Source organism: Scyliorhinus torazame, chromosome 8, assembly GCF_047496885.1.
Source record: "Scyliorhinus torazame isolate Kashiwa2021f chromosome 8, sScyTor2.1, whole genome shotgun sequence".
Classification (NCBI taxonomy): Eukaryota; Metazoa; Chordata; class Chondrichthyes; order Carcharhiniformes; family Scyliorhinidae; genus Scyliorhinus; species Scyliorhinus torazame.
The window spans coordinates 236,578,549-236,866,906 of NC_092714.1; the positions used below are offsets into that span (position 1 = coordinate 236,578,549).

The 288,358-nt window shown below is 45.1% G+C and overlaps 3 protein-coding genes across 6 annotated transcripts in view; 2 read left to right on the forward strand and 1 right to left on the reverse strand.

Moving 5' to 3' along the window:
• LOC140428469 (tyrosine-protein kinase HCK-like) overlaps nucleotides 1-12,071 on the forward strand; it is a 127,278-nt gene extending 115,207 nt beyond the window's left edge. Inside the window, exons 11-13 of the mRNA XM_072514964.1 lie at nucleotides 7,032-7,185; nucleotides 9,880-10,011; nucleotides 10,557-12,071. Coding sequence (XP_072371065.1) covers nucleotides 7,032-7,185; nucleotides 9,880-10,011; nucleotides 10,557-10,759 — 489 coding nt within the window. The 3' untranslated portion in view covers nucleotides 10,760-12,071. The remainder of the gene's footprint in view (nucleotides 1-7,031; nucleotides 7,186-9,879; nucleotides 10,012-10,556) is intronic.
• Nucleotides 12,072-68,409: 56,338 nt separating this feature from the next.
• On the forward strand, nucleotides 68,410-168,499 carry tm9sf4 (transmembrane 9 superfamily protein member 4). Its single transcript, XM_072514965.1, has 18 exons — nucleotides 68,410-68,476; nucleotides 111,359-111,460; nucleotides 120,320-120,419; nucleotides 127,258-127,426; nucleotides 129,161-129,290; nucleotides 130,802-130,925; nucleotides 132,870-132,988; nucleotides 133,422-133,533; nucleotides 141,415-141,485; nucleotides 145,523-145,655; nucleotides 145,747-145,828; nucleotides 149,754-149,829; nucleotides 151,243-151,326; nucleotides 159,801-159,976; nucleotides 163,742-163,805; nucleotides 164,386-164,505; nucleotides 166,022-166,111; nucleotides 166,278-168,499. The coding sequence occupies exons 1-18, from the start codon at nucleotides 68,462-68,464 to the stop codon at nucleotides 166,425-166,427; spliced, it is 1,917 nt and encodes a 638-aa protein (XP_072371066.1). The 5' UTR covers nucleotides 68,410-68,461; the 3' UTR covers nucleotides 166,428-168,499.
• A 14,825-nt stretch (nucleotides 168,500-183,324) lies between these two features.
• Nucleotides 183,325-288,358, reverse strand: part of plagl2 (pleiomorphic adenoma gene-like 2) — a 177,871-nt gene continuing 72,837 nt past the window's right edge. Inside the window, exons 2-5 of one of the 4 annotated variants that reach the window (XM_072514972.1) lie at nucleotides 223,277-223,403; nucleotides 222,278-222,515; nucleotides 214,125-214,252; nucleotides 183,325-188,793 (exon numbers count right to left, since the gene is read on the reverse strand). In XM_072514972.1, the coding sequence (XP_072371073.1) occupies nucleotides 187,548-188,789 (1,242 nt within the window). In that variant the 5' untranslated portion in view covers nucleotides 188,790-188,793; nucleotides 214,125-214,252; nucleotides 222,278-222,515; nucleotides 223,277-223,403 and the 3' untranslated portion in view covers nucleotides 183,325-187,547. The other 3 variants (XM_072514973.1, XM_072514974.1, XM_072514971.1) reach the window with 3 other exon arrangements.

The following is a 288,358-nucleotide window of genomic DNA, read 5'->3' on the forward strand; positions in this document are numbered from 1 at the left end:
GAGAGCCTCGGGTGACATCCTGAGGCCGTCCCAACGGTGTGCGACGTACTCTTCGAGTACGCTGTTTTTGAGGGGGCGAAGCATTGCAAAAACAGCATTGTCCCACACCTTCGGGAACTCGGCCTATCGGGGGAGAGCCTCGGGTGACGTCCTGAGGCCGTCCCAACGACATGTGACGTACTCTTCGAGTACGCTGTTTTTGAGGGGGGGGGGGCATCGCAAAAGCAGCGTCGCCCCCGATTACGCCGCAAATGGGGATTCTCCGGCCAATTGTCAAATGCGATTTCGGTGTCGGTGACCGGAGAATCCTGCCCATGATTTCTCCTCTTCCTCCTTATCATGCTTCTGGAATATGCATCAAGTAACATTGTTGTTGATCAGCACCCCTTTAGATAATGCTCTGCCCAGGTCTGTTATCCAAACCATCAGCCTGCTCAGGTTTCTGGTACAGTTCCTCCTGTTGCAAGTGGAAGCTTGTTTTTTGTAGACCTGTTCTTGCTCCTGGACCTTCTGGTTATCCCTGAGTGCTAACCCGTGGGAAGCGCTGTGCAAAGCTTCCTACCCAACTGCAGTTCAGGCAGTGCCAATCCACATTGCAGTGGAGTAGATCATAGATCATAGATCATAGAATTTACAGTGCAGAAGGAGGCCCTTCGGCCCATCGAGTATGCAACGGCTCTTGGAAAGAGCACCCCACTTAAGCCCACACTTCCACCCTATCCCCGTAACCCCACCTAACCTAAGGGCAATTTAGCATGGCCAATCCACCTAACCCTGCACATCTTTGGACTGGGAGGAAACCGGAGCACCCGGAGGAAACCTGTGCAGACCCCGCACAGACAGTGGCCCAAGCAGAGAATCGTACCTGGGACCCTGAAGCTGTGAAGCAACTGTGCTAACCACTATGCTACCATGCTGCCCACTGTATGCCCATCTGTATGTTAAAAGTACCATTGGAAAATCCTCATTCTTCTAGAGGATTTTAATAGTGGTAGACATCCCTTTCTGCCTCACCACTATTAGGGGATTACTCTAGGAACTGATTGAGTTGTAGGATCCCGTAGTTCTCAGCAAAATGGGGGAAATAATTGTTAGCAAATTGTGGGTCATCGTCAGATGACACTTGGTCCAGGTGACAGATGTTGCAACGACTTCTTTCAAGAAATTGCTGACTGACTTGGTGGTTGTTGTGTGTAAATGGTTCACCTTGATCTGCCTGGCGAAGATGTCACCAGTGATGAGGAAGGATTTGCCATTGTACATAGATCCATTATTCCCATGGTCTGGTAGGGAATTGAGTGTGAATAAGGGGCTTGCTTTGGATTGGTTGGTGTGTCGCACACATCTGGCACCTCTTAGATTGTTCTTGATATTTCCAATCACCACACTGCAGATTGGACTCTTGCTCTGCACTTTGTGATGTCCAAGTGGCCTTGGTGGATTTGTTGCAGAATCTCTGGTCAGAGTGAGGTGAGAATGACCAACTGCTCATCATACACCGCAAGGTCACCAATAATAGTGAAGTGTTCCCTATGTTCAAAGTGTATTTTCCTGACTTTTCCATGAGGACGCTGCTGTGGCCACCTTGCATGTAATATTGATGGATGCGGATGCCGTTCTTCTCTTGCATTTACTCTTGGTGTATTTGTTGTAGCTTTTTTCCGCTTGCTAGGAAATGTGTTGCCTCAAACTGGAAGTTTGATCCTACCTCACTGACCAAAATAACATCCTGTTTTGCTGTATGGTTGATTGTGGTACTGGACAATGCACCCACAATCATTTGTAACTTGCCCTGGACAGTCATTGTCTCATAAACAAAGTGCACTAGTCGCAAGCAGGATCTCTTGTTCCAGGGAGGACTTTCTATTGAGTTCCTTTTCGCCCAGTAATGAGATTAATGGTTGTGATCCATCTTGATGACAAGATGACTACTTTCAGCTCAATGATATGGTTGGAGAATTTCGCACAAGCCAATTTGACTGTGAGAGCTTCCTTACACCCAAGACATGTAATAGACTAACCAATGGCACCTATTCTGTTGCTCTTGATTCCAGTCCTGTAGGTGAGGCATCAACTGCTATTGTAATCAGTAGGAATGGGTCATAGTAAGCCAGGGTATCTGGTGAGAATAAATTTGTCAGAATGCTTGCTCCTGGTGTCCACCCCAATATCATGCTTTGGCCCTCTTCAATAGGTGACTTGCAGGGCAGCATGGTGGCACAGTGGTTAGCATTGCTGCCTACGGTGCTGAGGACCTGGGTTAGAATCCCGGCCCTGGGTCACTGTCCGTGTGCAATTTGCACATCCTCCCCATGTCTGTGTGGGTTTCACCCCCACAACCCAAAGATGTGCAGGTTAGGTGGATTGGCCACGCTAAATTGCCCCTTAATTGCAAAAAATAATTGGGTACTCTAAATTTATATAAAAAAAGGTAGGTGACTTGCACTAGGTTCAGCAGGAATTTTGCGAACTGATTTATCATACCCAGGAATCTGAAGATCCGGAATGGATAACCGGGTTGGAAATGTAGTGATAATCTTTATTATTGTCACAAGTAGGCTTACATTGACACTGCAATGAATTTACTGAGAAAATCCCCTAGTCGCCACACTCCGGTGACTGTTCGGGTACACGGAGGGAGAATTCAGAATGTCCAATTCACCTAACAAGCACGTCTTCCTAGTGGAAGGAAACCAGAGCACCAAGAGGAAACCCACGCAGAAACGGGGAGAATGTGCAGGCTCTGCACAGACAGTGACCCAAGCGGGAATCGAACCTGGGGCCCTGGTGCTGTGAAGCCACAGTGCTAACCACTGTGCTACCATTACTGATTACCCTTGATTTTTGTGCGTCTGCCATTGTCTTTACTGTTCACCATATAACCAAAACTTAAATGGATGTTTTGGAGAATTCCCACTTATTGTTAAGTGTCAGTCCTGCTTCCTGCAAGTGGTTCATGACAGCCTGAAGTCTCCGGTTGTATTCTTCGACTTTTATTCCATGGAAAACAATGTCATCCTTGTGGCATATTACAAGATAGTAGACAGTGTTCACTGAAAGGTTTCAGGTGTCGACGATGTGCCAAACAGCGCAAAATCTGCTGATGGGAGAATAAAGTGATGTGTTGGGTGCTCTGGATCCGTGGAACACATACAGGCTACCAACACTTAAAATAGTGCAACACTATTTTATTAAGTTAGAAACTGTTGAACATACTTTCACTGTGGGTTAACACGATGTTAGATTAAACTAAAGACCTATGCCTGTCCGAACCAGTCTATGCACTCAGCACATGGTGAGGATCTGTGCTGTAAGCTCTGTCCTTGTAGGAGGCTGCATCCCCAATGAGCGGGAACTCTGATGCCCCCTGTCTTTATAGTGAGTGTGCTCTAACTGGTGATTGGCTGGGGTGTTGTATGTGTTGATTGGTCTTGCTGTGTGTCCATCAGTGTGTGTGTATCTGCACCATGATATACTGGTGTATTTTATGACATAAAGGTTGTCAAAACCAGATTTTTCATCTTACAGTACCTGCGAAAAGACCTCCGTTTGGCATTGAAATTTGAGAACTTTGTTATTGACCTTGGTCAAGCTACCGACCGGTGAGGCAATCAGGTAGATTTCCCTTTCCAAAGCCTTGTCGAGTTGTCCGGTCGACCCAAATGCGAAAGAACCAGTTTGGTTTAGGAACCCAAAAACATTCCGGATCATCATTCTGTTGATTGAGTGACAGTAAAGAAGAATCTTATCTCGGTCATCTCATCAAGTTGCTGTTGGACCTATTTCATGAGCGGATGTGTTATCATTTTTGTTGTGAGAAGATTCCACAGTATTCGGGCTTCAGTCTCCCCAGCTCAGTGAATAGTTTTGGAAAAATCTTTTTTGAATAGTTCAGTTCGGAACTGAAGAGATTTACTAAGAGGAGGAACATTCATTGTAAGAAACTAGTGAAATTAGCTATTTCAAATAGAACTGAGAAGTCCAATAAAAGATAAAATAGATATTGGGGTGGCATGGTGGCACAGTGGTTAGCACTGCTGCCTCACAGCACCGGGGACCCGTATTAAATTCTGGCCTTGGGTGGCCAGAATTAAATTCTGGCCTTGGGGGAGTTGTCCCCGTGTCCGTATGGGTTTCTTCCGAGTGCTCCGGTTTGCTGCCACAGTCGAAAGATGTGCAGGTTAGGTGGCTTTCCATGCCAAATTGCCCCTTCGTGTTCAGAATGTGTAGGTTGGGTGGGATTACAGGGATAAGGCAGGGGAGTGGGCCTCGACATTGCGGACTCAATGGGCTGAATGGCCTCCTTCTGCGCTCTAGGAATTTGATTCTATTTGAGGTCTGATGCTTGCCGACTGGTCCCTTTGATCTTTTGGATGAGGTTGGGTTTGACACTGACTACTCTACTCCCAAGAGAGAATTCCTGGTTGTGAAGCATATGTGCAGGGGCGATTTTTCAGCTCGCGTTTGGTGTCTGAGAGAATGTCAGAGTCTCTTTGGTGAGACGCCTCTATTTCATAGCCTATTATTTGACGATTCTCTTGTGACCCCCTGTGTATTTAGGGGTTTAGGTTCTGCACATCCTACCAAAGTATCCAACATTTTAACAGTTAAAATATTTTAGTGTTTGCAGGACACTTTTCATGCCTTTGGGGCTTTTTGGTCCCACCGAGCTGGTACGCTTTTTTTCATAAGGTCTTTTTTGCCCTGAGTGTCTTTGACGTGCTTTTGTTTAATAATCTGTACCATCATTGGGTGTTTTCTGAACCATGGTTTGCCCTCCCCTCTTGCTACATCTCTCTGGACCTCTGTCTGGGCCTCGGTCTGACTAACTGCCTTCTCCAAAGTTAACTAGCCTTTGGATTGTAGTATGCCAGAAAGGGGGGTCATCAGTTACCCCTACTACGATGCGGTCAGATTTAAGGTCACCATGTTCACTACCTTCAGTTATTAATTGATAAAGATATCCATTGGTTCATCAGGTTTCTGGACCCTTTTTTTTTTAAACTTGGCTCATTTTATTATCTGGTTACTCCAATGGTTAAAATAATTATCAAAAGCTTTTAAGAACTCGAAGTTTATCTGATGTTTCATTAATGCCTTGTCTTGCTCTCGCACCATCAGCAATCATTCCAATAGAGTACAATGATATATTGACCTTTCCTTCTCTGACATATTGTTTAATCCAGATGCAATTCTGAATCTTGCCCAATTCTGTGCCTTATCTGGCCCTTCGTACTGCCCAAATCTGCCTGGCAAGGTTAATTTGGAATCCATAGCTGTTTAAAGCTCTTTAAGAAGTTTGCCTGAATTTTTTTAACTTTTTCTATTTCAGTATTAGAGTTTTCCTGTGTTGATCAAGCTCTTATTGATACCTGCTGCTGTCACTGACCTCCTCCTTACCTTTGGTAGTCATTCCTAAACTTTGCAACATTTCTAAATAATCACTGGAAGTCATTGTTGAGGCTTTCTTTACATTGGAAAATCATGTTTGAGCAGCCGATTCTATTTTTTTCAATTACTGCTACATGGTTGCCATGTGTAATGTCACCTGTGACATTATGGGAAATGTTCAGAATACAAAGGGTTAATGTCATATCATTAACCACAAGATGGAGGTAGATACAGAATATCTTTGATAGTTCTGTATCTGGCTGGTTTAGTGCAGTGGGCTAAACAGCTGGCTTGTAATGCAGAACAAGGCCAGCAGTGCGGGTTCAATTCCTGTACCGGCCTCCCCGAACAGGCGTCGGAATGTGACGACTAGGGGCTTTTCACAGTAACTTCATTGATGCCTACTTGTGACAATAAGCTATTATTGTTATTATTATCTATATAAAGCACTGACTCACAGTCTTCTGGGAGAAGGCTGGAGAGGAGAGCATCGGAGTAGTGAGAGAGATCAGAGTACAGTTATAGATAGAATGGAGAGACCAGTGTTAGTTGAGTGTAGATTGTAGATTATTGTTTACTTTAGGAGTAAGTGGTCGAGCTTTAATAAGTAGTATAATAAATGTTAGCTTTATTATTGAACTTGGCTTCTTTAGGCTTTGTGAACACTACAACATCCATCCTGAGAACAAGAATCAAAAAGAACACCACAACACCCACCTCTGACCTGGGCTAAGGGGTGTATCAAAATCTTTGCTGACCCTCCCTCAATGGTTGCCAGCTGGATTGGGATTTTTCATGGTCCACCACGAGCAGCCCTTAGCAAATTGAACAGTTGATTTCTTCACTGCCCATCAGCCTCCATGCCTTCTTTGGAGAGCTCTTTTGGCAATTTTCAACTGCTTTGCCAAAGTCTTCGGCTAGGGTGCTATTGTTTCCAGGTCCGACTTTTCAAAAGTTGATTATGGAGATTTAGGGGTCCTCCATAGCTGCTGCCATGTCATATGTTAGTTGTGACTAGCTAAGAAACAGCTGCAGATACATAGATGAACCTGAACAATAACTGGCTTATTGTAAGAATGTAACTATTTTCAGATATACAAGACGACATTTAAACCGTGAGCTTTTTCCTACAGCTTAGTTACATCATCATGTGGACAGTACTGTTTCTCCAGTCCCATGCATTAATCTTTTCAGCCCAGATCACCTAATACTACAGAAATTATTAGACCTGATCCATGGAATTATGAGCCATCTCCTTGCGGTCAATAATGAATAGCCTGCTGACACTCAAGAATTTCATGAAATGAGTGGCCACTTTGGGCAATCTGCTCCTCCGGTTTATGAATGTGGGCTTGCTGTCCTGTAAGATCACTGCCTTCAAAAGAAGATGGCCAAGTTAAAATAACTGTTAGTGGTATTAGCAGTTGAATGATTAATTTGTATGATGTTGCTCCCAAATGTTTTAAATGCCGAACTTTGAGATAATGTGGAGGAATCTTTATAACCAGTTAGTGTTGCCTTCCAGAGTAATTTCTGACCTTTTTAGAGTAATTTTGTTTCTTAAAAATATATAAATCTATCTAGCTATCTAAACAGTTCAACTGTATCAAATGTAATCTCTAATAACTTTGTATTTTAAGATTGCTGAAGGAATGGCTTATATTGAATCAAAGAACTATATACACAGAGATTTGAGGGCTGCTAACATCTTGGTGTCTAATACGTTGGTTTGCAAGATCGCCGACTTTGGCTTAGCCAGAATAATTGAAGACAATGAATATACAGCCAGAGAAGGTATGTTTAAAAGTATTTAAAATATCATCTATTTTAACAGGCTGTGCTCGTACTATGTAATACGGATTGACCTTGATTTTTGTGCCATTTATCCAGATCTTGGAGATTTTATCTATTTTAAGTCTTTTCTCCATTACAGTTTTAAAATTTGTATTGCGTCTACTAATTTGTATTGCGTCTACTAAGTTCCTCATCTTTAGCATTTTAAATTTCCCTTGTACGACAAGTCTTCCTCTTTTCTAAAAAATGATGCGAAGTACAAAAGTAAATTGATGCAGCTGCTGAAAATCTGAGATTAGTAAGAGAAAGTGCTGGAAATAGTCAACCGATCACGCAGCAGCTGTGGAGAGAGAAATAAAGGAAGGGTTTGGGGTTTGGGGTCAATAACCTTTCCATCAGAACAAAATATTCTTTTAACAAGCTTGCCATTTTTTTTTTCGTCCATCTAAATCTGTCGTTAATGGGCCTCATTCCCATTATCCTTTTTTCTCTCTCACTGTCTCAGTGAGTCCTATTCATTCATGGGATGTGAGCATCACTGCTAGGGCCAGTATTTATTGACTTGAGAAGTTGGTGGTGAGCTGCTACCTTGAGGTTCTGAAGTTCATGTGGTACAGATACACCCAGAGTACTGGAGGGAGGGACTCCCAAGATTTTGACCCAGCAACCGTGAAAAAGCAATGATATGTTTGCAAGTCAGGATAGTGTGTGACTTGGAGAAGAACTTTCAGGTAATAGTTTTCCCTTGCATGTGCTGCCGTGGAACGTCTAGTAGGGTTTGTGGGTTTGGAAGGCCTTGTTGAAGGAAGATATTTATTAAAAAATTTACCATTGACTTTGTTATCTATTGCATGTCTTTTCCAGATTCTCATTTTGCATTGCTTATTACATTCATTGCTTCCTTTTATTCCTGTTTACAGTTCTCCCAGCCCTGGAGTCCACTTTTCATAGCATTTGTGCGAGCCTTTCTGTTTAGCTTGTTTCTATCTCTTACCTTATTAATTGATGGTCGCTTCATTGTACAAGTCTAGCTTTGACCTTTTAGGGGTTGTGTCACAGTTTACTGTGGCTAACATAAGAAATTCAAGCCATAGTAGGCCATTCGGCCCTTCGAACCTGCTCCACTTTTCAGTAAGGTTGTGTCTACTTAATTACACCTTGCAGCGCTATCCCTTGAAATCCTTAGTGCCCCATGCGTATTTCCCATCTATTCAAAATTTGCTTACTTAAAATCTTGGTTTGTGACTCACCTTGCTTCCCCTCAAACCTACTATCAAATTCAATCATATTATGGTCATCACTTTGAAGATGTTTCCTTACCGTCAAATTGTTAACAAACTCTGGTTCATTGCAAACTGCTAAGTCTTGTGTGATCTTGTCTTTTCTAAAATAAATAGTTGCAGAAAACTCTCCTCAATAAACTCAAAATATGTTTACTACTTGAGCTGCTCTGCTTCTCCCAAGGGGAAAATTAAAATCGCCCATCTTTCATTCATTTTCATTTTCTTTTCATTTCATTTCATTGGAGCAGGCTCTTCCTGCTACATACTTCCCAATCTCTGAATTTATACACTGGCTATCCACTGTGTTCCTCCTCAATGAAAAGTCTTTATTTTCACTTTGTTGACAGTAATTTCCAGCAGCCAGTTCCAAAATGTATTCCGTACCCCTAGTTTGTTCTCCCGACAATACATATCTGTTTTGCTGGACAGTGCCCACATTGAAAGCAGATAACAAATTATTTCAGTTGGCGCATAATATAAGCAGCAGAAGTACATCCCATTGGAATAACTCTTTTTGCTCCACAGTTGTCTGTGTTTAAATCCTTTTGCTAGCCCACCGGGTTCATCGTAAAAAAAACATAGAATCTCTACGGTGCAGAAGCAGGCCATTCGGCCCATCTGAAAGAGCACCCTACCTAGGCCCCATCCCCGTAAGCCCAACTCGCCTTTGGGCAGCAAGGGGCAATTTAGAATGGCCAATCCACCTAACCACATCTTTGGACTGTGGGAGGAAACCCACGCAGACAAGAGGAATGTGCAAACGCCACACAGTCACCCAAGGTTGGAATTGAACCCTGGTCCCTGGTGCTATGAGTCAGCAGTGCTGACCACTACTACTGTGGCCGTGCAGTTTAGCTGCAATCTTCTTGTGTCGAACAGGTTTCTGTTTGATGTATGATTATCTGGTATTTGCAATAATAATGACTTTGTTTAATTTTGCTAAAGTGCTCTTTTGTGTTCATTTAATTTGTTGGCAAAATGTTGGGCTGAATTTAGAACTGGAACCTAAATCTGTCTCGTACCAATTTATTTGAAAATACCTGCCCTTTTAGAGTAGGTAATGTAACTTTCTCTGTTCTATGTCTGAATCATACCATACATTATGTGCTTCCATGCTTCTGCTAATAACCAGCTATGAAAGTGAAGCAAGTAATTTTATACAGTATAGACCTGAAATTGCTCTGTTTAATGCTAACATAAAGGCACAGCACATTCTGAACTTCCTCCTCTTCGTTAAACACTATTATACAATAGAATATTAGCAAGGCTCTTTATTTTTCTTGTCATTTTGCCATCCATTCATTATAGAAATTGTGGTGTGTGTGTGGGTGTACAGAAGCAGCAATCTGGATTTTCTGGCTTTTGAGTTTAATCAGGCTTTACAATCTTACATTTTTCATTTTTTTCTAAGGTGCTAAATTCCCTATTAAGTGGACAGCGCCAGAAGCCATCAACTTTGGGTCATTTACAATCAAATCTGATGTGTGGTCCTTTGGAATTCTTCTCATGGAAACCATCACCTACGGCCGAACTCCTTACCCAGGTCTGTAAAGGGCAGTCATGTTTTTCGAGCAGGACTGCAGTGCTGCTCTATGCATCCTGTTCCTCTTTGCACTCGCGTTACTAACTGAAGAGGATATTCGATAGTAGGGTTGATGTGAAGCAGGCTCACTTCATGTTCGTGCTGCAGTTATTGTACGAATTCAATCTGAATCCTGAGTCATGAATTCACCTGAAAGCCAAAGCACAGTGAGTCCCCCTAGAGGGGGGGAATAGTCCCCAATTACATTCCTAAGTTTAACATTGTGATACAGTTTCGGCATGACACCAATGATCAAACATGTGGGGTGTATGTTCTGCTGTACATCTAACAGTTAACTTACAATTTTGTATCACGTACATCAACCACTCATTTACTATTCATAGCAAATTGTTAATAAAATATTTCTTGTTCTTTGAAATATCTTTATACATTGCAATTTACATTGATAGTAAGTTGAGATCTGGTGGAAACTTGAGTGAGTGGAAATTGCCAGTCTGTTTTTTCTTAAATAATGAAATAAATCGGCATTACATTTTTGATTCAAGGGATGTCCAACCCAGATGTGATTCGGTCGCTAGAACGTGCATATCGGATGCCACGTCCGGAAGTGTGTCCACCGGAGCTCTACGACATCATGATGAAGTGCTGGCAGAACAAAGCAGAAGAGCGTCCGACTTTTGACTATTTACAGAGTGTGCTGGAAGACTTTTATACAGCAACGGAGAGTCAGTACCAGCAGCAGCCATAAGCAATTGCCAAAAATGGACAGATGATGGGGAAATGCAAAAATAAAGTAACTCGAACCACCGTTTTAGATTTAACTGTTTAAGACCTGCACTTGCGGTTTTTTTTTTTGCACCTTGCCCAATAAGAATAATTTTTAACATTTTTGAAAAATGTGAGCAATCTTTCTGCACAAAAAAAAAAATTAATCAGTCCTTAGATGGCTGAACTATAGGGTTTATTTTTTCTGAAACAATGTTTAAAGTAATTTGGTAATGTATTTTCATTGACATCACAGTTTTATCTTTTATTGTGCACTATTTTTATACTGAAGGTAGCACTCACCGAGCAGAACCTTGCTATACAGCCTCTTTTACAGCAATGTCATGTTTACATCTTTTATAAACAGAAGGTCAGTTGAATTGTCTCAGCTCCATATGGGCTCTTATAGCACAAAGAATTCCCAATACTTACAGAGTCTATATAGCTGGGTTAGTTGTAGGAAAGGACTTGATCTATTTGTACAGTGTCTCAAAGGACTAGATACATTTGGTGCCAGTGCGTGCAAAGTGGGGAAGATAGAGAAATGAAAATTAATATTTTCATGGACTAAATATTTTTGAGACGACGATCATCAATAACAAAAAAGACTTGAGTATCCTGTTTCACTTTAGCTAATAAAATCCTTGCTAGTCTGTCTTGTGTTGACCTTCACCATATTAATAGTTTACCCAGAGAGCCAGAAAATGTGGAGAAATTTTACCCCCTCATCTCTTGCGCACACCTTTTTGAATGCTCCTTTGTGGTTGAGATTAAGTCCACATTGACTCAGGTCAACTAATATCGAAAATACTGCACATATTCACATTACAGCTTCTTCATGTGGGTACAGCTCCATATCATTTATCCAAGATTCACTTTCCAGGGAAGCAGCTAGAAGAGGAGAGAGGGAGAGCTACTGAGCCAAAATCTGAGAAAAAATTATAGTCTATGACATCAAAACTAAATCATTAGTTGATCTCTTTATTCTCAGAATACTTTTTTAAAAAGTTTTTATCAGGTGTGTGATTTAATAGATGTGTGGAAATAATTTATAACAATGCGTGTACTAAATCCTATAAGTTTCATGTGTCGCAACATTTAGGCCAAGGTGTGTATCAGAACATTGTTTAATAATGGACTGGAGCTTCAAGATTTATAAACTATGCATCATTATTTTTCACATGGCTTGAAATGATTTCCGAATAAAAAGGTACCATGATTACAAATTTTAGCCATTCATATTGTATATTTGTATTAATGCTTGAAGTGTGAAATAAAGTGCCTTAATCTTCAAATTGCTAGTTCTGAAATTTATCAAATCTATGGAATTGATAATGATTCAACTAGCTAAAACTTACAAATGGAAATCTGTGCAGTTAATCTTTATAAATTCATTTACACGAGGAGCAATTTTATGATTAAATCTCATCGCTTTCTCCCAACATCTGTGCTTGACAAAGTAACTGGTATATACTCTAAAGTTACCCCCACTTCTTTGCAGAGAATCATAGTCCAGCACTCCCAGCAGATCATATGGTGAATATCGCGAGAAACACCCGGACTGGGATGGTCACAATTTCCTTAGATATGCCCTCTACTGAGAGTAGCAGATTGTAGGTCCAGCGTTCCAGTGCCCAAGGGGGTCTTCACTTCCCAGCCCCTCTCTTAGCATTATATTGTTCTTACTTGAAGATTTGCATTCCTTAAAGCTTTTTAAAATTATCTGTAAGTTTATGTCCTCAGTTTTTTTCTTAAGTCCACTCAATTCAATTTGGATATTGTTATCTGGCTTTATATAGATGTCTTAGTAACTCAGAATTAATTAGCTCCTGTCCAGTTTAAAAATATGGCAATAATTGAGTCAGAAATTCCTCCTTTTGGATAGAATGTGCAAGATGCTCTCATTACCCCAGGACACTACCCAAAGCTGCAATACAGATTCTTGGCTACTCTAATCTACAGAACCATCAGAATATAACTGGGGAACTTTAGAAGATTTGTTCGGTGATCTAGTCGATATTTCATTAAATCCCTACATTCGGCCCATCGAGTCTGCACCGATCCATGTTTCACCCTATCCCTCCAACCCCATAACCTAACCTTCACATTTCTGGACACTTGAGGGGCAATTTAGCATCGCCAATCCACCTATCCCGTACACCTTTAGACTGTGGGAGAAAATCGGAGCACCCGGAGGAAACCCATGCAGACACTGGGAGAACGTACAAACTCCACACACACCTATGGGGCTGGATTCTCCGATTATTGAGACTGAAGTGCTGACACCGGCATGGGTCGGTGGTGTTTTACGACTGGAAAAAAAACAGCCACCGATCCTGCGTCTGCTGGGGGGCGAGCAGGCACTCAGCATAGAGCACCTGGCTCTAGTTGCGGATACGCCCAGAGAATTTTTTTAAAAAATAAAAAAAAAATCTTTTTACTCTCCTCATTTTCAACGTTTTCATCAACAAACAACCAAAGGAAAAACAAACTAAACCGAAAACAATCAAAAACAAGTACAGTAACAATCCCCACACACAAACTGCTCCCTGCTCAATATACAGACCAAAACATCCACCTGTACATTCCAGGTTTAAGAAACCCCCACAAATTAACAATCTGTAAACCAGTGTAATCAAAAACAAAATACTGCCAACTCCACCCCCCCCCTTCCTAATGTTCAATGGCAACCAATTCTCAGAAGTGCATAATAAACAGCCCCCTTGAATTGTGAAACCCTTCCTTCATCCCCTTCATCTGAGATTTCACCTTCCCGAGAGTGAAAGAAATTCAAGTGGGTCCCCCCCGCCGAGCCGCGTCGCAGAATGGACAAGCTGATCTCCACCCCAACAGGACCCGCCTCCGGCAATCAGCGAGGCAAAGGCTAACACCTGCCCCGCACCCGCCCGCCGCCCAGGCCGGTCTGACACCCAGAAAAAGGCTTCTAGGGATCCTGATTCCAAGTTCACGAGCACGATCCGAGAAGTCCACGATCCTAACCAGGTCTCTCCTACCCCCACCTTCCTCCCATCCACCATCCTCATTACTCCAGGCCCTGCCCACTGGGCTTGCCCCGTCCCATTGTTGCCATCGAGCTCCCCAATCCTCCCATCCACTTCCCCTCAAAAACACCTCACCCAGTATCGGTCCCCTCCCCCAACTTTCCACAACTCCTAGGCCCATCGAAACATATTCTACCAGGCTCTTATGGCTGCAGTCCCTCCCCCCACCACACTCCTGTTCACTGGCCAGCTTGAACTAGCCAGTGTGGAAGCCCCTGCCCAGGCCTAACTCCCATCCCCCCCCTGCCTGGTCGCAGGAAAACAAAGAAATCTCCCTCCATGCACAACCCCAGTGCAAAAACACACACCCCGAAGAACCATCGTTACAAAAGAAAATCCCAACCCTTACCTTGTCCAAATAGGCAACATCAACTCATTTAGCACATATAACCACATGTTGTGCAAAATAGAGTCACATACAGTCCTCCAACCCCCCCCCCCCCTCAGTCCAAGATCAATCCTCAGTCCCATTTCTCACTTCTGCCCAGTCCTCCTTCCTTCACAAATGCCTCCGCCGCTTCCACCGTCTCAAAATAAAGTCTTTGGAGTTGTCGGTCACCCTCAACTTAGCCGGGTACACTATGCCGAACTGCACCATGCTGTTATACAGTGCCATCTTCACTCGGACGAAGGCTGCCTGCCTCCTCGCCAACTCTACAATAAAGTCCTGGTATGTACATATACCAGCTCCAGCCCACTGCACCTCCCACTTCTGCTTTGCCCAACACAGGACCTTCTCCTTCACACGGTACCTAGAGAAACAAATAATCACTGCTCTTAGCTCATTCGCCCGCCTTTGAGCCTGATCCAGTTTGTACCGAGAGGGATCTTTGCCCTCCCCCAACAGCTCCGCCAACATCTTGGCAAAATACTCCGTCGGCCTCAGGCCCTCCACCCCTTCGGGCAGACCCACGATCCTCGGATTTTGCCGCCTAGATCCGTTTTCCAGGTCCTCCACTTTGGCTCGCAGACCCTTGTTGGCCTCCACCACCCTCTGCAGCTCCTCACCCATCGAGGTGAGTTGATCACTGTATTGTGACGAGGCATCTTCCACTCCCTTCAATTTCTCACCCTGCTCTTGCACCTCGGCTGATGCCCTCGACACCGCCGCCTTCACCGGGACAATTGCCTCCTCCACCAGCACCTTCAATACTGCCATCATCTCCTTCCTGATCATCGCCATGTGCTTTGCGAACTGTCTTTCAAGTTTCACAACCATCACCTCGGTCATCTTCCCTGCCGTGAACAGTGCAGACCCAGCCTCCACCATCCTGCCAGTTGCTGAGCCGACTCTTCCACTCGACGATGAACCTTCAGTCGCCGCCTTCTTCACGCAGCTTTGAGAACAAAGAAATGTACAGCACAGGAACAGGCCCTCCAAGCCCGTGCCGACCATGCTGCCCGACTAAACGACAATCTTCTACACTTCCTGGGTCCGTATCCCTCTATTCCCATCCTATTCATGTATTTGTCAAGATACCCCTTAAATGTCACTATCGTCCCTGCTTCCACCACCTCCTCCGGTAGCGAGTTCCAGGCACCCACTAACCTCTGCGTAAAAAAACTTGCCTCGTACATCTACTCTAAACCTTGCCCCTCTCACCTTAAAACCATGCCCCCTAGTAATTGACCCCTCTACCCCGGGGAAAAGCCTCTGACTATCCACTCTGTCTATGCCCCTCAATTCTGTAGACCTCTATCAGGTCGCCCCTCAACATCCTTCGTTCCAGTGAGAACAAACCGAGTTTATTCAACCGCTCCTCATAGCTAATGCCCTCCATACCAGGCAACATTCTGGTAAATCTCTTCTGCACCCTCTCTAGGGTTTTTTCCTTTAGGGTTTGGACATATTTCTTCCTTATGTCTGCCTGCACTTATTTAACCAAAAATTGCCCATTGGGACCGGGCATTAAATTATAAATAATCAAGTCTCGAGCAGGAGCCATCCAATGTGCGACCTCCTCCTGCATGCCGCCACCGGAAACTCATGATTCATTAACATTAACTGTGGGTCAAATATATACAAAACAACAGATGAATAACAGTATGAACTTGCACAAGCAACCTCTCTCCCAGTTCCCGAGTCAGTCTCTCGTCTGGAGAATTGACGGGTCCGTGCACGTGCACGGCGGCGGACTGCAGTGGCCACACTGTGCAAGTTGGTGCTGGCTGCATGTGGACCTGGCCTGCCAAAGAGTGCCCCCCCCCCCCCCCTTTGACCAGGCTCGCCACTCCGGGACCGGGAACTCGGCCCATCAGGGGCAGGGCCTGAGGTAACGGCCTGAGGCCGTCCCGATGACGCGCGGCGTACTTTGCGTGTATGGCGTTTTGGAGGGGGGGCGGAGCATCGCAAAGGCTGCGCCCCCCCCCCCCCCCGATTTCGGCGCCGCCAACGTGCATTCTCCGGCAGATCGCCGAACACTATTTCGGGCGGGAGACCGGAGAATCCCGCCCATGGTTTCAAAAAAAAGTTCAAGCACATGACCCAGCCGAAAAGTAATTTCAGAATTTGAACAAAACATGTTTGCAGCAAATTGCAGCATTCTAAAATAATTTATTTAACGATTCAGAATCAGAAACTGTTCAGAGCAATCATAGCTCTTTCCAGCTCCTGTGCTTTAAGCTGCAGAAAACAATTGATGACAACAATAGAACATGGTCTTCGGTACTGCAGCCTTGGATTCTGTGCAAACATTGCATTATAATCCTTAATCTGAGTTTGCAAGGCCACGCCTGAAATTAACAGCGGCACAATATGCCATTTGTGATTAAATGCCGCAGTAAAGCTTTTTGTCCACAGCAAATGGAATCCTCTTTCCTGCAGCCTCCACTCCTGTATTGATGGGGAAAGAAGCAGTGTTTAAAACAGGCATGTGAAATATTTGACTCCAGCTTCAATTTCTGAGCTGTGCTTTGTTAGCTAATTTCAAGGTAGGGTGATGATCAAAACATTGCAATTGGTCCTTGGACTGAGCTGGGGGATAACCGTAGATCAGTATCCAGTGATATCCCATTCTCTGCTGGAAAGTGTGGGCATTAAAAGGGGATTGGACAAAAGGCTTTGTCACCCTATGATTGTTTATTCTAGCATTGGCCTCTATTTAGATTCTCACATAAACAGAAACCATTGTATGACGACGATCAATAAATACCCATGGAGCCTTCTTCAACAGGAACCAAACGTTTTGGACGAGGAAGGGGAGAAAAAGTTAGAAATATTTGCATTTATTTTAGCAAAACACATTTTAATTCTGCTTTTTCAACTGATGTCCTCTTTGTAAGATGCTATTTTAATTTCCTGCCTTGCCAAGCCCTCTGCCCCAAATAAATTACATGACAAATATTTGAGGCTTTGTAACAACTGCGTGTCCTATTTAAGTTGGCTATCAAGGCTTTACAATTGCACACAAAAGTTTATTTCCAGACATTAAGTCTGCACCACATTCTCAAACAAATGACTTTTGATGGTACTCAAGAAGAACGTAAAACTGGGCAATATCTCTGAATAAATGACATCATCAATTAAATGTTTGAATGGTTGTGGTTATCTTATTCTGGTCATTTCACTTTGGTCTTTGACTTTTTTTTTTAACATGCTCTTTTGTGTTCTCTCTCTAGGCAAAGGCCTGGGAACAGATTTAGCCAGGGTTAGGCAGCTTTCAGGCCTAGGTGAGGGGTGACCAGGGTGCAAGGAAGCGCACACCCTTACTTTCATTTTCTCACTGTTTCTCCTTGCTGTAGTTTGCAGCTTTTGGGTGTCAATTGTGAAACCGGCGCATCCGGCACCGTTTCCCATTAGAATTGATTGTGTTCCACGTGGCGCTGGTGCTAGCCCCTTAATGGTCCAGGTGCAGTGCCGGTTTTACTGTCGTAAAAGTCCACGGATTCTGCATTGGCATCAACACTTAGTCCCAGAAACAGACAACCCCACCCCTGATATTTCAATCAACTGAGATGGTGAAGGAAAAATGACCAAGTTCCTGTAAGACAGTCAGGAAAAGACAAGATGATTTCCCAATGATTTTTCAGGAGGACGGTCTACTTTCTGTAGGCAGAGGTAACCGCCACACTGCTCGCTGTACGAGGTTGCCCCACTGTGGGAAATGGGAAGAATTGCTGAGAATATGGAGAGAGGACAGACTCATCTTCTGCAGTGAGATTAATTTCCTGTCGACGATCAACTCGGGGACAAGATTGTTTTACCGATTCTGCAGCTGCAGAAGTGGTAAGGAGTCTGCCGCAGCTTCTGTGCTGACCGCCAAAGTGGGAGAGAAGATGGGCTGAAATATAGTTTCCTAAGTGACTATCTTTGGAAGGTGCCAGCTCTTTAGCAGTGTAATCCTCAATGCACTCTTACCTCGACTCAAGCAACTGTGGAAGACCTGTCGTGAACAACAGGAGATAGAACAGGCAGAACATTAGTTGATTCAGTGACACTAAGATCTGAGTGCTGTTCTAAAAGCACAGCTGATTTTTCTAAAATAAAGACAACAGAGATATATGGTGCATCTATCAATGGGAAAGATGAATCATTCTTTCGGACCTGAACCTCCAAAAGATCACTCACTGCTGCAAGGGATTTTTCCTCATCACTCTCGAGGAAGAGCCAACTCAGGTCATCATGGGATGGTCACTGCTGTAATGTCAACTGTCCCACCTCTGGCCTTTTTAAAGATCTGAGAGATTCAGAACTTCCTTGTCTGCCCTGGCTCTAGTGGATTGTGTCTCTGTGAAAGAAAGGAACTTACTGCTGAGTCTTCAGCTTCTGAAGACTGAATTTCTACTGCTTCTAAACAAAAGGTTGACTATTGCTACATGAAAGACAGTAATTGAAATGATGAACATCATTTTTTTTCTCCAGCATTCCTAGACGTATGCCACTTAATAGGAATGTACATTGATTCTCTCTCCTTTATCACCAATGATCTGTTGCCCCTTGCAGATAAGACTAGCAATAACCCTATCTTTGATTGTCATATGAGGAGTGGTTGCGGACTCTGGGTCTGTACTCATAGAACATAGAACATAGAAAATACAGCACAGAACAGGCCCTTCGGCCCACGATGTTGTGCCGAACCTTTGTCCTAGATTAATCATAGATTATCATTGAATTTACAGTGCAGAAGGAGGCCATTCGGCCCTTCGAGTCTGCACCGGCTCTTGGAAAGAGCACCATACCCAAACTCAACACCTCCACCCAACACCAAGGGCAATTTGGACATTAAGGGCAATTTATCATTGGCCAATTCACCTAACCCGCACATCTTTGGACGGTGGGAGGAAACCGGAGCACCCGGAGGAAACCCACGCAGACACGGGGAGGACGTGCAGACTCCGCACAGACAATGACCCAAGCTGGAATCGAACCTGGGACCATGGAGCTGTGAAGCAATTGCGCTATCCACAATCGATGGAGTTTAGAAGGATGAGGGGAGACGGAACCAGTTGGAAGGACAAGAGTAAGTGACGCTTAGTGTAGGATCAGTATAGGCATCTTTATGGCAGACAAGATGAAATACAGCAAGGAGAGCTCTGGAATAGTCTAGTCCAGAGGTGATTAAAAATATGCAGAAAGGTTTAAGCAATGACAAGGGCAATACAGAGACAGAGGCAAGCAATTTAAAAGGTAGATATATTGTGCCTTCATGATGGAGGGGATGCATTGTTTGAAGGTCACTGCAGGGTTTGGTAGCATCTTATTCAGCCTGATTGATTGGCTGACAGACTAGACAAGAGAATGAAGTGGTTGGCAAAGAAATAATTTGTGTGGCAAGAACAATAATTTCAGGCATCTCAATTTTTCAGCAGACGGGAATTGCAACTCAAAGATAATGTTAGATAATAATCTTTATAATAATCTTTATTGTCACAAGTAGGCTTACATTAATACTGCAATGAAGTTTCTGTGAAAAGTCCCTTGTCATCACACTCCGGCGCCTGTTCGGATACAGAGGGAGAATTTAGAATGTCCAATTCACCTAACAAGCAAGTCTTTTGCGACAAAAGCCTCGTAGATTAAGTCACCATGGGACTTCCGGTGACGGTGATGTGCTGAGCAGACGCACATCTGGTGGCTCTCCTCCAGAACATAGCCCAATAGCCAATTTTAGGCAAAATCAGCCTGAACATTTGGTAACATCATACCCTCAATTACGAAAGGGAAGGAACTGTGGCAATATGCCAGCAAATGGAAGCTCCAGAGGCCGAAGAACCGACAGGAGCGGAGGAAAAGGACACAAACAACAGGTGGGCAAGCCAGCGGACCCTCGAGGCAAGGGGGCCACGGCCACACTGGAGAGAGGGAGACCGACGACCAGAGCATCAGCCTCCTCCCCCACCCCACCTGGAGATGGATGGAAGGCATTCCTTATGAAGGAACTGGCCGCGATGAGAGAGGTGATAATGGTGGAAATCCAGGTGGCATTCAAGGTGGCAGTAACAGAGGTGTTGGTCGCCATGGTCGCAAATGGCGATCGATGGACTGGGGAAGAAGATGGAGACGCAGGGAAAAGCGGTCCAGGAGCCTGAGAAGGCGTCGACAGACCAGAGCGACAGGATTGTCGCCCTGGAGGCTGAAATCAAAAGGTTGGTGGCGACCCAGGGGAGCCTGAAGGGGAAAGTTGAGGACCAGGAGAATAGGTCCCGAAGCCACAACATTCAGATTGTGGGCCTGCCAGAGGTGATTGAGGGCAGGGACCCGACAGGCTATGTGGCCCAAATGCTTGGCAACCTAGTCGGGAGGGATAGCTTCCCCTACGCCCCGGAGATCGACAGAGCGCACAGGTCGCTCTGGCCAAAGTCCAAGGCGGGAGAACAACCGAGGGCGAATGTCACAAAATTGCACCGGTATCAGGATCGTGAGAGGATCCTGAGCTGGGAAGGACACAGAATCCGAGTCTATCAAGGCATTGGGGTGGATTTGCAAAATGCAGGGCCAAATTTAATCAGGCGATGTCGGTCCTGTACAGGAACTGAATAACATTTGGAATGCTGTTCCCAACCAGGCTCTGGGTCACGTTCCAGAATAAGGAACATTACTTCAACACCCTGACGGAGGCGGACGAGTTTGTTCAGACGAATGGCCGGAACAAGGGGCAGGCAAGGCAACGCTGAGGCGAAGCAGAGGAGGAAAGAGGGAAAGAAAGAGCTATGATGGACACACAATATGTTTGCATGGGACCGTGTGGGGGGGGACGGAAGGAGGGAGCTGGAAGCACCAATAAGACTGAGAGAGGTCATGGAGAGCATCAACTCAATGCAGGCGGGGAAGGCGCCACTTTCCGATGGGTTCCCAGCGGATTTCTATAAAACATTCAGACCAGACCTGGCCCCACACCTACGAGAGATGCTCACAGACTCGCTAGCGAGGGGCATCCTGCCTCTAACGTTAACGCAGGGCACAATATCGCTGATACTCAAGAAAGACAAAAACCCGACAGAATGCGGATCGTATAAACCAATTTTGTTGCTGAATGCAGACACGGAAATACTTGCGAAAGTCCTGACTAAGAGATTGGAGAACTGCATACCAGAGGTGGTCGCAGAGGACCAGACAGGCTTTGTCAAGGGTAGACAGCTAACTGCGAACATCAGGCAGCTGCTGAATGTAATAATGACCCCATCAGGGGAGAGAACACCAGAGGTGATCGTCTCCCTGGACGCAGAAACAGAGTCGAATGGAAGTACCTCATCGAGGTACTGGAGCAGTTTAGTCTGGGGACGGGGAAACTCCTGTACAACGCCCCCAAGCCGAGCGTTCGGACCAACACCACCAACTCTGTATATTTCCAGCTGCACAGAGACACAAGGCAGGGATGCCCGCTGTCACCACTCTTGTTCACCCTGACAATCGAAACCCTGGCGATCGCTCTGCGAGACGCGAAAAGATGGAAGGGCATCTGAAGTGGAGGCAGAGAGCACAGAGTTTCACTGTATGTGGATGACCTGCTCCTCGACACCTCGGACCCACAGAATGGCCTGAAAGTAATCACGAAGCTTCTGGAAGAGTTTGTGGCCTTCTCGGGCTACAAAACCAATCTGGGAAGAACGAGGCATTCCCGGTGAAGTGCTGGGTGGTCTACCATTCAAACTAGCCCAAAGTGAATTCCGCTGCCTGGGCATCCAGTTAGCCCATGACTGGACACAGAACCCCAAATGGAATCTGACCAGTCTGGCGGAGGAAGTTCAAAAGGACCTACAGAGATGGGATGCACTCCCGCTCTCCCTTGCGGAGAGGGTGCAGATGATCACGGTGAACATGCTGCCAAGGTTCCACTTCCTGTTCAGATCCATACCAATCTTCATCCGCAAGGGCTTTTTCCAAGGGATAGACAAAATGACCATGGCATTTGTGTGTGTGGGGGGTGGGGGGACCAAGGATCCCCAATACTATACTGCAAAGGAGAAGAAACATGGGCGGCCTGGCCCTCACGAACCTGCAATACTACCACTGGGCAGCCACAGCCGAGAGGGATGAATACGAAAACCGAACACGAAATGGGTGAGACTGGAGAGTCCTCCAGGTCATTTCTTTTGCGTTTTTTGAAATAAACCGTGGAGGAACAGTGTCACCTGACTGCTCAGTAGCTTAAACAACAAGGAAAACACATTTATTGAACATGAAAAGTTGGATTATTATGCAATACTCCTTTACTGGGGGATTGGTTGGATGAGTTGACTGAATGGCTGGTTTGCAATGCCGAGCGACAACAACAGCATGGGTTCAATTCCTGTATCAGCTGAGGCTGTTCATGAAGGCCCCACTGTTGCTCTATTAATAATGTTGGTGAACCACAAGCCTGCCCTTATATCGATCAAATGACCACACAACCAGTTAGTTAGTCCAAAAGATGGTTTATTTAAATACACAAGAGTTATCTCGACATACAAACACAATATCTACTATGAGTTAAACTACACCTATCAGCTACAATAACCTATACTTAACTTCAGGGCGACCGGCACTGTGCAAATGGATAAAGGCCTTTATCTGGATTTTGCTTGGCTGGTTCGAAGAAAGTGGCTCTCTCTCTGCTGGGCTCATCCGTCAGGTAGCGATCGTTGGTCTTGAACTTGGCTGGCTGTTCCTGCTGCAATTGGGTTGGCACAGGCTGGATTGAAAAGAGCCAGAACACATGGCTGTGTCCTCTTTTATCCCACTGGGATTTTGCACTCTTTGGGACGGTCCTTAACCTTGGACCCAGTAGTTCGACATGGCTCTGATCACTGTCTTCGATTACGGCCAATAAAGGGGCGGGTGCCTTGGTGGTTGGGCGGGTCCTTAGCGGTCATTGACCTTGGCAGTTGTGCTTTCTGAGTAAAGGGAGTGGCACCGATCAGTCTGTGGCTGTACCAGTTGCTTGATTGGAGTTCTATTGTCCTGTGAAAATGGGCCATTAAAATGCAAACGAGCGGGGGTTTCGATCAGGCCTGGTTACCTGTGTTTCAGATACACATAGGCTCTGTATCTGTCTGAGTACTGGGTTGGCCATAATTCTCATGGTCCTTTGCAGGTGGCCATCTTAGATGGCTACACCACCTTCTCAACCTTGCCCCTCACCTGAAGTGCGGTGACCCTCAGTATAAAGCATTACTGGTCAGCTCTCAAAGGGGAGAGCAGTCTGTGGTCCTCTGGGACTGCATCAACATTAGTTTACTCCTCTTTAGTTTCGAAGATACACACAGATTTAAAGATTAACATGGATTGCAAAGTACATCTTTAGCTATAATGGTCTAATTAACACAAAAAAATCCCTTTTAAGCACACAGCACTCCGCTCTGAACCTATGTTAATGTCTATGGTTTTCTCCTCAGAAACCCCCCAGATGATTGTCACACAAGAGTTTCAAAACTCCACTCCCGAAAACATGCTTCATATTCTTCTCTCATAATAATGCTTTCCCTAGATGGATTTCATTCTGAAATCCAGTCCAGATTTTACAAATAACACTTTCAAAGCTTCAGTTCCACTTTTACCAGCGAATCCAGTCAAGGATTTCACACCAGCCCCTTTGTGATTTCTTGGTTTTGACTGCTTTGCAAACTGCTCACAGTTGCTTTAATTCTTGATTCCCAAAGTGTATTAAAATGACATCCAACGTTTGATCTACCTCTGAAGTCTGCAGTTACTGTAATTGTTTCTTTAACTCAGAACACTTTGTCTACTCTTTCTTGGCCTCTTAACTTCAGACTTCTTAGGCACTCTTTCAGTTCCAGTTCCCTGGTTATCTGATCTATAACTTGTTCACGCCGACTGTTCTCAAATTAACTAAACTAAAACTCAACCTTACATATACCTCCAGTTGCTAAACAGTGGCCATTTATTTATTCTTCATTCCCTAGCCCTCTCTAAGCACAATAGAAACATAGTTGGAACTTAACCAACCCCTCACACATACAAACATTTTATCCAGCATGAATCTAACTATAGATTCTACCCTTCCAAGCAGAGAAACATTAAATTACACATGCCTATAACAAAACCTAGGGCGGGATTCTCCCAACGGGAGTCTAAGTGCCGACGCGGAGTGAAAACCGGAGTGTTTCACTCCGGTGTCGGAACCCCAGCTCCCTATTCTCCTGCCCCCGGGGGGCTAGGAGCGGCGTCGCATATTTTACGCACGCTGGGCTTTGGCGCCGCATAAAAACCGGTGCCGCATAAATGACGCGCCCGGCGTCGCGTAAATGCGTCACCCGCACATGCGCGGTTGCCGTCCTCCCCGAGGCCGCCCCGTAAGAAGATGACGGATGGATCTTGTGGGGCAGTGGAGGAAAGGAGGTCCTCTTTTAGAGAGGCCGGCCTGCTGATCGGTGGGCACCAATCGTGGGCCAGACCCCATCGGAGACCCCCCTGGTGCAGGAACACCCCTCTCCCCCCTCCCCCCCCCCCCCCCCCCCACAGGCCGCTTCCCCAGTGTTCCCACGCAGTTCCTGCCGGCAGCGACCAGGTGTGGACGGCGCCGGCGGGAACCTGTCGTGTTGGGGCGGCCGCTCAGCCCATCCGGGCCGGAGAATCGCCGCTCGCCTTTTGCAAACGGCGAGCGGCGATTCTCCGAACGGCCAAGCGTGATTACCGCGGCGCGGGTTTGGGGGGGGAGAATCACGTGCGGGAGTCGGGGCGGCGTGGCGCGACTCGCACGGCACCCCGGCGATTCTCCCACCCGGCGGGGGGGGGGATTCCGCCCCTTATTTTTAATGGTTACCAATACAAAATTAAATCACTTACAACTACCATTGTTTTCCTAACAATATCAGGCAGTGGCATATTGTTATTGTCACTGGACTAATAATCCAGAAACCCAGTGTAAGGCTCTGGGGTCACGGGTTCGAAACCCACCAAGGCAGATAGTGACATTTGAATTCAATAAAAATGTTGAATTAAAAGTATAATAATTTTTTTAAAATTCATTTCCGGGATGTGGGCATTGCTGATTAGGCCAATATTATTGGCCATCCCTAGTTGTTCTTAGGAAGGTGCTGGTGAGTTGACTTCTTGAACCGCTGCAGTTCTTCAGGTGTAGGTACATCCACTGTGCTGTTAAGGACAGTTTTCCAGGTTTTTGTCCCAGCTACAGCGAAGGAATGGCGATATATTTCCAAGTCAGGGTGCTGAGTGACATGGAGGGGAACCTCCAAGTGGTGGGGTTCCCAGGCATATGTTGCTCTTGTCCTTCTAGATGGTAGTGGTCGTGACAAGAGGAAGGAATGATGTTGGTAAGAAAAAAGGAGAAAGGGGGCGTGGCTGCATGAATAAAGGATAAAACAATACGGTCTGCAATGGTCAAACAATAAGAAGTCTTACAGCACCAGGTTAAAGTCCTACAGGTTTGTTTCGAATCACTAGCTTTCGGAGCACAGATCCTTCCTCAGTTGAACATTCACCTGAGGAAGGAGCTACACTCCAAAAGCCAATGATTTGAAACAGACCTGTTGGACTTTAACCTGGTGTTGTAAGACTTCTTACTGTGCCCACCCCAGTCCAACGCCAGCATCTCCACATCATTGTCAAACAAGAGGAAAGGGAGGTGCAGACCTGGTCTGAAGGAGCACACAAAATCTACACAGAAAGAGAATCAGGGGGAAACCTATAACATATGGACCAGTAGGGCCTGAAGCTGTATTTAGGATAGTGGCTGTTAGGAGTGAGAACCAGTTCAAACTACATGGCTGAACTTAAGAGGAAAGGGAGTGATAATCACAAGATAGTTTTTTTTTTTAAATTTTCCTCATTTTCCACATTTTCACCAAATACACAACAAAAAAATAACCAACAATAACAAGTACAGTATCCCCTTCAACATACAAACCCATACATTCCAAATACAACAAAACAAAAAGACCAAAAGAGAATTAAGGCATCCCATAAACAATGTGCTCAACCTCCCCAATATTGCCCCCCCCCCTATGTTCGATGGCATCCAATTCTTGAAAGGGCATAATAAACAGTACCCATGTATTGTAGAACCCTTCCATCCTCCCCCTCAACTCAAACCTCACCTTCTCGAGCGTCAAAAATTCCAGGTTCCCCCGCGAAGCCGAGGCACAGGATCAGCGAGGCGAAGGCTGAAGCATCTGCCCCTGCACCCGCCTGCAGCCCAAGCCAATCCGACATCCCGAAAATGGCTTCTAGGGGCCCTGGCACCAAACTCACATGTACCATCCCTGAGATGACCTTAAAAACGTCCATCCAATACCTCTCCAGCTTCGGGGAGGACCAAAACACATACATCCTCCACTCCCTCAAAGAGTCGGCTCATCCTCACCCTTGTGAGGTGCGCCCTATACACAACTTTAGCTGTATCAGCCCCAGCCTCGCACACGAGGTTGAGGCGTTTACCCTCCGGAGCACCTCACACCACAGACCGTCCTCCATAACCTCCCCCAACTCTTCCTCCCACTTGGCTTTAATCGCCTCCACAAATATCTTATCCTCCCCCAAAACCCTCCCATAGATCGCCAACACCACCCCTTCTCCATTCTCCCTGCTGTCAACACCTCTTCGAACAACCTGGGGGCCGGCGCCATCAGGAAGCTCTGAACCTCCTTCCTGGCAAATTCCTGCAGCTGCAGGTACCTAAATACTTCCAGTGCCTACATACTTTCCCCTGCCCCAGTTCATAGTGTTAAGCAATGGGCTTAGAGACATTCCAATTAGTTGTCTCATTTATGTTAAGTATCCAATAATTGACACTGATATGTAAAGGGGCTTCAGGTGGCCTTTGCGTCAGGTGATGTGATGATAGTGTTTTGTGCAGAGTCTGTTCAAGTGAAATAAAGGTGTTTGTGAAAAGGAGCAGAACCTTTGACTCTTTATACAACAGCAGCTAAACATCTAACAAATGGTAGCAGAGGATGGTTGCTGTGCAAATGTGAAGGGTTAAAAGATACAACTTTTCCAGACCAAACCAAGGAGCGAGTGAGAAGAAAAAAAAAGATATATGGCTGAACCTCGGATAAAGATAGCCGGATATGACTACCCCCCTCCTTTATTTTCTGAAAAGGGTTTGTATGACCAATGGAGAAGTGCAGTAATTACGTGGACTAAGGTAACTGCCTTGGGAAAGAGAAAACAAGGTATGGCATTGGCTCTTTCTCTACCTTATGACAGTAAAATTCGACGCAAAGTGTTTTCTGAGCTCGAATTGGAAGAGTTAGACTCAGAAGAAGGTCTGGAGATTCTATTACGTTATATGGATAAGATTTATAAAAAGAATGACTTGTTAAGTGCGTATGAAGCATGGTCGGATTTTGATAGGTACCGGAAAATGGAGGATTTCTCCATTGAAGATTATATAATGGAATTTGGCAGACTATATAAAAGGCTGCAGAAACACAACCTGGAATTTCCACAGTCTGTGTTGGCCTTTAAATTACTTGACTGTGCTAGAGTGAGCAACATGGATAGGCTCCTGGTTTTGACAGGATTTCAGTTTGTGGATAAGCATCCATTATTTGATCAGATGACAGAAGCGTTAAAAAAAAGTACTTGGGGAAACATTCGATTCCGATGGCTTTGATGACTCAAATAGGTCAGCCTGCAATAAAGCAGAATATGGAAGATACACTACTGACAGGATGGCGAAATCGTACGGCTACGAACAGGTTCCAAAACTATAGAAGGGGATCGGGACCCGGACATTATGAAGACAGAAACCCAGTCAGAACCTGCAATAGGAAGATGAACCCCAGAAATGCACGGGGCATGATAAATCAATCTTTTTGATGTGACTCTCAATACCATTATGCTTTCAACTGCCCCACACATTATAATAGATTGTTTGAAGTGGATAGTCAGAGGCTTTTCCCCAGGGTAGAGGGGTCAATTACTAGGGGGCATAGGTTTAAGGTGAGAGGGGCAAAGTTTAGAGTAGATGTACGAGGCAAGTTTTTTACGCAGAGGGTAGTGGGTGCCTGGAACTCACTACCGGAGGAGGTAGTGGAAGCAGGGACGATAGGGACATTTAAGGGGCATCTTGACAAATATATGAATAGGATGGGAATAGAAGGATACGGACCCAGGAAGTGTAGAAGATTGTAGTTTAGTCGGGCAGTATGGTCGGCACGGGCTTGGAGGGCTGAAGGGCCTGTTCCTGTGCTGTACATTTCTTTGTTGTTGTTTGAAGTGACACATGACATGGAAGAGTCAAAAGAGGAAAGACGGTGGATTTACAATTTACACAGTCGGAGCACTATTGTATTCTATTACTGACAAATAATATTTCAAGTACAGTTGTTAAATATGTGTTAATGACAGTTGAAAATGGGACATTAGCTGATTAAAAAGCTTGTGGTATTAAAACTGCATAGGCAATTTGCGCATCTGTCTTCTCGGTGGCTGAAAAATTTACTAAAAGGTGCAGGGATAAGGGATGACGACTATACTAAGCTGATAGAACAGTACGAAGTCTTACAACACCAGGTTAAAGTCCAACAGGTTTGTTTCGATGTCACTAGCTTTCGGAGCGCTGCTCCTTCCTCAGGTGAATGAAGAGGTATGTTCCAGAAACATATATATAGACAAATTCAAAGATGCCAAACAATGCTTGGAATGCGACCATTAGCAGGTGATTAAATCTTTACAGATCCAGAGATGGGGTAACCCCAGGTTAAAGAGGTGTGAATTACATCAAGCCAGGACAGTTGGTAGGATTTCGCATGGTGGGGGATGAATGTAATGTGACATGAATCCCAGGTCCCGGTTGAGGCCGCACTCATGTGTGCGGAACTTGGCTATAAGTTTCTGCTCGGCGATTCTGCGTTGCCGCGGGTCCTGAAGGCCGCCTTGGAGAACGCTTACCCGGAGATCAGAGGCTGAATGCCCTTGACTGCTGAAGTGTTCTCCGACTGGAAGGGAACATTCCTGCCTGGTGTTTGTTGCGCGATGTCCGTTCATTCGTTGTCGCAGCATCTGCATGGTCTCGCCAATGTACCACGCTTCGGGACATCCTTTCCTGCAGCATATGAGGTAGACAACGTTGGCCGAGTCGCACGAGTACGTACCGCGTACCTGGTGGGTGGTGTTCTCACGTGTAATAGTGGTATCCATGTCAATGATCTGGCACGTCTTGCAGAGATTGCAATGGCAGTGTTGTGTGGTGTCGTGGTCACTGTTCTGAAGACTGGGTAGTTTGCTGCAAACAATGGTTCGTTTGAGGTTGCGCGGTTGTTTGAAGGCAAGTAGTGGGGGTGTGGGGATGACCTTGGCAAGATGTTCATCGTCATCAATGACGTGTTGAAGGCTGTGAAGATGATGACGTAGTTTCTCCGCTCCGGGGAAGTACTGGACGACGAAAGGTATTGTGTCGGTTGTGTCCCATGTTTGTCTTCTGAGGAGGTCGGTGCGGTTTTTCGCTGTGGCGCGTTGGAACTGTCGATCGATAGAACAGGTTAGTGATCACTGTGAAGTTTGTAGGAAGTACAGGAGGACACCAGCACGACCGATAGTAACCCAACCTTTGGCCAGGGATTTTAACGACATTGTGGCCATGGACCGTAAGATCTGGGATAAAGCCAATAATATATATATTTTGCATTTTGTAGATTTAGCAACCAGATTTAGTCAATCAACGATTGTACAAAGTAAAGGAAAGAGAGTAATTCTGGATCAAATCGTGGAAAAATGGATCGGGATAGGAATGGGCCCACCGGCAAAGTTCCTTACGGACAATGGGGGAGAATTTGTTAATGATGAGTTTAGGGATATGTGTGAAAACGTGAATATTACAGTTATGAATACGGCTGTGGAAAGCCCATTTAGTAATGGTGCTTGTGAAAGAAACCATGCTGTAATCGATGACATGCTCCGGAAAATTTTGTCAGATAGACCAAATTGCAAGCTAAATTCAGCTTTAGCATGGGCGGTACATGCAAAGAATTCATTGCGGATGGTTGGGGGGTATAGTCCCTATCGATTAGTCTTTGGTAGAAATCCTAAAATTCCGTCCATTTTGGATGACCAGCCTCCAGCTTGGGAAGGGACTACAATTAGCTCTGCCTTTGCTGAGCATTTAAATGCATTACATAGCAGTAGAAAAGCTTTTTTGGAAGCAGAAGTCTCTGAAAGAATTTGCAGAGCTTTAAGGCATAATGTACGGCCATCAAATACTGTTTTTCAGCAAGGAGACATAGTGTACTATGAGAGACACAATTTTAATGATTGGAAAGGCCCAGGGAAGATCACAGGCAGTGATGGCAAAACAATTATTTTGCAACACGGCAATCAAACTGTTAGGGTACATTCATCATGGATAATGGGTACAGACTACAAATTTTCAAATTTAGACAGAGTAGACAGACATGACGAGGAACCAGGGTCATCTGGTACACACGTGTTACAGAACTATGAGGACCAGTTAACTGATATAGACAGGGTTTCTGTAGAGGAACACAACACTTCTGATGAAGTAGAACATGCCATTTTTCCAAAAGGACATCTGCCAAAAGTTGGTACAAAAGTGACATACTTGCCAGAAGGGTCTAGTCAATGGAAGGACGCAACTGTTATTAGTAGAGCAGGGAACGCCACTGGAAAGTATAAACATTGGTTGAATGTACAGCATTCAGGGGAGGGAGTCAAGACAATGGATTGGGAACACGAAGTTCAAAATAAGTGTAATAAAGGTGTTGGTGAAAAGGAGCAGAACCTTTGACTCTTTATACAACAGCAGCTGAACGTTTAACACGTATTTCTCTCCCTACTCCTCAAGCCTCGCAAAATGACCTCTCAGGTACAGGTCTTTTAATACCCTGACTCCCCTCTCCTCCCATCCCCCAAACCTCCCACCCAACTTTCGTGGCTCAAACCTATGGTTCCCCCTAATCGGCATCTCTCTTGACCCCACCCACAACTTAAAGTGCTGCCTCAACTGCCTCCAAATCTTCAGTGTTGCCACCACCACCGGACTCCCAGAATATTTACCCGGGACCATCGGGGGTGGCGCTGCTGCCAACGCCCTCAGCCCTGACTCCTTGCACAGAATCTCCTCAATTCTAACCCCCTGAGACTCCCCTCCCTCCAACCAACTCCTCGCCTTTTCGGCATTCGCTTCCCAATAATAGTATAATAGACTCAGGAGGCTCAAGCCCCCTGCCTGCCGCCCTCTCTGCAGAACTACCTTCCTAACCCTGGCTACCTTCCCCCCCCCAAAATAAATGAGATGAGGAACTTATCCACCTCCTTGAAAAATGCCTTCGGCAAAAAGATCATCAGGCACTGAAATAAAAACAGAAATCGCGGCAACACATTCATTTTAATCGCCTACACCCAACCTGCAAGAGACAGCGGGAGATTATCCCACCTTGCCAAATCCGCTTTCACCCTCCCCACCAAGCTAGTAAGATTGTACTTACGGAGCCCGCCCCCCCCCCCCCCCGCCCCCCCCCCCCCCCCCCCCCCCCCCCCCACCAGTCCCCAGATATCTAAAGTGATATTCACAAGATAGTTATAAAATATTTGAAGTAATGTTTTCAACGCTTAAAAACAAGTTCTGTTAGATGGCTGCCTATATATGGCCACTTGTTTACAGTTTACACATAAAGTGAACAAGCATTGAATTCAAGCTTTAAAACACCGGTGAAGATCCAAGAGCACCAATTAACAAAAAGCTTAAGCCCTATTTCCATATAATTAACGGGAGCCACCCATACCCAACGGCCTCCCCTGATTCAGCAGCCTCCTAGGCAAGTGGTCACACTGGCGCCTATTAGTATTCATTTTGAAAAACGTGAACCTGGTGACGGGCTGCTGCGGTGCTACACTGCCCCTGTGCTCGGAGGGGGTGGGGGGCAACCAGGGGGTGCAGCCCCAGTTGGGATGGGCCGCCATGGGGGCCTGGGGTTATCAGGGATGTGGGGGGCCCTGAGGGGCGGTGGGGTTGGCTGGGTAGCGGGGGCACCGACGTGTGCAGGACCACCATGCCAACCCCTGTACCATGTGTTCCCGTATCTGGGCAACCCTAGCCCCTGCCTGCCTGCCCACTGACCGCGGATACCTCTGGCCATGCGGCTGAAGGCTGTTGCTTATAGGGAATTGGCAGTCGTGATTAAGTGAGCACTTCACACATCCCAAGTGGATTTCCGTGGGTGGGCGGGCCATGTAGCATGTGGGGCGCATTGCCCAGCATTCTAATCATACTTTGATGCATGGACACTGTGCTTGAACACTGCGTGATGCAGCACCACAGAAGCAGCAGCCAACCTCCTAACACCCAGTGGGTGGACCCCAGCCACGGGCACATGCCCGCTGCTGGTGAATGTGGGCAGGGCATGTCTGAGGGATGGATGAGGCATGGGATTGGTGGTTGGCCTGCATTGCAGAACAAAGAGCCAGAAGTCTCATACTGGTTGTGTTGAGGGTATTTTAATGTTCCTCGTCCAAGTGTACACCACTGCCCCGCTACCCCGATTGTGCTATCCCTACCCTACCTCCCTCCTCTCCGAACCCCCTAGAAAGTAACCTGCTCCTCCCCCCAATGCATTCTACATTCCTTACCTCCCACCCACTCTCACACCCCGCAGTGCACTCAGTAAGTCTCAACGTGCTTGGCCTTATAGAATCATAGAATCTACATTGCAGATGGAGGCCATTCGGCCCATAGAGTCTGCACCGGCCCTTGGAAAGAGCACCTTTCTTTGTTCTACTGCTACATCTAGGTGTGTCCCCAGGATGCACATCCGAGGTGGAGGCCGCCAGCTGTTGACCTTGTCCCTTGGCCTTCGATGCCTCTGGAGGGTGTCCTCTGGGGATTCTGGGGCCGGAGAGTCCTGCTGCACTGGTCGGCGGGAAATGCACAGCCACGCCACCCTGTTCCAAGTGCTGGCTGCGTGATGTGGACTCACCAGAGAGGTGGAACTTGGGAGATGATGGCCACTGTAGCTACTCCGTAGGATGGGTCCGGGTTGCCACCCAGTTGGTGCCCATGGGGCCCTGGGTTCACCTGGGGACAGACGGGCAGTTGGTTTGAACCTCGGCTGCCTTTGCATCACCTGGCTCTGCCAGCCCTGGCAGCTCCCAATGTCTGCAGCATCACGTCAAAGCCCTGCCGATGCTCCTCAGTGATCGGGCCATACTCAGGGTTACTCGGCAATGCCCACCTGCGACTGGGACTAGCTTCGCAGTAACTCACCCATTCCCAAGTGAGAGCGGGATATGTCCCACAGCACCTCATCAAGGGCAGCCTGGTACTGGGTCACGTCCCTCATCGAGTCGGACAGTCTACTGAGGCCCTCAGCCATGGCTGTCACCAACTGCGCAACGCCTTGGATACCTCCACAACTGCTTCCGACATCGTGCACCAGGCTCTCCACTGTGGTCGCACCCTGGCAGCGTTGGCCTCGGTGCCACGCATTGTCGGCGACATCCCCTGCGCCTCTGGGACTCCGCCAATGGGCTATGGACCTTCTGGAGTGTCGCTGACATCTCCCCCTGAATGTCCCGGCCACACTCTAACATCGCCATCAGCTCCGGGTAAACCTGCTCAAGAAGCTCAGCATCTGATTGGGACCCAGCTGGGTCCTGGATCATTAGCCACATGCGTGGGTCAAAGTGCTGGGATAGGGGGTGTGAAGGAAGGTGGGGTATGAAGGGTGGGTTGTGGGGAGCAGATGGAGGGTCGGACGGGTGGGGGGGGGGGGGATGTCTGGTTGTATTGGGGGTGGGAAGGTTCAGGAGGGGTTGGGTCAACTCACCTGTGCTGCCTAGTAGGTTGTTGACCTTCTTACGGCAATGGAGGCCAGTCCTCCTGGTCACACTGCCTGAGTTTACGGCCGCTGTCACTTAATCCCAGGTGGCACTGGCTGCCCTGTGGCTCAGTCTTCGGGACCTTTGGGAGAACAGGACAACCAGAGCCTCCCCAGGTCTGCATCCCTGAATCGTGTGGCCAGTCGTCTGGGCGCCATAGCTGCGGGCTGGCTGGGGTTGGCTGTGCTAGTGCTGTTTAAGTGCTGCTCGACCTTGTTAGCGGGGGAGGGTCTGTCAAGCGGGGTCCTGGCGAATGGCTGACGAGCCTTAATTCCTTCGTTAGCGGCATGAGGCCCGTGGGGCCTCGATAAGTGAAGCAATTTATGTTGAATAGCATTGCCAGCCTCGCTGGGGCGAGTGTCGGGAAGCTCACAGCAGTTCCTGCCGGCTTCCACACTTAGAAATCTTTCTGGAGAATCGTGCACATTGTAACTGCTTACATGGATAGCTGTAAAAATAAGAGAACCATAGCTAGTAAGTAAGAAATAACTGAATTAATTGTAAATAGGACTCTATCTTATTTATTCTAAGGTCAAACATTTTAGTTTCAATTAATAATATCATGCTGGGAAAAATAATGCTCATTGTGCTTTTTTGTGGGATTTCCCTTTCACAGAAGCAGGATCTTAAAAGCCCATTACCCGAGAACCTAATATTGGTGCTACTGTACTGAAAAGCAAATATTCAGTGTATAAAATTGGCCTCAACACATTGTTTAGGCGCTAAAGTTGCCTTTTGGGGACCAAGGTGGCATGCATCATGTGTGTACATTTCTACTGTAACTAGCACTTGGTGAAGGAATTAATATGTAGGCAGCTAACATCAGACATAATTGGGAATAGCAGGCAGATCATGACATCCATCAATGAATCATTACGGAGATATGGCTGCAAGATGACCAAGGATGGGGACAGACCATTGAGGGCTATTCAGTTTTTGGGAAGGACAGACAGGAAGGTGGTGGAGTTGCATTGTTGATTAAAGAAGATATTGATACAATTGTGGTGAACACCACTAGTGGTATATTATATGTATTACGGCACTGCACGTATATTAGAGGTACGATGGTAAATCCCTGCCTGCTGGCTCCGCCCAGCAGGCAGCGTATAAAAGTGTGTGCTCTCCTGAGCTGCAGCCATTCTGGTTTCAGCTACAGGAGGCACAACATCTTGTTCAATAAAGCCTCGATTGTTCCACCATTCTCGTCTCGTGGTAATTGACGGTACATCAATTTATTGAACAAGATTTTTAAACAATGGATCTCCTCATCAAGCCGGATCGCCTGCAGCTGAGCCCTCAAGCAGGCATTGCCACGTCCACCTTCAACCACTGGCTAGCCTGCTTCGAAGGCTACCTCAGAGCAGCCGCTGAAGAACCCTCGGACTCGCAGAAGCTCCAAGTCCTCTATTCACGGGTGAGCCCTGACATTTTTCCCCTCGTCCGGGATGCGCCCACCTACTCCGAAGCGATGACGCTCCTGAAGGGACATTACGTTCGACCGGTGAATCAAGTGTACGCCAGGCATCTCCTGGCCACGAGACAGCAACTCCCCGGGGAGACCCTGGACGATTTCTTGCATGCCCTGCAGATCCTAGGTAGAAACTGTGACTGCCAGGTAGTTTCGGCAGTCCAGCACACCAAACTTTTAATTAGAGACGCTTATGTCACGGGCATGAATGCTGCGTACATCCGCCAGCGGCTATTGGAAGGGGGTACGCTCGATCTTGCGGGGACTAGGCAGCTCGCTAATTCGTTAGAAGTGGCCACCCGTAACATTCAGTCCTACGCCCCCGACCGCGCGGCACCCTCGTGAGCATCGTGGGCCCCACCAGCTGCCGACTCCAGCTCACCGCAAGCCTGCGCCGCGCGGCAGCCAGCCAACTCTGGGGGGCCCAAGTGTTATTTTTGTGGACAAAACAAACACCCCATGCAGTGCGACCTGCAACGGGTGTGGGAAGAAAGGACACTTTGTTTCTGTTTGCCAGGCCCGGTCGGTCGCCGCGGTTTCCAGGCCCGGCATTTCTACACCCCCCACGTGCGACCCAGGGGCGCCGCCATCTTCCCCTCTGCAAGCCATGTGCGGCCCGTGGGTGCCGCCATCTTCCCCACCGCAAGCCACATGCGGCCCGTGGCCACCGCCATCTTTGATGCCGCCCGCCATGTGCACCCCGTGCGCGCTGCCATCTTTGGCGCCATTTTGGACCGCACCTCAGGATCTCTAGTCGTCTGACCGTTCATCGCCTACCGCTACCACCGCCACCGCTGATAAGCCCGGGATCTCCCAGCATCTTCCGCAGCTTGCCTCTACCACCCTGGATCAGTCTCGGCCCTGCAACCTCGCGACTGCTACGACGACGGTGAAGATCAATGGGCACGAGACGATCTGCCTCTTTGACTCTGGGAGCACTGAGAGTTTCATCCACCCCACTACGGTAAGGCACTGCTCCCTCCCGGTACACCCCGTCACCCAGAAAATCTCCCTGGCCACGGATCCCATTCCATTGAAATTCGGGGGTACTGTATCGCGACCCTCGCTGTCCAGGGCGTAGAGTTCAGCAACTTCCGTCTCTACGTCCTCCCCCACTTGTGCTGCCCTGTTACTCGGCCTGGATTTTCGGTGCCATCTCCAAAGCATGACTTTAAGATTCGGCAGAACCCTACCCCCCCTCACCGTCTGCGGCCTCACGACCATTAAGGTCAATCCACCTTCCCTGTTGCGAACCTCACCCCAGACTGCAAACCCGTCGCCACTAGGAGCAGACGGTACAGTGCGCAGGACAGGACCTTCATCAGGTCGGAGGTCCAACGGCTTCTGCGGGACGGGGGTCATTGAGGCCGGCAACAGCCCCTGGAGAGCTCAAGTAGTGGTAGTGAAGTCTGGGGAGAAGCACAGGATGGTCATTGACTACAGTCAGACCATCAATAGGTACATGCAGCTCGACACGTACCCCCTCCCACGCATACCTGACATGGTCAATCAGATTGCGCAGTATCGAGTCTTTTCCATGGTAGACTTGAAGTCCGCCTACCACCAGCTCCCCATCCGCCCAGAGGACCACCAGTACACTGCGATCGAAGCAGATGGCTGCCTCTATCACCTCCTTAGGGTTCCCTTCGGCGTCACTAATGGGGTCTTGGTCTTCCAGCGAGAGATGGACCGAATAGTTGACAGGTACGGACTGCGGGCCACCTTCCCATACCTAGATAACGTCAACCTCTGCGGCCATGATCAGCAGGACCACGACGCAAACCTCCAAAAATTCTTCCATACCGCCAAACTCCTTAACCTTACATACAATAAGGAGAAATGCGTGTTCCGCACCAACTGCTTAGCTATCCTTGGCTACATAGTGGAAAATTGAATCCTAGGGCCGGACCCCGACTGCATGCACCCCCTCCTGGAAGTCCCTGTCCCCCACTGCCCCAAGGTCCTGAAACGATACCTGGTGTTTTTCTCCTATTACGCCCAGTGGGTCCCTAATTATGCGGACAAGGCCCGCCCACTCATTCAGTCCACAGTTTTTCCCCTGATGGCTGAGGCCCGCCAAGCCTTCAACCGCATCAAGGCCAAGGCCATGATGCATGCGGTCGACGAGTCCCTCCCCTTTCAGATCGAGAGCGATGCATCAGGCGTAGCTCTGGCCACCACCCTCAACCAGGCGGGCAGACCCATGGCTTTCTTCTCCCGCACCCTCCATGCCTCCGAAATGCGGCACTCCTCTGTCGAAAAGGGGGCCAAGCCATTGTGGAAGCTGTGCGACATTGGAGGCATTACCTGGCCGGCAGGAGATTCACTCTCCTCACTGACCAATGGTCGGTTTGGTGCTCTCTTTATTTGGTTCTAAATATGGCGGTCAACATGGTCGCCTTCCTTAATTCTAATTACGTTTGCTTTAGAGTCGCCAGGTATCTTTCGATACCGCCACAAGGTTCAAACTCGAATACTGATCAAAGAGCCGGTACACCAGTTAGTTAGTTCAAGGTCAATACTATTTATTTACACACACAGCAATATCTACTCATGCACAAAATACTATAGACTAAACTATCACTACTGCTAAAGTCTATACTTAGCTTCGGGTGCCCACTTAGTCAGAGGAACAATGGCCATTGTTCGGATCTGAGGCTGCTGGGGTCGAAGTGGTAAAGGGGGATAGCTAAGGTCGTCCGTCTGGTAGCGAGCGTTGACCTTGGACTTACTTGCTTCTGGTGCAGCTGATGGATGTGTCTCTCCGCTTTGCGAGCCGAGTCCAAGAGAGCGTTTCTCTCTTGGGGCCTTCTTCTTATACCCGAAGGGGGCTTCGCGCGCTTTTAGGCGGGCCTTGAACTTGGCCCCAATCAATTGGGCCGTACCTTGATCACTTGTATTGATCTTGACCAATAAAGGGGTGGGTGCCCTGATGGCTGGGTGTGCCCTAGGTGGCCGTTAGCCTGGCTTTGTTTGTGCTTTCCGTTTGGGGAACTGGCGGCATGAGGTCTGGAGCCAGATCGGTTACTTGAGTATCTCCCTTTGTTCCCGGAGATGGGCCATCAATATGCTAATGGACCTACAGTTTCAGTCTCGTCTGGGAACTGCGGTTTCAATACACGTACAGACTCTGTGCCTGCCTGCTTTCTTAGCATTGTCCATAGTTCCCTGGAATCTTCGCAAACATCCATATTGTATTCTAGAAGTGGCCATCCCAGATAGCTACACACCCTCCTTGTGATCCTCAACGCGAAGCGTGAAGGATCACATTACCGCGTCGCTTTCGTTCTCCTCCCAAGTCGGGCACCCATAAGCACTGACAGGTTCTACACTGCTCTGTCCTATGAATTGCAATTTTTATCTTAATTATTTTATGTATATACATCATTATAAATTTCTACGGGGCGCTATGACATTCAGGCATGCATTACAAAATAAAAAAACTGGAAACTCTAACTGTTCTTAACTAAACTATCCTCAATCAATCAAAATAATTTACAAAATTTGAAACTGTACAATAGCAGCAACACAGGCCTCTCTGGCTTGGCAGTCAAGCACAGACTTTTACATGACTTTATTAGAACGAAACAAACACACAAAAAAAATGGATGTACTTTAATTCACTTAAAGGTGTTGGGGGGTCTGTTGGAGTCCGAAAATAGGGGATCTGAAGGTGTATACGGGGGTGCGGGAGGCTTTCCTTTGCCATTTCCTCAGTTTCAGAACAACACTGCAGAGTATCGCCAGTACTAACAGTGCTTCCACAACGTAGGACAGGGAATACCAGGTGATGAACCTGTCACACCAGGTTGGTGTATCAGTAACTGCCATGGGGTACAGTGTATGTCAAGGGTGGGAAACATTCACGGCCTGTGTGGTAAGGGTCAGGGGGGTAGCGTCCGCGTGCAACTGGAGGGATCCCGCTAAGATCCAACTGTAGAGCATGATGGTTGTCTTCATCTTTCCTTCTTTCTTTCTTCTTCTTTTCTTCTTCTTGGGGCTTCTGTGGTTCCGGAGTTTTATGGACACAAGCATAATTTCTGTTATTATCTTGTTTAAGATCTTGCGTGTCTGTCTGTCTGTCTTTTATTGGCAATTACCCATTATAATTGGTCACCATCTGTGACTCCCTCATTTTAAAAAATTTTTAAACCAAATATTTGGGACAAGACATCCGAGAAAAATACTGACACAGTGCGAGCCGCCTCGAAGCCTGTGTGATCTATCATCCCAGTGTTTGAGGATGTAAATAGCATTTGGAAGCAACCTAAGGGTTGCCATAAATAAACAAAAGAGTTTTGAACTAAAAGAGCCAAAATGGGGTGCGTATGGGCCATGGCGGGTAAGAATGGGTGGAATCCCCGGGTAGGATGGTGACCAGTGCCGTATGTGCTCTACTCGAGCGTAGCTGGCCAGAGGGGTGTCCTCAGGCAGGGCGGGGACCAGTGCCGTTTCTCCACTGCCTGAGCGACTGGCAAGAATGGTAAGAATTTATGGTCGTCGTGGGGGTTGCATTTGTTGCTAATTTCTACCTTCAAAGCAGAAGGGTAATTATGAACGATTGTCCGCGGACAAACTTGTTCCATTAACTGCCAGTGGGCGTTAAAAGAGTGGTGGCGTGGGGCCATGAAAACTTTAAATTGACAACAACATTTAACCTTCACAGTAACAAACAAACATACATTACAAACATGGTGCAGGTTCCATCAGAAAGGACACCGTAAATCTCCATCGGTTCCTTTTTACCATCATCTGGACACCTCATTGCTCTAAAGCGAACAGAGTTGCAAAGGGATTTGTTTGGTGGGAGTCAGACTCTATGTCATCATCTTCTCCCGGCTGCCATACTCTTGACTGGAGTAGGTGCGCTAAAGTTGCTTGGGGCGAATTGGGGTCCATTTCATCATTCCGGATGAGCCTGAATGAATTGTCTCGGTGCCAGAATTTTGTATCGAGGTTGGAGGTGCTAGGGTTTAATTCGTAATTGTCGGGCGGTGGGTCTGGATCAGGGGCTTTAATATACGTTATCTCGAAGGGGTCGCTGGAATCATGTTCGGAATCACTGGGATTGGGGCCTGGTGCAGGGGTATAATCATAACGTGGTGTGCTGGGGCTGTCGTCATCGCTATCGCTGTTGCTGTCGCTGCTGGTTGAAGGAAGGGAGAGGCGGAGTTGTGCCTCTGGGGATGGAGTCGAAGTCGTGTCTGAGGATGGGCTGGACAGGTTGGGGGAGGGTAGGAATACGTCGTTCGTGGGCGGGGCGTGCTCATCTGCTGCTGCAAGCGAGATGTGGTGTGCATGGTTGTTCTGCGAGCCATAAGCCTTAAGCTGCTTTATGTGAAACCACGCAGACTTGCCATTGGGATAGGTGATCTTATACACAGAGGGGCTGACTTTGTCTGAGAATTTATCGGAAAATTTGGGGGAACGGAATGAACTGGGGTTGTATAGGGAAAGCATCACTTGCTGCCCTACTGTAAACTCGGTGGCGTGTACCGTTTTATCAAAGCAAGCTTTGCTTTGTTTCTTCCATGTGCCAAGCCTGACGGCTGCTGCAAGCTGGGCAGCATTCACATTTTCAATAACCAGTTGTACTGCTTTCTCATGCGTGAGGGCGGTGACTGTGGGGCTGGCCAAATCCAGTCCTAATAAATATTCTGTCCCTTTCATGGGGCGTCCGGTCATGAGGGTGTGGGGGGTGTATCCTGTGGACGTGGATGCTGTGTTTTGAATGAACATTAATGCAAATGGGAGAACTGTGTCCCAGGTGCTGTTGTGTTGTTGCACCATTTTTCTGAGGGTCGCTTTTAAAGTTCTGTTCATTCTTTCTACTATGCCGCTCGATTGGAGGTGGTATGCAATATGGAACTTTTGTTTTATGCCGAAAATTGTGAGGACGTTTCTCATCACTCGTCCTGTAAAATGGGAGCCTTGATCGGACTCTATACTGCGTGGGAGTCCCCATCTTGTAAAGATGTGCTGTGTTAGGATTTTAGCTGTCGTTTTGGCCGTATTCGTTCTGGATGGAAAAGCTTCCACACATTTTGTGAAGGTGTCGATGACCACCAACACATACTTAAAACCATTCCTGCAGTGGGGTAGGGGTCCTATATAGTCGATTCGTAAATTCATCCAGGGGCCATTAACGGGGTGGGTGTAACTTAGCTGAGCTTTTCTTGCATATCTGTCCAGATTGTTCTGGGCACAGATTAAGCAATTCTCGATGTAATGTGTAACATTGGCTTTTAAATCGGGCCACCAGCAGAGAGGTCTGAGGTGGGCTAGGGTGGGTTTAATGCCCTGGTGTCCATGATTGTCATGGAACTGACAAATAATTTGATTCCTGTCCTGGCTGGAGACTACATATATGCCGTCTTTTAAAATCACACCGTCATGTGTGGTTATCGCGTTTTTAAACTTATAAGGGGCTGGGAAGTTGCCTTTTAAAACTTCCCTGAGCTGCTTATCTTCCTTTTGAACCTTTGACAAATTTTGAATGTTGGTCTGTGAGACCTGAACCGCGTGTACTGGGGCGCTTTCGGGGGGGGTTCCAAAAGTGACCATGTCTGGAACCTGCTTTCGCTAGGGTGTCTGCTTTAACGTTACCAGGGGGGGAAGAACGATTATGACTTCGAACTTGGATGATTCCAAATTTAAGGTCTTTGGCCATTCTCAGAATATGCCGGAGTAATGGGGCTGAGGGTAGGGGCTTTCCGTCTGCGGAAACGAATCCTCTAGTTTCCCACAGGGGTCGGAATTCGGTTAAACTTTGCAGACATATAAACTGTCCGAATATATGTCGGCTGGGGTCGGAAACGAGTCGTGGCGATCTACAATATACGCTATGGCTGCCAGTTCTGCTGCCTGTGAGCCTAAATGATTGGCAATTTTAACGAAATCTCTTCTAGGGCGCGTCCCTGCGCATCCTCTACATGAATACCGCAACCGGTAATTCTTTTCCCGTTTAGAACTGTGGAGGAGCCATCCACATAGATTCTTAGGGATGCACATGTGTCTGTGGTCTGGGGTCTCTGGGGCGTAGTACCTGTTTTCTGGGGAGCTGACTTTGGTATAAAGGGTCCTGTATTCTGCTTTGTGGAGATGATCTCACACTCATGTGGGGTACCTGCATATTGTAAATTGTTGGCTAGGAAAGTGTGGGTCTTGGTTCTCTTAACTGTTATGTCCGGGCTTCCTGTGGCGGCTATGAGGGAGTAGGTTGCACATTTGGTGGCTCCTGTTTCGGTCAGACTTTTGGACCTTTTCAGCGCAGAACTGGAAAGCAATAGTACTCAGGCACTGGACCCATACAGAATTGTATGGACCTAAGAAGCCGGAGGGACTGTAAACAGCAGAAGATGAGGTCGAGTCAGGGCACAGTGGAGGCTGTGAGAGAGACCAGCATGGCTGGTGTTCAGATCAAGGAGCCGTCAGCCCAGCCCACAATGGAGCAGCTGCTGCAGACTATGCAGGAGGGCTTTTTGACTTTGAAGCATGACAACTTGGAGCCGCTTCAGAAGTCGATTGATCGGATGGGAAAAAGGCTGTATGATCAGGCTGAGAGGCTCCAGCAGTTGGAGAAGTCAGTGGAGGAGCAGGCTGACTTTCAAACGGGGGCGGATGTAGAAATCCGGAGGCTGAGGGACCAGCAAAAAGTGCTTCTGGAAAGGCTGGAGGACCTGGACAACAGATCTCGCAGGTAGAACGTGAGAATCGTGAGCCTCCCGGAGTGGGCAGAGGGGCTAGACACTGCCGCATATGCAGAGGGTATGTTTCAGAAGTTGCTGGGGAACGAGGTGTTCCCGCGCCCGCCGGTGGTGGACGGGGCACACAGAGTGCAGGTGAGGCAGCCACGACAAGGGGGTCCCCCATGAGCGATGGTGGTACGCTTTCACAGGTACCTCGACAAGGAACGGGTGCTGCAATGGGCAAAGAGCACACAAAGCTGTATTTGGGACAACACCACCCTGCGTGTGTACCAAGATTTGAGCGCTGAGGTGGCCAGGAGGAGGGGATGCTACAGGCACGTGACGGAGATACCGTATAAAAACAAGGTGAAATTCGGGCTGCTTTTCTTTTTCCGGCACGACTGTGGGTTACGTATAAGTGTCAGCACCACTATTTCGAGGAACCCGAAGAGGCGATGGACTTTGTTAAGAAGCAAGGGCTGGCCCTGAGCTGAGGACGTTTGGACTCATGTTAGAGCTTGTAAATATATGTGGTGTCTCTCTCGTTTTGGGATGTATCATTTTTGTTGTTGTTGTTTGCGTGCTTTTTGCGCGGTGTACCTGAATGTTTCCTGTTTGGGCTCTTTGCTTAGTTGGAGTTCGGCTGGGGGTGGGATTAATAAAGAAAACAGTCAAAAGGGTTGGGTTGAAATGGATGTTCAGGGGAACTTTCTGCAATTTTTTTCTGTGTCTGTATTGATGTGTTGGGTGCTCTGTGGCTTCAAGGTAGAGCTGGAAGCGTTGTTTGAATATCATCCAGTTGGCCCCTAGGTTACCGGTGATGCAGAGCGGCGGCGGCGGGAGGACGCTGTCCATTTTGCAGGATGGCTGTATGCTGGCGGAAGGCAGATCACTTGCAGGTAGGCCTAAGAAGTTCTAACATCCCTACTACTGGTACCATGATGTGTTGGGTGCTCTGGATCCATGGAACACACACAGGCCACCAACACTTAAAATAGTACAACACTATTTTATTGAGTTAGAAACTGTTGAACATACTTTCACTATGGGTTAACACGATGTTAGATTAAACTAAAGACCTGTGCCTGTCCGAACCAGTCTATGCACTCAGCACATGGTGAAGATCTGTGCTGTAAGCTGTAAGCTCTGTCCTTCTGAGAGGCTGCATCCCGAATGAGCGGGAAAACTGATGCCCTCTGTCTATATAGTGAGTGTGCTCTAACTGGTGATTGGCTGCGACGTTGTGTGCGTTGATTGGTCTTGCTGTGTGTCCATCAGTGTGTGTGTCTGCAGCATGATATACTGGTGTATATTATGACATGTATGGGAAGGACTGAAGAGTGCCTGTTATTTCTTATCTCTTTGTTTCTTGTTTAACTTGAATTGTGCTATTGTGGGGGTTGTTTATGACTTGTATAGAGTGCTTGCTTAAGTAGGGCTGATCTGGGGAAGTGGTGTGAAGGGTCGGGGGGAGTGGTGACTGGGAACAATCAGTGGGAGACGGGCTGGAGCCGAGGCCGGGAGCCCCAGGCTAGCTGAGTGCAGCTAGTCAACAGGAGCCGAGGTGGGGGGTGTCCATATAGTTAGATTAGGGCAGGGGTTAGGTGATAGGAGGGTGTTGCTAGGGGGGGGAGTTGTTCTGCTGACGGGGATGGAAACTGGGCATGGTAACAGTGAGGAGGTCATGGGTGGAGCCGGCCAGGGGGCGGGCCAGAGGAAGCGCGCAACATGGCTGGGGGGCTGGCCAAGGAAAGGGGATGGCTGATTGGCAAAGGGGGGGCAAAGTGCCCCCCAACCAGGCTGATCACCTGGAACGTTAGAGGGTTAAACGGGCCAGTGAAGAGGGCGCGTGTGTTTGCGCATCTGCGGGTTCTGAAGGCGGACATAGTCTTGTTGCAGGAGACGCACCTGAAAGTGGCAGAGCAGGTTAGGTTAAGGAAGGGCTGGGTCAATCAGGTCTTTCATTTGGGGCTTGAATCTAAGACGAGGGGGGATGCGATCCTGATTAAGAAAAGGGTACACTTTGAGGCGGAGGACACAGTCGTGGATGGGGGTGGCAGGTTCATTATGGTGAGGGGTAAGCTCGAAGGGGTGAGAGTAGTCCTGGTCAGTGTGTATGCCCCTAATTGGAATAACGTGGATTTTATTAGGAGGCTGCTAGGGAAGATACCCGACTTGGATTCGAGTAAGTTGATCATGGGCCGGGACTTTAATACGGTCCTGGACCCGAGCCTGGACCGGTCATGCTCAAGAACGGGCAGGTTGCCAGCGATGGCAAAGGAACTGAGAGGGTTCATGGAGCAAATGGGGGCAGCAGATCCGTGGAGATTTAGCTGGCCGACGGCAAGGGAGTTCTCGTACTACTCCCACATCCACAAGGTGTATTCCCGAATTGACTACTTTGTTGTGAGTAGGGACCTGCTGGCCGGAATGGTGGGGGCAGAATATTCGGCAATTGCCATATCGGACCATGCTCTGCACTGAGTAGACCTGTAGTTTTGTAAGGACAGCTTTCAGCGCCCACCATGGAGGCTGGAAGTTGGACTACTTGCGGACGAGGCGGTGTGCGAGAGGCTGAGGAAATGCATGCAGAATTACCTGCAGGTGAACGATACTGGGGAAGTCTCGGCAGCGGTGCTCTGGGAGGCACTGAAGGCAGTGGTGAGAGGGGAGCTGATTTCAATCCAGACGTGCAGGGACAGGACAGGGCAGAGACGGACCAACTGATTAAGGAAATGCTACGGACGGACAGGAGTTACGTGGAATCCCCAAGGCCAGAGTTACTCAGGAAACGACAGAGGTTGCAGACCAATTTTGGGGTGCTGACTACAGGCAAGGCTGTAGAGCAGCTTAGAAAGGTAAAAGGCGCGATTTATGAGCAGGGGGAGAAGGCCAGTAGAATGCTTGCGCAGCAACTGAGGAAGAGGGAAGCGGCCAGGGAAATAGGGAGGGTAGTGGATGGGGAAGGTAATCTAGTGGATGATCCAGCAGGGCTGAACAAGGTCTTTAGGGACTTTTATAGGAAGCTGTATACTTCGGAACCACCCGGGGGACCGGGGGGGGATGAGGTGATTCTTGGAAGGACTGACCTTCCCAAGAGTGGGGAGGCGGTTGGTGGATGGACTGGGGGCCCTGGCCAGGATCGAAGAGGTGTTGAGGGCCCTGAACTTCATGCAGTCGGGTAAGGCCCCGGGGCCGGACGGGTATCCGGTGGAGTTTTACCAAAAATTTGCCGGGATAGTGGGGCCGGTGCTGGTCAGGGTCTTTAACGAGGCAAGAGACAGAGGATGTTTACCCCCGACGATGTCGCAGGCCACCATCTCGCTCATTCTGAAACGGGATAAGGACCCGGAGGCCTGTGGGTCATACAGGCCGATCTCTTTGATTAACGTAGACGCCAAGTTACTGACCAAGATTTTGGCGACCAGAATTGAGGACTGTGTACCGGATGTAATTGTGGAGGACCAAACCGGGTTTGTAAAGGGGAGGCGACTTCCGGGTGCGGCGATGACCAGCTAAGTCGCACGTTTCGGCAGCTCCCGGTGGAACGGACTTTTGGGCTCTTAATAGGAGCCCCAACGGCAATTTAAACGGCCAAAAACACTGTGCGGTAAACCAGAAGGGAATCCCCCTGGACACGCATGGATAAAGGAGAGGATAGCGGCCGGATTGCGGAGGATCCTCTGGAGCAGCGGCAAGGAAGGCAAGCTCAAAGCAAGATGGCGTCGGAAGGTGGCCGTTTGTTATGGGGCCCGGACCAACAAGAGTTCCTGCGGCACTGTGTGGAAGAACTGAAAAAGGAGTTGAAGAAGGAGCTGTTGGCCCCGATATTACAGGCGATTGAAGGGCTAAAGGAGGAGCAGAAGACCCAAGAGCAGGAGCTTCGAGTCGTGAAGGCAAAGGCTGCTGAAAATGAAGACGAAATACAGGGCCTGGTGGTGAAGACAGAGATGCACGAGGCACAGCACAAAAGGTGTGTGGAAAGGCTGGAAGTACTGGAGAATAATTTGAGGAGGAAGAATTTAAGGGTTCTGGGTCTTCCCGAAGGCGCAGAAGGGGCGGACGTCGGGACATATGTGAGCACGATGCTTCACTCGCTAATGGGATCAGAGGCCCCGACGTGCCCTTTGGAGGTGGAGGGAGCTTATCGAGTTTTGGCGCGAAGACCGAGGGCTGGAGAAATACCTCGAGCTATAGTGGTGAGGTTTCTCCGCTATAATGACAGAGACGGTCCTCAGATGGGCGAAGAAAACTCGGAGCTGTAGGTGGGAGAACGCGGTGATCCGCGTATACCAGGATTGGAGTGCGGAGGTGGCGAGAAGGAGGGCAAGTTTTAATCGGGCTAAGGCGGTGCTTCACAAAAAGAAGATCCAGTTTGGAATGTTACAACCGGCGAGATTGTGGGTCACACACCAAGGGAAGCACCACTACTTTGAGACGGCAGAAGAGGCGTGGACATTCATTGTGGACGAGAAGCTGGAATAGTCTGGCGAGAGAAAGAACTTTTGGGACAAAGTGGTGGGGTGATTATGTGGGGTGAGGAAAAAGGGGGGGGGGGGATGATTTTTCAATTTGTTAATCTTGCGATCCTGTAACTTTTCTCTCTTCCCCGTGTTGGGGGGGGGGGTGGTATGAGGAACTGTGGGTGCCGGTCATTAGGGGCGGGGCCGAGTGGGAAACGCGGGCTTTGTTCCCACGCTATGGTAATTATGGCGGGAACAGGGACGCAGGAAGGAGGGGGTCTCGCACAGTGGGGGCCGAGGACAAGGGGGGAAGCCGAGGTCAGCCAGAGTTCGCTGACTTCTGGGAGCAACATGGGGGATGCAACTACGCTAGAAAGGGATCTAGCGGAGGGGGGGGGGGAGGGGGGGTTAACTGGGTTTCTGCTGCTAAGGAGAAGGGGAGCTGTTATGGGATGGGGTGGTCGAGGCGGGAGGGCACCGTCGGGGGGATATGCGGGTACGTGGGAACCGGGTGAGGAGCTGGGTTAAAAAAGGGGATGGCTAGTCGACAAGGGGGGGGGGTGGTAAAGAGCCCCCCAACCCGGCTGATCACGTGGAACGTGAGAGGGCTGAACGGGCCGATTAAAAGGGCACGGGTACTCGCACACCTAAAGAAATTAAAGGCAGATGTGGTTATGTTGCAGGAGACGCTTCTGAAACTGATAGACCAGGTCAGACTACGTAAAGGATGGTTGGGGCAGGTGTTTCATTCGGGTTTGGATGCGAAGAACAGGGGGGTGGCTATCTTAGTGGGGAAACGGGTACAGTTTGAGGCAAAGACTATAGTGGCGGATAGTGGGGGTAGATATGTGATGGTGAGTGGCAGATTGCAAGGGGAGGCGGTGGTTCTGGTGAACGTATATGCCCCGAACTGGGATGATGCAAATTTTATGAGGCGTATGTTGGGACGTATCCCGGACCTGGAGGCGGGAAAGTTGGTAATGGGGGGAGACTTTAATATGGTGCTTGATCCAGGGCTGGACAGATCGAGGTCCAGGACCGGGAGGAGGCCAGCAGCGGCCAGGGTGCTCAAGGACTTCATGGAGCAGATGGGAGGGGTAGACCCCTGGAGGTTTAGTAGGCCTAGGAGTAAGGAGTTCTCATTTTTCTCCCATGTCCACAAAGTATACTCACGGATAGACTTTTTTGTCTTGGGAAGGGCACTGATCCCGAAGGTGACAGGGACGGAATATACGGCCATAGCTATTTCGGCCAACGCTCCACATTGGGTAGACCTGGAGGCAGGAGAGGAAAAAGAACAGCACCCACTTTGGAGAATGGATATGGGCCTGTTGGCGGATGAGGGGGTATGTTTAAGGGTGAGTGGGGTGCATCGAAAGGTACTTGGAGCTTAATGACAATGGAGAGGTTCAGGTGGGAGTGGTCTGGGAGGCGTTGAAGGCGGTGGTTAAAGGGGAACTGATATCCATAAGGGCACATAAAGGGAAGCAAGAGGGTAAAGAAAGGGAGCGATTGCTGAAAGAACTTTTGAGGGTGGACAGGCAATATGCAGAGGCACCGGAGGAGGGACTGTACAGGGAAAGACAAAGGCTACATGTAGAATTTGACCTGCTGACCACGGGTAAGGCAGAGGCACAGTGGAGGAGGGCACAGGGTGTACAGTATGAGTATGGAGAGAAGGCGAGTCGGCTACTGGCCCACCAATTGAGGAAGAGGGGAGCAGCGAGGGAGATAGGTGGGGTGAGAGATGAGGAGGGAGAGATGGAACGGGGAGTGGAGAGAGTGAACTGGGTGTTCAAGGCATTTTATGAGAGGTTATATAAGGCTCAGCCCCCGGAAGGGAAGGAGAGAATGATGTGTTTCTTGGATCAGCTGGAATTCCCTAAGGTGGAGGAGCAGGAGAGGGTGGGACTGGGAGCACAGATTGAGATGGAGGAGGTGATAAAAGGGATTGGGAGCATGCAGGCGGGGAAGGCCCCGGGACCGGACGGATTCCCGGTGGATATTTATAGGAAGCATATGGACTTACTGGCCCCGCTTTTGACGAGAACCTTTAATGAGGCTAGGGAAAGGGGGCAGCTGCTCCCGACTATGTCGGAGGCAACGATATCGCTCCTTTTGAAGAAGGAAAAAGACCCGCTGCAGTGTGGGTCCTACAGGCCCATTTCCCTTTTAAATGTAGATGCTAAGCTCCTGGCCAAGGTGATGGCGACGAGGATAGAGGACTGTGTCCCGGGGATGGTCCACGAGGATCAAACTGGGTTCGTTAAGGGGAGACAGCTGAACACGAACATACGGAGGTTGCTAGGGGTAATGATGATGCCCCCACCAGAGGGGGAGGCGGAGATAGTGGTGGCGATGGACGCTGAGAAAGCATACGACAGAGTGGAGTGGGATTATCTGTGGGAGGTGCTGAGGAGATTTGATTTTGGAGAAGGGTATATCGGATGGGTACAGCTGCTGTACAGGGCCCCGGTGGCGAGCGTGGTCACGAACAGACAGAGGTCTGATTACTTCCGTCTTCATAGAGGGACGAGGCAGGGGTGTCCCCTGTCTCCGTTACTGTTTGCATTGGCGATTGAGCCCCTGGCCATAGCATTGAGGGGCTCCAGGAAGTGGAGGGGAGTGCTCAGGGTGAGGAGAAGAACACCGGGTATCCTTGTATGCAGATGATTTATTGCTGTATGTTGCGGACCCAGTGGAGGGGATGCCTGAGATAATGCAGACACTCAGGGAGTTTGGGGAATTTTCCGGGTACAAATTGAATATGGGTAAGAGTGAGTTGTTTGTGGTGCATCCGGGGGAGCAGAGCAGGGGAATAGATGGCTTACCGCTGAGGAAGGTAACAAGGGATTTCCGGTACTTAGGGATTCAGATAGCCAGGAGTTGGGGAACCTTACACCGGCTTAATTTAACAAGATTGGTGGAACAGATGGAGGAGGATTTTAGGAGATGGGACATGGTGCCCCTGTCACTGGTGGGTAGGGTGCAGGCGGTCAAAATGGTAGTCCTCCCGAGATTCCTCTGTGTTTCAGTGCCTTCCGGTGATGGTCACGAAGGGTTTTTTCAAGAGAATTGAGAAAAGTGTCATGAGTTTTGTGTGGGCCGGGAAGACCCCGAGAGTGAGGAGGGGGTTCTTGCAGCGTAGCAGGGATAGGGGGGGCTGGCACTACCGAGCCTAAGTGAATACTACTGGGCCGCCAATACCTCAATGGTGTGTAAGTGGATGGGAGAAGGGGAGGGAGCGGCGTGGAAGAGATTGGAGATGGCGTCCTGCAAGGGAACCAGCCGACAAGCAATGGTGACGACGCCGTTGCCGTTCTCCCCGAAGAAATACACCACAAGTCCAGTGGTGGTGGCAACACTAAAAATTTGGGGGCAGTGGAGACGACATAGGGGAAGGACGGGAGCCTCGGTGCGGTCCCCGATAAGAAATAACCATAGGTTTGTCCCGGGGAGAATGGATGGGGGATTTGGAGCATGGCAAAGAGCTGGGGTTGTGCAACTGAGAGATCTGTTCGTAGACGGGACGTTTGCGAGTCTGGGAGCGCTGACGGAAAAATATGGGTTGCCCCAAGGGAATGCATTTCGGTACATGCAACTGAGGACTTTTGCGAGGCAACAGGTGAGGGAATTCCCGCAGCTCCCGACGCAGGAGGTTCAGGATAGAGTGATCTCAGGGACATGGGTGGGCGATGGTAGGGTGTCGGATATATACAGGGAAATGAGGGACGAGGGGGAGATCATGGTGGATGAGCTGAAGGGGAAATGGGAAGAAGAGCTGGGGGAAGAGATTGAGGAGGGGCTGTGGGCTGATGCCCTACGTAGGGTAAACTCGTCGTCCTCGTGCGCCAGGCTAAGCCTGATACAATTCAAGGTTTTACACAGGGCGCATATGACCGGAGCACGGCTCAGTAAATTTTTCGGGGTAGAGGATAGGTGTGGGAGATGCTCGAGAAGCCCAGCAAACCACACCCACATGTTTTGGTCATGCCCGGCACTGCAGGGGTTCTGGGTGGGGGTGGCAAAGGTGCTTTCGAAGGTGGAGGGGGTCCGGGTCGAGCCAGGCTGGGGGTTGGCTATATTCGGGGTTGCAGAAGAGCCGGGAGTGCAGGAGGCGAAAGAGGCTGATGTCTTGGCCTTTGCACCCCTAGTAGCCCGGCGAAGGATATTGCTTATGTGGAAGGAAGCCAAACCCCCGGGCGTAGAGACCTGGATAAATGACATGGCAGGGTTTATAAAACTAGAACGGATAAAGTTCGCACTAAGGGGTTCGGCTCAAGGGTTCACCAGGCGGTGGCAACCGTTCATTGACTACCTCGCAGAACGATAAAGGAAATGGGAAGGTAACAGCAGCAACCCGGGGTGGGGGGGGGTTGGGGGGGGGGGGAGGGCCCAGGTGGGTCCTCAGGGGTGTTTTTGTATAAATATTTGTATTAGGCTATGCATATTGGATTGTTGGATTTTATTTTTGGAGAGTTATTATTTTTGATATGGCAGTTGCCATTTAGTTTATATATTATTTATTTATTTGTTTAAAACGGCCACTGTTATTTATACTGTTTTACTGTTGTAAAAAGGAAAACCTTTGTATTGTTTTGTTTGGCCAAAAAATTTGAATAAAATATATATTTTTTTAAAAAGTAAAGGGGAGGCAGCTGGTGGCCAACCTAAGGAGGCTGCTCAACGTGATTATGATGCCCCCGGAGAGTAGGGAGGTAGAGATAGTTGTAGCCACGGATGCTGAAAAGGCTTTTGACCGGGTCGAGTGGGATTATCTGTGGGAGGTAATAGGACGGTTCGGGTTCGCGGGGTGGTTCATCGACTGGGTTAGGCTATTGTATCAGGCCCCGGAGGTGAGTGTAAGGACGAACAGGACGACATCGGACTACTTTAGACTGCACCGTGGGACAAGACAGGGCTGCCCTCTCTCCCCACTGCTGTTTGAGCTGGCCATAGAGCCGCTGGCAATTGCACTGAGAGCTTCTCGGGGCTGGAAAGGGCTGGTCCGGGGGGAGTAGAACATAGAGTCTCATTATACACGGATGATCTGCTGTTATATGTATCGGACCCAATGGTGGGAGCTGGATGGTATTATGGCAACCCTGAGGGAATTTGGCCGGTTCTCCGGATACAAACTGAACATGGCTAAGAGCGAGTTGTTTGTAATTCAGGCGAGGGGGCAGGAGAGTAGGCTGAAGGGGTTGCTGTTCAGACTAGTGGGGGAGAGTTTCCGATATTTGTGGATTCAGGTGGCACAGGACTGGGGCAGGTTGCATAAGTTCAACCTGTCCCGACTGATGGAACGAGTGAGGGAGGGGGTCTGGAGGTGGGATGCGCTCCTGCTGTCATTGGCGGGGACGGTGCAGACTGTTAAGGTGACGATTCTCCCGCAGTTTGTTTTTCTGTGTCTCCCCATCTTTATCCCGCGGTCCTTCTTTAAGAGGCTGAATAAAATTATTCTGGTATTTGTATGGGCAGGGAAATCCCCGCGGGTGAAGAGGGTGATGCTTGAAAGGAACAGAGGAGAAGGTGGGCTGGCGTTGCCGAGCTTCAGCAACTATTACTGGGCGGCCAACATAGCGATGATAAGGAAATGGATGGTGGGTGCGGGGTCGGTTTGGGAGCGGACGGAGGCTGCTTCGTGCAGGGGCACTAGCTTAGCAGCCCTGGTCACGGCGCCTCTGCCGCTTTCGCCGGCACGGTACTCCACCAGCCCGATAGTGGTGGCGGCTCTTTGGATCTGGGGCCAGTGGAGGAGGCATGTAGGGGAGGTAAAAGCATTGGTGTGGACCCCAATATGCGGCAACCAACGATTTGCCCCGGGGTACATGGACGGGGGTTATCGACTGTGGAGGAGGGCGGGGATTGTGAGGATGGGGGATCTGTTCCTGGAAGGGAGCTTTCCGAGCATGAGGGCGCAGAAGGAGAAGTTTGGGCTGATGAGAGGGAACGACTTTACATACTTGCAGATGAGGGATTTTGTACGCAGACTGGTGCCGTCCTTCCCACGTCTCCCGCCGAATGGGAGACCGTACAGGGTAGTTTCTAGGGGAGAGGTGGGAGAGGGTAGTGTAGCCACCTAAAATGACTGATTCCCGAGTATTTGGCCAAACCCCGATCTAAAATTGGCGAACTAAAAAGGCTGATGGGAAAATCAGACAACAGGACTCAAAACAGACAGCTGCAGGCAGTACAGTGTATTCGGCTCTGGGGAAGTCGGCCCAAACCGATACCTGCAACCATTAACAGCACATCAACCCAGCCATCTGCATTTTAATCGGGCATCCCCGGGAACAATTGCAACATATTAGCAATTGAATGCCGATCCAGACCTTTCGACGCCAGCAGTGGCTGTGACAAAAAAAGGTGGACGACCACCCCCCGATCAAGGAATCGCCCCATTATTGGAGCATATCGAACCCAGTGATTGGGACCAAGTCCAATCACTTGGGACCAGGGTCAAGGTCCACCCCGAGAGGCAGGAAGCCCCTAGGGACTATAAAAATAGGGGCCAAGTTCAGATCGACCCTTCTCTTCCTGCTCGCAACCTTCGCAAGAACCATCGACAAGGAAAACCGTAAGTTTGACTCCAGCGATCGCTACCAGATAGAGACTCCTAGCCATCGACCTGTATCAGCCTTTGAATCCCGCAGGCTCAGACATAATTCGAAAGACCATTCGTTTCCCTGACCTGGTGGGACATTTCCAAAGTTAAGTATTGGCCTGTAGTGGTAGGTAGTAGTCTCGAAGTAGGATTATTGTATAAGTATTTATTGCTGTATATAATAAATGATCGTTGATTTAACTTTTATTAAGCGGTGTGCTGCCTTATTAATCATAACTTGAACTTGAACCATGTGGCGGTATCAGAAAGATACCTGGCGACTCGTGAGCAAAGGTGACAGAATTAGAGCTAATAAAACTAAGGCTAATAAGAGCAATAGTAGACTTTCAGATGTCTACAAGGAGCGAATGAGAGCTGAGGATACGCAGACCAAGGACCTGAAGCTTAAGTGGAAGGAGGAGCTCGGGGGGAGCTGGAGGATGGTATTTGGACAGAAGCCCTGAGCAGAGTAAACGCAACCGCAACATGCGCAATGTTCAGCCTGATCCAGTTTAAGGTGTGCACCGAGCCCACATGACGGTGGCCCGGATGAGCAGTTTCTTCGGGCTGGAGGACAAGTGTGCTAGATGTGCCGGAGGGCCAGCTAACCATGTGCACATGTTCTGGTCGTGCCCTAAACGCGGGGGGTATTGGCAGGGATTCGCAGATGTCATGTCCCGGGTGTTGAAAACTGGGATGGTAATGAGCCCAGAGGTGGCAATCTTTGGGGTTTCAGAGAACCTGGCAGTCCAGGAAGAAAGGGAGGCTGATGTTCTGGCCTTAGCTTCCCTGGTAGCCCGGCGACAAATGCTGTTAGCAAATGAGGGACTCAAAGCCCCCGAGGGCTGAGGTACGGCTATCGGACATGGCGAGCTTTCTTGGCCTGGAGAAAGTCAAGTTCACCTTGAGAGGTTCGCTACTAGGGTTCGCCCGAAGGTGGCAGCCATTTATTGATTTCTTCGCAGAGGAGTAAGCATCAGCAGAGGGGGGGAGGGGGGGCTAGGGTAGAGTAGAGTAAGGGGATATTGAGGCAGGTCCGTACGTGAACAGAGCCGTGGTTTGCATTATGTTTCATGTGTAATTTGTGTTTTGACTTCTTTTTTTGTTTGTACTGTACAATGTCATTTTTCTATATGCCTAAAATACCTCAATAAAATTGTTTGTTAAAAAAAACTGTTATGTCCCGTCCCTGTAAGAGAAGGGTCAACGGGCTGCGCGGATCTGGCTGACTGTGCCATCCCTAAGTCGACCATCTAGTAGTAGCTGTGCTGGGGTGTGTTCAGTGAGAATGGTGATGGGTTGAGTCCTGTGATGTAGGCAAAGTATTGTACTGCCCAAAAAACTGCGAGCAGGTGCCTTTCGCAGGCAGAAAATCCTTGCTCGACTGGATCTAATACGCGGCCTAAGCGATCATGTCGTTCTTGGAGGAGCACGCCGAAATGGTTCGGTCGGTAGTTGCAACCTCAATTGTGTACGGGGAAAGTGGATCTGGGACCTGTGCTGAGGGCTCTTTTTAAAGCATCCACGGCATCCGTGTGCTGTGGAAGCTATTCCCAAGGTGCTTGTTTCTTGAGAAGTTTGGATAGGAGCGCTGCTTTTGTGGCCAAACCGCCGATATGGTTTCAGCAGTAGCCAACCAGTCCTAGAAATGACCGGAGGGCTGCGACATTATGGGGCAGGGGTAATTTGACAATCGAGTTGATTCTTTTATGCTCGATCTCGCGTTTGCCATGTGTGATTACTGTACCTAAGTAAATCACTTTTCCTGTAAAATCTGGGCCTTCTTGGGGTTCACTTTACAGCCAATTTGTTGTAGGAGTCCTAAAAGTTCGGTGAGAAGCGAAATGTGCCCTCCCTTTGTGTCCGTCTGTAAAAGCAGATCATCTACATTTGGACCAGACAATCGGGTCTGGAAAACTTTGCTAATCCATTTGCCAGCTGTCGGTGGAAAATGGAGGGGGAGTGGTGGAAGCCTTGTGGAAGGCAGCTCCACGTATATTGTTGTCCCTGGAATGTAAAGGCGAATTTGTACTGGCACGCTTTATCCAATGGAATGGACCAAAAGCTGTTGCTAATGTCCAAAACCGAAAAACATTTTGACTGTAGTCCCTATTTGAGCATGGTCCCGGGACTCATGGTTAGGGTGGGGGCTGCTACTGGGGTTACTTTGTTCAGTTCCTGGTAATCAATGGTCAGTCGCCATGATCCATCGGGTTTCCTGACGGGCCAAATTGGTGCGTTATTCGTGGAGGCTACTGATCGGAGTACGCATTGATCAAGCAGACTCTCTATTACTTTTGAGATTTCTCCCTCTGCTTCTTGGGGAAAACCGTACTGCTTTTGGGGTCTGGGGTCGGGACCTGTAATGTTCACTAAGCCAGCGATCTTGCCACAGTCATGCTTGTGCTGTGCAAATGCTGCTTTGTGTTGCTCCAGAACTTCCCTAACTTGTTTGTCCTGAATAATGGCTCCAGGGTCGAACTAGAAGTCTCCTACTGCGCTAATCCAATTTTCATACTCTCCAACTGTGAGCGTGGCGGGGGCTTGTGCTGCCTTTGCCATTCTCCACACACATTTATTTACCGGGTCAAATGAGAGCTTGTGGGAGCTCATGAAGTCAATTCCTAAGATGTGTTCGGCTGGCTGGGGTAGATCGACCAGAACTACGGGGTGTTTAGTTTTAATGTTCCCTATCTGGATTGCTACAGGGGCTGTGATGTGTCCCTGCTGTAAATGTCCTGTAAAACCGCTGAGTGTAATGGTGTCGGTGGTGGGCCACGTGTCTCGCTGAAACTTCGTGGAGGAATTGAGCGTGGTGCGGGACCCTCCTGTGTCCCAAAGGAATTCTACGGGGTGTCCCCGGACTGAGCCTGCCACTATCAGTCTACCGGACTTGTCCCAAAGGGTGTCGCAGACCCAAGTTGGGGAGCCCGAACACCGTCAGTCGGTGCCGTTCATATCTGTGTTCTCAGAACGGGCGCTAACACTGTGAATTGGCTTTGCCCTATTCTTATTTAGGGTGCCTGTCTCTGCTGCTTCTGGGGCGCATTGCACTCTCGTGCATAGTGTCCTAATTGTCCACAATTATAACACTCCTGGGATTTGGGTTGCTGTGGGCTGTTCCTGCCACATGTCTGGATGCATGTCTGCCTGTTCTTCCTCTGTTTTAACAAATGCGGTTTTGCCTTGGATGGACTGTTCCCAAGCATGGGACAATCTCTTCAAAATCCATTTCCCGTTGTGGGCCTCATCTGAGGGGTCGTAATTTGCGCAAGCTCTCTGTCCTGCCTCTGTCGCATGAGAGACTAGGATGCGAGTCCATTTGACCATATTATCTGGGTACAAATGGGCGCGGGCTAACTCTCCGAATACTGCCGTGAAATGTATCCACAAGCGTCCAGTAAAGGCTGTGGGGTGTTCTGTCTTCTTTTGCCTACACTTGTTTAGGCCTTCTACGGGGTCACCTTTGTTATAACCAATCTCATCTCGGATCACTGTGTGCATTTCTTGTAGGGTGCCTCCTCCTACATTCTGTGGGTCAGGAAGGGCTGCCAGCGGTTGGTGGAACAGATGGAGGAGGACTTTAAGAGATGGGACATGGTGTCCCTGTCACTGGCAGGTAGGGTGCAGGCGGTTAAAATGGTGGTCCTCCCGAGATTCCTTTTTGTGTTTCAGTGCCTCCCGGTGGTGGTCACAAAGACTTTTTTCAAAAGAATCGAGAAGAGTATTATGAGTTTTGTGTGGGCCGGGAAGACCCCGAGAGTGAGGAGGGGATTTTTGCAGCGCAGTAGGGACAGGGGGGGGCTGGCACTACCGAGCCTAAGTGAGTACTACTGGGCCGCCAATATTTCAATGGTGTGTAAGTGGATGGGAGAAGAGGAGGGAGCGGCGTGGAAGAGATTGGAGAGGGCGTCTTGCAGGGGGACTAGCCTATAAGCTATGGTGACGGCACCATTGCCGTTCTCACCGAAGAAATACACCACAAGCCCGGTGGTGGTGGCTACATTGAAAATTTGGGGGCAGTGGAGACGGCATAGGGGAAGGACGGGAGCCTCGGTGCAGTCCCTGATAATAAATAACCATAGGTTTGTTCCGGGGAGAATGGATGGGGGATTTGGAGCATGGCAAAGAGCAGGGGTAGCACAATTGAGAGATCTGTTCGTAGATGGGACGTTTGCGAGTCTGGGAGCGCTGACGGAAAAATACGGGTTGCCCCAAGGGAATGCATTTCGGTATATGCAACTGAGGGCTTTTGCGAGGCAACAGGTGAGGGAATTCCCGCAGCTCCCGACGCAGGAGGTGCAGGATAGAGTGATCTCAGAGACATGGGTGGGGGATGGTAAGGTGTCGGACATATATAGGGAAATGAGGGACGAGGGGGAGATCATGGTAGATGAGCTGAAAGGGAAATGGGAAGAAGAGCTGGGGGAGGAGATTGAGGAGGGGCTGTGGGCTGATGCCCTACGTAGGGTAAACTCATCGTCCTCATGTGCCAGGCTAAGCCTGATACAATTTAAGGTGTTACACAGAGCGCATATGACTGGAGCACGGCTCAGTAAATTTTTTGGGATAGAGGATAGGTGTGCGAGATGCTCGAGAAGCCCAGCGAATCACACCCACATGTTCTGGTCATGCCCGGCACTACAGGTTTTGGGTGGGGGTGGCAAAGGTGCTTTCGAAGGTGGTGGGGGTCCAGGTCGAACCAAGCTGGGGGTTGGCTATATTTGGGGTTGCAGAGGAGCCGGGAGTGCAGGAGGCGAGAGAGGCTGATGTTTTGGCCTTTGCGTCCCTAGTAGCCCGGCGCAGGATATTGTTAATGTGGAAGGAAGCCAAACCCCCGGGTGTGGAGACCTGGTTAAACGACATGGCAGGGTTTATAAAGTTAGAACGGATTAAATTCGTACTAAGGGGTTCGGCTCAAGGGTTCACCAGGCGGTGGCAACCGTTCGTCGACTACCTCACAGAAAGATAGAGGGAATGGAAAAGAAGAAGACAACAGCAGCAACCCAGGGCAGGGGGAGGGGGGGGGGGGGGGGGAGGAGGAATCGGACGGACTCTCAGGGATGTTATTGTATATGTATAGGCACTTGTTTTAGGTAAGGTATATTGGACTTTGGAGAGTATTTATTTTTGACAAGGCAGTTGCCATTTAGTTTGGTTTTTGTTTCTGTTCATATATTATTTATTTATTTGTTTAAAACTGGCCACTGTTATTTATATTGCTTTATTGTTGTTTAAAAGAAACACTACGTACTGTTATGTTTGGCCAAAAAATCTTGAATAAAATATATTTTTTAAAAAAAGGAAGGGCTGCCATGACTGAAGGGTCGAGGCGTAAAACTGTGAGCTTCACTTGCTCCTTTTCATCCTGGCCGTCCATGGTCGCCTGCTGTTTTACTCTTGCAAAGAACTGGTGGGGGTCTGATGTAGGTAGGAAAGGTGTTATTTTATCACATGCGTCCCGTAATTGAGTGACGGTTAACGGGGTAGTGTATAGGAAATCTGAGTTTCCTTCTGCTGCGGCCCTGCGATGTGTGGTTACAGGGTTCATAGGGGTGTGTTCTGCTTGTGCAGTTGGGGGTTGGGGTGCTTTTTGTTTCTGGAGTTTTTCCTGTGTACATGTCCAATGTACATATCTGTGGACAGTCTCATTTAACTCCTGCCAATTGGGGCCATTTTCCTGGTCTAACTGGGGTCCAAACATGCTCTGAAACCCGTTCTGAACAGAAAGCAGAGATTGCAATTCTGCAATTTGCTTCCGGCACTTTGCGTGATCTACCGAGCTCTGCCTTAGTTCCGTCGTGGAAGTATGGAGTGCTTGTAGGGCTGCTTTTAAATCGCTGCACTGTTTCTGTAACTGCTCAACTTGTTCGGTTTCCTGTCTTGGTAGGCTTTGTCATATTGGGACTGAAAGCTGCTCAAATGGGCGAGAGAAGACTGGTGTGCCCGCTTGGCTTCAGCCACCTCCTTGTCCCTTGTCCCTAACTGCTCTCTCAGTTCCTTGTTCTCTCGCTCATATCCACTCACATCTCCTTCACTACTCTTGTCTCTCTCCTCAATCTCTCTACGGAGCGTCCTCACGAGCTCCTCTGTGCCTCGCAATTGTGCCAAGCAGGACACAATTGCCATCGGCTTGCGAGCTTTCCCTACGCTCTTCTTATGGATCTCTGTCAGGTTCTCCCACAAAATATACCCAAAACTTCTGGGACCTGATTCATCATTGGCACAGAATTCACTCCAAAGGGGCCATCCTTTCCCTTTGAGATATTTTCTGATCTCTTCTTCCCATACGGGACACTTTCCTACTCTACTGGTCGCTTCGACCTCAAATTCCTGGGGGTTCATAAGGCGTTCCATTGCCCTCATTGCCATTTTTCTCTATCTCTGTGGCCTCTACCGAATTTGGAACAGGGGGTGATAAAGTGGTGATGCAAACACGGGTACGGAGCTTAAGGAACTTAAGCAAGGAGTCAGGAGGGCTAGAAGGGGTCATGAAAAGTCATTGGCAAATAGGGTTAAGGAAAATCCCAAGGCTTTTTACACGTACATAAAAAGCAAGAGGGTAGCCAGGGAAAGGGTTGGCCCACTGAAGGATAGGCAAGGGAATCTATGTGTGGAGCCAGAGGAAATGGGCGAGGTACTAAATGAATACTTTGCATCAGTATTCACCAAAGAGAAGGAATTGGTAGATGTTGAGTCTGGAGAAGGGGGTGTAGATAGCCTGGGTCACATTGTGATCCAAAAAGACGAGGTGTTGGGTGTCTTAAAAAATATTAAGGTAGATAAGTCCCCAGGGCCTGATGGGATCTACCCCAGAATACTGAAGGAGGCTGGAGAGGAAATTGCTGAGGCCTTGACAGAAATCTTTGGATCCTCGCTGTCTTCAGGGGATGTCCCGGAGGACTGGAGAATAGCCAATGTTGTTCCTCTGTTTAAGAAGGGTAGCAAGGATAATCCCGGGAACTACAGGCCGGTGAGCCTTACTTCAGTGGTAGGGAAATTACTGGAGAGAATTCTTCGAGACAGGATCTACTCCCATTTGGAAACAAATGGACGTATTAGTGAGAGGCAGCACGGTTTTGTGAAGGGGAGGTCGTGTCTCACTAACTTGATAGAGTTTTCGAGGAGGTCACTAAGATGATTGATGCAGGTAGGGCAGTAGATGTTGTCTATATGGACTTCAGTAAGGCCTTTGACAAGGTCCCTCATGGTAGACTAGTACAAAAGGTGAAGTCACACGGGATCAGGGGTGAACTGGCAAGGTGGATACAGAACTGGCTAGGCCATAGAAGGCAGAGGGTAGCAATGGAGGGATGCTTTTCTAATTGGAGGGCTGTGACCAGTGGTGTACCACAGGGATCAGTGCTGGGACCTTTGCTCTTTGTAGTATATATAAATGATTTGGAGGAAAATTTAACTGGTCTGATTAGTAAGTTTGCAGACGACACAAAGGTTGGTGGAATTGCGGATAGCGATGAGGACTGTCTGAGGATACAGCAGGATTTAGATTGTCTGGAGACTTGGGCGGAGAGATGGCAGATGGAGTTTAATCCGGACAAATGTGAGGTAATGCATTTTGGAAGGGCTAATGCAGGTAGGGAATATACAGTGAATGGTAGAACCCTCAAGAGTATTGAAAGTCAAAGAGATCTAGGAGTACAGGTCCACAGGTCATTGAAAGGGGCAACACAGGTGGAGAAGGTAGTCAAGAAGGCATATGGCATGCTTGCCTTCATTGGCCGGGGCATTGAGTATAAGAATTGGCAAGTCATGTTGCAGCTGTATAGAACCTTAGTTAGGCCACACTTGGAGTATAGTGTTCAATTCTGGTCGCCACACTACCAGAAGGATGTGGAGGCTTTAGAGAGGGTGCAGAAGAGATTTACCAGAATGTTGCCTGGTATGGAGGGCATAAGCTATGAGGAGCGATTGAATAAACTTGGTTTGTTCTCACTGGAACGAAGGAGGTTGAGGGGCGACCTGATAGAGGTATACAAAATTATGAGGGGCATAGACAGAGTGGATAGTCAGAGGCTTTTCCCCAGGGTAGAGGGGTCAATTACTAGGGGGCATAGGTTTAAGGTGAGAGGGGCAAAGTTTAGAGTAGATGTACGAGGCAAGTTTTTTACGCAGAGGGTAGTGGGTGCCTGGAACTCACTACCGGAGGAGGTAGTGGAAGCAGGGACGATAGGGACATTTAAGGGGCATCTTGACAAATATATGAATAGGATGGGAATAGAAGGATACGGACCCAGGAAGTGTAGAAGATTGTAGTTTAGTCGGGTATGGTCGGCACGGGCTTGGAGGGCCGAAGGGCCTGTTCCTGTGCTGTACATTTCTTTGTTCTTTGTTCTTTGTACGGCTTACGCTAATTTCAGGCCTACAAAACTCCCGACAGTTTTACGCAACAAAAACTCTCAGGTTTACCTTATATCCCTGTTAGTACGCATGCATTAACATGTCATGATATTTAGATCAGCATATCATGGTGCAATCAAACACACACTGATGGACATGCAGTACGACCAACCAACACACACACATCGCAGCCAATCACCACTGAGAGCACACGCACTATAAAAACAGGGGACACTACAATTCCCACTCATTCCAGCAGCAGCCAGCTCAGAGCACCGAGCTCAGAGCCTGCCACTCAGACATTCACCATGTGCTGATTGCCTCACCCAGATAGTAATAGGACAGGGTCCACAGATTAGCTGGTAATGCACGTTGTTGCTAACTTTGGTTGGCTCTTAATTCGTTGCCCGTTCGGTCTTTACTGAATTTGCTCTGTTTCTATAACCTTTGCTCTAGAGTCGCCAGGTATCTTTATGATACCGCCACGAGGTTCAAGTTCAAGTACTGATCAATAACTCAACACACCAATTAGTAAGATTCAAATCAAAATACATTTATTATAAACAGTAAATCACTACTCATGCATAAACTCTACTTTCTAGACTATTCTCTATCACTAAAAGGCCTATACTTAGCTTCGGAATTGGCCCACCAGGTCAGGGGAACAAATGGCCTTTCGTTCGATCTGAGTCTGCAGGATTCAAAAGCTGGTATGTACTGGTAGCTAGGAGCACCTATCTCGTAGCGTGCGTTGACTGGACACTTACTTGGTTGATGCCGCAGCTTAGACAGTTCACTATCAAGGGTTGATTCGAGTTGCTGAGTGACCCTGCCAAGAAGACCGATTTGAACTTGGGGGCTCTACTTTATAGTCCCCAGGGGCTTTGCGCCGTTCGGGGCGGACCCCGTATCTGGTTCCAAGTGTTTGGACTAAGTTCCGATCACTTGGATCGATTCCTCCAATACTGGAGTTGTTCCCTGATCACTGGGCGGTCCCTGAGTGTCCATTGGCCTTCCTTTGTCTTGACTCCTGCTGGCGCCGAGGAGTCTGGCTTGGCCTTATTCACCTTAAATGTTTCCATTGTACCAGGTGATCGCTCATTAGTATACCGATGGCTGTGCGTTTCAGTGCTGTCTGGGCTTTTGCAAGTTAAATACACAGGAGACTTTGCACTTGCTAGTTTTTCCTGGCTTGGCTGAATTTTCCTGTAGTCTTTGCGGACCTCCATTTTAAGTCGGAAAGTGGCCAGCCCAGGTGGCTACAACGTACCCAAGTTAACAGTGTGCTGTTATAGTTAAGTAGTAAATAAAATTGAGTTACACATCTCCAGCCGTGTTGGATCATTTGTACACCAGAACATCCAACACAACATGATACCAGAAGTGGACGCAAGCCAGCGCCTGTGAGACCTACCTGCAACGCATCAGCAATCCGCCGTCCTGCACCATGGAGAACATCAACCCACCGCCGCCGCTCCAAATCGCTGGCAATCTCGGGGTCAATTGGAAACTGTTCAAACAGCGCTTCCAACTCTTCCTCGAGGCCACAGACAGCGAGAATTCATCGGACACCAGGAAGATTGCCCTTCTTCTCTCCACGGCGGGGCAACATGCCATCCACATCTTTAACTCCCTTACATTTACGGACGGCGAGGACAAACCAAATACAAGACGGTGCTCCTGAAGTTCGACGAACACTTCAGCGTTGAAGTAAATGAGAGCTTCGAGAGGTACCTGTTCCAGCAGCGCCTGCAAGGTAAGGACGAACCTTTCCAGTCTTACTTAACACGCCTCCGCATCCTTGCGCAGTCCTGCGGCTATGGGACCACCTCTGACTCCATGATACGTGACCAGATAGTTTTCGGAGTCATGTCGGACAACCTGCACCAGCAACTACTTCGGGTCAAGCAACTCACCCTGGCGACTTCTGCCAAGACCTGCATCCTCCATGAGAATGCCACCAGCTAGTTCTCACACATCCAGGCAGCCGAAATGGAGCGGCACGGGCCCCACGAAGCGGAGCGGGTCCAGACGATCGAGTACCTCCTGGTTTGGGGAACTGGCGCCGTGAGGTCTGGAGCCAGATCGGTTACTTGAGTATCTCCCTTTGTTCCCGGAGATGGGCCATCAATATGCTAATGGACCAACAGTTTCAGTCTCATCTGGCAGCTGCAGTTCCAGTACACATACAGGCTCTATGCCTGCCTGCTTTCTTAGCATTGTCCATAGTTCCCTGCAATCTTTGCAAACATCCATATTGTATTCTGGAAATGGCCATCACAGATGGCTACAGGTTGCCTTTATGTTTAATATTACACAGCGGGGCAAGATCAGAAATGACAAGATCTTGAGGTGGAGGATCGAGCTCTCCACCTAAAGTTATGCGATCTTGTATTGCCCGGGGAAGCTCACCGAACCCCCTGATGCCCTATCCCGCGGTACATGTGCCAGCGCACAAGTGGACTGACTCCAGGCTCTCCACTATGACCTCTGCCACACGTGGGTCTGATTAGCAAGTTTGCGGATGATATTAAGATTGCAGGAGTTGCGGATAGTGATGAAAATTGTCAGAGAATACAACCGGATATAGATAGGCTGCAAAATTGGGCGGGGAAATGGCAGATGGAATTTAACCCGGACAAATGTGAGGTGATGCATTTTGGTAGATCCAATTCAGGTAGGAGCTTTAAAATAAATGGCAGAACCATCAGAAGCATAGAGACATGGAGAGATCTGGGCGTGCAGGTCTACAAATCCTTAAAAGTGCCAGCACAGGTGGAAATGGTGGTAAAAAAAGCATATGGCATGCTTGCCTTCATAGGATGCCGTATCGAGTATAAAAACTGGAAAATTATGTCACAGCTATATAGTACGTTGTTTAGACCACATTTGGAATACTGTGTCCACTTCTGGTCACCACACTACTGGAAGGATGTGAAGACTTTGGAGAGAGTACAGAAAATGTTTACCAGGATGTTGCCTGGTATGGAGGGCATTAGCTATGAGGAGAGATTGAATAAACTGGGATTGTTCTCCCTAGAGAGACGGAGGCTGAGGGGCGACCTCATAGAAGTTTATAAAATTATTAGGGGTATTGATAGGGTGAACAGCTGGAGGCTTTTTCCCAGGGCGGAATTGAGAATTACAAGGGGCACACGTTCAAGGTGAGGGGGGATAGGTTCAATGGAGATGTACAGAGGGAGTTTTTTTACAGAGGTTGGTGATGGCCTGGAATGCACTGCCAGGTGAAGTAGTTGAGGCAGATACGTTAGCAAACTTTAAGACTTATCTGGATAGGCACATGAACAGACGGGGTTTCGAAGGATACAGGCGGTTGGGCTAGATAGGACACATGATCGGTGCAGGCTTGGAGGGCCGAAGGGCCGGTTCCTGTGCTGTATTGTTCTTTGTTCTTTGTAAGTCAACAAAAGTCCTAGAATAAAGAGCAGTTGTTGTCACCACGCTCTTGTATTGCAGTGAGACCTATACTGTGTATCAGGGAAAATTAGGAGCGCTAGAGAAATTCAGTCAGCAATGTATCTGCAGCAACCTTCGGATTCAATGGGAAGACTGTCGAACAAACGCCAGTCCTTCTTGAAGCCAGCTACCCAGGTATTCAGGCAAAACTCCTACTAAACCATCTTTGACAGACTAGACATAGTGTCCAGATAACTGAAAAGCCCCTCCTTGAAAGACACTGCTTGAAAGACAGTCTGAATTTCTCCTTAGATCACAGCAGCATTGACATTAATGACTGGGAGAAGCTAGTTACCAATTGTTCAAAATGGCAATGACTTGTCCATCAAGCTGCACCATACTTCGAGTCACAACGTTTCAATGATGAGGTAGAGCAGCAGAAAAAAGGAAGCAAGTCCTGCATTACCTCATGGAACATACTGCCCATGTGCCCAAAGATATGTGAGACATGAATCAGCCTGGTAAGTCACATGAGGACCCATGATAGAACTTCACAAACATGAGTAGGCACATCTTTGAATTAAAGGACAGCCTATGATAATTTTATAGTCCCATTCCACTGAGTCGTTTTACCTTTCATTCATCAGTGTGTAAAGTCTGAAGACTGACAGAAAGGAAACATGTAACCAAGCATGTGAATTTTGTAACTATTATATTATAGTTTGAATTATTTTTCATGATATTTGATACAGTACTGAAATTTATTCACTTTCTCTGTCTCTTTCTCTCGCGTTGTTTAAAAAATGTAGAAAATAGCATGGAAGAACCTTTTGGTTACCATAGTATACAAAAAGTAAACAAAATCATAACATTTTGGAAATATACAGCAGATCAGCCAGAATCTATAAATACATGACTTAATATTTTAGATGTAGGCAATTTTCCAGAACTGGAAAGGTAACATTTTACTGAAGTGATCTGAGATGGCAAAGGAGTAACTTAGGATCGGTAAAGGCACATACTTAAGGTCATTGTTAAAGAGACAAGAGGCAATATGAGGAAAACATTTTTACACAGCAAATTACAATCTGGAGTGTACAGGTTGTAAGGATGCTGGAAGTAGTTTCCATTAAAAAATGTAAATTGGAATTGTTGAATATTTAAAAATGAGAAATTCCAGTTCACCGGACTGTTTCCTGGGATGGCAGGATTGACCTGAGGAGAGATTGAGGAAACTGGCCCTGTATTCTCCAGAGTTTAGAAGAATGAGAGGCGATCTCACTGAAGCAGACAAAATTCTTACAGGGCTTGGCAGGGTAAATGCAGGAAGGATGTTAACCCTGGCTTTTACCAGATATGAGGAGAAATTTCTTCACTCGGACGGTGGTGAATGTTTGGAATTCTCTGCTCCAGAAAGCTGTGGAGGCACAATCATTGAGTACATTCAAGACAGATGATTAATAGACTCCTAGCTATTAAATATATCAGTGGATATGGGGATAGTGTGGGAAATGGCAATGATCAACCATTTATTTATTTAAAAATAAATTTAGAGTGCCCAATTCATTTTTTTCCACTTAAGGGGCAATTTAGTGTGGCCAATCCACTTAACCTGCACATCTTTTGGGTTGTGGGGGTGAAACCCACGCAAACACGGGGAGAATGTGCAAACTCCACACAGACAGTGACCCAGAGCCGGGATCGAACCTGGGACCTCGGCGCCGTAAGGCATCAGGGCTAACCCACTGCGCCACCGTGCTGCCCTAAGATCAACCTTGATCTAGTTGAATGGCAGAGCAGGCTCAAGGGGCTGAATGGCTCCTATGCTCCAATATTTCACGTATGGAACAATCTGCCTGGACTGTACAGAACAAAACTTTTCACTGTACCTCGGTACACGTGACAATAAATCGAAATCATATGATCTTGGACAATGGGGAAAAAAGAGTGTGTGTGGGTTGAGACTAAATAAATCATTTTTTCAGAGAGAAGTGGCTGGACCAAATGGCTTCCTTCTGTGCTGTATCATTCTATGATCCAATGCCATTCTTGTCTAAGCTCTACTTGCTCTGTCGCTACCAGTGTTAAGGGACTGATGCGTAAATGCACACTCAGTAATTTTGGGGGAATAGCAGGCACTGCAATCACTGGGGTGTTGGGGGGAACCATTCGAAAGAAATTACTCAGCTGCAAATGAGTAAGGAACCCCCGAACCCCCCCCCGCAAAAAAAAAAGAGTCATGGCGGAAACCTCAGTTGCTGCTGTCCAACCCTGGACCAAAAGGTGCCATTTAAAGCGTCACGACGTCAGCATTGGCTGTCAGCCAATGGGAGGGACGGTTTGACCTCACATCCGGTGGCGTCACGAATGACACGTGGATTCCAAGATGGCGCAGATGAGGGTAAGAGGAAATGTCCCCCTCACCCCCCCCCCCCCCCCCAAACCCACCTACTCACCCACCCACCATAACAGCTCCAGTGTTGCCCGTCAGTTTGGAGGGGAGGAAAGGGTGGCAGGAATGAGGGGGTTAGTTCGAGGCTGCGGCGTTCCGCTCTCTCAGTCCTCTGAGCTAACGATGGCCTAATAGACCGGCTCTGGGCTGCTGTTCATCAAGGGATTGAGTAATATGGGAAGCAGTAACTCCGGCGGGGGACGAATAGAGCAAGTCCCAGCTCTGCTCATCTGTTCGCTCCCCTCTTTCTTCCCCCCCCCCCTTCACATCAGTTCCTGTTTCCCTCTGCCGCCCCCCCCCCCCCCCCCCCCCCAACAAACCTTCCCTCAATCATATTTTTTGCACGGGTCTCTTTTAACTTAAGGAATGCGGTGTCAACCCACCCACTCCACGACAGCCTTGTGTTTTACACGTATGGGTTGTGGAAGCACTTTGTTGATATTTTTGTCCAAATGTGTTGATGTTAATTGCTTGGACTGTTTTGCTAGTTATGGTTGTAAATTTTTTAAAAGTTATCGCAAGCTTATATAAAATGACTTGTCACAGAGGCATGCAGTTTTGCGCCACAGAAAGATGCCCTTTAGCCCATCACGTCTGTGCCAGCCATCAAACACCTATCTATTCTAATCCCATTTTCCAGCACTTGGTCTGTAGCCTCGTATGCTACAATGTTTCAAGTGCTCGTCCAAATGCTACTTAAATGTTGAGGGCTCCTGCCTCTAGGACCTTTTCAGGCAGTGAGTTCCAGATTCCCACCAGTCCGTAGGTGAAAAGGTTTTTCCTCCAATCAGCTCTAAATCTATTGCCCCTTACCGTAAATCTGTGACCCCTGGCTATTGACTTGTCTACTAAGGTGAATGGTTTCTTCCTAACTACCCTATCTGTATCACTCATAATTTTGTACACCTTGATGAGATTGCCCCCCTCAGCATTCTCTACTCTAAGGAAAACAACCCCAGCCCCTCTCATAGCTGAAATACTCCAATACTCCAGCCCAGGCAAGATCCTGGTGAATCTCTCTGCAACTTTTCTAGTGTAATTGCATCCTTCCTGGAATGTGGCCAGAACTGCATGCCGTACTCTAGCTGTGGCCTAACAAGCATTTCCTACAACTCCCATCGTAAGCCCCCTGCTCTTGTATTCTATGCCTCGACTAATAAAGGCATGTGTAGGTGGGGGCTGCATGAAATAGTTCGATTTTCATGGGTAAGAATCGTAACATTTTTACAAGAGGTTCATTGGCTTTGGTTATATTTTTTCTCCCAACTGAGTGCCAGGCAGTGCAATTATATTTATAAGGGGTGGTTCCAAGAGTGTTTGTCAATTCTGTTTTCTGGGGATTGGCAGGATATCCAGGAATTTGCTTGGTAGGTTATTGGTAGCATGTTAGCTTTTGGAGAGGGATCTTGGACTCCCCATTTTCAAAAGAAATCTTGTGAAAATTGCAACATGTTGGTGTAAACTAAATACTGCTTTGATAAAAAGATTTATATGGTTTACTGTTAACTGTACCGTTAGGCTATATTGGAAGGATGATAATGAGTACTGATCAGGATGATAAATGAGTACTGATCTTGCAGAAAACTATCAAAGGATGTCAGGTGTTCAGAAGTTGTTTCAATTTTTGAACTTGGTGCAAAAAAAAAACCTCAGCTTATTTGCTATTTTATTCTGGGAGAGACACTGGTTGTGCCACTGGACTGGTAATTGAGAGGCCCAGGCTAATGCTCTAGGGCTGTGGGTTCAGATCCCACCATGGCAGCTGGTGGAATTTAAGTTCAATTAATACATCTGGAATTGAAAGCTAGACTCGGTAATGGTGACCATGACAGCTAGCGTTGATTGTTGCAAAAGCCCATCTGGTTCACTAACAGGTTTTGAGGAAAGGACATCTGTTATCCTTACCTGGTCTGACTGACATATGACTCCAGATCCACAGTACTGCAAGCCACTCCGTTGAAGGGCAATTTGGGATGGGCAACAAATACTGGCCTCGCTGGTAATGCTTACATCCTGTGAAAGAATAAAGAATTCCCTTATTGACAGGGAATGCTCGCAAACTTTCAGCATTATTTTTATGTTTTGTCAATCTGGAAAAATGATTTTGATATAAATACACATCAAATGTAAGAGTCACATAATTGGATTGGATTTGTTAATTAACATGTGTATCCAGGTACAGTGAAAAGTATTGTTCTGCGTGCAGCTCCGACAGATCGTTCTGTGCCTGAAAAGAAAATACATAATAAGGCAAACATAAAATACGCAATGTAAATACATAGACACAGGCATCGGATGAAGTGTAGTACTACTCAGTAGTGAAGATGTGTGAAGAGATCAGATCAGTCCATAAGAGGGTCGTTTAGGAGTCTGGTAACAGCGAGGAAGAAGCTGTTTTTGAATCTCTTAGTGCGTGTTGTCAGACTTTTGTATCTCCTGCCCGATGGAAGAAGTTGGAAGAGTGAGTAAGCTGGGTAGGGGGGGTCTTTGATTATGCTGCCCGCTTTCCCAAGGCAGCGGGAGGTGCAGACTGTCAATGGATGGGAGGCGGGTTTTTGTGATGGACTGGGCAGTGTTCACGTCCCTGTAGATTCTTACGGTTTTGGGCCGAGCAGTTGCTATACCAGGCTGTGATGCAGCCAGAGAGGATGCTTTCTATGGTGCATCTGTAAAAGTTGGTAAGAGTCAGTGCCGAATTTCCATATTTTCCTGAGGAAGTATAGGCGCCGTTGTGCTTTCTTGGCCGTAGCGTTAACATGGGTGGACCAGGATAGATGTTTGGTGATGGGCACACCGAGGAATTTGAAGCTGTCAACCATCTCCACCTCAGCCCATTGATGCAGACAGGGGTGTGTACTATACTTTGTTTCCTGAAGTCAATGAGAATTCTAAATTCTCCCTCTGTGTACGCGAACAGGCGCCGGAATGTGGTGACTGGGGCTTTTCTCAGTAACTTCATTGCAGTGTTAATGTAAACCTACTTGTGACAATAAAATATGATTTATTTATTTATTGTTATGACCAGCTCTTTAGTTTTGATGACACTGAGGGAGAGAATGTTGTTGTTACACCGCTCCTCTAATAATAATAATAATAATCGCATATTGTCACAAGTAGGCTTCAATGAAGTTACTGTGAAAAGCCCCTAGTCGCCACATCCCGGCACCTGTTCAGGGAGGCTGGTACTGGAATTGAACCCACGCTGCTGGCATTGTTTTGCATTAAAAACCAGCTGTTTTCTTTAACGAGGCTAAAGAAAGAGGGACTCTTCCTCCAACAATATCACAGGCCTCGATCTCACTCATTCTCAAACGGGAGAAAGATCCGCTACAATGTGGATCCTACAGACCGATATCGCTCTTGAACGTAGATGCCAAATTGCTGGCCAAGGTTTTCGCCGCTAGAATAGAGGACTGTGTCCCAGGGGAGATAGCGGAGGATCAGACGGGCTTCATTAAGGGCAGGCAACTGAACTCCAATGTACGGAGGCTCCTAAACATTATTATGATGCCCTCAGAAGGAGGGGAGGCAGAAGTAGTGGCTGCGATGGATGCAGAGAAAGCCTTTGACTGGGTGGAATGGGAGTACCTGTGGGAAACGCTAAGAAGGTTTGGCTTCGGTGAGGGATTCATAGGATGGGTCCAACTACTTTATCAGGCCCCCGTAGCAAGTGTATGCACAAACAGGATGAGGTCGGAGTATTTTAGGCTTCACTGAGGGTCGAGGCAGGGGTGCCCCCTCTCCCCGTTACTGTTCGCCCTTGCAATAGAGCCGTTGGCCATAGCGCTGCGGGCTTCAAAGAACTGGCAGCTGTTGGTACGGTGGGGGGGGGGGGGGGGGGGGGAGGAGCATTGGGTCTCTCTCTATGCGGATGATGTGCTCCTGTATATTTCGGACCCACTAGAGGGGATGGGGGTGGTCATGCAGATTCTGAGGAACTTCGCTAATTTTTCGGGGTACAAATTAAACGAGAAGAAAAGCGAGATGTTCGTGATCCAAGCTAAAGGGCAGGAGAAGAGACTGGGAGAGTATCCGCTTAAGATGGTAGAGAAGAGCTTTGGGTACCTAGGTATACAAGTGGCTCGAAACTGGGATGCCCTCCACAAGCTTAACTTATCCCGGCTGGCAGAGCAGATGGAGGGGGACTTTAAAAGGTGGGACATGCTCCCGCTTTCTCTTGCGGGGAGGGTGCAGGCTGTTAATATGACGGTCAACCCCAGATTTTTGTTTGTCTTCCGGTGCTACCCCCAGGTAGGATACAAGATAGGGTGGTCTCCGGCACCTGCGTAGGGGAGGGGAAGGTGTCGGACATCTACCAAGAACTACAGGAGGCGGAGGAAGCCCCAGTGGTGGAACTTAAGGGCAAGTGGGAGGAGGAGCTAGGCGAGGAGCTGGATGCGGGCCTGTGTGCGGATGCCCTAAACAGCATTAATTCCTCTTCATCATGTGCCAGGCTTAGCTTAATCTAGTTTAAGGTGGTCCACCGGGCACACATGATGGCAACGAGAATGAGCAAGTTCTTTGGGGTTGAGGATAGATGTGCGAGGTGTGCGGGAAGCCCAGCGAACCATGTCCATATATTCTGGGCATGTCCGGCTCTCAAAGGATTCTGGCAGGGATTCGCTAAGGCAATGTCCAAAATCCTAAATACGTGGGTGGTGCCGAGTCCAGAGATAGCGATCTTTGATCCGGGAGTTCAGGAAGCAAAAGAGGCCGAGGTTTTGGTCTTTGCCTCCCTGGTAGCCCGGAGACGGATCCTTTTAATGTGGAGGGACTCGAAATTCCCGAGTGTGGAAACCTGGGTTGGTGACATGGCTGGGTTTCTCGGTCTTGAGAAAATAAAGTTTGCCTTGAAAGGGTCCATGACGGGGTTCTCTCAGAGGTGGCAGCCGTTCCTCGACTTTCTAGGAGAGCATTAAAGTGTCAGCAGCAGCAGCAATTCTGGGTGGGGGTGGGGGTGGGGGGATGGGGGGGGGGGGGGGGAGAGGAATGTTCATTCACTGTATATTCTTGTTTTTTTTTCTTTATATAATGTTAATGTTCACCTTGTTTTGTTAAATGTTGTTAATAGTTATGTAAAAATTTTGTTTAGATAAAAATCTGAATAAAAATATATTTTTTAAAGCCCAGCTGTGTAGCCCACTGTGCTTAACCAGCCCCTATCTCCCTCCTGCATTCTGACTCATCGTTGTTCGTGATCCGACCCACTGCAGTTGTGTCGTCAGCAAACTTGTAGATGGAATTGAGACAAATTTGCCACGCAGTGTGTGTTTATAGGGAGTATAGTAGGGGGCTATGTACACAGCCTTGTGGGGCCCCGGTATTGAGGACTATGGTGGAGGAGGTGTTGTTTATCCTTATTGATTGTGGTCTATGGGTCAGAAAGTTGAGGATCCAGTTGCAGAGTCAGGAGCCAAGTCCTAGGTTTTGGAGCTTTGATATGAGCTTGGCTGGGATTATGGTGTTGAAGGCGGAGCTGGAGTCAATAAATAGGAGTCTGATGTAGGAGTCCTTGTCGTGATGTTCCAGGGATGAGTGTAGGGCCAGGAAGGTGGCACCTGCTATGGACCGGATGAGCTGGTAATTGTTCATTTTTTAATAAGCATTCTGAATGTTAGAGTAAGATCATCTTGTTAATGTTTCAAATTGATGGCCTTGCTTCAGAACAGGAGAGCTGACTAAAGGATATTGATCTGAAACAGTAACTTTGTTTCTCTCTTTGCATATGCTGCCTGACCGGAGTATTTCCAGCATTTCCTGTTTTTAGTCCTGTGATTTCCAGCATCTACATCTGTATTTTGTTTGTATAAAACCCTCTTATCTTGGTTGATCTTTGGGTCCTTCACTTCAGGAAGATTGTTTGGAAATGTGAAGATCATGGTGAAGTCTGAACAATCTGATTTGTGTAACTGATGTTTAATGCTTGTCAAATCATCAGAAAATAAATGCAGATTTGGAGACCATTTGCTTCCATTCAAAACAATCCGTGGCATCCAAATGTGCCCTGAATGATTCCAAGATTTCTGCCTCCTTAATTGCACCTGGAAGTCCATTCTTTGATGTCAGTCCTAAATTGCAGGAGAAGCCTTTTTTTGTAAAAGGAAATGCTGTTAGAGAAAACAGTTGACTTGAGTGCCTCTCCTGAGACATTTTCTCTTTATTTGAAGATAAGTCCTATCTGTTGATTCCAGAAGTGTAACAGTTGAAGTCATATTAGCTGATAGTACCTGCAACCTGTAGTTTTTAAAAACTAGATATTTGATTTGGTTCCATTATATTCTACCTATCAGGCTTCTCCATCTCCAGTTGGGTCGTAGAACATTTGTAAGGGCTTTTTATGGTAAGACTCACTCTTGCGGGAATGTAAACTGATAATTGATAAAAGGTTATTTATTTTGCTGTTATTTGAGAAACAGGTGAAGAGCCAAGGTGCCACTTTCAAGACATCATTGAGGTTAAAAAGAATAAAAGGAGAAAACTAGGTTATAGCAAACATTGGTTGCAAAGCTAATGGATCGTAGGAGAAAAGGAGGACTGGTGGGGGAAATAAATAAAAACCTTGTATTTATAATATCACCTGACATGACCTCCGGCTTCCCCATGCCAGTGAATGTTGGTGTGTGTGTGTGGGGGGGGGGGGGGGGGGGGCATGCTTCAAGGTCTTACAAATGAATATGTAGGTGTAGGTGAAGAATGTGGTGTGGATGATGCATATCAATAATGTGAAATAGAAGAAAATCAAATATTTAATTTGCTACTATATGGTGTTGCAACTTTGAGAGAATTGTTATGCTTAGGTAGCTCATTTAACCAGATCCTTATGCAAAGTTATTGTAGATATATTAAAATAAGCAGTTTGCACTGAGTGCTGAATTTCAAAAGTCTGTGCATTTGAGTGCTATAAGTGAGAGTTTGGTGACTGACGGTTATTAAGGGTTCATTTTTATCTAAAGTCTAGTTTTTCTTTTATTTAGTTAATTAACTTAAAAGTTGCTGTTTGGTTTAGAAGAAGATGAACTTTCAATCAGCTTTAAACAAAGATTCTACTTGTAGCAACTTGCAGCTGGAGCTTGTTAATTAGTTGGATTAGCCAGTTTTCAGAGGCTAGAGTCACAGTATAAAGGTGAGCCAGCTACAGTGCAGACTTTGAGTGCTGAATTTGGATGCATTTGAGTGAGTGCTGAATTTGGGTGCATTTGAGCGAGTGCTGAATTTGGGTGCATTTGAGTGAACGGGCAGACAGTGCAGGGATCCCTCGTGGCCGTTCCCCTTCAAAACAAGTATACCGTTTTGGATGCTGTTGGGGGGGATGACCAATGGTGGGAAGGCCCAAGCGGCCAGGTCTCTCGCACTGAGTCTGGCTCTGTGGCTCAGAAGGGAAGGGGGAGAATAGAAAAGCAATAGTGATAGGAGACTCAATGGTTAGGGGAATAGATAGGAGATTCTGTGGTCGCGAGCAAGACTCCCGGGTGCCAGGGCCAGGAATGTCTCAGATCGAGTCTACAGGATTCATAAGGGGGAGCAACCAGAAGTTGTGGTGAACATAGGCACCAACGACATAGCTAAGAATAGGGATGAGGATCTTAAAAAGTGATTTTAGGGAGCTAGGTTGGAAGCTAAAGAGCAGGACAAGCAGAATAGTGATCTCAGGATTGCTACCGGTGCCACGTGCAAGTGAGGCAAGGAACAGCGAGCGAGTGCAGCTGAAAGCACGGCTACAGGGCTGGTGCAGGAGAGAAGGCTTCAGATATGTGGATCATTGGGATATCTTCTGGGGAAGGTGGGACCTGTACATGAAGGACGGATTGCACCTAAACTGGAGGGGCACCAATATCCTGGGTGGGAGGTTTGCTAGAGCTCTTCAGGAGGGTTTAAACTAGTTTGGCAGGGGGATGAACCAGAGTTATGGATCAGAGGATAGGGTAGCTGTTGGACAGGCAAAAATAGTATGCAGCAAGTCTGTGAGGAAGGATAGACAGTTGATAGGGCAAAGTTCCACTCAGAGGAATGGGTTAAAGTGTGTTTGTTTCAATGCAAGGAGTGTCAGGAATAAGGGAGATGAACTAAGAGTATGGATCAGTACTTGGAACTACGATATTGTGGCCATTACGGAGACGTGGATTTCACAGGGGGACGAATAGTTGTTAGATGTTCCGGGGTTTGGATGTTTTCAGAAGAATAGGGAGGGAGGTAAAAGAAGAGGGGGAGTGGCAGTGTTAATTAGGGAGTGCACCACAGCTGCAGAAAAGGGGGTAGTTGAGGAGGGTTTGTATACTGAGTCAGTATGGGTGGAAGTCAGAAACAAGAAAGGAGCACTCACTTTATTGGGAGTTTTCTATAGACCCCCCAATAGCAGCAGAGAGATAGAGGAACAGATTGGGTGGCAGATCTTGGAAAAGTGCAGAAGTACAGAGTTGTTGTCATGGGTGACTTCAACTTCCATATATTGACTGGAACCTCCTTAGTGCAAATGGTTTGGATGGAGCAGATGTTGTCAGGTGTGTACAGGAAGGATTCCTGACTCAATATGTAGATAGTCCGACTAGTGGGGAGGCCATATTGGACTTGGTGCTCGGCAACGAAGCAGGCCTGGTGTCAGATGTATCGGTGGGAGAGCATTTTGTTGACAGTGACCACAACTCCTTGACCTTTACCATAGTCATGGAGAGCGATAGGAACACACAGTATGGGAAGGTATTTAATTGGGGGAGGGGAAATTATACTGCTATTAGACAGGAGTTGAGCATAAAGTGGGAACAATTGTTCTTGGGGAAATGCACAACAGTAATGTGGGGTTTGTTTAAGGAGCACATGCTGTGAGTGCTGAATTGTTTTGTCCCACTGAGACGAGGAAGGAATGGTAAGGTGAAGGAGCCTTGGATGACAAGAGAAGTGGAGCTTCTGGTCAAGAGGAAGAAGGAAGCTTACGTAAGGTTGAGGAAGCAAGGATCTGACTCGGCTCTAGAGGGTTACAAGGTAGCCAGGAAGGAACTAAAAAATGGACTGAGGAGAGCTAGAAGGAGGCATGAAAAAGCCCTGGCAGGAAGGATTAGGGAAAACCCCAAGGCATTCTACAATGATGTGAGAAATAAGAGGATGATCAGAGTGAGAGTAGGGCCGATCAGGGATAGTGGAGGGAACTTGTGCCTAGATTCTGAAGAGATGGGGCAGGCCCTAAATGAATACTTTGCTTCAGTATTCACTAGAGAGAGGGACCCTGTTGCCCATGAGAACAGTGTGAACCAGGTTAATAGACTCAAAAATGTTGATATTAAGAAGGAGGATGTGCTGGAGAAATTTTGAAAAGCATCAGGATAGATAAGTCCCCTGGGCCTGACGGGATATACCCAAGGTTACTACGGGAAGCAAGGGAGGAGATTGCTGCGCCGTTGGCGATGATCTTTGCGTCCTCACTTCACTGGAGTAGTACCGGATGATTGGAGTGAAGCGAATGTTGTTCCCCTATTCAAGAAAGGGAATAGGGAAATCCCTGGGAATTACAGACCCATCAGTCTTATGTCTGTGGTGATCAAAATATTGGAAAGGATTCTGAGAGATAGAAGTTATGATTATTTAGAAAAACAGAGTTTGATTAAAGATAGTCAGCATGGCTTTGTGAGGGGCAGGTCATGCCTCACAAGCCTCATTGAATTCTTTGAGGGTGTGACGAGACACATTGATGAAGGTCGGGCAGTGGATGTGGTGTATATGGATTTCAGTAAGGCATTTGATAAGGATGCCCATGGTCGGCTCAAAAGTTAAGGGACATGGAATACAGGGAAATTTGGCTGTCTGGATACAGAATTGGCTGGTTGAAAGAAGACAGCGAGTGGTAGTGGATGGAACGTATTCCGCCTGGAGGTCGGTGACCAGTGGTGTCCTGCGAGGATCTGTTCTGGGACCTCTGCTCTTTGTGGTTTTTATAAATGACTTGGATGAGTAAGTGGAAGGGTGGGTTGGTAAGTTTGCCGATGACACGAAGGTTGGTGGAGTTGCAGGTAGTGTTGAGGGTTGTTGCAGGTTACAACAGGACATTGACAGGATGCAGAGCTGGGCTGAGAAGTGGCAGATGGAGTTCAACCTTGATAAATGTGAAGTGATTCATTTTGGAAGGTCGAATTTGAATGCTGAATACAGGGTTAAAGGCAAGATTCTTGGAAGTGTGGAGGAACAGAGGGATCTTGGGGTCCACGTACATAGATACCTCAAAGTTGCCACCCAGGTTGATAGGATTGTTAAAGAAGGCGTATGGTGTGTTGGCTTTCATTAACAGGAGGATTGAGTTTAAGAGCCATGAGGTTTTGCTGCAGCTTTATAAAACTCTATTTAGACCACACTTGGAATATTGTGTCCAGTTCTAGTCGCCTCATTATAGGAAGGATGTGGATGCTTTGGAGAGGGTACAGAGGAGATTTACCAGGATGCTGCCTGGACTGGAGGGCATGTCTTATGAAGAAAGGTTGAGGGAGCGAGGGCTTTTCTCACTGGAGCGAAGAAGGCAGAGAGGTGACTTGATAGAGGTGTACAAGGTGGTGAGAGGCATGGATAGAGTGGATAGCCAGGGACCTTCCCCACGGTGGATATGGCTGTCACGAGGGGACATAATTTTAAGGTGATTGGAGGAAGGTATCGGGGAGATGTCAGAGGTAGGTTCTTTGCACAGAGAGTGGTGGGTGCATGGAATGCATGCCAGCAGAGGTGGTGGAGTCAGAGCCATCAGGGACATTTAAGCAACTCTTAGACAGGCACATGGACAGCAGTAAATTGAAGGGGTGCAGATTAGGTTGAAATGAAAATCGCTTATTGTCACAAGTAGGCTTCAAATGAAGTTACTGTGAAAAGCCCCTAGTCGCCACATCCCGCCGCCTGTTTGGGGAGGCTTGTACGGGAACTGAACCGTGCTGCTGGCCTGCCTTGGTCTGCTTTCAAAGCCAGCGATTTAGCCCTGTGCTAAACCAGCCCCAGATCTTAGATTAGGATAAATGGTCGGCACAACATCGTGGGCTGAAGGGCCTGTACTGTACTGTGCCGTTCTGTTCTATGTTCTATGTTAAGCAGGAAGTGTAAAACTGTCAGAACTGTAATTTGCATGTAATGTGGGCAGGCCTAAGTTATTACTCTGCTGTACCACTGGATGTGGAGCCATACTCAACAGCAACAGGGTTGAGAATCCAAAAATGTTGAGAATATGAAGGAAGTTTTGTCCTATCAAATGAGGCTGAATTTAAACTCATAGGATCATGGAATCTCTACGGTGCAGAAGGAGCCATTCGTCCCATTGAGTCTGCACTGACCCTCGGAAAGAGCATCCTGCCTAGGCTCACACCCCCGCCCTATCACCGTAACCCCACCTAACCTGTACATCCCTGGACCTGCACATCTTTGGACTGCAGGAGGAACCAGAGGAAACCCACGCAGACACTGGGTGAAAATGCAAACTCCACACAGATAGTCACCCAAAGCCAGAATTGAACCCGAGTACCTGGCGCTGTGAGGCAGCAGTGCTAACCATTTTGCCCCGTGCCACCCCTTCATGGCTCAAAGATGAAAGAACAGCATGTTTCTGCCAACACACTATCCCTTGTGTAGTAGTTTAGAATTTATAGAGAACACGTCGTTACTTAAAACAACTGCACCAGTCTCTGAATTGACCAGGCTGAAGCAGCTGTCTGTATCCAGTACAACTGAGAGTGCAATTACTGAGTGCAGGTGGGACCAGGAAATGCCAGAATATACTGATCCTTTTAAGGAAGGAAGTCATTTAAAAACTATTGTTCAAAGCCTGTACCTTCTTCTGAACATAACTCATAGATTAGTTAATTTAAGAGTATCAGAACTGAGTAAAATGATCAGTCTTTGGACTTTTATAAAAGCCCATCAAACTTGCCCTGTTATTTTAGGTTTATTTGGGTTCATATTATTTTCCTCTTGTTTTCTTCTGTCTTTCTGCGACCTATTTTGCTTTACTCCGTTTTGCATCAACATCATATGCTTTCTTGAATAGTTTAAATATATTTTCCTTGGGCTGGCTGATGGTTTTACATAGAATGTGTCGCAAACTTGTCACTCGGCCAACTGGTCTATTCTGGTGCTTGTAAAGCACAAGCCTGCACTCACACTTCCCAAACTGCCCTCTTGGGCAGTTCCTCAGGATTGAGGATGGCCTGCTTTCACTCCGATTTAATGGATTGTGAGTTGGCTGATAAGTCCAACGTGTGACTTGCAGATGCTGCCACATATGGGGCAGGTAGTGCTTGAAGATCAAGTAGATGAGTTGTTTGAAGATTTGTATACTCCCTCCAACATTTTGACTTTGCCTCTGAGTATTCCCATTGAAGTCTCTTGATGTGTTCAGTGCCTCCTCAAATGAATGTTCTGTGATTTGGTCGGTGTGACAGGTCAAATACTCCCATGAGTTAGCAGGGATATTTGACGTCCTTGAGGGATGTTCTGAGGACATCCCTAAACTGTTTCTGCTCTCTTCATGAGAGAATCTTACTGCAACTGATTTCTAAGGAAAGCAGTTGCTTTCCTAGTCAGGTGTCGGGCATGTCCTGCCCAGTGGAGTTGGTTTTGAGTGATTAGCCTCAATGCTAGGCATGTTGTTTGGGAGAGAATTATCCTGTTAACACCATCTTCCTGTCACTGAATTTGGAGGATTGTGAGAGGACACTGCTGGTGGTACTTCTCCAGTGCATTGAGGTGCCTTCCATAGGTTGCCCAAGTCTCCAAAGCATATAGAAGCATGGGGTTCACTGCTGCACGGTAAACCATGACCTTGGTCTTGTCGTGCTGGTCCTGAGTTCCTGGTCCTCAGATACTCTTTCCCTCAGTCGGCCAAAAACTGAGCTGGCAAATTGGAGAGTGATGAATTTCATCATCCATGTATGCCTTTGTCCAAAGATGGCTCCTGAAATGTGAAAAACAGTCCACATTTTCCCGGGTCTTGCAGAGGATCTCGAGGGGGGGGGGGGGCGGAGAACCTTAGTTTTCTAGGTGTCATAGTTGTTTACAGCATGGAAACAGTCCCTTCGACCCAGCCTGTCCATGCCGCCCAGTTTCTATAAATAAGCTAGTCCCACTTGCCTGCATTTGGCCCATATCCCCCTCTACCCATCCTGTCCATGTAACTGTCTAACTGCTTTTTAAAGGTCAAAATTGTACCCGCCTCTACCACTGCCTCTGGCAGCCCGTTCCAGATGCTCACAGTTCCAGATGCTTTCAGTTGGTAAGACATGGTGAAAGGGTCCTTTTCTCAATTGCTTCAGAAGTCGATAATGACCTGGAGCTTCTGACTACTTCACTGCTCCCAAATGGATGAATCCGGCTTCTCCTTAATTTCTATCAATTTCTACCTACTTCAGCCTCTCCTTGTGGTAGTGAGTGAATTCTTTATTGATTGTTAAGCTGCTCTGTTGTGTTTATATGCCCTTGTACTGGATCATAATAGTTTCTCTACATTCTCCTGATCAAACATATTCATAATTTCAGTGACCTATATCAGGTTTCCTGTTAGTCCTTTTTCCATAGACAGGAGGTTAAACTTAATCAGTTCTTGCCTTATTCCTCTTCCTAAATTGAACAAACTACACTTGACTGTATTGAATTTAATTTGTCATTTATTTGCCAATTATGCAAGCTTGCTTATGTCCCATATTTTGGGGTAGTTCTCCTTGTTATTAGCTATAGCCCCACCCTGCCAACTTTGTATCGTCTCGTCTGTTCCAAAAAAACAACATTCAGATGTGAAGTCGGTGATCCTTGCTGTCTCGATTATTATTTAGTTTGTGGTACTGTCTTCTGTACCTTTTATGAGTTTATTACTTTGTGCAATTTTAAAGTTGTGGCCACTTCTCTTTAGTAATTCTCTGCAGTTCAAAGAACAAAGAACATTACAGCATAGGAACTGGCCCTTAGGTCCACCAAGCCTGCGCTGATCCAAATTCCTTATTTAGATGTACTATTTATTGCCCAAACAATATGTATCCCTCCATTCCCCACCAGTTCATGTGTCTATCAAGATACATCTTCAACATTACTATCATTCCTGCCTCTACCACCTCCATGGGCAACATGTTCCAGGCACCCACCACCCTCTGCATGAAAAACTTTCCCCGCACATCTCCCCTAAACGGTCCCCCTCTCACCTTGAAACTGTGTCCCCTTGTAATTGAATCTTTCACCCAGGGAAAAAGTGTATGACTATTTACCCTGTCTATACTGTAATGATATGTACAATGCCAGTATAGTAAAGGGTGAATATGTGAACCTATGTGTAAATAAAACACGAGAGGGTGCCACTAATTCACTGTATATAAGACACCATCTCTAGGAATTCTGGGAGAAGCTGAGGAGAACATGAAGGGTGCAGAGTGAAAGTTGAATAGAGAAGTATAGCATGAGGTCAAGTCATAGTGTAGTTTAATAGTTAGATAGAATATTGAATACTATAGTACAAATTCAGTATCATTAGTTTATTTGTAACTCAGTAGAGTGTGCAAACTTCATTTTCATTTAGTAGTGTAAAATAAATTAGTTTTGATTCAATCTTCTTATTTGTATATTCTTTGTCAACACCACGACATCTGGCTGCCTTGGAGGAAAAGACCGGGAATATAACATACCTCTCGTAATTTTGTACACCTCAATCAGGTCTCCCCTCAGCCTCCGTCTTTCCAACGAAAATAATTTGTGTTTATTCAACCTCTCCTCATATCTAGCACCTCCAGATCAGGCAACATCCTGGCAAACCTTCTTTGCACTCTCCAAAGAATCCATGTCCTTCTGGTAATGTGGCGACCAGAACTGCATGCAATATTCCAAATGTGGCATACCTAAAATGTTTTATGCTACTGTAACATGATCTGCCAACTCTTGTACTCACTGCCCCGACCAAGGAAGGCAAGCATGCCATATGCTTTCTTGACCACCTTATCCACATGCATTGCCACTTTCATGGAACTATGGACCTGAATGCCCAGATCCCTCTGAATGTCAATGCTCCTAAGGATTCTGCCATACACTGTATAATTCACACCTGAATTTGATCTTTTTTTTTAAATATGTTTTATTGAAATTTTTTTCCCAAACAACAATTTTTCCCCTCTTACAAAGCAAACGCAACAATAACAATACAGAAATTTTTAACAATACACAAGTAACAAAACCTCTTTATCTTTGACCTAAACTAAACTAACCCCTCCCCCCCCCCCTTCCCCCTGGGTTGCTGCTGCTGGTCATCTGTCTTCCCTCTAACGTTCCCCTAGGTAGTCGAGAAATGACTGCCACCGCCTGGTGAACCCTTGGGCCGATCCTCTCAGGGCAAACCTTATCTGCTCCAGTTTAATGAACCCCGCCATATCATTTACCCAGGCCTCCAGTCCGGGGGGTTTCGCCTCCTTCCACATGAGTAGGATCCTGCGCCGGGCTACTAGGGACGCAAAGGCCACAACGTCGGCCTCTTTCGCCTCCTGCACTCCCGGCTCTTCCGCAACTCCAAATAGAGCTAACCCCCAGCCTGGTTTGACCCGGGCCTTCACCACCCGCGAAATCACTCCCGTCACTCCCTTCCAATATCCTTCCAGTGCCGGGCACGCCCAAAACATATGTGCGTGGTTTGCCGGGCTCCCGCCACACCTCCCACATTTGTCCTCCACTCCAAAGAACCTGCTCAATCTTGCTCCCGTTATGTGTGCTCTATGTAGCACCTTAAATTGAATCAGGCTAAGCCTGGCGCATGAGGAAGAGGAATTTACCCTGCTTAGGGCATCAGCCCACATACCCTCCTCTATCTCCTCCCCTAGTTGTTCTTCCCACTTTCCTTTTAGTTCGCCCACCGACTCCTCCCCCTCTTCCCTCATCTCTCGGTAAATCTCTGACACCTTGCCCTCTCTGACCCACACCCCTGAAAGCACCCTGTCCTGTATCCCCTGTGTCGGGAGCAACGGAAATTCCCTCACCTGTTGTCTAGTAAACGCCCTCACCTGCATATATCTCAAGAAATTTCCCCGGGGCAACTTATACTTTTCCTCCAATGCTCCCAAGCTCGCAAAAGTCCCATCTATAAATAAATCTCCCACCCTCCTAATTCCCAACTGGTACCAGCTCTGAAATCCTCCATCCATTCTTCCTGGGGCGAACCTATGGTTGTTCCTGATTGGGGACCCCACCAGGGCTCCCCGCACCCCTCTCTGTCGCCTCCACTGTCCCCAGATATTCAATGTTGCCGCCACCACCGGGTTCGTGGTAAACCTTTTAGGTGAGATCTGTCGCGGCGCCGTCACCAGCGCGTCTAAACTCGTCCCTTTACAGGACTTTCTCTCCAGTCTTTTCCACGCCGCTCCCTCACCCTCCATCATCCATTTACGTATCATTGCCACATTGGCGGCCCAATAGTAATCGCCCAAGTTCGGTAGTGCCAATCCTCCTCTGTCCCTACTACGCGGAAGGAACCCCTCCTTACTCTCGGAACTTTCCCTGCCCACACGAAGCTCGTGATGCTCCTGTCTATTTTATTAAAAAAGGTCTGAGTGATTAGTATAGGGAGACATTGAAATACAAATAAGAACCTCGGGAGGACCATCATCTTAATTGCTTGCACCCTGCCCGCCAGCGATAGAGGCTGCATGTCCCACCTCTTGAAGTCCTCCTCCATTTGTTCTACCAACCGTGTCAGATTAAGTCTGTGCAAGGTTCCCCAGCTCCTAGCGATCTGAATCCCCAGGTATCGGAAGTTTCTTTCCACTTTCCTTAGAGGCAAGCCTTCTATCTCTCTACTCTGGTCCCCTGGATGTATCACAAATAATTCACTCTTCCCCATATTTAGCCTATACCCCGAGAAATCCCCGAACCCCCCCAAAATTCGCATAACCTCTATCATCCCCCCCCGCTGGGTCCGACACGTATAACAATAGGTCATCCGCGTATAACGAGACTCGGTGTTCTTCTCCCCCTCTAATCACCCCTCTCCATTTCCTGGAGTCTCTCAACGCCATGGCCAGAGGTTCAATTGCCAACGAGAACAACAATGGAGACAGCGGGCATCCCTGTCTTGTTCCCCTATATAGTCGGAAATACTCCGATCTATGTCGACCTGTAACTACGCTTGCTGTTGGAGCCCCATAAAGAAGTCTAACCCAGCTAATAAACCCGTTCCCAAACCCAAACCTCCTTAACACTTCCCATAAATACTCCCACTCCACCATATCAAATGCCTTCTCTGCGTCCATTGCCGCCACTATCTCTGCCTCCCCTTCCACTGGGGGCATCATTATCACCCCTAATAGTCGTCGCACGTTAACATTCAGTTGTCTCCCTTTTACGAACCCTGTCTGGTCTTCGTGCACCACCCCCGGGACACAGTCCTCTATCCTCGATGCCAGTACCTTTGCCAACAATTTGGCGTCCACGTTCAATAATGAAATGGGTCTATAGGACCCGCACTGCAACGGATCTTTATCCCTCTTCAAAATTAACGATATCGTCGCCTCCGACATCGTCGGGGGTAGAGTCCCCCCTTTCCTGGCCTCATTGAACGTCCTCACCATCAACGGGGCCAACAAGTCCACATATTTTCTGTAATATTCCACCGGGAACCCGTCTGGTCCCGGGGCCTTCCCTGCTTGCATGCTTCCCAGTCCCTTAATAACCTCGTCCACCCCAATCGGTGCCCCCAGGCCTACCACCTCCCGCTCCTCCACTTTCGGGAACCTCAATTGGTCCAGGAACTGCCGCATCCCCTCCTCTCCCTCTGGGGGTTGAGACCTATACAGTTCCTCATAGAAGGTCTTGAACACCTCATTTATCTTTCTTGCCCTTCGCACCGTGTCTCCCCTTTCGTCTCTAATTCCTCTTATCTCCCTCGCTGCTGCCCTCTTTCGCAATTGATGAGCCAACAGGCGACTAGCCTTTTCCCCATATTCATACCTCCTCCCCTGTGCCTTCCTGCACAGTACCTCCGCCTTTCTGGTGGTCAGAAGGTCAAATTCCGTCTGGAGTCGTCTCCTCTCCCTGTACAATTCCTCCTCCGGGGTCTCTGCAAATTCCCTATCCACCCTTAAAATCTCCCCCAGTAATCTTTCCCTTTCCTTGGCCTCTGTTTTCCTTTTGTGGGCCCCAATGGAGATCAGCTCTCCTCTGACCACCGCTTTTAGTGCTTCCCATACCACTCCCACAGGGACCTCGCCGTCGTCATTGACCTCCAGGTATCTCTCAATACTCCCCCGCACTCTTGCACACACTCCCTCATCCGCCATCAGTCCCACATCTAATCGCCAGAGTGTTCTCTGCTCCCTTTCCTCTCCTAATTCCAGGTCCACCCAATGTGGGGCATGATCCGAAACCACTATGGCTGAGTATTCAGCTTCTTCCACCCTAGAGATCAACGACCTTCCCAAAACAAAAAAATCTATCCGGGAGTACACTTCATGGACATGGGAGAAGAAGGAAAACTCCCTAGCCCTAGGTCTAAGAAATCGCCATGGATCCACTCCCCCCATTTGGTCCATAAACCCCTTAAGTACCTTGGCCGCTGCCGGCCTTCTTCCGGTCCTTGAGCTGGATCTATCTAGCCCCGGGTCCAGCACCGTATTAAAGTCCCCTCCTAAAATCAAGTTTCCTACCTCCAGGTCCGGTATACGGCCCAGCATCCGTCTCATAAATCCCGCATCGTCCCAGTTTGGGGCATACACATTAACCAACATGACCTCCATTCCCTCCAGCCTGCCACTCACCATTACATATCTACCTCCGCTATCTGCTACGATGTTCTTTGCTTCAAATGCTACCCGTTTCCCCACCAAAATGGCCACCCCTCTATTCTTTGCGTCCAGTCCTGAGTGGAACACCTGTCCCACCCATCCTTTCCTTAACCTAACTTGGTCCGCCACCTTTAGGTGAGTCTCTTGGAGCATAACCACGTCTGCCCTTAGTCCTTTCAAATGTGCGAGCACTCGGGCCCTTTTTATCGGTCCGTTCAGGCCTCTCACGTTCCACGTGATCAGCCTCACTAGGGGGCTACCTGCCCCCCTCCCGTGTCGACTAGCCATTACCTTCTCTAGGCCAGTCCCATATCCCGCCTCCGCGCTCCCGCTCGCTCCCCCATCGTCGCACACCATCCCCGCCCACCCACTCTTTAGCCATTTCCTTTTGGATTTCCGCAGCAGCAACCCAGTTGTCCCCCCCGCTAGATCTCTTTCTAGCATGATTGCTCCCCCCATATTACTTCCGTAAGTCAGCTGACTTCAACTGACCCCGGCTACTCCTGCTCACTCCTCGACCCCCCCGTGTGGGGAACTCCCATCCGCCTTGCGCCTGTCTTCCCGCCTTATTCTTTCTGGCGCGGGAACATCCCTTTGCCTGACCCGCCTCTTATGGCGCAGCTCCCTTTCCCCTCCTCCTCCCCTTCCCCATTCTCCAACTATGTCCCGTCTTTCCCCCCTCACTGGCGCCCACATTTCCCCAATGTCTCCCCCCTTCCCAATTTACTTCTCAATTAACTTCAACCATAACATTAACAATAACATTTCCTGCAGCATCAGTCCCTCAGTTCCGATCCAATTTCTCTTCTTTGATGAAGGTCCATGCTTCCTCCGCCGTCTCGAAATAATGGTGTCTCTCCTGATACGTGACCCATAGTCTTGCCGGCTGCAGCATCCCGAACTTCACCTACCTTTTATGCAACACCTCTTTGGCTCGGTTGAAGCTCACTCCAATCCTGGTATACCCGTACCACTGCATTCTCCCATCTGCTACTCCGCACCTTTTTAGTCCATCTCAGGACCTCTTCTCTATCCTTAAGGCGGTAAAATCGCACGATTATCGCCCTGGGTGGTTCTCCCGCTTTTGGTCTTCTCGCCGGAATCCGATTTGCCCACTCCACCTCCAAGGGGCCCGTAGGGGCCTCAGCACCCATCAGTGAGCTCAGCATCGTACTTGCGTACGCTCCACAGTCCACTCCTTCCACACCCTCAGGGAGACCCAGTATCCGAAGGTTCTTCCTTCGCGCTCCATTTTCTAGGGCCTCGATCCTTTCAGTACACTTTTTATGAAATGCCTCGTGCGTCTGTGTCTTAACCGCCAGGCCCAGGATCTCGTCCTCAATATCTGTCACCTTCTGCTCCACCACACGGAGCTCTGACTCCTGGGTCTTTAGTGTCTCCTTGAGCCCCTCAATTGCCTGTAGCAACGGGGTCAGCACCTCCCTCTTCAGCAGCTCCACGCACCGTCTCACCACCTCGTCCTGCTCAGGCCCCCATGTCGCCTGCGCTTTCTCTGCCGCCATCTTGTACTTCTCTCTTTCTGACCCTTTGGTCGACGATTCCTCGGGCTGCAGCCGCCGCCGCCGGTTTTTTCCTCCTTCGTTTGGGGGGGGACTCCCTTCTCACACACCCCACACCGGGTTGCGTCGTCGAAAAATTCCCCATTGGGGCTCTTAAAAGAGCCCGAAGGTCCGTCGGAGCTGGAGCCGCCGAAACGTGCGGCTAGCTAGGCATCACCGCAACCGGAAGTCCCTTCAGTGGCCTTGATGAGATCTTTTCACAGTTGTTCCCTCTGCTGCTAGAATTCACCTTTGATACAGACCCTCAGGTCAGCTTGCAGCTTTAAGCTTGCCCTTCCCCCGCCTGCATGCTGGAAGAGGCCCTGTTTATCCTGCAGTTGCAGCCAAATCTTTTACTGTTTCTGCCGTGTCTGGCACCCAAGAGACATACCCTTCCTGGGGGACACTGTCGGGGGAATATTGCAGCCTTCTTCCCACACCGGGAAATGTCAAACAAATGCCGTGGGGGCCCTGCAAAAGAGCCCAAAAGTCCGTTCCAAGCAGGAGCTGCCTAGCTCTGCATAGCCGCACCCGGAAGTGAATTTGATCTTTCAAGCACCATCCTGAAAAACTCCATTCCACTGTTACTCGATCTCCTGTTGCCAAGCCAGTTCTTTACCCATCTAGCTAGCGCACTTTGAATCCCATGTGACTTTTACTTTTGTACCAGTCGACCATGAGGGACCTTGTCAAACGCTTTACTAAAGTCCATGTAGACATTCACAGCCTTTCCCATATCAATTAATTTTGTCACCTCCGCAAGAAACTCTATCAAGTTGGTAAGACATGACTTCCCCGCACAAACCCATGTTGCCTACCACTAACCAGTCCATCAGCTTCCAAATGTGAATAAATTCTACCCCTCAATATCTTCTCCAACAGCTTCCCCACCACTAACGTCAAGCAAGGGGGGGGGAGAGAGAGAGTGGGGGCGGGGGTGGGGGAGAGAGAGAGAGAGAGAGAGTGGGGGCGGGGGTGGGGGAGAGAGAGAGAGAGAGAGTGGGGGCGGGGGGGAGAGAGAAAGGGAGAGAGAGAGAAAGTGGAGGCGGGGGAGAGCGAGAGAGAGAGTGGGGGCGGGGGGGAGAGTGGGGGCGGGGGGGGAGTGGGGGCGGTGGCGGGGGAGAGGGGGCGGTGGCAGGGGAGAGAGAGTGAGGGTGGGGGCGGGGGAGAGAGACTGGGGGCGGGGCGGGGAGAGAGAGTGGGGGAGAGAGAGAGGGGGGAGGGGGAGAGAGAGGGGGGGGAGGGGGAGAGGGAGGGGGAGAGAGAGGGGGGGAGGGGGAGAGAGAGGGGGGGGAGAGAGAGGGGGTAGGGGGGGAGAGAGAGGGGGGAGAGAGAGAGGGGGGAGGGAGAGAGAGAGGGGGGAGGGGGAGAGAGAGGGGGGAGGGGGAGAGAGAGGGGGGAGGGGAGAGAGAGGGGGGAGGGGGAGAGAGAGGGGGGAGGGGGAGAGAGAGGGGGGAGGGGGAGAGAGAGGGGGGAGGGGGAGAGAGAGGGGGGAGGGGGAGAGAGAGAGGGGGGGGAGGGGGAGAGAGAGAGAGGGGGGAGGGGGAGAGAGAGAGAGGGGGGGGAGGGGGAGAGAGAGAGGGAGGGGAAGAGAGAGAGAGGGGAGAGGGGGAGGGGGAGAGAGAGAGGGGGAGGGGAGAGAGAGAGGGGGAGGGGAGAGAGAGAGGGGGAGGGGAGAGAGAGAGGGGGAGGGGAGAGAGAGAGGGGGAGGGGGAGAGAGAGAGGGGGAGGGAGAGAGAGAGGGGGAGGGAGAGAGAGAGGGGGAGGGGGAGAGAGAGGGGGGGAGGGGGAGAGAGAGGGGGAGGGGGAGAGAGAGGGGGAGGGGGAGAGAGAGGGGGAGGGGGAGAGAGAGGGGGAGGGGGAGAGAGAGGGGGAGGGGGAGAGAGAGGGAGGGGAGAGAGAGAGGGGGGAGGGGGAGAGAGAGAGGGGGGAGGGGGGAGAGAGAGGGGGAGAGAGAGAGGGGGGAGGGGGAGAGAGAGAGGGGGGGAGGGGGGGAGAGAGAGGGGGGGAGGGGGGGAGAGAGAGGGGGGGAGGGGGGAGAGAGAGGGGGGGAGGGGGGGAGAGAGAGGGGGGGAGGGGGAGAGAGAGAGGGGGGGAGGGGGAGAGAGAGAGGGGGGAGGGGGAGAGAGAGAGAGGGGGGAGGGGGAGAGAGAGAGGGGGGGAGGGGGGGAGAGAGAGGGGGGAGGGGGAGAGAGAGAGGGGGGGAGGGGGAGAGAGAGAGGGGGGGAGGGGGAGAGAGAGAGGGGGGGAGGGAGGGAGAGAGGGGGGAGGGGGAGAGAGAGAGGGGGGGAGGGGGAGAGAGAGAGGGGGGGAGGGGGAGAGAGAGAGGGGGGGAGGGGGAGAGAGCGAGGGGGGAGGGGGAGAGAGCGAGGGGGGGAGGGGGAGAGAGCGAGGGGGGGAGGGGGAGAGAGGGGGGGGGGGAGGGGGAGAGAGAGAGGGGGGGAGGGGGAGAGAGAGAGGGGGGAGGGGGTGAGAGCGAGAGAGAGAGAGACAGAGGTCAGGGGGAGAGAGAGAGGGGGGGAGGGGGAGAGAGAGAGGGGGGGAGGGGGAGAGAGAGGGGGGGAGGGGGAGAGAGAGAGGGGGGGGGAGGGGAGAGAGAGAGGGGGGGAGGGGGAGAGAGAGAGGGGGGGGAGGGGGAGAGAGAGGGGGGGGGAGGGGGAGAGAGAGAGGGGGGGAGGGGGAGAGAGAGAGGGGGGAGGGGGTGAGAGCGAGAGAGAGAGAGAGAGAGAGAGAGGTCAGGGGGAGAGAGAGAGAGGGGGCAGGGGGAGAGAAAGAGGGGCCAAGGGGGGGAGAGGGGGAATGGGGGCAGAGAGAGAAAGAGGGGGGCGGGGGGAGAGAGCGAGAAAGAGGGGGCGGGGTGAAGAGAGAGAGAGGGGCGGGGGCGAGGGAGAGAGAGTGGGGGCAGGGGAGAGGCTGAAAGAGAGTGGGGGTGGGGGAGAGGGAGAGAGAGGGGGAGGGAGAGGGGGGGAGGGAGAGGGGAGAGGGGGAGGGGGAGAGGGAGAGTGGGGGCGGGAGAGAGAGAGTGGGGGCGGGAGAGAGAGAGTGGGGGCGGGAGAGAGAGAGAGAGAGAGTGGGGGCGGGAGAGAGAGAGAGAGAGAGTGGGGGTGGGAGAGAGAGAGAGAGAGTGGGGGCGGGAGAGAGAGAGAGAGTGGGGGCGGGAGAGAGAGAGAGAGTGGGGGCGGGAGGGAGAGAGAGAGAGAGAGTGTGGGGGCGCGAGAGAGAGAGAGTGTGGGGGCGCGAGAGAGAGAGAGTGTGGGGGCGCGAGAGAGAGAGAGTGTGGGGGCGGGAGAGAGAGAGTGTGGGGGCGGGAGAGAGAGAGTGGGGGCGGGAGAGAGAGAGAGTGGGTGCGGGAGAGAGACAGAGCGAGAGAGTGGGGGCGGGAGAGAGACAGAGAGAGAGAGTGGGGGCGGGAGAGAGACAGAGCGAGAGAGTGGGGGCGGGAGAGAGACAGAGCGAGAGAGTGGGGGCGGGAGAGAGACAGAGAGAGTGGAGGTGGGAGAGAGAGAGTGGGTGGCGGGAGAGAGAGAGTGGGGGGGCGGGAGAGAGAGAGTGGGGGGGGCGGGAGAGAGAGAGTGGGGGGGCGGGAGAGAGAGAGTGGGGGGGCGGGAGAGAGAGAGTGGGGAGGCGGGAGAGAGAGAGTGGGGGGGCGGGAGAGAGAGAGTAGGGGGGCGGGAGAGAGAGTGGGGGGGGCGGGAGAGAGCGAGTGGGGGGCGGGAGAGAGCGAGTGGGGGGCGGGAGAGAGCGAGTGGGGGGCGGGAGAGAGCGAGTGGGGGGGCGGGAGAGAGAGAGTGGGGGGCGGGAGAGAGAGAGTGGGGGGCGGGAGAGAGAGAGAGAGTGGGGGGCGGGAGAGAGAGAGTGGGGGGCGGGAGAGAGAGAGTGGGGGGCGGGAGAGAGAGAGTGGGGGGCGGGAGAGAGAGAGTGGGGGGCGGGAGAGAGAGAGTGGGGGGCGGGAGAGAGAGAGTGGGGGGCGGGAGAGAGAGAGTGGGGGGCGGGAGAGAGAGAGAGGGGGGCGGGAGAGAGAGAGAGTGGGGGGCGGGAGAGAGAGAGAGTGGGGGGCGGGAGAGAGAGAGAGTGGGGGCGGGAGAGAGAGAGAGAGTGGGGGCGGGAGAGAGAGAGAGAGTGGGGGCGGGAGAGAGAGAGAGAGAGTGGGGGCGGGAGAGAGAGAGAGAGAGTGGGGGCGGGAGAGAGAGAGTGGGGGGCGGGAGAGAGAGAGTGGGGGGCGGGAGAGAGAGAGTGGGGGCGGGAGAGAGAGAGTGGGGGCGGGAGAGAGAGAGTGGGGGCGGGAGAGAGAGAGTGGGGGCGGGAGAGAGAGAGTGGGGGCGGGAGAGAGAGAGTGGGGGCGGGGAGAGAGAGAGTGGGGGCGGGAGAGAGAGAGTGGGGGCGGGAGAGAGAGAGTGGGGGGCGGGAGAGAGAGAGAGTGGGGGGCGGGAGAGAGAGAGAGTGGGGGGCGGGAGAGAGAGAGAGTGGGGGGCGGGAGAGAGAGAGAGTGGGGGCGGGAGAGAGAGAGAGTGGGGGCGGGAGAGAGAGAGAGTGGGGGCGGGAGAGAGAGAGTGGGGGCGGGAGAGAGAGAGAGAGAGTGGGGGCGGGAGAGAGAGAGAGAGAGTGGGGGCGGGAGAGAGAGAGTGGGGGCGGGAGAGAGAGAGTGGGGGCGGGAGAGAGAGAGTGGGGGCGGGAGAGAGAGAGTGGGGGGCGGGAGAGAGGGAGTGGGGGGCGGGAGAGAGAGAGTGGGGGGCGGGAGAGAGAGAGTGGGGGGCGGGAGAGAGAGAGTGGGGGGCGGGAGAGAGAGAGTGGGGGGCGGGAGAGAGAGAGTGGGGGGCGGGAGAGAGAGAGTGGGGGTCGGGAGAGAGAGAGTGGGGGCGGGAGAGAGAGAGTGGGGGCGGGAGAGAGAGAGTGGGGGCGGCAGAGAGAGAGTGGGGGCGGCAGAGAGAGAGTGGGGGCGGCAGAGAGAGAGTGGGGGCGGGAGAGAGAGAGTGGGGGCGGGAGAGAGAGAGTGGGGGCGGGAGAGAGAGAGTGGGGGCGGGAGAGAGAGAGTGGGGGCGGGAGAGAGAGAGTGGGGGCGGGAGAGAGAGAGTGGGGGCGGGAGAGAGAGAGTGGGGGCGGGAGAGAGAGAGTGGGGGCGGGAGAGAGAGAGTGGGGGCGGGAGAGAGAGAGTGGGGGCGGGAGAGAGAGAGTGGGGGCGGGAGAGAGAGAGTGGGGGCGGGAGAGAGAGAGTGGGGGCGGGAGAGAGAGAGTGGGGGCGGGAGAGAGAGAGTGGGGGCGGGAGAGAGAGAGTGGGGGCGGGAGAGAGAGAGTGGGGGCGGGAGAGAGAGAGTGGGGGCGGGAGAGAGAGAGTGGGGGCGGGAGAGAGAGAGTGGGGGCGGGAGAGAGAGAGTGGGGGCGGGAGAGAGAGAGTGGGGGCGGGAGAGAGAGAGTGGGGGCGGGAGAGAGAGAGTGGGGGCGGGAGAGAGAGAGTGGGGGCGGGAGAGAGAGAGTGGGGGCGGGAGAGAGAGAGTGGGGGCGGGAGAGAGAGAGTGGGGGCGGGAGAGAGAGAGTGGGGGCGGGAGAGAGAGAGTGGGGGCGGGAGAGAGAGAGTGGGGGCGGGAGAGAGAGAGTGGGGGCGGGAGAGAGAGAGTGGGGGCGGGAGAGAGAGAGTGGGGGCGGGAGAGAGAGAGTGGGGGCGGGAGAGAGAGAGTGGGGGCGGGAGAGAGAGAGTGGGGGCGGGAGAGAGAGAGTGGGGGCGGGAGAGAGAGAGTGGGGGCGGGAGAGAGAGAGTGGGGGCGGGAGAGAGAGAGTGGGGGCGGGAGAGAGAGAGTGGGGGCGGGAGAGAGAGAGTGGGGGCGGGAGAGAGAGAGTGGGGGCGGGAGAGAGAGAGTGGGGGCGGGAGAGAGAGAGTGGGGGCGGGAGAGAGAGAGTGGGGGCGGGAGAGAGAGAGTGGGGGACCGGGGGCGAGAGTGAGAGTGGGGGCGGGGGAGAGAGAGAGAGTGGGGGAGGGAGAGAGAGAGAGAGTGGGGGCGGGAGAGAGAGAGAGAGTGGGGGCGGGAGAGAGAGAGAGAGTGGGGGCGGGAGAGAGAGAGAGAGTGGGGGCGGGAGAGAGAGAGAGTGGGGGCGGGAGAGAGAGAGAGTGGGGGCGGGAGAGAGAGAGAGTGGGGGCGGGAGAGAGAGAGAGTGGGGGCGGGAGAGAGAGAGAGTGGGGGCGGGAGAGAGAGTGGGGGCGGGAGAGAGAGAGAGAGTGGGGGCGGGAGAGAGAGAGAGAGTGGGGGCGGGAGAGAGAGAGAGTGGGGGCGGGAGAGAGAGAGAGTGGGGGCGGGAGAGAGAGAGTGGGGGCGGGAGAGAGAGAGTGGGGGCGGGAGAGAGAGAGTGGGGGCGGGAGAGAGAGAGTGGGGGCGGGAGAGAGAGAGTGGGGGCGGGAGAGAGAGAGTGGGGGCGGGAGAGAGAGAGTGGGGGCGGGAGAGAGAGAGTGGGGGCGGGAGAGAGAGAGTGGGGGCGGGAGAGAGAGAGTGGGGGCGGGAGAGAGAGAGTGGGGGCGGGAGAGAGAGAGTGGGGGCGGGAGAGAGAGAGTGGGGGCGGGAGAGAGAGAGTGGGGGCGGGAGAGAGAGAGTGGGGGCGGGAGAGAGAGAGTGGGGGCGGGAGAGAGAGAGTGGGGGCGGGAGAGAGAGAGTGGGGGCGGGAGAGAGAGAGTGGGGGCGGGAGAGAGAGAGTGGGGGCGGGAGAGAGAGAGTGGGGGCGGGAGAGAGAGAGTGGGGGCGGGAGAGAGAGAGTGGGGGCGGGAGAGAGAGAGTGGGGGCGGGAGAGAGAGAGTGGGGGCGGGAGAGAGAGAGTGGGGGACCGGGGGCGAGAGTGAGAGTGGGGGCGGGGGAGAGAGAGAGAGTGGGGGAGGGAGAGAGAGAGTGGGGGCGGGAGAGAGAGAGAGAGTGGGGGCGGGAGAGAGAGTGGGGGCGGGAGAGAGAGAGAGAGTGGGGGCGGGAGAGAGAGAGAGAGTGGGGGCGGGAGAGAGAGAGAGTGGGGGCGGGAGAGAGAGAGAGTGGGGGCGGGAGAGAGAGAGAGTGGGGGCGGGAGAGAGAGAGAGTGGGGGCGGGAGAGAGAGAGAGTGGGGGCGGGAGAGAGAGAGAGTGGGGGCGGGAGAGAGAGAGAGTGGGGGCGGGAGAGAGAGAGAGTGGGGGCGGGAGAGAGAGAGAGTGGGGGCGGGAGAGAGAGAGAGTGGGGGCGGGAGAGAGAGAGAGTGGGGGCGGGAGAGCGAGAGAGAGAGTGGGGGCGGGAGAGCGAGAGAGAGAGTGGGGGCGGGAGAGCGAGAGAGAGAGTGGGGGCGGGAGAGCGAGAGAGAGAGTGGGGGCGGGAGAGCGAGAGAGAGAGTGGGGGGCGGGAGAGCGAGAGAGAGAGTGGGGGTGGGAGAGAGAGAGAGAGTGGGGGCGGGAGAGAGAGAGTGCATTACAAGTCAGCTGTTTAGCCCTTTGTGCTAAACCAGCTCCTCTGGTGGCTGAACAAGCCAATTCTGGAAAGACAAAGTCTGCCACAAATACCATATATTATCCCTTGCTGGTCATGTAGATTGTCTGCTGTTTCTGTGCCATATGACCTACGTATATATGTAATGCCCAAAGAACGATTTTGCTAACCTACTCTGATAGTTTATTTTCCCTTTCCTTTTTATCAGTTTCTTGGTCACCCTTCCCTGCATTCTAAAATCTTCCTAATTGTCCGTTCACTACTATTTTTGGAAATATTATAAGCCTCTTTCTTTTATCTTAACTCCTGTTGTTAGCCACTGTTGCATCACTTTTCTGTGTTATTTTTTTGGGGGGAATGGATATTTGTTGCAAATTAGATCTTAATTCTTTAAAAATGGGCTATACATTTATGCCCAATGTACCTAGGCCACCTCACTCTTCACACCTATGTAGTTTGTTTAGTTTGAATATTTTTAAAAATTCTATCATGTTGTAGTCTTCCCTAGTTTTCCGATCCCAGCTGATGTTATAACTGGATGGGAATATCCCAGAATTGAAACCTGGCCCAAAAGGCTGACCTACCTTTTAATGCAAAAGGGGAGTCTGCTTGGTCCTCGTGATCTCACTTGAATCCGGTTCAAAGGAGGAGAGGGCAATGCGCATATCAGGTGCAGAATTTAGCCAGTTCCTTTGTTCCGTCTTCATCTTTATGAAAACGGAAAAGGTCGTCGTGAAGGACAATAGCAACAAAAGGTGTGTTTTGATCAGTACTGGTTACTCCTGGGAGATGCTACACCAGAATGCTGATAGCCTCATGAGATTTTGTCGTATTTTTAATGTGTTATCACAGGTCAGCTACAGCAGCATAGTCTTTTAATTTGGACTCGGTTCTAAGTTGAAACTGACTTTGGGCTCAAACTCAAAAGGAATTTTTCACCCACCATTTCTCTTTCAAAATCTGAAAGTTTTCTTATTTGCCAGTACTTTCCTGCATATAACACACATGGGCTTGCATCCTTATTTGCTTTGGCACAATTGACAAACCATACCTCAAGAAAACATTTATTAATGCTTTGTTCCTGAGTTAAGCTTCTTCTTTGTAGGCTGTTAACCAGAGCCCAGGAGCCCTGTACAGAACTAACACTGGCACTGCTCCATCCTGCCCTGAACTCTCCTGAGCAACTCTCTCCAGCAGATTCTGTTGCGAGTTCCTGTCCAATAGGCACACTGCTGATTTGAGTCTCTGGCTGTCTCTTATTTTTTAAAAAAGCAATCCATCTTCACAGACTTCTTGCCAGCAGCTGGAAAATGGAAGCAACTCTGCTCTGTGATTTGGCACGAAAAGCATGTACATGGAGGATGCTTGACATCAGGTGTACGCGTTGGCACGTGACCTGCTCTCTGCTGTCGATTCTGCCGGAAATGAAAATGAAATGAAAATCGCTTCTTGTCGCAAGTAGGCTTCAAATGAATTTCCTGTGAAAAGCCCCTAGTCGCCAATTCCGGAGCCTGTTCGGGGAGGCTGGTACGGAATTTGAACTGTGCTGCTGGCCTGCCTTGGTCTGCTTTCAAACTCAGCAATTTAGCCCTGTGCCAGCCCCAAGAAGACTCCACACAGCCTCATTTATTTTAATTTAAAAGATGGCAGCGACTGCCATTCACAATGTAAAAACCAATAGCGGCCATTGGGCTCTTCTCCCGTGATCGGGACCACCACGGGAACAGCACAATTGATCGCTCTGCGACCCTTCCGACACCCGGCCACGACTCACTCACGGGTTGTGACCCACACTTTGAAAAACCCTGGTATAGCTTGATGGTATTCCAACAGTATACTTCAGCTCTTCAGCTCTAATTTCAGATCACTCCGACAGCTTGTAACAACCAGCTTCCTGCCTGTTAGAAGCAGTTCCCTATCGCTGACTAGTGCTGTCTGGAAATTGGGTTGAGACTTTTCCAACTCGTTCTACAGCCAGGAAACTAAAAATTAACTTCCCATTAGTTTCAGTTCAATTTTCACTCGGGGTTTCGAAGGTGAAAGACTGATCTAAAATACACTGCATCTCCAGTTCTCCAATTTCTATGATTTTCTGTTAAATGAATTACATTATACAAAGAAAAGTGCAGATTTACTGACAGATATGGAATGGTAATATTGTTTGGTATATTCATATTTAGTTGTAGAATCAGATTGCATTCATGACCCTAATTATTAGAATATGTTCAGCAGAGGTGGAACTATATGTAGTTTTAAGACCTTCAAGTAGTTTGTAGAATTTTGACTGGGAGCCTCCCAGTACAATATTGCAGTGCTGGATTTGTGCCAGAAGAGCTCCTCAGTGACTGGTGTGAGTTATCAAGCTTCTCTTTCTCAGGTAAACTGATACTGCAGCATTGCAACTTGAGTGAATCTGTATAACAGTGGTGTTCAGCATTTGATGAATGGGGTCCTCTGTGCTACTTCTGCTACTATTTGGGAATGAAGTTTCCTGCCAGATGCATCAGCACTTAACTGTATAGATGGTCATGATACATTTGAAGTGTGCCATGCATGTTATAGACAGAGCTGAGCAATCTCACAACCACTAGAGAGTTTCAGATTCCTGGAGCATTGGGACCGGTTCTTGAGGAGGTGAGACCTGTACAAACTGGACGAGTTATACCTGGGCAGGAATGGGACTGATGCCCTTGGGGAGTATACTTGCTAGAGCAGTTGGGGAGGATTTAAACTAATCTGGCAGGGGATGGGAACCTATGTAAGGATTCAGAGCCGGGGGAATCAAAAACAAGAGAAAAAGACAAAGGAAAATAAGAAAGGTGGTGGGCATAGAAATCAAGGGTCAGCTTTAAAGACTGGCTTTAAGGCATGGAGCATTCGAAAGAAAATGGATGAATTAGTTGCGCAGATAGATGTAAAGGAATATGATACAGTTGGCATTACAGAGACATGGCTCCAAGGTGACCAAGGATGGGAACTAAACATTGAGGGATATTCAGTTTTTAGGAAATACAGACAGAAAGAAAAAGGTGATGGTGTTACACTGTTGATTAAAGTAAATATTTATACAATATTGAGAAAAAATATTAGTACAGATGATGTGGAATCTGTATGGGTCGAGTTAAGAAACATCAAGTGCCAAAAAACATTCATAGTGGTGGTATACAGACCACCAAACTTCAGTGGTTATGTTGGGAATAGCATTAGACAGAAAATCAGAGATGCATGTGATAAAGGGACATCTGTGATTATGGGTGACTTTAATCTGCATATAGATTGGGTGACTCAAATAGTCATAGTACAATAGAGGAGGAATATCTGGAGTGTATATGGGATGGTTTTCTGAGCGAGTATGTTGAGGAACCAGCAAGAAAACAGGCCATCTTGGACTGGCTGTTGTGAAATGAGAAAAGATTAGTTGCCAATCTAGTTGTCCAACAGGATTGTTTGGAATCACTAGCTTTTGGACCGTAGCTCCTAAAGCTAATGATTCCAAACCAACCTGTTGGACTTTAACCTGGTGTTGTAAGACTTCTTACTGTGCCCACCCCAGTCAATGCCGGCATCTCCACATCAGTCTAGTTGTGAGAGAACCCTTGGGGATGAGAGACCATAATATGGTAGAATTCTTTATCAAGGTGAATAATGAGGTAGTTGATTCTGAGACCAAGGTCCTGAACCTCCACAAAGGTAACTATGATGGTAATAATCTTTATTAGTGTCATAAGTAGGCTTACAGTAACAGTGCAATGAAGATACTGTGAAAATCCCCTAGTCGCCACACTCTGACGCCTGTTCGGGTACACTGAGGGAGAAAATTCAGAATGCCCAAATCACCTAACAAGCACGTTCTTCGGGACTTGTGGGAGAAAACCGGAGCACCCGGGGGAAACCCAAGCAGACACTTTGAGAATGTGCAGACTCTACAGACAGTGACCCAAGCCAGCATAAGCTGGCTATGATGGACTGGAAAACATTACTGAAAGGAAGGACAGTGGACACGCAATGGCAGGCATTCAAGGAATGAATAGGTGAACTCCAAAAGTTGTTTATTTCTATTTGGCGCAATAGAAAGGGAACTGGGGCCAAACCATGGCTTACAAGGGAAATTAGACATAGTATTAGATTCAAAGACGAGGCACACAAATTAGCAAGAAAAAGCAATAGACCTGAGGATTGGGAACAGTTTAAAATTCAGCAAAGGCAGGCCAAGAGATTGATTAAGAAGGGGAAAATAGAATTTGAAAGTAAACTAGCGGGGAACATAAAAACTGACTGTAAAAGTTTCTAAAGGTATGTAAAAAGAAAAAGATTAATTAAAACTAATGTAGGCCCCATACAATCAGAAATGGGGAAATTCATAACAGTGAACAAAGAAATGGCTGAGGAACTAAATTCATACTTTGCTTCTGCCGTCACAAAGGAAGACATGAACAATGTACCGGAAGTTCTGAGAAACACAAGTTTTAGTGAGGAGCTGAAGGAAATTAGTATGAGAAAAGAAATGGTTTTGAGGAAATTAATGGGATTAAAGTCAGACAAATCTCCAGGGCCAGATAATTTTCATCCCAGAATACTTAAGGAAGTGGCTCTAAAAATAGTAGATCCACTGGTACTCATTTTCCAAAATTCTTTGGACTCTGGAATGGTTCCTACAGATTGGAGGGTAGCGAATGTAATCCCACTATTCAAAAAGGGAGATAGAGAGAAAACAGGGAACTATAGACTAGTAAGCATAACATCAGTAGTAGGGAAGTTGCTGGAGTCCATTATGAAGGATTTCATAGCAGAGCATTTGGAGTGGTGTAATCCGAGAAAGTCAGCATGGATTTACGAAAGGAAAAGCATGCTTGACAAATCTACTAGAAATCTGTGACGATGTAGCTAGTAGTTAGCCAGGGAGAACCAGTGGATTTGGTTTATTTAGACTTTCAGAAGGCTTTCGATAAGGTCTCACGTAGCAGATTATGTTTAAAGTTAAAGCAGATGGGATTATGGGTAGTGTCTTAAGATGGATAGCAAGCTGGTTAGCAGGCAGGAAGCAAGAAGTTGAAATAAATCGGTCTTCTGATTGGCAGGCAATGACTAGTGGGGTACCGCAGGGATCGGTGTTAGGGCCACAACTGTCCGTATTATACATTAATGATTTGGATGAGGGAAATAAATGTATCATCTCCAAACTTGCAGATGATGCAAAGTTGGGTGGGAGGGTGACCTGTGAGGAGTATGCTTCAGTGGGATTTGACAGGCTGAATGAAAGGGCACATGCATGGCAGGTACAGTATAATGTGGCTAAATGTGAGGTTATCCGCTTCGGCAGATTATTATTTGAATTTTAAATGAGAGAGGTGGATACTCTGAGACCTTGGTGTCCTCGTTGATCAGTTGCTGAAAGTAAGCACGCAGGTACAGCAGGCAGTAAAGAAGGCAAATGGTATGTTGGCCTTCATAGCGAGAGGATTTGAGGTTAGGAATAGAGATGTTTTACTGCAATTGTATAGGTCATTGGTGAGGCCACACCTGGAGTATTGTGTGCAGTTTTGGTGTCCTTCTCTGCGGAAGGATGTTCTTGCTATGGAGGGAGTGCAGTGAATGTTTACCAGACTGATTCCTGGGATAGTGGGACTATCATACAAGTTGAGACTAAATCAATTAGGATTATATTCATTGGAGTTTAGAAGAGTGAGAAGGGATCTCATAGAAACTTACAAAATTTTAACAGGATTAGACAGGGTAGATTCAGAAAGAATGTTCCCGATGGTGGGGCTGTCCAGACTAGGGGTCATAGTTTGAGGATAAGGGGTAAACCTTTTAGGACTGAGATGAGGAGAAATTTCTTCACCGAGAAAGTGGTGAATCTGTGGAATTCGCTACCACAGAACGTAGTTGAGGCCAAACTGCTGTTTAATTTCCAGAAGGAATTAGATATAGCTCTTGGGGCTCAAGGGATATGGGGGAAAGGCGGGATAAGGGTATTGAACTTGCTGATCGGCCATGATAATGAATGGCGGAGCAGGCTTGAAAGCCTGAATGGCTTCCTCCTGCTTCTATGCTACGTTCCTATAATATCAAAGCTCTGTAGGCAACAACCAGTTGTAAATAGTGGTGGGCAGATTGTATTTGATGCAGTAAGGGTTCAAAGCGTGGATTAGTGTGTGTATGATTTCTGCATTGGTGTTTTTAAAAATCCTGGTTTTCAAGCCAGCTAGGTTTTGTTGGGTGCCAGCGGTGCAATTAAAGCATCATAAAAGTTTCGGCTTATGAATTTTGGTTTGGATTGAGGGAGTTCCCTGTGGAGTATTTTATTAGAGACCTTTTCTTCAGTTAATAAGATGATGTAACTAATGGGAGAAGCTCAAGTACCAGGCATTTTAGCAGAGAAGCAGAGATAGTTCAGTTGGTACTTGGAAGTCAAACCATGAAGACAGTTTCTGAAGACTTCATCAAGATATCCTGCATTGTTCTGACAGGATTCCGGCTTGTTTCTTAAAACAGTCTCAAAGAACATCTCTTAAGCAAGTATACCTGGGTCTGCTAGCTGTATTTAAAAGTGGATTGAGATCTTGGATGGTTTCGTTGTTTGAGTAGGAATAAAGATAGCAGTTAAGGGTTATTAAGTCACTATTAATTAGCATTGTGTAAGGGGTAATTTTAAATTTTGTTTTGTGTGATGTTAAATATATTTTAATACCGTTGGTAATAAAGTTAGTTTTAATATACTGTACCATATCTCTATTTTGGGTGAAATCACTCGTGGAGCGAGGTATCCTTTCCTCAAAGTCTTACAAACTTAAAATAAAATATTGATCTTTCCGTCCAGTATCCTAACCACTGTTAGGGTCGGGTCTGGGATCGTAATAAACCCCATGATGAGGGAGCCCACCGTGTCATTGCAAAGGACAAGACTGAAGCTTTTGGAACCATCTTCAGCCAGACGTGTCAAGTGGACAATCTATCTTGGCGGCCTACTGTCCCCACCACAGATGCCTTCAGTCAATTTGATTCACTCCATGTGATATCAAGAAATCGCTGAAGACACTGGTACTACAAAGGCTAGGGAGTCTGGTAACATTCCAGTTGTAGTACTGAAGAACAAAGAAATGTACAACACAGGAACAGGCCCTTCGGCCCTCCAAGCCCGTGCCGACCATGCTGCCCGACTAAACTACAATCTTCTACACTTCCTGGGTCCGTATCCCTCTATTCCCATCCTATTCATGTGTTTGTCAAGATGCCCCTTAAATGTCACTATCGTCCCTGCTTCCACCACCTCCTCCGATAGCGAGTTCCAGGCACCCACTACCCTCTGTGTAAAAAAGACTTGCCTCGTACATCTACTCTAAACCTTGCCCCTCTCACCTTAAACCTATGCCCCCTAGTAATTGACCCCTCTACCCTGGGGAAAAGCCCCTGACTATCCACTCTGTCTATGCCCCTCATAATTATGTAGACCTCTATCAGGTCGCCCCTCAACCTCCGTCGTTCCAGTGAGAACAAACCGAGTTTATTCAACCGCTCCTCATAGCTAATGCCCTCCATACCAGGCAACATTCTGGTAAATCTCTTCTGCACCCTCTCTAAAGCCTCCACATCCTTCTGGTAGTGTGGCGACCAGAATTGAACATTATGGCTAACTAAGGTTCTATACAGCTGCAACATGACTTGCCAATTCTTATACTCAATGCCCCGGCCAATGAAGGCAAGCATGCCGTATGCCTTCTTGACTACCTTCTCCACCTGTGTTGCCCCTTTCAGTGACCTGTGGACCTGTACTCCTAGATCTCTTTGACTTTCAATACTCTTGAGGGTTCTACCATTCACTGTATATTCCCTACCTGCATTAGCCCTTCCAAAATGCATTACCTCACATTTGTCCGGATTAAACTCCATCTGCCATCTCTCCGCCCAAGTCTCCAGACAATCTAAATCCTGCTGTATCCTCAGACAGTCCTCATCGCTATCCGCAATTCCACCAACCTTTGTGTCGTCTGCAAATCAGACCAGTTACATTTTCCTCCAAATCGTTTATATATACTACAAACAGCAAAGGTCCCAGCACTGATCCCTGCGGAACACTACTGGTCACAACCCTCCAATGAGAAAAGCATCCTTCCATTGCTACTCTCTGCCTTCTATGACCTAGCCAGATCTGTATCCACCTTGCCAGCTCACCCCTGATCCCGTGTGACTTCACCTTTTGTACTAGTCTACCATGAGGGACCTTGTCAAAGGCCTTACTGAAGTCCATATAGACAATATCCACTGCCCTACCTGCATCAATCACTTTTGTGACCTCCTCGAAAAACCCTATCAAGTTAGTGAGACACGACTTCCCCTTCACAAAACCATGCTGCCTCTCACTAATACGTCCATTTGCTTCCAAATGGGAGTAGATCCTGTCTCGAAGAATTCTCTCCAGTAATTTCCCTACCACTGAAGTAAGGCTCACCGGCCTGTAGTTCCCTGGATTATCCTTGCTACCCTTCTTAAACAGAGGAACAACATTGGCTATTCTCCAGTCCTCCGGGACATCACCTGAAGACAATGAGGATACAAAGATTTCTGTCAAGGCCTCAGCAATTTCCTCTCCAGCCTCCTTCAGTATTCTGGGGTAGATCCCATCAGGCCCTGGGGACTTATCTATCGTAATATTTTTAAAGACGCCCAACACCTCGTCTTTTTGGATCTCAATGTGACCCAGGCTATCTACACATCTTCTCCAGACTCAACATCTACCAATTCCTTCTCTTTGATGAATACTGATGCAAAGTATTCATTTAGTACCTCGCCCATTTCCTCTGGCTCCACACAGATTCCTTTGCCTATCCTTCAGTGGGCCAACCCTTTCCTTGGCTACCCTCTTGCTTTTTATGTACGTGTAAAAAGCCTTGGGATTTTCCTTAACCCTATTTGCCAATGACTTTTCGTGACCCCTTCTAGCCCTCCTGACTCCTTGCTTAAGTTCCTTCCTACTTTCCTTATTCCACACAGGCTTCGTCTGTTCCCAGCCTTTTAGCCCTGACAAATGCCTCCTTTTTCTTTTTGACGAGGCCTACAATATCTCTCGTTATCCAAGGTTCCCGAAAATTGCCGTATTTATCCTTCTTCCTCACAGGAACATGCCGGTCCTGAATTCCTTTCAACTGATACTTGAAAGCCTCCCACATGTCAGATGTTGATTTGCCCTCAAACATCCGCCCCTGATCTAGGTTCTTCAGTTCCCGCCTAATATTGTTATAATTAGCCTTCCCCCAATTTAGCGCATTCATCCTAGGACCACTCTTATCCTTGTCCACCAGCACTTTAAAACTTACTGAATTGTGGTCACTGTTCCCGAAATGCTCCCCTACTGAAACTTCTACCACCTGGCCGGGCTCATTGCCCAATACCAGGTCCAGTACCGCCCCTTCCCTAGTTGGACTGTCTACATATTGTTTTAAGAAGCCCTCCTGGATGCTCCTTACAAACTCTGCCCCGTCTAAGCCCCTGGCACTAAGTGAGTCCCAGTCAATATTGGGGAAGTTGAAGTCTCCCATCACCACAACCCTGTTGTTTTTACTCTTTTCCAAAATCTGTCTACCTATCTGCTCCTCTATCTCACGCTGGCTGTTGGGAGGCCTGTAGTGAACCCCCAACATTGTGACTGCACCCGTCTTAGTCCTGATCTCTACCCATATAGCCTCACTGCCCTCTGAGGTGTCCTCCCGTAGTACAGCTGTGATATTCTCCCTAACCAGTAGCGCAACTCCACCACCTCTTTTACATCCCCCTCTAGCCCGCCTGAAACATCTAAATCCTGGAACGTTTAGCTGCCAATCTTGCCCTCCCCTCAACCTGGTCTCTGTAATGGCAACAACATCATAGTTCCAAGTACTAATCCAAGCTCTAAATTCACCTGCCTTACCCGTAATACTTCTTGCATTAAAACATATGCACTTCAGGCCACCAGACCCGCTGTGTTCAGCAACTTCTCCCTGTCTGCTCTGCCTCAGAGCAGCACTGTCCCTATTCCCTAATTCTCCCTCAATGCTCTCACCTTCTGACCTATTGCTCCCGTGCCCACCCCCCTGCCATACTAGTTTAAACCCTCCCGTGTGACACTAGCAAACCTTGCGGCCAGGATATTTATGCCTCTCCAGTTTAGATGCAACCCGTCCTTATATAGGTCACACCTGCCCCGGGAGAGCTCCCAGTGGTCCAGATAACGGAAACCGTCCCTCCTACACCAGCTGTTTAGCCACGTGTTTAGCTGCTCTATCTTCCTATTTCTAGCCTCACTGGCACGTGGCACAGGGAGTAATCCTGAGATTACAACCCTAGAGGTCCTGTCTTTTAGCTTTCTGCCTAGCTCCCTGAACTCCTGCTGCAGGACCTCATGCCTCTTCCTGCCTATGTCGTTAGTACCAATATGTACAACGACCTCTGCCTGTTTGCCCTCCCCTTTAGGATGCCCTCTACCCATTCGGAGACATCCTGGACCCTGGCACCAGGGAGGCAACATACCATCCTGGAGTCTCTTTCACGTCCACAGAAGCGCCTATCTGTGCCCCTGACTATAGAGTCCCCTATTAGTATTGCTCTTCTGCGCTTTGACCCTCCCTTCTGAACATCAGAGCCAGCTGTGGTGCCACTGCTCTGGCTGCTGCTGTTTTCCCCTGATAGGCTATCCCCCCCCCGACAGTATCCAAAGGGGTATACCTGTTTGAGAGGGGGACAACCACAGGGGATTCCTGCACTGACTGCCTGCCCTTTCTGGTGGTCACCCATTTCTCTGCCTGCACCTTGGGTGTGACCACATTTATATAACTGCTTTCCGCCACCTGCATGCTCCTAAGTGCATCCAACTGCTGCTCCAACCGAACCATGCGGTCTGTGAGGAGCTCCAGTTGGGTGCACTTTCTGCAGATGAAGCCATCCGGGACGCTGGAAGCCTCTCGGACCTGCCACATCTCACAGTCAGAGCACTGCACCCCTCTAACTGACATTGCGTCAATTAATTAGTAAATTAAAATTAAAAGTTTAAAAAAATTTTTTTTTTTTAATGTTACTGTTAACTATCTTGTTTCCCAGCACTAGATTTCTACTATAAATGTGAAAGCTAAATATAGTACTCTCCGATCTCTGGCTTAGATACCCATCTAAATTATAATTAAGTAATTATGTTTAATTAGTTACCAATGCTTAATTTTTTTAATTTAGTGTAGATTCCCAACCAGCCGCTCAGGTCACAGCTTTTCTGTGATGTCACTTCAGTTCTCCCCCCCCCCCCCCCCCCCCCCCCCCCCCCCCCCCCCCCCCCCACACACACACACAATTTGAAAAGGTAATAAAAGTAAAAATGAGTAAAAATCACTTACTTACCTTCCTATCTCCTGAGGGTCTTAGATGTTCTCAGGTTCTCTGCGTGACAGAGACTGCTCCTCCTCCTCCGAACAGCTCCCGAAACTAAGCCGCGATCTTTTTAAATCTCCGCTCCGACTCGCAGCTCCCGCGCTTTTTAAATCTCCGCTCCGACTCGCAGCTCCCGCGCTTTTTAAATCTCCGCTCCGACTCGCAGCTCCCGCGCTTTTTAAATCTCCGCTCCGACTCGCAGCTCCCGCGCTTTTTAAATCTCCGCTCCGACTCGCAGCTCCCGCGCTTTTTAAATCTCCGCTCCGACTCGCAGCTCCCGCGCTTTTTAAATCTCTGCTCCGACTCGCAGCTCCCGCGCTTTTCAAATCTCCCGACTGTCTCTCCTCCCACGCTGTTTTCACTGTCCCGGCTGTCTCTCCTCCCGCGCTGTTTTCACTCTCCCGGCTGTCCCTCCTCCCGCGCTGTTTTCTCTCTCCCGGCTGTCTCTCCTCCCGCGCTGTTTTCACTCTCCCGGCTGTCTCTCCTCCCGCGCTGTTTTCACTCTCCCGGCTGTCTCTCCTCGCGCTGTTTTCACTGTCCTATCAGCAGCTCCGCTCTACTGCCCTCTGCTGGAGTTGTGCTCTACAGTTATGTGCCCCAGCCAAGCTGCACCATTCGTATCACCCAGCAATGTGGAAAATTGCTCAGTTATTTCCGATACACACAAAACAGCACAATCCTAATCCGGCCAATTACTACCCCACAGTGTTCCAGTGTACCAATCATCAGTAAAGTGATGGAAGGTGCAGTCAACCATTTTACCAAACAATTCCTCAAGAATAACCTGCTCAGCATGTGCTCTGCCCGGACCACTCAACTCCAAACCTCTACAGCCATGATCCAATCATGGATAAAACAACTGTATTCCATAGGTGAGAGCATTTGCCCCTGACATCGAGGCAGCATTTGACCAAGTGTGGCATCAATGAGTCCCAAGAAAATTTAAGTAAATTGAAATCACGAGTAAATCTCTTCACTGGTTGAAGTGATAGCTAGCACAGTGTGGTGGTTGGAGGCCTATCATCTCAGCACCAGGACATTGCTGCAGGATCCACAGGACCGGGTTTTAGGCTCAGCCACAAGTGGCAAGCAACAAGTAGGCTGGGGTCATGCTTGTGGGCTGAACAAAGGTGTTCTGCAAAGCGGTGATCCAGTCTGCGTTTAGCCTCCCCGATATAAAGGAGATTGCAATGGGAGCAGCGATACAGTAGTCCAAATCGAAGGGTGAAACTTTGGTTAAGGAAAAAGGAAGACATGTCAGAGATGTCATTTTCGAAGGTGGCATCATCAGAACAGATGTGAAGGAGGCGGGGAGAATGGGTTTGAGTCTTTATAGGAAGCAGGGTGTGAGGAGCTGTGGTCAAGGTAGCTGTGGAAGTTGGTGGGATTGCAATGAATATTGGTGGTCAGTCTATCATCAGAAATGGAGACGGAGAGGTCATGGAAGAGAAGGAAAGTGTCAGATATAAATCATGTGAAAGTGAGAGGGGAATATTAATTGGTAGCAAAGTATATTTTTCCACGTCGCGAGAGCATGAAGTGGCACATGTAACGGATAAAGAGTTGCGGGAGCAGGCCTGAGTAGGATTGGAACAAGGAATGTTCCGCAGAATCCACAAAAAGACAGACATAACTGGGGCCCATGCATGTACCCATGGCCGCACCTTTTTGTTTGCAAGAAGTGAAACAAGTTACAGGAGAATTATTGAGTGACAGAACCAGTTCAGCCAGGCGGAGGAGAGTGCTGGTGGGCGGAGATTGTCAAGGGGCCCTTGGTCAAGGAAGATGTGGAGAGCCCTCAGAATCTCCAGTTGTGTATGAAGGTGTGAAAGGATTGGACATCCATAGTGAAGAGGAGGCGGTTAGGGCCAGGGAACTGATGTTGTTGGTATCACGTAGAATCACAAATGTAGGTGGGAATGGATTGGACCAGGAGAGAGGATGGAGTCAAGTGGGGCAGGAACAGGCAAATACAATGGGTATACCAAAGCAGTCCTGTTTGTGGATTTTGGGAAGGCGATAGAAAGAGAATTGGGGGACCATGAGTTTGGGAGCTCTGGAGGGAAGATCTCCAGAGGCGATAAAGTCACCGATTGTCCGGGAAACAATGGCTTGATGTTTGGTGGGGGTCATGGTACAGGTGGAGGTAGGAGGAAGTGTCTGAGAGTTGGTGCTCAGCCTCTTGAGGTAGAGATCAGTATGTCAGAAAGCAGTGGCACCATCCCTGTCAGCAAGTTTGATCACAAGGTCAGAGTTGGACCGAAGAGAACGGAGTGCAGCAAGATCAGAGAGAAACAGGTTAGAGTGAGTGAGAGAGGCAGAGAATCTGAGATGGCTGATGTACCAACAGAGTGGGTAGGAAGCCAGAAAGTGTGGCCCGGGTAGAGAGAGAATAATGGAGTTGGGTGAAAGGACCTATTGAATGGAGGTAAGACTCCTGCCCAAAGTGCACACTGAGATGGAGGCGATCAAAGACATCACGGCGAGCCCGAAATTAGTGAGGTGAGGACAGAATGCGATGAAACTGGGTCCTTTGCAGAGTACAGAATGTTTGGCATTAGAAAGGGGAAGGTCAGAAGGTATAGTGAATACACAGCAAGGGCTGAGATTAGAAGAAGCAATGGGGTCAGGGATGGGAAGGTATGGAGGGTCCCAGGCGGGATATGGTGTCAGTAAGTTGTTGGAGCTTAACACCTGAAAGGAAGAGAAAAAGTTTATTTTCAAGGTGTTAAATGAGATGAAGAATACAATGGAACTAGGGACAGCTTTGTTTTGAGAGAGGGTGAATTGGTGCTGCTGGAGAGAGAGAGAGAGAGTGCGTACAAATGTCGGTGCCTGGCACTGAGTGTAGATTTCAGAATGCGGCGAGAACAGCAGTTCGAGGAGTGTTGTATATTCCGGAGATAGCTGTAATCCTGAGTGGATTCAAACCATGAGAGATGGAAGTTGAGTTGCAATTCATGTGGGGTGGGGTGAGTTGGAGAAGGTTGCTGAGGAAGAAAATATGAAAGAGAGTTTTGGTAAACACCAAGAGAGAACAATGAAGGTGTACATGGTAAAAGAGACAGACGGAAATCCCGTCGGAGAGAAGAACAGTACTTCAAGATAGGCATGCCTGGAAGAAAAATGGCAGTGAATAAAACACTAAGCAAAATACTGTGGATGGTGAAATCTGAAACAAAAACAGAGAATGCTGGAAAAACGCAGCAGGTCTGGCAGCATCTGTAGATGAGAGAAAACGATGTTAACATTTAAGTTCCTTTGACTCTTCATTGGAACTAAAAGAGAGGTGCATGTGCCCAATCAGAAGATAAGATGCTGCTCCTCCAGCTTGCGTTGGGTTTCACTGGAGATTGCAGGAGACAATTTAAAAAAGCTTGATTTGCATGTTATCCTGCAGCAAATGACAGTGGGATAGTTTGCGCATGGAGAATAGAGCTGGTGAGGGCTGTATTGCTCATATTGCTAATTGAGGAGAGATCTAGGATGGAAAATACACTGACATACTAAGACATTGTCGCATTCGCCGTATGCATCATTGTGTGTTTATTAAAAGTCAGAATTTTGTTCAGGTAATGAATGATCATACCCATTTTGACATTCCTAAAAAAAATTATATTTTCTGGTAATGTGCACACTTCTGATCTAGTCAGATACATAAACCTTTAAATCCTAACCTGTTTTAATCCTTTATTTTTCAGGCATTATTGGTGTTTCTCTTAGCCTTGCGTACTTCATATTCTTTTTACGTACCAGGTGTGGCACCAATTGACTTTCATCAGGATCACCCTGTAGAAATTAAGGTAAGCATAAGCATGTGAGCTATTTGTTATTCATTCTTGAGATGTCACTGGTAAGGCTGAAAATCATTGCTGAACCCTAGTTGCCTGTAGAACATGGAAAACTGCTAATCCACTGATTTAATAATTTGCCGACCTAAATGTGAGAATGACAAGGCCTCGATCCTTATAATTCACTTAGTACATGAAGCAAATTTTAACTTTAAATTTAATTTCATTAGATACAGCACAAGACATTCCAAACTCAACAAGATCTCTGAATTGGCGAATAAGAAGCCCTGGCACTCATTGGCCCATGCAGGATAATCTTGGAGCCGACACACATAGAAAACTTGCAGAAATGTCAAACAGTTGAGCCTCACCATTCTGTAGTCGGCATGCATTCCTGTACGGAAATGTTTTAATATCTATTCTGTGTACCCGTACGCTATTGCTGGCTGAAACAGCATGACCGTGAGACGTTTTTAAAAAAGGATGATGTTTCTAACTTTCTGTTGGTCTACATATGTCAAACAAGATATATGAAATGTAAGCATTATAGACAGAAGCTGGATATGCAGCAGCTGGGGAAATAGCTAGAATTTTCCTTTCTACCTGGCTGCTCGAAAGCTTGCACCTATAGAGAAAGTAGGAAAGTGGACCTTGTTATGATATGGCAGATGGCAATTGTCAGACTGACAAGATTCCAAAGGGAAATTTGAGCAAGCTATTAGAACGATTTGTACTTTGGTGTGAGAACGTAAGTGTCCTCAAGTCAGGAGTCAAAAAATTCCAGTACCACATTGGAGATTTTTATATTAAACTATTTATTAATGAAAGAAATGAAAACTTAAACAGGATTACATTTGAATAGTTAAAAATTAGTCTCGCAATAATTTCCTCAAACGATTTCTGCATAGTTAGACTCAAAATAAACACCTCTTTTTAGGCAACAGACCCTGTAGATACTTGATCTATAAAAAATTCCAGTAATATTACCACAAGGCGCACACAATTGCTTTAGGGAAAGCATTTCACAGGGCTACACGCGATAGTGGAAACCCAAGGCTTTAAACAAAACCCTGCTTTCTGCAACAGGCGCTTCTCTGCGGCTTCTGGAGATGGCTCACTTTGTTCCCACATGGCCAGTGCTAATACAACTTTCAATCTTTACTCAAATATATTTTTCCTCTTTCATCTTTAAACCCCTTGTTCTTATGCTTTTTTGGAAGTTACCTTTCCCGGAAGAGAGAGAGCTTTAATGGCCAATACTTTCAGGTCAGATAAACTTAGTGACTCCACTTTATTCATTTACGATCTTTGCCAGTTGTAAATCTCCTTTTTATTTCTCTTTGAAATCAACAGCTAAAATCAAAATCCTCACTTATCTCCTAATGCACATTTGTACTTGTCACTGTATTGACTTGTAGTGTACCTTAGCATGGTCATCTCCACTTCAAATGCCCGCTTTTACATCTAGCCCTTTTGATGATTTATACTTTGCAGCCTAACTGTCTTCAGCTTAATTAAATTAGTCACACATACACACATACTATAACTATTATTGAAAAAACAATTTCTTCACAACATCTGATTTATTTCTGAATCTTCAATCAGTCACAGTAAATACAGTATAAGAAACTGGATTATACGCCCCACTGCTTTTTTTTCTCTGCTGTCATTATCCAGTTCTTTACCAGCTTTTTGGTTTTTGAAGTAGTCACACGGGCGGCTTGAGGTGCGCGTGGTCTAGGATGAAAATTATACAATTCATTGCAAGAACGTAGAAAGTTCATCAGAGCTGGCAAAAGTAAGATGACCTACTGACTAAACAAAAGTTCCAGGTTGGGAAATAGCAAGTTGAGGTTAAGATACAAGTCAGGTGAAGTCAGGAGTGTTGATTCCTATCATAGAGGCAATTAAATCTATTTGTCAATAGATGAAAAGTGGCTATTGATATATAATGATTCCAATGAAGAATGGAAATCTTTCAAAGAACAAAGGGGTGTGAAAACCTAAACAAGATAATAAAAAGGCATAGGTAAAACATAAACCAATGAAGCTGGAGGTGATGGTTAAAAGAAAGGGAAGAAGATGAGCAAGAACTGACGACTCTAATGTTCAGACCAAAGGATTGGTGGATGTCCGATCGAGTAATGTCAATTTTGATAGCAATGCCTGACTCCAAAAACTGATGTGACATTGAGATTCATAAATATTGAGTAACATTTTCAATTTAGTATGCAGTATCCATTGGTCTTCTCTGCACCAGCGAAGTCAGGCAAATTGCCTTGCATAATATCTCATTGCATAATAATAAAGTTCAACAAAAACTTGAGGAACATCACTCCTCTTTGATTGGGTGCCTTCCAGCCTTTGTGACTCAACATTCAGTTCAACAATTTCAAATCATAACCACTGCTCCCGTTTTTTGGACCGCAGCTGTTGGTAATGAATCTGTTCCCATTTGTACCTCAGCTGGACCCACCTTTTATTTAGTAATTGTCCCATTTCAATCATCTTTTGCCTTGCATCATCATCCATTTGTCATTCAATCATTCTTGCCTCCAGATCTTCCTTTTAGTTCAAGACATCTTGTTATAGCATGTTTTAATAAGCATCTTCCTATTTGATTATGTATATGGATGTCTTTAACAAAATTATACATGTGCATGCAAGATCCTCGGGAGCACGGGTTTACATGGGTTTTCAGTTTAGCCACAAGAAACTTGTGTATAATTGTGTATAGCTGCTGCTGGTGTCTGAAGCCAAACTGTATTATGACCTAATAAAAGCAAATTACTGCGGATGCTGAAATCTAAAACGAAAGAGAAAATGCTGGAAAATCTCAGCAGGTCTGGCAGCATCTGTAGGGAGAGAAAAGAGCTAACGTTTCGAGTTTGATGACTCTTTGTCAAAGCTAACAGACAAAGTGGGAAATATTTATACTGTGGAGTGAGAATGAAAGATGAGTCATAGCCACAGAAACCCAGGGAAACCAGGTGCTAATGGCCACAGAAACCATGGGGAACGAGTGCTAATGGCAGTCCCCAGAGAAAACAAAAGATGTGAAAAGTCAAACAGAGAAACTAACATCAGAGGATGAACTGTAGATGTGGGGGGAAGGGGAAGGGGGAAGCAAAGAGGAGAAAGGTGAAGGAAAGGTGGATAAGATTGCGGGGGGGGGGGGGGGGGGCGGAATTAAATATATATTAAGAAAGGAAGAAATGGTAAAAGACAGTTAAAATGAAATGGGATGAAAACAAATGGGTCGAGGTGGGGTAGAGCTGATCGTCTGAAGTTGGTGAATTCGATGTTCAGGCCGGAAGGCTGTAGCGGCCGAACCGGAACTGAGATGTTGTTCCTCCAGTTTGCGTTGAGCTTCACTGAACATTGCAACAGGCCGAGAACAGACATGTGGGCATGGGAGCAGGGTCTTTTGTTAAAATGGCAAGCAACAGGAAGGCCAGGGTCCTGAATGCTCACAGACCGAAGATGCTCAGCAAAGCGATCACCCAGTCTGCGTTTGGTCTCCGATATAGAGGAGACCACATTGGGCGCAGCGAATGCAGTAGACCAAATTGGAAGAGATGCAAGTGAAACGCTGCTTAACCTGGAATGAGTATTTTGGGCCTGGGATGTTAAGCATGGAAGAGATAAAGGGGCAGGTGTTGCACCTTCTGCGATTGCATGAGAAGGTGCCATGGGTGATGGGAGAAGTGCTAGGTATGGTGGAGGGGTGGAGTAGATTGTCTCGAAGGGAACGGTCTCTGCGGAATGCTGACAGAGGGAGTGAAGGGAAGATGTGTTTGGTGGTGCCATCACACTGGAGTTGGCGAAAATGGCAGAGGATTATGCTTTGCATACGGAGGTTGGTGGGATGATATGTGAGAACGAGGGGGACTCTATCCTTGTTCTGAGAGGGAGTGGAGGGGGCGAGGGTAGTGGCGCGGGAGATGGACCGCACACTGTTGAGGGCCCTGTCCACAAACTGTAGGTGGGAAATCATGGTTGAGGAAGAAGGAACCTTTTCGAAGCACCATTTCGAAGCACTATTATTACCTCACTGTTTTCTGGAGTAAAGATTTAACTTTTACAACGCGTTCAATTACCTTTCTTGTGGTCAAGTTACAACATTGTTCTGGTGATGATTAAAAAGGACAAAAAACATTTGGCAGGTGCAGCGTGGCGACAGTTCTTTTCTATAGTGAATAGCTAGTTTGCAACTTGGTCAGCGGCGATGGCTATGCTGACCACCAATGAGTGTGTGGTAAGGCACAAGGACTAGACTGAGTATGTGGAAAGGTTATGCAAGGTTTTTTTTTTTTTGGAAAATGAAATTGCAGATGAGGCTAAAAAGCCCTCATTTCTCCTGAGTATGTGTGGGGCAAAGACTTCCAAGCTAATGAGGAATGTAACAAAACCATGGAAGCTGGTGAACATTTGTGGAGTTAGTTACACTCGTTCAGAATTATCACCGTCCCAAGTCCTTCAGCGATTGTCCAACGTTTTAAATTCCATAGACATTTTCGAAAGGCTGATTTTGTTGCTGAACTGCATCACCTCTCTTGAGCACAGAGTTAGGGGCAGTGTTCAAGGATATGCTCTGGGACCGATTGGTCTGTGGCATGAATGAAGACAGCGTACAATATTGTTTGTTGGGGGAAGTCACACTAACTTCAAAAAGGCTCTAGAAGTTTCTCAGGGCATGGAGATGGCTACGAACAATGCAAAGTATATTCAAAAGGTACATAATGGGATACAGGTGGATGTAGTGCATCAAGGAAGAAAAGAGCCAGCAAACAAAAACGCAAATGCAGTGGAAAGTTTTAGGTGTGGAGTCACATGCTATGCCAATCATTGTAAGTTCTGAGACAGTGTGTGCCACAATTGCAACAAAAACAGACATATGGTTAAAATGTGCAGTAATGCTAAGTGCAAGTCAAAGGCTGGACAGAGAATTTCAAATTCACTGAAGCCTCAGTCTGCTATGCATCACCTGGAAAGCACCCAAGCACAAAGTGGAGTGTTTCCATAACATGTTCAATGTGAGTGAGGTACTGCGGAGGTCGATGGACAGAAACTTAAGGTGGAAATCGACACAGGAGCCTCTGCATCTGCCATCGGTGAGGGAATTTGAGAGTCATAAGCAGGCGGCAGCCCTCACTCAAGCAAGGATCAACCTTCGAACATACACTGGCGAGATTATACCATTACTTGGAGCGTTGAGGTGGACATTGTGAATAACTGCCAAGAAGCAAGAGCATGGCTCCTGGTAGTTGACTCGGACATGACTGACTCAGGAAAATTCAGTTGAACTGGGGTGAGATAAAGCACACAACCGCAAAGGCTGGGAATCATTGAGCCCATTCGGTTCTCACGCTAGGCAACTCCAATTGTACCGGTTCTTAAAAGTGATGGTGCTCTGCGTACATGTGGGGATTACAAACTTAGCATTAATCAGATTTCCAAGCTGGACACTTGCCTGTTTCCGAGGGTAGAAGATCTGTTTTCAACTCTGGAAGGAGGCAAGGCATTCTCCAAACTTGACATGAGTCAAGCCTACCAGCAGCCCTTTGCAGAGGATGCCACAATCAACACCCACAAGGGTTTGTTCACTCCAACCATCTGGTTTTTGGGGTATCTTCCAGTCTGGTGATTTTTAGAGGACAATGGACAATCTGTTGCAGGGGATTCCCTGTGTGGCAGTTTATTTGGACGATATCCTGTTCTCAGGAAAAGCTGAGGAGGCACACATCAACAACCTGGATAGTGTTAAAATATTTTCAGAAGCAGGTCTGTATCTGAAGTGTAACAAATGCATCTTCCAGACACAAACGTGTGGAATATCTGGGTCATAGAATTATAGGGCCGGGTCTGTTCCCTGTGGAGGAAAATGTCCAATCTATCAATGAAGCTCCCAAATCCCGTGAATATGCTCGAGTTCAGACCATTTCTGTGTTTTGTGAACTACTACGGGAACTTTATATGCATAGAATCCCTACAGTACAGAAGGGGTCCATTCGGCTCATCGGGTCAGCACCAACCCTTTGAAATGGCGCCCTGTCCCCATAACCCCTCCTAACCTACACCTCTTTGGGCACTGAGGGGTAATTTAGCATGGCCAATCCACCTAACCAGCATATATTTGGACTGTGGGAAGAAACCCACGCAGGCACTGGGAGAATGTGCAAACTCCACACATGGTCACCCAATCATTCACGGCCAGAATTGAACCCAGGTCCTTGGTGCTATGGGGCAACTGCTGTGCCACCTTGCACTGTGGTTTATGCCAGACCTTTCAACAGTTTTGGTGCCACTGTGTCTATTGCTCCACAAAGAAGACCAAATGGAACTGGGACCAGCACAAGAGAAAGATTTAAAGGGCGTGAAAGCGCTGCTACAATCAGCTAATCTGCTGGTTCACTTTGATCAGGCCGAGAGCTCATTCTGTCATGTGATGCCTTGCTTTATGGCATTGAAGCAGTCCTCTCTCATCCAATGGAGGACAGGTCAGAAAATCTATTAGATTTGCATCACACACGCTGACAACAGTTGAGAAGAGATATTTGCAGCTAGACCAGGAAGTTCTAGCCATCGTTTTCACTGTGAAATTATGTCATCAGTACCTTTATGGGCATTTTCATCATATCTACTGGCCACAAGCCATTGATGAGCCTTTTTGGTGAGTCCAAATACATTCCTCCCACGGCCTCAGCAGGATTACAGTGCTGGGCTCTCACATTGTCAGTCTACCAGTACAGCATCATGTCATGGGCAGGGAAGACAATGCAAATGCAAGCACGCTGAGTTGATTACCTTAATGGACATGCCAACCACGGCAATATTTCCTCTGGAGACAATTTTCGTGTTTGACTGACTTTCAAATTCTCCTGTGAATGCCAAACAGATTAAACCGTAGACTGGCACAGAAGATTCCTTATGAAGAGTTAACTTTCAGTTATAGATGATGAGGAACTGAGACCATATGCGAAACACAAGGGTGAGCTGAGTGTGCAGGATGGTTACATTTTTGGGGGGCTGTAGAGTGGTTGTTCACCGCTGGTCATTCGCAAGTCGTAGATGAAGTCCAAGGGGTGCCTCCCGAATGAAAAGTTTAGCACGGTGATATGTTTGGCGGCCAAAACTGGATCCGGACTTGGAGAACGAGGAGAAATCCTGTTCTGCATGCCAAATAAGCCAAAAGATGACGACACCAACATCATTGCATCTGTGGGAGTGGCCTGACTATCCCTTGTCTAGACTTCATGTAGACTTTGCAGGATCTTTTATGGGTCATATGTTTCTAGTCATCGTGGTTGTGCATTCTACGTAGTTAGAAGTGCACATCATGAGCAACATTACAGTTATAATAGAGAAGCTCGGCCAGGTTTTTGTGACTCATGGTTTACTGGATTCTCTGGTTTCTGAAAACGGGACAACATTTGAGTGATTTTTTTCCCCCCAAGAGCTTATGCAAATTAAATGGAATACACCATGTGCATACTGCTCCTTTTCATCCAACATCAAATGGTTTAGCAGGGCTTGTTGTTCAGACACTGAAAGGACTGAAGAGAATAGCAAACGGTACTTTGGGAACTAAGCTCTCGGGTTTCTTGTTTCCAGGTCGTGTATCACCACAAATTACAAGAAACCGGGCTTTCACCGGCTGAAATGTTGATGGGTAGGAACCCAAAGTCTCACCTGAATCTGTTACATTCAGATGTCAAAACGAGCGTGGGAAGGAGACAGAAAATGCAGAAGGAGAGGCATGACTACCATGCGAAGGAGAAGCATTTCAATCCGGATGACTGTGTCTATCAAGAATTCCGGCAGTAACCAACCATGGTTGCCTGGAGTTATTCTGAACCAGTATCTAGTATCCTTAGTGGTGAAGCTGACAAATAGAAGGGTCATCCCCAGACAACAAAATCACATTCACCTACACCACAACTCTGAGACAGCTAAGTTTCTGGATCACACAGCAGAAGGAAATGCTGCTGCGAAAATTCGACAGGAAGTGGTTCCTGTTGCTCAGGGGATTCAGTGGATACTACTCCAGGAGAGGTTGAAGAACTTCCTCTCACTAACAACCAACCTATTCTGTGCCCTCAAGTCCAGCTCAACTGAACCAAGACTCACCAGTGTCTACTGAGTCACCTGTGGTTCTACACCGGTCACAACGTCCTAAAAGACTGACTTATTAGTGTGACGTGAGTTATGATGTTTGTTGTTGTCTCTCCTTAAGGGGAATTGAAATTTAAGGAGGCAGAAGTGGTATAGAGTGTTTTAATAACCATCTTCTTATTTGATTGTGTATGGGTGCATTAACAAAAGTGCACATGTGTGTGTGACATTATTGGAGGCACGGCCTTGAATGGGTTTTCAGTTTAGCCATGAGGAGCTTGTGAGTAGTTGTGTTTAGCCGCTGCTGGTGTCTGAAGCCAAACTATTATTGCCTCGAAGTTTTCTGAAGTAAAGAAGATTTTAATTTTTACAAGGGGTTCGACTACCTTTCTTGTCATCAAATTGTCACACTGCTTTACTCCCTTTCTCTGTCCCTTTGCTTGTCTAAAACATGTTACATCTCTTTTTCCAGTTCTGATGAAAGGCCAATAACCTGAAACATTAAGCCTATTTCTCTCTCCACAGATGCTGCCTGGCCTGAATACTTCCAGCATTTTCTGTTTTTATCTCATTCATGCTGTTTGTTAACTGTACCAAATGTATTTGGATAAACTTGTTTGATTTTTTTTTTTCTTCCATCTAATCTATGCTCTGTCTAAAGAAGCATGGACCCAATGATTATTTTCATCAAAATAAATTCACTTGTATAAAATGGCAATTACATAATCTTGAGTGTTTTAATCTTGCATGTTTCAGGCTGTGAAATTGACGAGCTCACGGACGCAGCTTCCATACGAATATTATTCCCTCCCTTTTTGTCGGCCAGAAAAAATTGAATACAAGGCAGAAAATCTTGGTGAGTTTATTATAAATTTTAAAATACTTTGTGGTATATACAACAATTTAAGTATGCTACTTGACCTCTGCAATCAGGGATTAAAGGAATGGGCAATGTGTTAAATGGAGAGGCAGAATGAAAGAAAATGATGGCAGCAATTTGAAAGTTTTGTCATAATCATGCAGTGCATATTTTAATTTCCATTCAATTTCAGGTGGACAATAAATGCTGGCTTGAAATAGCAGCTGGGTCATGAATAGATGCATGTAGTGCAGTTACATGGGAATGTTGTTGAACTGTGGGAGATGCTATTCGTTAATGTACCGTTAATGTATCGGGTTGAACTTCTCTAAGTTATGACTGACATTGAGACAATAATAAGTATGCCTGACTTTGTTATGCTGTTCCTAATCTGAGGGCACCGTTCAGTGATATTTTCAGAGGTGGGAGAAAATTATCAGTGTTTTAATGATGTTAGTTACACGGTCGCTCATTGGTTCCTGCGGGAGAGGAAACAAAAAGGAGAGACTGGTCCCGGTGAGCTGCACGTGGAGGAGGAGTGGGGATCGCTCAGAAACGGCCTGAAAGTCGGAGCATGGAGAGGATCACAAGGACAAAATAAGAATTTTTAAATTCAGCCAACCTTGTACCTCTCCTGCAAATTTAAAAAAAAAAATAAAAACTTTCAAAAAATAAATAAATCCCTTTTTATTTAAAAAAAAAAAAAAAAATCGTTTTTAAAAGGAAGGCACAGACAAAAATATGCCTCCAAATAATAAATTGAGGGGACGGCGAGATGTAAGAAGGAACAGCAGCGAAGGCGAAGGAAAAAAGCAGGAGCTGCGGCCGCGCAGGCAGACGACCCCACGGGGCGAGGCGGAGGTTCAGGCGAGTCAGGAAGCGGAAAAGCTGGCGAGCTGAGCAGGAACAGGACGCGCCCCCCACCCCCGCACGGGGAGGAATTGAGAAGTGTGCTGAAAACGGAAATAAACGTCACCAAGGAGGAGATAAAAACGGAGATAAACGCCATGAGGGAGGCACTCAGGACGGAGCTCCACACAATGATGGAAGAAGATGCTGGCGGAGACGACAGAAAAAATGCAGCGAACCATCAACGGCCTGGCAAGGAAGTTGGAGGTGCAGGAGAAAACTATTCAGGAGTTGGAGAGGGCAGCCTCTGACCAGAGCGACAGGATGATAACTCAGGAAATCGAGGTGAAAAGGCTGGTAACGACCCAGGGGAGCCTAAGAGGGAAAGTGGAGAACCAGGAAAATAGGTCCAGACGGCAGAATGTTAAAATAGTGGGTCTGCCGGAGGGGATGGAGGGCAGAGATCCAACAGGCTACGTCACCCAAATGCTGGGCAAGCTAGTGGGAAGGGAGAAGTTTCCAAACCCTCCAGAAATCGGCAGGGCGCACAGGTCGCTCCGACCCAGGCCCAAAGCCGGGGAGCAGCCCAGAGCGATTATCGTGAAGCTGCACAGGTTCCAAGACAGGGAAAAAAATCCTAAAGTGGCAGACGAAAGCGAGCACGTGGGAAGGGACGACCATAAGGGTGTACCAGGACATTGGGGCGGACCTGGCCAAAAGAAGGGCTGAATTCAACAGGGCCAAATCAGCACTCTACAAAAGTAATGTGAAATTTGGGATGTTATTCCCGGCCAAACTTTTGAGGGGAAGGAGCTGTTTTTTTAACACCCCAGCAGCAGCGGAGGAGTTTGTTAGAGCAAACAAACTGGAGGAGGAACAGCCACAACGGCCATCATGAAAGCGACGGGGATGGAAAAGAAAGGAAGAATCGGAACAAAGAGCAGCGGGCAGACCGCAAACAGAGTCAATACGATCACAAACTGTACACACGTGTTTGGTGCACTGTGCGGGACTCTGCTGACTCGTTCCCGGGCTCGTTCCACCTCTCAATGCAATGGGGGGGGGGAGCGAAGCAAGGTGAATGAGGGTGGAAAAGGCAGACAGGAGGGCGATACAAGGGCTAGCAAAAGGAAGGTAAAACAGGACCAGAACAGGGCAAGTGCTGGGAGGGGGGCCACCGCGCTAGCGAGGAGGGCTAACACGGGAGGGCAGGAAGAAAGGAGGGCCGCGGCACGCTTCTCAGGGGAGAGGGAGCGCCTGGCACAAAGAGAAGGGGGGGACAGGGCAGAAGGGGGGGAAGAACACGGTGGGGGGGGGGGGGGGAGAGACAGGAATAGGGACTAAGGGGGGGGGGGAAGAGAGGGGTCGGGGGGGGGGAGAGAGCGCAGAACAAAAGAGTAGCAAAGGGAAGGACGAGGTAGATAAGCAGCACGAACACGGGCCTCGGCAGCCATGGAGTAGGGCGAGGAACCAACACGGTGCCACAAACAGCCACTCGGGAGGGCTTCAGGATGAAGGGAGACCCTGGAGTGCAGGGGCGCAGCTACGTGGCGTACACACAGCTGGCGTCCATGGTGGGTGCCCGCTGGACAAAAGGAAACCCTGGGGCCCGACCTCATGGTGAGTGCGGTGACCGCGACCATTTTGTACGGCCCCCTAACGAAGGGAAACCCCGGAGGGCAGGGGTGCATCCACCAGGTAAGTATGGGTGATCCCGCAGGACCGGGGGGTCAAAACCCCCCCCCACCAGGATTGTTACCTGGAAGGTAAGGGGACTCAATGGCTCGGTCAAAAGATCCAGTCTTCACCCACCTAAGTAGCCTGAAAGCAGACATAATCTACCTCCAAGAGACGCACCTGAGGGAGAAGGACCGACGGCTGGTAAGGAAGGGCTGGGTGGGACAAACATACCACTCATGCTACGGGACGAGGGCTAGGGGAGTAGCAATATTAATTAGTAAGAGGATGAGTTTTACGGAAACCAAGACAGTTACGGACCCAGGGGGACGGTACGTCATGGTCAGCGGTGTCCTGGAAGGGGCACCGGTCGTACTGGCAAATGTGTACGCTCCCAACTGGGACGACACAGAATTCATAAAGAAGACCATGGCATAAATCCCTCACCTTGACACACACAGACTGATCATAGGGGGCAACTTCAACTGTGTACAGAACCCACTGACCAACCGATCAAACCCCAGAGCAGGGAAAAAGACTAGCATGGCTAGGGAACTAGGAGCATTTATGGAGCAGATGGGGGCGGTGGACCCATGGAGGTTCCTGCACCCGGGAGAGAAGGAATTTTCATACTTCTCACAAGTACACAAGGTATACACCCGTATCGACTTCTTTGCAGTGGGGAAATCGGTGCTTCCAGGGATCACGGGAATGGAGTACTCCGCGATCGTTATCTCTGACCACGCTCCACACTATATGGATGTGAGGTTGGTGACGGTCACTGCCCAGCGCCCCACATGGAGGCTGGACACGGACCTCCTGGCCGACAAGGCCTTCTGTCAGAAAACATTGCAGGCCATAGGCGACTACGTAACAACCAAAACGGGGAGGTCTCTCCCTCCACTTTCTGGGAGGCACTGAAGGCCGTGATTAGAGGAGAGATCACAGCCTACAAGGCAAGCCGAGATAGGGAAGAGAGGGTGGCCAGGCAACAACTGGTGGACTCCATCCTGGAAGTCGACAGAAAATACTCCGAGGCCCTGACCGTAGGGCTGCTGGCGGAGAGGAAAAAGCTGCAAATGGACTTTAACCTTCTATCCACTAGGAAAGCAGCGTATCAACTCAGTCAGACACGGGGGACCTCCTACGAACACTGAGACGAGGCTGGTCGCCTATTGGCTCACCAGCTGAGAAAGTAGGCAGCCACAAGGGAAATAGCGCAGGTAAAGGATAGCAGAGGCAGACTGGTAACAGAACCAAAGGAAGTCAATCGGGCATTTGAGACCTTCTACCGGGGACTGTACACCTCCAAGCCCCCCAATCGGGACGGGGGGATGAAACTGTTCCTAGACGGACTGGAACTACCAGTAGTGGGGGAAGACAGACGGGCGGATCTGGAAGCACCAATAGACCTGGGAGAAATCCTGGAGAGCATCAGCTCCATGCAGGCGGGAAAAGCACGGGGACCCGATGGGTTCCCGGCGGACTTCTACAAAGGATTTGCACCAGTGCTGGCCCCACACCTAAGGGACATGTTCGCGGACTCACTGGCAAGGGGCACCCTGCCCCCAATGCTAGCGCAGGCCACAATTTCACTGATACCCAAAAAAGATAAAGACTTGACGGAATGTGGATCATACAGACCCATTTCACTGCTGAACGTGGATGCGAAAATACTCGCAAAGGTCCTGGCCAAAAGGCTGGAGGTATGTGTACCAGAGGTGGTCGCAGAGGACCAAACCGGTTTTGTCAAGGGTAGACAGCTCACAGCGAACATCAGGCGGCTGCTGAACGTAATAATGACCCCCTCTGGGGAGAGAACATGATCGTCTCCCTGGACACAGAAAAGGCCTTCGACAGAATCAAATGGAAATACCTCCTCGAGGTACTGGAACGGTTTGGGCTAGGAGCGGGGTTTACCGCCTGGGTGAGGCTCTTGTACAACGCTCCCAAAACGAGCGTCCGAACTAACACCACCAGCTCTAAATACTTCCAGCTATAGGGAGGAACAAGACAGGGCTTCCCCTGTCCCCACTCTTGTTCGCGCTAGCCATCGAACCCCTGGCGCTGGCCCTGCTGGACGCGAAGAGCTGGAAGGGAATCCGGAGAGGAGACAGAGAGCACAGAGTCTCACTCTATGCAGATGACCTGCTCCTCTATGTCTCGAAGCCACAGGAGGGACTGAAGGCAATACTGCAAATACGGAAAAGAGTTTGGAACCTTCTCGGGCTACAAACTTAACCTGGGCAAAAGCGAGGCATTCCCAGTGAACCCAAACGGGGGAGGGAGAGAGCAGGAGGGGCTCCCGTTCAAAACAGCCCAGAACAGATTCCGCTACCTGGGGATCCAGATAGCCAGAGACTGGACACAGATCCACAAGTGGAACCTGACCAGCCTGGTGGAGGAAGTAAGAAGAGACCGTCAAAGGTGGGGCTCACTCCCGCTCTCCCTGGCGGGGAGAGTGCAGACGATCACGATGAACGTACTGCCAAGGTTCCTCTTCCTGTTTAGATCCATTCCGATCTTCATCCCCAAGGCCTTTTTCCAAAACGTAGACAGTCTAATCATGGCGTTTGTGTGGGGGGGCAAGAACCCGAGAATCCCAAAACAGACACTGCAAATAAGGAAAATCAAAGGAGGCTTGGCCTTACCAAACCTACAATATTACCACTGGGCAGCAACGGCAGAAAGAGTGAGGGGATGGGTACAAGAACCTGACATAGATTGGGTACAAATGGAGGAGGCATCCTGTAAAGGAACGACCCTCCGGGCCCTGGCTACAGCAGCACTCCCATCCCCCTCAACAAGATACACAACAAGCCCAGTGGTCGCGGCCACGCTGAGAACATGGACCCAGCCCAGACAACACTTCGGGATAACTAAAATGTCCCCCATGGCCCTCATCTGCGGCAATCACAGATTCCTCCCAGCCATGCTAGATGAAGATGGAGGCGGGACAGGGGCACATTGACGGTCAGGGACTTCTACGTGGGGCACAGACTGGCGACACTAGACGAACTGACGAGGAAGTGGAGGCTAGCAAAAGGACAGGAAATGAGACACCTCCAAATAAAACACTTCCTCCGCAAAGAGACAGTGGGGTACCCTGGGGCCCCAGAAAGCATACTACTAGAGGACCTGATAGGCACAAGCAACGAGAAGGGGGGGCTATGTGGGAAAATAAATGGACAGCTACTGGACAGAGCCCGGACTCCACTGGACGAGATCAGACAAAAATGGGAGGACGAACTGGGGACAGAGGTAGGATGGGGACTCTGGAGCTAAGCACTGAGCAGGGTGAACTCCACCTCCTCCTGCGCAAGGCTAAGCCTAATGCAGCTCAAAGTGGTGCACAGAGCGCACCTGACCAGAACTCGAATGAGCAGGTTCTTCCCGGAGGTGGAGGACAAATGTGAGCGGTGCCAGAGGGGCCCGGCCAACCACACCCACATGTTTTGGGCTTGCCCCAAGCTTGCTGGGTTCTGGACAGCCTTCTCCGAGGCAATGTCCAAGGTTGTGGGGGTGAGGGTGAAGCCATGCCCAATAGTGGCAATCTTCGGGGCATCGGAGCAGCCAGAGTTACACATGGGGAAGGGGGCCAACGCCCTTTCTTTCGCTTCCCTAATCGCACGCTGGAGAATCCTGCTCGGCTGGCGATCGGCAGCACCACCCACAGCTGCAGACTGGCTCGCTGACCTTTCGGAATTTCTCCACCTGGAGAAGATTAAGTACGCCATCCGAGGGTCAGAGGAAGGCTTCCTGGATACTTGGGGGCAGTTTGTCGGTCTGTTCCAAAACCTGTTCGAGGCCAACATCAACAACCAGGAGGAACCTAATAAAGGGGGGGGGATGCGGAAGGAAAGCAGGGAAACCACGCGAGATGATTCCACTCTGTCCGGAAAATAAAAGAAAAGCACAGCCGAAGCCGGGGAGGGGGGTGAATGGGGAAGGGGGAGGAACCATAGACCGATCCAGAGGGCAATGAAAGGCACGTAGGGTCAGTTAAACGAAGGACAAACTAAACCTCTGTATAATAAAGGAAATTAGCGCAGGCGAGAAAAATGTGATGTGTATATATACAACTGTTTTATAAATATGAGAAATGCCAATAAAAAGATTTATAAAAAAAAAAAAAGACAAGAACTAAATTTGTGTTATCATAGCAAAGGTGGAAGGATCTGTTCCAGCTGTTTTATTTGGTTCCTGTAAATGTGTCCTCCGTAATCTTGCGCATCCAAAATAATGGTTTGGACGCATGGAATGCCAAAAAAAGAGAATAACCTGTTACATTTGTTCTTGTACTTTACAGGTGAGGTGTTGAGAGGTGATCGGATTGTGAATACACCATACAATTTGCATATGAACGTTGAAAAGAAATGCGAAGTGCTCTGTAAAAAGCCAAACAAACCCATTAGGTTTCAAGTAACAGAAAGTAAACTGGTCGTGGAAAGGATTCAAGAAGAATATTATGTTCATTTGTATGTGTAACTGTTTTTGCTGTTATAACACACAGTTCAATAGCTTGCTTAATATTTTTAATACCATAAAGGAACCTTGTCTTGAATTTATTGCAGACACTGTATTGGTAGGCTATTACTTTACCATGGGACACCACAGCTGAACCTGTTCCTATAGACCTATACTTGCACAGCCACAAATAGATTCATGTTGCTGACTAATCAATGTACAGTACAGTGATGGCACTTGCAGTTAAGATGAGCTAACTCCGCAGAGCCAGGATTTGAACTTGGAATCTTTAGACCTGTATGGCTGTACTGTTACTCAACAGCTAATTAATAACAACATTTTATATTTTGGGGGATTTTGATGTCTTAAGTACTGCAACCGGCATAGAGAGGTTGATGCTTATTTTGTACTACAGAATACATTTGGCTGTATTTTTTACTGTCAGGAAGGTGAAATCTATTCATTCCTAGAATCCTCCACAATATGAAGTCTTGAGAAAGCCATTGTGGCAGGAATGGTTTCCTGCTTGCTATTAAAATAGGGTGGAAAGAAAACCTTGTGCACTGAGTTAAGGCCTATAAATGGGTATGGATGTTGCTTTGCTTTTTGTACTGGCTGTCTTAATTGAGCAACTTCACAATGTCAACCTGAGCGCACCGATCATAAAGGACGAGAAAGGAGAAATTTAGGGAGGGAATTCCAGAGTTTTAGCGCCTTGGCTCAACTGCCAGTGGTGAAGCAACGAAACTGGAGGGTTCTCAAGAGGCCAGAATTAGAGGAGCTTAATGATGGTTGTGGAGCTGGAGGAGACAACAGCGATAGAGAGGAATTAGGCCAAGGACGAATTTGAAAACCTGGATGGGAATTTCAGAACAAGGCTTTGCTTAACCGGGAGTCAAGGTATGTCAACAAGGGCCGGGTTGAATGGGATTTGGTGCAAGTTAAAATATGGATGCCAGAGTTTTAGTTGACCTCAAATTTAAATAAGAAGTATAGAGTATGGGAGGCCAGCTAGGAGTTGGATTTGCCAGTAATTTATAGAGGGAATCCTAGTGGTGATATGTTTTGGCATGGTAAACCAGATTTACCAGGAACATTAATAATTGGTTAGTATTGGAATTGACAGCAGGGATTTGAAGCCATTACTAATTCTCTGCCTTTCATTGCAATTCCTTGTCAATGCACCAGGGACTGAAAACATTAGTTAAATGATTCAGTTCCTAGTTTTAGAGTCATAGAATACCTACAGTGCAGAAGGAGGTCATTTGACCCATCGAGCCTACCCTGACTCTCAAAGTGTGCCTTACCTAGGCCCACGCCCACCCTGTCCCCATAGCCCCATCTAACCTTCTGCACACTAAGGGGCAATTGATCATGACCAATCTACCTAACCTGTACATGAAGGCAGCAAGAGTTGGACAGACACTGATACACTATCATGATCCAGCAAAAAAAATCACTGCAATGTTCCCAGGAATTCAGTCATAGTTAAGAAAACTTAAGAAAAGATTCTTGAAACAAATGAATGCTTTGATCAGATCAAAGTGTTGATGACCAGGCACTACACACTTGTACTTATGATGGGAAGCACTTGGGGAAGTCAAACATTTTGAAGAGGCAATTAAAACATGGAATACTCTACCATACACAGCTGCTAAGGCTTTTAATTTTGCACAACATTTTGAATGTAAAGTTTGATGCATTCTTTTTCTTCTCCAAATGTGAATGGTAACTGTCTGTTACAGAATTGCAGATAACCTGCCTGTCGCAACACGCTTAGAATTTTACCCAAATCATGATGACAATGACAAAAAGAAAGAAAAGGAAGTACAGTTTGAACATGGTTACAGACTTGGATTTATTGACAACAACAAGGTAAAACTAACCGGACAGACTTGCAGGCCAAGTCGTTTAACCACATTAATAACATGAAATGTATGTACAGAAATTAAATCCGATATTTTGCCCATTAAGCAAACAAAAAACAAAACTGTTCTAATATTAATCACTATGATTTGACCAGCCCGAAGATTTATCAAAATTCCTGATCGGAATCCAATACAAGAAAAAAAAAAGTGCTATTTTTCTCTGGTTGATGTCAGTTGAATGGTTTTGTCTTGTGTTAAAGCATGACAAACAAACATAAAATACTAAATATTTACCAATATGTGAAAAGATGCTTTATTCTAGAAGTGCCCCTATAATTGCCTTTTCAGATAATCTTCTATTGCAATTAAAAATTGCACTCGAAGCTTGTAAGTATTTCACTTGTGAATTCCTAATAACTTTGGTAACGGATGAACAGAATTCTGTGGTGATTTAAATGTAGAAATTAATGATTTTATCAAGAATGTTTACATGCTAGTATCAAGTTTCGTTCTCCAGCATTTAGAATAAACATATTATGTCTGTGAATGTAATAATGAGGAATTGTGCACAATGTTTAGGTGATCGCACAATTGCTTCGCTCACTGGTTTTCATATCATGGTACTTGCAAAGTAGAAATTAATTATGCCGATTGCATCGCAGGAACAATATAATCGGTTATTCTCATCTAAATTTCTTTTTTTATATTTAATTTAACTTTTATTTAAAAACATTTTTTTTTAAATTCCAAAATAAATTTAGAGTACCCAATTCTTTTTTCCAATTAAGGGGCAATTTAGCATGGCTAATTCACCTACCCTGCACATCTGAGTTTTGGGGGTGACACCCATGCAGACATGGGGAGAATGTGCAAACTCCACACTGACAGTGATCCAGGGCCAGGACTGAACCCGGGTCCATGATGCCGTGAGGCAGCAGTGCTAACCACTGTGCTGCCCCATTAAATTTATTTTTTTGAGATGGAAATTGTAAGCTTTCATGCTCACCAAGTTATTTTTTTAAGATTTAATTCCGGGTAGAAACTGCTATGTACAAACTAAACTTTGTAATTCTAATTTTCTTCCCGCACCTAGTGGTGCACGAAGGCAGACTTGCGTGTGCCTCCATAGATAGTAATTCCTGAAACAGGCCACTAGTCTGTCGCCAGTGGGTTATAACTTGAGGGGCGCCACTCTACATCAACTGTGCTGACCAGGAGTCTCTCCCGCTCTTGCCATCAGCCACTGGCATTCTGGAAAGAATTGCACGTTGAAACACTCAAAATTGTTTGATCACATTATGAACGTACCTTCCTTGGCCAACAAGTCCTGGGGTGGGCTTTGAACCTGGAGCTTCTGGCTCAGAGGCAGGACACTACCCACTGCACCACAAGACCTAAACTTTATAATTATCAGCAATGTAAGCTGCTTTGCAGTTGTCTGTTTTTGTCTGTGTTAATGTGCATATCAGCACATGGGTGTAGATAAAGTGGCTAAGTTAACGCAATCTTATTTTTCAGTTCTACCTCCACAACCATCTCTCCTTCATTATCTATTACCACAAGGAAGAAATCGAGAAAGATCAGGAACCTACATATAGAGTTGTGCGCTTTGAAGTTGTACCACAAAGTGTTAAATATGAAGGTAAAGGTATTATTTCTGGATGTAATTTGAGCACAGTTGCATGTAATAATAGATAAGCAACTACAAAGATGGTAAAATAAATGCAAAACATGAAAGTGAATCACTAAACTTGCATTATCAACCCTGCTCTGGTTTGTGTTTGTTACACTTGAGGGTAAAACTGTGCCTTAAAAATTCTTGAGAATTTTGTTAACCGCTACACTACCAGTAATATAATTGATCCTATGTTGTATCTTTTTTGCAACATAACATATTGAAAGTAGAATGCAGCAAATAATTGAGCTTTGGAGAAAAAAACAGTTCATGTTTCTGGTTCAGTGCATAGTGGATTTATGTATTATTGATACTACTTTGTTGTAACTGAATTTAAACGCTGTAGCTGATTTAGGTCAGCTGGTTCCTTGTATGTGATCAGGTGTAGAAGATGTTGCAGTTATTGAAGAATCTAAGTTCGCTGGTAATTTCTGGTAGAACTGGCTTCCTGAACTGGTTAATACATTTGTTCCAAAAGAGAGAGAGGAGGAGAACAGCCTTCAAACTGTTTCCTCTGCTGAAGACTTTCTTGACATGCCCTGTGTCACTTGCAATCTCTCTCATGCCTTGAAATACTTCACCCATTTTGTATTTCCAAGAGGTTTTGGGTTTGTCTGTCTGCGGGCATTGTTGCAATTATTGCCAGTGCTTTGCATTTTTAATCTATCTTTCTTAGTCACTTACAGGTTTTGATGGTTGTCTGGATATTAGGAAATGCCTCTCTGTACAGTCCCTGGAGGTGATTTGTTTGTTACTCACCCTCACCTTGGAATGTGGCCTTTATTTTTAAGCTCTTTTCTCTATCTCAGTTCAAGTTGCAAACGTTCCTGAACACTTCTAATTTAGAATACTACTGATTTAGATTGATACTTCAGTGCAGTAATTAGCAAGTATGGTATCTGCCTTTTTATACACTTGCCACATATCATGGTATTGGATCGGAAAGATGACAAAAGGATTGGGGTTTCCCTGAAGAAGATGCTCATCCTGAAGTTTTGGAGCTTTTGAATCTTTCAAGTCAATCCTGCTTTCTTCTTCCGGAAGAGATGCAGAAGGACAAACGGAAATTTGATTGTGGGAGGTCAGGAGAGCTGGGTGAGACATGACTACACTTACAGCTCTACGCCCCCCCCCACCCCCCTCAAAAGAAACCCGTGCAATATCACAATACGTTTTGCAATTGCAAAGTGCAGTGATGGACAGAGTGATATACAGAGTGATATACACCTGCAAGTACCCAGCTTAATTCCCCACTTGCTTGTTTAAATGTGCCTTTGGAAGAGATGACATCTCATGACCTCAGCTACTCATTGAGTGGATGTTAAAGATCCATTGCATTATTTCAAGAATAGGAAATTTTATGCCCTGGCCAATGTCATGATCCTTATCACAGCCACAAAAAATACAGGGTAATTGCTGTTGTTGAATCTTACCATGGGTAATAATGGCCCCAATATTAATATATTCAGGAACAACACCTGCAACGTTGATTTTCCTTTTGTTCCTTCAGATTATATTTGTTTGTTCAGTGCCCAGTTTGACGAAGAACCATTTTCCCTTCTTCATCCCCAACGTAATAAGTTTTAGGTGAGGTGATAGTATTAGAAAGGAGAATTCTTCCCTTTTTACAAAAAGATACATAAACACTTAACTTTTCATTCAGAATATCTCATTAAGGTAGAAAACACTATTTGCTTGTCTGTTTGTTCACTGAATTTGAGTAAGTGGTAAATTAAAGGTGGTATCTTAACCTATTCTGCTAACAAAAATCAATCAAGTTAACATTTTCTGCGCCATATAAATATTTGTCTCATTGCATGAGTAAGTATTCCCAAATTATTTGAGGCCCTTAAATATTGGGCTATAGTAAAACTATTCTTATTGAATTATATAATTAACTTTTTTACCCAGACCTAAAGACTGATGAGGAAGGAAATTGCATCCTGCCTGAGGCTACAGGTTCTCTTCCCCAGGAAATTGATCCCAACAAAGAAAATGATGTGCTTTTTACTTACTCTGTCCGTTGGGAGGTAAGTGCTATGTCAGAAATCAGCGTCTATATCCTACATGAGTCAATTGCAGAGCATATGTGTTGGTTGACAATGCTCATTTAAACTCAAATATTGTACTTCTGGAGCTTCTGTGGAGAGAAAATGTAAATCACTGTGCATTTAAAGGACATGAACCACAAAGATATGCACTGATATTCCTAATTTTCTTTGTAGTGTGCACAAGAAAGTAACATCTGCTTTTGTTTGTGCGTATGAACACTCAGTATGTCAAGGTGACCTGAGGGTTCTTACTGCTGCTTTGGCCTCAGATTATGGTAAAACATTGTTCAGACTGTAATTAAATTTTACTAGAATATGAAACTATTCAGTGTCAAGTTAATAGCAAATCATTTATGGAGAATGTGTATAAAGTAAAATGTTGTGCACAACTGTCTGTGCTTTATATTTCTAGGGAAGTGTTCTTAAATGGGCATCACGCTGGGACACCTATTTAACCATGAGCGATGTACAGATTCATTGGTTCTCGATTGTGAATTCGGTGGTTGTAGTTTTCTTTCTCTCTGGTGAGTTGATTATTATTGCAATTTTTTTCGTGGAACAATTTCACAATCTTTTCAGATTGTAGAAGAGTTTGATGAGGTAAATGTAGTGATGATGTGTTCATTTGTGCAGGAGATCAAAACTAGAGACTGAATATAAGATTAGTCATTAATAAATTCAAGAGAGAATTCAGGAGAAATGTCATTACCTAGAGACTGATTAGAATGTGGATCTCACTATTACAAGGAAGTTGAGATGACTAGCATAGATGTATTTAAAGGGATGTTAGACAAACACAAGGGAGCAAAGAACTAGAGTAGATAAAGAGGATTGGGAGGTGGCTCATGTTGGGGTGAATGTCCTGTTTCTGTATTGCATATTCTATGTAATTATACATAGTATGAACAAGATGTGTATCTACCACTAAGACTCCCTCATTCATTACATAACTTTAATGCATTTTGTAAAAGCAAACTCTAAGGCTCATAACTTTGATCTCCATGGTGGTGATGAGATCCAATACCCACCAATTTAAATTGGAGACTTTGGATGGTTCTGACTGTCTTGGAATAGTTGCCCAGAAAAAATTTAACGTTCGAAAACCATTTCTAACTCCTGGGTAACTATAGCACTGATCCTACAGACTCCCTTACTGATAATCTTTATTAGTGTCACAAGTAGGCTTACATTATCACTGTAATGACGTTACTGTGAAAATCCTCTGGTCGCCACGCTCCGCGCCTGTTCGGGTACACAGAGGGAGAATTCAGAATGTCCAATTCACCTAACGCCACGCCTTTCAGGACTTGTGGGAGGAAAACGGAGCACCCGGCGGAAACCCACTCAGACACGGGGAGAACATGCACACTCCACCAGACAGTGACCCAAGCCGAGAATCGAACCCGGGTCCCTGGCTCTGTGAAGCAATGCTAACCACTGTGCAGCTACACTCCCTACTGGACACCCCAACTTCTCCCGAACCTCCGACTACTCTCCTAACCCCTGACTGACTACCTGACCCTCAGACTATTCTTCCCAAACCTCTATTGCACCTCCACCAACCATACCCCAATTGACCATCCGACCCATTCTAACCCTTCTGATTTATCACCCAGGAACCCTGACTCGTCTGACCTGTCCTGACTGACAACCCAAACCTTCCTACCCTCGCCCCAACTGACCACCGGCCTCTCCCAACCTACCATCCCACCCACATACCTTACACACTTCCTTTTCCCTGAAGTCTTAAAATGGCTGAGATCTTTAAATTTATCTGCTTTACAGCTCAGGCGTTAAATGCGCAGCTACATTCCAATACAAGTAAAAAGGAGCAGAGTTGCAAGCCAACTGTGATTGCCAATCCTTGGAAGTTCTGGCTCTATATTCAAGGGCAGTGCCTCCCAAACCTTTTCTCAGTGTGACCCCATTTTCAAGCCTCAGGCTTTGTGTGGGGGGGGGGGGGCGGGGGGGAGAGTTACAGGAGCTGTTGAACATTTGGTGCAGTGGTGTTGGGGGAGCTGTGGGGTAGATGCTCCATTGTTGAGTGGGGGAAACGGGACTTGAGCATTAGAGGAGTTGATGAAAAGGCAAAATATTCAAACACCACGTCCAACAATGGGGGGACAAAAGCAAGAATTTAAAGGGGCCTTGTAGTTGTTATCATTCAATCAAGCTTCACAGCCCACAGTTTGGAAAGCTCTGTTCTAGGGAAGCTAAATACCTAACATTCATAAAAAGTATAATGATATACCAGATAGCTATGTCACGCGTGTCTCACTCATGGAAAATGCTCAGATTGTCTCTACCTTGTATCTTCAATTCAATTGTCTATGCATTCTTAATCTACTGTGTTTTCAGCTGGTAGATCTGTTATTTTTACAGTTATTCCATGGAAGATCATGGCACCAGCAGTGGCAGAGCTCCATGGATTTCAACTGAAATGGAGTACCTTGTCGACTGGCTCAGATATCAGCAGCACTCAGGCCAGTTAAGGTCAACAACAATGACTTCCATGAGGCAGTTGAGATGAAATGGGCAGATGGTGCAGGAATCTGCTGAGTGCACTTCACTCTCCAACCAGTATTCAGTTCTGAATGCTCATGAGGGTGATGTGTCGTCTGAGGAGTATAGCCAGAACCCAAGTCCTTGGCATCATGCTTGGCTGAGCTGTTTGGGGGTACAAAGAATTCTAGAAGAGCAATTGTGGTAGGAGATTTGATAGTTAGGGGGAAAGACATGCTTTTCTGAGGGCTGGCAAGTGCCCGGGTCCTGATGGACTACATTCTACGGCCTTAAAATAAGTGACTAGTGAGATAATTGATTGGTTTTAATTTTCTAAAATTCTCCAGATTCAGGGAAGGCGCCACTAGATTAGAAGATAGCAAATATGACTCCATTATTCAAAACGGGAGGGCAACCGAAAGTAGGACACAACAGGCCAGTTAACGTAACATCTGTCATAGGGAAATTGTTAGAAGCTATTACTAAAGAAGAAAGTGGAAGGTCAATTGGTAGTCAGGCAGAATCAACATGGTTTTATGAAAGGGAAATCATTTTTGACCAACTTCTTGGAATTCTCTGAGCAAGAGACATGCGTTATAGTAAAGGGGAACCAGCGGATGTACTGCGATTTCCAGAAGATAGTTGATAAAATGCGACATCAAAGGTTATTGCGGAAAATGAAAACTCATGTTATCAGGGTGACATATTGGCGTAGATAGGAGATTAGCTGGCTAACAGGAAGCAGAGAGTGGGCATAAATGGGTCTTTTTCCAGCTTGGCAAGATATGGGTGTAAGTCAAGGGGATCGGTGCCGGGACCTCAACTGTTTACAATTTATATAAATTACTTAGATGAATGGATTGACAAATTTGCTGTGGCACAAAGATAGATAGGAAAATAAATTGTGACGGTGCTGTATGGAGGCTCCAAATATGTTAATGTGTGGGCAAAGATCTGGGAAATGGAGTATCTTGTGGATAAATGTGAAATTGTCCTTTTTGGCAGAAAGAATAAAAAAGTATATTCTCTAAATGGTGAGGATTGCTGAGCTCTGAAATGCAGAGGTGGCCCAATGCATGAATCTCAAGAGGCTAGTATGCAGGTGCAGCAAGTAATTAGTAAAGCTAATAGAATGTTATCATTTATTGCGAGGGGAATTGAATAGAAAAGTAGGGAGGTTATGCTTCAGTATTGCAGGATGCTAGCAAGACCACATTTAGAGCACAGTGGTCTTTGTCTCCTTATTTGAGGAAGGATGTTAACGCATTGGAAGCGGTTCAGAGAAGGTTTGCCAGGCGAATCCCTAGAGTGGGTGTATTTCATAAGGAAAGGGTGGACAGGCTAGGCTGGAGTTTAGAAGGAAAGAGACAACTTGAGTAAAGCATATAGGATTCTGAGCAGTCTTGACAGGGTGGCTATGGAAGGGTGTTTTGCTCTTGTGGGAGAATCTAGGGCTAGAGATCACTGTTTAAAAACTAATGGCCGCCAGTTAAGATGGAGATGAGGCAACATGTTTTTCCTGAGCGTAGTGGGTCTTTGGAACTCTCTTCCTGAGGTGATGGTGGAAACCGAGTCTTTGAATATTTTTAAGGCAAGGGTGGATAGAATTTTGGTAATCAAGGGGGTAATAAGTTATCAGGGGTTGGCAGGATGCAGATTTCGAGGCCACCAGATCATCCATGATCTCAATGAATGGCGGAACAGGCTCAAGAGTACAAATGTGGGACATTGGGACCAGTTTTAGAGAAGATGAGAATTGTACAGGCCGGATGAGTTGCACCTAAATCGAGCTGAGACCAATTTCCTTGCAGATCATTTGATAGTGCTCTTGGGGAGGCTTCACAGTAATTGATAAGTGTGTGGGAACCAGGTGCCAATATCTGACAGGATACCAAGGTGATCCTCAGGCAGCGATCCTCAGGCAGCACAGTAGCATTGTGGATAGCACAATTGCTTCACAGCTCCAGGGTCCCAGGTTCGATTCTGGCTTGGGTCACTGTCTGTGCGGAGTCTGCACATCCTCCCCGTGTGTGCGTGGGTTTCCGCCGGGTGCTCCGGTTTCCTCCCACAGACCAAAGATGTGCAGGTTAGGTGGATTGGCAATGATAAATTACCCTTAGTGTCCAAAATTGCCCTTAGTGTTGGGTGGGGTTACTGGGTTATGGGGATAGAGTGGAGGTGTTGACCTTGGGTAGGGTGCTGTTTCCAAGAGCCGGTGCAGACTCGATGGGCCGAATGGCCTCCTTCTGCACTGTAAATTCTATGATAAATCACAACCAGTCAACTCTACCCCTCAAAAGGGGAAAGCAGCCTATGGTCATCTGGGACTATGGCAACTTTACTTGGAATCTACATAGAAAATAAAAGCAGGAGGAGGCCATTTAGCCATTCAAGCCTGCTCCGCCATTCATTATGATCATGACAGATCATAAAGTTCAGTACCCTGATCCAGCCCCCTCCCCCAATAATATCCCTTTAGGACCAAGGGCTGTATCTAACTCCTTCTTGACATCACTCAACATTTCGGCTTCAACTACTTTCTGTGGCATGAATTCCACAGATTCACCACTCTCTGTGGGTAAAGAAATTTCTCCTCACCTCAGTCCTAAAAGATCCCTTATCCGTCGGGAACATTCTTTCTGAATCTACCCTGTCTAATCCTGTTAGAATTTTGTAAGCTTCTATGAGATCCCCTCTCACTCTTCAAAACTCAAATGAATATAATCCTAACCGATTTAGTCTCTCGTATGAGAGTCCCGCCATCCCAGGAATGAGCCTGGTAAACTTTTGCTGCACTCCCTCCATATCAAGAACACCCTTTCTCAGATAAAGACACCAAAACTGCACCCACTACTTCAGGTGTGGCCTCACCAATGCCCTATACAATTGCAGTAAAACATCCCTATTCCTATACTTAAATCCTCTCGCTATAATGGCTATCATACCATTTACCGTCTTTACTGCTTATGTACCTGCACGCTTACTTTCAGCAATTGATGCACGGGAACACCGAGGTCTCACTGAGTATCCACCTCTCAATTTACATCCAATAAATGCACTCCTATTTTTCCTACCTAAGTGGATAACTTCACATTTATCCATGTTATACTGCATCTGCCATGCATATGCTCACTCAGCCAGCCTGTTCAAATTGCATTAAAGCATCTCTCATCCTCCTCACAGCTTGCCCTCCTACCCAACTTTGCATCATTTGCAAATTTGGAAATAACACATTTAGTTCCATCATCTAAATAATACATAACGCGAACATTTGGGGTCCTAACACAGATCTCTGTGCTACACCACTAATCACTGCCTGCCAATCAGAAAAAGACCCATTTATTCCAAGTTTGCTTCTTGTCTGTTCACCAGTTTTCTGTCCATCTCGAGAAACTCCGCAATCCCATGCGCTTTAAATTTACATAGTAATCTGCTATGTGAGACCTTGTCAAAAACCTTCTGAAAATCTAAATAAACCACATCCGGTTCTCCCGGCCAACTCTACTTGTTTCATCTTCAGAGATTTCCAGTAGATTTGTCAAGCATGATTTCCCTTTTGTAAATCCATGCTGACTTTGTCTGATTATACCACTGCTTTAAAATGCTGTGCTATGAAATCCGTGATAATGGACTCGAGCAACTACCGAGGTTAGGCTTATTGGTTTATAGTTCTCATTGTTCTCTCCACATCCCTTTTTGAATAGCAGGATTACATTCACTACCCTCCAATCTGTAGGAACCATTCCAGAGTCCGAAGAATTTTGGAAAATGACCACAATGGATCTACTATTTCTAGGGCCACTTGCTTAAGTACTCTGGGATGAAGATTATCAGGCCCTGGAGATTTATCTGCCTTCGATCCCATTAATTTCCCCAACACCATTTCTCTACTAATACTAATTTTCTACAGCTCCTCACTAAAACATGTTACTCAGAACTTCAGGTACATTATTCATGACTTCCTTTGTGAAGGCAGAAGCAAAGTAAAAAAATTTAGTTCCTCAGCCATTTCTTTGATCCCCGTTATGAATTCCCCCATTTCTGACTCTATTCGTTTTTATCAATCTTTTTCTCCTTACGTACCTATAAAAACTATTGCAGTCGGCTTTTATGCTCCCCACTAGCTTGCTTTTCAAGTGCATTTCCCCTTCCTTCATCAATCTCTTGGCCTGCCTTTGCTGAATTTTAAACTGTTCCCAATCCTCAGGTCTATTGTTTTTTCTTGCTAATTTGTATGCCTCTTCTTTGAATCTAATATTATCTCTAATTTCCCTTGTAAGCTATGATTTGGCCACAGTTTCCTTTCCATTGTGCCAAATAGGAATAAACAACTTTTGGAGTTCACTTCGTTCTTTGAATGTCTGCCATTGCCTGTCCACTGTCCTTCCTTTCAGTAATGTTTCCCAGTCCGTCATAGTCAACTCATACCTCATACCATCATAGTTACATTTATTGAGCTTCAGGACCCTGGTCTCAGAATCAACTACCTCATTATCCACCTTGTTAAAGAATTCTATCATATTGTGGTCACTCGTGTCCAAGGGTTCTCTCACAACCAGATTGCCAACTAATCTTTTCTCATTGCACAACTCCCAGTCCAAGATGGCCTGTTCCCTTGTTGGTTCGTCAACGTATTGGTGTGTACTTTGCCAAGGAGTACAAAATACTGGGTGAAGTGGATAGCACTAGGTAGGAAAATGACAAGTTTTAGGTGCGTTCAAAGGAAGGTGGGAAGTAATAACGTCTGAAATGGGATTACTGTGTATATGTGTGAATGCATGGAGTGTGGTAAATAAGATTTGTGAGTTGTAGGTTCAGAAAGTCCCTTGGAAGTATGATGTTTTGGCTACAATGGAGAGCTGGCTGAAAGAAGGGTGGGACTGGATATAAATTGTTCAGGAACGATAGGAACGGGGAGGGGTGACAGTATTGATTAAGCAGGAAATTACTGTTCTGGAGAGAGAATTTCCCAGAGGAGTCCGGGACAGAATCTATTTGTCTAGAACTGAGGAATAAGAAAGGTGCAATTACATTGCTCGGTGTAGTCTATAGGCTACCAACTAGTGGAAAAGATGTAGAGGAAAATAATTGCAAGGAAGTTACAAAGAAGCGCAAGAATTATGTAGTTACAATCGGGGACTTTAATTATTTGACTATTGACTGGGTTAGTAGTAGTACGAACGGCAAGAGTAGGTTTCAGATAGTTTTATGCAGCAATAGGCTTCTAGTCTAATGAGAGAGGCGCTGCTAGACCTGGTTCCAGTGAAGTAACAGTATCTTGAATCCTTGACATCAACATGAAATATTAATTATTCATCAAGAAATTAATTATTTTGTGACCATTCCCTCGATCCTGCTCAGAAATGCTGTTTGTGTCTTTAATAAGGTACGACTGAAAGGAATGTTCCAGGACATAAGTCTTACAGTTAATATGGTGTCATTTTTCACATACTCTTGAAGAAAAACATTTTTCCACTTCTTGCTGGTGCCTTGAGATGATGACGGAGTTAAGGTTAGAGCCCATGCTCCAACACTGTTAGCACTGTTGCTTCACAGCTCCAGGGTCCCAGGTTCGAATCATAGCTTGGGCCACTATCTGTGCGGAGTCTGTATGTTCTCCCTGTGTCTGCGTGGGTTTCCTCCAGGTGCTCCAGTTTCTTCCCACAGGTCCCGAAAGATGTGCTGTTAGGTAATTTGGACATTCTGAATTCACCTTCTGTGTACCCGAACAGGTGTCGGAATGTGGCGACTAGGGGCTTTTCACAGTAACTTCATTGCAGTGTTAATGTAAGCCTACTTGTGACAATAAAGATTATTATCATTAACAAATCTGAAACGTTGACATTATTCACCCATCATCTTTGAAAACCTGATTTCTGAACTTTTTGTTTTCCCTCTCTCAGGAATTCTTAGCATGATAATCATTCGAACGCTCAGGAAGGACATTGCGAACTATAACAGAGAAGATGACATTGTATGTATTTTTGACCAGTGGATATAAGTGACTTGGGAATAAGGAGGGTATTTATGACTTAAGCTGCTGGCAGTTCTTGTTTGCCTGAAAAACATTCAGTTGTACTGTTGGGGTGTGGGGATGGGAGGACTCCACTAATTTATCCAGTTGTCCAGGTTTGCCATCTGGTATACTGCATCCGTGTCATAAAAAAGTAACTATGGCTCAAAGCATTCAAATTGGCTTACCTTTCTTAACAGTCAATTATAAAACACGACAAAAGTATTTTACTCCTGCTAGAAATGTTACAAGTGATTTCAGCATCCACGTTGTATTCTTCAAAATCTTTAATACGCTCTTGCAATTCAATATTATAATAAGTTAAGGTATATAACAGTTTTGAAAGCAAAAAACAAAACCAAGCAATTAATTCGCCTATCCCATTTTCTCAGAACCAAATAACTTTCTGCCTTGCTCTTTAAGCTCTCATTATTTATTTGGGTCTTCAGCCATGATACTTTTTGGATCATCTTCCAGGTGTAACTGGATTGTGCACCATTGCCCTCACAAACCCTGTATGGTCCACTACTTTGGACATGCGCTGTATACTTGAGTTTTAATGTTCGCTCTATTTTTCTTTTGTTGTGCATGGTCAGTTTATTACACTGCAGTATAGTGATACCCGCCCTCCGATATGGATCAGAGTCTTGGACTATGTACAGCAGGCACCTCAAAACCATGGAGAAGTACCATCAGCACTGCCTCTGCAAGATCCTGCCTATCTATTGGCAGGATAGGTGCACCAACGTTCATGTTCTCAGGGAGGCGGTGGCGTAGTGGTATTGTCACTCGACTAGTAAACCAGGGACTCCGGTTCAAATCACGCCACTGCAGATGGTGAAATTTGAATTCAATAAAAATCCGGAATTAAAAGTCCAACGATGACCATGATTCCATTGTCAATTGTTATAAAAACCCATCTGGTTCACTAATGTCCTTTAAGGAGAGGAAATCTGCTGTCCTTAACTGGTCTGGCCTAAATGTGCCAGACCCACAGCAATGTGGTTAACTCTTAATTGCCTCCTGAAGGACAACTAGGGATAGGCACTAAATGCTGGCCCTTCCTGCGATGCTCATGTCCCATGAACAAATTTTAAAAACCTCAGGTTGGCATCCCCAGCATCGAAGCACTGACCGCACTCGATCATCTCCACTGGGCGGGGCACATCGTCCGCATGCCTGACATGAAACAAATGTGCTAGTCTGAGCTTCGACGTGGCAAATGAGCCTCGAGAGGGCAGAGGAAATGCTTCAAAGCCTTGAAAATGTGTAACATCCCCACTGACACCTGGGAACCTCTGGCTCAAAACCGCCTAAAGTGGAGGAAAAGCATCTGGGAAGGAGCTGAATATCTCTAGTTTCATCGTCAAGAACCAGATGAAGCTAAGCGTCGACAACAAAAGGAGCACGTGGGGACCTGGGCACCCCACTGATCCATTCCTCCAACCACCGCCTGTCCCACCTCTGACAGAGGCTCTAGATCATGCTTTGGACTCTTCAGTCACCTGACAACTCATTTTTAGTGTAAATGCAAGTCATCCTCGACTCCACGGGGCTTCCTAAGAAGAGAGAGTTTATAGCATTGCCTGCTACATCCCAGGTTGCTGTGTACCCAGGCAGCTTAGAAGGAACATAGATAGAGTCCACTGTATCCTATTCTTCTGAATGGGGAAAACCCTTTCTTTGAAGCTTTGCATTCTGTGATTTGTTTATGCTGTAATTTCTTCTAAAGATAATAGAAATGATGAAGTTAATTTACATTTTTTTTCCTGGAGAACCGTTTTAAATTCCATTTTATTAAGATAATTAATGATGGGGACATGATGGCATAGTGGTAATGTCACTGAGCTAGTAATCCAGAACCTAGGCTAATGCTCTGGAGATAAGAGTTCAAATCTCTCCACGGCAGCTGATGGAGTTTAAATTCAATTAATGTATCTAGTCTCCGTAATGGTGACCAAGGAGCTATCATTGATTGTTGTGAAAACCCACCTGTTTTTCTAACGTCTTTTAGAGAAGGAAAATCTGCTATCCTTATCTGGTCTGGCCTACATGTGATCCCAGACCCACAGCAATGTGGCTGACTCCTTACTCTCTGAAATGGCCTAGCAAGCCACTCCGTTCAAGGGCAATTAGGGATCGGCAACAAAGGCTAGCCTTTCCAGTGACATCTGCATCCCATGAAAGAAAATTAATGATGTACAGAATTTTTTTTAAAAGAACATAGAACATACAGTGCAGAATGAGGCCATTCGGCCCATCGAGTCTGCACCGACCCACTTAAGCCCTCACTTCCACCCTATCCCCGTAACCCAATAACCCCTCCTAACCTTTTTGGCCAATAAGGGCACTTTATCATGGCCTAACCTGCACGTCTTTGGATTGTGGGAGGAAACCGGAGCACCCGGAGGAAACCCACGCAGACACTGGGAGAACGTTCAGACTCCGCACAGACAGTGACCCAGCGGGAAATCGAGCCTGGGACCCTGGCGCTGTGAAGCCACAGTGCTATCCACTTGTGCTGCATGTGGTAGCATCTGGTGAATTGAATAATTATCCATAACTATTTACAGTTTACTCGCCGTCTAAACTCAGTTACTGAGAGACAATTAAGAATTAAAACTGCAGTAGTAACTCTTGCGCCGCAAAAGAATTACCCTTCCAGCACTCAAAATATTCTTGAGCAATGCTTCAGATCAACTTGCTTTACTCATGCAAAATTAAGCCAAAGAATGGTCTGAATTTTTTTTGGGGGGGGGGAGGGAGGAGGTGGGGTTTAGCTGGTATTAACGTTTGGGGAAAGTACTTTACATGGTGCAACATTAGATTGTCAAATGAAACAGAAGTACTCAGCAGCAAGTCCTTGACCTGAAATGTCAACTTACTCTCCTCTCAGATGTTGCCTGACCTGCTGAGTACTTGCAGCATTTTTTAAAGTTTTATTTCAGAATTGTAGCATCTGGGGTAGTTTGATCTTGTATTCATAGAATGTACAGTGCAGAAGGGGGCCATTCGGTCCATCGAGTCTGCACTGTCCCTCAGAAAGAGCACCCTACTTGAGCCCATGCCTATCCCTATTCCCGTAACCCCATCTAACCTTGTGGACACTAAGGAGCAATTTAGCATGGCCAATCTACCTAACCTGCACATCCTTGGACTAGATCACTAATTCCTAGAGGTAAATTATTTTGACCCCATGAGCTTTTTTGTGTCTCTCGGTGTCTCCGTTTTTGTTTCACTTATTTATCAATCTATTTACGTTCAACCTGTTTCATATTATCGAATCTTTCATTTATGCTGTAAAGAGAAATTTTAAAGATCTGGATTTAATAGGTTCACCCAATAATCATTTACTTTTAGGGCCTGGGTTTGGACCTAGCTGAGACACATGGATTGAAAGTTTCCTTTTGATTATAATATTCCTTTACACAAAATACATTTTGGCAGTGCACTCTTTGTTTAAACAACATTTCTAGTTTTGCTGAGAAACCAGAGGAAGGCTGGTGTGCAGAAAACGAGTGTGAAATCACCATGTCCGGCATATTCTTAAGCCCTAAAGTTGGAATTAAAAGTAGATCGGAATAAAGAGACAGTTACTGAACATCTTGGCACAATATACTTGGTTTTGGACTGCTAATTGCTTTTGCTTACTACAAAAGTTGAAGTAATCTATTCTTGGCACAGCCCCACATGAATAGAAAAATGATCAGCAAAGTAGAGAAGAAAGAACAAAGACAAACATTGTATGTAATTCACATTGAAAACCAGATAAATCACATAGCGTTTCCCAAAATTCAGTGGAAAAATTTAAGTAGAAATTAATAAATTGATAGAGCTGACCCTTCTAATTAGGAAACAGATAAATAGTTGTTTACTTGCTTTCTTGATGGACTTGTGTCAAGTACTGGCTAAATGGTGAAGTGTGTGAAAATAATATGAAACCTGACATTTTCAATTGAAGATTAATTCCCGAATATTTTTAAATTTGTTGCTTGTAGGAGGACACCATGGAAGAATCTGGCTGGAAACTTGTCCATGGTGATGTGTTCAGGCCACCCCATTATCCCATGATTCTCAGCTCTCTGTTAGGATCTGGAATCCAATTGTTCTGCATGATCTTAATTGTAATCAGTGAGTATTTGCCATCATATTTCTTCCTTCAAAATATGATAGCTGGAATTTCTCAGAGCTTTTTCTAATGTTGCATATGATTCATTTTCAGTCGTTGCCATGTTAGGAATGCTGTCACCATCTAGCAGAGGAGCACTGATGACAACCGCTTGTTTTCTCTTCATGTTTATGGGGTATGTTAATTGAAAAATCTATGAATATTTTTTTGATATACTGAACTCTTGGACTGGAGTATTTTCCTCCTTATTCAAGCTCCATGCACAAACTCTCTGGGCATCGTACAGGCATCAGACAATTATGTTCGCCTTCCTTTTCAACCCTCTTCCCACTTAATCTATAGGTTTGTGTTTATTGTCATTCTAAAAGTAGACCCAAGTTTTCTTTTCACTCATCCTTAACTTCTATTGTCACCATCGTGAGGAAAAGATATTGACAGCAGCTTTCAGGTCTTGAACATATTTTCATGTTGATCATTTCCTGGTTCGAGTTGATGCCCGATTAAAATAATTGACTCATCTTCAACTTAAATTGTTACATGCGTTCCTGGCTTGAAAATTCAATTTGCCACAGATCCATTTTTGTTGCCGATACCCATAATGCAAACATGCACTTTCGTCAGATAATTCAGTTCCTGAAATTCCAAGACTTGTGCTGAGTTTAGCAAAGTTAACTGTGAAGAAGTTTTTCAACTGTGTATGACTCTTGGTACATGGTGCAGTGACCTAGAGTTGCACCTTTATTGAAGAGGCACTGTTCAAAGTCAGGCTTGAAGCTTGTCGGACCGCGCGAGCTGAGACACATTCCACATTGTTGAATAATCTAGTTAATTTTTTTTTAGGTCACTAACAAGGGCAAACAGGAGAGTGTCTACGTATGTTGTTTATGTGGACTTTTGGGACTTATTAAGGCTTCGCACCAGAGATCATTGGCAAAAAATTAGACTGTATAGTATTGCTTAGGTAATTGGTTGACGATTAGTTCTGAGACGGACTGTGGACACACTCTGATTAGCAGAATGTAAGTTGTACCTAGGGATTTGTATGGGGCCTTAACTTTTCAACATAAATATGAATAACTTGAATGAAGAAATATTTGGTATACAAGTTGGGTATACAAGTTAAGTTGAGAGTTACAGTGTGTTTCGTCGAAGGATGCAGGACATTCCAAATGGTCATAGACAAACTCGGTGAGTGGACAAAACTGTAGCAAATGCAACTCGCTGAGAAAATAAGTTAATCCAAGATGAATTGGAATGTTTTCTTATGGTAAGGGACTAGAGACTATAGAGGAGTAGTAAAGTGATTTGATTATTCCAGGTGTCTACAGAGCTAGTGCTCAGGTACAAAAAGCAATCCAAAAGGCTGAAGGAGCATTGGTCGTGGGAATTATCTTTTCTTTGTACAGAGCCTTAGTTAGAACTCATGGAGGATTGTTTTCAGTTCTCAGGGTTACACATAAAGGAGGACTATAATTCCTTCCTGGAAGGTTCTCAGTGCAGATGTATCAAAATTAGGGCAGGGCTTAAAGAGTTTAAGTAACAAAATAAGTTGTGTAAACTTGCGTTGTATTACCTGGAATTCAGGAGGTTGAGGAGCAATTTAATTGAAGTGTTTAAAATAATAAAAATATTTGATACAGTAGGTATGGAAAAGTTTCTTTTTGTAAGTCGTTCAGAATCATTGAGGAAAACCTTAAAATTAGAGCTGGGCCATTCATGAGTGAAATCAGAAAATACCTTTTTCCCCCACCCAATTTAAATGTGGAGTTCTCTTCTAAAACGCTGTGGATTCTGGATCAACTGACATGGTCAAAAATGAGATTGATAAATTGTTGGGTAAGGGTATCAATGTATAGATCAAAGGTAGTTAGATGGAATTGACTTTAAAATCAGCAATGAGGTAATTTAGTGGCAGACAAGGTGCAAAACTGAATGGACTACTTCTGTTTCTATGGCCTTCATTATTGTCTCTCTCTGATGTTGTTCCTGCAAATAATTAAAGTAAATTTGGATGTGGATTATAGATATTCCTAATAAAACCTCTGCAAGATTCATTTTGCTATTTGACATGCAAACTAAGAATCTACAGTGACGTCTTCCTTCTTGCAACATGGGAATTGAATTAAAATGTGTGATATTCAACACTACCGTACTTCTCTTTCAAATTTGTAGTTGTGAAATAATTAAACAGTCATTAATTAAAATGTGCACTTGAGTTATTGGGTAACATATTAAAGAGAGAAGAGATGAAGCCATTGTTGGGCTTTAGAAACATAGTGAAATAGGAGCAGGAGGAGCCATTTGGCCCTTCGAGTCTGCTCTGCCATTCATTCCGATCATTATGATCCAACTCTAGCCTAATCCGACCTCCACCACCACATATCCTTTGATCCCCTTTGCCCCAAGTGCTATATCTAACTGCTTCTTGAACACATGCAAGCAACGTTTTGGACTCAACTACTTTTTGTGGTAACAGGTTCCACAGGCTAACCACTCTCTGGGTGAAGAAATTTCTCCTCAACTCTGTCCTAAATGATCTACCCTGTATCCTCAGACTGTGATCTCTGGTTCTGGACACCTCCACCATTGGGGACATCCTTCTTGCATCTAGCCCATCTAGTCATGTTAGAATTTTATAGGTTTCTCTGAGATTCGTCCCTCATTCTTCTGAACTCCAGCGAATACAATCCTAACCAACTCAATTTCTCCTCATTAGTCTGTCCCGCCATCCCAGGAATCAGTCTGATAAACCTTCACTGCACTCCCTCTAGAGCAAGAACATCCTTCCTCCGATAAGGAGGCCAAAACTGCACACACTATTCCAGGTGTGGAATTGCAACAAGACATCCCTGCTCCTGTACTCTAACCTCCTCGCTATGAAGGCCAACATATAATTTGCCTTCCTTACCGCCTGCTGCACTTGCATGCTTACCTTCAGTGACTGGTGTACGAGGACACCCAGGTCTCGTTGCACATTCCCTTCTCATTTATGGCCATTCAGATAGTAGTCTGTCTTCCTGTTTTTGCTACCAAAGTCGATAACCTCACATTTATCCAAATTATGCTGCATCTGCCATTCATTTGTCCACTCACTCAACATGTCCAAATCACACTGAAGGATCTCTGCATCCTCCTCACAGCTCACCCTCTCACCCAACTTTGTGGCATCTGCAAATTTTGAGATATTGCATTTTGTTCCCTCATCCAAATCATTAATATATATTATCTTGTCTTAATCCGTTTAATGCATTTTAGAAAATTTCAAGTCTTAATGACTGTTCCTTCCTCAAATGCTAGGAGGTAAACAGCACCTATATGTGTAAAACATTAAATGAAATAGATTTTAAAACATTTACACAGGGTCGTTAGAATGTTGCACACAATGTTGCAGCGGAATCCATAAATTATTTTAAAAGGGAATTGGACAAACTGTAACCTCTCCAGTCTGCATGCTCGGGACCAAGTCATTTCTGGATTCAGAATTTTCTGGCTTAAAGAATGATGTCAGAATGCCTAACCGCAAGTGTGAGAATCAAAAAATACTGTAGATAAAAGTATTTGCCTGAAACATACATAGTGATAAAAGATTATAAATCAGCAATAAAAAATAGTTTTACTTGCCCAAATACTATATCTTCCACATTTCCACTCCCAAAGCACTGTGCTAAAAAAATGTCAGTGACTTTGAGACACAGATGGGTTTGCTTAAAACACTTCCAAGCAACTGGTTTTTCTGAACAATAAATTTCTGGACTGGAGCGATTACAGTGAAGTTGCTTCAAAAATCATCATATTAAAGAATACGGGGAGTGAGTGAGATTAGAGTAGATGGTTCATGAAGAGAAAAATATTGGCACAGAGTTGATAAATCAAATGGCATGTTCTTGCGTTCTGATTCTATTTTTCAAAAACCCAAAATATATATATTTTTTAAATTAATCGCTTTCAGGAAATGGCTTTAATTGGACATCTCTAGAGACAGTGCAGTTTTAATATTCATGTACAGTAAGACCCAGTATTGAAGGTTGTGAGATTGCATTTAGTAAACCATGTATTCTCAGTTTGTCCAGTCTTGTGGAAAATGTGTGTTTTCGTTTCAGGTTGTTTGGTGGTTACTTTGCAGGCCGTTTGTACCGCACTCTCAAAGGCCACCGATGGAGGAAAGGTGCTTTTTGTGTAAGTACATTACATCGTGCAATTTTATTTGGACAAATCTTCGGAATAATTTTGGAACATGCTTCTTACTCAGGTAAATATTTCTTGTCCCATGTAAATTAACTTTAGACGGGATTTTAAAGAACACATAATTCAATTCTGATTCATTGTATACTTCAATGAATAAGGGTGAGAGATTTGCGAGGCTTGGCTCCTGGTATTGCTACTCATTGAGTTCTACAGTACACGTAAGGTTATAGTATTGTAGCCTTGACTTTCAATTGCTTGCTTTCTATTTCTATCAGCTGTAAGTTTTCATAGTTATTATATTATTTCACATCTTAGAGATGTTGGGCTAATTATTTCTTCGCATAGCATACTTGCTTCAGAGAAATACATATTGGGAAAGTACGGAGGATGTTCCCATAATTTCCCAATATACATTTTGGTGGACGAGGCTTAGAGCTGCATTTGGCAATCAGCTGTAGAGCACTTCAAAATGTAATTGAAACCGTACAAAGTTTGAAATCATGAAGTTTGTTTACAAGTTTACTGTACACCTATGGGCACAGCAATTTTAGTCACTCCTGTAAATGTTCTGAGCATCATATTTAAGGAAAATAATTCCAAACTGATCTTTTGAATCAGGCCAAAACCTACCCTCTCCGCTTTCTATTCGGTAAAAATGGGCCATATTACTATTTGCTGGATGTGACTGGCCTTGAGGAACTGTGTGAGTTATATATCTGGATAGAGATTTTACACTATAAGACACTAAGGTATTCTAGTGATTAAAGCAGTAAAGGTAAACATTCAATATTAATAAATCATTTTTTTTAGGGTAATGCACAAATATTGCTACAATGTCCTGCAACAAAACTTTTAGCATCTTCTCTGCTTCAGATTTAGCTTTTCAACACAGTTCCTGGCAGCCTTCTGACTTGTGAGATGATGGTTACATCTTGCTTAGCTCTGTGTTAACCATTGCTTGGTGTGGCTCTGGAGGCCCACTCTAATGTCAACACATAGTTAAGAATTTGGATTTCAGATGCCCCATAGGTAATTTGCTTGGTAACGTCCTCCTGTACTTTATTTACCCTGCTGCAATGGGAAAGATAAAAGCATAACATTTAATTTACCCTTGGGAGAAAGGTCTACAGATCCAAAGATTGGGCACAACTTTTTAAATAGCAGAGCAGGCTTGAGGGGTAAATGGTCTACTGCTAAATGGCGGAGCAGGCCCTAGGGGTGAATGGCCTACTCCTGATCCATGTCCTTATGTTCTTGTTATTCATATGAAGCAGCAAACATGCTCCACCACTGCAGTTGTTCTTGGCTACACTGCATCAAAGAAATACTGCAATTTTTAAGGATTTTACTGTTTCATCTGTATTTAACTCATCATTATTTATTGGTTTTCCTCTTTATTTACAGACTGCTACTCTCTATCCTAGCATTGTATTTGGATTGTGTTTTGTCTTAAATTGTTTCATTTGGGGGAAACATTCATCAGGAGCTGTAAGTATTAATCTAAACACACACGCACAAATTGTTAGTAAATGGAATTATTTATCTATGGAGTAATTTAATGAGTCATTATTACAATCCAGGTGTAAGATGGGGGGGGGGGGGGGGGGGGGGGGGGGAGAGGGGGAGAAGCACCGAGAGAGAAAGCTGTTTATCTTGTGGATTATCTTAAAGCACATAAAATGTATGTGTTCATTGTTGTGTCTGGCATTATGTTTCTTCCTTCCTCACCCTACTCTCAACACTTCTATCTGCTACTGATGAAATTAAAAACAAAATAAATAAGTCACGAAACAAGAGTGCACAAATGTTTCTTTTATGCTCATTTTGTTTCTAATTGTAGTGAGAGTAAAGACGCAGAGCTGGTAGCTGAAACAAAATTAGAAATCCTTGGTGACACATTCATCTGCGTTTACATGGGCCTTTCGATAAGAGCTATTACTGAATTGTCATCTTGAACCAAGTGCTGCTTTGATGCAGAAAGGTTGGATTGTCTTTAGCAGTAATTTGCAGTCTTAATTTTGGAGAACTGCTTGGAGCCATAGCCAGCACAAAGGAAGATGGTTGCGGTTGCTGAACGTCAATCATCTCTCAGTCCCAAGAGTTCCTCAGGGTAATGTCTTGGAGCAAACCATCTTCAAGTGCTCCATCAATGATCTTCTCTCCATTAGGTCAGAAGTGAGAATGTTCGCTGATTATTTCAGTGTTCAGCAGCTGAGGCAGTCCTTATCTATATGCGATCAGATCTGGACAATAGCCAGGCTAAGACTGATAAATAGCAAGTATCATTCACCCCACACAAGTGCCAGGCAGAGTTCATCTCCATCTTCCCATAATATTTCAAGGTTTTATTATTGCTGAATTCCCTGGGGGAGAAACTGGACAAGTGAAGCCATATAAATACCATGGCAAAAATAGCAGGTCTGAGGATGGGATTTCTGTGCAGTTACTCACCTTTACTCACCTTCTGACTTCCCAAAGCCAGTCCACCATCTACTAGTCACAAGTCAGGGATGTGATGGAATACTCTCCACCTGCCTGGATAAGTGCTGCTCCACCAACACTGAAGAGGATCAGCACCATCCAGGACAAAGCAACTGGCTTGGTCAGCATCACGTCCACCACCTTAAACATTCACTCCCCTGACCACCAATGCATAGTGGCAGCAGTGTGTGTGCTATCTACAAGATGCACTGAAGCAGCTGACCAAGGCTTTTTCAACAGCACCTTCCAAGCCTGAAACTTCCACCACATTGAAGGACAAGGGAAGCAAATGCATGAGAACACTACCACCTGCGGCGGAACACCACCACCTGTAAATTCTCCTCCACGCCCACATCATCGTGACTTGGAACTATATTGCTGTTCCTTCACTGTTGCTGGGTCTAAATCCTGGAACTCCTGCTCAGTTCTGTGGGTGTACTGTTATGATCCTACTAGGTGTTATAACTGGACAGGAAGATCCCAGAATGGAATCGTGGCTCTTACCTTTCATAGAATTTACAGTGCAGAAGGAGGCCATTCGGCCCATCGAGTCTGCACCGGCTCTTGGAAAGAGCACCCTACCCAAGGTCAACACCTCCACCCTATCCCCATAACCCAGTAACCCCACCCAACACTAAGGGCAATTTTAGACACTAAGGGCAATTTATCACAGCCAATCCACCTAACCTGCACATCTTTGGACTGTGGGAGGAAACCGAAGCACCCGGAGGAAACCCACGCACACACTGGGAGGATGTGCAGACTCCGCACAGACATTGACCCAAGCCGGAATTGAACCTGGGACCCTGGAGCTGTGAAGCAATTATGCTAACCACTATGCTACCGTGCTGCCCCTATGCTACCGTGCTGCCTCTTTATAAAGTATGGATGAACAGAGTCACAGGACCGCTAACTTGTTTTAATAAGGAAAAAAACATTTATTAAACATGAAAAATTGGAATGCTATACAATACTCCTTTACACCCCCCTAACAATTATACGCAGGTTTTAGGATGAACACGGATTATAAAGTACATCTTAAGCTACAATGGCCTCATTAACACACACAGTCCCTTGTAAATATAGCAAATGACCGTGGTGAATAGACACTCCACTCAACGTCAAGTGAATGTTTGTGGATGTCTCCTCAAAATTCCCCCCAGATGATTGTCGCGTGAGTTTCCAAACTCCATTCCCAAAAACACACTTTAAAATCTTCCCCCATAGCTGTTTACATTCTGAAATCTAGACCAGGTTTTCCAAATGACATTTTTAAACAAAGCTTCCGCTCCATTTTTGACAGTGAATCTAGTCCAGGATTTCACACCAACCTCTTTAGGATTTCTTTGTCTTGACTGCTGTGCAAACTACACGCAATTGCTTTAAATCTCGATTCCTAGTCTCTATTAAAATAGCAACTGACATATGTTTTACCTTTTTCAAGGCTGTTGTCTCATTTTAAATGTGGTTACTGAAATTGTCTCTAACTCAATACGTGGTTTACTCTTCCTTGAATTCTTCTGAACAACACCTTGGTCTCTGTTCACTTAACTCCAGACTTCTTGGACACTTCTTAATTTCTCTAGGTTCCTTAACTAGCCGCTCTTCAGATCTCTGCATTTGTTTTCTTAACCATTACTCCATGGATGGCATTTCTTCTGGCAAAGCTGAGACAGATGTTCCCTCTCCAGCCTTCTAAACTAACTGCTTCTAGCAGAGCTGTGAGGGCTGCCTTCTCTCTCTACATATCTCCAACTGTAATCAAATAAGCAAAGTTAAAACTTATGTACCTTACAAGGCTGCAGTTGCTAAGCAGCCCCCACATGCTTATGCCTTTATTCTTCACGCAGTAGTCCCCGCTAAATACAATAGTAACCAACCCGCACACATACAAACACCTTTGTCCAGCAAGAATCTAATTATAGGTTTGCCCTTCCAGGCACAGAAACATTAAATTACACCCACTTAAAATTAATGTTTACCAATACAAACATAAATCTCTTAAGACTACCTTTGTTTTCCTCACAGTACCTACAGCTGTTCAAGAAGATGGCTCACCACAACCTTAATAATAATATAATAATCGCTTATTGTCACAAGTAGGCTTCAATGAAGTTACTGTGAAAAGCCCCTAGTCGCCACATTCCAGCGCCTGTTCGGGGAGGCCAGTACGGGAATTGAACCCGCGCTGCTGCCTTCTGCATTACAAGCCAGCTATTTAGCCCAGTGTGCTAAACCAGCCCCTTCAAAGACAATTAGGGATGGTCAATAGAAGCTGACCTAGTAGCAAAGGCCACATTCAGTAAATGAATAGAAAAACAAATTCTGGTTCTTTTTGCAACCTTAAATTAGGTATTGATTATTTATTTTATATTTGGATATTTATGTGGAGTCCAGTTTTTATTAAAACACAGTTTGTAGAAACTCTCAATATTCCTAAACCGTAATGGGCCATTTGTCCATAATGCCTGCACCAGTGATTTTTTTTTTCCATATGAGCCATTTAATCTTGCTTTCCTCCTGCCTCTAATCCTTCTATATTCCCCTTTTCCAAGCAACTAAATTAGTTAATTTTAAGATAATTTCTTCACTTAACTTTTGAAATGGATTGTGGCAGAAAATTAAATAGCAGTAATTAATCAACTCAATGTTGAGGAGCCCCTAGGCAGTAATGATCATAACATGATATAATTTTAGATTCAGTTTGAGGGTGAGAAAGTGGTTCCAAGAGTAGTGCCTTCAGCTTAAGTAAAGGCAGTTGCATGGATATTAAGACAGAGTTGACTAAAGTGGACGTGGAAAATGGTTACAAGGACAGTAGAGAATCAGTGACAGACATTTCATAACCGATATATTTCATTGAGAAAGAAAATGCATCCTTCTCTCAGTCTACATGTGATTAACTAGGGAAGTTAAGGATAGTATCAAATGAAATGAATGCACGTACAATAGTGTGATGATTAGTGTTGGGTGTGAAGATTGGACAAATTTTAGAAACCAGCAAAGAATGACTTTTTAGAAAATGAGGGGGAAAATGAGGGTATGAGAGAGAGTTTAAAAAATATATATTTTTAATCTTTTTCACATTTTCCCCCAAATTTACACCCACCAACAATAATCAGGAACGAATATGTCAATCCCCATATCAATAACAATGATCCCATCCTCCCTGCAAACCCCAAACATTAGCCCGCATGTTCACATAAACAAATGACAAAAAGGAATCGGGAATCATCCATAATCACAATTAACACACACAGCCCCCCCCCCCAATCTCCCCCCATCCCCCCCCCCCCCTTCCCCCAAACTAATGTTTGATGTTATCCAGTTCTTGAAAGTGCATAATGAATAATACCCGTGAATTGTAGAACCCCTCCATCCTTCCCCTCAGTTCAAACTTAACCTTCTCAAGAGTCAAGAATTCCAACAGGTCCCCCCACCACGCCAGGGCACAGGGTGGAGAGGTTGCTGTCTAACCCATCGGGATCCGCCTTCGAGCGATCAACAAGGCGAAGGCTACAACATCTGCCTCCGCACCAGTTTCCAACCCCGGCTGGTCCGACACCCCGAATATGGCCTCCCGAGGGCCCGGGTCCAGTTTCACGTGCACCACTTTAGAGATTACCCTAAAAACCTCCTTCCAGTAATCCTCCAGCTTTGGACAGGACCAAAACATATGAATGTGATTTGCGAGGCCCCCCCCCCGCAACGTTCACACACATCTTCTACTCCTTCAAAGAATCGGCTCATCCTCGCCCTCGTGGGCATGAGAGAAAGTTAGATAGAAATATAAAAACAGAGTTTATATTTAAAGGAAAAGGTTCCAGTAGATGTGAAAGTAACACGTTTACTCAAAAAGGAGGGAAAAAGAAAGCAGAAAATTCTAGGTTACTTTGCCTAACGTGTCATTGGGACAATTTTTTAATCCGTTATTGAGAAGGAAATAGCAGAACATTTAGAAAATCATAATACAATCAGGCAGAGTCATCTTGGTTTTGTGAAAGGGAAATTATGTTGGATGAATTTATTAGTGGTTTGAGGAAGTAACAATCGGGGAACTAGTAGATGTAGCGTATTTGGGTTTCCAAAAGGCATTCGATAAGGTGCCACATAAATGTTTACTGCACAATCAATGAAGAAGTGGTTAGCACTGCTGCCTCACATTGACAGCGTTCAGTTTCAATCCTGGGTGAATGTGTGGAGTTTGTACGTTCTCCCATGTCTACGTGGGCTTCCTCCGGGTGTTCTGGTTTCCTCCCACAGTCCAAAGATGTGTAGGTTAAATTTCCCCGTAGTGTCGAAAGATGTGCAGGTTAGGTGGGGTTGCGGGGATAGGGTGGGGGAGTGGGCCTAGATAGACCCTCGTTCAGAAGGTTGTTGCAGACTCCATGGGCCAAATTGCCTCATTTTGCACTGTTAAGTTTTCTCTGATTCTAAGATCAGTGCTCATGGTGTTGGGGTAATATATTAACATGGATAAAGGATTGGCTAGGTAACAGAAAGCAGAGAGGGCAAATGCAACTCAGTGGCACCAGGATCAGTTCTGTAATTTCAACTATTTACATCTATATGAATGACTTGGATGAATGTGTACGAGATGTTGTTTTAGACCAGTACTAACTAGGGAACATGCTATCCTAGATTTGGTATTGTGCAATGAGAAGGGGCGATCTTGTTATGCAGGGTCTTTTGGGGAACAGTGACTGTAACATGATAAAATTCTTCATTAAGACGAAGAGTGAAGTAACTAGAGTCCTAAATTTAAGCAAAGGAAACTACAAAGATATGAGGTGTAAGTAGGCCAAGATAGATTGGAGAACTTCATTAAAGTGGGGGGGACAATGGCTTATATTTAAGGAACTAATGTATGAATTGCAGCTGTTATATATTCCTTTCTGGCACAAAAATTCAACAGATAAAGCAGCCCAATCATGGCTAACAAAATAAATTAAGGTTAGTATTAGATTCAAAGGGGAGTCATACAAAGTTGCTGGAAAAGGTAGCAAGCTTGAGAATTGGGAGCGATTTAGAATTCTGCAAAGGAGGTCCAAGAGATTGATTAAGAGGGGAAACGAGTGTGAAAGTAAACTTGTAAGGAGCATAAAAGCAGACTGTAAAAGCTTCTATAGGTATGTAAAAAGAAAAAGATTAGTGAAGACAATTGAGTCTCTTACAGTCTGAAATGGGAGAATTTATAATCGAGAATGAGGAAATGGCAGAGCAGTTAAATAATTACTTTAGTTGTATCTTCATGAAGGATGGCACAAATATCTTTCCAGAAATGCTAGAGAACCAAGGGTCTGGTGAGAAGGAGGATTGAAGGGAATTTGTATTACATAAAAAAAAAGTGCTGGAGAAATTAATAGGGCTGAAAGCCAATAAATCCCAGGCCTTGATAATCTTCATCCCAGGGTACTGAAGGAGGTGGCCATGGAAACAGTGGATGTGTTGATTGTCACCATCAAAATTCCAGCATCATCAGTATTTTGCTTATTTTAGACAAAGTCAACATGGATTTATGAGAGGGAAATCATGTTTGACCAATCTAATGGAGCTTTTTGAGGATGTATTTAGCAGAATAGATGAGGGAGAACCAATGGACGTGTATTTGATGAAGTCCCATGTAAGACATTGGAGTGCAAAATTAAAGCATATATATTTAGGTGGTGATATATTGGCATGGATGGTGAATTAGTTCGCAGACAGGAAACAGAGTAGGAACAATTGAGTCTTTTTTGGAGTGGCAGGCAGTGACTAGTGGGGTCCTTCAGGGATCAGTGCTTGGGCCCCGACATGTTTTGGAAGAGGGAACCAAATGTAATTTTTCCAAATTTGCTGACGACACAAAGCCCGGTGGTAATATGTGTGGTGAGGAGGGTGCTGTTGCTGGAATGTTGTTAGGGCCCATAGACGTTGCAGTATCCAGTGTCGTCAGCCATTTCTTGATATCAAGTGAAGTGAATCAAATTGTCTGAAGACCAGATTCTGCTGCTGGGGCCCTCCGGAGGAGACCAAGATGGATTAGCCACTCTGCACTTTAGGCCTGAAGATTGTAGCAAATGCTTCAACCTTACATTTTGCACTGATGTGCTGGGCTTCACCATCATTGTGGATGTGTAAGTGTACGTAGCCCCTCCCACATGTTAGTTTAATTGCCAACCACCATTCACAACTAATGTGGCAAGACTGCAGAGCTTAGATCTAATCTGTTGGTTGTGGGATCGCTTAGCTCCATCTATTGCATGCTACTTCTGCTACGTGGCATACAAGTAATCCTATGTTGTAGCTTCATCAGGTTGATATCTCATTTTTAGGTATGCCCGGTGCTGCTCCTGGCATACCCTCCTGCATTCTTCTTTGAACTGGGTTTGATCCCTTGCCTTGATGATGATGGTAGTGTGGGGGATATGCCAGACCTTGAGGTTACAGATTGAAGGTGAATACAATTCTGTTGCTGATGGCCCACAGCACCTCATGGATGCCCAGTTTTGAATTTCTAGATCTGTTCAAAATCTATCCCATTTAGCGCAGTGGCAATGGCACACAACACGATAGACCGTATCCTCAGTGAGAAGGTGGAACATCATCTCCACAAGGACCGTGTGGTCGCCACTCCTACTAATGTTGTAATGCACATGTGCACCAGGTCGATTGGTAAGGACAAGAAGGTTTGTCCCTCTTGATTCCCTCACCATCTGCCGTAGACCCAGTCTAGCAGGTATGTCCTTTAGGATTTGGTCAGTCACCTGACAGTTCAGTGCACTACAATGTTATGGGCTCATGTTTCTGAGGAGGGATTTGTCTCTCTGACCTGATTCTTTCTGCTTCTACTTCAGTTGTGTCAGCATCACAAGCTAAAATCCATGTTCTATCAATATTAATCAGGAAGGTTCCATGTATCCATAATACAAAAGATGTATTTTGTGTGGTGGGGTCGTGACCCTCAAGAAAGGCACCAGAATGAGTCAAGGCTGGCGCTCAAGCAACAGAATTTTTAATATTAACTACCATCACCATTTGCTGAAAGAGAAAGCTCGAGTACAGATTTGTTGTCCCAACACCAATTTGTCATTCCTGGATTCTTTTTGAAAATGGATATAATGGGACTTCTACAATACATTGTAACGCAATACTTGTGATTTAAAATATTCAGAGGTGTGTACTATATTTTTAGATAAAGCTTGAATTTTTCATATGACCGTCTAACCATTTGATATCTTAGCAGTAGAATCAGCTCCAAATTTTAACAGACTCCCTGTTGAATGTTGAAGTTCAACTTTGCTGAGTTTCCGTAACAGAGCATAGCATATTTTTCAAGCTAACGCTTCACATAGAGAACTTAACAAACTGGTTATTTTTTCTTCTCATCACAATTGAGCAAATGCTTTGATTTCTAAAACCATCTCCACAGTTTTCTGAGAGATTTAAATGAGTTATTTAGTTAACTGTTAATGCTGATTAATTTGCATTTTTTTTTAAAGGTTCCCTTTCCTACAATGCTGGCTCTTCTCTGCATGTGGTTTGGTATCTCCCTCCCTTTAGTATACCTTGGCTATTATTTTGGTTTTCGAAAACAGCCATATGACAACCCTGTGCGCACCAATCAAATACCACGTCAGGTCCCTGAACAGAGATGGTACATGAACAAATTTGTTGGGTAAGTTGCAGATTATCAGTTCAAATTTAAGGTATTGTGAAATTCATGTCTATCTTTTAACTTCCTACCATCCGAAATTATTTCATTTATGATTTTTTTTATGCTGAAATTTTGAGGCCAAAATTTACTTTGATTAAAGTTGGATTATATCCTCGCCTAAGACACTCAAACATAATGCTTTTACCAATCATGGTGGAGGATATATAATGTACTTGAGTATGCTTGCTTATTTTAAACCAATGTGTGAAACAGGCACAAATAAAAGCTTACTTGTAGGGCATCTCAACACCACCACTGAAAAGGAAAGCCTTTGGTGTCTCCTAAATGTTCTCGCACTGACACCTGATCTCCTGGTCCACCTCATTTCCAAGAACCAAGTCCAGCAGTGCCTCCTTTCTTGTTGGGCTGGGCAAATAGTGCAGCAGAAAACATTCCTGAACACAATCTTGGAACCTTTGACCCTCTCTGCCCTTTACCCTGCCACTGTCCAGTCTACATTTGGGTTAATTAACTACTGAATAATGTTTGCACATCTCTGTAATTTCCCTGCAGATTTGTGTTTCTACATCTTTCTCAGATGGCAGTCTAAAGGGCTACACCGAGCAATGTAGTTGCACACTTTTTGTTCCTGAGCTCCAGCCAAATTCATTCTGTTCTTGAACCCTCTGGGACATCCTCTTTCTTCAGCACTACTATGGGCAGCAGTGTAGCACGGTAGTTAGCACTATTGCTTCACAGCGCCAGGGACTCCAGTTCAATTCCCGGCTTGGGTCACTAGCATGTTCTCCCTGTGTCCGCATGGGTTTCCTTCGGGTGCTCCGTTTTCCTCCCACAAGACGTGCTTGTTCGGTGAATTGAATATTCTGAATTCTCCCTCTGTGTACACGAACAGGCACCGGAGTGTGGCGACTAGGAGATTTTCACAGTATCTTCATTGTAGTGTTAATGTAAGCCTACTTGTGACAATAATAAAGATTATTTAGTAGTAACAGGAACAAGAGTAGGTCATTCAGTCCCTTTAACCTGGCTCTTCATTCAATTAGATCATGGCTGCTCTGTATTTCAACATTTCAACTCCCTGTTCTTGCTATTTCTCCAAAATCTTCGATGCCCTTGCCTAACAAAAGTTGATCAGTTTTAGTCTTAAAATGTAATTTTCCCAGCATTTAGTTTAGTATTCCCAGTATTTGGGCAGAAAGTTTCAGATTTCCACTCATTGCGCGAGAAATAGTTTCCTGATTTCATTTGCAAATGGTCTAGCTCTAATTTTAAGGTTGTGCCCCCTGTTTCTGTATTCCTTCATGTTTCTCTGTATTGGGGGTCAGTTGGCCAGCGATGCCAACAGCATGGGTCCAATTCCCCTACCAGCTGAGGTCATTCATGAAGGCCCAACCTGGGCAGCAGGGTGGCACCGTGGTTAGCACTGCTGTCTCACGGTGCCGGTGATTCTGGCTCTGGGTCACTGTCTGTGTGGAGTTTGCACGTTCTCCCCATGTTTGCATGGGTTTTGCCCCCACAGCCCAAAAGATGGATTAGGTGGATTGGCCACACTAAATTGCCCCTTAATTGGAAAGAATTAATTGGGTACACTAAATTTATTTTTTTAAATGAAGGCCCAACCTTGCCCTAACCTCTGGTGTGGTCACCCTCGAGTTAAATCACCACCAGTCAGTTCTCTCTCAAAAAGGGAGAGCAGCCTATGGTGGTTCTCTGGGATTGTAGCAATATTTACATTTTCTTTTTACCCTATTGAATGTCTTTATCATTTTATTCATTTAAATTAGATCACGCACCAAGCTTCTAAATGTTATGTTTTTAAAGGAAATGCAAAGAACTTTATGCAGCCTGTCTTTGCAATTTATCGCTTTAAGCCCCAGTGGCATCCTGTTGAATCTGCTGTACAAAGAACAAAGAAAATTACAGCACAGGAACAGGCCCTTCGGCCCTCCCAGCCTGCGCCGATCCAGATCCTTTATCCAAACCTGTCGCCTATTTTCCGAGGATCTACTTCCCTCTGTTCCCCGCCCGTTCATATATCTGTCTAGATGCATCTTAAATGATGCTATCGTGCCCGCCTCTACCACCTCCGCTGGCAAAGCATTCCAGGCTCCCACCACCCTCTGCATAAAAAACTTTCCACGCACATCTCCCTTAAAACTTCCCCCTCTCACCTTGAAATCATGACCTCTTGTAATTGACACCCCCACTCTTGGAAAAAGCTTGTTGCTATCCACCCTGTCCATATCTCTCATAATTTTGTAGACCTCCAAGATCATCCTCCATAAGATTTGATGCCCAGACATAGTTATATGAAGCCTTGGTAAAGACTAAAACATCACTTTCTCACACTTGTATTCCAATCCTCTTGAGTTAACGGCCAACATTGCATAGCTTTTTGATGTTTTTTTTTTACAACTGTAGGCACGTAGATCCCTTTGAAGCTTCCCAGTTTCTAGTTTCTCACATTTACTAAATTTTTTTTATTCGTTCATGAGATGTGGGTGTCGCTCAGCCAGAATTTATTGTCCATCCTTGAGGGCATTTAAGACCTATTGCTGTGGGTCATATGTAGGCCAGGCCAATTAAGGATGACTTATTTCATTCCCTAATGGACATTAGTGAACCAGATGTTTATTTGCGAAATCAACAATGGTTTCATAGTCATCATTGAACTTTTAATTCCAGATGTTTGTTGAATTCAAATTTCACCATCTGCAATGGTGGAATTGGAACCCACGCCCCCAGAGCTTTACACTGAGTTGCTGGATTATTAGTCCAGTGGCAATACCACTACACCATTGCCTTCCAATTTGTCTTTCTTTGATTCACAGTAAACCTCTCACTTCCATATGCTAATACCATCTGCCAGGTTTGTCCATTCACGTATTCCATCTCTACGCCATTGTAGCTTCCCTGCTTTACAACATTTTATATTTTAAAGAAAGCACTCCAAAAAAATGCCATTGTATGTAACTCAAACTTAGAGCCATGTTGAGATAGATCTACTGCAGAAGGAGAGATGGGATTGCAGAGTATATGGTCAGAACATAAAAAAGATAAAGATCCTCTCCATTTCTTCAACTGTTCCAAATAGGCTCAAGTTACCTTTTCTTAGTTGCTCCAAGTGGTTGGGGTTCACATTTGCAGTTTCACAATACAAATGTGGAAACACTCAGCAGGTCAGTGAACATCTGTGATGGGAACATGCATATTAATGAACAATTTAAATTTTTTGTGTGTTCTCTTCACAGATGCTGACCTGTTGAATGTTTCTAGTATTTTCCTCATTTTGTTACAGATTTCAATCCCCTGCAGTTTTATTTTTGTTTCCAGATGTATACTAATACATGTGTTTCAATCATAGAATGTTTACACACAAACAGGATATCCACCCCAGCAAGTATTAGGTCGGTGTGTTTCTTCTCCACGTTAGTCAACTAGTCTAATCCCAATCTCCTGCTTGCCCCCCATTTCCTTTTTAATAATTGTTTTTTTTTTCAAGCAGCTATTTTATTCTATTTTAAAAGAATTTATAAGCTCTGCTTCAACAACGATTTATGACAGAAAATTCCACATTATGAACATCTGTATGGGAGGAGGGCTGCAGCCATCATTTTAATTTAAAATTTTGCATTCTCATACCCAGTAGTGCAATCAACCTAACATTACTTACTTTGTCATAATCCTTAATAATAATGATCTGCATCAAATTGAAGTATTTGTGTTTCTGTACCATTGCTTGATTTTACTAACTTGTTTTTGCAGAATACTTATGGCTGGTATCCTGCCATTTGGTGCCATGTTTATCGAGCTGTTCTTTATTTTCAGTGTAAGTGAATCTAAGTATTATTTTTGTAATCATTATTAGCTGTTTCACTGAGTTACCATTTCTCTGTATTTAGTATTTTAATATTTGCCCTTTTCAAATATTTATCTAATTCCTTTTTTCATTATATATTTTCATAGCTACTATTTTAATGTCTGTTCTAGTAACTGAAGAAACTAGTAATTTCTAAAAAATTATTTTTTAGACTTTTTTCCCTTTTTTTATTTTAGCATACCCAATTCTTTTTTCCCCCAATTAAGGAGCAATTTAACATGGCTAATCCACCTACCTGCATATCTTTGGGTTGTGGGGGTGAGACCAATGCAAATTATTTTTTCTTAATACACCAGCTTAAAACCATTCATAATTTTGTGAGCCTCTATTAAATTCCACCCAGTATTTGCAAATAGAACTCAAGCAAACCTTTTGACCCAAGTGTTATCTCTTAACTGTCTTTGTAGTTTGAGTTTCTTGTCCAGAAACTGAGCTTAAATTAACTGCCAACCAAAATAAATTAATAACGAAGAATTGATATCATTTGACACCAGTTTGATTTAAATTAATACTTTTTTTTTGTTTCCAGGCAATTTGGGAGAACCAGTTCTATTACCTCTTTGGATTCTTATTTTTGGTATTTATTATCCTGGTTGTGTCATGTTCTCAAATCAGCATTGTCATGGTTTACTTCCAACTTTGTGCAGAGGTATGATCAGATATAGCTATTCCAATTTTCATTACATCTGATAAAACCTAGTTTTAAATAAGAGAAGTTAATATATCCTTTTGCTTTGCATCAAGCAAAACTGCAATCCACTATTTTATTTGATAGTTTGCCTCCCCTAAAGGGTTTTGGCTGCTTGCTGAGGTTACATGGCATTGGAGGGAGGTATGGGACCATGGACTAAGTGGCCATTATATATGTATAAGTATTAATGGAGAATAACATTAGGTTATTGACCTGGGCATTATCACTATCCTGTCTGTGCCTACTATCACTCGCATCTACTTTCAGCATAAATAGTTGCAGTCGGGACTAGAAACCTAGACAATTTGCTCCTTCCTAAACTGTGAATGCTAAAGTCAGTTACTAGCTCTAGTTGTGACTTTGAGTCATAGAGGTCTACAGTACAGAGTGTAGATCAGTTAACTTGGCACATATAAAGAATCGATCAAATCTGAGAACTATACAGCTCAATTACATTCTGGATAAACTCAGCTATTGGGAGCTGAATCTACATTTAATTACTAATAGATAAATGTGAATGAATCATTCATAATCACATCTCTAATGTGGCAAGCATACAGGATTTGTAGAAAAAATTATCATCATGGCTGGAAGTAGGGACTAGCTAAAGAGATTAATTGGGATTGCTTCATCAAATGTTTCCTTTTCTTGAAACCTTTGTTTTACTTCTTCCAGCTCCCATTATTTCTTAAAGGGAGTCTCATTGGAATCTGATTCCACTATTGGTTGCAGCCCACTGGTAGCTTGCCTAAGTGACCATTCTTTTTGCGTGAGTTTGCCAGGCTGTGGTGTCGGCGTCACCATAATAAACTCAATTCTGTTCTGATCCAAAATGTATATACGAAAGGAGACACTACACAGCAGTCACGCCCTTATTTGTCTGTGCAGCCTCTATCTCACCCCTCCCACTCCAGAGACTGAGGCCAATTGCACCGTATAAAAGCAAATTACTGCAGATGCTGGAATCTGAAACCAAAAAGAAAATGCTGGAAAATCTCAGCAGGTCTGGCAGCATCTGTAGGGAGAGAAAAGAGTGAACTTTTCGAGTCCAGGTGACCCTTTGCCATTTGCACCTTTATTGAAATCTGATTCTACATTCACTGAGTTCAAATCTGGGACTTACTTGGTCTGTATAGTAAGTAATGTGGAGTGAGGCACACTTTGGGTAATTCCCAATGGGAAAGGACTTGGTTAGATACAACATTAGTAATGGGCACCCTCTTTATGATACTGAAAGTAAACAGCCAGAAGTGTGAATGTCAAATTTGACTGTCATTTGTTTCATACTGAATTCAGTATTGGTAGAATGCTCTTGAGGTAGATTCAGATTCATTTCGACGAAATGTTAAGTTGAGGAAGTCTTAGGATGAATACAAAACTTGACGTTTTTGTTGGATTTTTTTTCTAATTGAAGGAAGCTTTTGTTTTAGTTCTAATGAACACATTAACTAACCTCTTTACTTTGACTTTTCAGGACTATAGATGGTGGTGGAGAACATTCTTGGTGTCTGGCGGATCAGCATTTTATGTGCTTGTTTATGCCATATTTTATTTTGTTAATAAGGTATGAATGACAGAAAACAAAGCTTGATTTAATTCTGCTTTTTCAATTTTGACAAATTATGAATTTACTGATCCACAGTTTCAGGATATATATTTTGAAAAACTTTACTGTTTTTTGGCACTAATTCAAAACTATTAATTTTTTTTAAAACTTTATTCTTTTCTAGTTGGATATTGTTGAATTCATCCCATCATTGTTATATTTTGGCTACACCACTCTGATGGTGCTTTCCTTCTGGCTGCTAACTGGAACTATTGGATTCTATGCTGCGTACATGTTCATACGAAAAATCTACGCTGCTGTAAAAATAGACTGAAAAGACCAGCGGCAAATGGACTTCATGTATGTGATGGACCTTCTAACTATAATGTTAATGGACATGTTGGCAAGCACCTCCTGATTCCGAAGAATATAATTTTGAAAAAATTCCTTCAATTTAGGTATAATTGCACAATATTCACTTTTGGAGCGATAAGGCAACAATATTGGGGCTCTTAAAAGGAAGTTTTTATATGCCAGTTTTGTTTTGAAAACGAATGCCCTTTTTGGAGAACAAAATATTTCAGATGCTACATAAGCAGTAATTATAGAAAGCATTGATATCCATTCCCGCCTTTGTTCCAGCATGTGTCATTGTGAACATTCTACATAAAGAATTAAACTAGCTTTTACCTACTTTATCACATTGAGTGTTATTGTGCCAGGCACTTCAAAAAGAAAACTCTAGTACTGAAAATATTTGTTGCCTCTTGAGCAGTTGTATCTTAAAAGTTCAACCATTTGCAGTTAAGTCGGATATGGACATTTTGATGTACAAATGCAACTAACAGCTATGAAGCCAGAGCCAATTCACAAAGAGGGGTCCAGAGAATGTCTATTACGAGTGCCATTGATCAGAGATTCATTAATTGTACTTTCTATGCAGCTCCACTAAGCTGGAAAAAATTATCTTTTTAACAAGAGGTATAAAATACTGGTAGCTGAAGAAGCAGCAGAGTGACCTACTTAAGTATGTTTGTAAACCGACAATGCCCTTCTATTTGAGTACTTCGAAGAAAGCTGACTTGCTCACAGAGAGGAATGTCATGGGAATATGATGCCCCAGAATTTGTTGTGAGTTTTGATTGCTGGATTTCCAACTCCTAACATTTTCACAGTCAGTTGAAGAGTACCATGTCAGAACACATTTGTTACTATAATTACAGTTGGGTCAAACAACTGAAGTGGACTATACACCAAAAAGCTGATTACACTTATTTGTTCAGATGTAAATAAAAGCAAGTTTTTTTTTTTAATGTTTTTTTTTTGAACTAAATAAAACCATGTAAATGGGAACCTTGTAATGGAAGCCTTTAAATCACTATAGGTGCAGATTCAAAACTGCTGCAGATGTTTGGGTTCAAAAATTCAAAAGTGTGGTTTATTAAGAGTTTGAAATCGCCTGTACTGTACTGACTAATGTTTTGGTTTGGACCTCAATTTACCGAGGCTGTTGTGCATTTTTAGATATAAATATATGTAGGCATAGCTACAAAAATTCATTAGAAATATTAAAGTATTACCAAAGGCCTGACCGAATTTGTTGTTTTCTATCACTTTCCTTTGGTTTTTGTGAATGGCTCATAATCAAGGCACTGACGAGCTACATTCAGAACAAACATGTTGCACTTTGTTGTCTGTATGCAGTGCATGTGTACTACAGGTGGAGCAGTTTGTTCTTTATTTTGAGTACTTAATAGCTCTATAATCTAAACTGGCTTTTTGCATTGTGCACCTATTTGTTTTTCTCACATCCGTTTTTAAATTGAAAACCAAATATGTGGTTTGTGCGGCCTCAATATTTGAAAATGTAAGAAGAATAGACATCATAAACGGCTCTTGTATCTCGACCTGTGATCAAGATGGATGAGGAAATGGAACAATTACCCAAGTGGTTGCCACCATGATTCTATTTACTCGTCTACTGATGAAGTGTTACAAAATAGTACACTGACTTCAATCAGAACAGACACATCCAAGTCTTTGGCTGTTCAATATAAAGTAAACCTGTTGATTAACTTTTCTGTACATTTTTCTCTAACAATAGTGGTAACATAGTCCTTGAAAGAAGGGGGGGGATATGAAGTTTACTGTGATTTAAATTTTAAGTTTTGTACATTTCTAAATATTTAAATACTTTTTTTGAAATTCTGCATTAATCTTTTCCTCAGTAGTTTCATGGAATCCATTCAATTTTTGTGTAACTTACATGCAATGGTGTAAATAAAAGCAATTTTGTACTTTTGCTTTTGGTCATAGGCACTGTATGGACTGATTATGTAATTGTTTCAAAAGGCATGTTACTCTTTATATGTCCAGTATAAAATAAAGTGTGTAAACTTTCCTTTATACATTGTGCAATGGTGTGACTTCATGTAATGCATCAGTTTTAAATAAGTAAATAACAATAAAATGTTTGGACATGCTTATGAAATTCACTTTCTGGGTTTAGACAAAGTACACATTTCTCTAAAACTAGTATCTGTCTAGCCTGTTATAGTACAAACTCGACCCTTTTGTCTTCGGGAAACAAGACTATTTTGTTTCTGACAAATATCAGTCAACGTAGTAAAAAGTGTTTTGTGGAACAACTTTTAACGCTCAATTAGAATATCGTTGATTTGAAGCCTGGAAATTGTCAGTCAGTCATTGCTTTATATGGGTGAGTTTGGTTTTGTCGTGGCATACATTTAGATGGATCAGAAAGCTGAAACATTCAATTTTGGATCATTTGCTGTGTGTCATGTGGAAGCTGGAACAATGGGAATTGATGCCTAAATACTAAGATTTCAGCTGGAATGTGTACTGCATCTCTAATATCCCATGTAATGTAGATTGGAAGGCTTGCCTTTTCTCAAGAAATGAACAAAGCAAGGTCATACATCGATTGTGCATTTCTCCAAATGAAACTGTCAGCTCCAAGTCCATTTTGTTAATCTTTCCCTCTTATCAAATCCATTGAAGCCCACGAAATAAAACGGACAGTGGCAGCAGGGGCGCAAGGAGACATAAGTGATGAACAGTTGTTTTATTGTACTGGAGAAAGATGGGGGGTAGCCCAGGGATTGGCGTTTGATCAACATTAATGACTAAGACTGATGTAAGGGCACAACTTAAAATTTGCAGATGATACAAAATTGGAAAGAGGATAAACATAAAAACACCTTAACTGGTGGAGTGGTCAAACAAGTGGCAGATAACATTTCATGCAAAGTATGAATTTCATTTTAGAAAGAATGAGGAAAGCCAATATAAAATGAAATGTACAATTTTATGAATGCAGGTGCAGAGGGAACTGGGGCATAGTAAATTATTAAACTATTAAAACAACACTAATGACTTCCGGTGATGGGGATGTGCCAGAGGGGATCAAGGGCAGAGACCCAACTGACTGTGGCCCAGGTGCTGGATAACTTGGTCGGAAGGGACACGTCCCCAAGCCGCCAGAGAGCGACAGGGCACAGGTAACACCGACCAAAGCCCAAGACCAGGGAGCAGCCAACCATGATAATCGGCAAGTTAAACAGTTACCTCTCCTGATTCTGGGCCCGGCCGACTAAAGGGCGCGGTTGGGAAGGACACAGAATATAGGTGCACCAAGCACAGGGCCAGGTTTAACTAAGTGAAATCGACCCTGTACAAGAACGGTATAAAATTCAGGATATTATTTACAGCCAGGCTCTGGGTGACATTCCAGAACAAAGAACATTATTTTACCATCCCGAGAGAGGCAGATGCGTTTGTGTGGGCAAATGGCCTGGATAAAAGGCAAAATGAAATAGTTATGAGGAAGACGCAGGTGGAGAAACGAAAAGAAGTAGAGGAAATGAACAATGTTTGCACTGGACGGCACAGCCTCGCTTTGAGCAAAAGCACCATCCCACAGGAAGGAAGAGGCAAGGGCAGTGGTGTGCTGGAAAGGGTGAAGAGGGGATGAAAATTAATCAGGCATAAGGAGGGGGAAAGATCAGCCCTGGGAAGGGGGCCACCACGCTAGCACGGAAAGCTAGCGGCAGGACATATGAAAGAGAGGGGGGCCACAGCACATCTCCTGGGGGGGGGGGGGGGGGTAGAAGTTGATGGAACAAGATGGCACCGCAAGCAGTCACTTTGGAGAGTCCATAAACAAAGGGAAACACCGGAATGCAGGAGCCCAGCCTCACAGTGAGAACGGCGACCGTGGCCATTTTGAATGGCCCCCTAACAAATAGAAACTTACAGAGTGCAGGGGCACATCCACCAGGTAAGTATGGTTGAGCCTGCAGGAAAGGGGGGGGGGGGGGGGCAGACAGAAACCCCCCACCAGGATTGTCACCTGCAATGTTAGGGGACATAATGGCGCACTGAAAAAAGCCAGAGTCTTCGCTCAGCCGTGAGTTAGAAAGCCAACATAGTCTTCCTGCAAGAGATGCAGCTGAGGGAGAAGGACTGACTGCGGGTAAGGAAGTGGGACAGACCTACCATTCCTGCTTCAGGAAGAGGGCTTGGGTGGGGGGGGGACGGGTAGCCACACTGATAAGTAAGAGGACGCTGCTGTTCCCGGCGACAAAGATGGTTACAGACCCAGGGGGGATAGCATGCCATGGTCAGCGGTGTCCTAGACGGGCCTCCGGTAGTTGTGGTAAATGTATATGCGCCCAACTGGTACGATACGGAATGTATAAAGAAGACCATGGTGGAAATCTCCGTCATAGATATGCACCGACTGATCATGGCGGGGGTGGGGGCCTTAACTGTGTAAAGGACCCATTGAAGGTCAGTTCAAACCCCAGAATGGGGAAAATGGCAGGCATGGTTGGAGAACTGGGAATGTTCATGGAACAGTTGGAGGCATTGGACCTATGACAGTTCCTGCACCCAGGTGAGAAGGAATTTTCGTTCTCCTCACCAGTATATAAGGTCTACACCGGCATCGATTTCTTTATAGTGGGAAAATTGGTGCTTCCAGAAATAGTCAGGGTGGAATACTCCACGATTATAATCTACGACCACAACTCAACATGTGGATGGGAGGTTGGAGACCCCCTCTTGGCCGACAAGGTCTTCTGCCAGAAAACATCACGGGCAAGAAGCGAGTACGTTACGAACAATCGGAATGGGGAAGTCTCACCTTCCATGTTCTGGGAGGCACTGAAAGCAGTGATTAGGGGAGAAATTATCGCCTACAAGGCTCGTAGAGACAGGGAAGAGAGGGCAACTAGGCAGCAACTGATCGACTCCATCCTGGAGATGGGCAGAAGATAGACCGAGGCCCCAACTGCAGAGCTTCTGGCGGAGAGGAAAAAGCTACAAATGGGCTTCAACGTGCTATCCACCAGGGAGGCAGTGCAAAAACTCCGCTAGGCACAGAGACCTTTTATGAACATGGAGAGAAGGCTGGCCGCCAGCTGGATCACAAGCTGAGAAAACAGGCAGCCACAAGGAAAATAGCCAGGTAAAGGACAGCAGAGGCGGACTGGTAGCCAAACCTTCTATCGGGGACTGTACACCTCTGAGCCCCCCGATGGGGACTCGGGGATGAAACAGTTCCTCGATGGACTGGACATGCCAGTCGCGGGGGACGACATATAGGGGGAGCTGGAAGCACCAATAGAACAGGGAGAGGTCATGGAGAGTATCAACTCCATGCATGCGGGGAAGGTGCCGGGACTTGATGGGTTCCCAGCGGACTTCTACAAGAAATTTGCACTGTCTCTCACCCCGCACCTATGAGAGATGATTCCAATCTAGATAGCGAGGGACATCTTGCCTCCAATGCTAACACAGACCACCATATTGCTGCTACCAAAAAAGACAAAGATGTGACGGAATGTGCATCATATAAACCCATTTTCTCTCAATGTGGACGCAATTTGCTCACAACAGTCCTGGCCAGGAGACTGGAGAACTGCTTACCAGAGGTGGTCTCAAATGACCAGACGGGCATTGTCAAGGGTAGACAGCCAACTCTGAACATCAGATGGCTACTGAATGTAACACTGACCCCTCACCGGGGAGAAAACCAGGGGTAATCAATTCCCTGGATGCAGAAAAGGCCTTTGTCAGAGTCGAGTGGAAGTACCTCATTGAGGTATTGGAGCATTTTGGGCTAGGGACAGGGTTCACTTCATTGGTGAAACTCCTGTACAACGCCCCCAAGGCAAGCGTTCAGACCAACACCACCAGCTCTGAATACTTCCAGTTGCACAGAGGCATCAGGCAGTGATGCCTGCTGTCCCTGCTCCTGTTCACCCTGGCAATTGAACCCCTGGTGATCGCCCTGCGAGATGTGAGAGGTTGGAAGAGTATCAAGAAGAGGAGGCAGAGAGCACAGAGTCTCACTCTATGTGGATGATCTACTCCTCGACATCTCGGACCACAGAGCGACTTGAAATAAATCATGGAGCTTCTGGAAGAGTTAGGGGCCTTCTCGGGCTACAAACTCAACCTGGGCAAAAGTGAGCTTTTCCCGGTGGCCCAGAGCAGGGGAGTGGCAGAGCTGGAAGGTCTCCCATTTAAAATAGTCCAAAACAAATTCCACTACCTGGGGATCCAGATAGCCCATGATTCGACTCAGATCCACAAGTGGACTCGGGTCAGTCTGGCGGAGGAAGTTTAAAAGGACCTACAGAGATGGGGTTCACACCTGCTTTCCCTGGCAGGAAGGGTACAGATGATCAAGGTGAACGTGCTGCCAAGGTTCCTCTTCCTGTTTAGATCCATACCGATCTTCAACCCCAAGGCCTTTTTCCAAAAAATAGACAAAATGATTATGGTGTTTGTGTGAATGGGAGGAATAATCCAAGAATCCCTAAGACAACACTGCAAAGGAGAAGAAGCATGAAAGGCCTGGCCCTCCTGAACTGGCAATACTACCACTGGGCAGCCATGACCGAGAGAGTGAGGGGATGGGTAAAGGAACCAAACATGGAATGGGTGAGGATGGAGTATAGCGCTCCCACCCCTGCTGACAAAACACTCAACCAGCCCACTGGTAGTAGCAACACTAAGAGCCTGGAACCAGATGAGGCAACACTTCGGTTTAACCGACGTGTCCACCATGGCCCCCATCTGCGGCAACCAGATGTTCCCACCAGCCATGCTAGACGCCACCTTTAAGAGGTGGAGACAGGACGGGGGGGGGGGGGGGGGGGGGGGGGTAGAATGCTAGCGGGACCTTTACACAGAGGACAGACTTGTGACTTTAGAGGAGTTGACAGAGAGAACAAGACTGGAACTACTGGACGGACAGGAACTCCGACATTTACAATTCAAAAGCTTTCTCCGCAAGGAGACGATGAGTTACCCTAGGGCCCCGAGAGACAGTGTTGGAGGAGCTACAGGACGCGGACAGTATGGAGTAAGGGAGTTTTAGAAACGAGTCTAAAAGTTTCTTTTAGAATCTTAAGAGTCTTCTCCCCACTGGACGAAACAAGGGAGAAATGGGAGGAGGAATTGGTGCCGGATGTAGGGTGGGGAGGAATTGGGGATGGATGTAGGGTGGGGATGTCCAAGGTTGTGGAGGTGAGGGAGGAGCTGTGCCCAAGAGTGGTAGTCTTCAGAATATTGGACCAGCCAGAACTTCAAATGGGGAAGAGGGCCAACGCCCTTGCATTTGCTTCCCTCATCGCCCACCGGAGAATCCTGCTCGGCTGGCCATCAGCAGCAGCACCCACAGCTGCAGACAAATCGAAACGTCTCCATCTGGAGAAGATCAAATGTACCATCCGAAGGTTGGATGAGGGCTTCCACAAAGCATGGGGGCCATCTGTTCAAAACCAACAAGATAGAATGGGGGTGGGGGGGGGGGGTGACGTATGAGAACCACGAGGACCACAGAAAGCAGATAGGAATGGGGGGGTGGGGCAACAGGGGGGAAGAGACCCAAGGAAGTGCCAAAATGAAAATCGCTTATTGTCACAAGTAGGCTTCAAATGAAGTTACTGTGGAAAGCCCCTAGTCACCACATTCCGGCGCCTGTTCTGGGAGGCTGGTACGGGAATTGCTTTGGTCTGCTGGAATGCTTTGGTCTGCTTTACAAGCCAGCTATTTAGCCCACTGTGCTAAACCAGCCCGAGCATGAAAGGTGGCTGCAGAAAAGATTCACAAGAACGGTTCCACGGATTAGGCACTTCAGTAACACAGATTGGACTAACTGGAGCAGATTATGAGGGGTCTGGATAGGGCAGATCAGGAGAAACTGCTCCTATTGAGAGAAGGGTACCAGAGGTCATGCATTTGGGGTGATTAAGAAGTAACAATAACATAAGGAAATTATGGTTTCTGACAAATATCACTTGTGGTATAAACCTCCATAAACGAAAACGTTCATTTTCTATTTAATTTTGCTGGTGATATGCTAGTCGGTGCCCCCTTTTTTTTACAACCAATGGGAATAATGGGCCAAAATTTCTGTCTCAACCATGGCACTTGCCATTCCAGATCGTAAATGATGCAACAAGCCCTGTCGACCCTGCAAAGTCTTCCTTACTAACATCTGGGTGTCTGTGCCAAAATTGGGGCAACGGTCTCAGACCAGTCAAGCAATAGCCTGATATTCATACTCTTAGAATTATACCTTACAGATAATATCCCAAACACCATCATCATTCCTGGGTATGTCCTGTCCCACTGGCAGGACAGACCCAGCATAGATGGTGACACAGTTGTTATACAGGTGGGAGGGTGTTGCCCTGGGAATCTTCAACATTGACTTGACTCTGGATGCCATGCAGTCTTATGGCACCAGGTCAAACATTGGCAAAGAAATTTACTGCTGATAGTAGTGCAGTAGATGTTGAGTGCATGGATTTTTAGCATGGTTTTTAACATGACAGATTGGTCAAAAAAGTAAAAGCCCATGGGATAGAGGGCAATGTGGCAAACTGGATTAAAAAGTTGGCTTCATAACAGGAAGATAGAAAGATATTTCAAGTGGTGTTCCACAGGGCTCCATGTTGGGGCTCTTACTGTTTGTGTTATATATTAGCGATTTGGATGTGAGCAAGGGGACACGCTTGGGAAATTTTCAGATGGCACAAAGATTAGTTGAGTGGTGGACAATGTAGAGGATAGCTATAATCTCCAAAATTATATAGATGAGTTGGTGGGGTGGGCTATAAAGTGGTGGGTGGAATTTAACACCGAGAAGTGTGAGGTCATGCATTCAGGAAGGTCAAAAAGTTATAGGGAATACACAATAAATGGGAATATACTAAGAGGGCTAGATGAAGTGAAAAATCTTGGCGTACAAAATTCCTAAAGGTAGCAGTTCAAGAAAGCAAATAGAATGCTCTCCTTCTTCGGCAGAGGTGTAGAATATAAAAGTAAGGATATAATGTTGGAATTGTACAAAACTTTGGTGAGGCCATAACTGGAATATTGTCTGCAGTTTGGTCACCACATTACAGGAAGGACGTAATTGCTCTGGAGAGAGTGCAGAAGAGGTTTCCAAGAATGTTGCCAGGGCGAGAAAAATGTAGCTACGAGTGATTGGATAGGTTGTGGTTATTTTCGTTGGAGCAAAGAAGGCTGAGGGGTGACTTAATTGAGGTGTACAAAATTAAGAGGGGAATTGATAGAGTGGACAGAATAAAATGATTTCCCTTGTGGAGAATTCTAGAACCAGGGTACATAGATTCAAGTGGCAGAAGGTGTAGAGGAGACATGAGAAAGTACCATTTTACGCAGACGGTAGTGGGAGTCTGGAATTTGTTGCCCGAGTTGGTGGTGGAGGCAGAGACCCTAAACTCTTTTTAAAAGTGGCATGGACATGATGGGCAGAACGGTCTCCTTCTATGCTGTAACTTTGCTATGGTTTTAAGTCTCCTTTTGCTCTTCTAAACTCCAGCAGTTGCGAGCCAACTGGTCCACCCTTTCCTCATAGGACAACACATCCATTTCATTGACTTGCCTGATAAATCTTCTCTGAACTGCTTTCAATGCATTTACATCCTTCCTTAAATAGGGTGACCAATTGTACTCCAGGTGTAGTCTCACTAGTGCTTTGTATAACTGAAGCATAACCTCCCTAACTTTTGTATTCAATTCCCTTCACAATAATTGTTTTACAGGATGTGGGCATCACTAACTGGACCAGCATTTATGCCCCTATCCACTTCAGTCAACCATATTGCTGTGGATGTGGAGTCACATGTAGGTCAGACCAGGTAAGGATGGCAGATTTCCTTCTTTAAAGAACATTAGTGAACCAGATGGGTTTTTCTGACAATGGGTTCATGGGTATCATTCGACTTTTAATTCCAGATTTATTTTATTGAATTCAAATATCACCATCCGCCATGGTGGGAATTGAACCTGAGTCCCCAGATCTTGCTCTAGATCCCGGGATTATTAATCTCGTGACAATACCACTACACCACTGCCTCCTTATAAATAATAGCATTGTATTAGCTTTGTTAATCATAGAAATGCTACAGTGCAGAAGGAGGTCTTTCAGCCCATCGAAAGAGCACCCTACTTAGGCCCACACCCGGCCCATTCCTGAAACCCCATCTTACCTTTGGGCTTTAAGGGATAACTGGATTGAGTTTTTGAAGAGGTGACAAAGAAAATTGATGAAGAAAGGGCTGTGGATCTATTTTATATGGACTTTAGTATGACGTTTGACAAGGTCCCACATGGCAGACTGGTACAAAAACTAAAATCACATGGGATTTGGGGTGGGCTGGTTAGATGGATACAGAACTGGCTTGATTATAGAAGGGTGTTTTTTTCAGAATGGAGATCTGTAGCTGGTGGTGTTCTGCAGGGACCTCAGTTGTTTGTGGTACATACAAATGATCTGGAGGAAAATGTGGGTGGTCTGATTAGTAAGTTCGCGGATAACACGAAGATTGGTGGAGTTGCTGACAGTGCCGAGGATTGTCAGAGGATACAACAGGATATAGGTAGATTGGAGACTTGGGCACAGAAATGGCAGATGGAGCTTAATCCTGACAAATGAGAGGTGATGTATTTTGGATGATCAAATCTAGGTGTGAATTATATTGTAAATGGCAGAACCCTTAGGAACATTAACATACAGAGGAATCTGGGCGTGCAGGTCCATAGTTCCCTAAAAGTGGCAACACAGGTGGCCAAGATGATCAAGAAGTCATATGGCATGCTTGCCTTCATCAGCCGGGGCATTGAGTACAGGAGTTGGGAAATCATGTTGCAGCTCTATAAAACCCTGGTTAGGCTGCACTAGGCATCTTCCCATGTAAGGAAAGGGAAAAGGCATCCAAAGTTAGAGCTCCCAAGTGACTAAAAACAAGGATTTAAATGAAACAGAGAAAGGAAAGACAAAAGTGTTTTATGAATATATAAAGTCAAAAGAGTGAGGCTAATTGAGGATCAAAATAGATGTCAAGAGAATAGGGGTTAAAGCTGAAGAACTAAATGAGTACTTTGCACCATCTTCATTAAAGAGGGAGTCGTCAATGTCACAGTAAAGGAGGAAATGAGGGGGAAACTGAATAAAAATAAAGATGAGCTAATTAAAAGGTTGGAAGTAGAAAAGTCTCACAGTCCAGACACATCATAGATTGGAGGGAAGGATGATAATTGCAGAGACTCTAGTCAGAATCTTCCGATCCTCACATTATGGAATAGTGGGAGGAGATTGCAAACGTTTTGCCCCTGTTCAACAAGGAGTAGAGGGATAAGTCCAACTAGTACTCACCAGCCAGCCTGATGCAGACAATAGTCAAGGACCAAACTAACTGGCAATGAGAAATGTAATTAATAAAAGAAAGTCAATATTGCAAGGAAAATGGTGTTTGACTAACACAATAAAATTATTTTGTGAATGGAGGGGTTCGATCTGGTGTACATGGACTTCAAAAGACATCGGATAAAGTGCCATATGATAGACGTGTTAACAGAATTGATGCCCATGGGATTAAAGGACCGGTGGCTGTGTAGATTTAGCTAAGGGACAGAAAGCAGAGTACAATTTGAAGTTGGGTATACAGAGCATAATTTCAAAGCAGATGGCATGAAACTCTGGAGTGTCGCAAAAAGTGAGAAGACTAAGTAACACACTTGCAGTGAAATGGGCAGACACTTGGCAGATGAAATTTAATGCAGAGTAGTGGGAGCTGATTCATTTTGGGGGAGAATGAAGAGAGCCAATATAAGATAAATGGTACAATTTTTTAATAAATGTGCAAGAATAAACAGACCTGGGGCTGTATACACACAGTTTGAAGATGAGGAGCAGCTTGGGAAGGCAGTTGAAAAGGCATCCTTGACTTTACAAATAGAGGCATACAGCACAAAGTAAGGAAGATATTAAAGCATTACTTAGGCCCCAGCTGGAGTATTCTGGAAAAGTCCACACACCAGGAGGGAAACTATGGCCTTAGAGGATGAACAAAGGAGATTTATTAGAAGGAAACAAGAGATGAATGATTTCAGTTAATTAGGGAAACTGGAGTTATTATCCTTAAGAATGGGGATTAAGAGATGTTATAGTGGTGTTCAAAATCGTGAAGGGTTTTGATATAGTAGAGGTGAGACTCTTTTTAGTGTCAGAAGCATCAATAACCAAAGGTGTGCATATTAGGTGGATTAGACATGCGCAAATTGCCCTAGTGTCCAAAGATGTATTGGTTAGGTGGGGTTGCGGCAGGGGTGTGGGCTTAGGGTAGGGTGCTCTTTCAGAGGGTCAGTACAGGCTCCATGGGCTGAATGGCCTCCTGCACTGTATGGATTCGAACCAGAAAACGGAATTAAGGTAATTGGCAAAGAGAGTTGACATGAGGAAACATATTTTCATACAGTGAATTATGATGATTTTAAATGCAATACTTGAAAGGATGTTGGATCCAAATTCAATACTAAATTTCAAAAGGTAACTCGATAAATACTTGAAGGAAAGAAATGTGTGCAGCTACGAGAAAGACTTATTGGATAGCTCTGCTAAACAACAGCCTCCTTCTATGCAGTACTATTCTTTAATTCTACCTATGGAAAGCCTAGCTAAGAGCAGCTAATTTATACAGATTGAAGATATTTCCATCCATCCACATTTGAAACTCTTAATGAACAATCAACTTCCCAAAATGCGAACACATCAACCTACAAAATGTCCCGGACGCTGACAACCAACGAAACATTGTAGAACTGAGAAATGAGCCTAAATAAATTACTTTCCCCAGATCACTACTTCAAGGTGACCAACAAATTTGAATTTCCTTTTTTGTGCTTTGGATTTTAGAATCTTTATTAGTATCTGAATTCCTTTTTTTCCCCCTGCTACAACTGAAACCCACCTAGATATCACAAACAAAAACAAAATTAAAAGGAGTATGTAAGAAACGAATGAGAATTTGTCATGACTTACACTGCAGTTATCTAGAATTATTCCAACAAATTGGAAGTTGGCCAATGTAAAATTGCCAAGCTGTGTGGAGTTTACACTTCCTCCGTGTGTCTGGGTGGGTTTCCTCCAGTTTCCTCCCACTGTCTAAAGATGTGCAGGTTAGGTGTATTGGCCATGTGAAATTGCCCCTTCATTTGTAGGGATGTACAAGTTAGGTGGGGTTACAGGGATAGGGAGCTCTTTCAGAGAGTCGGTGCAGACTCGATGGGCTGAATGGCCTCTTTCTGCACTGTAGGGATTCTATAATGTCCAATCAGTTCTTTAATTGGGGCTGGGATGGGGAAAGATGTACAAATGTAATTTTTGAAGTCAGAATTATTGAGTTATAGAGTTTTGCAGGACAGAAAGAGGCCCTTCGGCCCAGCATGTCTGTGCTGGCCATCAAGCCTCTATCTGTTCTAATCCCATTTTCCAGCACTTGGCCGGTAACCTTGCATGCTATGGTGCTTCAAACGCTTAACAAAATGCTTCTTAAATGTTGCGAGGGTTCCCGCCTCTACCACCCTTTCAGGCAGTGAGTTCCCACCATCCTCTAAAAAAGGTTTCCTCAAATTCCCTCTAAATCTCTTGCCTCTGACCTTAATTCTAAGTCCCCTGGTTATTGCTCTTTACTAAGGGGAAAAGTTCCTTTCCATCTATGACCCTCATAATTCTGTACACCTCAATCAGGTCCCGCCTCAGCCTTCTCAGCTCCAAGGAAAACAGCCCCAGCCTAACCAGCCTTTCTTCATATCCGAAATGCTCCAGCCCAGGCAACATCTTGGTGAATCTCCTCTGCACCCTTTCTAGTGCAATCACTTCCTTCCTATAGTGTGGCGACCAGCTGCACACAGTGCTCCTGCTGTAGCCCAACCAGTGTTTTATACAGCTTCATCATAACCTCACTGCTCTTATATTCTATGCCTTGACTAATAAAGGCAAGCATCCCATATGCTTTTTTAACCATCTTATCTACCTGTCCTGCTGCTTTCACAGCTCTTTGGCCATGCACCCCAAGGTCCCTCTGTACTTCCATATGTTCTGCTGGGGTCGATTTGGGAATTTTTAAAGAGAAAAGTAAGCTATGGTTGTGCAAAATGTATATTATGGGGATTGAAAGGGGGTACTGGAGAAATGTTCATGTTTTTCAGATGTTTTCGGTATATTTTCCAATATTAACAAGTTCTCTGATTCTTTTTCCCTGCCAGCTTTTTTAATACCCATTCCCTTCTCAATTTCAGATTGTTTTGGCCTGCTGACATTCAATATCATGCATGCTGCCATTTTCCATGCATGGCGCTTGTAAGTTTGTGTTCCTTTGAACTACGAGCAATATCATTTGAGGTTGAACTTGTAAAATTAGAAAGCTAAACAGAACTCATAAAAGCAGAGCCGGAGGAAAATGAAATAAGCACACCAAACCGCGCTCAGGTAGAAATGCCATGGAATTATCTATTAAGCAATTTAGTTCATTTGAGATTTAACTAGAGTTTGAATCAAGTAATAAACTAAAGTGGAAATAAAACTGGTATTTTTTTTTGCTACACGGCCTCTCCATTTTCAAGCTTCTTTTCCTTTGTGGAATTACATCCTGCTTCAGTTCTGATGTCACATGAAGAAGATTTAGCCCCTCCCAAACCATTTCAAAACAGCCAAGTATGCATTACTGATACAGACAGGGAATCCGAGCTAGCCACATGTACAATGGTGAATCACTAACATTTGTAATATCATCCAACGTCGTTTACATAAAACCTTACGATTTCAAATATGTTATAGCATCCAATAACTGTAGCTAATTAACAAAACTGAAAGCTGCTCTGTACAGCTATGGTACAAATTAACTGCATTGACCTAAGAAAAAGGAACTGGAGTAGACCATATGGCCCCTCAATTAAATAATGGATCATCCGGTGTTCCTCAGCTTCATTTTCCCCATCCACTCCAACGATGGAAAATCTGCATCCTCTGGGGTAGACAATTCAAAGATTTGCATTTTTAAAGATTCTTGAAGTTACAATGTTTTGATGTTCAGGTTGAACTTATTATTTTTTATTAGGAAGTTTCCTTGATTACATTATCAAAACATCACACTGTTTAAATCCTATAATTCTTTGAAGGGTGCTAAATAGTTACAAACCGGAAAAAATAAATAAATATAAAACCTGAAAAAAAACCCACAAGAGGTTCAATTCATCACTGATGATGCGGTCTCTCCTTTCCCGTGCCAGCAAAGTGAGTCCAATCACTCAACCAAATCACATTGTAGAATCCGAGCATCCCAAACAACAGCAATTCCCGAGGATATATGGGGTTTTGCAATTCCTGTGCAAAACCATTTCCCTTTTCAATTTCAGATTGTTTTGGCCTGTTGAAATTCAATATCATGCATGCTGCCGTTTTCCATGCAGGGGGCTTGTAGGTTTGTGTTCCTTTGAACTACAAGCAATGTCATTTGAGGTTGAACTTGTAAAATTTTTGCAATTCCTGTGAAAAACGAAGATGCAGAGTATAGCTGAGGGCTGAAAAATAGCAGATTTGCTGGCTCCTTGTAAACAGCTGGCTGTCCATGTAAAATATGAATGAAAACCACGAAACATATGAAATGGGCATTAAAAAAACCATCAAGCTTGTCAAGCTACTCTATGGTGTTGGACTCATTATTTTTGAATCATACAATGCTTCGTGCCAAGCAAGGAAAGACAAGATATTGAAAGACAGATTACGAAAGGATAAGCTCACTGGCTCATCTGCAGAATGCTATTTATGCATTGTAATACAAAATGAAAATTAAAGAATTGTTCTAACCACTAAAATTGGGAAAATATTCTTGTTGGTTCTCATGCAGTTGCTTATATTATGGGAGTGGTGCCAGAAGACTTGAGTAGCTGGAGTTTATCCAATGATCTGTATTGGCATTCTGGATAAATAGAGATCAATGCTGCAAAAGCATCATCTCAAATCATTTCAAACATAGTATTAGGCCCAAATTTGAGCCAATTTCTACAAAGGCTAAAAGGTGTCAGTAAATAAATCAAGGTAGACTGAATTAATGCATTGTCTGGAAAGTTGGTCAAAAACAATCAAACCCTCCACCACTGATGGACAGTGGCAGCCATGTGTATCATCTACAAGATGCACTGCAGTAACTCACCAGGATTCCTTCGGCAGCACCTTCCAAACCCAAAACCACTTCCAGACAAGAACAAGAGCAGCAGATACCTGGGAACCCCACCACCTGGAGATTACCCTCCAAGCCACTCACCACCCTGACTTGGAAATATATCGCCATTCTTTCACTGTCGCTGGGGCAAAATCTTGGAACTCCCTCCCTAACAGCACAGTGGGTGTACCTAAAGTACTGCAGAGGTTCAAGAAGGCAACTCACCACCACCTTCTGTAGGGCAACCAGGGATGGGTAATAAATGCTGGCCTAACCTGCGACGCCCACAGCCTGTAAATGAAGAAAAGGAATAAAATTCTTGCCTCGGTTCTTACAATAATCCACAAATACCTTCCCAGATTGGATGCATCTAAAGGGGTTTTACATCAAACAGTTGAATGAAAGACAAGCAAATGTGAAAGTGTGACAGGTTCAGCAGAGAAGCTAGAGGTTTTACACAAAGGAAAGCTTCCATTAGGAATCAAAACAATGGAGGCATTTTAATTTATTACACTCATTGGATTGTTTTGTTCCTTTGCACTAAAATTGCAAAACAGTAGGTTTACACGTTACTATTTCATGCAGTACTTTTCCACCGGATTATACTTTGCCTTCTCATGAAAGTGTGTTGGAATCAGTATGAAAATAATGAACATTTAGCAATTCAAGCTCCATATTTTAATTGCTCAAAAGTAACATGGTAGCAGTCAAAGTATAATGTACAATAAAGTAAATATGTTTGCCGAAATAATTCTTTGGATCTACCAATACAAATGTCCAACAAATTCAACTGTAGCAACAGATTGCAAATGAAACCTGATTAAACACTCATGTAAAAATGTGATTATGTTGCTCTTTACCTGAAATACATTTTGTACAAATACCAGTAGTATGTAAATAAAATGCTATATAAAAATAATGATTACCATATGCAATAAACATCCTGTTGTAACAAAATGCAGCATTTAAAAACAAAATGCAGGAAAAAAAATACTATTTACTACACAATGGATAAAGGACAGAAATTGCCTGCAGTTTTTTCAACTGCAATAACTTTTTACTATCTATTACTAATAATCTATTGACACTTTATGTGGACTCTATGCATTAAGTGTTTTACACATTCACTTTAGTCCTGGATGAAGCTTGGCACATGGAAGTCTGAGAGAGGAAAACCATCTGAACAGTATTTAATGATTTGTGAAGAAGCAAAACTGTTTTCAGTCTTCAGCCATCCACTGTGGAACAATCCAGCAAACACCATTATGTTGATTGTACCTCCATTCCCCAAGTCTATGAACTTTCTTTAGGGATAGGCACATTTATTTTTGAAAAAAAATATAAAGTGGGCAAATTACTTTCCGTTGATCTGCTTTCATTCAGTCCTAAAATATCAGTACAAATATAGAACATGATGCTTTTTAATTGTAAAGAACTTTACAAAATACAGAGAAATTGTGCAACTATGGAAGCACACTGACTACAGGCCATCTGATGTATAAATCATTGGTAAACATTGGTTAACATACACTGAAGAGAGATGCAGCTTGTACAACTCACAAATACAGTTTGTAAATCTTTGAATGTTGATGCAGAATTTCAGCATTAGTTGGAGATTCCAGCACTCAGAATTAAACAGGAAAGAAAAAGATTTGAGACTAATTGTGGTTTTTACAATAAGTTGGTTTATACATCAGACATCCTACGTATTAGAGTACAACACAGAGCAGCTGAATGGTAGTGATACAAAACACTGTAATGCTCTTTTATCATAAGTAATACTAATACACCAAACAAAAATCTAATGGCACTTAATTTTATAAAAGATTCATTACCAGTTTATGCTGCTGAAGAGATAAAAGGTTTCTGAAAGTGCTCGAACATAATGAGTTAACCAGTCATAAGGGGAACTATTAGCCTTACAATGAATGCAGCGATTAAAGTTAATTGAAAAACGTGTACTTGATCAATGTGCAGTTGTTCACCTGTGTGAATAAATTGATAGTCACTCTGGCCTTAAGCCAAAGACATTTAAGGTTAACTGGGAGAATGTCTGTCCACAGGTTGGAGAGTTGCCCTCACTCATTTGCTTCCAAGGCAGCTGTGATATAAACTATTTTCTTTTGTTGCAGGGCAGAATGGAACATGGAAGTAATTAATAATTTTCCAATTGGTACCACAATAGTCTACATTTTAATTTCCTCCCAAAATAGTGAACTGAGGAAATCCACTAAAATATTTAGAATAGAATGTTTAGTAATGCCACACTATAAATATTGCTGTCACGGTTTATCGTTTTTAAAAAATAAGTCCCTCTTAGCTAGGAGAGAAATGCCATTAAAATTCTGCAATATAGTAATTTGGCAGTGATATTAATCATTCCCTAATTTCATAAAAATAAGATTTTATATATTAAAATATAGATATGGTTGATCTGCAAGAGTTTTCTTTATTGTATTTTGTCATCCAGAACTAGCTTATTGTGAATCAACATCAACAGTTTTCCTGACGTTGATTCTGGACCAGAGGTGTTGTGTCCACATTCCCTGTAAGGCAGATTTGGTTTTCTCCTGGGCTTAGAGCAAGAAGTATGCATGAGGTGATGTGTTGTGTCTTTGTGAGCTCCTGCTCAGAGAACTGTGAAGTAAGGATTCAAATAGCTCAAAGCCTCTGGTGGCCAGAATAAGGCACTGTCAGAAGAGGCAAAACAGTAACAGAACTAAAATTTTTACATTAAAACACAAGCATAACATTTAAAATCTTTCTTGATGAGAGCCTGACTTAATATAATCAGGGCATTCTTAAATCAAACACCCTGTTCTGTGTCCTTCCGAGATCTCACAGCTCCTAAATACAAGGAAAGGTACAATATTTTCAAAGTAAATATTCACTACAATAAAAGTCTAGTGATACTCAATTGATTTTAAGGTTACTACGCCTACAAGCCAAGAATGCACTTCTTGCAGACGATGGTTAAGAATTTAATTAGTTTGATGTGTTTTAACTACTTAATTTGGAGCTAAATCTTCTAAAATATGCATTATAGTATTATACACAGATGTATATCAAAATGTCTTTCCTTTTCTTGAAGTTACGTTTGGGGTTTAAATGAATACACAAAACAAAATTTAGGATTATTACTCAGATGTAAAAGGCAGGATGATTAAAATATCAGAAGCAATTGCATTATAATTAAGCCACAATAACTCCCCATTAAGCTGAGAATTGAGGGTATTCAATGTTTGATTTTAAAAGATGATGTTCTAAAAAAAAAATTAGTGTTGGAAGGAAAATTGCATCACACATTTACATACTTGCTATTGTGACATTGAATTTTATTGCTGAGTTTTAAGTGTGCCACAAATCTGGAAGCAAAAAATAATTCTGCAATAGTTGAGTAAAATAGAGCCAGACTCCTGTCAAAAAAATGTGCATCGAGCTAACTTTGATCGATTGGCTGTGATTATTTTTGTGCAATTATGTACCGTTGTTACAAACTAACGTTTCAAGTCTACCTTGCTATAGGCTATTTACCTTTCAACACTGTTTGCCAATACAGTAGGAAATGCAGTTCAGTTACCTACAGGGAACACAGACAGAGTGCTACTGGCGCTATTACTGAACAAAGTCATTGAGGTGCTTAATCTGTACCCTAGATAAGTTAGCAGTAACATTTAAACTGCTAACTTTTCAACATGTCGCAATATTTAAGCTTTGCTGTAAATGAGCTACTGTTATTGTTCAAAAACTCTCATAAGCCGATTGTTGTATGGGCGCTGCACACTGCAGTAAAATAACAATGTATGAATTATGGATTAAAACAATGCATCATAAATAGGTGATATCTATTCTCATAGAAAAATGCAAGGAAGCAACTGCTTTGCAATTAAAGAAATAAATAGGGGTCACTCTGGTAAGATGAAAACTTTCGTACACCCCAGCATGACAAATGTAGCTATGACAGAAAAGTAATGGAAGGCTAGAAATTACTGTTGCCAACTTTAGCAACTAAAGAGTCAACTGGATTTTTTTTGCCTGCTGTTTTAACCTGTAATGACCATTTACTTAAAATAGGTTAATGCCTCCATTAAAATAACACAGAGAAAGTCATATGAATATGTCAAGCGTTTGCCTACCAATATTATCAACAGTAATTTCTTGGCTCTGCTCTTTGAAGAATTACACAGGGGCGATGCTCCCGGGCATACGTTATCTTCCCGGTTCTCTCCAAATGTCTGACTTTTTAGGGAAGTAAGGGCATTTTAACAATGAAATAAGCCAATACTTTATTTTCAAAAGGGCAATTGAATGGGCACATCTCATTGTGAGCATAATCTAAGTCTATTTCACTGTGCAACTTTAGTTTCATGTGTATGACAAAATGTGGTTTAAAAACACAATTTGGACAGACAAAGCAGAGATTAATACACATCGCATAATGCTATAATAACTATATTATTTTTCCCATCCTTCACTAATTTTCCCCTGTAATTCTATTGCAGACTTTTAGCTCATGAAGTAACTTCTCAATCGTAACAGGTCTCAACGTATGTTAAAAACATATGAAATATGTAGCTCTCTGGGGAGTAATTTTCACATTAAAACTCATCCACTTCTCAGAGTTCTGATATGTTCAGCCCTCATGTGGATTTGTATCCATGTTAGAGTGTAGAAAGGAAAAGGCTTATTGTTTCTATATGCCTCGTCAGTTGTTAATAGATTTTTTAAAAACCCTCCATATTATCGATTAAACTGAATAACGGAAATTGCCTTATAACAGCTTCTTCAAAGCTTTAGCTTCCTTTGAATTCTTTGAGAAAGCTTTGTGCGCTTCATTAAATTCCACTCCAAGCACAGACCTATTGAATAAAAGATCCAACAGCAGTTTACTGGAAAGCCTGGTGGAAACGTGGCAATGTTGTTGTGCTCAGACTGGTGGTAAAGACTGGAGACAATGGGTGAAGAGGCCCAAGGTTCAGACCATTTCCAGATCCATGGGAGTCCTGCAGCTGAGGCTGAAGAGAGGTAAGTAAGGACTGAGGCTCACTTTGCGCGTAGCCCATTACCAGCCCTCCTGCTGAAACAGATGGATTGAACGTAGGGTGGTTCAGTGGTAAGAAGCTCAGTAAATGTGAAAAGTCCATGTTTGCTGTACAGAGAGATTCAGTAATTATAGCAGGACCTTTGGAAAGCAAATGTTCACCAGAAATGTCATCCAGAGGGCCACTTTGTGAATCCAGGCCTAATTTAGCTGGTGAAGACTGAGATTCATGGGATGAAAGTGGCAAACTGCTGTGCAAGTCCATTAAGTAACTTTCCGTTGGCTTCTCAGGCAAGCCAGTAGCATATGAGGTAGATCCAAGCTGATATTTAGAAGGGGGTTGAGGGGGTGCTGAATGAATTGAGGATGGGGGCTCCATTTGGCAACCCATTCCCATTGCTAGAGAACTAGCAACCAGACTATGTGATGATCCTGAATTTGTCATGGCTTGAATGTGTGGACTGTACATGCTCATTGGCAAACTAGTAAACGGCTTAGCTACCGTCTCCTTTGAAGCCATGCACATCATTGGACTATGTTCTTCCTTCACTGTTATGGGTGGACTGGAGTGAAGGAGACCCATCATGTCAGATGGTTCAGTCTTAATTTTCAACAATTCCTGCGAGTGACTCTTCTTCATATGTCTCGTCAGGTGGTCTTTTCTGCCAAATCTCTGAGCGCAATACTGACAAAGGAAGTCTTTCCTGCCTGTGTGGACTACCATATGTCTCCGAACATCTTTCCGAGTGTAGAACCGTCGGTCACAGTGGTCGCACTGGTGTTTCTTCTCCTTAACTCCACTTGATGACTTGCCTGAATGCGTTTTCAAGTGCTCGAGCAGAACCTCTGTGCTCTCAAATGTCTGAAGGCACACTTTGCAGGTTAGGTCACCACTGGTGGCAGCATGCAGCGCCAGGTGACGCTTATAACCCAACTTGGTGTTGTAGTTTTTGCCACATTCTTCACACTTGAAAGCCTCTTTATTGGGATCATGTGTCTGAAGGTGGTTCTTCAGGTGATCTTTCCGGTGGAACATTTTTTCACAGTAGGTGCACTTATGTGTTTTTTGTGGTGAATGTGTGGCCATGTGCCTAAATAAAATAATAGTGAAAACAATCAAGACTACGCACATTTCTCATGCTAGTTTAAAATTAAAAATAAGTAACATCCCATTAGATTAGATAGATTTAATGCTGATTACAAATAAGTGCCAACTTGGCATTTACTCTCAATTTCTTTTCCTGTGCTTATTGAAAGCAGTTCTGTCGAATGATAAACATAAAACATTTATATTCTTACTGATATTTTACAAAATAATAATATACAATTCAATGCAATTATTTTGCCAAATTAGACTAAGCAAAAATACATAGTGCAGGTTTTTCAATTGTTAAAAGAAGATGCAAAATATTAGGGAAATAATTCAACAATTTGAAATTAAAATGGAAAGCAGCATTGCATACTTTCCATCTCTTAAATCAAACACTTATATTAACTATATTTTTTCCCTGCAGAAAATTATGGAAATGTTATAAAGATCTGAAAAAAGGAACAAAAGGCATAACAGCAGAAAAAACCTTATTAACTTAATGATAACTCAATAAAGCACAATAATCTAATACTTATTAACAGTTGCATACATCACATTATTAGAATTTAGGCCACTCTTTTCAATACAGCTGCAATTTAGAAAACACAGGGAAGGATAGCCATGCAGAGCGAGGCAGAGGGTGCCTACAATATTGAAGATAGCAAAGGAAATGTAGACAGGAATCATTGGATACAGAGTTAGGGTTCTTGGGGTAGCTGAATATTTTGTCTGTAGATTAAGCCAGTGACATATCAAGGCATTTGGTTGTCAAGCTGGATTTCCAAACTAGGCCCAAATATCAACCAGATGTGTCTGCTGTTGTAGATAACCATTATTTTACATTCCAGGCTTCACTATACTCTGACTGATAAGTGTTTTCCATGCCAATTTTATCTTCCTCATCCTCTCCTGAAGGTCTTAACTTTTCCATCCGCAGGAATTGATACATTCTCCTTAAGTGGCCACTATCCATGTGTGAACACTGAAAATGCCTAAGCATTACAGCTAACTAGATTCAGTTATTTCAATATCCACACATACAAACTTTGAACAAGAATTGCTGAATAATGGCCAAGGTTGAAAATTTGACTCATAACTTGCCCAACTGTGAGACAAGAAGGTCAATTGGTAGCATCTTTACCTCCATACCAGTGAAATTGGCCCCAATCGGTGTTGATTCAGCCTATCTTGAATCCTCCTTGATATGAAAAGCTTATGTCGTCACTGGATAAACTCTGATAATATCGAACTAACATCCCACATCAAGAAACACCTTCAACAACAAATGGACAGACTCTCTCTGCCTGTAAAGTGCATCAGAAAGACTAATGCCATGGTCCATGATGTTGCCATACTGCTACCTATCAGCACCGACAAAGTTATGCTGGAGGCTGTTAATAGCTTCACATATCTAGACTCCACAATCACCGGCTGTTAATAGCTTCACACACCTAGGCTCCACAATCACCAGCAATCTGTCACTTGATGCTGAAACCAACATACGGATCACAAAAGCTGTAGCTATTATGTCTAAGCTGAATAAGAGACTGTGGGACTAAAGCAGTCAATACCAAACTTCCAGTCTACGAAGCCTGCATCCTCAGCACACTCTGGTAGTGTAGTGAGACCTGGGCAATATATGCTAGGCAAGAGAAAAGGCTGAATAGTTTACATGTCAGCATCTCTTGGCAGGACTAGGTCACCAACTCAGCAGTTGCAAGGAAATCTAATTCCAAAAGCACACATTCATTCTTAAGCCAACTAAAAGACAACATCTGCGTTGGTTCAGCTGTGTTCATTGGATAGATGACGGGCAGATACAAAAAGATCTATTGGATGGTGAACTAGTATCCATACCTCTGCTACAAGGACATCTTCAAGTGAGATATGCAGATGACACACATTGGCACTGACAATTAGGGGATGATTGCTGGCAGCCATGACCTCTGAAGGCTGACTGTTTGGAAGGGCATTGAAAGAGGTGAGCAGAAATAAAAAAAGCTCAGTTGGCTGAGGAGAGGGTCCAGAGAAAACAGAGGTCAGTGAATCATGCCCCTTCTCAGACCATTGTTTTCATCCACAGCAAATGTGGCCAGAAACTGCGACGCCAGAGTGGGGCTCCTGAGCCACACCAAGCAATGCTTAACACAGCGGCGAGGACCGTGGCGCAAACATTCATTGCATGAGACGGAAAGCTGTCACCATCAGGGGAAGTCTTCAATTAATCATTTTGATGGTGGTTCCAAATCAGTTTTTTTTCCTACCACCACAAACACAGCCAGCACATTTGAATGCAAGAATTCAAGGATTGTATGGCCATATGTGAGACAAGTAAGGAATATATAAAATTTGTGAAAGTTGTGAAGAAGTGGGATGCAATCCCTCAAACAGGTCAATCAACAGCTGACTGGTTCTTTAGACCAAAATTGCCCTTTTTATTCTCTGTGGCTCACATAGTTTCGTACCATTGTGGTTGGGGAATTATATATAAAGTTCAAATCAACATTTCCATTAATTTATAGACATCTTAAAATGTGGATACTACATTAGTTTGTGATTTATCCAGTCATGAGGCAACTAAAACAGCCTTTTTGGCACTGACCAGACCAAAACATGCAAACAGGGTAAACAGGACAAACTAAGTTACAATTCTGAGATGTAAAATATTAGGATGTTTTGGGGCTGTACTTTTAATTTAGGATAAAATGAAGGTGAGATTTCATGTTACCAGTTCAGAAGCTTGCCTGGATCCTGGCGAGGGGGAGGAGCTAGAAACCAAAGGTTTCTATTGTTCACCATGCAGAGGAGATAAAACGAGGCTGGAAGAGTTGCCTATCTTAGGCTAGAGGAAGAGTCTCCAAGAAAGAAAATCTCCCTAGGAAAGACAATTCTATGAGTGCAAGGTACAAGGCAGAGGAAAAAAAAAAGAATATGAATAAACCCTTGAGAGCTAAGAATCACTTCTGATTGGTTCTTAGAAAATTAAATGTCATACAAACATAAGAATTAGGAAAAGTAGGCCATTCAGCTCCTCGAGCCTACTCCACCATTTGATAGGACATGGCTAATCTGATTCTGGACACAGCACCACTTTCCTGCCTACATCGCTGTGCCCTTTGACTCCCCCCTGTTAATTAAGAATCTTACTCATCCTTAAGAATATCCAACAACCCTGCTTCCACTGCTTTCTGGAGGAGATAATTCAACAAACTAACTGATCCGCTGAGGAAAAAAATTCTCTTCATCTTCATCTTAAATAGGAGATGCCTTATTTTTAAAATGCGGTCCGTAGTTCTAATCTCTCCCACAGGTGGAAACATTCTCCGGTATCTACCCTATCAGGTCCCCTCAGGATCATGCCTCAGTAAGATCACCTCTTATTTTTCTAAACTCCAATGGACCAACTTGTCCAACCTTTCCTCATAAAATAATTCCAGAAATGAGTGAACCGTCTCAAAACTGTTTTTAATCCATTTAAAGCCTTTTTTAAGGTGACCAAATCTGCACACAGTACTCTTAGGTGTGGTCTCCCAGAGCCCTGTACAACTGTAACAAAGTATCCCTTGCAATAAATGTCAACATTCCATTTGCCTTCCTAATTGCTTGCTGTACCGACATACCAGCCTTTTGCGACTCATATACCAAGACATGTGATCCCTCTGAATCACACAGTTCTACAATCTCTCTCAATTTAAATACTATGTTGGTTTTCTATTCATCCATCCAAAGTAGACAAGTTCACATTTTCCTACATCATACTCAATCTATCAGATTTCTGCCCACTCACTTAACCCCCTATATCCTTTTGCAGGCCTGCATTCTCTTCATGCCATACTCTTTCACCTTTGCCTTCCCAGCATATATAGCAACCATACATTGTCCCTTCATCCAATTCACTGATATAGACTGTAAATAGTTAGGACTCCTGCCCTGAACCCGGTGGCACCCCCCCCCCGCCCCCGCCCCACTAATTACAGCTTGCCAACCCCCATTTATTCCTACTCTCTGCTTCCTGTTAGCTAACCTATCCTTGAGCCATGTTAAATCTTCATCATAAATCATATAGTAACCTTTGCTTTAGTACCTTACGGAGTGTCATTTGAAAATCCAAGTACACCACATATCTAGTTTTCCCTCTAGGCACATTCCTTGTTACCTCCTCAAATAACCCGAAAAATTATAGTCAAACATGATGTCTCTTTCACAAAACCATGCTGACTCTGCTCAATTGCAATATGATTTTCGCTAATCTCCTTAATAATAATAGATGCTAGCATTTTCCCTATATCAGATGTTAGGATAACTGGCTGTTGGTTTCCTTCTTTCTGGCTCCCTCTTTTCTCAAACAAAGGAGTTATGTTCCCTATTTTCCAATCTGATGCAACCTTTCCAGAAATGAGGAATTTTAGAAAATTACAACCAATCAATCTACTATCACCACAGCCATTTCTTTTAAGATCCTAGTATGCAGGTCATCAGGTTCCATGAACATAGAACCATAGAAAGTTACAGCATAGAAGGAGGCCATTTGGCCCATCATGTCCATGCCTGAGGACACCCAGGTGCCCTTTCTATTCCCACCTTCCTGCAACCAGTCCATGGCCCTGTAGCTTACAGCACTTAAGGTAGAGATCCAAGTACTTTATAAAACTAGTTTAGGGTCTCTGCCTCCACCACCAACTCGGGCAGCAAATGTCAGACTCCCACGATCCTCTGCGTAAAATGGTTCCTCATGTTCCCTCTACACCTTCTGCCATTTATCTTGAATCTATATCCCCTGGTTCCAGAATTCTCCACCAAGGGAAAACATTTTATTCTGTCCACTCTATCTCTTCCCCTCATAATTTTGTACAGCTCAATTAAGTCATCCCTCTGCCTTCTTTGTTCCAAGGAAAATAACCCCAACCTAACCAATCTCTCCTCGTAGCTACACTTTTCTAGCACTGGCAACATTCTTGTAAACCTCCTCTTCACTCTCTCCAGAGCAATTATGTCTTTCCTGTAATGTGGTGACCAGAATTTCACAAAATACTCCAGTTGTGGCCTCACCAGTGTTTTCTACAATTCCAACATTAAACCCCTACTTTTATATTCTATACCTCTGCCAATGAAGGAGAGCATTCTATATGCTTTCTTTACAACCTTATCTGCTTGAACTACTGTCATTAGGACCTATGTACATCAAGATCTCTCACTTCATTTACCCCTCTTAGTACATTCTCATTTATTGTGTACTCCCTATAACGAGTTCACCTTCCTAAATGCATGACCTCACACTTCTGTGTTAAATTCCATCTGCCACTTTATTGCGCACTCCACCAAGCCATCTATATAATTTTGGAGATTATAGCTACCACTACATTGTCCACCACTCGACCAATCTTTGTGTCAGCTGCAAATTTCCCAGTTGTGCCCCCCACGTTCACGTCCAAATGTTAATATATAACACAAACAGGAAGAGTCCCAAGACCGAGACCTGTGGAACACCGCGTGAAACAACTTTCCATTCAAAAGTGCGGCCATTGACCATTATCCTTTGTTTCTTGTTACTAAGTCAACATTTTATCCAACATTACCCCATGGGCTTTTACTTTTTTGACCAATCTGCCATGTGGGACCTTGCTAAAATCCATGTACACAACATCCACTGCACTACCTCCATGAATCCTTCTCGTCACTTTCTCAAAGAATTCAATCCAATTTGTGTGGCAAGATCTTGCTTTATCAATTCCATGCTGACTATCCCCGACTAGTCCAAGCGTTTCTATGCGACAGTTAATCCTATCTCTCAGGTTTGATTCTACTAATTTGCCCACCACTGATGGAAGACTAACTGGCCATAATTGGCATTTTGTTTGATCCCCTTTTTAATAATGGAACCACACATTCCTCCAATCCTCCGGTACCTCCCCTATATCCAGTGAGGATTGGAAAATCATCCTCAGGGCACCTCCTAGTTGCTCCCTGATGTCCATCAGTAGCTCGGAAACAATTCATCTGGCCGTGGCGATTTATCAAATTTCAAGAATTCCAACTCTTTTGAGGACTTCTTCTCTCTTTATGATTATCCCATCCAAAATCTCAGTGTTCCTCCTAGACTACTATATCTGCAACATCCATTTCCTTTGTAAACACGGAGACAAAATATTAATTTAAGGGAATATTAAGTTCCCGTCTTCATCACTGATACGTTCCACATTTTCCGAAACTAACCTTTTAGTTAGTCATGATGTGGCGATGCCGGTGTTGGGCTGGGGTGGGTACAGTAAGTAGCTTCACCTGATGAAGGAGCTGCGGTCCGAAAGCTAGTGATTCGAAACAAAACTATTGGACTTTAACCTGTTGTTGCAAGATAACCTGATGTTGCAAGACTTCTTAATTTTAATTAGTGTCAGACCTCTGCCCAAATAGTTTCTCCATACTCTTTCCCTGATGTTCATAATTTTTTTGTACTCCTCCCTCCCTTTCACCTCTTGATTTAAAAGTTTTCCTGGAATGTTATTTGCGTTTTCGACAATGAAGACAGACACATAATATTTGTCCAACACTTCCACAATTTCCTTATATCCCATTATTAATTCCTCATTCTCACTCTCTACATAAGGACAGTGTAAGTAAACGCGTAGATTGGCCTAAAGAAAGCGAGTATTGCTTTCCATGGCTAAAGCCTACAAAAAAAAGTGTTTAGTCAACCATGTTTTTTCAATAATTTATTACAGTAAAAGTTTTAAAACATGAAATCTTGTAGTAGCATTCTCTCAGCTAAGTTTGATTTTTTAAAGTTATTGTTCGCTACTGACGTATCAAATTGAGGGCTTTTTGTGGAAATGTGAATTCATAGACTGAGACATGTACACTGGCCAGACCTTAAACACACAAGATTTCACATTGATTTTTGCTGTATTTATTGACAGATTAAAAATGGCTATGTCTAGTGCAGAGGCTTCCTCGAAAAAGAGCCCTAGAGTGCCTTGCAACAGTTAAGAACAATTAATTTAAAAGCAGTGGCAAGACAGTTTGAAATAAAGTTAGGAGTCACTACGAAAGCAGAACTTGTTGAGGTATTGGCTCAACATTTGAATCTTACCTTATCTGCATTATCTTACGAAAAGGTAATCCAGATAAACGCAGATTGAGTTGGTTTGTATTCAGTTACAAATTAACCAACTAGAATTGAAAAGAAATAAAGACAAACAAAAATTTAAGTTAGAGAAAGAAGGGGAAATGAAAAATCCTGATTTTGATTTCCAAAGTGAAAAATTGGAAAGAGAGGAAAGGAACAGAGAAAAAGACAGAGGTGCAAAGGGAGAGGGAAGCCAGGAAATTTAAACTGGACGGGGAAAGGTGAACACGCAGTAGCAGGCCAATTTGTCGGTGCATCAGATTTAACTCCACATTTTGATTTGCCAAGGAATATTCGCCTGGTGTCCAAAGTCAGTGAGGAAGAAGTTGAAATGTGTTTTGTCGCATTTGAAAAAATTGCTATGAAGTTACAGTGGCCACAAGAAATTTGAACAATTCTATTACAAAGTGTTTTGGTAGGAAGATAATTTGAGGTTTATTCAACCTTTCGGATGAACAGTCTACAGACCATGACCTAGTTAAGAGTGCTGTGCTTAATGCACATAAGCTGGTTCCAGAAGTTTGGACAAAAATTTAGAAACTGAAGAAACAGATCAGACTTTGTCAGGGAAAAAGAATGGTGTCTTATAGAAGATGGAACTGGATTCTGAAAGTCTTAGAGCAGCATTGCTAATGGAATAATTTATAAACAGTATTCCTTTGGAGGAGTTACAGGGCTTGGTGGAACATTTTGACCAGGTTAACCAGAAATATAGTGTCCTGATCAATGTCGACAAGACAAAGGGGATGGGGATGGGTAGAAAGACCTACAAGATTCTGATTAACAGAATCCAGCTTGAACAGGTTGATTGATACCTGTCAGCATCTATCAAGACACCTCTAACTTGGGTCACTCATCATGGAAGATGTAGAGTCTACCATAGGTATTTGGGCTTGATTTAACACAGGTCATGGCATTGTGAACTCACTTAGTAGAGTATAGAGTGGCCACAACATCTCAACTACAATGAAAAATTGTCTTCTGAAAGTTCTTGTGTGGCCGGTAACGCTGTGAAAGCTGTACCATTAAGGGGAGTGACGAGGCCGAATAAGATAATTTGAAATAAAGGAGTATTGTGTGTGTTATGGTCAGCCAAGCGGACAAATGAGTGGATGCTCAAGAAAGCTGGTGTTAAGAGGAACTTGCTTGAGGCAGTGATATTATGGAAGTTAACATATTTAGGACAAATGATGCGAATAGAAGGGGGCGGTGTGGAAAAGGAGGTAGCCCACCTAGTAAAACACCTGGAAAACATGCACAAGGGAGATCTTAGACATCATGGATCATGGATGGGTAATATCAGTGTAGACAGGTGTCGAGGGCGGTTGAAAGACAAGAGATTCCTTTGGGAATCAAGTCCCCCCCCCCCCGGCAAAAGGCCGTAGTTTCTAAAATAACACAAGCTGCATTTTTGGCTGTTAGTTCCAAATCATCCCACAAACATCTAGTAGCACCAAACCATTGGTTTTCAAACACGCACAGGAACTGAAAAGAAATGAGTTGATAGTGAACAGATCCATGCACATGAAAAAGACAGATACTTCTCAGAGTAATGAGAGAGATAATGTAGGAGATAAATATCAAGGAGATGAAGAAGTTATGTTGGAGCGTGCAAAAGCCAATTGCAAGAAGTTGAAAGTGAAACTGGTAGCTTTTATGGGGGTGCCTAATGTTGCTCCAGAAAATGCTGTACTAGTGAAGGAACCTTGAGACAAATCAATATCATTTAATGTATACAGATTGGATGTAAATCAGAGAAAAGATGTTTGTTTTATATTCAACGGTGAATTAACTCTGGTTTTGTCTGATAAGGTGACCAAAACAATTGTTATCTTTTGTATATAGAGTTGGCTTAACGCTTACAGTTAACACAAGGTGTAGGTTTCTCGCCAAATAATTCACTAAATGAAAGTGTACACCAGAGGGCATTGATGGAAATTGTTTACCTGTTCTATTGTGTATAAAAATTTAAACTGTGCTTTAGTCAATGAGTCTATTATTGTTGGAGTGATGTCTAAATTGCCTACTGATAATGTTAATTTCATACTCAGAAACTACCTCGAAAGACATTGAGTGCTACCATCACCAGGGGTGAACGGCAAATCCATTAAAACTGATCGTATGCCAAAGGAATCAGGAACGATCTGTAACCTTGTCGTAGAAAGTGCTGCTAAAGATGGGTCCAAAGAACCAAAAGTTCAGACTTCTGAGAATAGAGAACCCTTGAACCCTCTGACTGGCAACAAAAGAGTTAAAATAAAATGCAAATGAACTAAATCTGTCTCAATTAAACTGGTCTTCAGATTCTAATCCACAGGCTTCAAAGTAGAATTCAGTAGCAAAATTGCAGGTTAATGGACAACCCCCAAAAAATACAGTGCTTGAAAGCAAAAAGGCTGGTAGCTAATGCTGATGCAGTGGAATTACGGGGCCATATTAAAGTTTTAGAGTGGAAATAAAATCTAAAAATGAAAAAGTTTTGGCTATTGTTCGGAAGGAATGGGACAAAGCTTATTTTGAACGGGAAGACGCAAAACAAAAAGAGGGTGGAAAACTGAGAGCTAAATTTTTTAAAAGAGTAGCCGGATTTTAAAAAAATTGAATGTAAACATAACCTCAACAAAATTCTGAAAGCAATGAAGGAGAACTATAAATCTTGCATTTAGACAGGTGAAAGACAACTCAGAAGGTTGGTTAACAGAGACATTGTTTTCAAGTTTGGGCATTAAAGAACCTATAGCCCTGAAAGAGAAGAGGTCAGAAAGTAAAATCAGTACAGGATGACCCAAAGATATAATTAAAATGTTGACACCCTGATGAAAACGCAAGATCATGTTTTTAAGAGGAACGAAAGGACATAGTGAATCTATTGGATAAAAGCATTCCAACAGCAAATTTCTTCAAAGTTTACAATTTACACCTGCTGGGATTTAAAACCAGGAGGCCATCACAAGACAACAATATTGTTCTTGACAAAATTTCCCAAACTGAATTAATTGTGCCATCTTTTAACCAAGCACATGGAACTAATGTGAACTTTAATCCCCATGAGAAAGGAGCTGTTAATAACAAAACCATTTCTCAGTCACGCGAGAGGGAGTTTAAGACCAACCATATAAGGAAACGTAACTGTTACAATTTGATCGACACAGGTTAAACATTATGATGCTACCAAGGTGGACTGTTTAATGACAAAATGTGACAGTGCGGGGAAGAATGTTACTATGTTAGTTGCTAAAGTTTTTAAAGTTGCTGTATTTTGGATAATGTCTATTATCCAATTGCTCATTGGATAAAGCTCATCATTGAGTGGTGACTTTTCATTCTTTAGGCAGGATGTGTTACAGTTATGAAGTGTATAAGATTATGTTTTGGAGCGGTATTTTAAAATTAGGGGGGGGGGGGGGGGGGTCACGTGACCTGTTCTGGATCCAGGAGACGGGGAGCAGCTTGGGACCAAAACATTATGATGCAATGTGCAAGAGTGAGGGTGGAAGCTAGCAGTTGAGTGGAAAATATCAAATTTATGAAGAGTTAAAATGAGGATGGAAGATTTGCCTAGCTTTGCCTGGAGGGAGTATCCAGAAAAAGAAAACCTTACTATGAAAGACATTTCTAAGATCGCAACTTACTAGGCTGAGAAAAATAAAGACTAGGAATAAACCCTAGGGAACTAAGAAGCACTTGGGATTGATTCTGGGAAAATTGACTGCCTATGTAAAAGACAGTGTACTTTATGGAGTTTTTTTTCAGTTGGCTAAGCATAAGAAGGTATTCCTTTATGTGGTCTAAAGCATAGGTTGCCTACAAAAAGAAAATAAGTTTTAGTCAATAATGTTTTGAACAGTAACATTTTAAAAATGTGACATCTTCTTGTTTCATCTTTTCAGCTTTTAACTGGAAGTTTCAATCAGTCTCTACAGAGATCGTAGTAAGAAATATAAACACAAATAAAACTGAGAAATCTAAGATTCTTGGGCTGTACTCAGTCATAGCCAATAATCTGATGTTCCTGTGTTAGAGCAAGATGTTTATATTGGGTTTAAAGGCAGATGAATGCATATTTGACATGGTTGATGAAACAACTCAATCACTGAAAAATTACTTCATTTTTAAACTTTCATTTAAATGCAGGTAAGGATAAAACACATCAGGGAAGCTTGTTGTTTTGTGTAGCCGACGTGGTGGAAATTCATGATTTTTCTTTCCAAGTTATCAAAAATTCCAATGTTACAATAACGAGTAATCCAGGTCATTCTGAACTTTTTAATCATTACCTTGTCAGTGATAGCAGTATATACTTCTGAAACAAGCCATCTGCTTGTTCTACAAACTTGTAGGAACATGACTAGCCCATGGAGTCTAGTAAAGTCTATTTAAAAGCAGCTTAAAGCTGGACTGTTAGATCATTTCTTCAGTTGTAAATGTTGACGAGGCAGATTATATGACCTTCTTAAAATCTTCTCTTGCAGGATACCCTAGCTTCAATGTATCCCTGATGATTAAATACTCTTAGTGTGAAATTGTTTCACTGGTCCCTTAGCATAATTCATTGGTTTCAAGTGAGTAAAGAGGTCCCATCATACGTCCAATGTGCTGAAGTAGATATACAAACTTCATTGTTGGAAATGGTAGAATGTGGATGGAAGCTCAACATTCCTCTGTGTGCAACTTTAGTGACAGGATTAACCACATTATTTTAAATAAGACTCAATCAAAAAGCAGACAGGTGATCGTCATGTCACCATGTTAAGCAACTAAACGGTAATATCACCATCTTTAATTTGTGGCGGTCATCACTAAAGTCAGTGACAAATTAAAGAGTGCATTCTCTCTCTGTGTTGAGTTATACTGGTACCTTGGAGAGGCAATATCTCATTCAGAAGAAGTTACATTGAAAAGGCAATCTACAACAATGGAGTTCAAACTCCAACCTTAACAGACAGTTCTGGTTATAGTCTGGTTGAACAAGTGCCATAGTTTGGTAAATTCTTGAGGCCTATTGATTATTCATTATTATTGCTTCAACTCAATCGCCATAGTGAGAAAGGGAGGGGGGCTGAATCAGCTTTTAACATCCAGCAATTTTCTGCAGAAGGATCAGATTGATTAAAAAAAAGCATCTTTGTGTCAGCAAATCATTCGTAATAACGATATAGCTGGGGAAACATAGTAATAGTGTTTCACACAATATATGGAAACAGTGGGGCAATGTCCTCTGAATGTTTTGCATAATAAATTAATAAACCCAATTATAAAAAGAGTTGATGATTTTGTTAACTAGTACAAAACAGAAAACTCATGGCAACACAGAACTGATTAGAAAACAGTCTTGAGTTCTAATTAAACAGGGATCAAGTCTGCATTTGAGGGCAATTTTGTGGCAACTCTAGGAGTGGGGCAGGTGTGTATAGCTGTCACACAGTTAGGTATAAAAACAGCTCAATTTTGCAGGATGAGGGGGACTTTAAAGATTTTACTGTACTGTAGTCTAATCAGTCTCAGTTTTCAAATAATGTTCCGCAATGAATGTTTTTTTTACTGGTCAGCTTCCAGGTGATTTTGTTAAGCAAAATTCGCATCCCATTCCTAGTGCTGGATAGATTCTATAATTAAATTTGAAGTTCAAATGAATAATGATTCCCCAACAACAATCAATTCAGCAATTACTTCTAATTCAAAAACAGTAAAATTTCAGACTGGCAAAGTACACATACAGAAAGCTTAACAAATCCCTATTGCATTGCAACATGTGCAGATTTACACAGGCTTTTGCCCATTTTAAATGAACAGGCTATGCCTCTGTAAAAATACCCACACAGGCAGGTAGTTCAAAATCATTAAGATATCACAAATTAACTTTGCTAGTCTAAAGTATTACCCTTAAATTTCCTAATCTTATCCTCTATTTATGTGCTGGTTTATGATACAGTGATGCCATAATTTTAGGAAAACAAAGGTAGTTTTAAGCGATTTATATTTGTATTGGTAAATATTAGAAATAAGGTACAGTTTTAAGTGGGCTTAATTTAATATTTTTGTGCCTGGAAAACCTATAGTTAGATTCATGCTGGACAAAGTATTTATATGTGTGGGAGTTGGTTCAGTTCGAACTGTGTTTCCATTGTGCTGAAAGTGGGCTCTGGCATGCAGAATAAATAAAAGGCATAAGCATCTGAGGGTTGCTTAGTAACTGGGGCCTTGTAAGCTTTTAAGTTTTAGTTAATTCGATTGCAGTTGGAGATATGTAGTGAGAGAGAAGGCAGCTCTCCTAGAAGCAGTTGGATTAGTAGACTATAGAGGGAACATCTCTCTCAGCTTTGCAAGAATGAATGTCATACAATTGTTTAATGGTTAAGAAAAAGTGCAGAGATCTGAAGAGCAGCTAGTTAAGAAACCTAGACAAATGATGGGGAAGTGTCATAGAAGCCTGGAGTTAACTGAACAGAGACCAAGGTATTGTTCAGAAGGATTCAAGGAAGAGTAAACCATGTGTTCTGAGTTAAAGGTACAATTTCAATAACCAGATTTAAAGTGGGACATTAGCTTTCAAAGGTAAAACAAACGCCTGAAGCCATTTTAATACAGTCTTGGACCTGAGAGGTAAATCAATTGTGAGCAGTTTGCACAGCAGTCAAGACAAAGTATTCCTAATGGGATTGTGTGAAATCCTGAACTGGATTCGCTGTTAAAAGTGGAGCGGAAACTTTGTTTAAGTGTCATTTGGAAAACATGGTCTGGATTTCAGAATGCAAACCGCCAAGGGAAGGTATTATAATTATTAGGGAAGATTTTAAAGCGTGTTTTTGGGATGGGGATGGTGTTTGGAAACTTTCGCGTGACAATCATCTGCGGGGATTCTGAGGAGATATCCACAAACATTCACTTGGGGTTCAGAGTGGAGAGTGTGTTTGCCCTCAGTCATCATGTGTGCTTAAAAGGGACTTTGTGTTAATGAGATTGTAGATTAAGATATAATTTGTAATCAGTGTTAATCCTAAAACCTGTATATAATTCTTAAGATAAGGGGAGAGTAAAGTATTAAAATCCAATTTTTTTCATGTTCAATAAATATTTTTTTCTTGTTAAAATAACTAGTTGTCCTGTTACTCTGGTCTTCCATGTTTTGTTAAAAAAAATGTTATGGTCTTTTGAACCAGGGTTCCATTCTAGGATCTTCCCGTCTAGTTATATCAGCTGGGATCATAACAATATCTAGAGGAAATAAGGCGGGCAAGGCAGGGGTATCAGGTTTATACGACCAACAAATATGGAGGGGAGAATGAAATAATAACTGAGGTGGAAGGAGAATCTGAAATTTAAAAGGGAGAGTTGGGGGTACAGAATAAATGATGAAACTGAAAAGGGGGTAGAATTATTTTTTTAAAATGTTACTCGAAATGGAAAATAATTAATAAACCTGGCAGAGGTGCAAAATAATGGAGTTGCAAGAGGATTACTGGGTTCATTAAGGGGTAGGGGACAGGCTGGACAGAGGTGAATGGAGAAATGGAAGTGGAAATGGCAGTGAGGGGGTATAAGGGTTGCAATGAAGACTGGTCAAAATGAATGAAGAATGTAAGAGGGAAACTGTAATAAATTAAAATTGATCAGCAGGATCTCAAGTGATACCTTCAGATTTGCAGATCTTGGGAAATAGGAACAGAGGAAGAAGCATTGCTCCACTACCACAATTGGAGGATCTGTGTACTGAAGGCATGATGTGCACCATATGACTTTGCATCTGTTACATGGGAGGAACCCAAGTGTCACCAACTATCACGGAAGCTCAAGGATTTTAATATATTTTAGATTACATCCATTCTGTTTGTGAGCAATTAATTCTGCATAATCTGTGTAAGTCTGGTCTAAAACGTTAAGTCACTTGCCAAATTTGATGAATTGGCAATTCAGATGTGACATGTTCCCATAAATAAAAAATAAGCACGGGCATGCAATCTCAACACTCACGTTTACACAATCTATGGTCAAATGGCAAGACAAAAGGCAGTGTGCAGATGATTTTCAATGGTTGTTTGTGCTTTACTTTTGTGATTATTGTTTATTGATTATTTGCGAAAATGGCATGCAACATGGATAACAATGTCAGACTTCAGCTCAATAAAAACACCAGCAACATCACACAGAGGGGCTTTCATTGCAGCCAGCTCAGCCAATAACTGCCAATGGCCAGGAGAGGAAAAGTAAACCCTGCCAATAACGAGTGGCTCCAATGGGGCACATCATGACAAAGATGTGAGCAGCTTTAGCTAGGTTTGGGATGGAGAGAAGGGGCAGGTCCTTTTGTGCAGGTCAACATGCACAGTGATCACGGTGAAGGAGGTAAAATGCAGCTTGCAGCTATTTGCCAAAAACTTAGAAGCTGCATTAAGATGTAAAATTCAGGCCAGAATTTAAAACTTGGGTGAACGGGGCACTGCAAAGATTTGCACATTATGCTGGTAGATGCTTGTTGAAATGCATTTAGCTTTACTGTGATCATGGTGGTTTCCATTAAAATTAATGCATGTGACTAAAAGAATGGCACCGTAACCAACATGCGACAAATCAGAAATTTCTATTGAACAACAATGTCCAAGATGGTTCATAAGGATATAATCAGATTGCCAAGAGAGGAGAAATATTACACCAGAATATGGAGTTTAGGGGCTTCAGTTTCCCCGGTACTTGATTCAAGGAGCCTGCAGCTTATGTAAAACTGGACATCAGTTGAGCTGCCTCAGCTTTCAGGTTGAGAAGTGGTGGAGCAGTAGAGTTGATGGCATTGACATACCTGTCGAAGCTTAACCCACCTTTGGGTGTTTTCATCACGGGGAGCATGCAAGATAGAATATAGAAGGGGTCTAAAGACAAATCCTTGGGAACTCCAAACGCTAGTGTTGGGACAGCAAAGCAAGCCATTAATGAAGTTTGTGGAGCAAGTGCTTAACTGTTTTAAAACTGTTAAGCTATAATATAATAATCATTAATAGTGTCACAAGTAGGCTTACATGAACACTGCAATGAAGTTACTGTGAAAATCCCTTAAATGCCACACAACGGTGCCTGCTCGGGTGCACTGAGGGAGAATTCAGAATGTCCAATTCACCTAACAGCACATCTTTCAGGACTTGTGGGAAGAAACAGGAGCACCCAGATGAAACCCATGCAAACACGGGGAGAACGTGCAGACTCAGCACAGACAGTGACCTAAGCCGGAATGGCGCTGTGAAGCAAGTGCTAACCACTATGCTACCATGCCACCCAAACTAAGGTGGAGTAAGGAGTACTGTATAATAATCCTACTTTTCATGTTTAATAAATGGTTCTTCTTGTTGTTAAAACTAATTAGCGGTCCTGTGACTCCACATTTTATTTTAAAAAGTAAATTCTATGGTCTTTATGAGTCAGTTTTCCATTGCAGAATCTTCCCGTCCAGTTATACCATCAACTGGGATCATATCAAGGGTTGGTCAGTTAGGTTTTAAAAGGGGAGAGGTGTAAAGACAGGAATTGCAAATCATAGTCAAAACTGTTGAGGAATGGCTGCCAGTGACTGTGTGTCTTGTTTTTATCGGTGATTATTGGAAGTCACGCATGACAGATGTTAAATAATACTTGGCATGGGACAAGAAAGGAGTTTTGGTTGAGTTGGAGTTTACACACTGTAGATGTGGGAGTTGGCCAGGACGGCATTGAGATTGCAGAGCCTGAAGGTGAAACAGGGATGGCTTAGAGATGAAGGAACAGGGCTGAACCAGGACAGAGGTAGGCAAAAGGAATAGGCAGATTGTAACTGTGATGAATAGGATATGAGAACAGCTCAGCCAAGGTAGCAAACAGTCTGATTTAAACTTAAGAAATGGACAGGAAATAAGACCAGAGTCGGGTACAAATCTCAAGTCTACTCCGGATTTCTATGTACGCACCTCATGCCTCTACACAATAAAATCTGATCTCGGTCTTCAAAGCTTTAATCGAACCAGCATCCACAGCCTTGTGGGAGAGAGTTCTGCATTTTCATTACCCTTTATGTGAAAAAGTGCTTCTGAACTTTGCTCCTGAATGGCCTATCACTAACTTAAGATTGTGGAACCTTGTATGGAACCATACTCTCACTTTCCCCACATCCAATAGAGGAATAGCTTCTCTGTTTCTACTTTTATCAAATTGGTTTATTTTAAAATTATATCAATGCGATCACCGCTCAATCTTCTAAATCCAGGGGAGTGAATCCAAACCAAGTTTATAAACCTGGTTTCATAATGTAACCCTTTTATCCCTGTTTTTTTGGTAAAAGTTTGCTGTCTCCTTTGTTGGGCCAATTTATACTTCTGGAAGCTCAGTGCCCAGAAATCATAGTAATACTCCATATGAGATCTGGCCAATGCTTTGTGCAAATGAAACATTTTGTTCTCTATTGTGAAGGCTAATTATGAGAGGAGATTGCCAAGAGAGGAGAAATAATACACCAGAATATGGAGTTTAGGGGCTTCAGTTTCCCCGGCACTTGATTCAAGGAGCCTGCAGCTTATGTAAAACTGGACATCAGTTGAGCTGCCTCAGCTTTCAGGTTGAGAAGTGGTGGAGCAGTAGAGTTGATGGCATTGACATACCTGTCGAAGCTTAACCCATCTTTGGGTGTTTTCATCATGGGGAGAATGCAAGTTGGAATATAGAAGGGGTCTAAAGACAAATCCTTGGGAACTCCAAACACTAGCGTTGGGACAGCAAAGCAAGCCATTAATGAAGTTTGTGGCACTGTCATTATTTGCTTTCATTAGGATTTATAGCCAAAGAAAGTTGAAAAATGGAAGATTGTGTGGTCCACAGTATCAAAGTTTACAGAGGTAAAAGGGAATGAGGACAGATAATGTACCACAATTAGAGAGGATGTATGTCATTTGTGACTTTTGTTAGGGCTGTTTCAGCACTGTGGCAGGGGACAGAAGCCTGACTGAAGAGATTAATAAATAAACATACAAATTGAGAGGAATAGGCCCTTCGAGCCTGCTCCGCTATTCAATAAGCTCATGGCTGATCTGATTGTATTCTCCCGCCTACCCTAAATGCCTTTTCATCCCTTTGTTTACTGAGAATCTATATACCTCTGCCTTAAAAACATTCAAAGACTCATTTTCCACCACCTTTTGAGGAACAGGTTTCCAAAGATTCATTACCCTCAGAAAACAATTCTCATCTCATCTCAATCTTAAAATGGGTGATCCATTATTTTTTTAAACAGTCGCCTCTAGTTCTACATTCTCCCACTAGAGGAAGCATCCTTTCCACATTCACTCTGTTAAGATCCCTCAGGATCTTAAATGTGTCAATCAAGCAATTTGCCTCCAACGGATACAAACCTAGCCTGTCCAACCTTTCCTCATCGGGGAGCCTGCTGGCACAGTGGTTAGCACTGCTGACTTACGGCAGCAGGAACCTGGGTTCAATTCCAGCCTTGGATGACTGTATGGAGTTTGCATGTTTCCCTGTGTCTGTGTGGGTTTCCCCCGGGTTCCTACCACAGTCCAAAGATGTGCCGGTTAGGTGGATTGGCCATCATCAATGTGTGGGTTTATGGGGATAGTGTAGGGACGGGCCTAGGTAGAATGCTCTTTTGGAAGGTTGGTGCAGGCTTGATAGACTGAATGGCTTCCTTTCGCACTGTAGGGATTCTGTGGAAAGGTAACCTGCCCATTCCTTAGTCCAATAAACCACCTCTGAACTCCTTCTAACTCATATACATACTCCCTTAATTAAGGGGACCAATACTGTACACAGTACTCCAAATGTGGTCTCACCAATGTTCTGTACAAACTATTGCCTAACCCCCCTGCGTTTGTATTCAATTCCCCTCACAATAAATAATAACATTTTATTTGCTTTCCTAATGACTTGCTGTACCAGCATTTTGTGATTCATTGACTCAGACAGACAGATTCCTCTGCATCTCAGAGCTCTGCAATCTTTTACCGTTTAGATAATATGCTTTTTTATTCCTCTTATTATTCTCCATTTGCTGGATTTTTGACCGCTCGCTTATGTCTCTTTGTAACCTCCTTATATCCTCTTCACAACTCACTTTCCTAAGTGCAACCAACCATACCTTCAGTCCTCATCAAAGTCATTTATATAAATTCTAAAAAGTTCAGACCTCCACTGCTCCCTGTTGCACACCACTAATTACATCCTGACAACCAGAAAAAAGACAACTATTTTTTTTATTTTTAAAAAATAAATTTAGAGTACCCAATTTTTTTTTTCAATTAAGGGGTAATTTAGCATGGTCAATCCACCTACCCTGCACATCTTTGGGTTGTGGGGGTGAGACCCACGCAGACACGGGGGCAATGTGCAAACTCCACATGGACAGTGACCTGCAGCTGGGATCGAAGCTGGGTCCTTGGCGCCATGAGGCAGCAGTGCGAACTACTGTGCCACCCCTGAAAAAAGACAATTCTACAAACTTTCTGTTTCTTGTTAGCTAGCCAATCTTCTATCCATGCCAATATGTTTGCTCCTGCACTATGAGCTTTTATTTTCTGCAATGATGTTTGATATGGGGGCAGCACGGTAGCATGGTGGTTAGCACAACTGCTTCACAGCTCCAGGGTCCCAGGTTCGATTCCCGGCTTGGGTCACTGTCTGTGCAGAGCCTGCACATTCTCCCCTTGTGTGTGTGGGTTTCCTCCGGATGCTCCGGTTTCCTCACAGTCCAAAGATGTGCAGGTTAGGTGGATTGGTCATGTTAAATTGCCCTTAGTGTCCAAAATTGCCCTTCGTGTTGGGTCGGGTTACTGGGTTATGGGGATAGGGTGGAGGTGTGGGCTTGGGTAAGGTGCTCTTTCAAAGAGCTGGTGCAGACTCGATGGGCCGAATGGCCTCCTTCTGCACTGTAAATTCTATGATTCTATGATATGACACCTTATCAAATGCCTTCAGTGCATCCATCGGTTCTCCTTTATCTACAGCACATGTGACTTCACACATGACTTGTTTAAAGAACTCCAAATAAATTGTTAAACATTATTTCCCTTTCACATAACCATGTTGACTCAGCCCGATTGCCTTGAACTTTTCTAAGTGCCCTACAATAACATCTTTCATGACAGCTTATAACATGTTTTGAGGAGAAGGGTAATGGTGTATTTACAGGAGTGACAGCACCTGAAGACATTTTCCCCATGACACATGTTAAACTAACTGGCCAGTAGTTTCCTGTTTTCTGTATCCCTCCCTTTTCGAATAAAGCAGTTACACTTGCTATTTTCCAACTGTACTTTCCCTGAACAAAGGGATTTTTTGGAAAATTAAAACCAACGCATCACATTTTTCACTAGCCACTTCCTTCTATGATGCTTTGATAAAGTCCGCCTGGACCTGGGAGTTTGCCAGCCCACAGCTCAACAATTTGCTCAGTACAACGTCACTGGAATTTTCCCGAGTTCTTCCCTCCCTTCTAATACCCGATTTACAACTATTTCTGGGATGTTGTTTGTATCCTCTATAGGGCAGCACAGTAGCATAGTGGTTAGCACAATTGCTTCACAGCTCCAGGGTCCCAGGTTCGATTCTCGGCTTGGGTCACTGTCTGTGCGGAGTCTGCACGTTCTCCCCGTGTGTGCGTGGGTTTCTTCCGGGTGCTCCGGTTTCCTCCCACAGTCCAAAGATGTGCAGGTTAGGTGGATTGGCCATGCTAAATTGCCCTTAGTGTCCAAAATTGCCCTTAGAGTTGGGTGGGGTTACTGGGTTATGGGGATAGGGTGGGAGGGGTGGGCTTGGGTAGGGTGCTCTTTCCAAGAGCCGGTGCAGACTCGATGGGCCGAATGGCCTCCTTCTGCACAGTAAATTCTATGATTCTATGATTGTGAAGACCAATGCAAAATACCTGATCAATTCATCTGCCCTCTCGTTGTTGTCCATGACTAATTTGACTTCTCATTTTCTATAGCACTAACTCACACTTGGGTAACTCTTTCTTATTTAAATATCTCTAGAAATTCTTACTGTCTGTTTTAACATCTCTAGCGAATTCTCTTTCGTACTCTTAATTTTCCCCTCCTTATTCATCTTTTAGTTTTTCTTTGCTGTTCTTTATATTCTGAACAGCCTTTTGACCTGCCACCCACCTTTGCACAAGTATATGCTGCTTTTTAAAATTTGATACCATCATTTATCTTCTTTAGTTAACCCAATTAAATTTTTCTTTCTCGTTGGAATGTATCTATTCTGAGTATTCTGAAATATCCCTTTAAATGTCTACCACTGCATCTCTATTGATATAGCCCTTGATCTCATTTGCCAGTTCACATTTGCTATTTCTGCTTTCATGGCCTCATAACTGCCGCTATTGAAGTTTAAAATAATAATCTTTATTGTCACAAGTAGGCTCACATTAACACTGCAATGAAGTTACTGTAAAAGGCCCCTAGTCACCACATTCCGGTGCCTGTTCGGGTACACAGAGGGAGTATTCAGAATGTCCCATTACCTAACAGCACATCTTTCAGGACTTGTGGGAGAAAACCGGAGCACCCGGAGGAAACCCACGCAGACACGAGGAGAATGTGTAGACTCCACACAGCCAGGTGACCCAAGCCAGAAATCGAACCTGGGACCCTGGCACTGTGAAGCAACAGTGCTAACCACTGTGCTACCGTGCCACCCACGCAAGTCTTGGACATACTCTTTGCTCCCTCACACTAAATGTAGAATTCAAACATAGTGATCAGTGACAACTAGGGTTGTCTTCACTATGAGATCATTAATTAATCCTGTCTTATTGCACAATGCCAGGTCTAGTACCCATTCTCTGGTTGGCTCCAGAACATGCTGTTCAAGGAAACTCTCCATAAAACACTCTATGAACTCCTTATTTAGACTACTTTTTGCCATCTGATTTATCCAGTCTATACGTAGATTAAAATCTGGCATGATTTTCACAGTATCTTTCCAACACGCTCCCATTATTTCTTCCTTTATACTCTGCCCTACCATGTAGTTAGTTACGCATCCTGTACACCATTCCCACTTCTTGCCTTTTTCATCCTTACTCAAAATGTCTCTACATCCTGGTTTCTTGAACCTTGGTCATCCTTCTTCATTGTGTTATCATCCTTAATTAACAGAACCACCCGTCCACCATTCCTGGCTTCCTTCATTAAAACACGGAGTCAATGGAAACATGGCCATGGATTGAAGAGCTGGTAATAATTTCAAGGGTTTTGAAATAATTTGACATTTATTCATAAAATGGTTGCAGCTCGGGAAGCCATTTTGCCATCATGTCTGTGTTGACCTTCTGAAGGAGAAATTCACCTAGTGCCACTATCCTCCCTGCCTTTTTAAAATTCATTCTTGGGGTGTGGGCATCGCTGGGTGAGGCAGCGCTCGTTGTTCATTCCTAATTGCCCTTGAGAAAGAAAAGGTGAGCTGCCTTCTCGAACCGTTGCAGTCCATGAGGTGTAGGTATACCCACTGTGCTGGTAGGGAAGGAGTTCCAGGATTTTGACCCAGTGACAGTGAAGGAACGGTAACATATTTCCAAATAAAGATGGTGAGTGGCTTGGAGGGAAGCTTCCAGGTGTTGGTGTTCTAATGTATCTACTGCCTTGTTCTCCTGGGTGGTAGCGGTCATAGGTTTGGAAGGTGCTGTCGAAGAAGCCTTGGCGAGTTCCTACAGTGCATCTTGTAACTGGTGCACACAACTGCCAATGTGCGTCGGATGTGGAGGGAGTGAATGTATGTGGATGGGGTGCCAATCAAGTAGGTTGCTTTCTCCGGATGGAGTCAAGCTTCCAGAGTGTTGTTGAAGCTGCACTCTCCAGGCAAGTGAAGAGTATTCAATCACACTCTTGACTCATGCCGTGTAGATTATGGACAGGCTTTGGAGAGTCAGAAGACAAGTTACTCACTGCAGGACTCTTAGCTCTGGCCTCTTTTTTTGACCACAGTATTTCTATGGCTGGTCCAGTTCAGCTTGTGGTTAATGGTAACCCCCAGGATGTTGATAGTCGGGAATTCAGCGATGGTAATGCCATTGAATGCTAAAGGGCTTTTCCTGTAGCCCTGCAAATGTTTCCCCATCAGATAACAATCTAAATCCCTTCATTAAATTTATTTTGAAATATTTGTTTTACAAATAACCAATTTTTATTTAAAGAGAGTAAGAAAGCTTTATTATTCATATGCATATGTCCTATCCTTTGAAACAGACAGAGCATGTCCAAGCACTGCATCTTTGTCAAATTTAACAAAAACATGGGGGAACAGAAGTTCTTTGGTACATTGTCCATGGCAACACCTAAACCAGAGTCGGCCTGTCAATCAACCAATCAGTCCTCTTTTCCTCATGCAGAATAAATTGTTTCTCCCTTTTTTATTATTTGATATTCTTGCATCTGTTCTGATGAGTGCAAGATGAAAAGCTTTGACAGCATGACTATTTTTTGTAAGTTATGTTATGTTGTATGTTGCTCGTGGATATTAGCTGTGGCTCCTACAAATATGAACAAACTGTGGATGTTGGGTTATGAGGTACATCTTTGTAATTTGCATCACTGTAAACAAATGCTCATAGACGTGTGCAAAGCTCCAGTTCTATTCTTCGTCCCCCAGATTTCTTGAATTACGACCACTGATGGTTAGAGAATGGAGCTACCTGGCATTTCAGTTAGCAACTGCACTCCTGCATTAGCTGTAAAAATTCCAAGATCACCTGAAAGTTGAGATCCCATTTTCAAATCTCAGGGATAGGGAGTTTTTGCCAAGGCTCGGACAAAAGAGGAACTAACATTGATAATACTGTCTGTAAACTGCCTTCCATCACTACCATCATTATTTGATTTCTCAGTAATGGATATATACATATTGTTATACAATCATTAGGATTTTTTTGTGTAACCAAAGCGTTTGTTACTATATTTTATTTTTTGGATTACTTTCTCTCTCTTAAATATATCAAAGACAACTGCACAGTCTACAATTTCTAGTTCTAACTCCCAATACTACACTGCTGAATCCTTACTCTCTGTTGTGCTGTTCCATTTCTACACCAAGGTAATTTTACATGGCACCAATGTCATCTTTTTAAAATTGTTTTCAACTGACATGTTCTCCTGCCCTTGACCTCTACCACCTTAGAAATAACCCCGCTGTGAATTTTGCATCTCAGTATCACCTGGTATGAGAGCAGAAGCAAAAAACAAGTTGTATTAAATTGAATGTTGCCATTCTGGTTTGACATAATTTTAGTGTATATTCTATGTGACTAACAGATACAAGACAAGAAGTGGAGTTTCAAGACATTGATCTGAATAAAGCCCAATATTTCTGTGATATGATACACTGTTGACTATTCAGTATGGCTTCTTATTGGAATCAATGCTGGATTCCTAGTCAATGCATTATGCACAATTTGAAAAGCACTTGTTTCAAGTCTCTTTTGTTTTTACAATGAGTGCCAGGAAATAATTTGATGTTTCATTTGTAACGACAGCCAAACAGCATATTATATCCTTGCTGTATTGTGTGACATCACTTTATGCAGGAAATCACTGGAGCAGGCAATGGTCAGAAGTGGAGTGGTCTTTAGCAGATGGCTTGCAAGAATCCTCATTAAGCCTGAAGGAGGTGTAGATACTTATGTTAACCCTTTGAGGACTGCAGTGGCATTGCTGCAACATTCTTTAAAAAATGAGTGATGTTTGAAGTTATTCAGAAAATACACCAAGTATCGTTTAGTGCTTGAAAATATTACAATTAAGTTTTGGAATTTGTTTACAATATTGCTTTCAAAACCATTCCAAAAGATGTACAATTAGCATAGAAAGCTGCGTCCTCAAAGGATTAAATACATTTGATAAACAGGTTTTAGGGCACTTTTCCCATTCAGCTTCCCATACCTGAGAAGTTTATACTTGGACACAAAGGCTTTAGTGCACTCCGGGTGTGAGCACGTGTAGGGCCTCTCTCCTGTGTGAGAGTATGAATGGACTTTAAGTTTGTCAACACTGCTGAAGAATGCTCCGCAGATCAGGCACTCAAGGGTTCTCCTTGGCTTTGACTCCTTCCCTTTCCATTTGGCTTCTAAAACCTTCTGCGTATCTTCCTTCTGTTTTGTTATTGTGATTTGACTTAGGTCATCAGTGGCAACAGCTGCCATTGCAGCCTTACAGGCCAAGTCCCTAGAAAAATGGGGCTTTACCCACCTTCTCGCTACCAAGTGTATTTCCTGTGTTTTCAGTCTGTGTATTATGATCACTTCCAGTTGATAGATACCTGTTGCATCCAGAGTTTAAGGCTGCTTCAGCAATATGGGAGTAGAGAAATTTTAGGCCTAAAAGTCAAATTGAATACAAAGATTAACATTCCTAAACATGAATATCATTATATCTGTGTACCTTCATTTATTAACCGTCTTTGGGTGAGCTTTGTATGACCAAAGATAATGCAAAATGTTTAGGCTCCCGTTTTATTTGCAAGAAGAAACATATTTTTTACCAAATGCAATTTCATACAAAATTAAAAATATGTAGATCTAAACCGGAAAATCATACTGGTCTGCAAATATAGCTACATGCACGCTCGACTTTGGAGCTCATCAAGAACATACAGCAGAGGTTGAATTGGTAGCACACGACTTTGTGAACCAATATACTCTGTCCAGAAGTTTTAGGAATTGGTTCCTTTATGTGCAATGAGCAAAACCATGCTGAAACATCAGAAAGAAGACAGGTAAGTGTCTGTCCACAGGGGGAAACTAAAATATCAGACAAGTAACATAAGAGCAAGTCAACTTGTTCTACCTTTTTAGCATTTCAGATAGTTACACTAGCATAGAGATACGGCAAAGAGCTTGATTGTGCACTGCTATTTGCATAACTTTTTGGTTGGAAACCTTTTGGTTTAAAAACCGTGGATACTACCTTAACATAAAATAGTGAAATGACAAAGACGTAAGAGGAGTACACTGGAAATTCAAATAATTTAATCTAAAATAATGCATATGTTCTAATTTTTGAGAAATGAAACCTTAGATTCTTTTGATAAAATTGTTATAACAGTATTTTTGAAGGATAAAATACTCCACTAGTAAAATTGAAGTTGTTGCAAAATAATGAACGAAAGGGATCAAACATCTTTCTATTAATAGAATCACGAGTGTAGAAGGAAGCTATTTGGCCCATTGAGTCGGTAATGACCCTCTGAAAGAGCGCTCTTCCTAGGCCCACTCCCCCACCCTATCCCTGTAAACCCACGCACTGATCATTGCCCACCCATCTAACCTGCACATCTTTGGGCACTAAGGGGCAACACAGTATGGCCAATCCACCTAACTGGCACATCTTTGGACTGAGAGAGGAAACTGGAGAAAATCCACGCAGACACAGGAGAACGTGAAGACTGGGATCAAGTCTTTAGCCCACAATATTTGACCCCCATATAATCCAGGCAAACAATCCAGTACTTGAGGAAGTGCTGATTTCTCAAAGATGTCAGCTTTCAATTGAGACACAAGGCACTGTTGACTCTGATGGCTTAGGTACCACGTCACTATTCAAAGAAAAGCAGAAGGTTCTCCTGGTATTCTGGTTAACATTCCTTCCTCAACCAACACCACAAAAACACATCAACTGACCACCCATCACATTGTTGTTGATGGAATATATTTAGAGGTCACTGCATTTGCCTAGCAAACCCTCATTGCACTTCATAGGAACCAAGTGCATGCAGTGTTTAAAGGGGTTAAGGAATTATAGAAACTCCTTCCACAAATATTCTATCCCTCCACCATCGACGAACAGTGGCAGCCGTGTGTACCATCTACAAAATGCACTGCAGTAACTCGCTGAGGTTTCTTAGGCAGCACTATCCAATCCCAACCACTACCATCTGGAAGGACAAGAGCAGCAGCTACCTGGGAACCCCACCACCTGGAGGTTCCCCTCCAAGTAACTCACCCCCCCGATTTGGAAATGTATCACCGTTTCTTCACCATCACTGGGTCAAAGTCCTGGAACTCCCTCCCTAACAGCACTGTGGGTGTACTTACACCTCAGGGACTGCAGCGGCTCAAGAAGGCAGCTCACCAGCACCTTCTGAATGGCAACCAGGTATGGGTAATACATTTTGGCCACACACTTATGTATATCTATGTCAACCTGGCTACTCTATAAAATTATTGTGTGTTTTTTTTTAAAGTGGAGCAAGGCTTAACCCTGACTAGCCATGACTCAAACCAGAGGAATTTTGAACCTTCAGACAAGCATCAGAGACTTAATATCTCTAAAAATAATATGCTGATGCCCCTTCCTGGAGCTGCACAAACATATTCCTCAAGAAGAACTCTGGCTACTGGTGATGGTTTTACTGCAAAAGACAAAAGGGGCCCTGGTTCAGGTTTCCAGACCTACGGGCAACACGGTGGTGCAGTGGATTAGCCCTGCTGCCTCACTGCGCCGAGGTCCCAGGTTCGATCCCGGCTCTGGGTCACTGTCCATGTGGAGTTTGCACATTCTCCCAGTGTTTGCGTGGGTCTCGCCCCCACAACCCAAAGATGTGAAGGCTAAGTAGATTGGCCACGCTAAATTGCCCCTTAATTGGAAAAAATGAATTGGGTGCTCTAAAAATTTTTTTTTTTTTTTTTTTGAAAAAGGATTCCAGACCTAGAAAAATACATCCTTTGTTAAACACGCAGGAGAAGTGGGAGGCCAGTCAATGTTTGACCTCAGAAGAGAAGGACTCCAGGCAAGCAGCCTATCTCAATCTACCGTTTTACCATCGAGCAGGTATCAGCAGAAAGAGCTCTGTCCAGGCTACTGAAACATTGGAACTTCTGTATTTGCACCTTCAAGACTAATTCAACCCTACATTCCTTCTCCCATCGGGGAAGACCTCACTTCTGGATTGACAGATCACCCTGCAACAGTCAGCTTGATACCCTCTGAAGGACTACTCCATTGGCCTTTCATTCTGCAATCACATGAAACCATATGATTTCTAGTGTGGTCTTGCCCTGTTCCCCTTTCTTTCCTCCCTCTTTTATTGTAGGAGTGCAAAAGGGACAGATATCACAAAACCCCTTTTCCGTTTTGTGTGAGAAATGAACCAACTCTCTTATTTCACCATATTTCGAGCTTGGGGAGAGGGGGGAAAATCAGAAAACAAAATCACCTTTCTGTTTACGGATAGGTGGTGAGAGGAGAAATCAGGGCTGTTTAACTTTATCCCCTTCCTCTCTGTAACACTGGCATTTAATAATAATAATTGCTTATTGTCACAAGTAGGTTTCGATGAAGTTACTGCGAAAAGCCACTAGTCGCCACATTCTGGCTCCTGTTTGGGGAGACTGGTACGGAAATTGAACCCGCGCTGCTGGCCTTGGTCTGCTTTACAAGCCAGCTGTTTAGCCCACAGTGCTAAATCTACACCTTAACATTGTGTTAATTTGTGAAATATTGTGTTGTGTGAAAAGTTCCAAGTATTTTTCACCTTAACCAATTACTAAAACATTGATCTTACGCTAATGGGAAAATTACAAACTGATAAAAATGTGAGTTTGTTGCTGCCCTCAACATGAGCTACAGCATCAACTTCAGTGCAAAGTTATAACCGTGAAAAACTTTGTCTTCCTTTTTGTAACAATGTTAAAACGTGGCTGCTCTTTTTTAACTCCTCAGCTTTTAAAAAAAAAACACACTAATCTTTAGACTAACAGCAAACCTGTTACAAGGGCACCATCACTATCACTATGCAATTGGTTGCGAGGAAGTGAGAATGACTTCAGCTGAATTGGCTTTCAAGGTTCTTTTAATCTTCCTTCCTTTCCTGCGCCAGCTCTTTGCTGGTGCTCTCCAATTCTGTTACACTGTTCCCTTTAAGTACTATTTGTTTAATTATTTGCTGAGTGTTATAATTAACTTTGCTTCCGCCAGTGTATTCCAGATCATAATAACTCACTATAGGAAGCAATTCTTTGTATCACCTTTTAGCCAATGACAAAAAAAATCTGCGTCCTCTGGTTACCAATACTTCTGTGAGGAAATTAGTTTCTCGTTATTTACTCTGTTCAGATCATTCATTGTTTTGAACACCTCTATTGAATCTTCTTATAACCTGCTCTGCATGAAAATCAGCACCTCCAGCTTCTCTGACCTATCCAGGTAGCTGAAGCTCCTCGTCCCTGGTCCCATTCCTGCAAAATCTTTTCTGCTCCCATGCCAGTGGGACCTCTCCTTCATTGATCAAGACGAAACTGAAAAAAACCCATGGGAACAATTTGAGGCGGCAATACAAACCCCAACAATTTGTCAATGGAAAACAATCTTTTTTTTAACGATTGTTTTCTTGACTGTCTGAATCTTTTTCTATCGCATTTACCAAGTCTTAACACATTGGCTTTAAAACAGGACAACCATTCTCTCTTGGTTGAGAGTACAAATGCTGAGATTTACGCTTGTGCAAATCATTAATCAAGTATTAGAGTAGTTTTTACAGCGCACAAGGAAATTGCTCTCATTATGGTGTCAAAGGCAGCAGCCATTACTGCATTTTACTAATCATGAACAGATTTCCTATGACATTGTTCATTGGTAGCCTGGAGGACAGTTGCAATATTTCACTGTTAACTAGATCTGCCCTTTAAAGCTGCTGCCCAGATATTCCCTATTGGGAATCCAGGTGAGATTAACTCGAGGTCAGTAAATTATTAATACGTTTCAAGCTCTGGCTGAAAGAAATTTGGCTTTCTTTATATCAAGTGAGTAGATGTGCCGATTTATAAGTTTAGGAACTTCAAGCCATTCAGCGTACGGCTAAAAGTTACGAATTAATGTTAAGGAAACATTATGTGAGTTCATGCAGATGCCAAGTAAGAGGCTGCAGATATTTGTTCTCCGAAAAGTTTTACAATAAGAGCACCCCAACCCCCCACCCCCTACCCCCCCCCCCCCCCCCCCCCCCCTCCGAAATTCAAATTAAGAGTATTTATTTTGTAATCTGGGCAAACGCATCAGAAGTAATGGCACAGTCTCCATTCAAGAAGGAGTGGCCTTGGAAGTCCTCAACACTGCCTCCAGAGATTGCATGACATTAGGTGAAATATGACGAGAAACCCTCTGGATTTGCACCCACCACGAGCTGATGGATCGATATCCCTCCACATCAAACATCACTTGGAAGAAGCACGGAGGGCAACGAGTGCACAGAATGCACTCTGGATAGGAAACTTTGCCCATTACAAGAGTGGCCCGATAGTACCATGAATGACTGAGTTGACCAAATCCTGAAGGGTATGCAACAAGACCTCGACAATATTCAAGTTTGGACTGATTGTGGCAAGCCACATTTGTGCCACCCAAGTGTCAGAAAATCACCATCTTCATGGAGAGAGAGAGAGAATCTTACCATTTCCGTTCGATCTCCAACAGCATCACTGAATCCCATCAGCATCAACACGGAGCAAAAGCTTAACTGGACTAGTCATATAAATACTAGGGCTACACGGGCAGGTCAGGGGCTGGGAATTCTGGGTGGGTAATTCACTTCCTGTCCACCTTCTACAAGGCACAAGTCAGGAGTGCGATGGAATACTGACTGAGTGCAGCTCCAACTGTCGTCGAAGTTTGACGCTATCCAGGACAAAGCAATCTGTTTAACTGGCACCCAAAATAAACTTGAATTTGTCTCAAACTCTGCTGCCTTTGTCCCTTTCACCCATTAACCCTGTGCTTCCACCCACATTGGCTCCCAGTCCGGAAATGCCTACATTTTAAATTCCTTATTGTTAAGTCCTTACACTGCTTCGCCCACTTCTGATCCCTGCAACCAATATTCTCTGCAAGCTGGTCGGTTGCGACCTAAAAGCTCGCATGCAGTCTGTGCACAATTCAGCCTCTTTACGCTATCGCATGGGCAGTCATGCACAAAATGTAAATTGGCTACACCCTTAAATAGATCATCGCATACTCCAAACAAATTAGAAAGAATGATGCCTGTAACCTCATTCAACCATATCATGCTTAGAACATACAGTGCAGAAGGAGACCATTCGGCCCATCGAGTCTGCACAGACCCACTTAAGCCCTCACTTCCACTCTATCCCCATAACCCAATAACCCCACCTAACCTTTTTGGACACCAAGGGCAATTTAGCATGGCCAATCCACCTAACCTGCACATCTTTGGATTGTGGGAGGAAACCGGAGCACCCGGAGGACACCCACGCAGACACGGGGAGAACGTGGAGACTCCGCACAGACAGTGACCCAGCGGGGAACCGAACCTGGGACCCTGGCACTGTGAAGCCACAGTGCTAACCACTGTGCTACCGTGCTGCCCCTTGAAAGCTTTGTGCTCCTCCAATTCTGGCCTTGTGTGCATACCTGATTTTAATTGCTCCACCAATGGTTGTCTTGTCCTGCCCTCACCTCCTAAGCCTCTCCACCTCACTACCCCCATGTCCTGACAAAGTTTTCCTCAGCTACATATCTGCTTATGTTCCTTGGTGTCAAATTTTGCTTGATAATTCTCCTGAGAAAGCCCCCAAAGGTGCGCCAATATTAAAGGCGGCGTATGAATCCAAGTTGTTGTTATCTTAAATTATGTGCCTCTCGTCTGCTACCACTGTTGGAGGAAGTGAAACTTGGGCATGGTCATCAATCAGATGAGAAGAATGACCCAATTAGGAGTGGTAGAATACGTTTGCCTAGCTGGCTGTGATCACTTGTAATTGTGGTGCGTTACACAGGAAGTGGCATTCAAAGTGTTACAGAAATGTTGCTGGAACAAGTTGGTCATGATGCATACATACTACATGTAAAAATAAGAGCACATTATTTGATATTATTACTCACTGATATTCAGTGCAACTTAGAAAAGAGAGGCGGCCAGATGCTGAACTTGTTATATGGATCAATCTAAACATCAGCAGATTGTAGGGTCTTCCCAATGATATGTTTGCAGTTCTAGCTGGGAAACATGGGAGACACAGAACAGGTTTGATGTACTTGCACAAAGATAGATTCTGGAGGGCACTCAGAGAGAAAGCCAGTCCACAGTAAACTAATACATCCACTGGCAGTGACGGAGTAACAATGGTAGGTATCTACAAGTAGGTCACCTACTACCCCTTCTCAATTAGGGATAGGGAAGTGGAAGCGGAACAAGGAAAAAAAAGAGGGGAAAGGTAAAATACATTAATTAAGCAAAAAAGACACTTGGGAGGAATTAAGATTTTGTATGCTGGAAAGGGCTAATACAAAACAATGAATCATGTTTAATAAGGCTGGAGTGTATACAAATGAACTCACCACGTCTCTCAAAAGCATCTTTGATTTTCTGAACCCCAGCTCCTACGTTTTATTAACAACTAGTCCCAAATAAAATTCAGAGATCAACATATCCTCTTAAGCAAAACAGTATTTCATGACGCAGCTGGTTGACTTATACAATATTACCATAATTTCCGTGGATTCCATTACGTCTTCTTACATTATTTTAAGTGTCAGCGATGGCTTAGTTGGCAGCACTCTCACCGGAGTCAAAGCTGCGGATTCACTTCCCATTCCAGAGACTTGAACACAGAAATCTGGGCTGATACTCCAGTGCGGTACTGAGGGATCAGCGCACGGCAGGAGGAGCAGTCTTCAGGATAAAACGTTAAACCAAGGGCCTCTCTGCCCTCTCAGGTGGAAGTAAAATAACCCATTCAAAGAAGAGCAAAGAGCAGGAGACTTCTCCCTCTTGTCCTGGCCAATATTTATCCCTCAACCAATACAACAGAAACAGGTTATCTGGTCACTATCACACTGCTTGTTGAGGCTAATTAGTTGCTGTATTTCCGACATTACAGCAGTGATAACCCTTCCAAAAGTACTTCATTGGCTGCAAAGTGCTTTGGGACATTGAGGATGTGAAAAGTGCAAGTCTTGCTTTTTCTCCCCCCCATTTCAAAACCTGGTCCATTCACTCTTCCGAGAATCTTTTAAAAACGGTTACATGCCCACCTCGTCAGCTGACGGCTACTGCAGTTTTAAAGGAATATTGCACGGTAAGTCTACAGTGGCCTTACCTTTTTGAACTTGGCTCCAAAATGCAACTCTACATCTAAAACCACAATGCAACCTTATCCTGGAGTATTCGTCTAAGAATATGCTGCACATGATTACTGTGGAGTGTAGATTCCAGGTAATCATTAGTGGTTTTACACTGCCTACCATTCCATGGCTGCTTGCATGAATTGCTGTACGTGAATCTGTACCTTTATCATGGAAAATGCAAGTGTAAGAGTAATATGTGCTCATGTTAACAAGATATTTTTGTATTAATTACAATGCGGTGAGAGTGCAACGACCAAACTTACAGTGTAGTGGAGGCGTCATGGAGTGGACGAACACAGGTTGAAATTCACCCCTGCACAATTATCCAGATCAGTCATAACTCTGTGGTCAAGTATTTGGCATCTACCAAAAGGGGTAGATTATGTTGCCAGGCCACCGCTCTACACTTCTGAACAACCACTTATAATTGGAAACAGCGGAGGCCTGGGAGCCAATTGCACGCCTTCTCTCAGTCACAGGAGATGCATGGCCCAACGAGATCTGCACAGGGAAAAACACAGAGATTTCAATCTGCCCCATGCAAAAAAAAAAAATAACCATCTAAATGTTTACTAACCAATTTTCCTAGATTCTGACTTTCAGTTCCTTCGTAAGTGTATGAAAGAATTATACACAACATTGTCAAAATGCAAAGTGGACCCACAATAAAGTTAATAAAATGAAACAGAATTACTCAGCACTGGACGAGATGCCTGGCGGACAAGGAGTCTCATTTGCGTGGCTGGTTGGTGATATAGGCAAGCGTGCTAGCTTGAAGAGACAACCATACACTCTCATAAATCTTGCAGGCTGTTGAGATCTTTACTGGAAAATCTATACTGTCATAAAACTCAAAAGAACAAGTGGAATGCCCGTATTCTGTTACACAAGAACATGAGAACAGAAGGAGGAGTAGACCATATGGCCCCTCGAGCCTGCTCTTCCGTTCAATACGAGCATGGCTCATCTTCTGCCACAAGCCCAGTGTTCTGCCACTTCCCGAAATCCCCATGACTCCCGGAGATCCAAAAACCTATCAATCGCAACCTTGAATAGACTCAATGATGGAGCATCCACAACCTGCCGGGGTAGAGAACTCCAAGATTCATAATCCTCTGAATAAAGACATTTCTCCTTATCTCAGGAAAGTTACAAATCAACTATTTTACTATTTAATTAAAAATTAAACAAATCTTTTCAAGGACATTCTCTGTATTTTTGTGAAGCACAAACAACTCTATAATAGTAACTGGTGAATTTACCTTTGGCATGACTTGCTCCAAGTGTACAATAATCTCCTTCAGCTCTGCCAATACAATTCCTTTTCAGCCAGTTCCAACAATTCTCGTTGGAGGAGACCAGGAAGTGTTGCTGCACATCTTTACTGACCTACACAGAAAAAAATTCCCATCAATTAGAAATGCTGAATGATTTTCTTAATAAGCAGCACTGTTTGATGAACAAGGCCCTGTTTATAACGTAGATTGGTCATTTGTTCATAATTGTTTCTCTTTAATGCACCTCTCAGTTACATTACCCTGACAACACAGTCTCAATTCTAAGCTTATATGGGACAATCATTTAGTCAAAGCATGAAAACAACCAATCAACATATTGATCAAGTGCCGCCAAAATTATTTTGGGACACCAAAAATAGTTTCTGCAAGAAATTAAACTTGGTTTCAATGGTAAAGCATGGTTAAAAACACACTTCATTTTTCATAATTTCATACACAAACCACAATGTTTCCTATCTTCTTGCCAAAATTTAAAAGCATTTCACTGGCACATTTGGCATTAATGCTTCTTTTAAAAAATCTTAACAAGACATTTCCTAAAGTTGTGCCAAGTACTCGCGATATATTTCCTGTTTCTGTTAATAGCACATCGTCTCCACTAGGTGGTAGGAGAAGGGCTGAGTAGATCCAGCTGCAAGAAAATTTATTTCGCTACAGATCTCGGCTCAACTGTAGTGGAAACCACGGAGTATAAGGCAGTCTTTAAACATGTGCAAGATTAAAGTCAAATCGAAACATAAATTTCTTAGTCAAGTAATTTATCTATGTATCCGTCCGCTTGAGCACCCTGCATTTCATCACTCCACCATTGGCACCGTGCCTTCAGCTGCCGAGGCCCCAGCCACTGGAATTCCCTCAATACACCTCTCTACCTCTCCCTTTAAGACGCTCTTTGAACCCTAACTCTTTGAGCAAGCCTTTGGGTCACCAGTTCTAATATTTCATGTTGCTCAGTGTCAAATTCTGTTGGATAACGTTCCTGTGAAACACCTTGGGGCATTTTTAATGTTAGAGCTGCTATTTAAATGCAAGTGGATGTTGTATATAATTTGTACATTTACATCTAAAATTGTATTTTGCATAACATATGCTGTAGTTGTACAGCAGTGTGTCATTAATGTTACACTGTAGTAACTGTGTGGTACATATACATTGCGTTATATCAATGGCCTGTAGCTTCCACAGAGTGGCAATCTCCAGCGGGTTGTTACTCTCGCCAGGCAAGACTTGCCTGCGCTGGGATTCCTGAGCCCTCGTCTCGTCTGTGTGCCCCGTGCAAGGCCTGGTCTGGATGTTTAATTAACTACTCTGGGTTTAGAAGTGATTTTCTCCTCTAACTCTGTCAGAGTAACTATTAGGGCTAAACTGGCAGAACCATCCGAAGTTAGCGATTTAAATTGCTTCTGTTGGATAGTTCCCAGCACAGCGCAATTGTCCAAAGGAAGTTAGACCTCTGGACAATTGCTGGTAAACCCTTACATGGGAACTTCTGAGAGGCATAATAGAGATACCCCTTAAATGCGATGTGGGGGACTAGGATGGGAAGAGTTATCTAGCCCCACTACACCTCAAGTCACATCATTAGTTTAAAAGTTTAATTCATGCACCTAAAATGGCCAATTATTTACCTTTGTTGCTGTTAGACCCAAAATAAAGAGACCTTAATCAGGCTTCTTTTTAAAAAATGTTTTATTAAGGGATAATTTAGCGTGGCCAATCCACCTACCTTGCACATCTTTGGGTTGCGCGGGGGAGACCCACGCAGACACGAGAAGAATGGGCAGTGGACAGTTACCCGGGGCTGGGATCGAACCTAGATCCTTGGCGCCATGAGGCAGCTGTGCTAACCATTGTGCCACCATGCCGCCCCTCTATCAAGCTTCTTTCCATAAATTCAGAATGATTGATTTATTATAAAACAAAACTTATCAGTTAACACACAATGGTGCTCTGGAAGTATAACAATCTATCATTTTTTTAAAAAAACACCCCACCACACGCACACACATACAGAAACAAAAGACAATCCGATAGGGTTTCTGCAGAAACAGGCATTGGGGATAGGCATTACAAAATAACAAGTAAGGTTTGCAGGGTTTTGATGCTGTCGATTTGGAGCTCCCTCATGTGAAAACCTGGTAGATGTCTGGAGGTTCTCACCAATGAAGCTTTGATGTGGAGGAGAATGTAGAGCTGGATCTCTCCTTCTTGCCCCAGCTTTCCATGTTTCCAAATGCTGACAAATTAAATCAGATGAGGATTCCCTGGCTTCAGGTTGATGACCACACAGAATTTCAGGCAAGGCAGAGGAGACAGTGAGTTGGGCCAGCCTTCTTTCTCAGTTTATTCCCCAAAACGCATTTCAAAAACAACGGGTCCAAAACTTAAAGCTTGTCCTGGTCATGTGATTTTTCCAGTAAAATACAAGCTACCAGTTTTTTCCCCCTATCAATTAAAAAGTGATTGCAGCTCAAAACAAACAGATCTCCCTGCTCAATGCTGGTCAGATGATTACTTAGGAAAAGGTAGGGTTGCTCCCAGTCAAAAGGTGAACTTATGACCCTTCATTTAAAAAACAGCATTAAGTGTCCAGACATTGCAATGTCTTTACATATTTTAAAAGAAAGCTACAAAAATAATAATAATATTTATTAGTGTCACAATCGGCTTACATTAACAATGCAATGAAGTTACTGTGAAAATCCCCTGGTCGCCACACTCCAGCGCCTGTTCGGGTACACTGAGGGAGAATTCAGAATGTCCAATTCACCTGACAAGGACGTCTTTCGGGATTTTGTGGAGGAAACCGGAGCAGCTGGAGGGAACCCACGCAGACACGGGGAGAACGTGCAAACTCCTCACAGACAGTGACCCAAGCCGGGAATCGAACCCTGGGTCCTTGGCGCTGTGAAGGAATGGTGCTAACCACTGTGCTACCGTTCCGCCCCTGAAAGTTGTGGTCTTCCTAACAGATTTAGTGATATCTTTGCAGTCAGGAGTAAACGTTATAAAGGTACACATTTTGCATTAGAATTTGTAGTTGTACTCATTGAGAATGTATATATTTTCGATATTGCGTACTTGACACTATATTTCTCATCTGCATGCTGTCCTTCGGTGACAACATCTGTGAACATTTAGTTTTCACTTACGTTGACAACACCCAGCTCCACCTCACCACCATCTCTCGAGTCTTTCAATGTTGCTAAATTGTCAGGTTGCTTATCTGACATCCCATACTGGATGAGCAGAAATCCCCTCCAATTAAATATTAGGAAGACTAAAGCCACTGTTTTCAATCCTTACTGGAAACTCTGTTCCCTAGTTATTCCTCTTCATTGCTTTCCTGGTCACTGTCCGAGACTAAACGAGATTGTTCACAACCTTGGGTGTCATATTTGGCCGAAAGACGAGGTTCCCACCACATATTTGCACCAACACCAAGACCATCGATTTCCACCTCTGTAACATCACCCAACTTCGTCCCTGCTTGAGCTGATCTGCTGCTGAAACCCTCATTAATGCTTTTGTTATGTCTAGATTTGACCACTCCAATTCATTCCTGGCTGGTCTTCCACATTCTATCCTCTGTAAACTCTGCTGCCTGTGTCTTAACTCAGAGATGCTCCTATCACCACGGTGTTCACTGAACCACTGACTCCCAATCAAGCAAAACCTTGACTTTAAAATTTTTATCTTTGTTTTTCAATCCCTCAATGGTTTCATACTTTGTACCTCTGTGATCTCCTCCAAGATACCTGCACTCATCTCATTCTGGCCTTGAGAGTACCCCCAATTTTAATCGCTCCACCATTGGTAACTGTGCCTTTAGCTGCCTCGGTCCAAAGCTCTGAATTCTCTCCCTACACCTCTCCGCCTCTCTTATCTCATTTTTTGGAGCTGTGTCGTACACGTTGTACATAGAACATAGAACAATACAGCGCATTACAGGCCCTTCGGCCCACGATGTTGCACCGAAACAAAAGCCATCTAACCTACACTATGCCATTATCATCCATATGCTTATCCAATAAACTTTTAAATGCCCTCAATGTTGGCGAGTTCACTACTGTTGCAGGTAGGGCATTCCACGGCCTCACCACTCTTTGCGTAAATAACCTACCTCTGACCTCTGTCCTATATCTATTACCCCTCAGTTTAAAGCTATGTCCCCTCGTGCCAGCCATTTCCATCCGCGGGAGAAGGCTCTCACTGTCCACCCTATCTAACCCCCTGATCATTTTGTATGCCTCTATTAAGTCTCCTCTTAACCTTCTTCTCTCCAACGAAAACAACCTCAAGTCCATCAGCCTTTCCTCATAAGATTTTCCCTCCATACCAGGCAACATCCTGGTAAATCTCCTCTGCACCCGTTCCAAAGCCTCCACGTCCTTCCTATAATGCGGTGACCAGAACTGTACGCAATACTCCAAATGCGGCCGTACCAGAGTTTTGTACAGCTGCAACATGACCTCCTGATTCCGGAACTCAATCCCTCTACCAATAAAGGCCAACACCCCTTAGGCCTTCTTCACAACCCTATCAACCTGGGTGGCAACTTTCAGGGATCTATGTACATGGACACCTAGATCCCTCTGCTCATCCACACTTCCAAGAACTTTACCATTAGCCAAATATTCCGCATTCCTGTTATTCCTTCCAAAGTGAATCACCTCACACTTCTCTACATTAAACTCCATTTGCCACCTCTCAGCCCAGCTCTGCAGCTTATCTATGCCCCTCTGTAACCTGCTACATCCTTCCACACTGACGACAACACCACCGACTTTAGTGTTGTCTGCAAATTTACTCACCCACCCTTCTGCGCCTTCCTCTAGGTCATTGATAAAAATGACAAACAGTTGTGTAGAAAACTACATGTCGTTTTAAGAATTTTCTTTAGCAAACAGCTCCTTTTACAGTGGGTTTACTGGGCAGCACGGTAGCATAGTGGTTAGCACAATTGCTTCACAGCTCCAGTGTCCTAGGTTCGATTCCCGGCTTGGGTCACTGTCTGTGCGGAGTCTGCACGTTCTCCCAGTGTGCGCGTGGGTTTCCTCCGGGTGCTCCGGTTTCCTCCCACAGTCCAAAGATGTGCAGGTTAGGTGGATTGGCCACGCTAAAATTGCCCTTAGTGTCCAAAATTGCCCTTCGTGTTGGATGGAGTTACTGTGTTATGGGGATAGGGTGGAGGTGTGGTCTTGGGTAGGGTGCTCCTTCCAAGAGCTGGTGCAGATCCGATGGGCCCAATGGCCTCCTTCTGCACTGCAAATTCTATGAAACGTCTGCTTTCCCCTTGGAGGTATTGCACTATTGTAGGGTTTTGAAATTAAAATACAGCTCTGTTAAATGTTGTCAAGAACACAGAATAAAACAACACATTTTAAAACTTCTCAGGAGGGCTTCAAAGGGTAGATGCAGAGATTATTTCCCCTGACTGGCGAATCCAGAACTCGGGGTCATTGTCTCACAGTAAGGGGTCAGCCATTCAGGACCGAGGTGAAGCAGTTTCTTCATTCAGAGGATTGAGAGTTTTTAGAATCTTCTACTCCAGAGGGTTGTGGATGCTCAGGTATTGAGTAAACTGTTATGGGCCAGGGATTAGAGAACCCCCAAGTGTATCATGGAGTTCACCTGACCCACAACTTTTACTAGATTGTAGTATGGGGAGCACACGGCCCACTTTACAGGTGTGGTACAGCAGAAATGGAAAAGTATTTTTTAAAAGCTAAACAATGTTTATTCTATGAACTCAAGTTAACCTTTTTAAAACATACAGTGAACATCTTAGCAACCATTAATTCAAATACAACCCCCAAAGAATACAACACTAAGAATCCTTGAAGCTTTCCTTTTAACATCCATACGACTTCAAACACATTTTACCAGAAGCACATCAGGTTAAAGTAACTACTGTTATTAGTCTTAAATCACCAAGATCGATTTACAGTCTTCAGATTACAGAGAGAGATTCATACACCTTCTGGCTGTGACTTCAGCTATCCAGCTCTGAAAACTAAACTAAAACACACCCTGCAGCCTGCTCAAAAACGAAAGTAAAAAGCTGACAGACAGCCCAGCTCCACCCATTCTCTGACATCACTGCAGTAGTAAACACCCATTTCTTAAAGGTACTCTCACTACAGATATTTATATACACACGCATTTATAAAAATTCTCACATGACAATACTCAAGACAGAGATTTATAGAATTTATAAACGAAGGAAAGCAAGGGATATGGGACAAGGTAGGAAAGTAGAGTTAGTGCAGATTATGAATCTTGATCTCATCGAATGGCAGAGCAGGATCCACCAGGTCAGATGTACAACTTACACTTCAATTTCTCACATTTGTAACAACTGGTGTGCATACATGAAATTCTTTGGAAATTGTATTCTAAGTTTCCAACTTAAGGTTTGTGCAATCATTCTAAAACATTGCTGAATATTTTGTTGTTTTTCTTAAATATAAATTTCTATGTACCAAATTATTATTTTTTCCAATTAAGGGGCATTTTAGCATAGCAAATCCACCAAGCCTGCACATCTTTGGGTTGTGGGGGTGAGCCCCATTTCTGAATTAGTATAATGGGTATATATTTCATTCAGAAATAAATAATAGCATGGACATAATAAACAGGCTAACACATGATTCAATGCAGGAGCTTGTGAAGCAAAGGCATCTTATTCTTCAAATAAATTACTAATTGAAGCAGTGGATGCAGTCCCTCACCTCACGAAAGGCTCACTGTTATTAAGGGGCTGCAGACAGAACATTATTCGTGAGCGTATCGTGTGAAATGTATCACAAGGCGTTACAAGCCAATTTAATGCACTTACATTATGAAGTAGGCATCATTTAGATGCAGTTGCAATGGTAACAAGGAATCAAGGAGAACACTAACTAGCCTCTACTGATGCCAGGAGATGGGCAATAAATGAATTGCGATCAGCATCACCTAATTCCCAAAAGCATGTGGGGGGAACAAATGTACGTCTGTCAGAAACAGGCTGTATCCATTAGAAACTACTATGGTCTAGGGGAATATAGTGTTTAGTTAAGGGCTCATGTTTCCTTATTTAATGAAAAGAGACCTGTTATGGACAAGTTTAGCGGGGCATTTCCCAGCGCCTCGAGCGGCGGGAACAACACCATTATCGAAAGGGACTCTTGTTATTTTTTGGGCCTCAGTGAGAAAGGCCCCACCTAGGCTGCACATACCTTCATTTTAAAATGGCGCCCAGATCTCTCGATCCCCCAAGACCCCCCCCCCCAAACTTACCTGTTGGGTGGTCCTCAGGCCTCCCGTACCGCACCTCTTAAGGGCAGAGCACCCCTAGGCCCATTCGTCAGCATGGTCAAAATGTCACCTTGGCACTGCCAGCCTGGCACCCAAGCTGCCACTGTCAGGGTGCCAGGGCTGGTAGTGCCAAGGTTCCCAGGTGGCATTTGCAGTGCCAGGGTACCACACTGCCCAGAGAAGACAACCCGGGGGCTCCGTCAGCTGAGATTCTAGCCATTCCACCTCATTCCAGTTTGTGGAGACCAGTGCTAAATGGCAGTACGCTGGGGTCTCCTCAGCGAAGCCGTTAGAGTCTCGAGGCTAGCTAGCTCTGGTGGAGACATATTTAAGTGTGCCTAACAATGGCCCCATCCATTGTGGGCAGGATCCAGATCAGAACTTCTCGCGAGATCCCGTGAGACCTCACGAGGTATGGCGAGCCGGGTAAATCTCTTGAGAGGCCTCTTGTGAGATTTACTGGTCGTGTTACATCCTGACTTGGGTGCGATGCGGCTGTCAGATCATGCCCTAAAGCTGTCATGGTCCCCATAGATACCAATAACTTTTTAAAAGAGAAGCATTTTCCAGTGGACGACAAAAATAATCGGCATAGACACGGTTTCATGTTTTAAGACTTTTACTGTAACAAACTGGAATCAATATAAATCAAACATTACTTGACAGGTAATAAACCAAACCAAAGAAAATGTATTCCCCATTAACTAATTAGCTCAATTGAGATATTTTCTAACACCTCCTTTTCTATGAACCACACTTGTGGCAGATGTGTGGCAAAAGAAGGTTAAGTTCAAGTCATTCCCAGTTTTCCAGCAGGCTCACTTCTCCTGGCCATGCCAGTTTGAGTCTTCCAGTGTCCTTTGAAAATTGTTCCACTCAGCTGGAGTATTCCAGAACTGACTTTCACCAGCAAAGTCCACATCAGCAACTCCTTGTTCAGAAAACCAGCTCTCCCCAGCACTCTGCTTGGTTGCGAATACGAAATCAGTCTTTTCCTGTTCTTTGCAGCAGCAGCTGCTTTTCTCTTTCTCTCTTTGTTCAAAACACAGTGGCCCCTATTTCTGTGCTAGTGTGAAAACCGTCACATGATTTTCAGTCCCTATGACTACCAGATGACAGCTGCCTGACTCAAGGCAGGGGTTCTTATATTCACCTTTCCCTCAAGTTAAAGGAGATATTTTCAAACATAACCATCTTCGCTCATATAGCACAAGTAAATGTAGTTTGTTGTGTATGTTCACTGAAAAATCTACTGCTGCTCAGTAAGTAAAGAAGCAAAGCAATCACAATGATCAAAAAATACAATGTTGTATTTCCATTTGACCAGTCAACACTAGAAAGGCAAGTATATGTCATGCAAATATAAGATCACATGTCCAAACAGCGTTCACACCTCATTTTTTGTTTGCTAATGAGAAACATAGTTCGTGACATCTGGATTTCCAATTAGTAACATGCGGCTGCTGGTGAATGTATTGGATAACACTGCTTTAACGTGACAGGAAGGAGAACATGCAGTTTCTTCAGAAGAAAGCTGTCCTTATTAGTTACTCTTTCAGCTCCAATACGGATATGCTTTCATCATAATGTAGATTTTGTATTTTGACAATGGGCATCACTTTATTGCATCGGTAAGGGAGAAGCACGAAAAGCATTTGTTCACTTGGAATTCTGGAGCCCTAGGAGCTTTTGAATCTAGGGTCTCCAAGTCTCAGAAATCCATAAGGAGATTCCAATGAATTCCTCAGATCATCGAATTTTTGCCTGGAATCAGATTTCTCTTTTTCTTTAATACATCTTTACATTTTTTTTAATGAAATCATTCACGGGATGTGGGAATCATTGGCTGGGCCAACATTAATTGCCCATCCCCAGTTGCCTTTGAATTGGCTTGCTGGGCCATGGCAGAGGGAATTTTAAAAGTCAGTCACATAGCTGTCATGTATAGTCCAGACTAGGTAAGGGTGGCAAGATTTCCTTCCCTGAAGGACAATGGTGAATAGGTTTTAATGACAATCGACCATGGTTTCATGGTTATCATTAGACTTCTAATTCACTCAATTTTTATTGAATTTAAATTTCACCATCTGCCATGGTGGAGTTCAAACCTGTATCCCCAGAGTGTTATCCTGGGTCCCTAGATCATTAGGCCAGTGACAATGCCAATGTGTTACCACCTCCCTCCTTGCTAGCACCTATGAATATAGGAACAAGAGTTTAGCCCCGTGAGCTGTTCTGCCACAATTCAATACATTGTCGTTCATCTATAATCCAACTATTTGCCCCCCTTTACCCGTATCTCTTAGTACCTCGGGACAAGAAAAATATCTCAAGCTCAGATTTAAAAATTGACAACTGAACTTGTGTCAACTGCCGATTTTAGTGTTCCGAACATTTATTTTATTTTAATTTATTTTTTGAATATAAATTTAAAGTACCCAATCGTTTTTTTTCCAATTAAGGGGCAATTTTAGCGTGGCCAATTCATCTAGCCTGCACATCTTTTTGGATTGTAGGGGTGAAACCCATGCAGACATGGGAAGAATGTGCAAACTCCACACGGCTAGTGACCCGGGGCCGGGATCGAACCTGGGTTCCTCGGCGCCGTGATGCATCAGTGCTAACCACTGTGCCATCGTGCCTCTCACTCCAAACATTTATTACCCTTCCTTCATATAGAACTGTTTCATAACTTGGCTACATAAAGACTTTATTCAATCAAAGCAGTTCCGATTTGGATACCCAATACAATCTTTCATGAATTAGAACAGCTAATTCTAGAAAATACGTCAACGCCATTTTTCAACAGCGATTCTAACAGCCAAATCGTATCAGTGGGAAGATGCGACTCAAAGCTGTCAGAAACAAGCAGATTTATCTGGAGGACAGCAATGGATTTTTTGAGAATCAACAAGCTTGGTCAATGACCGGGCTACGTGGTTAGTAGAACAAAAAATAGATTGAGTGGAAGCAAAATAACCGTGTATTATTTTCTGCTCCTTTTGATGATACAGAAGTACCTCAGTTGGAAAGACTTTAACCTGTAAGGATGAGTATGAGAATCCCAGATAATCAATTACGCCACAGGATTAAGTTACAAGTTAGACCGGGGAAAATAGTCTTTTCGAGCCTTCGAAAAGATATGACAGAGAGTCAACTAGAAGTGATATCAGGGGTGGTATTATGTTATTAGTCTTGCCACCCAGATAACGTTCAAATCCCACCAAAACACCAATATTTATTACTTACAGGAGTGATAAAACTGGAAGACATCTGTACATTCATTAGCTTTCTTTGTGGAAGAAAATCTCCATTTGGTTGACTTTTATTACCGATTGAAATGACTGAGCAGAAGAGTACAGCAATTGTTCAAAAATAAACTAAATGTGACATACCCATGTTGGTCATTACGCCAGTCCCAAAAATATGAAATTTTATGAAGAATATTAAGAACCCCCTCTCTCAACCTCTCCACCACACTTTCCATTCCCCTCCCCTCCCCCCGCCCCCCCACCACCTTGTAAAATCCTCCTTAAAATCCACATCTGACCAAGCTTTTAGTCACCCTCTGAATATCTGCTTTTTGGGCTTGGTGTCAATATTTGTTGGATTACTCTTCTGTGGGGTACCGTGGGATGTTATTACAGCACGTAATGGTGTTTATTTCCAGTAAACGTAAAGTGCCAAGATAGCTATGTAAACTAGAAATTGCTGCTGGCAAAAACACTGGTCGAGCTTTTAATGAATTGTAAGACATTTGTTTTAATTAGCTTATTTTAAAAAAGTGTCAATGCCTCCATTAAAACACGGGGAATGATGTGCAAGTGCTCATTATTAAACAGCAATTTAAAGCCTTCTGTTCCATGCTTTCAAAATCATATATTTGAAATGCATAGGCTCGGAGAGAGAGACAAGGAAAGATTACCCTATTCCAAGATTGTGTTTCGACAATAATGATTCGCCCTTACCCCAACCTAAAGCTTCTTAAAAATAAAAACTGTTCGGCCAGCACACTCAATCTCAATAATCTCCCACCTGCTTCTGGGCTGCCACAACAAGGACACATGCAACAGTGCAATCATCTTGCTTTGGGACTGGGACATGCACTAATGGAATTATTGTCGGTGCATGTAGAAGGCTTCATTCACAATTTATCTGGAATTAGAATTACAATGAAATAGATACATTTATTTTCAAATATAATATCTATAATTTTACCCGTGTTTTTTTTTTATTTAGACAGGATTGCAGTAGGCATCTAACTTTAGAAAGTGTATCAAATAAACTGTAAAATTCGAAGGTAAATTGGAGGGCTTGTAGACTTGGTTAGAAACAAAATCTCCTACATTCAGCACTCACATCCTCTGCACTAATATCAAACTGCACTTTTGGGTATATTAAACTTCGTCCCCATGAATTCTAGATGTTCACCTATTTCACATTTCCATTTCACCCACATGAAATCTAAAAATGATAAGGAAGTGGTGCCTCAGCGTCCCAAGTCTTGTGGGCTCAGAAGCCTCATACATGGAAGTGCCAGCCCAGATGTTATATGTAAAAATAAAGGTTCAAATTGAATACAATAAATTAGAACTCGGATTGCTCTGCAGAATCATCAAAACCTCATCAAGAAATGCTCTGTTCTATACACTGGTAAAGTTAAACCTTGAGGAAGGGGAAATAAATGACATTTATGAAGCATCTTATCATGTACTCAGTAAGTGTTTCACAACCAATCAATTATTTTTATTGTGTAGTTCCTATTGTTGTTCGGCAGATACACTTGAAAGTGAAACAATTCCCTGCTCTTTAAATAATGTCATTGGATCTTTTACAGACATTGGGACAGTGCATCATTAAAACATCCCATCTGGAAGACAGCGAATCCAACGACATAACTTTGCACCAGTTCTGCATTGTAGTACTAGCCAAGGTGAACCAAATGGTCTTATCTGTGCTCTTATCCAATGCTCAAATACTACAGGCTTAGTTCCACAGCCTTTGAACCCAGAGGCATTGACACTTAATTTGCAAGAAAAACTTAAAAGCAATCCAAGAAGTTGGAGGTAAAAACAGAGCCCCAATATCATATTACACCCACTCAGTTTAAATTGAAAATAGTTGTGTTGATTTTAAATTGTCGTTTCTTTGTCATCTGTCCAGCTAGGCCAGAAAGATTGTTGTGTATTCCTAAATTCTAAATGGGGAGCACGGTGGAACAGTGGTTAGCACTGCTGCCTCACAGTGCCACGGTCCCGGGTTCAATTCCGGCCGTGCGTGACTGTGAGTTTGCCCCTTCGTCCCATGTCTGCGTGGATTTCCTCTGGGTGGTCGGGTTCCTCCCACAACCCAAAGATATGCAGGTTATGTGGATTGGCAATGATAAATTGCCTTAGTGTCTAGAGAAGTGCAGATGAAGTTATTGGGATAGGGCGGGGTAGGCAAGTAGAGCTAGGTAGGATGCTCTTTTGGAAGGTAGGTGCATTATCAATGGGCCAAATGGCCTCCTTCTGCACGGTAGGGATTCATTGTAAATTGCTACTCTCCCAATTTTAATAAACACACCACTTTTACTTGTTGCCTTTTGACTCAAGTCTCGATAGCAAAACTGGCAGCCTCCATGACTCTACTTTCTGAAACTCCTTCGTAAAGCACTCCGTCTCTACTTCGCTATCCTCCTTTTAAAAATCTCCTCAAAATCGTTTCCATCATCCCTTCAGCCATCCTACTCACTCCCTCCTTGGCTCTGTGCAAACGTCCCTGTCAATTTCCAAATACAAACTACCACAGGACTTCATTTTGCATTATATCCACTATATAAATGCAGGTTATTGCCACGAGCACATTGATTGCTTGCAATTTTCAATATTCGGAAGGACAGAGTGCATGGTAAGGAGGTGGTGTAGCTCTGTTAATTAAGGATGACATCCGGGCAATAGTAAGGGATGACATCGGTGCTATGGAGGATAAGGTTGAATCCATTTGGGTGGAAATCAGGAATAGTAAGGCGAAAATGTCACTGATAGGAGTAGTCTATAGGCCACCAAATAGTAACATTATGGTGGCGCAGGCAATAAACAAAGAAATAACTGATACATGTAGAAATGGTACAGCAGCTATCATGGGGGATTTTAATCTACATGTCTATTGGTTTAACCAGGTCGGTCAAGGCAGCCTTGAGGAGGAGTTTATAGAATGTATCCGCGATAGTTTCCTAGAACAGTATGTAATGGAACCTACGAGGGAACAAGCGGTCCTAGATCTGGTCCTGTATAATGAGACAGGATTGATTCAGGATCTCATAGTTAGGGATCCTCTCGGAAGGAGCGATCACAATATGGTGGAATTTAAAATACAGATGGAGGGTGAGAAGGTAAAATCATACACTAGTGTTTTGTGCTTAAACAAAGGAGATTACAATGGGATGAGAGAAGAACTAGCTAAGGTAAACTGGGAGCAAAGATTTTATGGTGAAACAGTTGAGGAACAGTGGAGAACCTTCCAAGCGATTTTTCACAGTGCTCAGCAAAGGTTTATACCAACAAAAAGGAAGGACGGTGGAAGGAGGGAAAATCGACCGTGGATATCTAAGGAAATAAGGGAGAGAATCAAATTGAAGGAAAAAGCATACAAAGTAGCAAAGATTAGTGGGAGACTAGAGGACTGGGAAATCTTTAGGGGGCAACAGAAAACTACTAAAAAAGCTATAAAGAAGAGTAAGATAGATTATGAGAGTAAACTTGCTCAGAATATAAAAACAGATAGTAAAAGTTTCTACAAATATATAAAACAAAAAAGAGTGGCTAAGGTACATATTGGTCCTTTAGAGGATGAGAAGGGAGATTTAATAATGGGAGATGAGGAAATAGCTGAGGAACTGAACAGTTTTTTTGGGTTGGTCTTCACCGTGGAAGACACAAATAACATGCCAGTGACTGATGGAAATGGGGCTATGACAAGTGAGGACCTTGAGAGGATTGTTATCACTAAGGAAGTAGTGATGGGCAAGCTAATGGCGCTAAAGGTAGACAAGTCTCCTGGCCCTGATGGAATGCATTCCAGAGTGCTAAAAGAGATGGCTAGGGAAATTGCAAATGCACTAGTGATAATTAACCAAAATTCACTAGACTCTGGGGTGGTCCCGGCAGATTGGAAATTAGCAAACATGACACCACTGTTTAAAAAAAAGAGATAGGCAGAAAGCGGGTAATTATAGGCCAGTGAGCCTAACTTCGGTAATAGGGAAGATGCTGGAATCTATCATCAAGGAAGAAATAGCGAGGCATCTGGATGGAAATTGTCCAATTGGGCAGACGCAGCATGGGTTCATAAAGGGCAGGTCATGCCTAACTAATTTAGTGGAATTTTTTGAGGATATTACCAGTGCGGTAGATAGCGGGGAGCCAATGGATGTGGTATATCTGGATTTCCAGAAAGCCTTTGACAAGGTGCCACACAAAAGGTTGCTGCATAAGATAAAGATGCATGGCATTAAGGGGAAAGTAGTAGCATGGGTAGAGGATTGGTTAATTAATAGAAAGCAAAGAGTGGGGATTAATGGGTGTTTCTCTGGTTGGCAATCAGTAGCTAGTGGTGTCCTTCTGGGATCAGTGTTGGGCCCACAATTTTTCACAATTTACATAGGTGATTTGGAGTTGGGGAGCAAGGGCAATTTGTCCAAGTTTGCAGACGACACTAAGATGAGTGGTAAAGTAAAAAGTGCAGAGGATACTGGAAGTCTGCAGAGGGATTTGGATAGGCTAAGTGAATGGGCTAGGGTCTGGCAGATGGAATACAATGATGACAAATGTGAGGTTATCCATTTTGGTAGGAATGACAGCAAAAGGGATTATTTAAATGATAAAATATTAAAACATGCTGCTGTGCAGAGAGACCTGGGTGTGCTAGTGCATGAATCGCAAAAGGTTGGTTTACAGGTGCAACAGGTGATTAAGAAGGCAAATGGAATTTTGTCCTTCATTGCTAGAGGGATGGAGTTTAAGACTAGGGATGTTATGCTGCAATTGTATAAGGTGTAAGTGAGGCCACACCTGGAGTAGTATGTTCAGTTTTGAGAAAGGACATACTGGCACGACTAGCAATCTGACGGGGTAAGGATATGTGACACCAGGGCGAGATTCTCCGACCACCCGCCGGGTCGGAGAATCGCCGGGGGCTGGCGTGAATCCCGCCCCCGCCGGTCGCCGAATTCTCCACCACCGGATATTTGGCGGGGGCGGGAATCGCGGAGCGCCGGTTGGCGGGCCACCCCCCGCCATTCTCCGGCCCGAATGGGCCGAAGTCCCGCCACTAAAATGCCTGTCCCGCCGGCGTAGATTAAACCACCTACCTTACCGGCGGGACAAGGCGGCGCGGGCGGGCTCCAGGGTCCTGGGGCGGGCGCGGGGCGATCTGGCTCCGGGGGGTGCCCCCACGGTGGCCTGGCCCGCGATCGGGGCCCACCGATCCGTGGGCGGGCCTGTGCCGTTGGGGCACTCTTTCCCTTCTGCCTTCGCCACGGTCTTCACCATGGCAGAGGCAGAAGAGACTCTCCACTGCGCATGCGCGGGAATGCCGTCAGCAGCCGCTGACGCTCCCGCGCATGCGCCACCCGGAGATGTCATTTCCGCACCAGCTGGCGGGGCACCAAAGGCCTTTTCCGCCAGCTGGCGGGCGGAAATTCATCCGGCGCCGACCTAGCCCCTTAAGGTTGGGGCTCGGCCCCCAAAGATGCGGAGCATTCCGCACCTTTGGGGCGGCATGATGCCCGACTGATTTGCGCCGTTTTGGGCGCCAGTCGGCGGACATCGCGCTGTTTCTGGAGAATTTCGCCCCAGAAGTACAATGAGGCTGAACTAATGTTGTGAATGTCCCATAGTACAGGCACTGAAATCTGCCAACATGCATTTCAGCAACCCAGTAAGTCCTCTTTTCCACTGTTACTGTGGCATTTTCTGAAATAAACTGGAGTTTCTGCATGGAATGAAGAAATATTTTGTGGGAAAAGTTCACCATTCAGTAATGAGAAGAATGTTGAAGATCATGTTTGGAAGACAGTCCAGGAGCAGCTCCAATAGGAACAAAAGAAGGATATTCAGCTCCTCAAGCCTGTTCCATCAATTAATTAGGCCGGACCACCAGATGACTAGGTTGGCTGAAAGGGCATAAATGAATGGCTGAAAGCCGCAGTAAATCACTTCAGAATAGAAATTAGACCCCACAGCACTCGGAAGAGTAAATCAAAAGCATGTTTCACACTGGAAGTGACCAGATTTCTTCCTTCAATCCCTGCCTGATTATGAAGGTCTGTCATTTACTCCCATAACTGCTCCTCCATCCCTGTAGCTGGAGTTCCAGTGGTGTTGCTTGATTGCCCAGTTGAGAGGGCTATTGATGAGCTCCTCACTCTGGCTGATGGTCAATTCAGTGCAAGCTAACGTCAGGAAGAATAATGATTCACCCTCCTCCCCCAAGGCCGCGGAGCTGATTTTACTGCAGCAGCTTCTTCAGATGATTTCTATGAACGGTGGGTACCCACCAGCCCCTTCCTCCTTTCCCTGCGCCCTCTACCCTCCTAACCTCTATCCTCCTCGCCCTCTCTGACTCCCCTCACCGGCCGGGCTCTCCGCTTCCCAGCAACTTCCTCACCTATGTCTCTTCCTTTCTCTTCTCTGCATTCCCTGGGTCTATTATCCCTCGTCTTCTTAACAATCCCGGATCAGAAAAAAATTCTAACTGGTCTTCGCTAGAACAAAAACAAAGAAATGTACAGCACAGGAACAGGCCCTTCGGCCCTCCAAGCCCGTGCCGACCATACTGCCCGACTAAACTACAATCTTCTACACTTCCTGGATCCGTATCCTTCTATTCCCATCCTATTCATATATTTGTCAAGATGCCCCTTAAATGCCCCTATCGTCCCTGCCTCCACTACCTCCTCCGGTAGTGAGTTCCAGGCACCCACTACCCTCTGCGTAAAAACTTGCCTCGTACATCTACTCTAAACTTTGCCCCTCTCACCTTAAACCTATGCCCCCTAGTAATTGAAACCTCTACCCTGGGGAAAAGCCTCTGACTATCCACTCTGTCTATGCCCCTCATAATTTTGTATACCTCTATCAGGTCGCCCCTCAACCTCCTTCGTTCCAGTGAGAACAAACCGAGTTTATTCAATCGCTCCTCATAGCTTATGCCCTCCATACCAGGCAACATTCTGGTAAATCTCTTCTGCACCCTCTCTAAAGCCTCCACATCCTTCTGGTAGTGTGGCGACCAGAATTGAACACTATACTCCAAGTGTGGCCTAACTAAGGTTCTATACAGCTGCAACATGACTTGCCAATTCTTATACTCAATGCCCCGGCCAATGAAGGCAAGCATGCCGTATGCCTTCTTGACTACCTTCTCCACCTGTGTAGCCCCTTTCAGTGATCTGTGGACCTGTACTCCTAGATCTCTTTGACTTTCAATACTCTTGAGGGTTCTACCATTCACTGTATATTCCCTACCTGCATTAGCCCTTCCAAAATGCATTACCTCACATTTGTCCAGGTTAAACTCCATCTGCCATCTCTCCGCCCAAGTCTCCAGACAATCTAAATCCTGCTGTATCCTCAGACAGTCCTCATCGCTATCCGCAATTCCACCAACCTTTGTGTCGTCTGCAAACTTACTAATCAGACCAGTTACATTTTCCTCCAAATCATTTATATATACTACAAAGAGCAAAGGTCCCAGCACTGATCCCTGTGGAACACCACTGGTCACAGCCCTCCAATTAGAAAAGCATCCCTCCATTGCTACCCTCTGCCTTCTATGGCCTAGCCAGTTCTGTATCCACCTTGCCAGTTCACCCCTGATCCCGTGTGACTTCACCTTTTGTACTAGTCTACCATGAGGGACCTTGTCAAAGGCCTTACTGAAGTCCATATAGACAACATCTACTGCCCTACCTGCATCAATCATCTTAGTGACCTCCTCGAAAAACTCTATCAAGTTAGTGAGACACGACCTCCCCTTCACAAAACCGTGCTGCCTCTCACTAATACGTCCATTTGCTTCCAAATGGGAGTAGATCCTGTCTCGAAGAATTCTTGACTTGGACTTTACCATGGGATATGAATTTATACATGGTAAAAACTCAGCTTCAGCGGTTACAAAATTAACAAATGGTTAGATAAAACTACAAAGCAAGGTGCAACAGGGTGTAAAGAACTCAGTAACCCTTAAACAAAACTCAAAGTAAACGTTGCACACTTCAGTAACTGTCAGTTTGCCTCATTTGGCAAATCAAAAGTTGTGGGTTGAGGCCTCGCTTTGGGTTTGAGCATATGTACGATATAAGCTCATACGCCTATGTATTTCTGAAGGTTTGCAGTCCTGCTGGAGCACAGTTATTCAATATAAACACTGCTCAGGTAGATATAAAAAGTTGAATGGTACAATTTGAAGGCAGGGCATACATATGCCATCCTGGCTAATATTCCCTCCTCCACCAAAAGGAAATAAAGATACTCATCCGTGTACTGCAGCCTGAGAGTGCAGAAACTAGTTGTTATGCTTGCCCGCAAAACAATACAGTTTCAACAGCAATCTTTTGCTGTAAAGCACGAGAAAACATTCTGAATGTAGTGCTACAGAAGAGCATATTTTTCCTTTTGATTATTAGGTCGCAATGATTAATCTCTTAATATTTGAAAACCATTTTTGTTCATATTACTAACTTAGAGATAGGAAACTCAACAATCTTAGCACCATTAATCCCTACGCTCACTGCTGCTCCGGCATCTATACTTGACAGTAAAATCAGTAACATTTCACATTCTGCAGTAAGTTCTGCTTTTTTACGTTTGCAATACTACCACAGTCCTTCATTGAAATTTTTTTTTTTAATTGTAGGATAACTCAATATTGTGACCACAGTTTCTTGAATAAAAGCTTCAGGCCATGACTCAGTCCAGAAGCACTGCTTACCCAGTTGTTTAATAGTTCTTGTAGCAAATGACCACACATCGACCATGTCTCATTCAAAGCACTCCTGAATATCCACCTCATTTTACACTAACTGTGCGACTAAAACTGTAAGAGGAACTACCACCCCTAATATGGTCCAAGCAGCTCTTGTTCACTGAAGCAGAAAATGATCTTTTCCCTCCTTAAGAGCTTAAGTACTTCCATTTCCTCAGCTGGATTTTTTTGGTGCTAGTCTGCAACATCTTTTTAACATTGTTAGCATAGCAATGTTATCCTAGAAGCTTCTTTCTTCCCCAGCCCTCCCCAAGCATGGGCAGTGATAACAAATATAAAAGCAGAATTAACTGCAGCTCGTGAAATGTTGCAGCTCTATAACCAAGATGATTCTGGAACATGGGCAAGTACAAAATCTGACAGCACATCGAAGATTAAAAGCTTCCGAGCTCCAACTTGGTAATATCAACAAAATGATGTTTCAAATATTACGAGACTAATGTTGCAATTTATCACCTCTTCATGACAATGCTATTGAAGCAAAACTGTGCACTTTGCAAATTAGTAAACCTTAAATTAATTCTTAAATGGCAATATTTGAAAGCAAGAGCAGCACAATTTTGTTTTAAATAACTTTTTCAAGATAATACCCAGGAAGAGCTGGTGTTGAAATACTATTTTGAGACTGTTGCACTGTGAGAATGCTTATGCCATTTCATATGATCTGGTTTGATATGGATTATTTTATCAATTACTGGTGAAACTATCAGGGGAATGGACTTCTGGTAACATCATGTGAGAGCAAGTCGTACAAAAGGTAGCTCCGGCGGGAGTCCTGCTTTATTGAATCTTTATACCCGGTATTTGGGGGACTTTGGTGATCAAACCCGGCCTGCCGAGCTGTGTGAAGGACTGCTGGTGAATTATGTCAAAACAGCCTGCTGGAAAGAAACCTCAGGGCGATAGTCCACTGAGGGAGTGGGAAGGAGGGAAGATGGAGGGCCCGGCTATGCTCATCACAGTAGACACGCTAACTGTGGTGATGGTGCAGGAGTTTGACAAGTTTGGGAAACAAATGGACAAGCAGTTTGGTCAGCAAGGCAAGGGGCTGAGGGAATCCTTCAAAGCTACCATTGAGGAAGTATTGGGCCCAATCCAAGAACAGTTGGGAAAGACGTTGAAAGCGGTGAAGGAGCAAGGCGAAACGCTGAAGGGCGTGGAGGAGGCCTCGTCGTGGAATGAAGGGCAGCTTGCCTTGCTGGAAACAGAGATAGCTCATGGAAGAGAGGAACGTTCGCCTCTCCAGATTGGATAGGGCCCCAGGCACTACGGCAGAATCCATGAGCAAATAAGCCACCACGAGCAGTGAAAATCCGTTTCCACAGCTTTCAGAGGAAGAGGCAAGTCCTGGAGTGGGCCAAGAAGAATCGTAACAGCGACTGGGAGGGTAACAGTTTGAATTTACCAGTATATTGGGACTGAACGAACAAAGAGGAGTGCGGCCTTCAACAAGGCAAAGTCTGTGCTATATAAGAAAGGAGTGTAATTCAGCATGGTGTACCCAATGAGGCTGCGAGTCAGGATGGAGCAGAAAGATCACTGCTTCGACACGCCGGAGCAGAGGGATGCCTTCATTAAGGAGAAAGGACTGGGACTTGACTGAAGGCCAAATGGCAATTTTAAAGAGGTGGGCAGGAAGGGTTTGTTGGGGATGTTCTGGTACTGTGTTATGGCTCGGTCGCGATGTAGGTGTGAAAGCTCAGTGGGAGGAGGAGCTGGGGCCCATATTGGAAGATGAGGTGTGGAGTGAGGCTTTTCGCAGGGTGAGCGCTACATCCTTGTGCACAAGGCTAAGCTTAATCCAGTTGAAGATAGTATTTAGGGCGCACCTGACCAGAATGAGTTGCTTCCATTTTTTAATAGAATCCCTACAGTGCAGAAGGAGGCCATTCAACCCATTGAATTTGCACCGACCCTTTGAACGACACTTTACTTGGGTCCAAACCACCACCGTATTCCTGCAACCCCATCCTAAGGGGTAATTTAGCATGGTCAATCCACCCAATCTGCACATTTATGGCCTGAAGGAGGAAACCAGAGCACCCGGAGGAAACCCATGCCAGAAATGGGGAGAACGTGCAAACTCTACACAGTTCCCCGAGGTCAGAATAGAACCCAGGTCCCCAGTGCTCTGAGGCATAAGTGCTAACCATTGTGCCGCCATGTCACCCTCTTCTTTGCAGGGGTTGAGAACAGGAGCAAGCGCTGTTCGAGGGGGCCAACTAACCACACGCGCATATTTTGGTTCTATCCCAAATTGGTGGGTTTTTGGACCTCCTTTTTCAACAGCATGTCGGCATTTCTGAACATTGAATTGGAACCCTGTCCTTTAGCAGCCATATTCAGGGTATTGGATTTGCCGCAACTGCGGCCAGGAGTGGAGGCAGATGTTCCTGCCTTCGCCTCGCTGATTGCGCGGAGGAGAGTCCTGTTGGGGTGGTGATTGGCAGCTCCGCCCAATGCTCTGCTTGTCTAGGTGGCTTCATGGCGTTTCTACACCTGGAGAAGGTCAAATACACCGTGACGGATCAATTGAAGGGTTCTACTAGAAATGGCAACCGATTATTGTCTACTTCAAACAGTTGATCACTGTTACTGCTGGGTGGGAGCTTGTTCTTACCGTGTGGGCAAGGGGGGGAGAGGCAATGTTAATTGTTGGAGGGGTCCTTTTATTTTGCGGGAAGGTTATGTAATTTAGCTTGTTTTCTTTTACTGTTGTTTCTACTTTTGTACTTTATAAACTGAAAAAGGTTAATAAAAATATATATTTTAAAAATCAGAGGAACGCTAAACATAGTCAGCGGACAGTTATTTGTCGTTTTAAGGCATGTATTTTAAATCAGTTGCTGCCTCTGCTGAGATAGTGGATAGAGGATGATCATACTTCAGACTGCGGAGACCAATAACAGCAATCCTTAGGTTGACATGTCGATACAGTGCCACTGCTCTTCCTGCGTTAAGTTCAGGTTTAAAACAAAGAGATAGCAACAAGAATATTTGTTCAGCTCACTTGCCTGAGAGCAAAATAACCTTCCGAGATCATTATTTTTACAATCCCTTTCCCCGAAACCCATCGGTTTTATACTCTCTGAATCAAGAATTTGTTTTATTTATCTTTGATCGTTCCAATTATACTTGGTTCCAGCCTCACCCCGCCCAATTTGCTATGTTAAAAACTTACATCACCTTCAGTCCCTCCCCAATCTCCTTTTGTGTGGCCACATTCGACTCTTTAGTAATCCAATTTTACATCTCGTCTTCAAAACTACTTATTCACTTTTTTGAGATTAAAGCTCGATACTACAATCCGCTTTTATAGCAGTAAAAGATACTTAATATGCTAATATTTGTAAAGAATTCCCGAATGCCCAAGAAAATGTCTGCTTTTAAAGAGCAAGATAAGAGGGCCAGATGGATTGTCGCACTCGTGCTTTCTTTATTACTTGAATCTTCCACAATCTAACTCATCATCTAGCATCTCTTTCACAGGCCATAGATAAAATCGTAGTGATTGCAGAACCAACAGAGCCCATTCAGCCTATTGTGTCAATGCCATGTCTGCCACTGAAGCTATATATTCCATTGCCATTAAAACAGGAACATTTGAATGGATTTTTTTGTCTGGAGTATTGATTTTGAATTCTTTACAACAATAGATTTTATTACTCACGGAACTTGCAAGTAAACCTTGGCAAATGAAAATCAATGGCACTCGGACCCCACATTGCTAGGGGCTGATGTGGTAATATTGACAAGTTGTGTGCGTACATACGAATGTTTGCACCACCTTTGTTGTTTCATTAACAAGGCTATTATCCACATCACATTCAGTGGGGAAAAATGTCTCGAAACTTCAAATTTCTACCTGGTCATATCCACAATTCATCCTTTCCCTCAATCTAGAAAAAAAGAATCACCAATGAGGTTAGATAAGCAGGCCAAAGTGTGTAGGAAGCAATGATCTAATTGAAATCAAGAAGTCTTGGGCAGCAGCAGCCGTTTCTGCCAACAGTCTAAAATTCTCCACAGTTTTAAGGAACTGATTTTAAACAAGAACATCAATGAGGAACAAACTACAAGAGCCAGTCTCCAGCAATAATGACCATTGAAGTAATGTAAAACAGAACAGACATCCTCAGGTCAAAGTTACAATCAGAATAAAAACAGCTTGTCCAAACAGCGCTGTTGGGAGCCTTGTTTCTGTTGTAACATCGAATCAATATGTGTCCACAGATCCTCCACCACATCAACCTCCCCCCCCCTCCTCCCACACCTCCCATCCCCGAGTACAACAATGCTCAAGAAATCCAAGCGCCTATGGGTATCCAAATTCTACTGGTTCTCTTGGAGCTTATGAATCATGGAACTATTATCTTGTAATCTTGTATATATGTGTGGCAATCCAAGAAATTTCTAACATTTTCCTCTCATCACCAATTCGTATATGAATGTTACCACTGGGGAATAAAAATGCAGTGCCAATCGAGTTGAAGGTTTGTATAACTTCAGAAGAGCATTTATAATGTTGAAGTTCTGTGTTTGCTGATCTTACCAAATTCAACTTATAATGAGGAAGCATATAAAGCAAAGAACCAGTGCCTGCCCAACATAGATACAACAGTGCTGTTCCGGTTTGATAGAAATGTGAGGTTATTGTGTTTCTAATAGTACATTTACTTAATTTTATTTCTGGCTGGTCAGAGACAAAATAGGTATCTGCTATGCAAAAATGCAGCAGAAGGCCAGCAAAGCAATGAGATGTTAATGTATAAATCCCGTGTACCATTGGGATGTGGGATGGACTGAGAGCTGTATGTGTTTTTATTTCTTGTTGTTTAATTGGGAAGAGAGATAATAACTAAGCGTATTGCATTGATTGTATTGAGTAGTATTATTTAAGGGATAATTGTAAGTTATTTTTGGGTGTGATCTTAAAGAGTTTAATATTGTGTTAATAATAAAGTTTTGTTTTAAAATACCAAATCTCTATTTCTTCATGCAATCACTCCTGGAGCAAAGTATTCTTTTCACACAGTCTTACTAAACTAAAATAAACTAAAATATTGGGGTTTCAGTCCAGTATCCTCGCCACTTTTAGTTGTAAATATACAATGGACCAGCCAAAACAAGCAAGTGATTTAATTCCCGAATAAGCTTCTGGTTTATTCATACTTCCCGCCGTAATAGGGAAACCACCAAGATCACTTAATATACTGACACTCACATCTCTGCGCCCGCATATGTGATTCAAAAAAGCCCGAGACAATACTTTAAAAGTGACACTTTTCAGTCCTGCAGTTAAAACGATCACGCACGGCCAAATCTTCCTGGAAAAATAATAAGTTAATGATGCACATCTTTATCAACGGGCAAATTGGCAAGTCCAGGAGAAGGAGGGACATGTCTTAAGTTGCAATCACCAGACATTATGCCACTCCTCAAAATGCATTGCACAAACAACATCTCAACATATCCTCTACAGCATTTTGAAGAAATATGTTGGATTTGCAAATTAATTGTCCATTAAATTCACTGGAGAATGTTAGGGTTTAGAGTTAGCAGGGAAACAGAGGGTAGAACTTTCCTAAAATTGTACAGGGTGCTGGATCAGGTGGGAAAAGCTGTATGAAACCTGCTAGCTTCACAGAGCCTTTTCACGCCTGTTTAAAAGGCACTCTGCGCACTTTCAAAGTGCTGGGGAGGATCACAGAACCAGGGGCAGCCTTAAACACAATGGCAGTGCCAAGACTCTGAAATTAGGATGCATTTTTAAAGGGCCCTCCTGCCCCGATCTCAAAGTTACATTTAAAGGCCCCCCCCCCCACTCCCCGCCCAGGACATGTAGAACACCCCCACACGCAGAAGTGCAACCAATTATCCACCGTGCAAAGAGCAGGGCACCGACCCCCCTCTCACTGCTGCAAGCATTAGGGTGACCCAACCCCAAACTGACACTATTGGGGCACTCCACGCCCCCCACCCCCCAAATTGGCACTGCCCCACCCTCCTCCAGAGTCTCCCCATCCCCTGTTGGGCCTTCCCCGTCCCACACATAATGGGACCCACCCCCCAATGGATCTCCCCAGAAGGCCCGCCCCTGATAACGCCAACCTGACAGTGCCTGGCCATTTCGCTCACCACCCATGGGTACACTCACCTGTGTCCCAGTGTGGTCATGACGACTAGTTCTTGTTTTTGAAACCAGCAGTGATTTATGCCACTGCTGACTGGGTGGGAAGCTACGGCATGGACAGACTTCAAACCATCAAACCTGGTAAGTATATGTGAATACATTGAAAAAAAACGATGGAAATCGGCAGGGGGTGGAAAAGATCTGAATCTGGGATCTCGCCGACGCAAATCCCGTTATGGCCCCCTTTTGCGATTTAGTGGTCATAACAGGATTTGCGCCCGCAGAAGATGGGCCAATAAATCCAGCCGATAGCAAATAGGAGCAGGATTAGACCATTCAGCCTATCAAGCATGCTCTGCCATTCAACATGATCATGGCTGATCCTCTATTTCAGCGGCCTGTTCTCCCCTTACCTCTCAGTGACTTGGACTCCACAGCCTGCTCTGGTGGAGAATTCCCAAGGACCACCACCCTCTGAGTGAAGAAGTTTCAACTCATCTCAGTCCTAAATGACCTACCCCATATCCGGAGACTGTGACCCTTCGATCTTGACCCCCCTCCCCAGCCAGGGGAATCATCCCAGTCAAACCCTGCCAGAATTTTAGACATTTCAGAGATCCTCTCATTCTTCTAAATTCCAGGGAATACAGGCCTAGTCGACCCAATCCCTCCTCATACGACAATCCTGCCATCTCAGGAATCAGCTTGGAGAACCTTTGTTGCAATTCCTTTATGTCAAGTACATCTTTTCTTAGGCATGGAGATCAAAACTGCACACAATATCCCAGATGTGGACTCAACAAGGTCCTGTACAGTTTTGTTAAGACATCTTTGCACCTGTACTCAAGTGCTCTTGCAATGAAGGCCAACATACAATTTGCATTTCGACCTCTTGCTGCACCTGCATGCTTACTTTCAATGACTGGTGTACAAGAATACCCAGGTTCTTTTGTACATCGACTTTTTCCAATCACTCCCTATTTAAAATAACACTCTGACATTCTGTTTTTCCTTCCAAAGTGGATGACATCACACTTATGCACATTATACCACAGCTGCCATGTATCTTCCCATTCACTCGACTTGTTTAAATCACCTTGAAGCCTCTTTACTTGCTCCTCAACATTCAGATCCCCATGAAATTTTGTGCAGTCAGCAAACTTGGAAATATTACATTGGATTACACCATCCAAATTGTTGATACATATTGTGAATAGTTGGGACACAAGTACTGATTGATCCCTGTGGTACCCCCAATGGTCACCACCTTGCACTCTGAAAAAATGCGCAAGAACCCTTGTATAAATGTAATCTTTGTTAAAGCATTCCTACATTGTAAATTACTGCTCATAAATTTGAAAACTGTTGAAAAAGTTGCTTATTTTCCTTTCCATCTCCTTTTTGGATTTGTTTAACTAATTCAGTTTCTACAATTCACTCTTCCCCCCGCCCCCCCCCTCCCCCACAAGTTGTTTTGGATGCAGATTGGTTCCTTATTTTTCAGTCTTTAAGTTTCATTGGTTAAGGAGATGGACTGCGGCTCCCATTGTTCTTGCAGATCCCAGACATCGCCCTCACCGCACTGTTACCAACTTGCGCATCCAGCAAGTTACGGCATAAAAACTTTGAGCCGAAGGGCACGTTAAAAAGTGTTAACCAACATCACACACTGAGATTTCCCATTCCTACACTTCCCACTGTCTCGCTCCGCTAGACACCATGACAGGACTGCTGTCACTATCTGATTGCTTTTAATTATTGTGTGTTATTAGGGCGACTGGTCTCTCATTTCCATATATTCTGATACCTCCACTAAGTTTATTACTGTTAGCTTTATGACCTGTACTTTTTCAGCTCTGCAAATATTCATAAATTGAAAATATGTAGTCCTCAGCATGTAGTCCTGGACTTTGGACTGTGCCAGTCTGAAACATTCAGTCAGGGGCGACTCTTTGCACTGGAAGACCAACATGTTTCGGGCAGTCGAACGAGCGTCTTTCACCGAGTTGCTGATCCTCCAGCAGGCCCACTGCCCCGCCCTATCCCCATGACCCCATCGAACCTGCACATCTTTTTGGACACAAAGGGGCAATTTAATATGGCCAGTCCACCTAAACTGCAAATCTTGGGACTGTGGGTGGAACCAGGGCCACCTAGAGGAAACTCACAAAGAGGCGGAGAAAATTTGCCAACTCCACACAGACAGTTATCCAAGGCCGGAATTGAATTGAACACGGGTCCCTGGCGCCGTAAGGCAACAGTGTTAACCACTGTGCCGCCTAGGACTACCTGCGGAGGGATGCACTCAGGCTTGGGGCAGGCACTGCCACGGCACAATGGGGAACGGCCACTGTGTAAGACCTTTCGACCAATGTACACTGAGGGGCTGGTAACCGTGTAAAACCTCTCGGACTGTGTGCTTAATCCTAACTGTGTGTAACTATAATGAAGCACCTCAGAGTGCAACATAACCGATTCATAAAGTTTGAACAGACTTGTTCTCTTAGTAATGAAAACATTGAAATATTTGCAATGTTCTTATTACTGAATTGAAGCACCCCAGAGTGCATGTTGATCTCTGCAGAAAATGTGAATTTCATTGCACTTTCTTGTTATGACAATTTAAAATGTTTTGTAATGTCTGTTTCGGATATTTTATGAATAAAGTATATTTTTTGCAAAACAAAATGGTAGCACAGTGGAGATTTTTGCAAAACAAAATGGAAGTAATTCAGAGACTTGGACTAACAATTTTGATTTGAGAGTTTAAATGCCACCACAGCATTTGGAAGTTTAATTACAATTAACTAAATAAATCTGGAACACAAAAGTATCAGTAATGGTAGCCATGAAACTATTGGATTTGTCCTAAATCTGGTTCACTAATGTTCTTTAGAGAAGGTAAAATGCCATCTTTTTAAAATAAATTTGGAGTACCCAATTATTTTTTTTCCCAATTAAGGGTCAATTTATCATTGCCAATCCACCTAACCTGCACATTTTTGGGTTGTGGGGGTGAAACCCACACAGACACAGGGAGAATGTGTAAACTTCACACGGACAGTAACCCAGGGCCGGGGTTCAAACCCGGGTCCTCAGCGCCGTAGGTAAAATGCCATCTTTACCCAGTCTAATTCTACCCAGTCTAATTCTACCTCGGACCCACAGCAAAACAATCGACTCTCAGCTCCCTCTGAAGTGGCTGAGTGAACCAATCAGTAGGATCGAGATAGACAAGAAATACTGGCCGTTCTTGCGTTCCATCAACCAATAAAAAAACGCAACACAATATATTGGCTCAAAAAGGTGCGGATTTTACATCTTTATCACCCGTCATTTGTATATTCTGCATTCTTCATCTAATCAGCTTCTAAAGCCCCTCGTTCTTTGCCATGGCCGTACATCTCTATCTTATATTTTCTCCATTGTTGTAGGTAGATAGTGGAGTATATTTAATTTAGGTTGTAAATCGCCTGCTGTTTGACAGATAAGATGAGCATTCTTGCTTCATTTTTGAAAGTTAAAGACATATTTTTTCACTTATGTCCGGTTAGGCTCACACCTCCATGATGGTAATGGGACCAAGGATCTCAAATGTCTTGCAAGAACAGAGCTATTACAGGGCACTACTGGATGTGGAGCAAGTTCTTGCTCTTATATCTTTAGCATATAGAATCCAACGAAGGTGGACAATTTTTTTTTTTTTTTAATGAAAATCGCTTATTGTCACAAGTAGGCTTCAAGTAAAGTTACTGTGAAAAGCCCTTAGTGGCCACATTCCAGCACCTGTCCGGGGAGGCTGGTATGGGAATTGAACCCGCGCTGCTGGCATTGTTCTGCTTTACAAGGCAGCTGTTTGCCCACTGTGCTAAACCAGCCCCTTGCAGCCAATTTGCAGCTGAATACACAAATATTCTAAATAGTGGATAGAACAGAGGAAGAGATCAAATTAACTGCTCTTATTTCCTTTATGTTAGCATAATCCTGTCGTATTTTCTTGCGTTACAGTCTGCTGTTAATGCAAAGTTCAACTTTGCCCAACATCCTAAACAGAGACGTCTTTAGCTAGAATCCCTGTAAATTAGAAAAAAATGTTTTTAAAATGTACAATTTGAGAACGACTGATAATCTTTAATGTCCTCCATGTTGAGCCCACATTCATATGGATTCCTGGAAAGACATAAGATTTGGAGTCTCTTGTGTAGGCTACGACATTGAATGAACACTGACATAAGAAAAGGTTTAAAGCTTTTTGGAGAAAGAGCTGCTGATTATATATAAACATAAGAACAAGGCCAGACCATCAATCCTCTCACTGATCATTGTAACATTTAGAAGTTGTAACTTTACGCATCACCTTCCTGAATCGGCAATGGGATGAAAAAGAAAAAGAAAAGAATCTGCAGCCAATTCCAGGAAATTTCTTTGCGAGCAAGCTCCATCATTATCCACGATGCACATTAAATGTCCATGATTAATCATCCCTCAGACCCACAACCCCGCGACTTGCTCTTAGCACATTTATATATATATATATACACCTCTTGGTTGTCCATGGGATGTATAATAAGTCATGCAGTTAAACAGGAGATTAATTATCAATACCACAAACAATCAGTTCAATTTAAGGAACTGATTCAGAAATAAAATTAGTGCAATATGAAGCAGTAGCGCTGGATATAAACACATTTTTCAAAAGTTACATTCACAAAATAAACTTTTTTCAGAATATATTATTAACCATAAACTGCTTCCAGCTGCAGTGTCTCCCTTGCATAATGTATTCGACCTTTTCAGGCTGCTGTTTCAGGAGATTTTATCCATTTGAAGGAGGTTATTAAATTTGGAATTGTGCAGAGTAACAAACAGAAATTCAGGAAGCAAATTCCCAAAGTAAATTTAAACTTCATGACGCAATGCAGGGTCTCTCCCAACCTGACTTTTGGCTTTGTTGATGGCAATAGATTGGGGAGCTTGGGACTGTTCCCCTTGGAGAGAAGAAGGCTAAGAGGAGATTTGATAGCGACGTTAAAAACCATAAGGGGGCTGGGCAGAGTAGATAGGAAGAAACTGTTCCCACTCACAAAATCATCAAGGTCATCAAGAACGAGAGGGCACAAACTTCAAGTGATTTGCAAAAGACGCATATGTGATGTGAGAAAAAACTTTTTCATACAATGAGCAGTTCAGGTCTGCAATGCACTGCCCAGAAGTGTGGTGAAGGCAGGTTCAATCGAGGCGTTCAAGAGGGCATTAGATGATTACTTGCATAGAAACAATGTGCAGGAGTACAGGGAACAGGCAGGGGAGTGGCACTAGGCTTGGCGAGCCAGTACAGACATGATGGGCCAAATGGCCTCCTTCTGCACTATTACAATTCTGTGATTCGGTGAATAGAAATTAAATTATTGCACAAACTCATGCCAGCATCTTGCCAAATTGGTAGAACTACTTTGCAGACTGATTTAATTGCAAATAACTCTTGCCTCTTGATTAGCATTACCCCACTACTGGAAGTGTAAAATAATGTTTCTTATTTATTCATCCGAATGCAATGCCTTATCTGTGCAAAGTTGTCATAGCAACTACAATGCTCGGATCTGGTTGTACCATGATGGGGTGAGAAATTGCAGCTGCCTTCTCATCTTGGAATTCAACTATGTCCCAAGAGGGAGTTGGAAATTGGGCTTTTGGTTGGTATTAACAGTAAACTGACCACCCAGTGCCTGACAACATATGTGGCAGAAACACATGTAAGAAAAGAGAAGGAAAGAGCTGAACTACAAAAAGAATTTTAAATAGCTTATACTTGCCTGTTGTTATGTGTGACTTTGTTGATAATTTTGAACAGATTGATAATAAACTCAAGATCGCTGTGGGCATTTTGGCAGAACTTTTCAATAAAACAGACATTGTATAGCACTCTATCAGTTCTCTCAAATATCCCAAAGTGCTTCACGTACAATGAATTATGTTGAAGCATTGCTGTGTATTTGTCGACATACTAAGAAGACAAGTCATCAAAGCCAAGTCATCTATAATCCGAATATTAGCCTCAATTAAAACAAAGAGACAATTTAAAATTCTGTGGATTGAAAAATGAATCTCTTCTACAGTGAAATCTCAGATAGTAAATCCTAACATTTTCAGCAACTCAGGCACACCTTACAATCTTTATTATAATCTTTATTATAGTCACAATTAGGCTTACATTAACACTGCAGTGAAGTTACTGCGAAAATCCCCTAGTCGCCACACTCTGACGCCTGTTCGGGTACACTAAGGGAGAATTCAGAATGTCCAATTCACCTAACAAGCATGTCTTTCAGGACTTGTGGGAGGAAACTGGAGCACTCGGAGGAAACCACACAGACACGGGGAGAACGTGCAGACTCCGCACAGACAGTGACCCAAGCCGGGAATCTAACCCGGGCGCTGTGAAGCCGGTGCTAACCACTGTGCTACCGTGCCACCCATTTGCAAGCTAGAATACTTACAAGTAGAAATAGAGCACTTACTAACATGCCATCGAGATTTAAAGAAAATACTTGCATTTATGTATCACCGATCACTTCCGAGAAACAACTTAATGCATATCAAGCAGATTACTTCTGATGAACAATTGTTATGTAAGCAAACATGGCAGCCAAACTGTGCACAACAAGGTCCCACAGACAACATTATGATGACCGACCAGCAAATTTGTTTTGTGCTGCTGGCAGGGGGAGGGGGATTAATGTTGACCAGAATGACGATAAGACCTTAAGAAATAGGAACAGGAGTAGGCTGGTCAGCCACTCGAACCTGCCCCACCATTCAACAGGATCATGGCTGATCGGACATTCCTCACGTCCATTTTCCTGTCATCTCCCCACAACCCTGGATTCCCTTATGGAATCTATCTAACTCAGCCTTAAATATACACAAGGGCTCTGCCCCCACAGCTCTCTGTGGCAAGGAGTTCTAAAGAATCACAACTCTCTGAGAGAAGAAATTCCTCCTCATCTCAATCTTAAATGGGCACCGTTTCCCCATCAGCCAAGCACTCCATACCAGGGATTAACCTAGTGATCCTTCAGTGAACCACCTCCAATGGAATAATAGGTTTCCTTAAATAAGGGGCTAACACTGCTCACAGTGCTCCAGATGTGGTCTCACCAGTACCTCATACAGTTGTAGCAAGACTTCCCTACTCTTATACTCCAACCCCCTTGAAATAAGGGCCAACATGCCATTAGCCCTCCTGATCACCTGCTGCACCTGTGTGCTAGCTCTCTGTGTGTCATGCACAAGTACCCCAAGTCCCTTTGTGTTACAGCTTTCTGCAGTTTTTCGTCATTTAAATTATTTTGTTCTCCCTTCCAAAATGAACTTCACATTATACTCCATTTGCCAACTTTTTACCCACTTACTTAACCTACCAATATCTCATTGCAAACTGTTTGTATCCCTCTCGCAACTTACCTATCCATCTATTTTTGTGTCGACTGCAAATTTGGCTATAGTACATTCGTTTCCTTCCTTCAATCATGAATATAAATTGTAAACAGTTGCAGTCCCAGCACGGAGCTCTGTGGAACCCCCCTAGTTACAGGTCACCAACCTGAAAAATAACGCCTTATCCCTACTCGCTGTTTCCTATCCATTAGCCAATTCTCTTTCCATACCAATGTTCTAACTCAAACACCATGGGCTCTATCTTCTGACTTAATCTTTTGTGAAGTACCTTGTCGAACACCATCTGGAAGTCCAAATACAACACATCTACTGAATCTCCTCTATCCACTCTGGTTGAGATTTAATCCAAAAATTCCAATAAATTAGTCAGACATGATTTGCTACCACTGCTTATGTACTGTCTTTCCTCCTAAACTATCTGCTCAGCCCACTTCAGCTAACTCTATCCTCACTTAATTGTAATTCCCTTTATTTAGGTTAAACACAGTAGTTTCCAATCCAAACTTCTCACTTTGAAACTGAATGTTAAATTGTATCATGTTATGATCACTACTTTGCATTCCATCTCCTCCTCACAGCTTGAATTCCCACCTAGCTTTGCAGTCAGCTATCGTAAATGCATTACTCTCAATATCTGTCTACTTCAACAATATAAATTGTAGATAGCCGAGACCCCAGCACCGATCCTTGCAGCACTGTACCAGTTATGGCTACACACTTGAAAATGCCCTGTTCATCCTTACTCTCTCTTTCCTGTATGTTAACCAATTCTCTATCCATACTGATATATTACGTCCATTGTGTGCACACTTATCCTGTGTATTGGCTTTTGTGTGGCATAATATTGAATACCTTTTGGGAGTCTACTAAATCTACTGGTTCTCCTTTACTGACACTGAGTTACATATTCAAAACAAACTATAAGAAATTCCCGTTGGTCAAACCATGTTGATTTTGATGTTTTTATGATTTTCTAAGTGTACTGTTAAGACTTCCTTGTCACTAGATTTCAGTAAATTCCCATGGCCAATATCCTGTTTGCTCTCCCCTCCTTCCTTGAATAGTCTTGTATTTGCAAACTTACAATCTGCTGGAACTGTTCTAAAATGCAAGGAATTTGGGAAATTTGTAACTACTGTATACTCAATCTCTTCTGGAACATTGGGACATAGGCAGTCAGGTCATGGGAATTTTCTCCAATGTTTTATCTGATATTAATTACCTTAATTTCCTCACACTCATTAGCCCTAGGTGAGATGTGTCTTCTACTGTAAAGACAGATAAAATATATTTGTCAAACATCTCTGCCATTTCCTCATTCCCCATGGTAATTTATGCTGTCGTTGCTTCTAAGGGATCAATGTTTATTTTAACTATTCTCCTCTTTTTACATACTTGTGAAGGCTTTTACATTCACATTGGTGGATAATTTCCTCTACTTTTATTTTATTCCGCTTATCAACTTTCTGGTCACCCTTTGCTGGCTTCGGGAAAAAAAACTCCCAATCCTCAAATTTACTATTATTCTTTGCATCATTACAAACTTCTTATTCTAATACTATCCTCAACTTCCTGAGTAAACCAGTTAAGGATCTTTTTGCTGAGCACATTTTCCCCCAGAATGCTTTTTTGTTGAACAAATAATTCTGAATTATTAAAAAAAAATATTTCCCACCATTTATTTGCCACCATACCTTTTAGCCCCGTGGAGGTTTTTTGGTTCAGGAGGGACCACTCTGCCTCGGAGCCAGAAGCGCTAGGTGCAAGCCTCACACCAGGACGTGTTACGGCCATGAATGACACCATTCAGAACAGTTGATAAATCAGCCTGCTAATCCTTCAAACTTCTCCTTTCTATTGCTCAAAGGAAAGTGGGATGGTATAAAATAAACAAACAAACTTTTTAATCTATGCAGTTGATCAACTGTAGCCAGCTCTGCCCGATACCTATATAATTGACTTTCTTTAAGTTCAAGGTTCTTGTTTGGGACTGGAGTATGTCACTTTCAAACTTAATATGGAATTCAATTCTGTTATGATCACTGTTCCCCAGAAGTTCTTTTACTGTGAAATTGCCAATTAAACCTCTCTGTTTAATGACTCTTCAGGCAGTGTGGCACTGTCAAAAGTGCACTTACGTAATAGTTTAGAGAAAAACTTGAATTGATATTGGGTCTCATCATAGCAAGTGCATCTCAAGCAGTGAATGACTTCTGAAGTGCAGTCATAGATGCCCCTGGGCAAATGCAATTTCTAATTTGTGCTCAAGGACCCACAATCTGCAAATGATACAAGTGACCAAGTTTTGGTTGTGTTGGTTGTGGGAAAAGTACCACCTGGAGGTGGGCTTCCACATTCTCTATATAGGTTATAATAAATACTGCACTTTTAAGTAACTAGTGACGTTTTGATTAATATTGTACTGCTATTTCTTTAATGACAGCGATACTGACCTCGCTAAATGAAGTGCAGGTTCCTACTTTGGCAGTTTGTTAAAATACAGCTTCTGCTATTTGCCTCCAAATGGTTTGAGTTCTAAAAGCATTTTGCAAATTCACAGCAAATGATTTTGGCTGCTCAGCGAAAGCTTTGTGAATGATGTTCTTTCTTCTGTACCCCCCACAGGAGTAGTTGCCCTGTTTTTGATTTAAATAACTTGCGGCAGCTTGTTTAATCTGTTTTGATGGCCAGCAAAAGAAATTGAAATAGATATTTATTTTGTTACCGAGTTTCGATTCCAGAGATGTTTGGGACGTACTGTAAAAAGAGAACCAAACTTCCTGCATGACAAACCGGCCAGCTGGTGATCTCGGCCGAAGAACACTTCTTTAGAACTGCAACAAAAGCAAATTACTGCAGATGTTGGAAATCTAAAATACAAACAGAAAATGCTGGAAATACTCTTCAGTTCAGGCAGCATCTGTGAGGGGGCACGGGGGAGGAACTGTTCATGTTTCAGAGATTGATTACAGTCAGATCAGATGAAAGGTCATCAAACTCGGATTGTAAAAATAATTCTACCAGAGGGAAGATTCCTGCATATATCCTGCTTGGTCAGCACGGTAGCACAGTGGTTAGCACTGTTGCTTCACAGAGCCAGGGTCCTAGGTTCGATTCCTGGCTTGGGTTACTGTCTATACAGAGTCTGCACATTCCCCCCGTCTCTGCGTGGGTTTCCTCCGGGTGCTCTGGTTTCCTCCCACAAGATCCGAAAGACGCGCTTGTTAGGTAACATGGACATTCTGAATTCTCCCTCTGTGTACCCGAACAGGCGCCAGAGTGTGGTGACTAGGGGATTCTCACAGTAACTTCACTGCAGTGTTAATGTAAGCCTACTGGTGACAATAATAAAGATTATTATTATTGTAATAAGTGAAAGCTGATGCGAATCGGTTGATAAACATACATCTCTGCACTAGATGTAAATACAACACAGTTTCCTCATTTGAAAGCTCCTGCAACATTAAAGGGCAGAAACAGATTTTCATGATTCATTAGTCGATGGATTATGCGAGGTCATGAGCTTGGGATTCATTGTTTCTGAGATTTTAGTCTCCAAATCCAACGGCAGAAATGTGTAATCTCTAAAGCATAGTGATGATGTATTGATGTCAGGACATCAGAAGGCTTCAAACTGATTTCAAAATCAGGAAGAAAGATTGGGAACATAGAACATAGAACAATACAGCGCAGTACAGGCCCTTCGGCCCACGATGTTGCACCGAAACAAAAGCCATCTAACCTACACTATACCATTATCATCCATATGTTTATCCAATAAACTTTTAAATGCCCTCAATGTTGGCGAGTTCACTACTGTAGCAGGTAGGGCATTCCACGGCCTCACTACTCTTTGCGTAAAGAACCTACCCCTGACCTCTGTCCTCTATCTATTACCCCTCAGTTTAAGGCTATGTCCCCTCGTGCTAGCCATTTCCATCCGCGGGAGAAGGCTCTCACTGTCCACCCTATCTAACCCTCTGATCATTTTGTATGCCTCTATTAAGTCTCCTCTTAACCTTCTTCTCTCTAACAAAAACAACCTCAAGTCCATCAGCCTTTCCTCATAAGATTTTCCCTCCATACCAGGCAACATCCTGGTAAATCTCCTCTGCACCCGTTCCAAAGCCTCCACGTCCTTCCTATAATGCGGTGACCAGAACTGTACGCAATACTCCAAATGCGGCCGTACCAGAGTTCTGTACAGCTGCAACATGACCTCCCGACTCCGGAACTCAATCCCTCTACCAATAAAGGCCAACACTCCATAGGCCTTCTTCACAACCCTATCAACCTGGGTGGCAACTTTCAGGGATCTATGTACATGGACACCTAGATCCCTCTGCTCATCCACACTTCCAAGAACTTTTCCATTAGCCAAATATTCCACATTCCTGTTTTTCCTTCCAAACTGAATCACCTCACACTTCTCTACATTAAACTCCATTTGCCACCTCTCAGCCCAGCTCTGCAGCTTATCTATATCCCTCTGTAACCTGCTACTTCCTTCCACACTATCGACAACACCACCGACTTTAGTATCGTCTGCAAATTTACTCACTCACCCTTCTGCGCCTTCCTCGAGGTCATTGATAAAAATGACAAACAGCAACGGCCCCAGAACAGATCCTTGTGGTTCTCCACTTGTGACAGAACTCCATTCTGAACATTTCCCATCAACCACCACCCTCTGTCTTCTTTCAGCTAGCCAATTTCTGATCCACATCTCTAAATCACCCTCAATCCCCAGCCTCCGTATTTTCTGCAATAGCCTACCGTGGGGAACCTTATCAAACGCTTTGCTGAAATCCATATACACCACATCAACTGCTCTACCCTCGTCTACCTGTTCAGTCACCTTCTCAAAGAACTCGATAAGGTTTGTGAGGCATGACCTACCCTTCACAAAGCCATGCTGACTATCCCTGATCATATTATTCCTATCTAGATGATTATAAATCTTGTCTCTTATAATCCCCTCCAAGACTTTACCCACTACAGACGTGAGGCTCACCGGTCTATAGTTGCCGGGGTTGTCTCTGCTCCTCTTTTTGAACAAAGGGACCACATTTGCTATCCTCCAGTCCTCTGGCACTATTCCTGTATCCAATGATGACATAAAAATCAAAGCCAATGGTCCAGCAATCTCTTCCCTGGCCTCCCAGAGAATCCTAGGATAAATCCCATCAGGTCCCGGGGACTTATCTATTTTCAGCCTGTCCAGAATTGCCAACACCTCTTCCCTACGTACCTCAATGCCATCTAATCTATTTACCTGGAGCTCAGCATTCTCCTCCACAACATTATCTTTTTCCTGAGTGAATACTGACGAAAAATATTCATTTAGTATCTCGCCTATCCCGTCAGACTCTACACACAACTTCCCATCCCGGTCCTTGACTGGTCCTACTCTTTCCCTAGTCATTCGCTTATTCCTGACATACCTATAGAAAGCTTTAAGAACAAATGCAAAATGGCTCTCACAAACTCTTAACAAACCTGACAAGGCTGATGGTTCAGTTGAGGGAAATGCGGAACGGGGGGGGGGGGGGGGGGAAGAGAAAGAGACATGATGTAAGCACGTGACCGGTTGCGGTTTGGTGGGCTCCAGCTCTATTCATCTTTTAAACTGCCTTTTAATCCTTGTGCACATTTCTTTTTTTGTCTTTTTTTGATTTACATGGTTCATACTGTGTCCCGAGAATTGTTAGTCAGTGTTTCTGCATTGATAGAGCAGAGTTAGAAGGTTTAAATTCTTGCTTGTTCATGGCGGCTGGAAGGAGTTGGGATGGGGCCCTGGCTTAAGTAGCGCAGTTGCTTTTGAGCAGGCTCCCACCCAGATGGAGCGACGTGCATGAACGGATGATGGCTGCCAGTGAAGATGCTGTTCTGGCCTAAGATCTCAACTCGGAGGTACAGATCGTCGAGGCCCAATTCCAAGAGTTGCGGGGTGTTTTTAATGGAAGCAATGGAGGCGCACGAGAAGGTTAGAATCATAGAATAAGAGAAAGGTTATGTCATGAAAATGTCACTTTAAGAAATGGTAGTCTGCTAAAGTTACTAGTGATGTCAGAGTGTGGGTGGAGCTGAGCTCTGGCTCTGCTTTTTAGTTTCACTTTGAGAAAAAGCTTGGGTGTGTCTGTGTTTCTTTGGTTTTGTTTCAGTGTTGGAGCTGCAGTCAGCCACAGAAGGTGTAATGTTGTTCCCTCTGCCATGTAAAGACTATCTCTTGATCATTTAGTGAATTCAGAGTGATAACTGTTCTCAGTAGTGAATTTAAACCTGATGTGCTTCTGTTAAAAGTTTTTTTTTTAAATCTCATGGATGTTAAAAGGAAAGTAAGGATTAATTAGTGCTGTATTCTTTGGGGTTGTATTTGAATTGATGGTTGCTCAGATGGTCACTGAATGTTTTGAAAAGGTAAACTTGAGTTCATAGGATAAACATTGTTTTGCTTAAAAAAAATACTGTTCGATTTCTGCTGTACCACACCTGTAGAGTGGGCCGTGTGCTCCCCATACCACAATCTCTTAAAAATTGTGGGTCAGGGGGACTCCATGATACACTTTGGGGTTCCCTAAACCCTGGCCCATAACAAATTGAGGGCTCGAGGGGGATAAAAGTCTATCTATTGGATTGGCTTTGTGAACTTAAAGACAGTGAGGGGGGAGCATATTGTGGTTGCTTTTCAGGTGTGGTATTTCAGTTTAAATAGGGAGTGTGTTGTGGACAATGGCTCTTTCAGAGGCTCTGAGGTTTTTGGGGGTGGAGACGGTCACACACAGTACCTCACGGACAGAGACTAAAAGCAGACTGTTAGATTTGGCAAAAACATTGCAATTAACATTACCTGACAAAATGCGGAAAGATGAGGTAATTATGGCGGTGGCTCAGCATTTAAAGTTGCCTGAGATACAGTCTGATTCATTGGAAATGGCAAAAATTCTGTTACAAATTAAACAAATAGAAAATGAGAAGGAACTAAAGCAGCTTGAATACAAAAGAGATAGAGAGGAAAAAGAAAGAGAGAGAGAGTTTGAACTTTGGAAAATGGCCATGAAACATGACAGTCAGTTAAGATTAGCAGATTTAAAGGGAAATGTACAGTTTGAGGATAGTGATGAGGATAAAGAGAAAGAGCGTCAAAGTCGGAGGCTTGGTGGGGATCTATTTAAATATGTCCAAGCATTGCCAAGGTTTGATGAGAAGGAGGTAGAAGCCATTTTCATTTCATTTGAGAAGGTGGCTAAACAAATGAAATGGCCACAGGACATGTGGGTATTACTGATTCAAACAAAGCTGATAGGAAGGGCGAGTGAAGTGGTTGCATCATTACCGGAGGAGGTATCTGGGATGTATGAGGAGGTGAAAAAATTCATCTTAGGTGCATATGAACTAGTGCCTGAAGCCGACAGACAAAGCTTTAGAAATTTAAGGAAAGAATTGGTGAAACAGAGTAATTTTGATAGGTGGATTAGGGCTTTGAAAATGGACCAAACGTAGGGAGCTCTCAGAGAAATTATACTTTTGGAGGAGTTTAAAAATTCAATTCCTGATGTATTGAGAACTCGTGTGGAAGAGCAGAGGGTTAAAACTGCGAGATTAGCAGCAGAAATGGCAGATTATTATGAATTAGTTCATAAATCAAAGCTTGGTTTTCAACATCAGTTTCAGCCTCTGAGGGATAGAAACTGGGGACATGAGAAATACTCAAGTGGTAGAAGCAAAGGTGATCTGATGGGTGATAATAAGGAGAGTGCACCTCAGATTAAAAAGAAATCCAGGAGGATGGAAAAGAAATGAAAAGTTTCAAATGTTTTCACTGTAATAAACTAGGCCATGTAAAGTCAGTGTTGGTGTTTGAAGAAAAGCACTGGGAAGGCTGATATGGTAAAACAGGAAAGACAGTAGAGTTTGTTAAAGTGGTAAAGGAAAGCCCAAGTGAAGCGAAGGAGGTGCAAAAGATTGTACAGCCTGATCAAGAGGTGATTGATAAGAAGGTGCCAGATGTCTTTAAAGAATTCACTTGTGGGGACTTCCGGGTGCGGCGATGACCAGCTGAGTCGCACGTTTCGGCAGCTCCCGGTGAAACGGACATTTGGGCTCTTGATAGGAGCCCCAACGGCAATTTTGACGGCTAAAAACACTGTGCGGTAAACCAGAAGGGAATCGCCCCTGGATACGGATGAAAAAAGGAGGAGAAAGTGGCCGGATTGCAGTGGATCCTTTAGAACAGCGGCAAGGAAGGCAAGCAAAAACCAAGATGGTGTCGGAAGGTGGCAGTTTAACATGGGGCCCTGAACAACAAGAGTTCTTGAAATGCTGTGTGGAAGAGCTCAAAAAGGAAATGAAGAAAGAGCTGTTGGCCCCGATACTACAGGCGATCAAAGGGCTAAAGGAGGTACAAAAGACCCAGGAGCGGGAGCTTCGGGTCGTGAAGGCAAAGGCAGCCGAGAATGAGGACGACATACAGGGCCTGGTGGTGAAGACGGAGACGCATGAGGCACATCAGAAACGATGTGTGGAAAGGTTGGAGGCACTGGAGAACAACGCAAGGAGGAACAACCTGAGGATTCTTGGTCTTCCTGAAGGTGTGGAGGGAGCGGACATCGGGGCATATGTGAGCACGATGCTGCACTCGTTAATGGGAGCGGAGGCCCCGGCGGGTCCGTTGGAGGTGGAGGGAGCATACAGAGTGATGGCGCGAGGGCCGAGAGCAGGAGAAATTCCCAGAGCCATAGTGGTGAGATTCCTCCGTTTTAAGGATAGAGAACTGGTCCTTAGATGGGAAAAGAAAACTCGGAGCAGTAAATGGGAGAACGCGGTGATCCGCGTTTATCAAGACTGGAGTGCGGAGGTGGCGAGAAGGAGGGCGAGCTTTAATCGGGCCAAGGCGGTGCTTCATAAAAAGAAGATAAAATTTGGAATGCTGCAACCGGCAAGACTGTGGGTCACATATCGAGGGAGGCACTACTTTGAGACGGCGGATGAAGCGTGGACTTTTATTGTGGAAGAAAAACTGGAATGAGCGGGTTATTAAAAAGAACGTTTGAACAAAGTGGTGGGCGAATGTGGGGGGCAAAGAGGGGGGTTAAAAAGGGGGGGAAGAGGAGTTTTATGTACTAATCCTGCGATGTGGTAACTTTTCCCTCTTCCACAGGTGGTGATGGGGGGAGATGGGGAGGTGGCGGAGATGGGGCGTTGGCCATTGGGGGCGGGGCCAAGGGAGAAGCGCGGGCTTGGTTCCCGCGCTATGATAATCATGGCGGGAATAGAGAAGAAGGAAGGAGGGGGCGTCGCACGGTGCGAGCCGAGGTCACGGGGGGAAGCCGAGGTCGGCCAGAGTTTGCTGACTTCTGGGAGCAACATGGGGGGAGTAATTACGCTAGCGGGGGATCTAGCGGGGGGGGGAGTGGGAGGGGGGAATTACTGAGTTGCTGCTGCTGGGGAGAGGGGGGAGCTGGTATGGGAGGGGATGGGCGGGGGGGCACCGCCTGGGGGAGATACAGCTGCGTGGGAACCGGGTGAGGAGCTGGAAAAAGGTGATGGCTAATCGACAAGGGGGGGGGTAGGAAGCCCCCCAACCCGGCTGATCACGTGGAACGTGAGAGGGCTGAACGGGCCGATAAAGAGGGCACGGGTACTCGCACACCTTAAGAAACTTAAGGCAGATGTGGTTATGTTACAGGAAACGCACCTGAAACTGATAGACCAGGTTAGGCTACGCAAAGGATGGGTGGGGCAGGTGTTCCATTCGGGGCTAGATGCGAAAAACAGGGGGGTGGCTATATTAGTGGGGAAGCGGGTAATGTTCGAGGCAAAGACTATAATGGCGGATAACGGGGGCAGATACGTGATGGTGAGTGGCAAACTACAGGGGGAGATGGTGGTTTTGGTAAACGTATATGCCCCGAACTGGGATGATGCCAATTTTATGAGGCGGATGCTAGGACGCATTCCGGACCTAGAGATGGGAAAGCTGATAATGGGGGGAGATTTTAATACGGTGTTGGAACCAGGGCTGGATAGGTCGAAGTCCAGGACTGGAAGGAGGCCGGCAGCAGCCAAGGTACTTAAAGATTTTATGGAGCAGATGGGAGGTGTAGACCCGTGGAGATTTAGCAGACCTAGGAGTAAGGAGTTCTCGTTTTTCTCCTATGTCCATAAAGTCTACTCGCGAATAGACTTTTTTGTGCTGGGAAGGGCGTTGATCCCGAAGGTGAGGGGAACGGAGTATACGGCTATAGCCATTTCGGATCACGCTCCACACTGGGTAGACTTGGAGATAAGGGAGGAAACAGGAGGGCGCCCACCCTGGAGAATGGACATGCGACTAATGGCAGATGAGGGGATGTGTCTAAGGGTGAGGGGATGCATTGAAAAGTACTTGGAACTCAATGATAATGGGGAGGTCCAGGTGGGAGTGGTCTGGGAGGCGTTGAAGGCGGTGGTTAGAGGGGAGCTGATATCAATAAGGGCACATAAAGGGAAGCAGGAGAGTAAGGAACGGGAGCGGTTGCTGCAAGAACTTTTGAGGGTGGACAGACAATATGCGGAAGCACCGGAGGAGGGACTGTACAGGGAAAGGCAAAGGCTACATGTAGAATTTGACTTGCTGACTACGGGCACTGCAGAGGCACAATGGAGGAAGGCACAGGGTGTACAGTACGAATATGGGGAGAAGGCGAGCAGGTTGCTGGCACACCAACTGAGGAAAAGGGGAGCAGCGAGGGAAATAGGGGGAGTGAGGGATGAGGAAGGAGAGATGGAGCGGGGAGCGGAGAGAGTGAATGGAGTGTTCAAGACATTTTATAAAAAATTATATGAAGCTCAACCCCCGGATGGGGGGGGAGCGAATGATGGGCTTCTTGGATCGGCTGGAATTTCCCAAGGTGGAAGAGCAGGAAAGGGTGGGACTGGGAGCACAGATCGAGGTAGAAGAAGTGGTGAAAGGAATTAGGAGCATGCAGGCGGGAAAGGCCCCGGGACCGGATGGATTCCCAGTCGAATTCTATAGAAAATATGTGGACTTGCTCGCCCCGGTATTGACGAGGACCTTTAATGAGGCAAAGGAAAGGGGACAACTGCCCCCGACTATGTCTGAAGCAACGATATCGCTTCTCTTAAAGAAGGAAAAGGACCCTTAGCGGGTCCTATAGACCTATTTCCCTCCTAAATGTAGATGCCAAGATCCTGGCCAAGGTAATGGCAATGAGAATAGAGGAATGTGTCCTGGGGGTGGTCCACGAGGACCAAACTGGGTTTGTGAAGGGGAGACAGCTGAACACGAATATACGGAGGCTGTTAGGGGTAATGATGATGGCCCCACCAGAGGGGGAAATGGAGATAGTAGTGGCGATGGATGCCGAGAAAGCATTTGATAGAGTGGAGTGGGATTATTTGTGGGAGGTGTTGAGGAGATTTGGTTTTGGAGAGGGGTCTGTTAGGTGGGTGCAGCTGTTGTATAGGGCCCTGATGGTGAGCGTGGTCACGAATGGACGGGGATCTGCATATTTTCGGCTCCATAGAGGGACAAGGCAGGGATGCCCTCTGTCCCCATTATTGTTTGCACTGGCGATTGAGCCCCTGGCGATAGCGTTGAGGGGTTCCAAGAAGTGGAGGGGAGTACTTAGAGGAGGAGAAGAACACCGGGTATCTTTGTATGCGGACGATTTGCTACTATACGTGGCAGACCCGGCGGAGGGGATGCCAGAAATAACACGGATACTTGGGGAGTTTGGGGATTTTTCAGGGTATAAATTGAACATGGGGAAAAGTGAGTTGTTTGTGGTGCATCCAGGGGAGCAGAGTAGAGAAATAGAGGACCTACCGTTGAGGAAGGTAACAGGGGACTTTCGTTACCTGGGGATCCAGATAGCCAAGAATTGGGGCACATTGCATAGGTTAAATTTAACGCGGTTGGTGGAACAAATGGAGGAGGATTTTAAGAGATGGGATATGGTATCCCTGTCACTGGCAGGGAGGGTGCAGGCGGTTAAGATGGTGGTCCTCCCGAGATTCCTCTTTGTGTTTCAGTGCCTCCCGGTGGTGATCACGAGGGCTTTTTTTTAAAAGGATTGAAAAGAGCATCATGGGTTTTGTGTGGGCCGGGAAGACCCCGAGAGTGAGGAAGGGATTCTTACAGCGTAGCAGGGATGGGGGGGGGGGGGCTGGCACTACCGAGCCTAAGTGAGTATTATTGGGCCGCTAATATTTCAATGGTGAGTAAGTGGATGGGAGAGGAGGAGGGAGCGGCGTGGAAGAGATTAGAGAGGGCGTCCTGTAGGGGGACTAGCCTACAGGCTATGGTGACAGCCCCATTGCCGTTCTCACCCAGGAACTACACCACAAGCCCGGTGGTGGTGGCTACACTGAAGATTTGGGGACAGTGGAGACGGCATAGGGGAAAGACTGGAGCCTTGGGGGGGTCCCCGATAAGAAACAACCATAGGTTTGCCCCGGGGGGAATAGATGGGGGATATGGAATGTGGCAAAGAGCAGGAATAACGCAACTGAAAGATCTGTTTGTGGATGGGAAGTTCGCGAGTCTGGGAGCGCTGACCGAGAAATATGGGTTGCCCCAAGGGAATGCATTCAGGTATATGCAACTGAGGGCTTTTGCGAGGCAACAGGTGAGGGAATTCCCGCAGCTCCCGACACAAGAGGTGCAGGACAGAGTGATCTCAAAGACATGGGTGGGGGATGGTAAGGTGTCAGATATATATAGGGAAATGAGGGACGAAGGGGAGACTATGGTAGATGAACTAAAAGGGAAATGGGAAGAGGAGCTGGGGGAGGAGATCGAGGAGGGGCTGTGGGCCGATGCCCTAAGCAGGGTAAACTCGTCGTCCTCGTGTGCCAGGCTAAGCCTGATTCAGTTTAAGGTATTACACAGGGCGCATATGACTGGAGCACGGCTCAGTAAATTTTTTGGGGTGGAGGATAGATAGGTGTGCGAGGTGCTCGAGAAGCCCAGCGAATCATACCCATATGTTTTGGTCATGCCCGGCACTACAGGGGTTTTGGATGGGGGTGACAAAGGTGCTTTCAAAAGTAGTGGGGGTCCGGGTCGAACCAAGCTGGGGGTTGGCTATATTTGGGGTTGCACAAGAGGCGAGAGAGGCCGATGTTTTGGCCTTTGCGTCCCTAGTAGCCCGGCGCAGGATATTGTTAATGTGGAAAGAAGCCAAGCCCCCGGGGGTGGAGACCTGGATAAATGACATGGCAGGGTTTATAAAGCTAGAACGGATTAAGTTCGTTCTAAGGGGGTCGGCTCAAGGGTTCACCAGGCGGTGGCAACCGTTCGTCGAATACCTCGCAGAAAGATAGATGGAATGGAAAAAAGAAGGCAGCAGCAGCAGCCCAGGAGCGGGGGAGGGGGGGGGGGGGGGGGGGGAGGAACCAGAAGGACTCTCAGAGTTGTTAATATATACTGTATAATATGTATAGGTCGTTGCGACAGATAATTATATATTGGACTGTTAAATTATATTTTTGGAGAGTGTTACTTGTGATAAGGCAGTTGCCAATTAGGGTTAGTTTTCATTTTTGTTATTTATTATTTATTCATTTTTTGTTTATAAAATAGGTCATTGTTATTTGTGTTGTTACAATATTGTGTAAAGGATGCACAATGTACTGTGTTGGTTGACCAAAAATTTTCAATAAAATATTTATTAAAAAAAAAAAGAATTCACTTGTGTTGGTAAAGTTAACTCATGTATATCAGGAGCAGCAGGTAAAGAAGTCGCAATTTTAAGAGATACGGAAGCTCGTCAATCTTTAATGGTAAACGATAAGGAGTTTGGGAAGAATGCTTAAAAGATGGTTGCTAAGATGGTCACTGTGTGTTTTAAAAAGGTTAACTTGAGTTCATAGAATAAACATTATTTTTTAAAGCAAAACACTTTTCAATGTCTGCTCTACCACACCTGTAGAGTGGACCGTGTGCACTCCATACCACAATCTATTAAACACTGTGGATCAGGTGAACTCCATGAAACACTTTGTGGTTCTCTAAACCTTGGCCCATAACAGTTACAGCACAGGAGACCATTCAGCCCATCTTGTCCATGCCAGCCCGAGGACACCCAGGTGCCCTTTCTAATCCCACTTTCCTGCACCCTGTCCATAGCCCTGTAGTTTAGAGCACTTAAGATGCAGATCTAGGTACCTCTTAAAAGAGTTTAGGGTCTCTGCCTCCACCACCAACTCGGACAGGAAATCTCAGACTCCCACTACTCTGTTCGTAAAAACGTTTTTCCTCATGTCCCCTCTACACTTTTTTGAATTGATGTCCCCTGGTTCTAGAATTCTCCACCAGGGGAAATAATTTTATCCTGTCCAGCCTATCTCTTCACCTCATAACTGTGTACACCTCAATTAAGTCACCCCACAGCCATCTTTGTTCCAAGAAAAATAACCCCAACCTACCCAATCTCGCCTCGTAGCCACAGGTTCTTGCAGGGGAGAAATTTGATGGAGCACGTCTCAACCTATCTTCGAGGTTAGGGGTTGGTTGGGCCTTCCGACCACTTCAGGTTATTTTTCTTACTTTTTTCTTTTAATTTGAATCAGAGCATCCATGCCTTTTCTCTCCGGAGTAGTCTTGGTTGGCGAGGGGGGGGGGGGCCTTACGGTCCGCTCTTCTCTGGGATGGGGTCCCCCCTTTCGGCTGGGATCTAATGACACCAGCGTTAGTTCCCCTTAGCTCTGGGGCTCTTTGATTCCAGTGGTTAGCACAGTTGCTACACAGCTCCAGGATCCCAGGTTCGATTCCCGGCTTGGGTCACTGTCTGTGCGGAGTCCGCGCGTACTCCCAGTGTCTGAGTGGGTTTCCTCCGGGTGCTCTGGTTTCCTCCCACAAAATCCGAAAGACACGCTTGTTAGGTGACATGGACATTCTGAATCCTTCCACAGTCCAGGTTAGGTGGATTGGCTATGCTAAATTGTCCTTCGTATTCAAAAAAAGGTTAGGTGGGGTTACGGGGATAGAGTGGAGGTGTGGGCTTAATGGGGTGCCCTTTTCAAGGGCCGGTGCAGACTCGATGGGCCGAATGGCCTCCTTCTGCACTGTAAATTCTATGTAACCTGCTTTGGTGCAGCCAGATCTGTTATCAGTGGAGGGGATACATTGGGGATATTGTTCCCGACTCATCTGGTCTTCTTTGTTCCTGTTTGCAATGACTTTTGTAATGTGCTGTAGCTGTTTTGCATTGATACCTGTTTTGCATTGATACCCAGATTTTATTCTCTTTACCTTTTGTTTTGATGCGATAGTTGTAAAGAAGAAAGCTTGAAAACATCAATAAAAATTAATTTTTAAAGAAGGCCGGCTCTTGTGCCACATCTCAAATTTGCTGGATTTCCTTTGTTAAAGGAAAGATAGCCCAGGAGACTTATTATTTATACTGGCCCTTCCCAACTCTCGTCAGTCCCGTCGGCAGGAATTGCTCCGTCTCATTGGTAGCAATGCAATTTGGTACTGTGTTCAGTCTGCAAGTCTCGAAGTCAGGCTGCACAGCTATTTTCCCTGTAATGCTGTTGAGGCTTAGGGTCACTTTGTGCATGCATACTCGCCAAGTCATGGCCATTTTGTGCATGTGGAGAATGCCGAGCCCCATATGCAGTTTATAAATTCATTTTAGCTTCACTTCAAAAGTAATTAACTGGTTGTAAAGCACTTGGGGATATCCTGAGGAAATGCTATAAATGTGCATTTATCCTTTCCTGCAGCACCTGCTGTAACCCATTGCTGTAAATTAGTTATACAATGCATAATCTAATTTAAGAAAACAATTGCCAATTATGCTTTCCAATGATATTCACCAATAAATGCAAGTGGACACTGGACTTGTTGGGGGGAAAATATTAATGACACATGTAATATCATATATGTTAGGACTTCTGGTGATGGCATGTGAAAGCAGGTCGCACAAAAGGTGGCTCTTGTCAAATTCCCAGCATTTTGATCGTTTTTGTCCGTGGTTTTCAGGAGATTTGGGGTTCTAACCCAGCAGATCAGTGTGGAATTCGGTCATGTTAATTGAGGATCGTCAAAACCCTCGTCAAAAAAGGCTACGTTAAAGAAACCCTTGGCTGGGAGCCCGACAAAGGAATCTGGGGAAGAAAAGGTGGCAGAGGTGGCCGCAGCCATCACGCTAGAAACATTGGCTGCGGTGATGCCGCAGGAGCTGGAGAAGTTTAGAAGGAAGATGGATGGCCAATTCGAGCGACGAGGGAAGGAGATTAAAGAGTCGTTTGAAGCCACCATCATGGAGGCATTGGGCCCAATAGGGCAGCAGCTGGGCAAGACTGCCAAACCTGGAAAGGAGCAAGGGGAGATGCTGAGGGGCATGGAGGAGACCTGGTCAGGACATGAGAATCAGCTTCCCTCATTGGCAGCGGAGACGCTGCTCATGTCAGATAGGAACAAAGGTCTGAAGGCCAAAATGGAAGATCTGGAGAACAAGTCGAGGCGCATGAACCTCAGAGAGGTGGGCTTGCAGGAGGAAGTGGAGGGCCCGAGACCAATTGAGTATTGTTCAGAAATGTTCTCTTGGTTGGTGGGCAGGGATGAAGTGTTCGCTGCTCCGGAATTGGACAGGACGCATGGTGATCATATGATTTCAGAGTTACAAGAGGAAGGAACGGGTCCTGGAGTGCGCCAAGAGTCAGAACATCAATTGGGATGGGCACACTGTGCGCATCTACCAGGACATGGGTACCAAACTGGCGAAGCGGCGGGCAGCTTTTAATTAGGCAAAGGCAGTGCTGTATAATAAAGGTGGGGCAGCACGGTAGCATTGTGGGTAGCACAATTGCTTCACAGCTCCAGGGTCCCAGGTTCGATTCCGGCTTGGGTCACTGTCTGTGCGGAGCCTGCACATCCTCCCCGTGTGTGTGTGGGTTTCCTCCGGGTGCTCTGGTTTCCTCCCACAATCCAAAGATGTGCAGGTTAGGTGGATTGGCCATGATAAATTGCCCTTAGTGTCCAAAATTGCCCTTAGTGTTGGGTGGGGTTGTTGGGTTGTGGGGATAGGGTGGAGGTATGGGCTTGGGTAGGGTGCTCTTTCCAAGAGCCGGTGCAGACACGATGGGCCGAATGGCCTCCTTCTGCACTGTAAATTGTATGAAATTACAATAAAGGTGGTGTATCCAGCAAGGCGGAGAGTCACGTTGGACTTGAGGAATCAATATTTCAATACGCCAGATCAAGCTGAGATGTTCATCAAGCATAAAGTACTGGATCTGGTCGGAGGAGGGTTAGTGGGATATTTTTCCTGTAGGTGTGGGTTGGCCTGACAGTACATATTGTAATATAGTGTGTGATGGAGAGAGGGGAGGGGGGGTGCAGGGAACAAGCAGTAACCAGGAGTTTTTCTTCATCTCACCTGTTGGATAGGGCAGGTGGCCATCCGATATGGGCTGGGCCTATGAGTTGGAGGTGAATGTATGACTCAAGGGTGAGGAGGGGTGAGAGGCCCCCTGATAAGGTTAGTCGCCTGGAACATGCGTGTCGCGGGGAGGGACCAGTAAAGAGGGCGAGGGTTTTTACTCTTTGAAAGTGTCTGGGAGCCAACGTGGCGTTTTTCCAAAAGAGACTCACAAGCGGGAACGGGATCAGACCAGGCTCCAGAAAGTCTGGGTGAGCCAGGTGTTTCACACGGGTTTTGAAAGTACGGCCCAATCCTAATTGATAAGAAGGTTCGGATCCGGGCTTACAGAGGATCAGGATGGACCATATGTGATGACAGGAGGGGCATTTGAGGGGAACCAGGTGGTTCTGAATTTTTTTAAAATTTAGAGTACACAATATTTTTTTCCAATTAAGGGACAATTTAGCATGGCCAATCCACCTACCCTGCACATCTTTGGGTTGTGGGGCAGTGACCCAGAGCCGGTATCGAACCTGGGACCTCGGCACCATGAGGCAGCAGTGCAATCCTTAGGTTGTTCTGGTGAATGCATATACCCCGAATTTGGACGATGTATCATTGTTGAGCAGTTTTTTAATAATATAATCTTTATTAGTGTCACAAGTAGGCTTACATTAACACCGCAATGAAATTACTGTGAAAATCCCCTAGTCGCCACATTCCGGCGCCTGTTCGGGTACACTAGAGGGAGAATTCAGAATGTCCAATTCACCTAACAGCACATTTTCTGGGACTTGTGGGAGGAAACTGGAGTGCCAGGAGGAAACCCAAGCAGACATGGGGAGAACATGCAGACTCCGCACAGACAGTGACCCAAGGCAAGAATTGAACCCGGGTCCCTGGTGTTGTTAAGCAGTTGCTGGCTACGGTGCAGGATGTGGACACCCACCAATTGATTTTGGAGGGTGATTTGAACTGTGTTGGACCCGCAGGTGGATCGCTCCAGGCTGAAATCATCACGGATTTCCTGGACCCAGTGTCCAACCTCAACTCAAGACAAGTGTGGCTCACGTCAAAGCTTCGTGAAGGAATGACCTTTGCATAAAGGTTCTCTATCGATGGTACTGGTTAACGGTCCAACCGGGAAACTCGGTTGACAGTCATTTTGTAATCCCCACAAAGGCATATGGTGTCGTTGTGTTTGAACATGGGTAGGGCCGCAAACTGTACGGGGTGGATGATGCCCAAACTCTCCAGGGAAACTCAGCATCTACCTTTGGCCGTAGTGCATAAGGAACTGGGCGGCCAGGAAATAATGTGGCTGTGCTGATGTATCGATGCTGATTTTTGCCACGACCCTGACCGACCGACCCCCCCCCCCCCCCAAAGGATGTGCCCAACCCCTCCTGGAGCACAGTGGGGAATTTCGGTAGTATGGCGTACGGTCCATCTGGTAACATTTGGCTAACCAGCTGCTAGTCAAGGTGGAGACGTTTCAGCCTATCTTGGCTCAGTAAGCTAGGGCCACCACCTCACACCACAACTGACTGCAAACAGGCAGATTGATGTCCATACTCGCCGGGATCTACTGAGGTCCCGGCAATCGCCAACAGCTCTCCTGTTCAAGTGGCTAATCGAGCATCCGTGTCCTGCAAAGATAAGGCTTGGATTGCCAACTGGATTCAATCAAAAGTGCGACAGCAGCCAACGAGAGACGGTAGCTCCCGTATCCAACACCATCACGTTCGGGTGGCCATTTATGCGGAGCATAACTCGTATTGGTGCTACCCTCAGTGCAGCAATGCAATTCATTTGTTGGCTGTCGTCAGCAATCTCGTCCACAAAAGAATTGAGCCCGGGGAGGGTGACCATACCTGGCAGGGTGCCGGGGGGGCGTGCCATCTCTCGGGCGCCACTCCCCATGGTCACGGTGGACATAAGTGTTCCTATCTCGGTGGCCCGGGCAGGGGAACTGCCCTTAGGGCACCCTGGCCTCTCTGACGTCGGTCCAGCTCTCGGCGGTTGCACCCCCAGGGTCAAGGGTTGGAATCATCTGACCAAGAGGCCGTTGTGCTGCGAACGGTTGAACACCCTTGACTGAGTACCTCCATGCCCTGTAACTCGTGCATGCCTTGCTCCGCATTCTCGCGGGCGCTAGAGCTTCAATTACCGTCTTCAGGTCTCACCAAAGTTTGGCTAATAGTTTTCTCTGAGTTGCCACGTTGCGGAGACCGTAATCCAGCCTGTCTCGCAGTGTTTCAGACAGTGATGTCCCAAATTGGCAGAACTCAGTGAACTTCCGCAGACAGGGCAAAAATTCCATCAAAGACGCCCCCGGGTCTGAGCTACAGTATGGAAACGGAAACACCGAACGATAATGGGCAGCCTTGGATTGAAATGTTCACCCATCAATCCGACCAAGTCCGACTGTGTGTCTGGCGCGTCGGTGTACGTAAGGCTCTTGATCACGCTGTGTGTGGCAGCCCTGCAAACTGTGAGGAGGATGACCATCTGGTGCTCTTCCCCAATGATGGCATTGGTGCAAATAAAATTGCATTCTCTCCACATATTGTGACCAGTCATCCGTAACTGCATCAAAAGTTTCCAACTTTCCCATCTGCGGCATGTCTGTCGTCGGCAAGATGGCCTCCTGAGGCCTTTGAAAAGTGGACAGAGTTCCTAGAAGATGGCGCTGTCAGCAGCTCCACTTTATCCTCATCGCCAGTGTTAGAACCAGACAGAGCGAACTCAAGGAAGTGATGATGAAAGTAACAAAATTTTTTAATTACACGATAAACTGTGATATACAACTCCACTCCAATCCACATCCGGGTCGGGGTTTTTATATCCGGTTGGCTTCTCTTGTTAAGGGAAAGCCCCGCCCCCTTAATGGGGAAACTCATATTCATCCAAGGTCACGGGGAACCTGACAGTCCATGCCCCGTGACTCCTGTGAGGGTTACAACCAGTTCCAATTTATACGGCCAAAACTATTTTTATTATTTGTTCTATGGGATGCGGATGTAACTCACTAGATCAACATTTATTGCCCATACATAATTTCCCTGGAAAAGGCTCTAATGAGTCACTTTCTTAAAGTGCTGCACCCCATGTGATGTAGGTACACCAACAGTGCTATTAGCGAGGCAGTACTAGGATTTTGAACCAGTGACAGTGAAGGAACAACGGCATTAGTTACAAATCACTATGTTGCGTGGCTTGGAGTGGAACTTGCAGGTGGTGTTGATCCAATGCATCTGCTGCCCTTGTCCTTTGAGGTAGTCGATGATATGGGTTTGGAAGGTGCTGTCAAAGGAGCCTTGGTAAGTTGCTGCAGTGCTTCACTTAGATGGCACACACTGCTGCTACTGTGTATCTGTAGTGGAGAGACGGAATGTTTAAGGTGGTGCATGGGGTGCCAATGAAGTGGACTGCTTTGACTGGATGGTGTTGAGCTTCAAGAGTTTTGTTGGAGCTGCACTCATCCAGGCAAGCGGAAAATATTCCATCATATTCCTGACTTGTGCATGGTGGACAGGCTTTGAATAGTCAGGTGGTGAATTACTCACCGCAGGATTCCCTACCGCTGATCAGCTCCTGTAGCCATAGTATTCATATGGCTAGTCCAGTTCAGTTTGTGGTCAATGATAACCCCCAGAATGTTGATGGTGGTGGTTTCATCAGCAGTAATGCAATCAAATGGCATGGGGAGATGGTTAGATTCTCTCTTGTTGGAGATAATAATTGCCTGGCACTTATGTTGTGCAAATGTTACTTGCATTTATCAGCCCAAGATGACAGCAAACCTTTGATTTAATATATGCTGGAACATTCTGCACTTGACTGGAATGTGGTGTTTTGGGAGACGCAGGCACAATTGTAATTAGCAATTTTGTGAAACTGACAAATGCTGTCGCTGGGAAAAATACCAACTGCAATCCCAGGCTTTTGAGCCAGATCAAACTTTTGAAGTAACAACGTTAATGATTGTTCTCATGTTAATGTTGAGGTCATGCTTCAATGGAGCACATGCTTTAAGTTGATAATTAAGAACAGTTGTCTCCAATTGGGAAGGCATTAGAGTTTCATTACTAAAATATAAAATGATGTTCAGACGAGGTGTCTGAAGGAATTGGAAAGATCTGTATATTTACTCTGCAGTCTTGGAAAGTGGTATAAGAAACTTTAAAAGTTTAACCTTGAAATCCCAGAGGCTATATTGTGCATGCATTTCTCATGGCAATAGACTTTTGATTTTGATGGGGGTTAAATTTCATGGCAAAGACTCACTGCTAGACCAAACGATTGCTGCCCTATAATGCTTTTGGGAAGGTCGTCACTCCCAGCTGTTCTCCTCTCAAACACAAGACAACTCTGCTGTAAAGCAAAGGATGGAAGTCTCCATGGTTACCGAAGTTTGAGATCGGAGAAACGTTGGACGCAGATTTCTGTACAAAGACAGGGGTGGTCTGAAAACAGCTGTACTTTTAGCCAATTTGTGAATCAAGGTGCAAAGCATATCTGGGATGGCAACCATAGGCCCTCAAACCAGAGAAATGCATGGAGAATAATTAATCGGTGTGATCCTAAATGTCATCACATAATTATAATTAATCGACCTCAGCAAAATAATCGTGTTTTTGAAGCAACAGATCATGCCGACACAGAGAATGATGATGGTGACTGCCATGAAGGAACTGTATTGGTCACGGGGGATCTGGGCCTGGTGCTAGCAGAGGACGAAGCACCTTGTGCCTCACAAGTGAGGTACCTCAGGAGTGAGGTATCGCTAGAAAGTCTGATTGTGATTAACAGGAAGGGGCCATTTTGTCCAGAAGTCAGATGTCATACCATCCAGAAGGGTTAGATAACTGGGGGGGATGCAACAATGGTGGGGTGGGCTGGAAAATTTACTGGGAAACATGAGAATTAGCTGAATGTCCAGGATGATGGACATGCGGTGAAATCCATGGGCTAGGGGAATGGAGTACAACAATAATAATAATAATAATAATAATATTTTATTGTCACAAGTATGAAGTTACTGTGAAAAGCCCCTAGTCGCACATTCCGGCACCTGTTCGGATAAGCCGGTACGGGAATTGAACCCGCGCTGCTGGCCTTGTTCTGCATTACAAACCAGCTGTCTAGCCTACTGAGCTAAACCAGCTTATTAAAATAATCTTTCTATTGTCACAAGTAGGCTTACATTAACACTGCAATGAAGTTATTGTTAAAAGCCCCTAGTCACCTCATTCCGACATATGTTCGGGTACACGGAGTGGGAATTCAGAATTCTCAGCTGGTACAGGAATTGAACCCGATGGAAAATAAGGAAGGGTAGCCCAAGTTGTAATACTGAATCCCGGGTGAGGACACATTCATGCACAGTGGAGAGAGCCTCAGACAAGGTATTCAGGGGGATCTAATAGTAGGAGCCTGGAATGACTTTAACAGGCAAGGAGAGGTTGCAGCTTGACTTGACAACATTAGTAGAGTGGTGAATGCTGAACCATTGCACCAAGTAGCAGAAACGGCAGTCCCCATGACCAAAAGGTTTTGTAATAGCTAATAAGGTAGAGGAAAAATCTATATTGGGGGCAGGGGGAGTTAAACATAAAGGAGTTGGATAGTTGAAGGGAGTTTGGTTGTTATTAGTGGTCCCAAATAGGGGTTAGCCAATATTACCACAAAACAGTGTGGGTCTAAGATTACATTACACCAACGATCATATTTGGAGAGTGTTAGCCCCACCCAGGCAGGCAGGCGAGGAACTCAGAGATACAGATGCTCCATGAATTATGGATGAATTGGAGCAGCTGCAAAGTCGGAGGGGACAGTGGGATGGCTGGGCACACAGACCAGGCCGGAGGCAAGTTTTTATGTTCTTGAACTCCATACAATAATGAAATATCCCAACCACATGGTATCTTATGACTGAACGAAACATTAAAAAAATTAAAGATGGAGAAATCTGGACTCAAGTTTCCATATTTGGGAGACCCGAAGAATATAAAATCGTTTTCAGTGACATCTCTCTTGCAAACCTTGTTGATGGGTTCACAAGTGTGGTGGATTTCATAATATTTCTTGTGGGGGAAAATAGGAAGTGTTGTCACAGGAAGCAGAGTAAATAAGGTGAGTAGTAAATAGCACCCTGGCTGCAGAGACTCGTGCACTAATAGAAGCGGTTGACATGGCATGCTTTGTATCTAAAACATTAGGGGTAACACTGCAGGGAGGAAATGATAAAGGAAATGTCCCAATAGAAAGAGATGCTGACAATCGATTCCTTTGAGATAGCGTACACTCTGCGGGGAACAGAGTGAAAGAGGGTTACAAATTGATTTTGCAAGTCCCAAACAATGGTGGATAAAAACTTAGCACCAATGAGTTAATGCAGGGCATCAGTTATCAGACTGCTCCAGCAAAAGGACTGCTTGCAGTGAAAGGAACAATTGAGGGATCAAACCCGGGTCCTCAGTGCCGTAGGCAGCAGTGCTAACCACTGTGCCACATGCCGTCCCCAAGTCTGACAAAGTTAACAATTAAGTTTGAAAGGTTTGGCAAAGGAAACGCACTGCATATGATTTTTATATGAAAATTATACATATTTCAATGGGAAACTATAATATTATTTCATGCTAGGGCAGCACGGTGGCACAGTGGTTCGCACCGCCGCCTCAACTCCACATGGACAGTGACCCGGGGCCGGGATCGAACCCGGGTCCTCGGCGCCGTGAGGAAGCAGTGCTAAAGCACTGCGCCACTGTGCCACCCTGTTTCTGATCAATCCTGCAGATTTAAATGACATGTTGATGCACTTTTAGTTTCCTGTTGGTGTAAAGAATGACACCGAAATTACGATAGGTCACCCGGCCAAATAGTTCCCATTGTTGTTCATTCTCCCCACAAACAGGAGACCTAATCTCGTGTGCCTGGTCTGTTCATATATCCCTTTAACTATCTTTCTAACCTGTTCTTAAAACTTCTGCTTCATCACTAACTAATCCACTATCTGCAACTTCCTTTAACATGTTGCAACAAAGAACTCATCACATGGAGAAGGAACTTAAAAAACTGACAACCGACTTGAGTCAGAGTTGCAACCTCATAAAAGTATCTTCTTATGTAGTTAATGAAGAGTCCAACTTCCTGTCCGACATCCAGCTCAGCTGTATTAAAACTTCCTTTCAATGACTACAATTCCTCTCCAGCCATTCTTTAAGGCTGAATCAGACCATCTATAATATTGGCAGGCAGTAAATTTCTGGAACTGAGTTTTAAACCCCAGCTTCGATCCAGTACAGGACGGTACAGTTTTGGAACCTGCAAGATTGTCAGCCTCCACACCCGCATACACATCCCTGAACCACGGCCAGTCACAACTATGGCAATAGTCTCGATGCTTGCCTGATGTCTTCCAGTGCCAACAGTTGCCCTTGACATCAAGGCAGCATTTGGCAGAGTGTGGCATCAAGGAGCCCGAGCAAAACTGGGAGTCAATGGGAATCACGGGGAAAACTCTCCGCTGATTGCAGTCACACCTGGCACAAAGGAAGATGGCTGTGGTTGTTGGAAGTCACTCATCCCAGCCCCAGGACAACACCGCAGGAACAAAAACAGAAAATGCTGGGCAATCTCAGCAGGTCTGACAGCATCTGTGGAGAGAGAAGGGAGCCAACATTTCGAGTCTGGGTGACTCTTTATCAAAACATTAGTTCCCTTCTCTCTCCAGAGACGCTGTCAGACCTGCTGAGATTGTCCAACATTTTCTGTTTTTGTTTCAGATTCCAGCACCCTCAGTAATTTGCTTTCATCAACGCAGGAGTTCCTCATGGTCGAGTCGTAAGCCCAACCACCTTCAATTGCTTCATCAATGACCTTCCTTCCATCATAAGATCAGAAGTGGTTGGGGGGGGGGGGTATTTTTGGTGATGACCGCACAATGTTCAGCAACTGTCATGACTCCTCAGATACTGAAGCAGTCCATGTCCAGGACGACATGGGAAATATCCAGTCTTGCGCTGGGAAGTGACAAGTAACATTCACATCATGCAAGTGCCTGAAAATGACAGAGCATGGCATCAAGGAGCCCGAGCAAAACTGGGAGTCATTAGGAATCACTGGGGAAACTCTCTGCTGATTGCAGTCATACTTGGCACAAAGGAAGATGGCTGTGGTTGTTGGAAGTCACTCACCTCAGCCCCAGGACTTGATGCCCGGAAATTACCATCTCCAACAAGGGAGAATCTAACCGTCACCCCTTGACAGTCAATGGCATTACTGTAAATACTTCAGCCAGGCCTTTGAGATTGACCAATTAGAATAAGAGTTCACTAATTAGTGGCCCAACCTTTGGGCCTTTCTCTGTATATAACAGGGAGTGTCGGATCCTCTGCACTCACAGTGTAGACAGCAAGCTGAATACACCTGGTTGTTTGGCTCTTGGTTTTGTAAATAAAAGGAATTCTGATGAAGGGACTTCTGCCTCCGTGGACTTATTACAATTACCATCACGGAATCCCCACTATTAACGTCTTGGGGGTTGCCATTGACCAGAAATTGAACTGAATGAGCCATATAAACGCCTTGGCTACAATACCAGGTCAGACCTTAAGAAACTGTGGTGAGTAACTCACCTCCCGACTCCCCAAAGTCTGTCCACCATCTACAAGGCACAAGTCAGGAGTGTGATATAATGCTCCCCACTTATCTGGATGAGTGAAGCTCCAACAACACTCAAGAACACCATCCAGGACAAAGCAGCCCGTTTGATTGGCACCCCGTCCACAAACATTTAATCCCTCCACCACCGATGCATACCATGTGTACCATCTACAAGGTGCACTGCGGGAACTCACCAAGCCTCTTTAGACAACAACAAACCCAGAACCCCTGCCATCTAGAAGGACAAATGAGAGCATCACCTCCTGGAGGTTCCCCTCCAAGTCACTCACTATCCCAACTTGGAAATATAGCAGCACTCTGCAAATATGCTGGATTCTTGAAACACTGACAACAAGGACTTGTAGCAAACAGTGGTTTAGTCAGTGGCTTAACAGTTACTGCACACTTGTACTCTGCGCACACTCCAGGAGAGAACCCCCGTGCTCATGACAGCCACTTCATCAAGTGACCAATCAGTCGACATCTTCTTGTTTAGTTGGGACAACTGGTGGCAAGAAATATAACAGTACCCGCAAACGGAAACAGTGTACAGACCATTTTGATACAAATCAAAGAGGCTAACAATACATAACTATTTACACATGGTGAGGCACAGGTTAAGCAGCAGCAGCTGGTGCACAGCTCATTACGTCTCCTTTCATCATCCTCCCCCCCCTCCCCTTTATATTGTAAAAAGATGAGATTCAAAGGCCAGTTACGGACTAAACGGTAATCTAGTCCTGGAACCCCAGGTTTGGTTTACTCAGGCACCCTGAGCGTATCGTTATGCTGGTTGATGGTGTTGTAGTCCTGCTCAGGCTGGTATCCCGAATGTGAACAACCTTGAGCGCTCCGTCAGTGTGTTTGTTGGATGCAGGCTCGCTGCTTTGGCCTCTGCAGAAGTCTTCATGTCCACTGGTGTAGGGGGCCTGTGTCATAGGCCAGCAATCTGTTGATGCTGGTTCCGATATCTGTATTAGGTGACGGCAGTTGTGTACGTAGTGGGCACTGTCTGAGGCTACCATGTAACTGTTCGGCTGCAGGGCATGATTGTGTGCCATCGCCAATTTGTCATGGCCAAATGTGGTCTGAACCCTGACTGCTGGGCCTGGTGTTAGAAGACTGTGTCTGTGGGTATTCGTAATCATAGCTCATTTTGCTTCTCAACTGGAATTGCATGAGGGCTTCATTCATGCTGGTTTAAAGTTTCGGCTGCAGCAGAGCTTTCGCAGCTGGAATTGTGGTCTTGGTGTGTCTGGAAACGCGTTGTTGCATTAATAAGGGCAGGCCCTGCTGTGGTAGATTTTGCAGGCGAAGGAGTGCAGCATAGTAGTCTGTGTCATCCCGTGCACATTTCCCTAGAAAATACAGCTTTGAGCGGACCGCCCGTTTCGCCAGGCCGTTTGACTGTGGGCATAGGGGGCGGTTCGTGACATGTTCAAGCCTCACGTATGTGCAAATGTTCGAAATTCAGCGAAGGCGAACATGGTTTGTCATGAGTCCCTGTGGGATGCCGTGTGTGGCTAAGTGTCTCTTGAGATTGATAATGACAGTGTTACCCGTCATGTTTGGCAGGTAGTCGAGTATGAACCACCAGAATACCAAGCAACTAAGATGAGTTGTTGTTTGTCATTCCAGTCAAAGATGTCAGCTGCTGTGAATAACCATGGGAGATTTGGGACCCCCATGTAGGTGCAGCTGTTCTGCATCTTGATGCGGTTTGAGTGCATTGCATGCTGCACATTTGGAAACTTCCCTTTGGTGATTCCTTGGCCCTATATCTATTTGCTTCCGTCAACCCGAAGGTGCCCCTGGCGAAGTTGGTGGGTGCAGTACCTCTGATGAATCTTGACCACACAGTATCAGTCCATCCTGTACAAGAAGTCCATCTGATGGCGAAGTATGTGCAGAGCTCATGGGGAAGCACCCTTGAGGACTTTGGCCAGATCCTCATGATGATGTTGTGCAGTAGTTTGCATGTGTTATCTGCCTGCAAGGTATCTTTTAAGTTCCTGGATTCTATGAGAGGACAGAACCTCTATTGTCATAATGCCTACACCTTCCTAATGATCTGCCTGGTCTGTAGTGGGTAAGAAGCCTCTGGAGAGGTCATCGGCCAAGTACAGCTCCGTACCACGTTTGTAGATTATACAGAAATTGTACCTTTGCAGCCGTGCAGACAGAAGTTGATAAATTCTTGATTTCTCGAGGAATTAAGGGCTATGGAGAGAGAGCGGATAAATGGAGTTGAAATCAGCCATGATTGAATGGTGGAGTGGACTCGATGGGCCGAATGGCCTTACTTCCGCTCCCATGTCTTATGGTCTTATGGACACAGTCTGAAGAGGTTCTTTCAGGTTAGTTATGAATGGCTGATAATCTGTGTCAGAATGACCTTGTATGTAGTCATGAAATTTCTGACAGGCAAAGACTAAAGCAAGAGGTTCCTTTTCAGTTTGTGCATAATAAATCTCAGTGTCAGTGTGGGCCCTTGGTGCAGTTTGCATCTGGAACGGCAGGCCAGTAGCCTTTGCTTCAAGTTCATGCTGGGAGGCATCTGCTGGGTGTTTGAAAGGCAAAGTATTGTAGAACTGATGGGGCGAGTGTCTGGTTGAGTCTGATGCAGACCCCTGCAATGTGCACTTGTCAGTGCCATTCGATGTCAGGTGGAGAAGTTGATGATGAAGAGCTCCGGTGACCTCACTATAACACAGAACAAAACTTAGAAAGATAATTTGTCACAGCAAGTAAGCGCTGGTCTATTCCACAGGAACGGCCATTTGTTATATCACCGTTTTCTTTTCTAGGTCGGGCTTTACACCATCGGCTAGGAGTAAATGACCCACGTGGTTGACCCTAAATCTGCATTTTGCCGGAATTTCAGCTGTGTGCTCCAGATTCTGTCAACGACGAGACAAATACATACAGCATGTTATTGCTTAGTACGACCCCAGACCAGGATGTCATCGACAATGATCTCACGAGGTTGGCCTGAAAAGTGCTGCTCCATGCATCGCTGGATTTGCTCACTGCCAGTGGAGATCCCACAGGACACACAAAGACAATGATATTTACCTACGGGAGACAAGAATGTGATTAGTTTTGAAGATTTTCCATCTTACGGAATCTGCCAGAAACTGCATTTCGCATTGAGAATGCTGAACACCTTGGCATTTGGCATGTCTGCTATCACCTGTTCTACTGTCTTCATGGGGTGATATGGTCTGAACAGAGCATTGTTCAAATGCACTGGGGCAATGCATATCCTGACCCAACTTTTATTATTGCAGCCATCATTGCTGAAACCCATTCTTGGCCTCATCGATAGGAATCATTAATAATAATAATCTTTATTGGCACAAGTAGGCTTACATTAATACTGCATTTGAAAATCCCCTAGTCGCCACATTTCGGCGCCTTTTCGGGTACACAGAGGGAGAATTCAGAATGTCCAAATTACCTTTCGGGACTTGTGGGAGGAAACCGGAGCACCCGGAGGAAACCCACACAGACAGGGGAAGAACGTGCAGACTCCGCACAGACAGCGACTCAAGCCGGGAATCGAACCTGGGACCCTGGCACTGTGAAGCAACAGTGATAACCACTGTGCTACTGAATCACAGTCTCATGTGGTATACTACTGGTATCTTACCAATGATGCCACAGCTGAATAGATTTTGGTATGCTGTCATCTCTGGGGTTTGGAATTGTAGAGCAAATTGAATGAGCCCCAATGCAATGCTGTCCCAAAGACTTAATACTTTCTTTACGTTCTTATCAACTGTATGAAACTTGAAACTACCGTGTACAGTGGAGAGTGGCCACATTTTCGGTGTGGATGGTTTGTCCAGCATAAGCTGCAAGATCCAGCTGGGTACTGGGGTCTGGTGCTGCATTGGATCTAGTTCCTGCAACATGCAGCTGGACAATACATTACACCTTGCTCCGGTGTCAATTTTTACCTTCAGTCTTGCGTTGCTGCAAATCATGTTGAGGTGGTGCAGGTCTCACCCTTTTCTGAGACGGTGTTGTGGGCTCTGTGGCTTTGCTGCTTTGGCGGAGCTCCAGTTTATTCACCTTTCTGACGCTCATCTTGCTGATGGCAGAGGAAGGCTACTGTGGTTTCGATCTGCAGCATTTAGCAAATGGATTCCACTTTCTACATTGGTTGCGTCGCTTACCATACACAAAACAAGCAGTTCTGTGGAGGGTGATGACCACTGCTGTTGGAGAAGGGCACGCCCCATACTGTGAATAGTTCTGTTTCCCACATGAAATCTCTGCTTCTTTTTTCCGACTTTGTTCAACATGCAGATGCTAATGGCTGTTTCTGGTGTACAATCTTACTTGTGCAGCAGCTGCTTGCAGACTAGATCACTGAGCTCCCCGCAGACTATTCGATCCCCACCTAGATAAAATACTTTGCTAAGATTTTTACCTGAAGGCAAATATTCTCAAACATGGAAATATTTAGGGCAGCAGTGGTTAGCACTGGGACTACAGCGCTGAGGGCCCGTATTCGAATCCCGGCCCTGGGTCGCTGGCCGTGTGGAGTTTGCACATTCTCCCCGTGCCTGCCTGGGTTTCAGCCCCACAACCCAAAGATGTGCAGGTTAGGTGGATTGGCCATTCTAAATCGCCCCCGAATTGGAAAAAAAATGATTGGGTACTCTAAATTAATATAACAAAAAAAACACGGAATTATGTTCTTTACTCCTCAAAAAAAAAGACCTGAATTTCCTGACTGCCTCGAGCCTGCTAAGTTTAATACTGTGTAAACTTGCACCAGAGTAAATATGTCACTCCTTCTCAAACTTTTCCCAACTGCCTGCTATGTTTTCATCAAAGACGAGTGGGTTGATGCAGCCAAGTCCTTATGCCATATTGCCAACTCCTGACACCATGTAAATGAAACACTGACAACAAGGACCTGTAGTTTATTAACCAGCTGAGCGGCTACTCGACACTTGCCCGCGCTCCCTGGGAGAACTCCTGCACTCCCAAAATGTGACCCTTTTTGTAGCCATGTCATCACCATGGCCACACCACCTACACACTCCTTCACTGTCGCCTGGGTCAAAATACTGGAACTTCCTTCCCAACAGCACGGAGGGTGTACCTACACCACATGGACTGCAGTAGAAAATGAAAATCGCTCATCTCAAGTATGCTTCAATGAAGTTACTGTGAAAAGCCCCTAGTTGCCACATTCCGGCGCCTGTTCAGGGAGGTTGGTACGGGAATTGAACCGTGCTGCTGGCCTGCCTTGGTCTGCTTTAAAAGCCAGCTATTTAGCCCAGTGTGCTAAACTGGTTCAAGAAGCCACCTCACCACTACCTTCACAAAAGCAATGAGGGATGGACAATAAATGCTGACCCAGCCAACGATGCCCACATTCCATTAATGAATAAAAAGTAACCCCATAAGCTTCAAATTGGCCAAATACTTCCAGGTACAGTCACAAATTAGCTGCACATTGAAGCAGTCGAGTCCTTAATGCCACTTGAAGAACATTTTTATGAACAAATTATTTTAATGCAAGTTTCACTCGCGTAGCATGATCTGAGGTGGCATACTGAACATTTCAATTATTCCAGGTAGTTCCTGTAAAGATCAAGCTGCAGCTCCCACAGCTAGCTAAATGCATATTGATTTACATATTGTGCATGGAATTACCAATGACATGCAGCCTTTAGGGATGGACAATAAATGCTGGCCTAACCAGCGATGCCAACATCCCGTAAATGAATAAAAAGAAAGGAATGTAGATGCCTTTTTCCATGCTGTAGTACTGCAAATTCCCCAGCGTGGTGTTGAAATTAATGCAGGTTTCACTAAATTTTCATTAAAAATGCAAGTTGTGCTTAGTTTTCAAATTCCATTCAGGGACTGAAATATTGGTCCAACGTTTAAAAAAATTCCAACGAGAGACCTGCGATGCAATCTACTGCCATCCTTTAGCACGCAAAAGGTCAGTAAGCAACAAAAAAAAAAAAATAGCCCAGCTACAATTCTGTCTGCAATTTTCCCCTCAACTTTGTCAGGGGATACCACAGAATCAGCAGATACCTTCCCAAA

What these genes read in the sequence shown, in the direction of transcription:
- tm9sf4 (XM_072514965.1), top strand. An exon ending in GAAGAATATTATGTTCATTT is followed by an intron (nt 127,427 to 129,160) that starts GTATGTGTAACT and finishes TGTCTGTTACAG; the next exon opens with AATTGCAGATAACCTGCCTG. An exon ending in GGAGGAAAGGTGCTTTTTGT is followed by an intron (nt 149,830 to 151,242) that starts GTAAGTACATTA and finishes CTTTATTTACAG; the next exon opens with ACTGCTACTCTCTATCCTAG.